The sequence below is a fragment of the Elephas maximus genome, chromosome 25 (assembly GCF_024166365.1).
Source record: "Elephas maximus indicus isolate mEleMax1 chromosome 25, mEleMax1 primary haplotype, whole genome shotgun sequence".
Taxonomy (NCBI): Eukaryota; Metazoa; Chordata; class Mammalia; order Proboscidea; family Elephantidae; genus Elephas; species Elephas maximus.
In genome coordinates this window covers 4,002,150-4,245,942 of record NC_064843.1, presented here as the reverse complement: position 1 = coordinate 4,245,942, position 243,793 = coordinate 4,002,150, and the positions used below count along the sequence as shown (strand labels likewise).

General features: G+C 54.5%; 15 protein-coding genes across 41 annotated transcripts; 8 read left to right on the top strand and 7 right to left on the bottom strand.

The window, feature by feature from the left end:
• The first annotated feature begins 2,982 nt into the window (after window positions 1-2,982).
• Window positions 2,983-4,395, top strand: ABHD16B (abhydrolase domain containing 16B). Its single transcript, XM_049869220.1, has one exon. It carries the CDS (start codon window positions 2,983-2,985, stop codon window positions 4,393-4,395), a length of 1,413 nt encoding a protein of 470 aa, XP_049725177.1.
• A 2,172-nt stretch (window positions 4,396-6,567) lies between these two features.
• Window positions 6,568-22,335, top strand: TPD52L2 (TPD52 like 2). 4 transcript variants are annotated; one of them, XM_049869432.1, is made up of 9 exons: window positions 6,568-6,712; window positions 10,460-10,605; window positions 12,304-12,452; window positions 13,074-13,133; window positions 16,758-16,859; window positions 19,700-19,726; window positions 20,498-20,539; window positions 21,534-21,582; window positions 22,150-22,335. In XM_049869432.1, exons 1-9 carry the CDS (start codon window positions 6,694-6,696, stop codon window positions 22,243-22,245), a joined length of 690 nt encoding a protein of 229 aa, XP_049725389.1. In that variant the 5' UTR covers window positions 6,568-6,693; the 3' UTR covers window positions 22,246-22,335. The 4 variants fall into 4 exon arrangements, with proteins under 4 accessions (XP_049725389.1, XP_049725391.1, XP_049725392.1 ...); XM_049869434.1 differs by lacking the exon at window positions 19,700-19,726; XM_049869435.1 differs by lacking the exons at window positions 19,700-19,726; window positions 20,498-20,539.
• Window positions 22,336-27,763: 5,428 nt separating this feature from the next.
• DNAJC5 (DnaJ heat shock protein family (Hsp40) member C5) lies at window positions 27,764-62,449 on the top strand. Of its 3 annotated transcripts, XR_007515383.1 has the most exons (6): window positions 27,764-28,007; window positions 57,497-57,614; window positions 58,674-58,887; window positions 59,980-60,151; window positions 60,232-60,294; window positions 60,536-60,625. XR_007515383.1 is itself a non-coding variant. In XM_049869013.1 (5 exons), exons 2-5 carry the CDS (start codon window positions 57,508-57,510, stop codon window positions 60,637-60,639), a joined length of 597 nt encoding a protein of 198 aa, XP_049724970.1. In that variant the 5' UTR covers window positions 27,764-28,007; window positions 57,497-57,507; the 3' UTR covers window positions 60,640-62,449. The 3 variants fall into 3 exon arrangements, 2 of the variants coding, with proteins under 2 accessions (XP_049724970.1, XP_049724971.1); XM_049869013.1 differs by lacking the exon at window positions 60,232-60,294 and having other exon boundaries at window positions 60,536-62,449; XM_049869014.1 differs by lacking the exons at window positions 27,764-28,007; window positions 60,232-60,294 and adding an exon at window positions 28,139-30,972 and having other exon boundaries at window positions 60,536-62,449.
• An 8,333-nt stretch (window positions 62,450-70,782) lies between these two features.
• On the bottom strand, window positions 70,783-85,068 carry UCKL1 (uridine-cytidine kinase 1 like 1). Of its 8 annotated transcripts, none has more exons than XM_049869006.1 (16): window positions 84,841-85,068; window positions 76,812-76,999; window positions 76,630-76,736; window positions 76,333-76,503; window positions 76,154-76,225; window positions 75,300-75,489; window positions 75,026-75,087; window positions 73,508-73,527; window positions 72,825-72,956; window positions 72,639-72,737; window positions 72,476-72,569; window positions 72,336-72,398; window positions 71,558-71,680; window positions 71,339-71,446; window positions 71,121-71,277; window positions 70,783-70,982 (listed from the first exon to the last, which is right to left on the bottom strand). In XM_049869006.1, the coding sequence occupies exons 1-16, from the start codon at window positions 84,951-84,953 to the stop codon at window positions 70,903-70,905; spliced, it is 1,779 nt and encodes a 592-aa protein (XP_049724963.1). In that variant the 5' UTR covers window positions 84,954-85,068; the 3' UTR covers window positions 70,783-70,902. The 8 variants fall into 8 exon arrangements, with proteins under 8 accessions (XP_049724963.1, XP_049724962.1, XP_049724966.1 ...); XM_049869005.1 differs by having other exon boundaries at window positions 76,812-77,002; window positions 84,841-85,067; XM_049869009.1 differs by lacking the exon at window positions 72,825-72,956 and having other exon boundaries at window positions 84,841-85,066.
• Window positions 85,069-85,271: 203 nt separating this feature from the next.
• On the bottom strand, window positions 85,272-96,612 carry ZNF512B (zinc finger protein 512B). The gene is made up of 17 exons (XM_049869742.1): window positions 96,535-96,612; window positions 94,634-94,759; window positions 94,351-94,493; window positions 93,898-94,026; window positions 92,939-93,762; window positions 92,620-92,846; window positions 92,452-92,523; window positions 91,997-92,143; window positions 91,717-91,841; window positions 91,552-91,644; window positions 91,161-91,256; window positions 90,898-91,068; window positions 90,577-90,771; window positions 90,297-90,398; window positions 89,931-89,993; window positions 89,324-89,422; window positions 85,272-88,915 (listed from the first exon to the last, which is right to left on the bottom strand). Exons 2-17 carry the CDS (start codon window positions 94,755-94,757, stop codon window positions 88,664-88,666), a joined length of 2,862 nt encoding a protein of 953 aa, XP_049725699.1. The 5' UTR covers window positions 94,758-94,759; window positions 96,535-96,612; the 3' UTR covers window positions 85,272-88,663.
• Window positions 96,613-100,042: 3,430 nt separating this feature from the next.
• Window positions 100,043-103,780, bottom strand: SAMD10 (sterile alpha motif domain containing 10). Of its 2 annotated transcripts, XM_049869166.1 has the most exons (5): window positions 103,585-103,780; window positions 101,678-101,859; window positions 101,431-101,602; window positions 100,658-100,798; window positions 100,487-100,563 (listed from the first exon to the last, which is right to left on the bottom strand). In XM_049869166.1, the coding sequence occupies exons 1-5, from the start codon at window positions 103,673-103,675 to the stop codon at window positions 100,541-100,543; spliced, it is 609 nt and encodes a 202-aa protein (XP_049725123.1). In that variant the 5' UTR covers window positions 103,676-103,780; the 3' UTR covers window positions 100,487-100,540. The 2 variants fall into 2 exon arrangements, with proteins under 2 accessions (XP_049725122.1, XP_049725123.1); XM_049869165.1 differs by having other exon boundaries at window positions 100,043-100,798.
• Window positions 103,781-105,256: 1,476 nt separating this feature from the next.
• Window positions 105,257-143,767, top strand: PRPF6 (pre-mRNA processing factor 6). 2 transcript variants are annotated; one of them, XM_049869173.1, is made up of 21 exons: window positions 105,258-105,419; window positions 107,190-107,358; window positions 112,497-112,615; window positions 113,141-113,219; window positions 113,685-113,861; window positions 114,059-114,214; window positions 119,642-119,736; window positions 120,144-120,300; window positions 121,199-121,361; window positions 124,800-124,918; window positions 125,837-126,055; window positions 131,068-131,190; window positions 134,147-134,268; window positions 136,321-136,459; window positions 137,500-137,619; window positions 137,817-137,993; window positions 139,026-139,159; window positions 139,621-139,712; window positions 140,410-140,524; window positions 142,652-142,778; window positions 143,486-143,767. In XM_049869173.1, the coding sequence occupies exons 1-21, from the start codon at window positions 105,349-105,351 to the stop codon at window positions 143,636-143,638; spliced, it is 2,826 nt and encodes a 941-aa protein (XP_049725130.1). In that variant the 5' UTR covers window positions 105,258-105,348; the 3' UTR covers window positions 143,639-143,767. The 2 variants fall into 2 exon arrangements, with proteins under 2 accessions (XP_049725131.1, XP_049725130.1); XM_049869174.1 differs by lacking the exon at window positions 131,068-131,190 and having other exon boundaries at window positions 105,257-105,419.
• Window positions 143,768-145,810: 2,043 nt separating this feature from the next.
• C25H20orf204 (chromosome 25 C20orf204 homolog) lies at window positions 145,811-148,036 on the top strand. Its single transcript, XM_049869598.1, has 4 exons — window positions 145,811-145,961; window positions 147,245-147,499; window positions 147,583-147,735; window positions 147,896-148,036. The coding sequence occupies exons 1-4, from the start codon at window positions 145,959-145,961 to the stop codon at window positions 148,034-148,036; spliced, it is 552 nt and encodes a 183-aa protein (XP_049725555.1). The 5' UTR covers window positions 145,811-145,958.
• A 3,232-nt stretch (window positions 148,037-151,268) lies between these two features.
• TCEA2 (transcription elongation factor A2) lies at window positions 151,269-173,260 on the top strand. Of its 10 annotated transcripts, none has more exons than XM_049869416.1 (10): window positions 165,913-166,163; window positions 168,783-168,845; window positions 168,979-169,084; window positions 169,937-170,024; window positions 170,883-171,028; window positions 171,263-171,319; window positions 171,719-171,873; window positions 171,939-172,085; window positions 172,665-172,736; window positions 172,880-173,232. In XM_049869416.1, the coding sequence occupies exons 1-10, from the start codon at window positions 166,095-166,097 to the stop codon at window positions 172,886-172,888; spliced, it is 912 nt and encodes a 303-aa protein (XP_049725373.1). In that variant the 5' UTR covers window positions 165,913-166,094; the 3' UTR covers window positions 172,889-173,232. The 10 variants fall into 10 exon arrangements, 9 of the variants coding, with proteins under 9 accessions (XP_049725369.1, XP_049725372.1, XP_049725368.1 ...); XM_049869417.1 differs by having other exon boundaries at window positions 165,919-166,163; window positions 170,898-171,028; window positions 172,880-173,216; XM_049869412.1 differs by lacking the exon at window positions 165,913-166,163 and adding an exon at window positions 151,269-151,432 and having other exon boundaries at window positions 170,883-171,319; window positions 172,880-173,242.
• SOX18 (SRY-box transcription factor 18) lies at window positions 155,644-157,901 on the bottom strand. Its single transcript, XM_049869419.1, has 2 exons — window positions 157,505-157,901; window positions 155,644-157,287 (listed from the first exon to the last, which is right to left on the bottom strand). Exons 1-2 carry the CDS (start codon window positions 157,842-157,844, stop codon window positions 156,506-156,508), a joined length of 1,122 nt encoding a protein of 373 aa, XP_049725376.1. The 5' UTR covers window positions 157,845-157,901; the 3' UTR covers window positions 155,644-156,505.
• A 726-nt stretch (window positions 173,261-173,986) lies between the features above and the next one.
• RGS19 (regulator of G protein signaling 19) lies at window positions 173,987-180,037 on the bottom strand. Of its 4 annotated transcripts, none has more exons than XM_049869421.1 (6): window positions 179,476-180,037; window positions 177,049-177,144; window positions 176,731-176,864; window positions 175,176-175,250; window positions 174,789-175,023; window positions 173,987-174,700 (listed from the first exon to the last, which is right to left on the bottom strand). In XM_049869421.1, the coding sequence occupies exons 2-6, from the start codon at window positions 177,076-177,078 to the stop codon at window positions 174,509-174,511; spliced, it is 666 nt and encodes a 221-aa protein (XP_049725378.1). In that variant the 5' UTR covers window positions 177,079-177,144; window positions 179,476-180,037; the 3' UTR covers window positions 173,987-174,508. The 4 variants fall into 4 exon arrangements, with proteins under 4 accessions (XP_049725378.1, XP_049725379.1, XP_049725377.1 ...); XM_049869422.1 differs by having other exon boundaries at window positions 179,787-180,037; XM_049869420.1 differs by lacking the exon at window positions 179,476-180,037 and adding an exon at window positions 177,304-177,749.
• A 67-nt stretch (window positions 180,038-180,104) lies between these two features.
• On the top strand, window positions 180,105-182,148 carry LOC126067809 (translation initiation factor IF-2-like). Its single transcript, XM_049870057.1, has 2 exons — window positions 180,105-180,433; window positions 181,697-182,148. Exons 1-2 carry the CDS (start codon window positions 180,105-180,107, stop codon window positions 181,851-181,853), a joined length of 486 nt encoding a protein of 161 aa, XP_049726014.1. The 3' UTR covers window positions 181,854-182,148.
• Window positions 182,149-183,585: 1,437 nt separating this feature from the next.
• On the bottom strand, window positions 183,586-184,460 carry LKAAEAR1 (LKAAEAR motif containing 1). The gene is made up of 3 exons (XM_049870056.1): window positions 184,056-184,460; window positions 183,722-183,844; window positions 183,586-183,645 (listed from the first exon to the last, which is right to left on the bottom strand). Exons 1-3 carry the CDS (start codon window positions 184,458-184,460, stop codon window positions 183,586-183,588), a joined length of 588 nt encoding a protein of 195 aa, XP_049726013.1.
• Window positions 184,461-197,363: 12,903 nt separating this feature from the next.
• Window positions 197,364-203,894, top strand: OPRL1 (opioid related nociceptin receptor 1). Its single transcript, XM_049869183.1, has 4 exons — window positions 197,364-197,447; window positions 198,146-198,400; window positions 202,447-202,802; window positions 203,081-203,894. The coding sequence occupies exons 2-4, from the start codon at window positions 198,168-198,170 to the stop codon at window positions 203,602-203,604; spliced, it is 1,113 nt and encodes a 370-aa protein (XP_049725140.1). The 5' UTR covers window positions 197,364-197,447; window positions 198,146-198,167; the 3' UTR covers window positions 203,605-203,894.
• A 4,333-nt stretch (window positions 203,895-208,227) lies between these two features.
• NPBWR2 (neuropeptides B and W receptor 2) lies at window positions 208,228-209,140 on the bottom strand. The gene is given in 2 exon segments (XM_049870054.1): window positions 208,228-209,052; window positions 209,054-209,140. Coding segments are annotated over 2 exon segments (912 nt in total).
• Window positions 209,141-243,793: the final 34,653 nt, after the last annotated feature.

Here is a 243,793-nt window from a genome sequence, read left to right as displayed (position 1 = left end):
GGCTAGTGTAATTGATCCTGATTACCAAGAGGAAATCGGATTGATATTACATAATGGAGGTAAGGTCTGGAATTCAGGGGATCCCTTAGGGTGTTTCTTAGTACTACCATGCCCTGTGATTAAAGCCAATGGAAAACTACAGCAACCCAATTCCGACATGACAACTAATTGTCCAGACCCCTCAGGCCCACCAGGCAAGTGACCAGCTTGTTGAGGGTAAAGGGAATGTGAAATGGGTGGTGGAAGAAGGTAGCTCTAAATACCAGTTATAACCACGTGAGCAGCTGCAGAAATGAGAACTGTAATTATTGAGTATTTCTTCCTTGTATGTGTGCATCAGATTTTTTTTTTTTTTTTTTACTTAAAGCATAATAAAAATTAAAAAAAAAAAAATGGAAAGGGAAGCAAGCGGGGCGGGTGGGGGGAACCTCATACCACCAAGAAAGCAGTGTGGGGAACAGAGCGCGTCCTTTGGTCCCGGGGTCCCTGCAAGGAGAAGTTCCTAGTCCAGGGGAAAATTGATGAGAAGCCCGACAGAGAGAGAAAGTCTTCCCCTGGAGATGACACCCTGAATTTGGACTTTTAGCCTACTTTACTGTGAAGAAATAAACTTCTGTTTGTTGAAAAATATATATATTCTTGTTTTATTTATTTATAAAATATAAAAACAGGGTAGTGTGTTTTCGGTTGTACTTGTGTTAGTTGTATCATGTTGGGTGCCAAGTATGACTTTATAATTGTCTTTATTTAGAAGTTATGTACAGCTTAAGGAGATGTGTACAGGTGCCAAGTTGACAAGGTTATGGCTGTGTGTCAGCTTGGCTGGGCCATGGTTCTCAGTGGTTTGGCAGTTATGATGCAGTTTGGCAGTTATGTAATGATGTAATCATCTCCATGATGAGATCTGATATAATGTATTCACCTCCAAGATGAGCTCTGCTATGAGCAGCTGTCTTGGATTGAATTGTATCCCCCAAATATATGTGTCAACTTGGTGAGGCCATGATTCCCAGTATTGTGTGGTTGTCCTCCATTTGCGATTGTAATTTTACGTTAAAGAGAATTAGGGTGGGATTGTAACACCTTTAGCCAGGTCACATCCCCCATCCAATGTAAAGGGAGTTTCCCTGGGGTGTGGTCTGCACCACCTATTCTCTCTCAAGTGATAAAAAGGAAAAGGAAATGAGCAGAGAGGCGGGACCTCATACCACCAAAAGCAGTGCCAGGAGCAAAGTGCGTCCTTTGTACCCAGGGTTCCTGCACAGAGAAGCTCCTAGTCCAGGGGAAGACTGATGACAAGGACCTTCCTCAAGAGCCAACAGAGAGAGATAGCCTTCCCTTGGAGCTGATGCCCGAATTTGGACTTCTAGTTTACTAGGCTGTACGAAAATAATGGAGTTGACACCCTGAATTTGGACTTCTAGCTTACTAGAAGAGAAAATAAATTTTTCTCTGTTAAAGCCATCCACTTGTGGAACTTCTGTTACAGCAGCACTAGGTGACTAAGACGGCAGGCGGTTAGCTTCCTTGGGGGTGCGGCCCACATCCAACATATATGAAATTTCTGGCAAAGCTTGCTAGCTTTTGCTCTGCTCTGGATCCTGTATCTGGCTTGTCATCATTTCATCTCTGGTTCTTGGGACTTGAGCCAACAGCCTGCTGTCTTACCTGTTGATGTTGGGATCATCAGCTTCTGCAACCACATGAAGATGCCTCCAACCTGACACCTGACCCACGGACTTGGGACTTTCCACCCTCTACAATCGTATAGACATTTCCTTGACATAAATCTCGGTATAAATCTGTCTATATATATATGTGCTTCCCTGGTTTTGCTTCTCTAGGGAACTCAGCCTAAGACACGTGGTATTAACATTTACAAGTTTCAGGTCTGGGGCAGCTATTGAGGGAGCCCTCTAAGTCCGGCCTCCCCTGGTGCTCTCCCTTCAGGACTGTGGCGGTGTCCCCTTCACCTTCACTGGGTTTGAGCTTTGCTGTGCAGAAGAAATGGGAGAACCAGCCATGGCCCTCCAGAAAAGAGGAAGGTGTAGCTTGCAGGGTGGTTTAGGTGGGAGGGGGCTTTGGACCAGGGTCTGAAAAAGAGGAACCCTGACCAGGCAGGACCCACCTGGAGAAGGTCATTGCCGCTACTGGCGCAGAGAAAAGCGGATCCAGGAAAGACGGGGGTTTCCATCTTGTGCTCACCCCCTTTCTTGGGAAGGAAAGTGTAGAAGGTGAGGGCAGCAGACCTGAGTTCAGCTTGGGGACCCTGGCCAGGCCAAGACCCTGGCGCCCCCCCCCTCCCCGGGATGATGCCACAGGGTCTGAGTCCCTGGTGCTGCTCCCCAGCATAGGGGTGGGGTGGAGGTCAGAGGGGCACAGCCACCTATGTGCAGGGAAGCTGGTGCCCCAGCCCACTTGGGGTGTCCAGGGTATTCTTTGTAAACTCTCAACAACCTGAACCCCAAAGCAGCTTTTTCCTGCTTCAGGCTCCCCTTCTTACCCAGTGGAAGGGTAAGCCCTCCACCCAGGCGGAGGTCCCAGCTGTCCGTTTCTGACCTGCCTACTGATCTGCCTCCCACTTAAGGAGGAAGGAGGTGGGTGCTGCTCAAGGCAGGGGCGTAGGGCTGGAGGTTGATGGGAGGCGGATCAGGTAGAGCCCAGGGAGGGTGTGGCCGCCGCAGGGTCTTGGGGGAGGGGCAGAACTTGGGGTCCAGCAGGCCTCTTCCCCCAGCAACAGTGACTCACAAAGCTGGCCTGCTCGCCTGGATCCCGCCACCCCACCCTACCCCGTCGCCCATGGAAGGCACAGGTCACAAAGGCCACGAGGGCCGAGCCTTGAGGAGGCGTGCCCTACGCCAGCCCTGAGCGGTGTTTGCCCCTGCAGCCGCTCTCTGGGCCGGGCCTGGGCCTCCCGCGGAGACCCAGGCCTGGCAACTGGGTGTGGGGGCTTGTGTGCAGCGCCCCGTAGCCTCGGGGCCCATGTGTGTCATCTGCTTCGTGAAGGCGTTGGTGCACGTGTTCAAGATCTACCTGACCTCCAACTACACCTACAATTTCCGCGGCTGGCCGGTGGACTTCCGCTGGGATGAAGAGTGCGCCACTGGCGGGGGCGGCAGCGGGCACCGAGCATTGACGTGCGCCGCAGCTGCGGCGGGCGTATGGCTGCTGCAGGGCGCGGCGTTGGGCGAGGACACGCCAGGGCGGCCGCTGCGCGCTGCGCGCAGCCAGGCACAGTGCCTCCTGCAGCAGATCCGCGAGCTGCCCAGCCAGCTCGCCAGTTACGCGCTGGCCCACTCGCTGGGCCGCTGGCTGGTGTACCCCGGCTCCATGTCCCTGATGACCCGCGCGCTGCTGCCGCTGCTGCAGCAGGGCCAGGCGCGCCTAGTGGAGCGCTACCAAGGCCGACGCGCCAAGCTCGTCGCCTGTGATGGTAACGAGATCGACACCATGTTCATGGACCGCCGCCAGAACCCGGGCAGCCACGGCCGCGGCCTGCGCCTCGTTATTTGCTGCGAAGGCAACGCTGGCTTCTACGAGATGGGCTGTCTGTCGGCGCCGCTCGAGGCTGGCTACTCGGTGCTAGGCTGGAACCACCCAGGCTTCGGGGGCAGCACGGGAGCGCCGTTTCCACAGCACGACGCCAACGCCATGGACGTAGTGGTCAAGTACGCGCTGCATCGCCTGCACTTCACGCCTGCGCATGTGGTGGTCTACGGCTGGTCCATAGGCGGCTTCACGGCCACCTGGGCCACCATGACGTACCCAGAGCTGGGCGCGCTGGTGCTCGACGCCACCTTTGACGACCTGGTGCCGTTGGCGCTGAAGGTCATGCCCCACAGCTGGAAGGGGCTGGTGGTGCGTACCGTGCGCGAGCACTTCAACCTCAACGTGGCCGAGCAGCTGTGCCGCTACCCGGGGCCAGTGCTGCTCCTCCGGCGCACGCAGGACGACGTAGTCAGCACCTCGGGCTCCCTGCGCCCCCTGCCGCCCGGCGACGTGGAGGGCAACCGCGGCAACGAGCTGCTGCTGCGTCTGTTGCAGCACCGCTACCCGGCTGTGATGGCGCGCGAGGGCCGCGCGGTCGTAGTACGCTGGCTGCGCGCCAGCAGCCTGGCGCAGGAGGCCGCCTTCTATGCACGGTACCGCGTGGATGATCAGTGGTGCCTGGAGTTGCTGCGCTCCTACCGCGCGCGCTGCGAGGAAGAGCTGGAGAACGAGGAGACCTGGGGGCCGCACGGGCTCGCCTTTCCCTGGCTAGTGGGCCAGGGCCTTAGCACGCGGCGACGCCGGCAGCTCGCGCTGTTTCTGGCTCGCAGGCACCTCAAGAACGTGGAGGCCACTCACTGCAGCCCGTTGGAGCCGCAAGACTTCGAGCTGCCCTGGGCGCTGTAGCCGACTTTCTCTGTGACTCCCATGTTCGCGCACCCACTCTCCTTCCCACACCTCAGCCCGTAAAGCTGGCCCTGTCTGCGGATGCTGGCAGGGATTTCTCTCAGGGAGGTGGTGTCTGGGGAGAGGGGAGGGCAGTACACAGATTCCTGTGGGCCTCTCTTTTGGGAGGGCCTTCTGCCCTTCTTCCTTCTGTTCTTCCCTGCTCGCCCTTTCCTTCTTCCTACCTCTTCCTCCCACACTTTTGGACGTCCCAGTTTGTGCCCAGCACCTAAAGGGAATGCAAAAATTAACCTGACCCAGTTTGACAATGCTGTTTGATGGGTGCTTTGATAACCACAAAAGGACAGTGGGAACTGGAGCTGTGGGGAGGAGCCCTGAACCTGGCCTGGTCACAGGGACACTTCTGGAAACGCACCAGCTTTGTGTTTAAGAGTGCATGCAAGTTACCCCAGCTGTGCAAGGAATGCATTTTGTAGGTTTTTGCAGCCAGTTTGATATTGCTGAGTGTTAGGACCCTCTCCCCACCTCCACACTCCTGGCATCTATGGGATGGGGTTCACGGCTGTACCACAGACTTGGAGTAACAGGTATACACAGTGGCCTGTCCATACAGGGCTGCAGATGCCCCTGCACTGACCACTTGTTCCTGGCATTCCTGGCACAGGGACCCAACACAGATGAGACAATGCCTCTGCTCGACACCATCTGTGATTTATTCACTTCTTTGTTGTCTACCCTTAACTGCATGGAGCAGGCACTATCAGCTGTCCCTGTCGTCCCCCGCCCCGGGACAGGGCCTGGCCAGGACAGGTTGAGCAAACATTTTTGAAATCAGTGAATCTAAAAAGGCCAGTGGAGTAGGCATAGTATTGGCAGCACTACAGCATGGGGAAGCACCTGGGCCTGTGAGAGCAGAAGAGGCACCTACAGGGCCTGGGATACCAGGAAGACACCTGCCCCGAGGAGCTAGCCAGGTGAACGGAGGGGCGGGCTTTGATGCAGAGTGGCCAGGCTGTAGTCTGAAGGGGAGGGTACAATCCTTAGGGTCCAGATCTTAAAGGGTCTGAATACCATTTAAGGACATTCTTCAGGGACAGGTAGGAACCAAGGAAGGGAAATCAGAAGACTTGTTCTAGCAGAGCCACGTTTTGGTTATGTGCCTCTCATCTGGAGTCACTTTGTGTTGGAAACTGACTCAACTCCCTTCAACCAGCTGTGTAAAATGGGCACAGTGCCAGGCCTGGCTCACAGGACTGCTGTGAATAGGGTCAGCCAACACTGGGGTGACCTAGCGCAGGGCTGGGCATCATGGGAGAAGGCTTCCCTGCAGGGTGTCTGTGCCCATGGAACTTGGCGCCCACAAGGCCAGTGCCAGAGTGTGGACCTGGCAGAGGAGCACCAGACCAAAGGAAGTCAGATGACTTCCAGCAACCAGGTGTGGGCAGCCTGGCGGTTCAGTTCTTTTCCTGGGCAACCTCCATACAATAATACAAGAACAGACAAAAAGAGAGGTGGGAAAAAAAAAAAAAAAAGACTAGGGGGCGAGACGCTGATCCTAAAAGTGAGGAGGTCGAGTCTCGGAGAGGATCTCACAGAGTCTGAGTTGTCCTGACCATGGAGGCGCGTGAGCCTAGACGCCCGTGTTGTCAGTTGCTGCCGAGCGGATTCCGACTCACAGCAAACCCCAAGGATGCACAGTAGAATTGCTCCAGAGGGTATTCAAGGCTGTGACCTTTCGGAAGCAGATCGCCAGGCCTGCCTCCCGAGGCGCCTCTGGTTGGGTTCCAACCACCAACCTTTCGGTTAATAGTGAGCACTTAACTGTTTGCACCACAGGCAGTGGCAACCCGCCTTAGGGACCTTTGGGACCCAGCCCTGGATTTCCGTAGCACCATCTTGGCCGGTCGCCCCTCCTCCCACCTTCCATGCTCCTGCTCGTCCGGACCGTTCTACCTGCGCGTCTCGCCGATGAGTTGACCTAGGTGCGAGCCCCTCACAACCCGACCTCGCTTTCCTGCTACCGCCGCAGCCTCAGCCTATCAGGTTGGAGCGGTGAGCAGAAACCGGACCGAAGAACGCCCTCATTGGACACAACCCATCGGGGGTGGGACAAGGGCGGGCACGTGACAGAGCGGAAGTGGGCCGTCGCGTCTCTGATTACGTAATGCCTCGGCGGCCTAGGCAGTTCCGCTGGTTCCTGTGTCCTCGGCGCGCGACTCCCCGGCGCGGCCCGCCCGGCTCCTCGCGCGCCCGCAACCCCGGCTCCGACGCCTGCTGCGGCCCGGCAGCCACCTAAACATGGACTCCGCCGGCCAAGGTACCCACCGGGCCCGGCCCCTCCGCCGCAGATGGGCCTGGCCACCTGGTGTTCCACCCCTCCCAGAGTCGCGTCTGGGATTTCCTGTCCCTTCAGCCCATGTCCATCCGCTCGACAGTGGCTCCTCTTTAGCTCTCGGGCCCTTGTCCTCAGAGATCTCGGTGGTCGGACCGCTTCCCAGGCCCCTGCCCGCGGCCCTCCTGACCTCCCTTGGGACCGCTCGGAGGACCGCGTCCCGGCGCCCTTCCCTCGTTCCCAGAGGTTTTGGTTTCCTCATTCCAGGCGGCTCTCAGCCCGCTCACCCCCAGCCCGTGCCTTGCTTGCTCCGCCGTTCACTGTCCCAGCCCAGGGCCCTCTGGGACACTCCACCTGGCCCTGGATCCGGGCCAATTGTTGTGGCCGCTACGGGGGATGGAAGGTGAAACCATATTCGCGTTCAGCGAAGCGCCCCTTGGGTGGCAACGGTGCTGGGGCCCAGTCTGCTTGGGGATTGCCACATGAGGAGAAGGGCGGAGTGAGTCAGGGGCACACCCAGCACACTAGGCCTGTTTCCAGAACAGGCACCCAGACCAGTTTCAGATGGCCTGTGGGTGTAGAGTGGACCCAAACCCCAAAACAGAACCTGTTGCCGTCAAGTCATTCATACTCATAGGGACCGTATAGAACAGAATAGAACTGCCCTGTAGGGTTTCCAAGGAGCGGCTGGTGGATTTGAACTGCTGGGCTTGTGGTCAGCAGCCTAGCTCTTAAGCACTGTGTCAGCAGGGCTCTGGAGTGGGCCCAGGGGAATAAAATCTTGAGAAGATGTCAAGAGTCTGTCCTCTGTTCTGAGGCTCTAGAGGAGATGCTGAACTCCTAGTGTGAGGCAACTACAGTCAGGTCAGGATGCTCTTCTGTTTGACCGGCCTCAGCATGTTAATCAATCCTTAGGATCCCTGGGTTTGAATCCATTGTGCAGGTTTTTTTATTTTTGACATCTACTTACAAAGTAAGGGAGCATCAAAAATCCTGAGTTCTGATATTTTTTTACAAAGAGACAAATTCACAAGATGACTTGCGTCTATAATTTAGCTAAGCATCAAAATCACTGGGTTCTGACCTTGAGACATAGAAAACCTTTACTGAGCACTTATTATATGCCAGGTCTCCGCGCTTAGCTACTAGCATAAACATTGGTGGTTCAAATCCACCCAGCAGTACCACAGAAGAAAGGCCTGGCCATCTGCTTCCATTAAGATTACAGCTAAGAAAACCATATTATCCTGTAACTCATGGGTCGCCATGAGTTGGAATCGACATGACGTCAATGAGTTTGTGGTTTTTTTTGTTTTTTTACATGCTAGACACCACTCTAAGCCTATTTCTCAAATAACCTTTTTCCATTTGCAGGACACCCTTTGAGATTTGTACTTTACAGATGAGTGTACAGGCTAGAGAGCGGAAACTAACCCAGCACGAAGGCCTCTAGCCCTTTAGTTTTGCCTAGGGCGCTGGTCTCACCTTTACTGTCTGTGGGACCTGTGGTAGGACACTCTTCTGGCCTCACACTTATTCTCTGTGCAAGGACAGTCTTCTGGCCTCAGTCTCCTCCTCTGTAAATGAAGATGTGAGTAGCAGCTACCTGTGGGGTGTGGTGAGGTTGACATTCACACAGTGTGATTTTCCCGTGCCTGGTACATGTTTTCCAAGTGCCCAGTTTCTATCTGGGGATGATTTCTGTGGGGTCTAATTTTAGCTTTGTAGGTAGAAACTGCTCAAGGGCCTTTATTTACTTTTTAAAAATACAGGATAAAAATTGTAGCAATTTCAAGGGATTTCCTAAACCTTGAATAGGTTCAACATAGTGGATGGACATAGACTGATCTCATTTGGAAATCATATCAGTTAATAAAAAAAGGTAGGCATTCTTCATTTAGTAAGCATACATTGAGCGCCAAGGAAGGGCACAGCTCCACCTCCGTGCTGAGGAGATAACACACTCTTAAGTTGGATAGCTTTGGTTTTAGGTGAAATTCATTTTCCACAGACTCTAGGATTTCTACAGAAGATACACATATCTGCAATTAAAGGCATTTTTGCTTTTTGTTTTAATTTATTAAGTCAGTAGCAGGGATGTGCTGGTCAAGAGGGAAATTGTTTCAGTGTTGGCTGTATGAGAAGTGATGAACAGTATGGTATCCACGGGGGATATGTTCCAAGACCCCCACCCCGTGGATGCTGAAACCACGTATGGTACCGAACTCTACAACTGATGTGTCTTCTCCTGTATGTACAGACCTACAATAAAGTTAAATTTATAAATTAGGCACGTTAAGATGCTAACAACAACGACTAGTAGTAATGTGTAACAATTATAATGATATATTGTAGAAATTATAATATCTGTGTGGTCCTCAGGTGGGACTGAGCAAGATGGTGCAAGATTTAATATTAACAAGATGGCACTACTCATTTAACATTTTCGGAGCAAGGTTGACTGGGTAACTGAAATCACGGGTAAGGGAGAATGCTGCTGTACTCATGTGTTTGAAGTTAGAAAGGACTGAAGTAGGCTGTCTTCCCCTGGGTGGTGTCTTGAAGATGAGTGTGCAGACAGGTAGATATGTTTAATGTGAAGGAAAAAGAGGGAGTGCCAGATGAACACCCAACCTGGGATATCACAGGTGTGTATGGAGGCAGTGTGCCTCTGCTGTGCCGAGAGGGTGCTGACTGGCCTCCTGATGAGTGCTGCAGACTTGACTAAGGGAATTTTGTTTTGCTGACTCCCTGTGGGGGCTGGGACGCAGGCACAGGCTTCCGTGTGTAATCTTCACGGGGGGCCCTGACAGACAAGCTGGATGGAAAGTGAGGCTTCTTGTGTTTACAGCCATATTAAGTTCCTTCACTCTGAAAAGTGGAAGATCTGTTAGTTCAGGCTACTTGTTTGTAGTGAGGGTTTCCTGAATCAGCAGGTCGTGTCCCTACCAGGGAAACCAGAGTTACAGTGGCTGCCTACACCAGCATCCTCAGTGCCCAGAAGCAGTGCGTCTCGTGTTGGGTTTGCTTTGTGGATGGGCTGCCCTCCATCTGCTGTCCCATCCCATCTGTCTTAGTTATCTAGTGCTGCTATAACAGAGATACCACAAGTGGATGGCTTTAACAAAAAGAAGTTTAGTTTCTCAAAGTAAGGTAGGTTATAAGTCCATATTCAGGGCATCAGCTCTAGGAGAAGGCTTTCTCTCTCTGTCGGCCTTCTCATCGGTGTTCCCCTGGACTAGGAGCTTCTTTGCACAGGGACCCTGGGTCCAAAGGATGCACTCTGCTCCCGGCACTGCTTCTTGGTGGTTTGAGGTCCCCCTGGCTCTCTACTCACTATCTCTTTTATATCTCAAAAGAGATTGCCTGAAGACACAGTCCAGTCTTGTACATTGAGTCCTGACTCACTAACACAACTGCTGCCCATCCTCCCTCATTAACATCATAGAGGCAGGATTTACAACATGTAGGAAAATCACACAATACTGGGAATCATGGTCCAGCCAAATTGATACACACATTTTTTAGGGGACATAATCCAATCCTTGGCACTGTCTTCCAGAACCTTCCAGAAAAGAGGTTTTGTTAGTCTCAAGGGTCTCTCCCAGCCACCCTCTTGCTCAACCTCCTGCTCTTTTGCCTTTGCTTTCTCCCTTTGTGGAGACTCCTACCCTGTTTACTTCTTGACAGCTTCCAACTGGACACTCTGTAACCTCACTTTGTCTCTGGTAGATATCAGCCTGAACTCTCCTCACAAAGGTCTGCTGTCCGACTCCGTGATGGACGTCCCTGTTGATGCAGGCGTGGCTGCCCGGACCCCTGCTGCCGAGGGCCTGACGGAGGCTGAGGAAGAGGAGCTGAGGGCTGAGCTCACCAAGGTGACCGTGTGGCAAGGCCCCCTGGAGTTAAGGAGGGGCCAGGGTGCTGGCCCCGCTCCAGAGGAATTGCCCTGGGGTCAGCCACTGTGCTCTGTGCTCTCACAGAAACCACTCTCTGCAGCCTTTGTGAATGTGGTCACCTCCATGGCCCATGCTGAAAGCCACCTGTCCTCCCACCACTGTGCTTGGTGGGGAGGGCACCGTGCAAGAGGCTGCTGTGCATGCCATCTGCTGGGAGCTGCTCTGTGAATGCCATTCGTCTTCAGGACCCCATGGAGGGCTGGGTGCTATCCACCCCAGACCTTAATCTTTCTTTTAAAGATACTTTTTTGTAAAATACGTATTTTAAAAACATTTTCCGTTGATCTCTAAGCAAGAGCCCTTTAAGGGGAAAATTGGAATTGAGAGCAAGAGTTTCTGGGCATAGTTTTACTTCCAACCAGGAGGAGGACCGCCTCACGTTCCTTTTCACCCCATGACACAGCGTTAAATAGTGGCTCACTTTAGTTTCCAGAATCTGGTGGGCAGGAGCCCTGGGTGTCACAGGCTTGGCTCTGTCTTCACGACGTTCTTGATACATTCTGGATCCAGTCCTGGATCTGGACAGAGTGGGTCTTACAGACGAGCCTCAGCCCAGGACTGGCTGTCAGATCGTTGGGGGAAATTACACAGCTGTTTCTGTATCAAAAGAAGGTTAAAGAAGAAGTGGCGAGAAGTCTAAGACGACAAAGGCTGTGTATTTGATTTCAGAATATGTTGGTTTAGAAACAAAAACCACAAGGTCTTCTTTAGGGTGGAATTGCCAGGGAGGATGGTCTTGTGTCACAGATTCCAACTGTGTGCTGTCTAAGACAGGCAGCCTCCATAAAGCCTGTCTGCCATCAGGCCGTAGTGGAATGATGTTCTGGTCACCGGCTGGAACTGCAGGGGTGGTAGTTGCGCCTTAGGTGTTTTTTCTAATGATTTCTTGTCTGAACTGTTTTCTAAAGCAAGACCTAGTGACGTGTGGGGCTCTGAGCTGGTGTTTAATGCCTCACTCTAGTCACTGTTCCAAGAAGGGGAACTCTTTAAAGACAGGTGTTCCGATAGGAGCTGGGGACGTCGAGGGTTCTTTCTGCAGCGGGAAAGCTGTTAACGATGCGCCTTTCAAAAGTCATGATGTTTGAAGACCTGAGAAAGCTCAAGTCTTCCTCCTTGGAGTTGTTTTGTTATCCAACCGAAAGCCTTTCAAGCACAAAAGAGAGTTTACTTTCTGGCCTGTGTAACTGGCTTTTTACTGAAGGCTAGAGCTGACCTAGGTGCACGATACATAGAGCTGCGTCTCTGTCACCAGGTCTCCGTCTCTCCTGGCTGCCGGCACTTTCAGTCTTTTCTTGTCCAGGCCCAGAGGGCAGAGGGGCTTCCCTCTCAGTGCTTGTGTCTGGACCTGGGAAGGAGCTCCATTGAGCCCATTTTGCACATCCTCGTCCAGGGCAGCCCTGTGGTTGGACACTGATGTGCCGTCACCGAGGCCCCCTGGTTTGGGGGTGGGGCCGTGCTCCAGAAGAAGTGGAGATACTTGTACCAGGTAAAGACAGACCAGGTGTCTGCTGTAGGGCCTGTTCCTAGGACCAGTAATGTCTCTGTGAGCAGAGAGTGTTTAGTGTGTTCCTTCCTGCAGCAGTGGTGGCTGGTCATGTCAGCTTGTGCCTTTTGCAGGTGGAAGAGGAAATCGTCACTCTGCGTCAGGTCCTGGCCGCCAAGGAGAGGCACTGTGGGGAGCTGAAGAGGAAGCTGGGCCTCTCCGCCCTGGACGGGCTGCGGCAGAACCTGTCCAAGAGCTGGCACGACATGCAGGGCTCCAGCGCGTAGGTACCCAGCCCACAGGTGGACCAGACAAAGCCTGGGGACCAGGGACCGGTGACTGGGGTCCTGAGGGAACAGAGGGACCAGTGTGCCAGGACCAGCCCTGTGGCTTGGGGCCTGCGTGTGTTTATGCAGAGAGCGCAGAGCCCACCCACAGGTGTCCTGCTGGTCAACCAGGTGGAAATTGACCGGTGCATGCGTGCCGTGACCCCAGGTAATGTCCCTGTGTCCTGTGACTCATGGCCTGCTGGTGCGCCTACAGAACCCTTCACCAGCGCTGAGTCGCGCAACCTGAGCCTTTACCCATATGCCTTGGTTTTTCTGAATTTGGGGCACACCACCCCTGACTTGGCCTCAGGTCTGTGGCTTCACTGAACGCGCCCAGCAGGTGGCTGCGGGGGAGGCTCCTGGATGCCTCACCTGGGCTCACCTGGCACTCTAGCCGCTTGTGCCTAGCAGGGGTCGGGGCGTGGTCCAGGCAGCAGGCCGTCCTCAGGCCAGCCCATGGTTTGCCTGTTCTGCTGATGGGTCCTTTTCTGTCTTCCTCCGAATTCCACAGACAGCTTGAGGCCTGAGTTGGAGCAGTTTTTCTAAATCATTCACCATAGACTTTTTGTTTTTAGCTATATGAAAACTTCTGAGAAACTTGGAGAGTGGAATGAAAAAGTGACCCAGTCTGACCTGTGAGTACCTGTGGCCTGCCAGCACCGTCCCTACTGTCCCTCCTTCAGTGCCTACGCCTCTTCCTGCTTCTCCCCCGTTCTGCCCCTCCTCTTACTCTTCTACCTCCTGACGCACCTGCCCAGGTGGCAAGAAGGGTGGTGTGTGCTTGGCGGGGACAGAGTTCTGGTGTTTGCTGGCTTTTTCTTAATCTACTTTTTCTTCCCAAATACAAGTGAACGAGACCATGCTATGCTTTATACTATTGCCAGACAGGGTGCAGCAGGATAGACCAGGGCAGTGGGGCACAGACATGGTACAGTGGGGCAGACGGGGTATAGACAGGGCACAGTGGAGTGGAAGAGGTGCAGTAGGACGGACAGGGTGCAGATGGCGCAGTGGGATGGATTGGGCCCATATGGCGCAGTGAGATGGACGGGGTACAGGCAGGGTGCAGTGAGACGGATGGGGCACAGCCAGTGTACAGTGGGCGAGTGGGGTGCAGATAGGGAGCAGTGGGATGGATGGAGCGCAGACAGGGCGCAGCAGGTTGGTGAGTAGCCCTGGAAGGAAGTGCTGCTGAGTCACCAGGCCTCACATGATGTCACTGAGCTGACGTGTGCTCTTGTCAGCAGGCTCTGAGGGGCCCGGGGAGCATCTGTGGCTTGAAGTTCTTGGGCTTTTAACTGGGCGAAGTGGCTCGGTGCCAGCTGGCCTAATCCTATTGGTGGCAACATGTTTGTCTGACTGGGTTTTGTCCCCCGTCGGGTCCTCAGAGCATCACTTGCATTTCTGGTTCCAGGTGAGGGAGGTGTGGCGTGGGGCCGACCAGCAGGGTCTGGAAAAGCTCCTTGTTCTAGCAGGTGCTGCATGTCAGTCACATGGAGTGTCAGCCACTGTGAGTCACGGTGCATAGCTTTAACTGTGGTTCTGCTCTGGGAGGAGGAGTCTGCCAAAGCTGCTAGCTCACAGTGACTCCAGGTGTCTTACTGAAGACCCCGAGACTAGGTTGTGACACCTCCAAGAATCTGCTGCAGTCTGATTACACACCTTGTGAACTGGGCGTAGTATTTAAAGACTGTCTCTGCAAGTCTGTCCATTTCTGTCTGGAAGGAAGTGCTGTCGCTGTTGCCAGAGAACACGGCCAGACAGTCCTTCCCTGTCTGGGAGGAGAGGACACGGTCGTGGACAAACGAGAGGAGGCCCGCTTGCATCTCATTGGACCACTCTGGCTGGGGTTTGGTGGCATCAGGGCAGCAGGCCAGGTCACGCTTCCACCTGGAGGGGAGGCAGCTCTAGGTGCAGGGGAGGCTGAGGCATCAGGTGCAGCACACTGATGGCCCAGCACAGATTCTGTGGAGATTTGTTTTTAAATTTTCTGCTTGAGACTGTTTTCCTTCAACAAACTATAGAACATTAGTATGTTTTCATGTGTCTGTTACTGCTAAAGAGGCAGTCCTGAAGGTGTTCTGAGTTACATTTTTGAAGTTAAAAATTGCAGGTCATTTGTTATCTTCTATCCAGAGTTTTGTAAAAAATAACGACAATCCAGGTGTACCAAAACCTCAGTCTCTTGCAGATAACCTTACTTAGTCTGTTTTGAAGTATTAGTATGAAATGGAGTGAGGTCTTGGGTGGCTCTGGAAGGTGGGGGTGCAAGGAAGGCTCTGCGGCACTTGCACTGAGCTGCCATGAGCTGTGTGCTGTCACCCACCCAGGCCCCCTTCACCTTTACTGCCCTGTCTTTCCAGAGTCCCGAGCAGATGGTGGCGGCACAGGGTGAAGTCATTGACAGGTCGATGGTGAATGACAGGCCCATCTGGCCTGGAGGGCCGCACAGACAGCAGAGTAGAGGCCACACAGAACCCTCCGGAACAGTGTGTGGACTGTGATGATCTGTGAGCATTGCCGTGGCCTGGTTTTGATCCTGGCCTCAGCTTTGGTGACCCTGTTGGCTCCCTGGTCCTCAGGGTTGGTGGGTCTGGTCTGCGGCTCTGCACGACATTGCGCTGCCGACTCATCCAGCATGAGAGGGACTGCTGGTAGTCAGGTTACCCTATAGCTTGGTCAGGATTTGGAATCTCATTGGGTATTGACTTCGGGAAATTCAGAAGTGATTTCTTCTGTGTTTTAGAGTTTGTTTTCCCCCCCTTTGCTAGACACTTCCAGGTTTGAAGATTGGGTTAGCAGTGATATGTAACCGACTTACTGACCTTCCTGGAAATTAAGATAAACATATCATTCTGGAAATTTAGGAAGTTTCCAAACTGCCTCACCGTCAAATATAATACGTATTTTAGACCTCGGCCTCCTGGGAGCCAAGGAAGCATAGGAGACCCCTCTGTGTAGTGAGCAAAGTTCTGTCACTAAGTGGGGACACCCCTCCAGAAATGGGCCAGAAGATTCTCATGCTCAGAGCTGGGCAGGGAGACTCCTCTGGGTTGGTGAGGCCACAGGACCAGTTGAGGATTGGGGTCTGGAGGGCAGGCACAGCAGAAATGGAACCCAGTGTTGACTGGCTGGAGCCTTAGGAAGCAGGTCCAAGGGGAGGAAGGGCTGAGGCTAGGTGAGTAGGGCTTGCTTGGAGCAGCAGTTGGGAGGAGGAGGAGGTGGCTGTGGACCAGCAGGAGCCCAGGCAGGAGCCAGCTCTCAAGGAGAATAGGGGAAGTCTGGGGAAGGGGCAGAGCTTGGCCCATAGGGCACCACTGTCGGCTCCTCGTGCCACTTCGACCTTCAGGGTGTTATGGTGACAGGAGGAGGCTGGTGCATTTCAGGTTAGCCAGGTCAGTCTGAAAGAAGCCTTTTAGGTGGTGACTGGTGGTGCTCAGGCAGTCTTAAAGGTCTCGATACTGGCCTGAGGTCTCCTGTGTTGGCTGAGTGGACCGCTGTGGCCAGGGGCTTTGAGTTCAGGATTTGGTGATGGGTTTTGTCATGTTAGAGGCTGCCACACGTCCTGCTTTTTGTTTCTGGAGGCAGCTGGACAGGGCAGGCAGTGCTGGGTGTCCTCTCAGGGTGGTCGATGCCCCAATCTTGGGGAGAGCTCACCCCACAGATCGGCATGTTTGCCCTTGTGAGCACTCCATCTACACTGGCCCCAGTGTGGACATGGCTGGGCTCAGAATTGTCCCTTAGGGGCCCCGCTTGTGTAAGAGGAAAAGGTGGGAGTGCCCAGTGTGCATCAGTTGGGTTCCCTTCGGTGTGGTGAGGGGCCGGTGAGAGGACCGTCCTACCCCTGTCCCTGCCTTGTGGGCCACCAAGGAGAAGAGCAGCGTGGAGGGCTGGGGGCTGCTGAAAGGACCATCCTACCCCTGTCCCGGCCTTGTGGGCCTTCAAGGAGAAGAGCCGCACGGAGGGCTGGGGCAGACGTGCTCTATGTGGGTGTGGGTGCAGAAGGGTGGAGCAATACAAGGAGAAAAGCAGGGTGCTGTCACACGCTTGGGGAGACATTGCTTAGCAAAGCTAAGAGCTCAGTGCGAGGGCTGTGGGGACAGGCTGTGTCCCCTCTGTGACAACCAGGCGAGTGCTTACACCTCTGACTCCTTCTCTGTCCCTGCGGGGCCTCTGAGTGCTGGGCTGTGTGTGCTCCGGGGCTACGGGTGGACTTTCTCTCCCGTCTGGTTGATTGGACTTGCATTGCTTCCTCCCAGCTACAAGAAGACTCAAGAAACACTCTCCCAGGCAGGACAGAAGACTTCGGCTGCCCTGTCCACTGTCGGCTCCGCAATCAGCAGAAAGCTTGGCGACATGAGGTGAGATGCCTGCTGCTCTGCTCTGCCTTGCAACCTGGCTTCTGCACCCCACAGGCTTCTAGGGGTGCCTGCCTGAGGTGGCCCTGGCGCCTCGGCTGCAGCCACATCAGCCCTGGTCTTAACCCTGTGTGTCCGCCTCCACTTTATTCTCAGGGGGGAAGGTGGTTGCTGAAGCCACTGGTGACCTCTCCTGTTGGTGACAGCTTGGGCTTGGTGGAGGCAGCACTCTGTTTGGATGGTCCACTGGGTGACAGGCATGCCAGAGGAGGGGTCTGTCTCAGGCGGGTCACGGCTGTCCCCGGGAAAAGCCCCCACATGGATTCCTTGGCGTTCGCCTGGCCAGAGTCTCAGAGAGATGCTTGCTGGATGCCAACATGAGGCCAGGCGCCCAGGGCTCAGCATGCACACACTCTCCCAGGGGCGCATGGCCTCGCAGGCATCAACTGGGGCCAGGGCATGGACTAGACAGCTCAGGCGTGCAGCGGCCCCACACCTGCTAACCTAGGCCGTCTAACATCTGGCCGCAGAGAGCGGACACCTTGTCCGTGTCTCCTGCCCTGCCCGTGGCCGTGCTGCCAGCCCTCCTCTGACTGCAGTGGTGAGGAAGGTGGGCCTGGAGCCCACTGCATCTTGTCCCTGTGTACAGGTGGGGTGGGGACGGGCTCCCTGAGGGCATTGTGTGGAGGAGCACCAGACGGGTACATCATCCCCTTGGGCTAACTCCTGCCTTCTTTGTCCCCAGCTGCCTGGGTCTAAGCACCTCCATCCCCCTAGGGCTGGTAGGTGTCCTGTGGAACCCCAGGTGGGGGCTGTGCCATCACGTGCACCAGGGTCCGCCCAGCTGCGTGGGCTGTTTTGGAAACCTTTAGGCCTGTGGAGGAGCTAAACAATTTGCATACCTGTGATTGCCTCTGCCCGAGGGGTGCCCCATGGGTCCCGAGCGGCTGGGTGGGGCTCTGCTTATTGCCCATAGGTGCAGCCCCCACCACCCACGGCACTCACCCCAGAGAGACCAGACAGGTCGGCACTCAGTCTGCCTGCAGTTGTGTCCTGACGAGCAGGCACTAGTCCGTGAGGACGCTGTGCCCTGGGGCTGCCCTAAGCTTGGCTGCAGGGGTGGCGTGCAAGATCTCCTGGCCATTCGATGTGATTCCTACAGACATGCCGTGCTTGCCTTGATGGGTGCAACTCGTTTGAAGTCAGGCAGCCAGGCAGGATGCTGGTGGCCTGCTGCTGTACTCTCTGGACGCCTGCTCTGGCCTCTGAGCCTCACAGGGTAAGCTGGTGAGAGCCAGCCCTCCAGGCGGTCGGTGTCCTCTTTCCCCTGGCCACTGGACAGGAGGTGGAGCATTTCAGCACCTCTGAGAGCTCCGTGAAGGCACATGTTTGCCCTGCCCACCTTGGAAGGCAGCTCCTAAGTGGCCTCCTGAGGGAGCTGTGGGTGCTAGGAATGCCCGAGCTGCGTTCTCCACGAGGAGCCTTCTTGATCACTTTGGCGTGATTCAGTTCATTGGAGTTTCTCTCGCTACTGAGTTTGTTAGAGTGTTAGTGGTCTCAGGCACAGAGGACGGGGCCTTCAGTGCATCTCGAGCAGTGGGGAGCCAGCTGTTCTGACCCGCCAGATGCAAGTAGTTGGTTATGTAGTGGGTTTCTGGAAGAACCACGCATGGTCTCACTTGTCTGTCCTCCGTGCCCTCTGGCGAAGGAGGACTAGGACAGGTGGCTGCCGTGCACGATGTCTTGTGTTTCGGCATGGGCGGCCTGCCATGAGCAGATCTGCTGCTGCTGCAGTGGTACAGGGTGGCATGTCACTTGCGGGTAGCCTCAGGGTGCTGTGGGGGCATTTGTGCGTGCGTAAGGCATGTTTGGGCCACCAGGGGGAGCCAGTGTCAGCCCGTGGCCCCTCCGTCCTGTGTTCAGTGGTGTGACCACTGGCCTCGTTCCTGTGTATGCTCAGGGCTCATTGTAGTTCCCAGCGTCTCATGAGGTGGGCACAGTGCTCCCTGGGGTCAGGGTCCACTAACTCGCCCTGATTCAGAGCCCCCTGTCCCTAGCTTCCTGAGAATGAAGCACAGGTTCAGGGAGGCCCACGTGACTTCAGGGCTGGATGAGCCTTAGTGGTCACTGGATTGTGTTTTCTGGGGTCCTCACACTTCCATTCTCAGGGCCCTACGGGCTGCAGGCGGAGAGGGAGCCGGGCCAGGTCAGAGATGGTTTGACCTGCACTGGCCACCATCCAGCGAGGGCCTTGGGCAGTTGCACACCCTCAGGGTCCTGCTTCCACCCAGGAGCAGTGCAGTATGTTGTTTGGCACTTGGTGCACAAATTCTTAAAGGCCAGGTCCCTGAGTATCTTCCGTGTCAGGAACGGCGACCAGGATCCAGAGGTGGGAGGGCTGCACTGGGCCCCATTCTGGCTGGTTGCAGAGGATGTGGCTGGCAGCTGGCCCCTAGGATGTCCCCAGCAGTGACCAAGCCTGGGGGTCCCCAGGGGCTCCTGGACCTGTTAGGTGCTTGTGCTCTCAGGCAGCAGACCTGTGGCTGTGCCAGCTGAGCTGGGGGTGGGGGCTTTCTCGAGTGGCAGCCTAGCCAGATCTTCAGTGTGGCCGTGAGGCTGGGCCCCGGTGGCCTGCACACGTGCGGGCAGAGCTGTGCTGAGGCACAGCCACCCTGCAGAATTTAAGTGGCAGAGCGGTTTCTTGGGTCTGCACGCAGGGGGCTAGAGATAGGCATGCGTCCTGCTCTCCAGGGGAAGCTGTCACTCTTGACAGAGGTCAGGGTGTTTGCCTGGGGTCCCTTTCTAATGTGTGTTTCTCCTTTCCTTTTGCTGCCCCGGCTCAGGGCTCATCCATTCTCACACTCCTTTAGGTAAGACTGGTGTAGCCTGTGAATGGGGCCAGGCATACAGGTGGGGGTGGACGTGGCAATGAGACCCCTTGGCCCCGCCTTCTCCCCCAGCCTGGCATCTTTGTGCCAACGGCCATTACCTGTGCAGAAACCCTGGCCCATCAGGGATCACCTTGGGGCACTCAGCCAGCCGTGGTGGCTGCGTTTGTCCTGTGTCACTGCACGTGGAAGTGCCTCATGCTGCATGCAGTGTCCGTACCTGTCTGTCCCTGAGAGCCCCTCCCACACCAGCAGATGGGCCTGCTGCTTGGTTAGCTTTCCCAGCTCGTAGTCAGGGCCTGGGATCCAAATCGAGAGCATTCCATCTGTGATAAGAAAAATTTCACTTGTTTGATCTGGTTGCTTCTCTTTTGCCAAAGGTCATTTAAGTTGTTATAAAATCAAGTAGGGCCATCTGAGAGCTGTTTGTATCCAAAACCAAACCAAACGCGACTCAGCATCGCAGCACCAGGCCTTGATCTGACACAGCTGTCTTGTTTAACATCCCCCTTTTGATGCCCCACTTCTGGGCGAAGCCCCGCTTCTGGACTGACCGCTGCTGTCTGCAGAGTCGGGGAGGAGAGAGCCTTGGCCTGGCGGTGCATTGCCCCGGCACGGACCCCTCAGAGGCTTCTCTGGTGGGAAGCAGGGAGTGGGAGTCCTGCCGTCGCCCCCATTCTGCAAAGGGGCTCAGCGCCCGCGAATGGTATTAACTTTCACTTCCTCCTCTGCTTTCACCATGCTTCCGAGCAGCAACTACTCCATCCGCCACTCCATCAGTATGCCGGCCATGAGGTAATGTGTGTGTATTCTGCCCACCAGTCAGGCCAGTCTCCAGGGCACCCGCCTCAGGTGGGCGGGTGGGCGGGCCCGCTCTCACACCTCCGCACTTGCTGCGCCCTTGAATCAGGACCATGGTCCCCTGCAGCCTCCTGTTGACCAGGGGCTTGGGAAGCCCTCTTCTAGGCTGAGAGGAAGACCCAGCACTGAGGTCCCCAGAGAAGACCCTTCTGCCGTTCGGCCAGTACAAGCACAGAGCCCTGGCACCTGTGTATGCAACGGGCTCAGCTTAGGAGTCAGATGGACCAGGTGTCCAGAGGGCCTTCACCTGGGGGGGGACATCCAGAGCCACAGTTCCTGCCTCCTCCTCTGTCCAAACAGAATCCTCAGAGCCACAGTTCCCTGCCTCCTCCTCTGTCCAAACAGAATCCTGTCCTTGCTGCCGTTTCTCAGGGGAATCTGGTTCGACTGTCCCTTAAGCAGGCCTGGGGTCTGACACACCTGCCTCTTGGGGACGAGGGCCCAGTTCATAGGGGTGGGTGAACGCCTCAGCTGGCCTGCTTTCTCCACTGTCCCAGAATTGTCCTTGGTTTCCTTTTGCTCTGAGAGAAGTGCATGAAGAACACATGGGACTTCTATAACCCAAATACAGAAAGCCGAGGGTGTGCCTTCCAGGAACAGGAGCAGTGTGCCCAGCATCCTGCCCCTCTTGTTGGGATGTGTCTCACCAGTGGGCGGCAGGCACGTGTCTGTCCCAGGAGAGCCACACACATGTGGTTGGCAGGCGTGGCTGGCCTCAGTCCTGATGCAGAGAATCCTCCGGAGTGACCTTGGCAGGCTCTCTGCAGGGGTGCCAGGGTCCCAAGTTTGGTGTGCTGCGTTCCAGCAGTGAGGTCTCAGGATGCCGTGGGGGTCCTTCTGGAGGACAAACCCGACTCTGAGGGCTCAGACTTAGAGGGCAGCACAGCCGTTCCTCTGGGCGCTGACATCTCCGCCCTGTTTCTCACAGGAGCTCTGCAACCTTCAAGTCGTTTGAAGATCACGTTGGGACCATAAAGGTAAGCATACCGTCTCTGTTGTCTGAGTCTCTTGAAGGAGTGCAAGCTCTCAGTTACATAAACTTTTTAAAAGTTTTTTTATTGTTTTGTGATGATTGTAGAGAGCCCAAGTATCCTTTAACCAGTTCTCCGGAGTAGTAAGATCTTGAAAAACTGTAGGACACTGTCACACCAGTACATCCACATGGACACAGTCAAGGCACTCCATCCCACAAGGAGTCCTCTGTCGCCTTTTATAGCGCCTTTCTCCCCATTCCCACCCCTCTCAGCCCCCAGCAACCACTGACCTGGCCTCCAACCCTATAACTGTGTCATTTGGAGAATGCTGTATGATGGAACTGTGCTGTGTGTAACCTTCTGGGGTGGCTTCTTTCCCATGGCGTAACTCCTAGAGATCCGTCCAGGTTGTTGCCTGTATCTGCGGTTTCTTTTTTTTTTTTCTCTCTTGCTGAACAGTGTCGGCGACATAGGCTCTTTGTAGAGTTGAGCACCATGAATCCCCTGGCATGAGCTTAGTTTGTAGCTCACAATGTGTGCTGTGTCTCAGGTGTGTTCTTCCCTTTGTAGTCTAAAGTTGTCGGCGGCAGAGAGAACGGCAGAGACAACCTTCCTTCTCCGACAGGATGCGGCGACAAGCCCCTGCCCGACCACACCCCTTTCTAAGCCCCAGCAGCTTTGCCCAGCCATGGAACGTGTGCAAGCACCCCTGAACCCATCACAATTGCAACTCTGTGCAACAGGAACACCCACCAGCCCCCGGTGGGAAAGGATCGGGCCTGTGTGAGGACACGCTGCCAGGCCGCATGGGTCAGCGCGCAGCCTGGGATGCAGGCATTTTACACTAAGGTTTGCAGATGGGGCAGATAACTGTGCCATCCTTCCTGGGGGTGCAGGAAGTGGACAGGCGGTGAATCCTCAGGGGTCTTGAGCCAGCACCCACACTCCCTTTTGGAATCTCATGAGCACATCAGGATGGTAGAGGAATGGGAAGAGCTGTGAGTGTAGATAGTGCCCTTTCCTGACTTCTCCTCCTCCTCCGCCTCCCAAGCCCAGGAGTGCAGTCACCCAGAGAGCTCTGCTTGAGCTGTAGTTTTTATTTCAAAATGTGGAACAAGAAAACTGTCCATTTTCTCTGAGATCCCCAGGAAGGAAACTAGTATTAGCAGCCTAATTGTTACACTAATGATCTAGCTTTAACAAAAGTAAATTCTTTATTTTTTAAACACAGTGGACTTTTCAAAAATTAAAACGAAGCAAAGCAGCTTTAACCTCACAGAGAACATTATTTCTTTGGACTCAGCTGAAATACATGCCTTACTTTGTCTTTTGCTTTATTGTTTATAACTGTTTTATATGTGAAAATGAGGGCTCCTATTTCTGGTGGCGTGAACACCAGGTAGGGTTGGGTCCAGCCAAGGAACCCACCCGTTGATGTGCTCATTTCACTCATCCTGCCAAACTTGCTTCTATCTCTTCCCATGAGGGTGGCAGCTCGCACGCCTGGGAGGGGATGCAAGAACCAGAAGCCTCTGCCTTCAGCACCTCCACAGTGCTGCCATGCTGCCTTGGAGTGGCGTGCCCCGTGAGGGTACTCACTGGCTGGTGATGTCTGCCTCTGTTTACTTCAGGCACAGGGTGGGTGAGAAGCAGAACTGACCCTCCTGGGACAGGTCGGGGAGGGGCTGTGGGGACCAGCTGGAACCTCTGCTCTCACCTTCTCTCAGGAGCTGTGCTCTGCCAGGGGCCCTGCTGTTGTGCCAGTGCTGTGGTCCAGAGGGGCAGCTGTGTGCCTTACTGGCTCTGGGCAGAGGATGTGGCATTGAGCCTACTCAGGGCTTGGTGTGTTTCCTGCTCCAGGGAAGCAGAAGCAGGTCTGGCACCATGGGTCTCTCCCGCCACCCTCCAGGAAGCACACCCAGGTGCAGTGTGGGGCAGGCATGTGGGAAGGATGCCATTGGGTCCTCTTCCGGGTCATAGCTATGGCCTAGAATCAGACCAGTGTGGGGAAAAGGCAGGCTGCAGAGCAGTCACTGGCAGACCTTTTGAAATTTAAAGTCCATAATGGGTAATCTGTCAATAAAGCATTCCTTCGGGGAAAACCCTCTTCAGCTTGTGTGGTGTGTTTCACCTCATCAGGAGGTGAGTAGAAAGTGGTAGAGGGGCCAGGATGGCTCCCTGTGGCAGGAAGCCACCCTCTAGGGAGAGTGGACAGAATGCAGATCACCAGTGCAGGTGACAGACCCAAGTGTGGCAATGATAACGGTAGAGCGCTGTGAGAATATGACTGAGGCTGTAGTCAGAGCGGGCCTTGGGGGGGAGAAGCTAGCCAGGTAGGGTGGGCAGAGTCCCGGGAGTGGAGTGAGCAAGGGTCTGCAGTGACCAGAGGCCTAGTAGTGGGTTTTGTACCACTGGAGGGAGTAGGCCTAGGTAAGAGTTTCTTTAAGTGGTACAGGCATCTAGCTACGCTTAAAGCTGTTGAGGTGAAGCGTGGGCCTTGGGAGGCCACGCCTGGTCTCTGTTGCCTAGAGAGGCCCCGAGTGAAGAACCTGTTGACCCCTGACCGGTGGGGGGTCTGCAAGAAGAGGATCGGTCCTCATGGGGTGGCCTCACAGCAGCCCTTTGGGGAATGGTCCCCAGATGAGGGTCCACCTGGAAGTGAAGGTGATGGTGAAGGCCTGAGGTCCCTGAAGGCCCAAAAGACCAAGAAAATGGCTACAGAGGAGCTGTTGGGCTCAAAAGAAGATGATGAGCCGAGATGGCACAAACGAGAAAGGGCCGTCACACAGGAGGCCCAGGGGTGGGAGTGGGTCTCCAGACGGCAGTGCCAGCAGACCACCTGTGAAAGGACTTGGAGTTCAGTTGGGGTGTGCCCATTGCACTGATGAGGAATCCCCAAAGTGATGAGAGAGCACCTTCTCTTAGTGCTTAGGGTTTTTAAGGTAATCTCAGAAATAGGCTCTTTCCCCGACTTTTGTTCCCTGCCCACCCTGTATGTTGGCCCTGTCATGACTTACTTGCTTATCCTCCTAGTGTTTCTTCATGAATATGTACTTGTCTTCCCCGCTCTTCACAACTCATCTGGAGTTCCCACCACACGACTCTTTGCGGAGAGTCTCCCTCTGCCCTGCCTATGCTGCTTTGCTTGTTTCCATTCCTGCTGCCTTGTGCTCCCTAGCAAAACAGCCTGATACAACAGTTAGCTGGTACAGCAATGAGCCAGCATAACGGTGAGCCGATAAAGCAGTGAGCTGGTACAACAGTGAGCTGGCGCAAAGGGTAAAAAGCACTATAGCTGTCTGGAGAGTCAACATTTATCCTAATTATTTTTGGAAATATGTTCCATGCCAAAAAAAAAAAAAAAAAAGCCCAAACCTGTTGTGGTCGATTCGATTCCAACTCATAGTGACCCTATGAGACAGAGTAGAATTGCCCCATAGGGTTTCCAAGGAGTGCCTGGTGGATTTAAACTGCCGACCTTTTGGTTAACAGCTGTAGCTCTTAACCACTACACCACCAGGGTTTCTGTGTTCCATGCAGTCTTAATTTATTAAGTATTTAAAGTATCCTGTGGATAAGAGACTGCTAGGTTTTGTGGGGTACTCGGTGAATCTGACGTGGACCCAGCCCTCAAAGAGTTTGCAGTTCCATTTGTTGGGGATGATAAGGTATCTATGTAAGTAACTGTGGTAACATGTAAGAAGAGGTGTGGTGCAATCTTCGGGAGTTTCAGGGATTGGAGCAGATGGAGGGTAGAATCAAGGGCATGATTGGAGGGGTTAGCGTTGGAGAGGAAGAACAATTCTTTTTTCTCTGGAGCTCTGTCTTCTCAAGAATGAGGATAATGACACCTGCCTCATCAGATTAAAGGGTATGAAGCGTACAAAGCACTTAGCACAGCGCCTGGTGCATCGGAAGTAAATAATATGAAACTCTCCAAAAGTGCTAGTCATTTCCAACATTTGACAGGTATCCTTCCATTCTTTCTTTCTCTGAACAAGTTGGCTTGTTTGCTTTTAAACATATTTGTAATAATGCACTCTATATATGATGCCTCTTGCTCATTTTACTTTGGGAGCATCATGGCATTGTCTAGACTATTATCTAGTCTTTGTATACATTTTTAATGGCTGCATAGTATTTAATTGGGCTTGTAGAATTGGGTTGTTTTCCATTTTCACTATTATAAACAACACTATCATGAACATCCTAGTGCATACCCCTTTTTCTGTATTCTCTAAAGTGGAATTTTTGGGTCAGAGTAGGACTTCTTGCAGCACCTAGCACAGCTTCAGTCTCAAATTGGTACCAGGCCCGTTTTGTTCTTTCATTCTTCCACTGATTCTGGCCTGAATATTTTCATCCACTTGAATCAGTGGACATAAATATTAACCTGGCTTTCTGTTTCTTGGGCTTCATGGGCAGTCTGATGGTTAAGGTTGTGTGTCAATTTGGCTGGGCCATGATTCTCAGTGGTTTGGTGGTTATGTAATGATGTAGTTTGGCAGTAATGTAATGATGTGATTTGGCAGTTGTGTAATAATGTAATTATCTTCCATTTTGTGATAAAACGTAATCACCTCCATGATGTGGTCTGATGTGATTAGCCAGTCAGTTGCAAGCAGAATTTCCTCCGGGGTGTGGCCTACATTCAGTATACACAGAAGTTCTGGCAAAGCTTGCTGGCTTTGCTCTGGATCCTGCATTCATCTTGTCATCATCTGACTGCCTGTTCTTGAGACTTGAGCGGCCTGCCATATTGCCAGCCAATCTTGGATTCATCAGCCTCTGCAGCCCATAAGTCAGGAACCTGCTGTCTGACCTGCCGATCTTGAGTTCATCAGCCCCTGCAGCCACGTGGGTCAGGAGAAGCCTCCAGCCTGATGCCCGACCCACAGACCTGGGACTTGCCAGCCTCTACAACAGCATAAGCCATTTGAGAGAAATCTCTCTGTATATACACATATGTATACTCTACATATATATACATCAAAAAAACAAACCCATTGCTGTTGAGTCGATTGCAACTCATAGTGACCTTATAGGACAGAGTAGAATTGCCCCCATAGGGTTTCTAAGAAGTGGCTGGTGGGTTCGAACTGATGACTTTTTGTTTAGCAGCAGAGCTCTTAACCACTGTGCCACCAGGGTTCCATATATAGATACAGCTATATCTACATACTCTTAGCTGGTTTTGCTTCTCTACAGAACCCAGCCTAGGACAGGCAGCAAGGCTTTTTCTTGCTGTCTGCTTGCTGTCTTGAGCTGTCCACCACTTAAAACCCTGAGCCTGGAACAAGCTTGGCAATTTCAGGAACCAAAAATGCAGCAAATGATGGCAGTGTGGCAAACAAGGTCAGGCACACGGGGCAGAGCCTGTTGAGCCCACGAGCAGTTGGCATAGTTTGGATTGTTGTACTCAGCGTGTTATGAAAGGCCTTGGCTGTTATCTGGTCTGTCTTAAAAAGATGACCGCTGAATGGAAAGTGGTGAACAGGGGCACTAGTGGGGTGAGGAGGCCCGCAAAACTGCATGCAGAGGTCTGTCTGGCAGTTCCAGGGTTAATCTGAAGCAGCACAGAGCGAGCACCCCACAGCGTGCTGGAGACTGTGGTGGGCAGGTCACTCCCTCAGGGGTCAAAGAGCCTTGCAAAAGCAGGGACTGGGAAGGAAGGGTAGGGCGCAGGCGATCCTGGGTGGAGGCTGGGCTGTGACGGTGCATTACAGTGATTGGACATGAAGAATGACAGTGTGGGGGGTGCCGGCTTCTGTCGCCTGCCTCTACTTCCATCTCCCGTTGTTGGAAAGGACACTGACGTTTTCTCAATCTTAGGTAAAGCGCTGGGCAAACTGAGGTGCCATATGACGCCTTCCCCCTTTCCCCCAGCATGTCTTTCTCGGTGCGCTCGCCAAGGCAGCTGCCTGCACTGGGGCACCTGAGGCCCCGCCTCGCGCCCCGCCCCGCCCTCCCAGCACGGTGTGCACTTCCGCCTCCGCAGCTGCTCGCTCCGCCCACCGGGCCATTACCAGTGCTCTGACCCCCACCTGGGCGTGGCCTCGGCCCCGTGCTTGGGCGCACGCGCCGGCCCGCCTGCTGCCCCGGCCGCAGGGGCCCACGTCCTTCCGGGGGCGCGCGCGCCGGTGCGGGTGCGTGCGTGAGCGTGCGTGAGCGTGCGTGAGCGTGCGTGAGCGTGCGTGAGCGTGCGTGAGCGTGCGTGAGCGTGCGTGAGCGTGCGTGAGCGTGCGCGTCCACACCGCGCCTGCCGGTGCTGCTTCCGCGCCCTGTGCCGCTGCCGCCGCCGCCAGCGCCGCCGTCACCGGAGTCTTGGAGGCGCAACCCCGCGAGGAGCGTGTCGGCCGGCCGCCAGCAGCCGCGGACAGGCGGACAGCGGAGCGGAGCCGGCGGGCGGGCGGGCGGCGCGCGGACAGGTGAGTTTATTGCGTGCGTGCGGGCGGGCCGGGCCTCACGTCAGGCCGGGGCGGGGGTGGCGGGCAGGGCGGCAGGGGCTGGAAATGGCGGTGACCCTCGCCCGGGCCGGGCCTCGGTCCTGCCGCGGCTGCTCCTCGGCGGCCGGGGCGGGGGCCGGGTCGCGCGCGGCAGCTGCTCCTCGGCGGCTGGTGCTGGCGAGGGGCGGGGGCAGCGACCTGGCTTGTCTGCGAACTGCTCTGGGGACGAGAAGTCCCGGCGTTGTCTCGGTGGGCCGCGGTGGGTCAGAATCCTGTCTAGGTAGGCGGCCAGGTCCTGAACGGGCAGGTATCGGAAGAGGTGGGGGCGACTCCCCAGGACACGTTTGCTGCAGCGGTAGATGGACAGTGATGCGGCCTCGAAAAGCGGAACCTCGGAGGACCGGGCAGGCCCAGAGCCCGGCTCCGCATGTTGCCCTTCCCGGACAGGCAGGGTGGACCGGGTGTACGGTTGCTGTGAACGCAGGGCCAGAAAAGTAGGTACCACACTCTTTCAGAAATGTGTATGAATACCTGCCGTGTGTCAGGCCCTGTCAAAGTAAACGTAGGATGTTCCGACTCTTTATGAAATACAGACATCTTACCTTCATTAGCACTGTGTTGATGAACGATCGGTTCTACATTAAACACCTTACTGCATCTTATGAGGTAGACTGCATTTAAGTCAGCGATTCTTCAAATGGGTGAGTGGGGGTCTTACCAGACTCATGTGGGAGGCTTTGTCAACTTATTATGCCGTTGTGCTGGATCCCAAAAGCACATATTCTTTCCCTCCACCCCTCACTGCCTTGTGGGAGAGGGTCTGCTTCCTCATATGGGAAGGAACCGAAAGGGTTGAGAGCCACTGATTTAAGGGAGCCACATACTTCAGTGTCCAAGTCACTCTGTTTATAGTTTGAAGAACTGAAAATTGTCCCTTGAGGTGGCGTAAATTAACCTTTTAGATCTTGTAAACTCAAAATCATTTTATTTGTACAGAACTATTGTTTATCCATCCCGTAAAGGTTTTGTTTTAAGCAGTACTTTGAACTATATTCGTAAGGACAGAGTATTAGTTATTTGTCCATTCAGGTTCTAACTTGTTTGTGTTAAGTGGGTGGATACAGAATGTCTTTTTCATGTACCTAAGAGATGACTTCTCAAAGTTCATTCAGTTCTGCCATACAAAAAAATATATATATAAAGTTTCATTTTATTTTTGTTTTCAGGTTTAGGCTTGGTATGGGGATTTGGGTTGTCGTCTGTCAGACATTTAATAGATGCTGTGTTGAATTCCTAGACACCGTAAGTCTATATACGGTTGTCTGTTTTAAAAAAATCCATTTTAATGACTAAAACATTTATGTTGCCCCATGTATTATCATGGTTGTTTCTAGGCAAAACTCTAGATAAGGGTCCTAATATTTTATGTTCATGTATTTGCTTCTCTCTTTTAGAAATGTTGTGTTGAGTTTCAGGAATGATTAATTTGTCAGCCAGGAGATGAAATTAGAAACCATAACCTAAAAACTTTGTGGAAGTTTATAATTGAGTGCATGTGAGCCCAGCCTATGGGCAGTTCTTGCAACTGTGTTAGTATCCTAGGATCCAGAGTAGCTCCAGGGTGGCATTGAGCTAGCAGAGGATTGTCCAGAGTCAGGTATGGCTCATTTGCTGTGTGCTGTGTCTGCTTCAGGATCCTCGGGGCCTGGCCGCTTGGCCCTGATGTCAGGGGCTTGGGTGGGGAGCAGACACTCAAATCGGTGTGTGCCCTCCGTGGTGGTGCAGTCGTGACCTCTGGATGGAGACCCTTGGGGGACTGTCAGTCCCTGTTACCAGTCTCCTACCTTTACCTTCCTCCTGATTTACTCTGACCCACCATCCTGGCCTCCTTGCTGATTCCTGAACCACTCAGTGTGCTCTGTCCTCAGGTCTGCCGGGAACACTGCCTCCTTACCCTAACAGCTATGTGAGGCCTCCCTGACTACTCTACTTAAAATTTCAGCTCTGCCTCTTATTTCCTATTTTCCTTCCCTGCTCTAATTTTTCCTGTAGGGTTTGATCCTCCTAGTAGCCCGCTTAACATATGTATTTATGTAATATTTTATGGTAAGTAAGGCCTATGGGGAGACTTTTCAGCAAAGAACAGTTCCTGGCATGTAATAGGTGTCCGATAAACATTTGTTGAATGAATGAAAATGAAGATTTAGTAAAAGCTATGAAAACAGTTGACTGCTCTGTCACCTTTAGTCATCATGGATGAGTACTGAGCATTTAGGGGTACTCAGTTCTGGGTGAGGTATGTGCTGTGAGCCTCATATGCCGCCAGGCAGAGCCACTAACTCCTGCTACATCGGACTGCCCATTATGGAAAGGACAGCTGGTTAAAAGGTGGGCTGGAAGGGTGCAGGAGACTTCCTAGCACATCTTTTGCAACTTTGAATCTATAAGTTATTTCAAAAATAGAAAGATTTTAAAAAGTCAGATCTGCCACTGATAAGAATGCTTTTAGAAGTTTTGTCTTTGGTTCCAAGAAAACCCAGTAAAGAACCACATGTACTAAAGTCTTTACGCTCTCTTGTGGCATTTTGGTTATTAAGTGAAATGAGGTGGTGATCTGCCTGCTCTTAATCAGAAAAACTACATGATAACGGACTGTTTCTAATACTCTTCAGCCTGAGGCTCATTAACTGTAGCTGCTATGGCAAAACCAAACTGATAACCTGATTTGTGACCCAAAGACTCTAGAGTATGTTCCAGAGTGATCCGCTTTATGCTGCATTAATTCAATGAGTGGGTTTTCTTGCCTTCTCAAGGGTGATTCTGCGAATGTGGCTCCATGATTGAACAAGGTGCTGCCCATCCTAAGCTCTCTGTGTTCTGAGTCCCCTGCCCTGGCCATCCACCTGCAATGGTGCAAGCTGCCCTGGAGAAGAGGACTTTGCTCAAGGTCTCACTGTTAATAATTGTCAAACCTAGAACTTGAACTTAAGTCTCTGACTCCAAGTCCACTGTACTCCCAGTGTCCCCTGATTCCTTCTGATTATCCATTAGTGCCTTCCTTGCAGTTGACTCTCTACGTGACACTATGCTAATGGTGTACCTGGAGCCGTGGTGCTCCCATCAGTACCAGGGATCGTAGGTGCTCCATAGGTGTGTGTTGGGTGAAAGACTAAAATGCAGTTAGGCTCAAGGTTGATGGTAAAGTGGATCTTTTAAAAGGTGAGAGAGATGAACCTGATGTACAGACAGAATTTACCCTTGAAAATTCCCTTAACTTTTCCCCGAAAGTGCCCCGTGTGGGGCTATACTTCTAAAATGAGATTTATCATACTCTCATTGGATGATGGGGGTGTTCTCATGCTGCAGCACTCTCCTCCTGGAGATTGAGTTCAGAGAGCCTGGGCTCCCAACAGACAGCAGTCCTGCTGTCATATTTCTTCCTTCCTTCCTTCCTTCGCATGTCAGCAGAGCAGGTCCTAGACTTTCCTTTCTGGAAGAGAACGAGCCAAGGACTGACATGGCCACGAGCCTCGGCATGCTTCCGGAGAAATGAGGGTGACAGTATTGCCCTATGGTACCTACCAATGGGAGGCAAAAAAGAGATGATAGAGGGAAGGGGACCTGTTACGGGTTGAATTGCATCCCCCCAAAATGTGTGTCAACTTAGCTATGCTGTGGTTCCCAGTATTGTGTGATTGTCCACCAGTTTGTCAGCTGATATGATTTTCCTATGTGTTGTAAATCCTGCCTCTATGCAGGATTAAAGGCAGGACTCAATCTACAAGATTAGGTTGTGTCTTAAACCAATCTCTTTTGAGATATAAAAGAGAGACGTGAGCAGAGAGACATGGGGACCTCATACCACCAAGAAAGTCGTGCCAGGAGCAGAGCATGTCCTATGGGCTCAGGGTCCCTGTGCTGAGAAACTCCTAGTCCAGGGCAAGATTGATGGCAAGGACCTTCCTCCAGAGCTGACATAGAAAGTCTTCCCCTGGAGCTGACGCCTTGTATTTGGACTTTAAGTCTACTTGACTGTGAGAGAATAAACTTCTGTTTGTTGAAGCCATCCACTTGTGGCATTTCTGTTATAGCAGCACTAGGTAACTAAGACAGAGCCTCAGCAATTGCTATCTAAAAAAAAGATGCTGATAAACAATAATAGTGATACTTTATGAAAATACTGCCTCTAATCTGAGCAAGGGGACTGCTATGCCTTTGCTTTCGTGGCGCCAGGGCCCTCTCAGATAATGACACTGCCTGAAGAGGATTAGTAGCTGGTTCATTATCGGTCACTCGAAGTTCAACCTGGAAGATTTGAGGATTAGGTTCCTGAACAACCTTTAGTTCATGAACTTGACTTTGTCTCTTGCCACCATTTGCATTAACTTTGTTTGAGCACATTGTGTGTCAGTGAAAAAGTGTGTTTTTCTAAGTGTGTTCTGCCTTGGTTCTTTGGTATATGGCAGACATTTGATACATACAAGTCTTTGGGTATAAAAATTGTTTTAAATTTTAAGGGCTTTGCAGATATATTGATATTTAACATTTAAATTGCAGAAATGAATTGCAGCATCTTGTTCTCAAAAGAAAGAAGTATTTAGTGAGACCAGGTTTGGGGGAAAAGTCTATCTTGACAGGTCTCCTTTTCAGTACTGTGTATATAATAAAGTTCCCTTCATTCCAAAAGTATTTCCACATTTTATGTGTCTCAATGATTTTCTAAACTTTGTTTTATGGGAGAGAGCTTTGCTGTTTTTTTTTTTTTTTTTTTTTTCTGACATGTTAAACTAGACTAATATTTTTAAAATACAAAATCCTATGGGGCAGTTCTTCTCTGTCCTTTGGGGTCTCTATGAGTTGGAAGGAACTCGAGGGCAAGGAGTTTGGTTTTGTTTTTTTGGTGACACATTGTAAGTGCTCAGTGACTATTCCTTGAATATCTGAATATGCATGAACTTTGTTCAGCTTCATAGTTAATGTAATTTTATTGTCCTTTTAACTTTTCAGCGTTAAACATGCATGTTTACAAAATGAAATGTATGGAGTCATTTGGTGTCCTCATTGTTCTGTTCTGGGCAATTCTGTGCTGTTTGGTTATAAAATTGCCGTCCTGGCAAGTCAGAAGATTGGAATGTGGACTTGCCACCCCCAATCAACTGTGTCCCCACCCTTGGGAGCTCTTTCTGGGCTACAAAGACGAGTGTGACCAACTTTTGTCTCAGAGAGATCCTCCCTACCCTGTGCCTCTGCTTTGCACTGGCAGGAGTGGAAATGTCTTTGTATGAAACCACCAGGACCAAAATCTGCCATCTCCTTCTAACCCTGAAATGTTTCAGGACTTGGGGGTTGAAGTCAGAGCAGCTCCCTGTCAGACAATCATGGCTCAAACAGAGGTAAACGGGGTCCAAGGTGCCACAGCCACCAACTCCAGGGGGCTGGGCTAGGAGAATGAGGGGGAGGGCACTGGGGGGTGACATTGCCTTTTTTTTCCCCCATGATTAAGAAGGGATTAATCCCATAGCAAATGGTTAATTTTTGGGTAAGCAATCTCATCTCATTGTTCTTAATTAAATAGCAGTGCCTCTTTATCAAGAGAGATAAATAGTGAAAAGTAAGAATTCTGGGTCATAGAAGACAAACTAATTTTTGCCATGTATTATCAAATTTACATTCCCTCTGACATGGTGTTGAGATGTCTTCTTCCCTTCCCCCTCACAATAGGATTTAAGCTAGTTTGCTCGTGAGTATTCTCTTTCTATATATATTTTTCTTTTTTTCTTGATGACAAAACTTTTTTATTGTGTTAAAATATATATGACAAAACATTTTCCGTTTCAACATATGTTGTGTGTCCAATTCAGTGACATTATTTACGTTCATCATGTTGCGCAACCGTCACCACTACCCATTTCCAAAGTTTTTCATCACTTTTAACAGAAGCTCAGTGTCCCTTAAGCAATAACTCCCCCTTTCTCCCTCCCTCCTGCCTCTGTTAACCACTAATAAATTTTGGTATCTATATATTTGCTTATTCTAAATCTTTTCTATAAGTGGGATCATATATTTATCCTTTTGTGTCTGACTTATTTCATTCAGTACAATGTTTCCAGGGCTCATCCATGTTGTAGAATGTGAGCTTGATTTCCCTTTATGGCTAAGTAATAGTCCATCGTATGGATATACTACATTTTTTTAATGCATCTGTTGATGGGCATTTGGGTTGTTTCCACCTTTTGGCTGTTGTGCATAGTGCTGCAGTGAACACTGGTATACAGGTTTCTGTGTCCCCGCTTTCAGATCTTTTGGGTACATACCTAGAAGTGGAATTGCTGGGTTATATGGTAATTCTATGTTTAACTTTTTGAGGAACCACCAAACTTTTCCACAGTGGCTGTACCATTTTACATTCCTGCCAGCAAAGGATGAGGGTTCCAGTGTCTCCACGTCCTCACCAACACTTGTCATTTAGCACTTTATATTGTGATGTTCATTTAGCGTTTTATAGGGCTTGACATTAAAATCTGAGTTTTTTCTTTTCCCAATTGCAATAACATTTTGCTGAATTTCTCTTGATGTCTCCTTTAAAATAAGAAATTTTCGGTTGTAAATGGTCTTTCAAAAATGCATGAAACCAGTCAACATCTATTTTTTAAATTAACTGAAAAAGAAGTTGTGTTCCAGATCAAGGACTTTGCTTGCTGAGCTGTGTTCATCTTCTGCTTTGAACCATGAGACTCATCACATGTCAATTTTTTTTTAAAAAAAGCTTTTTTAAAAAATATAACCTAATCCAGTTTAATTTTGAGATGAAACTAAAAACTCTGTACTGTTTAAGGATGACTGTTATCTCCGAAGTATTTCTTAATGCATCTAAGCAAAGCCACCCTCTCTTTGCAGTGTGGTTTTCTCATGAAATTTCCTTGGAGGATTTCTTCCCCCCAGAAACAGCAGACACTCTGAAAACGATACCGTCTTCCTCCGGGTCAGGTGCTGTCAGGGTTCCTTCATGTGCATTATCTGCAGTCCCCAGGCAGCCTTGCGAGGTAGCTCTTACCCCATTTTATAGGTAAGGAAATGGAGAGTTTTGTATTTTCTCCAGTGTGAAGCTGTAGTACTGAAGAATAAACACACATAAACCTTATTATTAAAAGAATAATGCACTGAATGTATCCGTCTTAAAGTGCAGATTCTGTTGCTTTCCTTTTCTCTCGCAGCATCCAGCCAGTGGGGCAGTCCTGACTGGTGTGTTCGCAGCAGGGGTCTCCCTGTGTATGGTGTGGATGTGCACCTGCACGTTTCACTTGCCCTTACCTTTTTCTTTATAAGCTGTCTATGAAAATACTTTCAGATAAAGATAATTATAACGCACACATAACCTGAGGTGGCCTGGCCTGGAGGCCGCAGACCGTGTCCCATCCATCTGGCTCCTAACACTGTCTCCTCTCCTTCAGGCAAGTGGAGCGAGCTGCTGATAGGTGGTGGCGTAATCTGGAGCCTGCTGTAGTTTGTTGGAATATGCAGATATTCACAAGCTTTCCTGCTTTATAACTTTTACTGGTGGCCTCAGATGCTCACGGTGTAGAAGTGTGTGTGATGCTGCCAAACCGTGGACAGACAGGGTGTGCTGAGTGCTTCTTGGGCTGCTGCCCACTGGAGCCGGGCGGAGGGTCTTGGTCCTGTCCCGACCCCAGAATGACCACCGTGGACTGACATCTCTTCATCTGTGGTAGCCACGCGGTCCACATCTCAGTGAACAAGAGTTGAGTGAAGTCTTAACTAGCTAGATCCCAAACCTTCTCAAGCCTTAAGCAGCTGGTCTTCCTCTGTATCTTTTTAAAGGCAAATACCACAAGGCAAAAATGAATAAAGCATGGGTTTTTATGAAGGTAAGGAATACACCTTTTACACCTAAAGTGCTCTGCAATAAGTAATATTAAAACCCAGTGCTGTCGAGTGGATAATATTAGACAGTTTTAAAGGTGAGAGTTCACTGAGATATAACCGTGTGTGTGTCTTAATGAGCTGCCCTTCTGGAATCGGCCTTACTGCAGTCCAGTCTGCGCTGATAGGGGAGGTCATCTGAGCGACCAAGGTCATGGGCAAGTGAGGTAAAACAGCATCTGAGCTGCGCTGAGCTGCATGCTGCACTGCACCCAGAATATTCTGGTAAACAGCCCCAGTGACTTGTTCCTAACCCCGTGAAGACGCGATTGCCAGTGTTATTGCAGTTTAAGTCGTTTTATGAATTTATGTGTTGTTTGGAGTTGAGGGTTTGAATGTTGTGATTACCTCCTGATAGGCATCCATGAGTCCACTTCTTGTCCATGAGGCTACACAGCCCATGTTTTCCTCCTTGGTTGCTGGTTGTGTGGTGCCATTTCTGCCATAACGCAGGTTCTCATTTTGCCCCCATTCTCAGACAGGAAAGAGCTGGAGGGGCTGAGCATACAGGAGAGCCAGGGGAGGGGGTAGCTTGCAGGTAGCAGTTGGCATTATAACCAGAGTTACCTGTGACTTTGATATATCCTAAGACCTTAGGCATTGTGAGATTACAACAGCCAACCCCCTGTCTTTATTAATTCCATGGAAATCACTTTGCCCGAATTGTCTAGTTTCATGTGTAGATTGGGGGTGTGCGCAGGCATCCTGAAACATTCTGTTTTGGTGATGGCTCTACCTTAGAATCACTCTCTTTGGAAGTGTGTGTGCACCAGGGTCTGTAACTCCAGTGTTGTAAGGATGCCACCGCCACTCACATCTGTCAGCCATGCTCTGTTCTCAGGGCTTCCAGCCTGTTCTAGACTCCCTTTATATGGGAGACTTCAAAACCTTGTTCCACCTGGAACCCTTTCCCTCCTGTCCCACCAGGTAGGGCTGGGAGGACCTTTCAGGGGCGGGGCTGGGGGGCCAGAGCAGGGAGTGGTGGGTGCCAACTGGCCGTGAGTGGCACGTGTTGGGTGTTTGTTAGAGGACAGAAAGGCTGGGGTGGCCTCTCTACAAATTGGTCCAAGGGCACCTCTTTCTGAGTATTACATTTTTCTAAACGTACAATTCTTTTGGATTCTCCTTGTATTTAAACACATATCTGAGGTAATTTTTTTCAACTCTGATCTCCTTTTCCCTTTGAATTCTTATATTCTGTCAATTTACTGAAGAAAATTCATCTTATTTAATTTCTGGGCATGAGTCACTACTGGTGAATTAATTTTGCAGACACTTACTGGTGCACCGCCAGGCCCCAGGACAGTAGCTCAGTGCACAAGGTTAGAAAGGCTCCTGTCGTACAGTTTGGAAAACCCTGGGTCACTGGCAAGGCTGTGACCTGGGCTGAGGTGATTACATCTCAGGTGTCGTCTGTGAGCGTCTGTATAGGAATGCGTGGGTGCTTTCCCTGGGCCATGCCTAGTGCTGGGGGCTGTGGGGAGTGCTGGTCACTGTGTTGCTGTGTCTGCCCACAGCCCTTCCATTATCTGTCACGCTCCTTCCTGTGCGCTCACTTTTGATGTTTGGTAGCCTTGCGGGGTGGAGGGAGGCAAGGGGGTGCTGACCAACACCGGCAGTTCCTCCTTTATCTTTTCAGGTCTCAGCGTTGCTTTGAACGAAAGCAGGGAGGTAAGGCCTTTTTAGGGTTCTTATACATCCAGTGACTTTAGGAATTCTTTATGTCTTGAAGTTCAGCCTAGACTGAGGTAAAGGGCATGGAGCATCTTCTTTCCTCTCTTACGCCCTTCTGTGCTCGTTGACTCTTGTTGCCAATTCTTCAGTTCCATCCATGGAGTGTACTGGTTGGCCAGCCCCTCCTGTTCTACAGCCTGGTAGCTCCTTTATTTTGAAATAGGCTCAGAACAATGCACCCCAGCCTGTGTCTCAGCCTTCACTGTGTTCTTCAGCCCTCCCTCCCCCACCCCCAGTGTGCTCTAGATGCCAGAGGCAGCTGTTCCACCCTTACCTATTTGAGTATCCTTTGGAGTCTATTTTTACATGGTTCATCACTGATTTTAAATTAAGATTTCTTAAAAGAGTAGAAATGAGTTGTATTTAGAACTCCAGTTGTATTTCATTTTCAGTGTTTTTATTTTTATCAGTTTTCTTTTGTAGGGAGAAGGCTTATGAGGAAACGCGGTAGTGACTGTCCCACTCACCCCTGTCTCCCTATCTCCCGGGGTCTTGCTGGGGGTCAACACCATGTCGCAAGGTGTGTGGCTGTGCCTGTTCCCTGATTTGTCACCTAGCATTGTACCTGTGCCTGTCCCCACCTCCTGATGTTACTGTCACTTGCTCCTGGCCAGGTGTCACCTGTGTCCACCTGTGTGTCTTTACACAGCTGTGTCTCGTCCCATTGCTCCTCCTCCTCCGACTGTTCTTCTTTTACTTTTGCATTGTCAATGCTGAAAGCATTCATGTTTCGTTTTGCAACCATGAAGTCACTTGTCTGTAAGTTTATTGCTGAAGATCAATAAAAGGTTTGTGTGTGACTGTCGGCCTTCTGTGGGCTCTGGTTCCACAGCTTGTGCAGTGCTCCCAGATCTGCTGTGTGTGCCATCCTGTGGCCAGTCTGGGGCCTGGGTGGTGGTCTCTCCCATAGCACAGTTCTCAAAGCCCTTGCTGTGCAGTGTGGGGTCTAATTCACATGTGCACAGCTTGGAGGTGACTCTAGAACTTCATACTCAACCAGTGGAATTGCTCTTCTGAGCACCCTCCTCTCCCTGACCCCACCCACACCTTTGGGCTCCCTGGGGCCCCTGTCCTGTACCTTGGCCAGAAGCTGGGCTTTCCTCCCCTGTGTCCAGGGTCTGTGTCTGTATCCAGGACTGACCTGTGGGCAGAGGCAGAGAAGACAGAGTGGGGACTTACCCATTTTCTGGGACCAGAGCTCCTCTGTTCTGAGAGAATTCCCTCCTCAGTCCTAGGTATCTGCCTTCCTGTTGCCACCACAGTGGGTCACCTCGGGGCTGGGGTGGGAGATCATGGGAAGGAAGAAAACCCCAGGATGTGCCCCATCTCCCTGGCCCTTCAATATCCCTTCCCACGCCTGAAAGAGAGGCTATCGTAGCTCCATCCACACACAGTGTTCACCGAAGTTTTGCCCCTCTTGAGTCCAGGCTGGGCAGTACTGGAAGCAAGAACAAAAGCTGGGGACTCGCCGCTGGCTTGGGCCCTTCATGCCCGGGCTCCTGTTTGCCTGTACTGTTCCTTCCAGAGCCTTGGTTCTGTCTGGTCCTGCCTCTTTATTTTGTATTTGAGGGGTTAATTTTGAGAACAAAAAGTGTTACAGTAATAGCCTGCACCCATGCAGCAGTATGTCAGAGACAATCGTGGCCCTGCAGAGGCCTCACTTCCCTCAAAAGTTTCACAAGGGACCTTCATTTGTCCCTAGAGCAGGGTCACACACTGCTGCCTGCTAAACCGACCCACAGCCCGTTTCTATCAATCAAGCTGTGTGAAGCACAGCCACGCACCCTCCTGCTACAGCCACTCTGCTGGGTGGCTGGGCGTGGCCCTTTACGGAAAGTTTGCCAACCCTGGCCCAGAGTAAACAGTCCTTTGGAGAATAGCACCCAGATGTACTCAAGTGTAAAGCTTGGTGCTGACTTTGACCATGCCCAAACCTGCTGCTGTCCTGGTGCTGGACTGCTCTGCTTGATAGAATTGAACTGGCATGAACTGGCTGATTTACCACTCACTTGTCAGTCATTTTATTAAAATGGAAGTGCGGTAAGTCTCTCACATTCTCACATTTTCTTCTGACTTCATAAAAATTCCAAATGGCTTGAAGTTGGGTTGGTGGGAAGCCCTTGCTAAAGTGTTTTCTGGTTTTTAGGAAAAAGTGGGGTTGACTAGACCCTGCATCTAGGTTCCCACAGCCGAGACAGACAGACAGACCCTGTCCCAGGTGAACAGCTTCTTCTCCCACGGTGGTGAAAGGGCACTGCAAGTAGCCGTTTATTGGGGTTGGGGAGTGGCTGGTGTGCAGATTGGGTTTGCCATCATTTCCCTGTGTCCTCACAGTCCAATGGTGAAGGCGCATGACAGGCGCCTAATAAAGGTATCCAGGTTGTGCTAATCCCCACAGCTGAGTCCTTTTAAAAATAGTTGAGCACCTTTATAAATGTGCACTTGGAGTGACTCATTGAAAGTAGCCTTCTATTCCTCAAAAGAGTTAAACATAGAATCACCATATGACCCATCAGTTCCACTTCTGGGTATATACTCAAAAGAATTGAAATCAGGAACTCAGACAGAAACTTGGACACCAGTGTTCATTGCAGCACTAGTCACAAGAGACAAAAGGTGGAAGCAACCTAAATGTCCATCAACAGAGGAATGGATAAAGAAAATGTTGTGTATACACACAATGGAGTGTTTTTCAGCCATAAAGAGAAATGAAGTTCTGATACGTGTGTCTTGGAAACATCGTGCTGAGTGAAAGAAGCCAGACACAAAAGGACAAATATTTAATGATCCCACTCATATGAAACATCTAGAATAGACAAACGCATAGAGACAATAAACTAACGGTCACCGGGGGCTAGTGGGGAGTCACTGCCGGAGGGACACTGAGTTTCTGTTAAGATGAAAATACCTGGAAACAGGTAGTGGTGATGTTTGCACAGCTGGAGGTACTTAATGTCACTGAGTTGGACACATGAAATGTTTGAAACGGCAGATGTTCTGTTATACATATTTTACCACAAATTACAAATTTTTAAGCTGAAAAAAGAAATTAGTAAACTAAAAAAAAAAAATGTAGCCTCCTAAGAAGGGCAGAAGTACAGGTTGAAGCACTGCCCAGAGCAGCTGGGGTTTTTCTGTGACTGATCGTTTTGTCAGAATGACAGTGCTGTCATTTTTACAAAAATAATACATATTTATGAAAAGTTCAAACAATGCCGGAAAGTATAGAGAAGAACATAACACATCACCAAGAAATGGTGCACAGCAAGGAGCAAGTTCCAGGAACAACCAGGTTACCAGGGACTTAGCTCCCAAAGGTTCGTCGTCTCTTAAGTATTGGTTTCATTTTCCCTGGAACTTAGCAAGCAGGAAAATCAAGGTGGACTAAAGAAATTGCTGAGCTTGAGGTACCTTTTCCTCATCACAGGCCCCAGGTTTGGTGTTTTAGGCGGTGCTGACTCTGCCCCTGCTGGGAGGATGAACTTCACACAACCTTCTTTCCTGCTGTGCCTTCCTCGGGCTTGTGTTAGTTAGGGTTTGTAATGTCTGTGTTCTGTTGTATGCATGGTCCCCACCATCCCTTCTCTAGATTTGTGAGTTTTGGTGGGTGCGATGCTGCCTCATGCTTGTGTTCACTCTGTCTACTCCCTTTTGATCCATGTCTTAGCTGATCCAAGTAGTTTTTTCTAAAAGTCTTTGTTCCCTAAATTCTCGTACCACGTGAACATCTGTCTATTCCTTTACCTGTAAAGGAGAACTTAGCTTATTATTATTATTATTTGTTGTTGTTAGCTGACATCGAGTCAGCTCCCATACGTGGTGACCCCATGAACAATAAAATGAAATGCCGCCTGGTCCTGTGCCACCCCCACAATGGACTGCAGATCAGACCGTTGTGATCCATAGGATTTTTATTGGCTAATTTTTGATTTTCAGAAGTAGACCGCCAAGCCTTTCTTCCTTGTCCATCTTAGTCTGGAAGCTCCGCTGAAACCTGTTCAGCGTCACAGCAACATGCAGGCCTCTACTGGATGAGTGGTGGCTGTGCGTGAGGTGCATTGGCTGGGAATCGAACCTAGGTCTCCCCATGGAAGGTGAGAATTCTACCACTGAACCACCAGTGGCTCCCCTGATTATCGTGGTACGGGATGGAAGCGTTTAGACACTGCCTCACTGTCTCCTGGCACTGCATGGAAGGTGGTCAGGCTCGAGAAACAGAAGGCAAGTGTAGGAGGCTCAGAACACAGAACCAAATAAGTATTGGCTTTTGAAGTTTGGATATAATTACTAACATTTCAGTGAAACTAATTAGTTTAGTGTGGAAAGCTAGGGTGTGGAAAGTCTATAATCTGAACCTGTTAAGAAACATGTGATGAACTAAAGTGACCAGCTTCCCTAGTAATTAAACCGGGTATATGTTCATTTTTTACAATGGCTCTAAAGCTGGAGTTTTGGATATTCAGTGAGATCTGTGATATCTGGCATACTGACAGACGTTAAGTGGTACTGCTGAATTCGTAATTTAAAATGAGAAAGTTCCACAGGGGATTCTCTTTACTTAAATTAAGTAGCTAACTGCCTCTAGATATCTTCGATGTAGTTAGTTACTTTCATAGGACAGACATAAAAGTATTAACTATTGATATTTTTCTGTGGATGAACTCTAGAAACGAACTACCTACTTAGTAGGCATGGAGTAACTGAGAGAAGTCCCTGGGTGATGCAGATGGTTAATCTGTTCGGCTGCTAACTGAAAGCTGGAGGTTTGAGTCCACCCAGGGATGCCTTGGAAGAAAGACCTGGCAATGTACTTCGAACACATCAGCCATTAAAAACCCTATGGATTTAAGAACTATCTCTATGGGATCAAATTGATAACAGCAACTTGAAAGGATAGATAGGAACCTTAGAGGCCAGTCAGTTTATTATGTTAACGAGGGAGGAACAACTCAGACAAGGAGGGTGAGAATGGTCGCACGACTTGAATGTAATCAGTGTTGCTAAGTTGTACACGTAGGAACTTGATTTGGTGGGTGTTTTGCTGTGTATATTCTCAACAACAGCACCAAAAAAATAAATAAAATTTAGAAAAAAAAAAAAAAACCCTATGGGGCACAGTACTACTCGTGGGATCCCACGAGATGGCATTGAGTTGGACTTAGCAACCCTATAGTTACTCACAGTTGTTTTAAATCTGGTCTCTGCTGCCGGTACCAACGTGTACTTTGCTGACTGAGACTTATTTTAAATCGGGGAACTGGCTAAGCAACCTTGAATTGGTTCAGCGATTACCTGTCATTAATTGAAATTTAATTGAAATGTTTATTTTGGTGATAGTAGGTTTACATGCAGTTGTAAGAAATAATAGACATTTCGTCCAGTTTTCCCCAGTGGTAACATTCTGCAAAATTATAGTTTAATATCACAACCAGGATATTGACATTGATAAAATCCACCAATCTCGTTCAGATTTCTCCAGTTTTACCTTTGTGTGTGTACGCCTGTGTGTTAACTTTTGTACAGTTTTATCAGTTGTGTAGGTTCGTGTATTTACCACCAGAATCAAGCTACTGAGTAGTTTCAACCCTCATGTTGCCCTTTTATAATCACACCCATCTCCTTCCCAGCCCCCTGGCATCCACCAGTCTGTCTTCCATTTCTAAAATCTTGTCATTTCAAAATGTTACATAAATGGAATAATATAGTTATGTAATATTCTGGGATTGGCCTTTCACTCAGCATAATACTTTGGAGATTTATCCAGGTTGTTGCCTTTTTATTGCCGAGCTGTATTGTGTGGTAGGTATATAAGTACCAGTTTGTTTATTCCACTTTGGGGCTGTTACAGTTAAAGCTGCTATGAATATGAACATTTGTGTACAGGTTTTTGTGTGAACATGTATTTTCTTTTCTCTCAGGTAAATACCTAGGAGTGGAAGGACTGGATCTTACAGAATATGCATGCCAAACAATGTCCCAAAGTTTCCTGATTAAAGAACATTCTTTTCCCATGGAATGGTCTTGGTACCCTTGTCAAAAATCAGTTGACCACAGATGTATGGGTTAATTTCTGGACTTTCAGTTCTTGTCCGTTGTCTGTTTTTATGCCAACACCACAATGTGCTGGTTGCTGTAACTTTGTAGTAAGTTTTGAAACTTAGAAGTGTGAGTCTTCCAGCTTTGTTCTTCTTTTTTAAGATTGTTCTGGCTATTTGGGGTCCATGTTAATTTTAGGATCCACTTATCCATTTCTGCAAAAAAGGCCCTTGGAATTCTGATAGGAATTGCATTGAATCTGTAGATCAGTTTGGCGGTATTGCTGTCTTAAAAATGTTGTCTTCCAATCCGTGAACACAGGATGTCTTTCTATTCATTTAAAAACCAAAACCCATTGCCATCAAGTCAATTCCAACTCATAAGAACTGTATAGGGCAGAGTGGAACTGCTCCATAGAGTGTTCTTTAATTTCTTTCAACAGTATTTTAAAGCTTTTGGTATATAAATATCTCACATTATTTATTCACCTCCTTAAATTCGTTCCTAGTGTTGCATTCTTTTGGGTGCAATTTAAATGGAATTATTTTCTTCATTTTGTTCTCAGATTCTTCATTGTTAGTGTATAGAAATGCAATGGGTTTTTGTATGTGTATCTTGTATCCTGTGACTTTAATTTGTTTTTTAGCTTTAATAGCTTTTAGGTGGATTCTTTAGAATTTTCTATATCTAAGATATGTCATCTGCAAAGAGAGATAGTTTTACTTTTCCTCTTTGATTCGATTGATATCTTTTATCTCCTTTCCTTGCCTCATTGCCCTGACTTGAACTTTCAGTGCAACATTGGATGGAAGTGGCAAGAACAGACATCCTAGTCTTGTTCCTGATTTTAAGGGGAAAACATTTAGTCTTTTGCCATTAAGTATCACTTAGCTGTGGGTTTTCCATAAGTGCTCTTTATTAGATTGAGGGATTTCCCTTCTATTTCTAGTTTGTTGAGTGTGTATTATGAAAAGTGCTGGATTTTGTCAGGGGCTTTTTCTGCATCAATTGACATCATCATGTGAGTGATTTCCTTTATTGTATTAATATTATATCTTACGCTGATTGATTTTCGTATGTTGAACCACCTTTGCATTCCTGGAATAAATCCCCCTTGGTCAGCGGTGTATACTTTAGTTGTCTTTTCTTGCCATGTCCTTCTGGCTTTGATAGCAGGGTAATACTGGCCTCATAAAATGACTTAGGAAGTGTTCCCTCCTCTTCTGTTTTTTGGAAGGATTGGTGTTAATTCTTTAAATATTTGCTAGAATTCACCAGTGAATCCATCTAGTCTGGGATTTTCTTTGTTGGAAGTTTTTTGATTATTGACTCAACTTCTTATTATAGGTCTATTCAGATTTTCTATTTCTTCTTGAGTTAGTTTTGGAAATTTGTATGTTTGTAAAATTTGTATGTTTATTTTACTAGGGTCTAGTTCTGTTTCTTCTAGGTTATCTAATTTGTTGGCATATAATTGTTTGTCGTGTTCTCTTATAACCCTTTTTATTTCTGTAAGGCCAGTAGTAATGTTCCTACTTTCAGTCCTGATTTTAGTAATTTGAGCCTTCTCTCTTTTTATCTTGGTTAGTCTAGCTGAAAGTTTGCCAATCTTGTTGATCTTAAAAAAAAAATTCACTTTTGATTTTGTTGTTTTTATAGTCTCTGTTTCATTTATTTTCACCCTAATCTTTATTATTTCCTTCCATCTTTTTGCTTAGGATCTATTTGGCTCTTCTTTATCTAGTTCCTTAAGGTAGAAAGTTAGCTTATTGATTTGGGACCTTTCTTATTATTTAATGTGTAGGTATTTACAGGTATAAATTTCCATCTGAACGGTGCTTTTGCCGACCTCTTAAGTTTTGGTATGTTGCCCTTTCATTTTCATTTATCTCAAAATACTTTCTCATTTTCCTTGTGATTTCTTCTTTGCCCATTGGTTGTTTAAGAGTGTGTTGTTTAATTTCCACATAATTGTGAGTTGTGTTTACTTTCTGTTTTTGATTTCTAATTTCATTCCATTGTGGTCAGAAGAGATGCTTTGTATGATTTCAGTCTTTTAAAGTTTATTGAAACTTGTTTTATGACCTAATATAATTGTTGTCTCTTCTTGATGAACTGACTTTTTTATCATTATGTAATGTATTTCTTGATCTCATAACAATTTTTTTTTTTACAGTCTATTTTGCCTGACATCGCTATAGCCTCTCTACTCTTCTTGTGACTATTTGCATGGAATATCTTTTTCCACCCTTTCACTTTGAACCTATTTCTGTCTTTGCATCTAAAGTGAGTCTCTTGTAAGCAGCATATTATTGGATCCTGTTTTTTTGTTTTGTTTTTAGTCATTCTGTCAATCTCTTCCTTTTAACTGTAGAGTTTAATCCATTTACATTTAATGTAGGTACTGATAAGGGAGGACTTCTGCCATTTTGCTGTTTGTCTTAAATCTTTTTTGTTCCTCAAGTCCTCCATTACTGCCTTTTGTGTTAGGTAGATATTTTTCTAAGGTATCATTTTGAGTTCCTTCTCATTTCTTTTACTACATGCTTTTTTAAAGTTATTTTCTTAGTTATTGCCCTGGAGGTTTAACATCTTAATTTATACCAACTTAGTTTCAAGTTGGTATTAATGGTATATAAAATTTACTCTCATATAATTATTGTTTTATGCAGTTTGTTTCTTAGGTAGGAAAAAAGGAGTGATACCAAAAAGTACCTGTAGTTTCCTATACAGGTGATTTTCTATTTCTTCATGTGGAGTTCTGTTACTATCTGATATCCTCTTGTTACAGCCTGAAGGACCCTCTACCATTTCTGATGGAGCAGGTCTACTAATGATGGACTCTCAGTTTTTGTTTATTTGGGAATATTTTAATACCTCCTTCATTTTTTTTTTTGCTTTTTTTATTGTACAGTAGATGAAGGTTTACAGAACAAACTAGTTTCTCATTAAACAGAATACATATTGTTCTATGACATTGGTTTAACAACCCCCTGACATGTCAGCACTCTCCCTTCTCAACTTAGGTTCCCTATTACCAGCTTTCTTGTCTCCTCCTGCCTTCTAGTCCTTGCCCCTGGGCTAGTGTGCCCCTTTAGTCTCGTTTTGTTTTATGGGAGTGTCCAGTCTTTGGCTGAAGGGTGAACCTCAGGAGTGACCTGATTACTGAGCTGAAAGGGTGTCCAGGGGCCAGACTATCAGGGTTTCTCCACGCTCTGTCAGGCCAGCAAGTCTGGTTTTTCTTTTTGAGTTGGAATTTCGTTCTACATTTTTTTCCAGCTCTGTCCGGGACCCTCTATTGTGATCCCTGTCAGAGCAGTCAGTGGTGGTAGCCAGGCACCATCTAGTTGAACTGGACTCAGTCTGGTGGAGGCCGTGGTAGATATGGTCCATTAGTCCTTTGGACTAATCTTTCCCTTGTATCTTTAGTTTTCTTCATTCTTCCTTGCTCTTGCTGGGGTGAGACCAGTGAAGTATCTTAGATGGCTGCTCACAGGCTTTTCCACTATGCAGCAAAGTAGAATGTAGAACATTTTCTTTATAAACTATGCTATACCAATTGAGCTAGGTGTTCCCCGAGACCATGGTCCCCACAGCCATCAGCCCAGCAATTTGGTCCCTCAGGGAGTTTGGATGTGTCTGTGGAGCTTCCATGACCTTGCCTTGTACAAGTTGTGCTGGCTTCCCCAGTATCGTGTACTGTCTTACCCTTCACCAAAGTTACTACTTATCTATTGTCTGTTTAGTGTTTTTCCACCCCTGCCTCTCCCTTTCCTCATAACCTTGTAACCATCAAAGATTGCTTCTTTTCGTGTGTTTTTACAGTGGTGGTCTCAAACAATAATTGACCTTTTGTGATTGACTTACTTCACTCAGCATAATGCCCTCTGGATTCATCCATGTTATGAGATGCTTCACAGATTCATCATTGTTCTTTATCGTTATGTAATACTCCATTGTGTGTATGCACTACGGTTTGTTTACCCATTCATCTTTTGATGGGCATCTAGTTTGTTTCCGTCGTTTTGCTATTGTGAACAGTGCCGCAGTGAACATGGGTGTGCATATGTCTATTCATGTGACGAGTCTTATTTCTCTAGGATGTATATCCCTAGGAGTGGGATTGCTGGATCATATGGTATTTCTATTTCTAGCTTTCTAAGGAAGCGCCATATTGTTTTCCAAAATGGTTGTATCATTTTGCATTCCCACCAGCAGGACATAAGAGTTCCCATCTCCCAGCAGCCTCTCCAACATTTGTTATTTCCTGTTTTTTTTTATTTGTGCCAGTAATGCCTGGGTGAGATGGTATCTCATTGTGGTTATTGATTTGCATTTCTGTAATGGCTAGTGATTGCGAGCATTTCCTCATGTGTCTGTTGGCTGCCGGAATGTCTTCATTGGTGAAGTGGTCTGTTTATTTCCTTTGCCCATTTTTTAATTGGATTATTTGTCTTTTTGTTGTAGAGGTGTTGGATTTTCTTGTAGATTTTAGATATTAGACCTTTGTCTGATTTGCAATAGCCAATTTTTTCTTCCCAGTCTGTAGGTTCTCTTTTTACTCTTTTGGTGAAGTCTTTTGATGAGCATAAGTGTTTGATTTTTAGAAGATCCCAGTTATCTAGCTTATCTTCTGGAGTTTGTGTGTTCTTGGTTGTGGTTTGTATCCTGTTAATGTTGTATATTAGGGCCTCTAGCATTGATCCCATTTTTTTTCTATGAACTTCATAGTTTTTGGGTTTATATTTATGTCTTTGATCCATCTGGAATTAGTTTTTGTATATGGTGTGAGGTATGGGTACTGTTTCATTTTTTTTTGCAGGTGGACATTCAGTTTTGCCAGCACCATTTGTTAAAAAGACTGTCTTATCACCATTCTATGGACTTTGTGCCCTTGTCGAAGATCAGGTGACCACAGGTAGATGGATTTACATTTGGGTTCTCAACTCCGTTCCATTGGCCAATGTATCTGTTGTTGTACCACTGCCAGGCTGTTTTGACTATTGTTGCTATATAGTAGGTTCTGAGGTCAGGTAGTGCAAGTCCTCCTATTTTATTTTTCTTCTTCAATAGTCCTTTACTTATCCAGGGCTTCTTCCCTTCCCATATAAAGTTAATGATAAGTTTTCCATCTCTTTAAAGAATGTTTTTGGTATTTGGATCAGGATTGCATTGTATTCGTAAATCACTTTGGGTAGAATTGTCGTTTTCACGATGTTGGGTCTACCTATCCATGAGGATGGTATGTTTTTCCATTTATGTAGATCTCTTTTGGTTTCTTGCAATAGTGTTTTCTAGTTTTCTTTTTTATAGGTCCTTTACATTCCTGGTTTTTTTTTTTTTTTTTTATTCCTAAGTATTTTATTCTTTTAGGGGCTATGATATGTGGTATTGTTTTTGTGATTTCCTTTTCATCGTTCCCTTTATTGGTGTATAGTAATCCAACTGATTTTTGTATGTTTATCTTGTATCATGCTACTTTGCTGAATCTATTAGTTCCAGTAGTTTTCTCATGGAATCTTTCGGGTTTTCTATGTATAGTATCATACCATCTGCAAATGGGGACAGTTTAACTTCTTCATTCCCAATTTCGATGCCCTTTATTTCTTTTTCTTGCCTTATTGCTCTAGCTAGGACTTCCAGCACAATGTTAAATAGGAGTGGTGATAAAGGGCATCCTTGTCTTGTTCCTGTTCTCAAGGGGAATGTTTTCAGCTTCTCTCCATTAAGAATGATGTTGGCTGTTGGTTTTGCGTGGATCCCCTTTATTATGTCGAGAAATTTCCCTTCTATGCCTTTTTTTTTTTTTTTTAGAGTTTTTATCAGGAATGGGTGTTGGATTTTGTCGAATGCTTTTTCTGCGTTAATTGAGATGATCATGTGATTCTCTTCTTTCCTTTTATTTATGTGGTGGATTATGTTGATTGATTTTCTAATGTTCAACCATCCTTGTATACTTGGTATGAATCCTGCCTGGTCATGGTGTATGATTTTTTTGATATGATGCTGAATTCTATTGGCTAGGATTTTGTTGAGAATTTTTGCGTCTATATTTGTGAGAGATATTGGTCTGTAATTTTTTTGTGTGTGTGGTATCTTTGCCTGGTTTTGGTATCAGGGTTATCCTGGCTTCATAGAATGAATTCAGAACTATCACTTCCTTTTCTGTGTTCTGAAATAGTTTGAGTACTACTGGAGTAAGCTCTTTGAATGTTTGGTAGAATTCTCCAGTGAAGCCATCTGGGCCAGAGTTTTTGTTGTTGTTGTTGTTGGGACTTTTTTTCATTACCTTTTCAATCTCTTGTCATGGGTCTGTTCAGATTTGCAATATCGTTTTGTGTTACTTTGGGTACGTAGTGTGTTTCTAGAAATTTGTCCATTTCCTCTAGGATTTGAAATTTGTTGGAGTGTAGTTTTTCATAATACTCTGTTGTGATCCTTTTTATTTCAGTTGAGTCTGTTGTATGTCCCCCATTTTGTTTCTTATTTGGGTTATTTGCGCCCTCTCGTTTTTGGTTTTGTCAGTTTGGCCAGTGGTTTGATCCTTTCAAAGAACCAACATTTGGTTTTGTTGGTTCTTTCTCTTTTTCTATTCTCTATTTCATTTATTTCTGCTCTGATCTTTATTATTTCCTTTCTTCTGGTGGCTGTGGGCTTCTTTTCCTGTTTTGTTTCTATTTGTTCAAGTTGTGTAGCTAATGTTTTAATTTTGTCCCTTTCTTTTTTGATGTGTGCATCTATTGCTATAAATTGACCTCTGAGGACTGACTTTGCTGTGTGCCAAAGGTTTTGGTATGATGTGTTTTCATTCTCATTTGATTCTAGGAGTTTTTTAATTCCATCTCTGATTTCTTCTATTACCCAGTGGTTTTTAAGCAGGGTGTTATTCAGTTTCCATGTAATTGATTTTTTTTTTTTTTTTTTACTTGCTCTTCCTGTTGTTAATTTCTGCCTTGATGGCATTGTGGTCAGAGAAAATACTTTGTATTATTTCAGTGTTTTGGATTTTGTTGAGCGTTGCTCTGTGGCCTAAGATGTGGTCTGTTCTAGGAAACGTTCTATGTGCGTTAGAAAAGAATGTGTACTTTGCAGCTGTTGGGTGGAGTGTTCTATATGTGGATATACAATTCTTTTTTTTTTTTTTTAATTGTGCTTTTAAGGGAAAGTCTACAATTCAAGTCAGTTTCTCACACAAAAACTTGTACACACGTTGTTACATGACCCTAGTTGCTCTCCCTACAATGTGACAGCACACTCCTTCTTTCCACCCTGTGTTTTCTGTGTCCATTCAACCAGCTCCTGTCCCTCTCTGACTTCCCATCTCACCTCCAGACAGGAGCTGCCTACATAGTCTCATGTGTCTACTTGAGCTAAGAATTACACTTCTCACCAGTATCATTTTATGTCTTATAGTCCAGTCTAATCTTTGTCTGAAGAGTTGGCTTTGGGCTAATAGAGAGTCCGGGGGCCATGACCTCTGGGGTTCCTCCAGTCTCAGTCAGACTATTAAGTCTGGTATTTTTACTAGAATTTGAGGTCTGCATTCTACTTTTCTCCTGCTTCTTCAGGGATTCTCTGTTGTGTTCCCTGTCAGGGCAGTCATTGACAATAGCCGGCTACCATCTAGTTCTTCCAGTCTCAGACTGGTTTATGTGGCCCTGTCTTTCTCTTGGGCTTATATTTTCCTTGTGTCTTTGGTGTTCTTCATTTTCCTTTGCTCCAGGTGGGTTGAGACCAATTGATGCATCTTAGATGGCCGCTTGCTAGCATTTAAGACCCCAGACGCCACTCACCAAAGTGGGATATGGATCATTTTCTTAATATACTTTGTTATGCCAATTGACCTAGATGTCCCCTGAAACCATGGTCCCCAGACCCTGCCCCTGCTACTGTGTCCTTCAAAGTGTTTGGTTGTATTCAGGAAACTTCTTAGCTTTTGGCTGACTTCCCTTGTATTGTGTGTTGTCCTTCCTTTCGCCTAAAATAATTCTTGTCTACTCTCTGATTAGTAAATACCCCATCCCTCCCTCCCTACCCTCATAACCATCAAGTAATGTTTTCTTCGGTGTTTAAACCTTTTCTTGAGTTCTTATAATAGTGGTCTCATACAATATTTGTCTTTTTGTGACTAATTTCACTCAGCATAATGCCTTCCAGATTCCTCCATGTTATGAAATGTTTCACAGATATATCATTGTTCTTTATCATTCCATTGTGTGAATATACCATAATTTGTTTATCCATTCATCCATTGATGGGCACCTTGTTTTTTTCCATCTTTTTGCTGTTGTAAACAGTGCTGCTGCAATGAACATGGGTATGCATGTATCTATTCGTGTGAAAGCTCTTATTTCTCTAGGGTATATTCCAAGGAGTGGGATTGCTGGGTTGTATGGTAGTTCTATTTCTAGCTTTTTAAGGAAGCATCAAATCAATTTCCAAAGGGGTTGTACCATTTTACATTCCCACCAGCAGTGTATAAGTGTTCCAGTCTTTCCACAACCTCTCCAGCATTTATTATTTTGCGTTTTTTGGATTAGTCCCAGCCTTATTGGGATGAGATGGTAATCTCATTGTACTTTTGATTTGCATTTCTCTAATGGCTAATGGTCATGAGCATTTCTTCATGTATCTGTTAGCCGCCTGAGTGTCTTCTTTGGTGAAGTGCCTGTTTATATCCTTTGGCCATTTTTTAATTAGGTTATTTGTCTTTTTGTTGTTGAAGTTTTGCGGTATGTTGTAGATTTTAGAGATTAGATGCTGATCAGATTTGTTGTAGCCAGAAATTTTCCCCAGTCTGTAGGTTGTCTTTTTACCCTTTTGATGAAATCTTTGGATGAGCATAACTGTTTGATTTTTAGGAGCTCCCAGTTATCTAGTTTCTCTTCTGGTGTTTGTGCATTGCTAGTAATGTTTTGTATACTGTTTATGCCATGTATAAGGGCTCCTAGCATTGTCCCTATTTTTTCTTCTATGATCCTTATCATTTTAGATTTTATATTTAGGCCTTTGATCCATTTTGAGTTAGTTTTTGTGTATGGTGTGAGGTATCGATTTTGTTTCATTTTTTTGCAGATGGATATTCAGTTATGCTAGCACTGTTTGTTAGAGACTGTCTTTTCCCCATTTAATGGACTTTGAGCATTTGTCAAATATCATCTGCTCATAGGTGGATGAATTTATATCTGGATTCTCAGTTCTGTTCCATTGGTCTATGTATCTGTTATACCAGTACCAGGCTGTGTTGACTACTGTGGCAGTATAATAGGTTCTAAAATCAGGCAGTGTGAGGCCTCCTGCTTTGTTGTTCTTTTTCACTAATGCTTTACTTATCTGGGGCCTCTTCCCTTTCCATATGAAGTTGGTAGTTTTTTTCTCCATTTCATTAAAAAACGCCATTGGAATTTGGATCCAGATTGCATTGTATCTATAGATTGCTTTGGGTAGAATGGACATTTTCACAATGTTGAGTCTTCCTATCCATGAGCAAGGTATGTTTTTCTACTTTGGACGTACAATTCTTGATTGACATTATTTTTTACTTTTAGCACATTTCATAGGTACCCCATATCAGAATGAGCAAGTTCCCTTCTATTCCTAATTTGCTGAGTTTTTGTTTTTGTTATCATGCATTAATGCTGAATTTTATCAAATGTATCTGTTGAGATGATCATTTGGTTTATCTTTATTCTGTTAATGTAGTGAATTATATTGATTTATTTTGAAATGTTAAATCAACCTGGCATTCCTGGAATAATTTCTATTTGATCGTGATGTATATAACTTTTTGTATACTCTTAGATTTGATTTGCTAGTAATTTGTTGTGAATATTTTGTATCTATGATCATGAGGATTTTTTTTTTTTGGTCATGTCTGTCATGTTTTGGTGTCAGCATTATGCTGGCCTCAAAAAAATGAGTTGATAAGAGTTCTCTCCTGTTTCTGAAGGCATTTGTTTAAGATTAATGTCATTTTTCCTTGAATGTTTGGTAGAAAAGCCATCTCACCCGGGAATTTTCTTTGTCGGACCGTTTTTTGTTCATGTTTAATACACATTCAATTTCCTTAACAGATATAGGCCTGTTTAGATTTTCTGTTTCATCTTGCATCAATTTGGGTAAGTTTTATTTTTCAAAGCGTTTGTCCAAGTCATCTGACTTCTCCTATTTCTTGACATAAAGCTGTTCATAACATTATTATCTTTTTATCTATTTCATGCCTGTAGGAGATGAACCTCTGTCTTGTTGCTGATTAGGGTGATTTGAGCTGTCTTTATTTCTTGGTCAGTCTGGTTATTGTTTATCAATTTTGTTGTTCTCAAAAATCAACTTTTGGCTTTGTTAAAATTATTGTTTTCTAGTTCACTGATTTCTGCTCTTTATTAGTCCTTCCATGTATATTGGGCTACTCTTTTAGCTTCATAAGGTAGAACCTTAGGTCTTAATTTTATACCTCTCTTCTTTTCTGATGGAGCCCTGGTGGTGCAGTGGTTAAGAGCTATGGCTGCTAACTAAATGGTTGGCAGTTCAAATCCACCTGCCGCTCCTTGGAAACCCTATGGGGCAGTTTTACTCTGTCTCATAGGGTCACTATGAGTCAGAATCGACTCAGCAGCAATGGGTTTTTTTTTTTTTTTTTCTTTTAGTCTTTTCTGATATAAGTATTTTTAAACCAATACATGCTTTAGCCACATTCCACAAATTTAAATATGTTGTATTTTCATTATTGTTTTTGTGTGCTGTCAAGTCGATTCTGACTTATAGCAGACCTATTGGACAGAGTAGAGCTGCCCAGTAGTGTTTCCAAGGAGCTGCTGGTGGATTCGAACTGCCGACCTTTTGGTTGGCAGCCAAGCTCTTAACCACTGCACCACCAGGGCTCCATTTTCATTATTATTCAATTTAAAATACTTTCAAATTTTCCTTGTAATTTCTTCTTTGATCTTCATTTTATATAGAAGTGTGTTGTTTATTATTAAACAGTTGAGGCTTTCCTCCATAACTGTTGGATTTCTAATTTAATTCTATTAAGGTTAGAGAACATATTGTGTATGATTTCAACCCATTTAAGTTTATGGAAACTTGTTTTAAGACCCAACATGTGGCACGTCTTGGTGAAAGTACCATATACACTTGAAAAGAATACACATTCTACATTGTTAGGTATTCTGTCAGTATCAGTTAGGTCATGGTGGTTGGTAGTGTTGCTTAAATCGTAAATACTTGGATGCATTTTTTAAAACTATTCTGTCAATTTCTGGGATTTGTTGTTTTTAGGTGCCATCAAGTCAGTTCCAACTCATGGCAACACTGTGTACAACAGAGCAAAACACTGCCCAGTCCTGTGCCATCATCACAATCATTGTTATGTTTAAGCCCATTGTTGCATCCACTGTGTCAATCCATCTCACTGAGGGTCTTCCTCTTTTTCACTGACCCTCTACTTTACCAAGCATGGGTCTTTCTCCAGGGACTGATTCCTCCTGACAACATGTCCCAAGTGTGTGAGACGTAGTCTCGCCATCCTTGCTTCTAGGAAGCATTCTGGTTGTACTACTTCTAAGACAGATTTGTTCGTTCTTTTGGCAGTCCATGGTATATTCAATTTTCTTCTCCAGCACCACAATTCAAAGGTGTCAGGTCTTCTTCGGTCTTCTTTATTCACTGTCCAGCTTTCACATGAATAGGAGGTGACTGAAAACACCATGGCTTGGGTCAGGTGCACCTTAGTCTTCAAAGTGAAATCTTTGCTCTTCAACACTTTGAAGAGGTCCTTTGCAGCACTTTGCCTAATGCAGTGCACCTTCTCATTTCCTGACTGCTGCTCCCATGGGTGCTGATTGTGACTCTGAGTAGAATGAAATCCTTGACAACTTCAGTCTTTTCCCTGTTTATCATGATGTTGCTCATTGGTCCAGTTGTGAGGATTTTTGTTTTCTTTATGTTGAGGTGTCATCCATACTGAAGGCTGTGGTCTTTGATCTTCATCAGTAAGTGCTTCAAGTCCTCTTCACTTTCAGCAAGCGAGGTTGTGTCATCTGCGTAACGCAGGTTGTTAATGAGTCTTCCTCCAATCCTGATGCCCCGGTCTTCTTCACATAGTCCAGTTTCTTGGATTATTTGCTCTGCATAGAGATCAAATAAGTATGGTGAAGGGATACAACCCTGATGCCCACCTTTCCTGACTTGAAACCAGGCAGTATCCCCTTTTTCTGTTTGAAAGACTGCTTCTTGATCTATGTACAGGTTCCTCATGAGCACAATTAAGTGTTCTGGGATTCCCATTCTTTGAAATGTTATCCATAATTTGTTATGATCCACAGAGTCGAATGCCTTTGTGCGGTCAATAAAACACAGGTAAACATCTTTCTGGTATTCTTTGCGTTCAGCCAGGATCCATCTGACATCAGCAGTGATATCCCTGGTTCCACATTCTCTTCTGAATCCAGCTTGATTTTCTGGCAGTTCCCTGTCGATACACTGCTGCAGCCACTTTTGAATGATCTTCAGCAGAATTTTACTTGCATGTGATATTAATGATACTGTTCGATAATTCCCACATTTGGTGTGATCACCTTTCTTGGGAATAGGCATAAATACAGATCTCTTCCAGTCTGTGGGCCAGGTAGCTGTCTTCCAAGTTTCTTGGCAAAGACAAGTGAGCGCTTCCAGTGCTGCATCTGTTTGTCGAAACATGTCAACTGGTATTCCATCAATTCCTGGAGCCTTGTTTTTCACCAATGCCTTCAGTGCAGCTTGGACTTCTTCCTTCAGTACCATTGGTTCCTGCTCATATGGTGCCTCTTAAAACGGTTGAACGTCGACCAGTTCTTTTTGGTACAGTGACTGTGTATTCTTTTCATCTTCTTTTGAAAGATTAATATCTTCCCTGTAGAATCCTTCAATATTGCAACTCGAGGTTTGAATTTTTTCTTCAGTTCTTTCAGCTTGAGAAATACAGAGTGTGTTCTTTCCTTTTGGTTTTCCATCTCTAGGTCTTTGCATATGTCATTATAATACTTCATCTTTCTTCTTGAGCTGTCCTTTGAAATCTTCTGTTCAACTCTTTTACTTCATCGTTTCTTCCTTTCACTTTAGCTACTCAACATCCAAAAGCAAGTTTCAGAGTCTCTTCTGACATCCATTTTGGTCTTTTATTTATTTATTTATGAGATAGGGGTGTTAAAATTTTCTCTGCTTGTGGAGTTGCCTCTTTCTCCTTTGATCTCTTTTTGCCTCATGTGTTTGGAAGCTCTGTCTTTAAAGTGTCTCTCGTAGACAGCAGTTTTACCCATTCCGATTATCTCTGCCTTGTAATTGGAGCCTTTAGTCCGCTGACATTGAATTATTGCTATGATTAGGTTTAGGTCTTGTAATTTATCACTTCCTTTCTGCTTGTTCCCTCAGGGTTTCTTCTCCTTTTCCCTTTCCTCCCTTTGCATCATTGAATATTTTTAAGAGTTTCATTTTAATTTTTCTCTTAGCTTTTTAGCTATACCTCTTTGCATTTTTTTATGTAATGGTTACTCTAGGGATTACAACATACATCTCTAAGTTTTCACAGACTACTTGGGGTAGCAATATTGTAGCACTTCAGGAGAATGCAGAGACTTTGCCCCAGACAGACCCTTTGTGCTGTAGTGCCAGGTATACCATGTCTAGTACCTTATAAACCCCACAAGACAGCACCTGAAAATCCGTCAGCTTCACATGCAGAATTCTGGTCTACTCTTGTTGATGCCTCCCTTTTTGTCTTATAGATTAGCTTAATATGGCCGACCAGAGGCAGCGCTCTCTCTCCACCTCTGGGGAGTCGCTGTACCATGTGCTGGGGCTAGACAAGAACGCGACCTCGGATGACATTAAGAAGTCCTATCGGTAAGGTGACAAGCATAGCCCCACCTCCCAGGAGACCACACCTGCCCCTGGTGTGGTTTGGTCTGTTTTACCAGGAAACATTGTGCTCATATTTGTCCTGACCAACTCATAGTTAAATGGTAACAGTTCTGTTGAGTGTTTGTACTTGTAGTATGCTTCTTATAGCATAAAATTGTTACAGTCTTAGTTTTTTTCTCTGCAACAATAAAAAAAATAACTTTGTTGTTATTGTTAGGTGCTGTGGAGTTGGTCCCACTCATAGCAACCCTGTAGGACAGAGTAGAACTGCCCCAGAGTGTTTCCAAGGAGCAGCTGGTGGATTTGGACGGCTGACCTTTTGGTTAGCAGCCAGGCTCTTAACCACTCTGCTGCCGGGGCTCCAGCACTCTGTAGATGTTACAAACTGTCTTAACTAGAACAACCACTTCTGCAGGGAAGTTAGGGTCTGAACTTGTGTGGAGACCCCATGGCTTCAGACAAAGCTCTGGGAAGATTCGAATGATTTTCTTGTTTTAGCACAATGATAACAGATCATATTCACTCTGCTGTAGCCTCAACTGAACTTGAAGCAACTTAACTCTTAGGTTCTCTTCACTTAGTCCTGAGAGACGTTCACCATCATTTAACCCAGACATTTCAAATAGTCCTCCTGGTGCGTCCTCAGAGTCGTACTAAACAAACATTAGTGTCATCCTCGCACCTCCATTGAGGGAGTCAGACAGGCATAGAGGTCGCAGCAGGGTGGGCCTTCACCCATTGAAAGTTCATGAACGTGGTCCTTGCCGGCTGTACCTGGTCAGCTGCTCATGTAGCCAGTCCGTCCTCACCCTAGGGCTGCCCAGGGCCTGTGACCGCACAGGCTTCCACTCTGCCTCTGTTGAGCAGTAAGGTTGTGTGATTTCTTCTGATTCCGACATTCTGAAGTTCTGTGCAAAGTTGGGAAGCAGTTGGGGAGAGCGAGCTGGTAACGGGTAAGCATTCCTTCCGTTGGACCCTGACCAGTGGTGGGCGTGAAACTCGAGACCAAGTTTAAAACCAGGAGATGGTTTTGTTTTGCAGGAAACTTGCCTTGAAGTATCACCCTGACAAGAACCCTGATAACCCAGAGGCTGCGGACAAATTCAAGGAGATCAACAATGCCCATGCGATCCTCACAGATGCCACAAAAAGGAACATCTATGACAAGTATGGCTCCCTGGGCCTCTATGTAGCTGAGCAGTTTGGCGAGGAGAACGTGAACACCTACTTCGTGCTCTCCAGTTGGTGGGCCAAGGTGAGGGGAGGGCATGTGTGAAGGGCCTGGTCAGCCACGGTGCGCACGTGGGCCTGGTTTCTGCGCAGGGACTGCAGCCAGCGCCAGCCCAGCACTCAGGATGGCCTAGCGGGACTTTGCAGACCAGGGGGGATGCCATGTCTTCATGTGGAGGGCTAAGGTCCCTAGAAGTGCAGAGATAGGAAGATAACCTGTCATGCAGTGTCAGATTTTTGTTTTTAGGGAAGATTTATTTGAAATCTGACTTCAGAAACATTTGACTTCCATTCTTTTTTTTTTTTTTTTTAATCAACATTTCTTCATTTACTGTCTTTAATTTATCCCACACGTCTGTTACATATAAGGCTTGAATGATCTGTGGCCTTTTAGCTATAGGGAAGCCCGTTTTTGGCAAGTTTGCCTGTCAGTCCTCATCCCCGCCTTTATAGAAATTCGTTTCTTTAAACAACCCATCTCTTTCTGCCTGTCCTGCCTTCCCTCTCCTTTCTCTGTACTTGGTCTCAAAAGGCGGACTCGGCCTGTGTAGCACGCCCACCCCGCTCTTCCTCGGGGAGCTTCAGGGCCTAGACGGGGTGGGCGTAGGAGGCGTCCCTGCCGTGCGGCGCCCACCCGGGCCCAGCCGACCCTCTCCGCCCCTCCCTCGGGCCCAGCCGACCCTCTCCGCCCCTCCCTCGGGCCCAGCCGACCCTCTCCGCCCCTCCCTCGGGCCCAGCCGACCCTCTCCGCCCCCCCCCCCCCGGGCCGCAGCCGACCCTCTCCGCCCCTCCCTCGGGCCCAGCCGACCCTCTCCGCCCCCCCCCCCCGGGCCGCAGCCGACCCTCTCCGCCCCTCCCTCGGGCCCAGCCGACCCTCTCCGCCCCTCCCTCGGGCCCAGCCGACCCTCTCCGCCCCCCCCCCCCGGGCCGCAGCCGACCCTCTCCGCCCCTCCCTCGGGCCCAGCCGACCCTCTCCGCCCCCCCCCCGGGCCGCAGCCGACCCTCTCCGCCCCTCCCTCGGGCCCAGCCGACCCTCTCCGCCCCTCCCTCGGGCCCAGCCGACCCTCTCCCGCCCCCCCCCCCCGGGCCGCAGCCGACCCTCTCCCCCCTCCCGCAGGCCCTCTTCGTCTTCTGCGGGCTGCTCACCTGCTGCTACTGCTGCTGCTGCCTGTGCTGCTGCTTCAACTGCTGTTGTGGCAAGTGCAAGCCGCGGCCGCCCGAGGGCGAGGAGGCCGAGGTCTACGTGTCGCCCGAGGACCTGGAGGCGCAGCTGCGGTCGGACGAGCGGGGTGAGTGCGCCGCCCGCGCGGGGTGAGTGCGCGGGGCCCCTGGAGGAGCCCTGAGCGCATCGCCCTGTCTCGTCAAACAGGAGGGCACTGAGCCTGTGCCGGCGTGTTTGTGGTGGCGGCTGGCGAGTGCGCGGACGCCGGAGGTAAACGGGACTCGCCGAGCGGTCCCCGCCTAGACTGCGCGGAGCCTTGCGACGGCCTGGCCGGCGGGGCAGCGGGCGGGCGGGGAGGGAGGCTGCTGGGCAGGCGCGCCGGGCGGAGGCGAGCCGAGAGCCCCACGTCGGACGCCGTCCCGCAGCCGCCCTGGCTGCAGAGCCGCGAGGGGCCAGTGCCGGTGCTCACAGCGGCACCTCGTGCGCTGAGCGTGCGGTGCTTGCTTTTCAGAGGCCACAGACACGCCCGTCGTGATCCAGCCCGCGTCCGCCACGGAGACCACCCAGCTCACGGCCGACTCCCACCCCAGCTACCATACTGACGGGTTTAACTAAGTCTGCGACTGCTGCGAGTAGACGGAGCAGCGCACACGGCCGCCCCCACCTAGACCACAGACTGTAGGGCAGAGCGGGCGCACCCTGGTGGGGGAGGGCAGTGCCCCCCCGGGTGCCTGGCACCTCCCGCCCACCCGCCCGGCGCCCCACCCACCGTACCCTGACTCGTGACGTGCGTAGCATGCAGTATTTAAAGCAGTTTCGCTACGGTCTTCCTCTTCCTCTCTCTTTCCTCTTCAATAGCATGTATGGGGTGATGTTCGTATCTGTCCGTGTCGTGGGGGGTCCCGTGTCAGCCCCGCAGTGGTACCTCCTGTGTTCTGAGCACTGGAACCAGCCCGGCGGCTCGGCCTGGCTCCGGGGAGACCCCCTCCTCCCTGGGGCCACGCGCCCTCGCCCGGCTCCACCCTAGCCCCTGAGCACTGGACAGTGAGGCCCCCATGCCCCGTGTCTGTGTCGGGCAGTTTGCACAGGACCTGCTCACCTTTGTTTACTGCACCTGTGGTCAGGCTCCCGTGGGTGAAGTTGTGTGGAAAGCCTAGGAGAGTCCCTCTTGATGTTGAAACCCAATTCTTCGCCCTGTGTTTGTGGCTGTAGCTTCTGTGTCTCAGCGACTCTGAGGTTCCTGTCCCTCTGGATGTCCCCTCGCCTGTGCTGTGTTTTCCACCCCTCCTCCCCACCCCCAGCGGGGCAGGTGGGTGCCCATCAGGTGGGGTGGCGGCCACATTCCACAATCCTCCCTGCACAGTCCACTCCACATTCCTTCAAGCCCCTGTACTTTTGTAATTTTCTGGACCTTCAAGAACCACAGTGGTAGCACCAGCCCCAGCTCACCAGGATTGGGTGGGCTGAGCTTTCAGGGTTTCGGGTTTCATAGGCCTTGGGAATGAAGGCAGGGTGCCCCAGGCCTGCCCACCCACCCCGCTTCGCCACCGCACCCATCTCCAGCAGGAGCCCTCCCCTCCTCCGTGTGTCCCCAGTGTGGCCAGTGACCCTGACCACCAGGCACTGAGGGAACACGGGTTGTGGGTTCTGAGATGTGCTTGTGGCACCCTCAGAGGACGCCTTCTTGCACTCCGGCTCGCATGTGCTGGAGTACCTGCCCCTGAAGCCCGCTGCCTGCCCGCCCCCCTCCACCTTCACCTGCCCGCCCAGGGCCTGGAGAGGGTTAGCTTGACCCAACCAGGAAATGGCCAAAAAGACAGTGATGTGAAGACAGCCAGGGTCTTGGCACAGAGGCACCCGGGGGTGTCTGGCAGAGCTGCCTCGGCGGTGGTGACACTGCAGATGGCACAGGGCTGTGCATACTGGGCCTGGGTGCACTTGTCTGTCCCACTGTGCTTTAGTTTTTGCTCATTAAAATGATCATGAAGACATTCAGCGAGAAGGAAGATACACACTACAATATTAAATTGGGACAGTTTTGTCAAATTCAGACCTCCCGAGGAGGAAAAGTCCATCCTGATGGCAGCATGCTTGGCCCACCTGGAGACAGGAAAGAAGGGAGACGGTAGAGTGACCCTGTGTGCCAATTCCAAACACAACCACCACAAAGAATTTGGCTTGAGATGTGTGCTGTGATAAGCCCATGTAACATCTCTGGAAATAACTTAGTTGAGTGAGTTTCTTTTCCCCAGAATGGCCAGGAACCAAGTTCAGACTTAGACTTGAGTTCCCTGTGAGGTAGAAAGCCACACTGCAGCAAAGACGGTAGGACTGCTGCCCGGGGGTCTGTGCCCAGGGGGTCCTGGCCCTGTGGGGTCTGGATCTCCACGTCCCCCCACCCCCTGCCCCCACCCTCCGCCACATCTGCTCCGCCCAGTCCTATCCACTGGCAGCTCTGGTGGGAACTTAGCCCTTTTCTCGTGTGTCAAAGTGAGTCCCAGTCAGAGTTCCATCCACGCTCCTTAGCATCCCTGCCTTTTATGGGAGCAGGCGTGGAGTGTGTCGGTCCAGGTCCTTCTCTGTAGAATTTGTAAAAACTAAATAAATGATGATGACGACTACGACCACTTGCTCTTGTTGCCCAAGGCCGCCGGCATCCGGGACCCCCTGGGAAGCGAGGGGCTGCGGGGGGCGAGGCCGCCGGCATCCGGGACCCCCTGGGAAGCGAGGGGCTGTGGGGGGCGAGGCCGCTGGCAGCCGGGACCCCCTGGGAAGCGAGGGCCTGCGGGGGGCGAGGGCTTCGTGGTGGAGGTCAGCCTGGAGTGCCGTCAGCTGCTGCTGAGGAGTTCCCTTGGAAGTGCCGCTCTGCTGATTCCGGGACAGCCCTCTCTAGGCAGTGCTCTGTGTTAGCTTTTGATGCTCAGCCTGGGTCAAGGAGGACATGTACCCAGCCTGCTTCTCTCCTCTTCTCACGGACAGCAGCTGTGCTCCCTTCGTCTCAGCTGAAAACGAGCAGCAGCAGAGCTGGGGGCCAAGGGCAGACGGAGCCCCACCTGCAGGTGTGCTAACATGGGAACAACCGCTACAGCTGTCCCAATGACCCCTGCCTGCTGGCACAGTGTCAATAGCCCCTCAACCCACGGCCTGCCACCTGTGGCCATTCCTAGTGCTGGATCCACAGCTCAAGAGTGTGGCCATCGTCAGAGATGGTTCTGTCAATGGAGCTTCGGGCTGTCACCAAGGAGATGCCGGGTCAGCCCCAGTGGGCACCCGGAGCATGTGTGTCCCTGGGGCAGGTCTGCTCTCGGGAGCTACTGCTGTGCAGTCCATTTGCAGTCCTCAGGGTCTGCTTGTCCAGATTTTATTTTAAAACTGGTTTAGACATCACTGCCCCGTGTGCGAGCGAGCCTCCCTGGGCTCTGGGATTGGGTCCATGTAGCCAGCAGCCAGCCAGGGCCTGTTAGTGAAGGAAGCACTGAACCCGGGCCTGGCAGGAGTCCAGAGGCCTGTCAACACCCAACAGTCAAATACTGATCCCAAGTGTCACACAGCATGCCCAGGGCTCCTGTGCCCCATCAGCTGGCGCAGGGCAGCCTGGGAGGCATCCTCCATCCGAAAGGAGGCTTGAGGCCATTGACACTGCCCACCAGGGCTGCATGGTGTAGCCGCTTTCACCAGAAACGGGTGCTGAGGGGTGGGTAGGGAAGGCAGAGGGCACTCAGAACTGTGAGCCTGCAGACGTGTCCCGGGCAGTTTTGTCTGTCATCTCCTGCGGGCTCTGCTATCCATGAGCAGTGTGGGCACCCCCATCTGTACACACATGCACATGTTTGTGTGCAGTAGGTCCTTTTACTGCTGTCTTTTTGGTGACCAATATGCCCCATAAAGCTGGCCCTGGACTGCTCTTCTAGTTTCCTCCTGGCCGTCCGGAGAGGCACAGCCTCTAGTTGGCCAGGGAGGGCGGCCAGGATGCTTGGGGGCAGCCCCAGCTGCCCTGCTTCTCCCCATGGTGGCGGCAACGGGCTGTGCACATACCCCAAGGCTGTGGTGCTCAGAGGGTTGCCATGCCCACCCCTAGGGGCTCTGCCATGCTCCCCTGACCATTGTGTGGCTCCCTGTGGAGATGAGGACACAGCTGCAAAACTGTCCCTTCCTTTAAGCCTTAAATCCAACTTTTCAAGGTCAGATGCAGTCAGTGACTGGATTTGCTATTCTAGAACTCAGGGAGGGATTGAGGGACTGCGCCAGTCCAGGGAGGGTCTCTGGGATGGGACCAGGGGTCGAGCTGGCCAGGGAGGGGACCAGGAGCCAGGCCACCCTGGGAAGGGGACCAGGTGCTGCATACCCTTCACCAGGAAAGCAGTGAACTGGGGTCCTATAGCAGCACCTCTTGGTAGATTTTGCAATCTTAGACAATGGGGTGCTGTTCCAACCCAGATGAGGGAAGGACATTTACACTGAAATAAACATATCGTTTTTAAAATTTAAACTGTCCCTGGGGCAGCTGTCTGCACAGACCTGACACCTGTCTCTGAGTCCCCGAGGTGGCCATGGTGGGGCTTGTGGGGCACCTGTGCCATGTGGAAGGGCCCAGCAGGGGGACACACGGGGATCCCATGGGCCTGGTCTGCGTGTCTGAAAGTCCGCCTGAAATAAAAGCAGCATCTTCGCTGCAGACAGACCTCTGCGTGGGTGGTACAACCAGGAAGGCCCAGCTCCGGGATCTGGGGCCTCGCTTCCAGCCACCTGGCCCAAGTGAGGATAGGCGCCCCCTGCCGGCAGGAGCATAGGGAGTTGGTTGTCTGTGAGATCCTGTGCGTTCCCACCTCGGATTTCGGGTTGTGAGCGCTCTTGGGACAGGCCTTGCCCCTGGTGCTGGGCCCTGGCGCTCTTGGCCTGAAGTCCTTCCCTCCCTATGCCATCTTCCCTGGCCACATGGAAGTCCCATGGCCTGGATGGCCCAAGCCAAGCCAGTGGCCGCCACCCTTGGTGCCACTGTCCCCACCCGGCTGGCCACTGCCAACTCCTCCTGGCGCCCCCCGCCACCCTCTCTGTCCTGCCCAGCTGTGACCATCCCTGCTGGGCTCTGTGTTGGCAAGGCAGGGCTGTGCTGTCCGGGACCCCCGTATCCCTGCTGCCCATCCACTTCATGAGCCTTGGGCACGTGGGCCTAGCCGGGGGCTGGTGGCAGGTGGTGATGCGGGCAGGGCCAGCCTGCCCTGTACCAACACAACCTCGACGGCACCACAGGCGCTGTCCTCCGGAGTCACAGCCCCTTCACAGCGGGGGATGGGGGGGTGCGGGCAGGGGTGCCTGGGCCGGCCAGAGCCCCACCTCTGACCCGGCGTGGGCCTCTCTTTTCCCAGCTCTGGGTCAAGCGCCGGGTTTTGGTCTGGATCCTGAGGAGGCACCATGGGGGGAGAGGGGGTTGTCCCGGAGGGTGGACCTGCCAGAGCAGCCGGTTTAGGCAGGAGGGAACCCCAGACTGCCCGGCCTGGAATGGAGGTGTCACTCTTATATCCTCGTGAGGAAATGTCCCTCAGCAAAGCGCCAGCCAGCCTCCTACAGAAGTGTCAGCAGCCACCGGACAGGAGGGTCGTGCCTTCTGGCTCCTGCACCCTTGGTCGCGCAGAAAGGTTGGGAGCTGAAAAGCAATTAAATTGAACGTAATTTAAAAATCGATTTTGAAAAAATTAGAACAGCATGAAAACACTAAGGACCCCGCCCCTGCCACATACACACACTCAAGAACTAAGAACTTTACATACAAGAAAGAAAAAGTGCCTGACGGCGCTGAGGGCCCGTTTGTCCCCCTCCTAGTCACTTCTGTCCCAAACGTCATAGAGCAGCCCCGGCTCTAACTCGGCCCAGTGTCTGCGTAACCGCAGCGCCGGTGCTTCCACTTCGTCACGACGCGCGTGGGCGCATCCGCGTCTCACGCAGTTGGTTCAGTTGCTGCCTGAGCTCGTGCGGGAACGCCAGCGAGGCAGAGGCTTTCAGTGTCACGGTGAGCAGGGGCCCGCCGACCCCGGCCCTGCTCCCCCGCCCTCCCGGCCCCCTGCTCTGCCCGTGGCCCCCCCCCCCCAAGGGCCCACAGCCTCAAGCCCTCCGCCCCTGTCGCCCCCCGCAGCCCCGCCCCACCTGCGGCCCCGCTTCCTGGGCCTCCTGTGCCTGCCCGCCGCCCCGCCCCGCCCCCCGACTTGCCCAGAGCGCACACTCAGGAGTGGGATCCCGGCTTAGGGGTTCTGGACAGCTTTTCGCTCCCACCTGTCCCCAAGCTGCTCCGTGGCTCCCGGTTTCCCGCCTGTGCACAGCGAACCCCCTCCCCACTCCCTCTAGCGCAGACGATTTTCCTTATTGTTTTTCTGAATTTTCATGATGGGATTCATTATTTTCAATATTTCATAATATGGGGTTCTTGTTTTTTTTTGTAGACATAGGGAATAACAGGAAGCCTTAATGAAGCCCGGGGCGGTGCAGAGGGACGCCCGCACATCTGGGGGCACCCCCTTCCCGGTCCGGGAGCCTTTGCGGTCACGACCTCACACACCACCCCTTGTCTGTAGACCGTGGGACTGGGGACAGGAAGCTGAATGGAACTTTGGGAAGATTCCGACAGCCCGCCCGGCGTCCCTCGCGCTCTGTGCCCAGTCCCGGGCGTCCCTGGCCCCTGGTCCTGCTACCGCTCCGCTGGCCCTGCGGGAGGAGGCAGTCGTCGCCAGGCGAGCTGGGGTACGCGGTGCACCGCCCGCCCGGCACCGCCCTCCGAGAGTCTCCCCCCGCCGCGATGGGCTCCAGAAGCCCGTCTGCGCGTGGAAGACCCCCCGCTTCCCCGAGACCTTCCACAGCCCCCTGCGAGGAGCGGGAGGAGAAATTCGCTTCACCCGCTGTGCGAGGGGCCCCGGGCCTGGCCGCGGGCGGCACAGGGGCGGGGCCATGGGAGAGGACTACGGGAACGGGCCGACGGGGCCGGGACTTACGGGGAGGGGCTCCGGGGAGGGGCACGCTCCGCGTGAAGGGCTGGGGCCCTCCAGGCCTCCGCTCCGGGGCCCGAGACCCGCTCGCTCGCCTGCGGGCACAGCTGGCCGTGGGGACCCGTGCCCCAGCGGCGACAACGAGCGGACGCGCGGAGCTAGCACGGGGCGCCTCCGCGGGGGCCCGTAGCCGCAGGTCTCCCTTCAGCGGGCGTGCGCAGTGACCCCGGGACACGGAGCGCTGCGCCACGGACCTGACACCGAGGAGCGCGCTCAACTAAGGGCTTCGTGCTGGGAGAGCCGGGGCTCCGCGGGTGGCCGGAACCCTGACATTTGTCCCCGCAGCGCGGGAGGAGGACGAGGCAGCGGAGGCAGACCTGAGCAGGGAGCCCGGCCCGGAGTCCCCAGCAGGGCCCGGACTCCCGCGGGGCGCTAGGCGGCGCTGGAGCCCAAGACGCCCTGGGCGGGGACTCCGGGGAGATCCGCCGAGAGCCTTCTCCGCCCAGGGTCCCGCGGCAGTTGCCCCCGCCCTGTGGACCCCGCGGACTACGCCAGCAGCTTCACCATTTGAAGCGTTTCGTTCCAGAAGCTGGAGAGGAGGGTGGGGCGGTCGCCGATGTGGGTCTCCACGGCTGAGGCAGGGACAAACGGCCGTGGGGCGGGGCAGTCGGGGAACCCGGCATGGGGGCCGCGAGGGGACTTCCTGTTGCTCAATAAACCAGGGCGGGACTTCACGGTGCACCCTGAGGGCGATGGAGGACGCCGGGCTCCGGGAGGAGCCCGGGCAGGACCTGGGAGCCACCGGCGTGGGAGAGCCACCAGGCCTGGAGGGGTTCGCGCACCGGCCCCTGTGACCTGCCCTCGCGGGGAGCAGCGTCTCGGGGGCAGGTGCAGCCTGGGTGGCGCCTGTGTCCTGCCCACCCCAGGTCCCGAGCACCAAGCCTCCTCCCAGCTTATAGAGGGGCCCTTCCCTGCTCAACACCTTCAGTTCCGCCACGTACCCCAAGACCCCCAGGATTCCGATCTCTTAGCGCAACCCTTCCCAACAGCCTTCACGCCCCTATTCCTGAGGGTCGGGTCCCAGGCCACCACAATCGGCTCCGTGGCACCGAACTCGGGGCGCAGCTCTGTGGGATGGGAGAGGGTCACTTTACACCTTGTTCCCCAGCTGGGAGCTGCTGGGGACCAGGGGCAGGGATCTTGCCCCAGCTGACCCCGACCTCCCCATGCAATGTCCCTGCTGAGGTGGCTATTGCTCCCAGCCCTGAGACCTTCCTGAGCCATCTTGGATCAACACAAGCACACTAGAAGCCCACCCGCTCTCCTCCAGCCTGCCATGCCTCCCCATCCTTGGACCCTGGCACCACCCCTCGCTTTCCCCCTCCACCCACAATGCATCTGCTTGGAACCTTTCAGGGCTCCTCAGCTTGACCTTCCACAACCTGCAAATCACCCCCACCCCCAACACCCAGGGTTGTCTCTCTGGCCCTCCAGCCTTGCTTTGCTCCTGCAGGTTTCTTTCTAGAAGGTTCTTTCCCCAAGATTCCTTCTGGAAGACTTGAGGTGCTAGCTGGAGCCACTGGGCCAGGTGTGGGGGGGGGGTGCTTCCTGGGCTGGGTGGCTCCCCTCTTACCAGCCCTTCCTGTCCCAGCTGCCTGGGGCAGGTGCAGTGGGCACATGTGACTGCCGCCCCCCCCTCCACTTCAGTGTGACAACCATGTGTGCCTTGGCGATCTGGCGTCCAGGCCTCCAGCCGGCCCAAGCCGGGGCATCTAGCCCGCTTCTGGGCAGCCCAGCCATGGTGCGGTCACTGTCGGGGTAGGGCAGCCCAGCCGTGGTGCGGTCGCTGTCGGGGTAGGGCAGCACCTCTCGGGCTGACGGACCTGAGATTGAGCCTGGAGCCTGGCATTCTCAGGTCGGACAGTCCTGGAGGCACTGCCCAAGGTCTGGCCGGAGCCCACAGCAGGCAGCCTCTCCTGAAGACCCTCACCCCGAGTGTGCGTCAGCAGCTCTCTGGACCTGCGTGGGCATTCAGGGCTGCATCCCATCCCCCTCCTTTCCCAGACCATGCTCCTTTGTAAACACCCCCAGCCCCAGTGAGCCCCAAGGAGCCCCTGTTCCAGCCGCCAGTGTGCCTTGCACAGTATCCTGGGGTCTCTGCCAATGCCCTGCAAAGAGTGCCTCTCCCCCTTCCCAGGGTGCCCAGCAGCTATGTAGAGACTTGATATCAGGAAGGTCTTGGACCTTGGATCCTGGCCCTGTTTCCTCAAATGGGAAGGTGGTGCCCATCCCTCCGTTGGGCATCTCCCGAAAGGCTGAAAGCCCCTCCCCCAGGGCTGTTTGGAAGGTGGTCCATTTCCTCTAGCCCACAGGGCGCTGGCAGAAAATGGTCCCAAGAACCCGCAGTGCCAGTAACCTGTGGCCGAGAATTACCAGGCCCTGAGCTTCCCTCTGCCTAGGGGACCTCAGCCTGGATGGGAAACAGGCAGGCCCTCTGGTCCAGGCCTCCTGCCTCCAGACCTGCCAGGCTCTCCACTGGCCCTCCTTAAGGGAGAGGAGACTGCCCCCTCAGAGGCTGGTGGCTTGGTGGGGTGGAGCAATGGACCCTCTTCTCAAGCTCATGTTACTATGGGGTCGTGTGCACGTGTGCATGTCTTTGAGGATGTTGCAGGTGGTGGTGTTGGACACACGTTTATGTGCATACACGAGTTTCATTTTTTCTCCTCAGGAACCAGCAGGACTGGACCCTCATTTCTCATCTGGGAAGACGGGGCTGCCCCAGAGCCTGTGTTCCCAAGCCAAGAAGGGCCTGCTGCGGGCCTCGCAGGCCCCTCAAACCAACCCAGGAGTTCATGCGGCAGGAGCCATGCCTGCTTCAGAACATGGCACCCCAGAAGGAAAGGAGGGGGGAAGAAGAGGGCCTGGGACACAGGAGAGGGTCCACTCACCTGCACAGGAGGAGATGTCTCTTCTGCTCACTTCTGGGCCCCATGGTAGCCATCTCTGTCCTGGGTGCCTACCCTCCCCTAGGACAAGCCTCCGGCCTTTATCTGCCCCACTTGACCTGGCCCCCGCCCATTGACTTCCTGTCCCCGCCCTATGACAGACAGGCTTTTCCATGACATGGCCTTTGTGGGGGGGTGGGGGCAGGAAAGGTTTGAGGCTAGGCCTAAAGAGATGGACGAAGAGGGGACTGTCTTAGGGTCCCAGGTCCACCCTCGGCTTCACAGAGGTCACAGCCCCACATATGCTCAGAAGTACACGGGCACACATGTGCAGGTCTGCATCTGTCCCCACTGCAGCCAGACAGACCAGCCCCGACACGATACGCCTAGGAGGCCAAAGAAGAGTTTGCCCTCACCTTGGAGTACATGAGGGCTGAGGCCCTGGTCATCTCCCATCTGGGGCTCCTGCCACTGTGGCCCAGGCAGCAAGTCACTGCCACCAGCAGCTGCCCACGTGGCCCCTGGTTCACCCGAGGGTGCAAACAGGTGCAGGGTTCTGGCCCTGCCTCTCAAAGGCCCTGGAGCCATCCCCTTACCTACATCCAAGCCCCCTCCCCCTCCCCATGTCCAGGTCTGGTGGCCATCAAGCAAGAGCTTCCAGGACATCAGGTGCCAAGCCCTGGACCACAGGGAAGCCCAGTCAAGGACCAGGGGTGCATCCCTCCGTCCCCCCAACCCAGAGTCCCTACAGCCTGGACACTACTCTTGCTCCAGGTTCATCAGCCGCAGCTCCACTTGCCTACAATTTTATTCACTTTGTATGACAAGGAAAATAGGTTATACCCCAGATGACTTTTATTACTAAAATAAGTTAACATCTGTGCATCTTGCAAGCATAGACCAAAGGGCAAGATGAGGACAGGGTGGGGACGGGCGTGGGGAGGGTGCAGCCTGGGCCACTAGCTCGTGGAGGCCACTTCCTCCTCATCGCTGCCGTCAGGGACCGTGTCTGTCCCAAAGTAACGGTCACCAAAGTTCCCTGGAGAAAGAAGCAGGCTATGGGCAGATTCTCCCAGCCCCATACTCCTCCTCCTCCCCCTGGACCTCCCATGGACGCTCCCACCCACGGGTGCTCCTCCTACTCTTGGGCTCCCCCCACAGCTGTGGGTGGCCTCACCTATGCCGGGAATGATGCGGAAAAGGTCGTTGACACGCTTGTCCACAGCCGTAGTGATGATCTTCACGCGAGGGAACGCATAAGCCACCGAGTGCACGCCCATCTCAGCCATGAGCAAAGAGAGCAGGAAGATCTTGTCCTCGGGCACCTCGTGGTCCTGGGGGACAGGGCAGGTGAGCCCTGCCCCGGACTGCCAGGCCACCCCCAGGCCCACTCACCAGGAGCACACGCACTGCCATCATGGCTGCAGCGCCTGTGGACACGGTACAGTCCATCAGGATCACATGGTCATCGCTGATGTCCTTGGGCAGCCGCAGGTAGTGGAGCTGGGGGCGAGGGGGTGACCACGGGGTCAGTGCCCTGTTCTCCTTGCCCCCCAGTCCCTCCTCCCATCTCAAGCTCCCATGACACTGCCCTTTCCCCCTTGTCCCCCCCACCTCGGGCTCCCCAGTGAGCTGGTTGGTCTGGATAAGGATTGTGCCGATGCGCACGTCTTTGCACACGGCCCGCAGTGCTGGCTCCATGGTCTCCCCCGCACGCAGAATAGACACACCAGTGATCTGGTGGGGGAAGCGGTGATGGGGGATGTCAGCGATCTGGGGGGCTGGTGACGGGGGGAGGTCAGCAGTCAGGGGTGGTGGTGATGGGGGAGAGGTCAGCGATCTTGGGGGGCTGGTGGTGGGGGAAGAGGCCAGAGATCTGGAGGGGCTGGTGGTATGGGGACTGGTGATGTGAAGGCTGGTGATAGGGAAGGCCAGCGATCTTGGGGAGCTAGTGAAGGGTGAAACCAGCGATCTGGGGTCTGGTGGTGAGGGGAGGTCAGCGGCCTGGGGGGGCTGTGATGGGGGAGGCTGGTGATGAGGTAGAGGCTGGAGATGGGGAGGGTGGTGATAGGGGAGGTCAGCGATCATGGGGGAGAACCAGTGATGAGGAAGAGGTCAGCGATCTGGGGTGGGCTGGTGATGGGGGAAAGTCAGCAATCTGGGGGAAGACCAGTGATGGGGAGGCCAGCGATCTGGGGAGAACCCATGTTGGGGGGCACTGGTGATGGGGGAGGCTGGTGATGAGGTAGAGGCTGGCGATCTGGGGGGGGCGATGATGGAGGGCCAGTGATGAGGGGAGGCTGGTGATCTGGGGGTAACTGGTAATGGGGGGCCAGTGATCTGGGGGTGGGGAAGCTGAGCCAGCGATTATCCCCCACTGCCCAGTTTGTACCTGCTTCCCTGCGTAGCACTTGCCCGAGTAGTCCTGGCCCTGTGGGGTCTGCACCACACACTCCTGCATGCAGAGCAAAGGAGGTGGGCATGTGTGAGCCATGGGAGCCCCCCTTCACAGAAAGCCCACCCCACACACACCTGGAAGGGCAGGAAGGAAAGGGCATGCTCGATGAGAAGCCGCATCAGCCGCTTGGAGTAGAAGATGAACTCATCACGGCTGGTCTCCTTGTCCCTGTGGGTGGGTGGTCTCAGTAGGGCTCCTGGCCAGGACCCGCCTACCTGCCCCCCAGTGGGCCCTCACCTGATGATGGTGTGCATGCCCCGCACCTGCGGTGTGCTCTTGAGAACGCTCAGCGTCTGCGGCAGGGGGTGGCACTGGTGCGCAGAGGCCAGCGCAGCCCTGGGGACACAAATGACCACTTGTGGACACTCCGAGGCATCTCCTCCCAGAGCCCTCAAGAGTCACAACCCTTCCCTCCTCCCTCACGGCATGTGCTTGTGTCCAACGTGGGGCTTGTGGGCCACAGGCCTGGTCAGAGGTGGGTGTGCAAGGTGGGGCCGGTGCCCCCTGTGGCTGATCTGGGGGATCCCTGCCCCCATGTGTCCCCTGGACCACACCCTGAGAACAAGGATCAAAGCACACTTAGCCCAGAGCAGAGCTGCTGACCATCAGGTAGGAAGCAGAGGGGCTGGGGTGCGTGCAGGCCCCGCCCAGCACAAGCCATCCCTTGGTTCAGAGAAAGCAGCGGGGTGAGGCAGCAAAGGACAGGGACTCAGGTGCAGAGGACAGGCTCACAGGCCCCGAGAATGGGCAGACCCCCCCAACCCCAGATGATCAGGGCTGTGCCCACAGACACCTCTGGCCCCCCTCCTGGAGCTTCCTGGGGCCCAGCCCGGGGCCTGGAGGGGGAGGTCTACTGACCAGGGCAGTTGGCCTCCCCCAAGGTGGTGTGCCCCCCCCCCCCCAGGTCCCATGGGGGCAAAGCTGGCACCAGGGCTGCCTGCAGGACCCATGAGGCCAGGTGGTGGCTGCTGGGAGGCACTGGCCAGGATGGGAGGATCAGAGCGGGTGCAGGGCAGGCAGGCAGCGGGTATGTGGGATGCGGGATGCGGGGCTGCCACACTCGCCACAGGCAGGTAGCACTGCAGGCCAGACCACACTGTCCTCACATATCCCAGCGCAGCTTCCTCTGCTTCCCACGAGGTGAGGTGACAGTCGGGGAAGGAGCAGGCAGGAGGCACAGGGTGTAGAGAAAGGAAGAGAACAGAGAAGATGGCCTCTTAGTGGTGGGCCTGCAGGCTGTGCAGTGGGAGACCCTCAGAGCCTCTGCTTTCTGTGGGCAGAGGTGGCGTGGCCAGCCTGGGCGGGAGCTGGGACTGTGGCCCCTGCCCTCCCTGACCCACTTCCTGGGTCTGACCAGAGGACGGAAAATGTAGGTGGCTGCCCTCAAGCGTTTTATCAAGTTCGAAACCCTGGAAACTTTTTCCTCTGAACAAAGAACAAAGGCTTCGATGGAGCTGAGATGACAGTCTGTGGTGACCTGGTCAAGGTGGAAGCCACGCAGAAGCACATGCGATGACAGGAAGCAGGAGGGGGGCAATGCAGGTATCACAGAGTGCAGCAGGCGCCGGGTGAGGTGGACTGGGGCCTTGCCAGGACAAGTATCCGGCTCCATGGAGAGCCGCGCAGGGGCCTGGCCGCCCCAGCTGACCACAGTTTGGGCTTGAGAGCTTGTGGGGCAGGGCCAGGACATGGGGACGCCCCCCCTTCCTGCCCACAGCTGCCACTGCTCCTGGCTCCCCCCTTGCTGCTCTCCTGTCCTGCAGGGGGGTCCACAGGGCCTCCCAGGGGGTCCAGCTCAGCCCCAGGACTAGACCTGGTGCTTGCCTCTCTGTGCCCACTTCCTGGCTGCCGCCTGCCCTGGCGGGACAGCCTTCGCCCCAGCTCCACCTGGCTGTTGAAAGGACTTCCCTCTGCGGGACAGGTGTGGGGAAGGGCTTACCTGACACTGAGTTCACGCTGTGGCAGCAACATGGGAGACACAAGGGAACGGGGCGGCGCATCAGCAACAGCAGCATCAGCTCAGCTCACGGTCAACAGCCGCACAGCCCCCACCCACCACCCCACCCTTCCAGCCAGGCCCCACCCCGGGGAACAGACACCCACAGCCTGGGAGATGGCCCAGACCTGGGACCCTGGGCTGAGCAGAAGGGCTGGGGCTGGAGACCCGCGATTCTGGGTAGGGGGCTGGAAGCAAGGAGTGAGGGGCCACTGGGGAGCAGTCAGAGCCAGGGCAGCACACCATGTGAAGTGTGCCCAGAGCCGAAAGTGGGGCGATAACCCTGGCTAGGCCCAGGTTCCGAGGCTCCACCACAGAACAGTCTGGAAGAGTGGGCGACCCCATCCACCCCAACGGGTTGGGAGGGGTTGGGTGTGTACCCCATACGGGGCCGAACCGAGAAGAGTGGATGCTAGTTGCCCACACCAGCACTGGCCAGGCCCCCACGTTCTCAGAGGGCCAGTGCCCCTTGACCCAGCACGGAAGATGACAGGCCACTGGGATGCTCCAAGGCTCAGGTCATTCCCCAGGGCTGTGAAGGCCACATGGGGGCTCGGGCCGAGGGCTGAGGGCAGTGCCAGCCAAGTAGCTGTGCAGAGAAGCAGGGCGGAGGACAGGCGGCACTCACCTCCTCCAGCTGGCTGTGTACATGCTGCACAATCAGGTCGATGGCCACCGTGTTTCCGCTTCCTGGGGGGGACGGGGCAGGCGTTGGGGGACGGGGTGGGTGGTGGTGGAGGATGAGGTGGGTGTTGGGAGGATGGGATGAGTGTTGGAGGGAGTGGACAAGTGGTGGTGGATGGGGTGGGTGGGGGGTGGGGAATTGTGTGGGTGACGGGGGGATGGGATGGCGGGGGAGGCTGCACGGGCCTGCTGTCCCCATGGCAGGTGGCCTGGCTCACCCCTTGGCACCACGATGTCAGCCAGGCGCATGGTGGGCTGGATGTACTGGTCAAAGGCGGGCTTCACAAACTTGTTGTACTGCTTGATAACGCCCTCGATGTCCCGGCCTCGCTCACTGATGTCACGGCGTAGACGCCGCACCAGACGGATGTCAGAGTCAGTGTCTACAAAGATTTTCATGTCCAGGAGCTGCAGAGGGGTGGGCGGGTATCAAGAAGATCGTGAGAATGCTGCTGAGGGCACCCAAGGTCTGGAGACCCCCCCGCCCGAGTGCTCATGCAAGAAGGGGGCAAGGAACACTGTGATGAGGTGTGCGGAGGTGGGGCCGCGGCTCTCCGGGTTCCAACACGCTGCTTCCCACTTTAGAGCCTGACCTGACCCACCCTGCCCTAAGCCACAGCTATCCACACTCAGCCACAGCAGGCCTTCCCGAAGGGAGCCGGAGGGGAACACCTGGAACCTCTCCCTCCAGGCCTGCCCACTTCTCATGGGGGAGAGCCGCCTGCAGAGCATGTCTGGCACCCACCCATGTCCTCAAACTGTGTGTTCTTCTTTGCCCAACGTGTGGTGACTGTGCTTACAGGGAACAAGTGGGGGCAGCTGGGCCTCCTGGAGTGCACAGACAGGGTTGAGCAGGGTCAGCCCAGTGTGCACAGAAGGACAGGAAGGCAAGAGGAGGGGTGTCAAGAAGGAGAAGCCCAGGGTGGTGGGCACAGCCTGAGGCACCCACCAGCCATGGGTGTGGGGGGGCAGGAGGCCTGGAGGAGCAGCTCAAGCAGGTAGGGCAGTGAGCACCTCCAACCAAGGATCCCATCCCTTATCCCCCAGTGCCCCCCATGTCCCTGGGCCTCACCTCCAGCAGCGTCTTGTCTGCAAAGGCCATGATGCCCTCGAAGATGATGACGTTGGCGCCATAGAGCATTTTCTGAAAGGGAGCCCATGCAGTTGCCCCTCTGCCTGCCCATGGCACAGGAGTATGGGTCTGCAGCTCCCTCACCCGCCTGGCCCTGGCTGCCCCAGCTGCTAACCCACCCAGTCCTTCTTGCGGCTGTGGGTGGTGAAGTCGTAGATGGGCACTTTGACACTCTTGCCCTGCTTCAGCTTTTTCAGGGTAGAGATGATGAGGTCGAAGTCAAAAGCATCAGGATGGTCAAAGTTGAAGTTGTTGTGGGCGGCCTGCTCCTGCTGCTGCCTGGTCAGCACCTGCAGGGAATGGATACTGGCGTGCTGGCGTGGTGGGCAGGCAGCCCTGGCCTCCCAGGGTGACTGTGTGGAGCTGGCAGGGTTCTGTCTGCAGGGATGTGTGGGGGCGTGGGGCCAAGACCTCACCTTGTAGAAGGAGTCCATGGACAGCAGGACCACCCATGGGACGTCCAGGGCCTCAATGATCATCCTGGCCACTGTGGTCTTTCCAGAGGCACTGCCACCGCCCAGGCCTGCAGAAGGTGTGGAGGCAGAGTTGGTCTGGGCCACACCAACACTGCTCCTACCAGCATCTGAGCACAGCTCACCTATGACAAAGGCCTCCTTGGACTGTGTGCCGTGCTCGTTGTACCAGGGTGGCCGTCCAGCCGTGTAGATGGTCCGCTTGCTGGTTCGCAGCAGGGGCGGCTCTGACTTGCACTGGCTCGTCGTGCGCTTCCGCGGCGAGTGACCTGTGCCCACAGGTGGGAGGAGCCGGTCCAGGGACTCAGCATTGCTGCTGCGGGGAGAACACAGGGCTCAGAGGCAGGTGCCCAGCCACCTAGGACTCTCCATCCACAAGAAAGCACAGAGGACAGCCCACAAGGACTAGGGGCTATGGGCTGTGCCGGTGGATGCCTGAAGGGCCAAAGAGATACCAAGGACCAGAGCCACCCCCGGAACACTCGATTTTGTCAAACCACCCCCACGCTGCAGAGCCGACATGGAGAGGACAGGAGGCCCCATGGGGCGAGGCACCGTAAGGGACACAGGGTGCCTGAGCCGCCATGCAAAGATGTTGCTAGGTGAGTGAGGAGGGGCCGCGGGAGGAAGGCAGCGAGAGCTTTGACAGCGGGAGCTGCTGAATGACGGGGCACCCCAGGGCCTTCGTGCCCTCACACCAGCACTGTCGAGCACATCACACGTTGCAGGAAGGTCTGAGGCCCATATGCGTGGCCAAGGTAGGGCCACGCTGCAGAAGCACTGCGTGAAGATGCGAGGACGAGTGCCCAGTGTGGTCTGCCCTCCCTGCTCAAACTGTCGGACTGGGAACCAGCTGTGGACATATCACCCCAGAGGCGAACAGGAGGACCTACAAACCCATACGGAAAGCTGTCCTTGAGACACAGGTGACGTTATTGGTTGAACTGCATCCCCCCAAAAGATGTTCAAGTCCTAGCTCCTACACCTGTGAACGTGAGCTTGATTGGAAATAGAATTTTTTTTTTTTTTTGTAATCAGTTAAATTAGCCGTGTCGTACCAAAGTAAAGTGGATTCTAACCCTTCCAAGTAGTGTTTTATACAAGGGGAAAGACGACACAGAGAGAGACACACGGGAAAGACTCCAGCTGAAGGGTATCTACAGGCAGCAAAGGATCGCCAGCAGACGCCAGAAGCTGGGAGGGAGGTGTGGGACAGGTCCTCTTAGAGCCTCAGAAGGGACTGACACCACTGGTGTGCCCTGGATTCGGACTGCCAGTCTCCAGAACTGTGAGAAAAAAAATTGTGCTCTTTAAAACCACCCATTTGGTGGTATTTTGTTATGGCAGCCCCTGGAAATAAGATAGGCGAGAATAGCTAACTGCATTACGATGTGTCCTGTTCCTGTAAAAACCAGCAAGTGGACAGCAATGGGCCGTATGCATCGATGTGTAGCGTACAGAAGAACATGCACGTGTGACAGAACAGTGTGCATGTTGAGAGAACACAGAACACGGGAACGTGTGCATGTGCGCGAGAACACGTCTATGTGTGAATGGGTGTAAGAACACACACATGCGTGAAACTGCATGTGACAGAACGTGTGTATGAGGAGCCTGTGTGCACACACAGGACACACGTGTATACATGCACATTTGTGACAAAACACGTGAGAACGTATGAAAGCATATACATACGTGCCTGCATGTGCATGAGAACGTGACAGAAAACACGTGCATGACAGAATGCATGCATGCGTACGTGACCACGAGAACGTGCCTGAGAATACACGTGTGTGTACGTAGGTGGAAAGCGTACATGACTGCGTGTGCGTGCAAATGTGCATGGTGAGAATGTGTGTGAGCGTGAGTGCAAATACGTAAGAGAACGTGTGCGCGTGTGAGACAGGACATGCGTGTGCACATGTGTATACAGAAAAATGGAAAAGGCAGACAGACGGACCAGGCAGTAACCAGGGCCTCCCTGGGTGCCGGCACTCAGAATGGGGGCTCTGCCCTGCCTGGGCTTTTGGTATCAAAGCTGAGTCCACCATGGCTTTGGGAGCTCTCCACCCCACTGTTGCTGCTTGGAGTCGGTCGCGATCCACTGGGATCATGGTGCCTGCACACGTGTGTTACGGTAGGAAACAGGGAGTCTGCCAAAGCGTGAGCATAGGCAGCAAGCAGACCACCACCTCTGCTGGCAAGGAAACGCCTGCTGTCCTCGGGGATGAGGGTGGACAGGCTGCCTGTCTCTCCTCCTTGGGGGTGTGGGTGGTGAGCCAGTTGGCTGTGCTCAGCATCACTGGAGAGGCCCTGGGACACCAATTAGCCAGTGTGTTCCACCTGGAGCCGGGAGCTGGCATCAGCTGTGGGCACAGAGCTGACCAGACAACAGGGCAGGGCCCAGGGATGGCCAGAGAGGGGCGTGTCCCCCATGCGCTGAGAAGGGGCAGGAGCTGCCTTTGCACGAGTGCAGGGAGAGGATGCAGGGGCACAGGGGGACACAGAGGGGTTGCGAGCTGGTATAGACTAGCTGCTGCTCTCTACTCAGGCCCCCTCCCCATCCTGCCTGAAAGGATCCCCAGAAGGGATCCCCAGGCTGGCTGCTCATGGCCCCATGAAGCAGGTGGGTCGCCACTGTTCTGGGAGACAACTGACTGACCCACAGCTGCTGGGACCCTCTTTGGTCAGATCTTGGAATCGCCCGGTTGCAGCAGCCGAGACAAGTCTGGGCAGTCTCCCTCCCACTCTGTACCCAACCTCACGGTCCACAGGGGAACTGCCCTTTGCACTCAACCCAATAGTCTTCAATTCAGGAAGGAAAGTGGGTTCCCCAGGCCGCAGATCCCCCGAGGCCTGTGCTGCAGAGAGCCCCCCACAAGAAAGCAGTACAGGCAGTTGAGACTGTCACAAGCAGGCCAAAGATGCCTTTGCCAAAACCCGCCCATCTGCACTTGCGCCCAGGAGCAGTGAGCAGCGTCAGCAGCGCCTGAGGCCAAGCCCGCACTCCCCTCCCGCTCGGGGCTCAGTCTGTGCAGAGCCGGCAGGGCTTCGTCTCACAGGGGTCCTCTTAGGACAGAATGGCTTCATGAAGACCCACTACCCCTCCTCAGATGAACAAGGATGCTTCTGGTTACAAAAAACTGATTTCAGTCCAAAGACCGTGACCAACCCCGAGCAGGACCGTGCAGGCGGCGCTCCCAAGGGGCCGTGCCTGTTTGTTTCCTGATATCCACGGATACTAACAAGGCTGGCCAGGACTGCTGCCGGCACAGCAGCAGGGGTCACAGGGCCAAGACTCACCTGCCCTCCGCGCCGAGGGCCCAGCAACCTGAGATCCTGATGCCGGGGTAAGCTGGGGGGCTGCTCATGGACGAGGAACGTGAGGGTGCTGAGCAGGCAGGGGCTTCGGGTCCAAGGGCTCCTGAGGGGGGTATGCTTGAGGCACAGGTGCTAGCAGGTGTGTGCTGGGCACCACAGCACTGTCTGTACCCTGGCGGCCCCCAGAGCACTCGGGAGCTCTGGCCACCTGGACTGCCTTCCATGAGGGACACTGCTCTGGGGCCCAGGGTGCAGTGGGCGGGGGGCTCCGTTCGAGGGGCCGTGGGCACAGGCCTAAGAGGATCACTGGGGAGGGCCCAGTATTAACAGCACGGCTCTCCTACAGACGACAGCCACCTGGCCCGGCCCAGGGCTCACTGAGGACCACCGTGCCCTCTCAATTCCAGACCCCGGCCCGCCTGCAGTTGCAGAACCTGAGTATCCGCCCTTGAGGCCCCAAGGCCCCAGCACCCCTGCCTTCAAGGTGCCTCCTCCAGCACAAACAAATCTGAAACTCGACACGAGGCGGCATCTAAGAATAACTACCCTGCCCTGCCCCCAGGAGGGCCCCAGCGGGCCACCCCTCAGCCACCCAGTGCTCCACTTTCAGCCACTCCCCTCCCTGAAGCCACCTCCCAACCTAAGCCGGTCAGGAGAGGGGCACAGGCCCTTGGGATAGCAGGGCCTCTCGGCAAAGACAGGTCAGCTGAGACTTCTGTCCATGAGAGACTTTAAAAGGATTTGCACGGAGAAACCATTGAGCCCACTCCCCCAGCCAGGCCCCTCATCTGCACCAGCTTCCTATGGCCTCTCCTCAGCCTCCTACCGGGTGTCTGAAGAGCCGTCAGGGACTCAGGGAGAAGAGAAAACTGTGTGGGGCTCACATACCTGAAGGGAGTTCACACACCTGATCGGGGTTTATACACCTGAGGGTAGTTTTTTACACACCCACGGGGGAGGGGGGATTCACACACCTGAGGAGAGTTCACACACCTGATAGGAGTTTACATACCTGACGGGGGTTCATACACCTGAGGGAGTACACACCTGAGGGTGCTTCACATACAGGTGGGTTTCCACACACCTGAGGCAGGTTCACAAATTCAATGGGGTGTTCACACACCTGAGGGGAACTAACATACACCCAAAGGGGGTTCATACACACCTGATGAGAGATTTATACACCTGAAGTGGAGCTTACACACCTGGAGAGTTCACGCGCCCAGGAGGTCTAAACAACTGAGGGGGGTCCCCCCTAGGAGCAGTAGCAGCCTTTCCTGGCCACCCAATTAACTGATGGTGTGTCTGCGTGCCCTATAGGGGCACCTGGCGACAGGATCAGCCCACCTGTGCCACAGTAGCATCTCCCTCCTGGTACCGATCCAAGGCGGCCAAGTCATCTGCCCCCCTTGCCTGGGCAGAGGAGCAGAGCACCCCACTCACAGAGGCAGAAGTGGATCCAGCAGAGGCGCAGAGCAGAGTTCCTAGCAACTGGCTTACTGGCCAGGACTGTGTAAGGAGCAGAGAGTATCCGGCCAGTGAGACCAGTGAGACCAGTGGGTACTGGGGGCCTAGGTAACCAGGGCTGGGGCTGGGGCTGGGGGAGAGGCAGCAACACGGCCTGCCTGAGAGAGAGACAGGCACTAGGCATGCAGCTGCTAATGCAGCCCTGCCCACGGTCCCTGCAGGGTGGCTTAACACCTCCCCGCAGACACCCCTGTCACTTGCCTCTTGCTCTGACCGACAGTGCTGGGACGGGCAGCTGTTTGGACAATCCCGCAGTCACCTGCCCGCCTGGTCACGTGAAAGCCTCCTATCTCAGGTGTGAAGGGCCATCAAGGCAGGTGTAGCTTGCATGTGCCCGGGCACTTTCTCCACATGCCTGACTCAGCCTCCCTCCACCTCCACGCCGCTTTACACCTGCCTTGGTTTCCCCACCAGTACGCTAGGATGTGAGGTCCAGATGTACACTGCACTAACATGCCCCGTGTGCAGTGAGGCCTCCATTAGTGATGGACTTAAAGAAATGGCGTGGTCATGCGTGGAGATCCAGGCCCAGCAGCTCATCACTGCACTGTCTGCGGCACCCAAAACTAGAGAGAATCACCTAATACTAGAAGCAGGGACTGCCTGAGTATTTTATGGCGCATACAAAACCACAGTCATACGTACAGCTAATTATCCAAAACAACGTTCACAACACGTGACGAAAGGCTTCAAGTCCTGTGTGTCTGGTGACTCGCTCCGCATGCTGTACCAGGCCTCTGCTCATGCTGGCACCCCACTATTTGCTGAATGAGTGAGTACAATGAGAACAAGGAGGGGGAAGCTGCCCCCACAGGGTCTGACACTGGCTCAGGGGCCAAGTGCAGAGTATCAGGGCAGCTGCTCCCAGGGAGAACAGGGGCCCTCAAGGTGCTAAAGGGCGCAGATAGTGCAGGGACTTGGGGGTCCCCAGCAGTGCCCCAGTAAGCACCCTCCACTGTGCCCTGGGGTGGGCTCCACATCTGCCACCTGGCCCCACCCACTCAAAAGACACATGAGTTGTCCCTTCTGCTCAGGTCTACAGAGTGCCAGCAAGCTCAGCAGCCCAGAGGCCCTGGCAAGACCGTGGGCAGGGTGGCTAGGTCCCGTCCTCACAATGATGCACTGAGGGGGCAGGCCCACAACAAGCAATGGGCAAGGTGAACAGACTGCACCAATGCCAGCAGCCAGGAGGACTCAAGAGAAAAGACTGGAGTGGGTGCAGTGTGCAGTGACCAGGGAGGCTGCTCTGTGACACTGGTGGTGCTCTGGGCAGAAGCCAGCAGTGCAGGGACTGGATCTAGTGAACAGAGAAAGCCTCAAGGGTGAGAAGAGCAGGAAAGAAGTGCAAGAAACTCCTCTCAGAAACCCTGAGAGGCACTAGGCAGGTCGCACGGAACTTTGGAGAATGAGAGAGTTGTGGTCTAAATTTACATTTAAAACTGGCTTGCTTCCAGGTCCTTCTCTGAAGAAGAGTGAAAACAGTGTCTGCCTCCACAGGTTGCAGGGCCCAAGGGCACCTTGTGTGAGGCCCTTCTGAGCAGGGCAGGTCCCAATGGGGCTGCAGACACCTGTGTTGTCAGGGGGTGCTCTTCTCCAGAGCCTTCAGAGTTCACCTGGTCTCCCCCTTCCTGATCTTGGGTTAAATAAAGAACTTTGGAACTAGTGGGGTCACAGGCTCTGTTCCTGTCAGAACTAAGCCACGCTCCACTGCCAAAGGGGAGAAGAGGCAGCTCTGTCCAGCACCAGGCTCCGGGCCCCCGCCCTGGGGGTGTGCACCTAGTGGGAGATGCATTCCTTTGGGGCCAAGAAAAGGCTCCCAACAAGCAGTGGTTACTGAGAACTGTCCCCGTGGGCACCTCACCCAAGTGCTCTGCCCCAGTCAGTGTCCAGCTTCTGTGGCAGCAACCCCCACCCCGGGCCCCATAGGGGCCAGGTGCATGGTGTTGAAGCCTCAGGCAGAGGTACTTGAGCAAGGCCGGTTTTCCTTCCTGCAACCCGCCAGGGGACAGTTTACAGATCTGGAAGCAAGTACACTGGCCCAGGTACCTCCACCAGCCCCAGTATAGCCAGCCTATGCCCCCTGGTGGCCAAGGTCCAAAGGCTCCAGACCGAGGCTGCTTCCTCTTGGCCAGTTTCTAGTCCCACAGACAGCACTGCTTACTACTGGGGTGACTACCGGGGCGACGACTACCACAGTGACGACTACTGGGGTGTCTACTAGGTCAAATGAGCGCCTCCCTCATCACACCCCTCTTCACATTCTCAGGAGGCCCTACAGAGCCTTGAGGGTTCCCCACACCAGGTGGGGCAGTTAGGCAATGGGAAGAAACATGGGGCAGGCCTGACCCGTGGATTCACACTCTGCCAGGTACCCCATTCCACGCAGGACATAACCAAAGGTCAATGGGGGGTGGCAGACTGGGCCTCTGTAGACACTTGAGGGCCTGGGCAAGGCCCATCCCCTCTGCCCCCAACACAGGCCCCAGCCACAGCCCCCTTTCTGCTCTTCATCTGGGTGACCAATGCTGGTCTCACCCACACACTCAGTCTCTCCCTCCGGTTGGGCCCCTGGGAGCACTGTGGAGGGGCTGGGGAGGCACACTTCCAGTTAACCAAGAAAAACAACGAAACCCGTTGCTGTCCCGTCAATTCTGACTCATAGACTTACTATAGAACTGAGAACTGTCCCCTAGGGTTTCCAAGGAGCACCTGGTGGATTCAGACTGCCGATCTTCTGGTTAGCAGCCATAACACTTAACCACTACGCCTCTAAGGTTTCCCCACTTCCAGTTAGGAGAAACCAAGTCCAACACAGCTTTGTCTTGCTTGTTTTTGTTTCCACTACCTAACACGAACGCGCGCGCGCGTGCGTACGTGGGTGCGTGTGTCTGTGTGTAACATCACCGTGTGAACACGAAGGAAGAAGGCTTTCTTCACTTTTCCTGACCCAGGAGGATGCAGTGCCAGAGCCCCCCAGAAAGGGAAGCTGGGGGAAGAAGGTGGGGGCTGGGCCAGGGTGGGGGGCCCGGTCAAGGCTGGGTGGGGGGCTGGGCCAGGGTGGGGGCCTGGGCCAGGGTGGGGGGCCTGGGTCAAGGCTGGGTGGGGGGCTCGGCGAGGGTGGGGGGCCTGGGTCAAGGATGGGTGGGGGGCTGGGCCAGGGACGGGCCACAAGCGGGGGGACCTACATCACGCGAGGCGGGGGCTCCAGCTGACGTGGGTCTCCCCCGCCCCTTCTGCCCGCTCCCTCTGTGGGACGGGAGGGGGAGTGCGCGGCCCCCAGCCTCCCTGGGGCGCGCCCTCGCCTACCGGTCCTCGCATGCAGGGTCGCTCTTCTCCCCTGGCCGGTCGGGCGGGTCTCGGTCCGCAGTGGGCGGCGGTGGCAAGGGGGTGGCGGAAACGGAGGACGCGGGTGCAGCCATGAAGCTGGGGGTGTCGCGGCGACCGCAGGCCGGACCGGCTCGTGGGCCTCTAGCACAGGCCGCCGGGAGCTGTAGTTCCAGGCCCCGCGCCGCACGCCAGGCAGCGCCTCCGGCAGCCTAGGAGTCCCACAAGGCCGCGCGGCGGGGCATGCCGGGACTGGTAGTTCGGCGTCCGCCACGTGCAGGGGCTGGGCCTGCGCCCTGCCCCCCCCACCTCGTCGTGGGGAAGGGACTTGCCCCCACCCCCCGCGTGTTACCACAAACTCAGCCGCACAGGAGGCCTGGAAAAAAATCAATAAACATTTATTCGATACAGTCATTTTTAATACATACAGTCGATGGCCCGCCCCCACGCCGCTGGGGGGTGGGGAGGGCGGGGACGAAGACCAGAGACAGATGGTCACAAGGCGGGCAGCGCCCGAGCTCACCGTCAAAACATCTTGCAGATAAACACTTTGTTGATAGAATATATACGTATATATAAGGTTACAAGTGATGGCGGGAACCTCTTTTTCGAAATGCACTTATGTACTGAAAACTGGCGCCAAAAAACCCAAACCAAGAAACCCAAAGTATAGACGGCGTGGCCGCCAGGCTGGAGAGGTGACTGGCTGGCCATCTGGACCCCAGGCCTCCGGTGCGAGGCGTCAGGGGCCCACCAAGTGGGCGCACACTGGGACAGCCCTCCCCTCTGTGGGATCAGGGGACACCTGCTCGTTTCCACCAGGACTACCAATAGCTCTCCAGGTACAGAGGGCAGGTACAGAGACAGGGAAAGCTATGGCAGGAGGGGCCAAAGGTCACGCCAGGAGGCACCCTCATCTGCCTTTGGAGGAGCAAATAAAGTGCATCCTATCTGTGTGTGAAATGTCAGCCCCCCAAGCCAGCCCTTCCTGTTCTCAGGGCACAGGGGGTGGGGCTGGGCCTGAGGTAGATCTGCAGGAAGGGACCCAAATGTAGCATCAGGCCCAAGGCTTGAGCCCTGGGCAAGGTCCACACTCACCACACCTTGGGGTGGGGGCAGGGGAGTCTAGCCACACAGGTCCCTTCCACTGGGGGTGTCTGTCACCTGGCTGCAGCCACCAGTACAGATGCTGCCAGGGTGGGAAGTGGGCAGATGCAGCTGAGCGCTGCCCAGAGCTGCCCCCTCCCCCAGGAGAGGTTTGCAGACCAACTCACCTTGTCCCCTCACCAGCCTGAGGTCCAGGCTAGGCCATGGCAGGGAGAGAGAGAGGAAGGGGTCCGACCCAATAGCCACATTTGGCAGCAGCCCCCACCCCCAGTTTAAAGACAAAGAAGAGGGTTAAAGTGCTAAACATCAAGTTACCCAGGACCCTCCCCTCTTCCCAGCATGTCCAGAGAGAGTTCTCACCCAAGGACTATCTGTGGACTTCAGGAGTGCCCTAGAAACTCACCCCCAGCCAAAACCAGGGCCCTCTCTCCCCTCCCCAAGGGCCAAGTACCTGAGAGGCGGGGGCAGTCTGTCTGCCCTCAGCAGCGGTGTTAAGGTCACACCCTCCTCCTGCCACAGGTAACAAGGGCAGAGCACAGTGCACATGGAAGCTCCTGCCCAGAGCCTGCATCTGCCATGCCTGACCCGGGCTCCCTCCCTCACAGCGGCTGCCTGACCCTCACCTTCCACCCCACTGCGCACTATAACTGATGCCAGGAGCACGGGAAAGAAAGCCCTCCGGCCCCCGGTGGCCCTGCTCATGCTGCCTGCCCCACCCTGGACACCCTTCATACTAGCTCACACCCATCTCCATTCCTTGATGAGATCAAGGTGTATGTGAGGAGAAGGGATCAGTCTCTACACCCCCACTAAACATCTCAGGCCAGGGCTACAAGGGCTAGTGCCTTTAGGCGAAAGGAAGGCGCTAGAGTCAGGAAACACGTGGGTGGCCCCATCCCCAACAGCTTCCCTGGAACCTGTTTCCCCACTGCCCCAGCTTTCAGCCCATTCTCCCCGGGGCGGGGGGGGGGGCAGGCATACCTATGAGGACAGGAGCTGGGGGCCAGCAGAGGTCCATAGAACAGAGGGAACCCAGCCCCAGAGGGCCATGCCCTGGCCCAGCCTGGCCCCCAGGCTCACTGTCGGCACCAGGAAACCCTTAGCACCAAAATGTCGGATTGTTGTGAGTTTTCATATAAAAAACAGAATTAAAAAATGGTTGTTACTTGTCACAGCAACAAGACTGGCATCCACTACACCCAGAAAACACACGCACGGGCAACTATCAAAATTCACATCGTCCAGGATCGGCGAGGGCAAGCCCTCAGCTCATCCCCATCCCCCAGTGGAAAATGGCATCCATCCAAATGCACACTCTGACGGCCTACCTCCCTTCAATGGCCTTGGGGGAATGGGGCCAGGAAGGAGAGACAAGAGGCTGCATGCCACGTCCTCTGGGTGCCCTAGCCTCCCTACCGGACCTGCCAAACCTGCAGACCACCCCATGGTCGGAGCCTAAAAGGGGGCAAAGACGAAGTCCTGCCTTGGCCACCAGCCTGCCGTGACCTTGGCAAAGCCCCCTGCCCTTGCTGACCTTCAGTCCTGTATCAAGTGGCCATAGAACCAGAAGCAAAGAGGCAGGTGTAAAACGGAGGAGATAGTGCCCCCCAAGACTTGGTCATGGGCCAGACCAGCCACCAGGAAAGCCACCTTCCCTCAAGGGCTGGGACCACTCTGCTCAGCTCCCAGCCCCACGCCCCTGTGGGCTGCTCACCCCTGTGGATCCCTCCTATTCCCAGCCTCAGGGAGACCCCAGAACCCAGACTAGGCTATCTGCCCATCAGGCCTGTCCTGCCCCTGCCTGGGGTGTCAGCAAGGCTGAAGGTTAGGGCAGAACCTGCTCCACAGGGTGGCTCACCCCAACCCTGGGGGCCCTAGGCCATGGATCCCTGCTCCTGCCGCCTGGAGAGTGGGATAGGCAGAACTCTTCTCCCCTTGCCCCAAGCAGGGAGCACCTTGGGGTTGGCTGGGAGAGCCTCTACTGGAGAGGCCACCTCTCCACCACCAAGGACCCGGGCCAGGCCAGTGGAGTGAAGTAGAGCAGGGGTGGTAGGGCAGGGAGAGCAGGAGGTGGGCTGGGGAGGTAGAGAGAGCAGAGGCGGAGGGGCCAGAGGTGCAGAACGGAGGCAGCCTGGGGGGATGGGTGGGCGAGTGGGGCGCAGTGGTCAGAGCTGGGTCTGTCCTGGGAGGTAGCTGGGGTGCTGGGGTTCCAGTGTTGGATGGAGGCAAGGCTGGGATGGCAATGACCAGGGCTGCACAGATGCCCTCACCAGCCCAGAACCAGGGGGCACCAGGGACCCGAGCCTTAGTGGAGGAGCCCCTGGGTCACAAAGGGAGCTGGGGGGGCTAGCAGGGGCCACAAAATCAGACTGCTGCCACCTGCCTGTTCCATGTCCCCACTCACGGCGCTGAGACCCCAGACCCTGCCAGGCAGGGGAGCATTCTTAGGAGGGCTGTCCCTCCAGACTATTGCACTTCTGCAGCCATCTCTGCCCCTGCCACTCGCTTGCTGGGCTGGAGCAGGGGAGGGGCCGCATCAGGGAGAGGAGAGCAGCTGGCCGCCCCCTACCCATTGGAGAGAGAGAAGGGATGGAGAACTGGGGGCAGGAGGAGGCTGGAGCTAGCTACCCTCCCTGGATGGAGGGAGACCTGGCAGCCAGCATGAGGGCTAAACTCCACCCTCCTGCCAGTACTGAGCTCATTTCTCAGGTGCCTTGCCAGCCCCCACCTTCCGGCCCGTGGAGCCCCGGCCCCCCTTGTCTCTGCCCCCTGAGGGCCAGTCTTCACGCCCTGGGGGCAGCTTGGGCGTGGGCTCCTCCGGGGGCCGTTCCCTGGGCTTGCGGCCCCGCTTCTTCCCACCCCCTGCACTTTTCTTCTTCTCCTTCTGAGGCGCCAGCGAGTCCCGGCTCCTGTGCTTGAGTGGGGGGTCCGCCGAGGTACGGAACCAGTTCTGGGAGAAAAAAGCAGCCAGTGGAGACCCCAGTGTGGAGGCACTGAGCCGCTGGGCCGGGCCTGAGGCCTGACCCGAGCCCAAAGCTGCAAACCTGGCAGCATGCCCTATGGGGTGGCTGAGGGGATGAGGCGTGCCCCTGAAGGGGCTAGGTATGCCCCCTATAAGGGATGGCTGCCACTGAGGGGGCTGAGGGCACCTGCGCCTCTCAGCTCTTCGAGAGGTGTGCGACAGCCACTTCAGGGTAAAAACTCCAGATTTCTTCTAAATGTCTAAATGTTGACCATTTGTTCCAGATTGTTGCAAAACACCTCGCAGGCCACTGTGCCCCCACTCCTGGCCCTGGCCCTGGCCCTGGCCCTGGCCCTGGCCCTGGCCCGTCCCCCGGCCTCCTTGACTGCCCCTCACCTCCGCATGGGTCTTGAGAATGTGGTACTTGACGCCACTTTCGGAGCTGAACTCCTTCGGACACAGCAGGCAGCGGTACTTCCCCACCAGGTGGTCCCCCTACAAGGCAGGGCAACCCAGCACCTACAGGTCAGCACCAGCCCCCCATCCTGGAGGACCTGTAGCACCCAGATCAGAGCTGGGGTGCAGATGCCCAGGCCCTCACCCTGTGACTAAAGGGGGCAAAACTGGGCCAGCAGGTGGGCTACGGGGACCCTTGAGTCACCCTGTGCCAGGACCACCGAGGGGCCCCTGCTGTAGAGGTTAGCAGAGAAAAGTGGGTGGAAGCAGGTACCCCGGGGAGGCCCCTCTGCCTGCTGGGCTTTTCCTGCACCTGTGTGCTCCCTGCCACAGACAGCAGCTCTGAGGGCTGGCAAACCAGGCCAGGGCGGCTCCAGAGAAAGGGCTAGTGGGGAACGGATGGGTGGGACATCTTGGGGACTGACAGGCTCAGGACCTCTGGGCTTGTGGAGGGGTGGCCCCTGAAGACAATGGTAGGGGGTTGTGTTCTGGGCCTGGTACACACATTCAGAGGCCTGCACACAGCCAGCCAGGGTGCAGTACAAACCTTGCTGCAGCTGGCGAGATGGGCCTTGAGGCCGGACACGCTGGAGTAGATGGCCTCGCAACACTGGGGGATGAAAGGCATAGTGGGTGGGGGTCCCCAATGGCCTGCTCCATCTGGGAAATAGGGCCTCCGCGAGGTAAGTGGAGGGGTTTGGGCCCAGGAGTCCCAGGGTTGTGGGCAGATCCCCCGAGGGGTCCTGTTTAAGGGGGGCCCAGGGGTCGCAGGTGGGCTCGTCACATTGAGGGTGGCACCCTCCTGACAGTCTCAGGCTCCGTTCCATCTGTTCTCATTGCCCAGGGCACCTGGGCACTCTGTCCCTGAGGCCAGCCTCCTGCCCCCAACCCCCAGCCCCCCGCCCAGGCTCACATCGTTGGGGCAGTTAACATGGCCTTTCTCTTTGACCTCGTTCTTCCACACCTCCAGCAACTGGGGGTCAAGCGTGGGGAGGCCTGGCCTCGTGTAGTTGAGCTGTGAAGACAAGCACCGAGTGAGCGAGAGTGCCCTGAGCCCATGGCCATCAGGTGGCCTGGGGGTGGGACATCAGGGGACCCTGGCCTAGGACACACCCCACCCAAAGACCAAGAGGCTGGGAGCTAAGGGAGGCAACCAGAAGTGCCTGGGGGGGTGGGGGCCGGGGGACAGTCACCCGCGCAGTCTCGGGCACAAGGTCATCCTTCATGCGCCGCTTGGTCCAGTCTCGGGCCAGCTCGTCCTCTGCAATCTCCTGCAGGTGGAACACAGCAACCTGGGCCGATGTCCGGCGGATGCGACCACTTGGGGTCCGCTCCACACCAAGCAGATCGTCGGCCTCGGAGGGCTTGTCTGTAGGCTCCTCAGGGAGCTGGGGGGACAGGACATGTGGAGACGAGAGAGACACTGTGACATGGGTCACCAGCTGTGTGCCCCTGAGGGAGGGACGTGAGTGCTCGGGCACTTGCGGGAGGGGGAGACTTGTGAGGCCGCTCACCGGGGCTGCATGCTCTGAGCGCACGTGGTAATCGTGGCCGGCCTTAGAGCGGTAAGTCTTGCCGCAGTGTGCGCAGGGAAAGGAGGGACTGTCCAGCTCACAGGGTGGCTTCCCACAGCGCCGCTGGTGGTACTGGTAGCCCATGAGGCTGGAGAAGGCGGCCCCGCAGCCCTAGGGTTCAGGGGCCAGGGGTTAGGGGCTGCGTTGGTGGCCAGAGAGACCCTGTGCCCTGGTCCCCAACCCCGTGTGCCCGGCTCACTGACCTCCTGGGGGCAGCGCAACTTCCCCATCTGCTTCAGCACCTTGCGCAGTCGCTCCCGTTCCTCCTGCTCGCCTCCCTCTGAGGACCCATCAGAGGGCTGGGGGGGACAGGGCAGCATCAGTGCCCCCTGACACAGGCCCCCCGCCCCAGCCCAGGGGTTGAGGGCCATGGATGTCCAAGGTCAGGCGTGGGGGCGTGGCACAGTGCTCCACCAAAGTGTTGCAAGAAAAGATCCATAGTCAGGGATGGGGGGACGGGCTGGAGCAGAGGCTTAGCTGGAGGAAGGGGAATGAAGCAGGGACTGAGCTTGGGAAGTAGGGCAGCTGGACTAGGGGCTGAGCTGGTGGGAGGGAAGCTGGAGAGGGCTGGGCCCTGAACAGCAAGAGGCACACCTTGGCACTGTGCTCGGCCATGGTGTGATAGTTGAGGCCCGCCTTGGACTTGAACTGCTTCCGGCAGTGCTGGCACTTGAGCGCATCCTGCAGCTATAGACACGGCCACCCGTCATGGCTGGACCCTGGGCCCCCCTCCTGGTGCCCTGGGGGATCCAGCCTCACCTTCTGGCATACTTCCATGTGCTTCTTAAGCCCCACAAGGGTCTTGCGAGTGACCACGCTGCAGGTGGGGCAGACAGCCTCGCCCCGCTCATGGATGGCCCGCTGCCACTGCTCCTCGGGTCCACCTGTGGGGCGAGGCCAGGGCCTCAGGGCCTCGCTGGGCTCCTGGATCCCCTGGATGCCAAGCGCAGAACCCAGGGTCCACACTCAGCCCTGACCCTGAGCCCCAGCCCCCCGCCCTTGCAATAGAGACCTGCTCCTGCCACTCAGGGGCACCCACCTGGGGCAGGGTGGGTCACGGGGGCTGGCACTTCCTTGCTGGCAGTGCTGACAGTGGCCGGCACTTTCTTCCACACGTCCTCAGGGCCTGTCACCTCCTGTTTCTTGGCACGGTGGATGCGTGCTTTGTCCTCTGCCTTGGCCAGGCCTGTGTGCACACGAGAGCAGAGTAGGGTAGGTTGTGGACAGAAAGCCCTGGCATACACGTGCACATGCAGGCAGAGTAGGGGTGGGCAGAAGATTCCAGCACGTGCATGCACACACAGGCAGCGCAGGGTAGGTGCAGGCGGAGACCTCTGGCATACGCGTGTACGTATGAGCAAGGCAGGTGTGGGCAAACGGCACCAGCACATGCATGCACACACAGAAAGGGTAAGGTACATGTGGGTACAGGCTCCCAGCACTTGTCCACACATGTACCCAGCCACAGAAGTACCCGCCCATTCAGGATCTCACCTTTGAGTCCGAAAGTCCCAGAGATGGATGGCTGTTCCCCTGTGAACTTCTTGGGAGTTTTCTGTTTCCTTCCTGACTCGGGGAGAGAAGACAGGCGAGATTCTGGTCAAAGGACCACCTGGCAGCCTCAACCCACCCCAACCACTCTCTCCCTGGCTCTCATCTTACTGTGCTTCATCCGCTCCGGGTCCTCCTCTGGCAGGGATGCGGGGCCCGTGGCCCGAGGTGCCTCTTTGGCTCCAGAGGCCCTGCTGCCTGGTGAAAGGGGGCCACTGGGGGGGTCTGTGCCCAGCTGGAAGCCCGAACTCTGGCCCATTGTGGATGGGCCACACTCCCCATTCTCTGGCCTCACCTGCTTGGGTGGCACGGGGCAGGAGTCCAGGCCATCTGCAGCCCTGGCAAGAACAAGCAGGTGAGGGGCAGGCAGCCAATTTCTGGGTACTAAGCTATAGCCCAGGAGCCCCCCAGCCTGGAACAGGCCCCATACCTTTTCTTACCACTGTTCCTCCCCACAGCACGAGTAGTTTTGTTCTCAGACTTGGTCAGCAGTACCATTTTGCAGGGTGGTGTGGGTCTGCTGATAGCAACAGGCCTGCTAACTGGCACCGGCTTGCTGACTGGCATGGGCTTCGTAACTGTCACAAGTTTCGTGATTGGCACTGGTTTGGTGACCGGCATGGGTTTGGTCACTGGCATCGGCTTGTTGATTGTCACTGGCTTGGTGACCGGCACTGGCTTGGTGATAGGAATAGACTTGGTAATTGGTATAGGCTTGGTGACTGGTGTGGGCTTGGTGACCGGCACAGGCCTGCTGACTGACATGGGCCTGCTGAGCGTGACAGGTTTGGTGACCGGTATGGACTTGGTGACCGGTATGGTCTTAGTAATGATGGATGTGGGCTTGGTGACTGGTATGGACTTGGTGACCGGCACGGGCCTGCTGGCCGTGACAGGCTTGGTGACCGGCACGGGCCTGCTGACGGTGACAGGCTTCGTGACCGGCACGGGCCTGCTGACGGTGACAGGCTTGGTGACTGGCACGGGCCTGCTGACTGGCACTGGCTTGCTGATGCCAATGGGCTTGCTGACCCCCACAGGCCGGCCGATGGTGACAGGCTTGCTCACTCCTATAGGCTTGCTGACCCCAACAGGCCGGCTGATGGTGACCGGCCGGCTGACTGGCCCAGGCTTGGGAGCAGGCAGGGGTCGGTCCATGTGGTTCCAAATCCGGTGCTTCTCCAGCTGGGTCTTGGAGGTGAATGCAGCCTCGCAGAAGGGGCAGGGGAAAGTCAGCCTTTCTGAGATGGCACCCTGAGTGGGAAGGGCAGATATGAGCAGGGTCTGCCTAGAAGGGCCGCCCAGACACCACCCAGTATGCAGGAGACAATGCTGACAGCGCAGGCAGGTAGGCCCAGGCCTCCTTGTCCCCAACCAGACGTCCCTTACCCCTTGGCACCGCTGGTAATGGTACTTGAGGCCATAGATGCTGGGGAACTCCAGCCAGCACCCCGAGTTTGGACACTTCACCCTCGAGTGGGCCTTGAATTCATCCTTCCACTGGTTCATCAGGGAGAGCTGGGGGGTAGGCAAGGCCAGGCTGCTGACCCCCTCAGTGGCAACTTCCACCCAACCCAAGCCCCAAACACCATGCCCTCGACCTTGGGATGATGGCAAGAAGTAGCCACCCCCCCGAGCAGCAGCCCTGTGCTGGACCTGTCCTAGGTGCCCACACCTGGTCCAATGTGTCCTCCCGGCAGCCACATCAAAGGCAGGGGCTTGAGACCACATAGTGAAGGCCTGTCTGGCCAGCACTGGGCCGCCAACTAATGCGGCCGAGAGGCAGGCAGCAGCCTGGACGGCAGACCCTTGTGAGCCCCACCCCGGCCCTGAGGAGCTCACGGGAATGTCTCTGAGAGCCTGGTTCTCGGCTTTCGGCCGCCCCTTCTTTTTCCCTTCTGTTCTGTCGCTGGCTGGACTTCCTGGGTCGAAGCACAGTGGGGCCTGGCTGGGCACAGTCTGCCCACTTCGGACCACTGGCATTCCTGTGGCACACAACACACCAGGCTCAGGGGCTGCAGGGGCTGGGCAGGCCCATAGGTGTCCATCCACACCCAGGCCCCTCCCTCTCTAAGACATACCCCCACGCCAGGAAGGCCCCTGCCTTGCTCATGGTGCCTCTTACCGAGCTTGGGTGGGTCATGCAGCACTGGAGGCAGAACCTCAGTTCGGCCTGGATCCTTCCCAGATCCACTCTTGCTGGACCCTGGGAGCCGGCGGCCTCCACCCACACAGAAGGGGTCGGTCATAGCTGCAGAGCAAGGGTTCAGACCAGTGAGGCCCAGGGACCCAAGACCCACCACATCCTGCAGGCTCTCCTGGACCATTTAGCACTGTCCTGACTCAGGACACAGGAGGGGCCGCAGCCTGCCCTCTGTCCTTGCCCTCAGACAGGGCTGATCTCTGGGAGCAGTGGGGAGGGGGGTTGACAGGGGCTTCCAACTCTGGGGAAGGGCTGCCCCGCTAAGGTCTCTGGACAATCCTGGAGAAACGATAAGCCTGAAAGGCCTAGTCTGCTGCCCCCTAGCCCCGTGCTGGCCGCGGGCTCCCTCTGTTCCCAGATGTATGCTGGGAAGCATGCAGCCCACACCCAGGACCAAGGAGTCAGACGACACTCCTCCCGGGGGCCATATAAGACACCAGTGGCGGGCTGCTGGCTCACCTGGGGGCACCACCTTGCAGCCCACGGCCAAACCCTGCCCCACCCGGACCCAGATAGTCCCAACCTACCCAGTGGGCACCTCGAATCCATCTGCCCAGGACACAGTTGGAAGACTGCCAAGCTGGGCGCTGAGGGCCCCCAATCCCTCCCGGAAGGCAGACCAAGGATCCACAGGCCCCTCGCTCACATTCCAGTAGGTCCCGCCAACCAGGCAGAGGCCGGTGCTGGCACCTCGCCCCCTTCACCTCCACCTGAGGAATCCCTGGTCCCCTGCCTTGGGTCCACCAGCACAGCTTCAGCTCCACCAGCCAGTGAGCACAGGCAGCTAAGCCCAGCATCTGGAGCCCACCGGTTTTGTGCCAGAGGGGGCCCCTGCTGCCCGTGGCCGGGCCTCCCTGGGCCTATTCCAACCAGGTTGGGGGACCCCACGCCTCAAGAAATGAGGGTGGACATGGGACTCTGAGCCCAGCCCTGTCGAGTCCTCCAACAGGAAGACCCAAAGCGACAGAAGGGGGTGATTCGGGCAGGCTGAGGCCAGAGGACCAGCCTGGGCAGCCCCGGTCCATTCTAAGGGGGACACCCATATCCTGGGCCTGGATGGAGGAAGAGGTCGAGGACACCCAAACAAACTTCTCTGGGAGTTCTCATGCTTCAACTTCCTACAGTCACCCAGGCAGCGATGACCCGATGGCCATGGTGTGCGTGCAGACCAGGCCCCTGCTTTTCAATCTTTCCCTAGCCTGACCAGGCCTGGAGTCCAGGGGGCTGGGGCCAGGATTGGCCTGGGAGGCCGACACCCCTCCTTCCGCCCCGGCTTATGACTCCCGCACCAGGACGAGTAGGCGTTTCCACCCTCCCACCACGCCTAGTAGGGTCAGGGCTGCGGGACCCACCGGGGGGAGCCCTGTTGGCACGGGCCACAGCAAGCCGGCAGCAGAACATCGGCGCGAGGCAGACCCCAGCCCAGGCGCGCGGATAAGGCCTGCCAGAGACGCGCACCTGGCAGCTAGGCCTCGCCACCCACCCACCTGTCACCTGCAGCCCTGGGCGGCCGCGGGGCGCGGGGCGAGGGGCGCGGGCCCTGGCCTGGCCCCGGAAGGGACAATCGCGGGTAGCTGGGGCGGGGGAAGGGGGGCCCGAAGGCAGTGAACCAAAATGGCGACTTTTTCTGGAGAAGGAGGAGCAGGAGCGCGGCGCACGGCGCGGTGCGCGGGGCGCGGGGCCGGCGCGGGGTCCGGGCAGCAACGGGGGCCGGCGGCTGGGGCTTGGGTCGGCCCCGCCTGGGCCGCGCGAGGTCGGGGTCGGGGCGCAGCCGGCTGGGGCTGCTGCCGGAGCAGGGTGGGGAAACAGGCCAGGACGGTTACCTGCGGCGGCCCGGCAGGGCGCGGGCCGGGGCCGGGGCGCGGAGAGCAGGCGCGGGACCGTGGCTCGGGCGGCGCAGGCTGCGCGCCGCGCTGCGCACATGCGCGCTCCCGCCCCTCCCACCTTTGACAGTTTTACTGTTGGGGGGGGAAGGGGGCGAACTCTCGCGGTATTCCTGCAGTCGCTCCGCGACGGGGAGGGGGCGAGCCGGGCCCGGGGGTTGCGGGGGGCGGGGAGCTCCCGCGCGCCGGCTGGCTCTGCCTTGCTCGGGGACTGTCGCGGATCCTCAAGCCCCGCCTTGGGTGCAAAGTGGTCAGCTAGTCATGCTACCTATAGGGCGGGAGGCGTTTTGGGGGCAGTGGGGTAAACTGAGGTACGACAGGGGCGCTGGGTACTGCCCCAACCCCAGTGCCTACGGATTGAGGTGAGCAGCCTCTCGCCTCCTGGGCTCGGAGAGGGTGGGGCAGTGGCGGTCACAGTGCACAGGACCCTGACCTGACCCTCAGGGGCCTTGGCAGAAGGGCCAGCAGGACAGAATCAGGCCTGTGTTCTGCCACTTCCATGACTCTGGCCACCATCAAAGGTGGCCTGGCAGTGTCCCTGCCTGCTTAAGGCCATGGGGCTTTACTGGGCATCATTACCTTTGGACCAGCGTCTTGCCTACCTTGGGGATGGTCCCAGGCAAGCGGTCAGTCCCTTGCTCAACTGTTCCCCAGACCAGAGACCTCTGCAGGGAATGCTGGTGTGGGGTCTGGGGATGAACCTCAGGGCCCCATCGGAGCTGGCTGGGGAGGAGGAGGGCCACCCTGGGGGCTCCACAGGAAGTGGGGAGGGATAAGGTGCACCTTCCCCTGGAGCACTATCCTTACCTGCTCACAGAGCCCACCTGGAGGTAGGGTACCTGTGGCCGAGAGGGAAGACAGTGAGACTTTGGGTTTTCATTTTGTGCCCCTTAATACTGTTCGAGCCTTTTTTTTTTTTTCTTTTAAATCTCTGGGCATCTATTACTTTTACAATTAAAACTGAGTTTAATTTTTTTTTAATGTCCCTTTTTACATTCTGCAAGTATTTTGGACCCCTCAAGTTGTTGCGAGCTGGTAGTCGCTGGTTGGGAAACAGAAGACGAGGTGCACCTCCTTCTCTGCAGCCCTGCCCCCCTCCCCACCCACCTGGAGCAGGTGCTGACTTGTGGGGGCAGGCAGAGAAGCCCTGGCAAAAGTGGGGCCAGCCTCTTCTCAAACGGGCCCTTCAGACACACTTCTCTCAGGCCACACAGCCCTCAAGCCTGAGCAGGCTGGAGGAAAGCAGAGCTGGAGGTGGGGGGGGGGTGGGGGGCAGGGTCAGCTCTTCCTGCCTTCCCTTGGAAATCTGGGGCCGGGGGAGAGACCAGTGTTTGTGATTGGAAATATAGGGCCAGGAGGAGAAGCCAGTGTACATGACCTGTGCAGACCTCAGGGACAGTCCTATGTTCGAAAGTTGGGTCACTGTGTGGCTCCTGAGGAGCGTGCAGGTTGTCAGCTTTCATTGTGTGTCCCTGTAGGTGACATGTGTTGGCATCTGTGTCTGTAGTGGGTGTGTGTCCACCACCTGTCACTGTGTATCAGTGTCATGGTCTGTATCCAGCAGTATCCATATTGGGGTGTCTGTGTGTCCTGTACTAGAGGAGAACAATGTCTGTTAGTATCCAGCTGTCTGGAGGCCAAAGTGTGTGTGTGTGTGTCTGTGTATGCAATAGGTTGGATTCCCAGCACATCTGTGTCCAGGCTGTGGTGTTTGTGTCTGGATGTCAGGGGATATGTGTGTGACCATATGTGCATGTGTAACTATGTGTGTCCAGGCTGTGGTGTGTTGGATGTCAAGGGCTAGTTTCTGTCTGTGTGTTAATACTGTGCCTGGGCACTGTGTGTAGGGGGACGGACTGTTTATCTGTGTGTGTCTAGATGTCAGGGTTGTGGAATTTGTGTTTGTATCCCGAGTGTGCTGCACTCTGTGTTTCTGAATGTCATTGTGTGTCTGTGTGTTAATAGTTGCGTGTTTGGGTGGCTATGTCTGTGTTTGTGGGGTACGGTTACATTCCCGTGTATGTCAGTGCATTGTGTGCCTGTGTGTTGGGTGTGCCGTGTGGGCCTGGCTCCTTGTGCCATGGTGTCTCTGTGTCAGTATCTGTGTGCCCAGACTGAGATGTGCGGGCCTACACCTCAGTGTTGCTGTTTGTGAGATGTCTGGCTGCTGTGTTGGGGGATGTTGTATGACCCATGTGCTTCTTCTGTCAGGGTGTTGCCCTGTGTAGAAGGGTGGAAAACGCCCCCCAAAAGATACCTACATCAAACCCCTGGGACCTGTGAAGGCGACCTTATTTGGAAAAAGGGTCTTTTTGCAGCTATGATTAAGTGATGGCTCTTGAGGAAATCATCCTGGATTATCCGGGTGGGCCCTAAATACAGCACTAAGTGTCCCTATAAGACAGAGGGGACACAAAGGAGAAGGCCACCTGAGGCAGAGAGGGGTGACGTGTCTACCAGGACTGCCAGAGCCGTGGCGAGCCTGGAAAGGCCAGGAGGCTTCTCCCTCAGATTCTGCCTTCAGAGCTGTGAGAGAAATAAACTGCTGTTATTTCAGGTGCCAGCGCGTGGTTATTTGCATGGTAACCCAGGGAGCCTATGCCCCCATCTGGGCCACCGCATCCTCAGAACCCTGCCACTTCGCGGTGTTCCACGTTGGGGTGCAGGCCGGCCTGGAGCTGTCTTTCAGCCTCCGTGGATGCCGCCCCGTTGACCGATGTGGTACCGCTGCCCCCTGGTGGCCGCGGCTGGAGGTGGCCGGGCAGGTCCCTTCCCAGATGGTAGACTCATGGCCACTTGAGACTCAGGTTTATTTCTGATTTTTTGTCAGGATATAAAAAAAAAGTGAGCACAGAACAAGGGAGATGAGACAGGAGCACATGGGGGGCATGACAGAGGAGGGAGAAGGGGATGGAGACACGAGGGCCCTGGGGACAGGAAAAACGGCTCCCCATGGCAGAGACACGGCAGGATGGAGGCCCTCTGGGCCTGGATGACCAGCCTCTGATCCCAAGGCCAGCTCAGGGCACACGGGAGGGGGCTTAGGGACTCAGCCTCATCATCCCTGAGATTTTCAGAGTCCCCGAGGGGCATGGGAGAGGGCAGGGGAGTAGGTGGTGGGGCTGCCAAAGCCCCCTGCCCCTGGCTGTCCCTCTGCCAGGCAGCACCAGCCCCAAACCACCAGGCCCAGGCCAGGTCCTGGGGCAGCGGATGACTTCTGTGGGAATCCAGGTTTCCCTGGGAAGGGCTGGGGAATGCCTACCCTGATGGTGCCCAAAGAAGCCTCTATGAATATAGGGAGTGGGGGCATTTGGCCTTGGCCCCTAGTAGCTGGGTGTGGCGTCATGGCAACCTGGGTCTCTGTTTGCCACTTTCCAGTGGTCTGGAGCACTCCCTGGACCTGTGGCCTTGGTTTCTGCATGTGCTGGGGCGGGTTGGGGGGGGCGGCGAGGGGCTTCTTAGGGGGTATGTGAGAGTGACTGACACAGTGCCAACCCATCTAGGTGTGGATGGGGCTGGCCGGGACCTGGGTGTGGGGGTCCACAGAGGCGGCAGCCACAGTCTATCCATCTTGGGTAAGGGCCCAGGACTGTGGGGGGCGGAGAGACAGACCTCACCTTGGGAGAGGGTGGGGACACCCCAGGATGGGGCTCAGCAGGAAGGGGGATGGTCATCATTGGGTGAGGGGAATATAAATAGCCTCCTTGGGGGCCCCTGTGGCTCCCAGTGCTGTCTGCACACTGCCAGCAGCACCAGGGCCTGGTCTCTTGACCCAGGTCCCTGCAGGAGGCCCCCACAGTTCTGAGTGCCCAGCCAAGGCAGGTGGGGTAGTGCTCCTGGCTCAGCCTGTCCCCTGAGGCATCCCCAGAGTCCAGAGAGGCCATGTGGCTGGCTCTGCCTTGTCCTGGTCACAGTGCTGGGGTCTGGAGTCCAGCCTCGGCAGCAGCTAGGACACATTTCTGAAGGAGGCTGTGGGGTGGGCAGGGATGAGGGAGAAGTGGGAGTACCAAGGGGGCAGCCCTGGCATTATCTGCTGTGTCCCTCAGCCTCGGCCCCCACTGACCTTGGCTGAGCAGCTGCAGGCTCCGCCCCTCCTCTTGCACCTGCAGACGCAGCACCTGCTGCAGCACCTCCTGCCGCTGTGCCTCCTGCACCAGCCCCATCCTCTGTAGCTTCTCTGCGTTCAGCCGCAGCAGCGCCCGGCCTAGGGGTGGGAGAGGGAGCAGGAGCCAAGGTCAGCACGGGCCACTGAGAACTGGGGAGAGACAGACAGACAGACAAAGACATAGGAGGAGAGAGACCTATATAGAAGGAAAGAGATAAAGCAGAGACATAGGCAGAGAAAGGAAGAGACAAAGACAGAAAAGCAAAAACTCAGAGATAAGGAAAGAGCAAGAGAGCAAGAGGGAGGGACCAGGATGGAGGGCAAAAGATGGGAACAGAACAAAGAATGGCCAGAGGGACAGAAACAGGGACTGAGGAAGCCAACGAAGGAGATTGTGCAGAAAGACACAAAGACCCAGGAGAGGCCGACTCAGAAAGAGAAGAGAGATGGAGCCAGGACAGGTTGCATGTGGCGGGAGGAGGCTGACTTGGGGACCCCCCCACAGTCCTCCACTGACCCTCTCCCATTGACCCTTCCATGAATTTACCATTCCCCACTGCCTCCCCTCTGAGCCTCCCCTTCCCCCCCCACTGACCCTTGTCACTGCTGACCCCCCCACTGATCCGGTTTGTGGTGGGTGTCCCCCTGGATAAATTCCCTCTGCTTACCCTTCCCCCCCCGACCCCCGGCTGAGCCCCCCCTTCCATGGCTACCCCTTCCCCACCTCGTACCAGTGATGGCATGCTGGGAGAAGGCCTCGACGTAGATGAGGTAGTGGTGGGGACAGTGCTTCTTGAGCCACTTGCACACATCCTGCTGACTCCACAGGACCACAGGCCGAGTCAGGCCACCCAGCGAGTGGCTCATGTGGTACAGGCCACAATGATCAGAGTACAGCCGGCCCTGTGGTGGGGGGCAGGTAACATTGAGGGGGTGGGACAGGGAGGGTGGGGCTGAGGGAGGGGTGGGCAGGCATACCTGGGGGGGCTCGGAGCCCGGCTGCTGCAGGAGCTTGACTGGCCTGCCGCTGGCTGCCCTCTGGCTTTGGGCATCATGCCATGTGAGGCTGGTGCCTGGTGTCCGGGGCAGGTGGCAGGGGATGCTCTCAGCAGATACCGTGTGCTCCAGGAGGGTCCGGCAGAAGCTGAAGTGGGCAGTGGCTGGGGTGCACGGGTGTGGTCAGCAAACGGTGAGGGAGAAGCCCGGAGGCCCCTTCGCCATGAGCCAGTTCCCTGCCCAGCCCTACCTCCACTCCTTCATCAATGGGTTCCCAAGACCCCAAAGGCAGGAGGAAGGGTACTGGAGCTGTCCGGGGAACCGAGCAGGTCAAAGACGAGGAACTAGAGACACAGTCCCCTTCCAATCCCATGGCCCACACAGGGGGAGCAGGACAGACTAGAGCACAAGTGTGCTCCCTGAAGCTCAAGGCTTCCTGCTAGGGGAGGGTCCATCCTGGGCTGGCACACCTGCCTCCCACCTTGGGCTGGCACACCTGCCACACACAGGCCCCACAATGCTGGTGTACACGCAGGCTAGCCTTTGAGGAGAGGCTGGCCCCAGGCATCCAGGAGCCTCCCCCAGGCAATGCCCCTGCTTTGGTTGGCCAACTGTGACTCACTAACAAGGAGCCTGAACCTGGGCAGGCCCCAAACACATTCTGGGCTTTCTTGCTGGGCCATCTTTGCATGGGCTGTTCCCCACTTCCCATGGACCCCTAGGACCGCACAGCACCGGTTTGTGGTGGGTGCCAGGGGCATGTGCTGCTTGGCACAGGTGTGTAGGATGCATATCAGCCCTCTTTCCACACCAACTGGATTACACTCACCAGGTTTTAGTTCCCCAATAATTTCTGGAATCATTGCCAAGAGGAGAGCTCAGGGAAGTCAGACACCTGGATGGTACCCCTCCCACTCAGGGGGATCTCTGTTCCCAGCAGGCGGCCTGGCCCACAGGGGGTGAGTGAATAAGTGAATGAATGGATGGAGGCTTTGTGTGGGGTCTGGGAGAGATGTGGAGGGTGGGGTACAGACTTGCCCCACTTTTACAGCGCTGGTCCTGACCCAGCAGAGCAAGGTAGATTCTGCGGAGAAGCCCCCCAGCAGTAGAATGTGAGACCCTCGCTCCCACAGCCTCCGCCCCCCAGGTCTTAACCAGGAGGTCTCAGGAATACGGGAAACTCACATCCTATCCTTGGCTCCCCCTTCCCCACACAGGGGGCTTCCTGCAACTTTCAGGGATCAGATGGGCCCAGGTGACTAAAGTTGAGGTCTAGGAGTGGACACAGAGTGTGGCTAGTGTAACCATAGCCCCAGAGTGGCTTCTAGTAACGTGGGAAGGACGTGTTCTGCGCCCGGCCCCTCCAGGAGAGGCACTGGGGTCTGGCTCTTGCTGGGCGGCACGCTGGGGCGCTCCCTAGGATCTAGTACGACCGTCGGCCGCCTCCGCCCGCGCGCACCTGCCCCGGCCCGCCGGCCCCGCCCATTTCCTGCTCGCGTCCTGGAGGGGGCTCCCGTCAGTCAATCCGTCTGCCGGTCCGTTGGTCTGTCCCTCCTAGCCCAATGTCAGAATTCCCGCAGGAAATGGGGCGGGGAGGGGGCGAGGGAGGGGACCGAGCCAGGCCATGGCCTCATCCTGCTCTCGGCCCGGCTGCCTGGGCTCGGGAGAGTTTTCTGTGAGCGAAGAAAAAGGTGACCCCAGTGCGGTGCCAGTCCGAGGACAGGAGCGCCGGCTGGACCACCACCAAGCCAAAGGCGCGCTGACCCCCAAGGCCTGAGGCCGGCCGTTCCCTTCCCCTCCCGCGCAGGACAAAGGCCACAGGGACTCCGTTCGGCCAGAACCGCCTTCCCCCCTTTGGTCCCCGCCTGGCCCGCAGCGGCCCTGCTCACCGTCCACATCCCGGCGCTCCCCGAAGCCGGCGCGCACGGCCCCGGCGCGGCCTCGCGGGGGGCTCAGCTTGGACCTCAGCTCGGTGAACATGGGTCCCCGCGGTCCCGGGCCGTATTCACACGCCCCTCGCCGAGCGCAGGGGGGCCGTGTGGCACGGGGGATCGCGCGCCACCGCCCCGCCCCGCCCCGCGCCGGTCCCCGCTGCCCAGCCGGTCCCCGCGTCCGGCGAGTCTGCGCGGCGAGGCACCTGCCCGCCAAGCCCTCTCCGCCGGGCGCGCTCCAGGAGCTCCGAGGTGTGGCGGCGCGCGCGCCGGTCTACATGTGCAGAGGTGGTCAGCCGGGGCCAGGGGCAACCGTGCGCACCTGGGCACGGCTCCGGGGACGCGTGTCCCTGTGCACCTGCTGGGGGCGGGCGTCTGCAGGGGCCTCTGGGTGGGGTACGTGAAGACATGTCGGTCCCCCTGTGTGTGTGGGGGGGGCCTTGTACATCCCTCTGGGGGCTTCTCCCCACGGAGCCCTCCCAGCCACGCCTCCCCTCCTCCCTCACAGGCTTACTCGCTTAGCCCTTCAGCACAGTTCTACGGACCTCTCCCCGGGCCTCGCTTCAATATGCACCTGCTTCCTCAGAGATGCCAACTTGGCCTGCGCTTCCCTAACCACAAGGCGCTCTGAGGACCCAGCGTCTTTCGAGGACCCAGCGTCTTTCCCCTTCCCTCAGTAGCCCCAGAATCTGGCTCAGGCTTGGACGTTATATGAGACGCAGTAACTGAGGGGGGAATGGGTCTGGTGTGGGGAGGGACGCCAAGGAAGGCTGTAGCAGGTGGGAGGGACCCCCAGTGAGAAGTGATGGGCAGGCTGGGAGCAGGGAAAGGCTGGTGCGGTCCACCAGAAGCCTGGTCTCGCATGTTCGTGTAAATACGTGCATGCACACGAAGTCTGACCTGGACAAAGGCCCCACAACACACATGAACAAATGCTCTCATAGAATTCACTCGCGTGCCTGGAGCCCGCACACGTATGCTCATGCGACCATCCACGGTATGTATCTGTTCTTGTGAATTAGACTGCATTCAGGGGTCTCTTGTGCCAGGAGCTGCCGCGCCCTCGCTAGAGTATCCAGGGCCTGGGGGGTGTGGGGAGGGGTGTGGGGCGCTTTGCTGACCACCAGGGACTGGTCAAACTGGGGCCGAGGAATCTGGCGCCAAGGTGCAGGGGCGAGAGTGTGCACACAGGGTGTCCCCATCACAACACAACCCTGCGCAGCTGCGCACGCCCCGCTCAGGTGGTCAGCCCTGCCAGGGCCACTCGGAAGGGCTGCTGGGTCGGGTCAGAGGGAGGAGACCACACGGTCCGGGCCCTCGGGCAGGTCTCCTCGGGCACCGCACAGAGCAAACACTCGGGAAGCGTAAAGGCCATAGGCTCAGTTTTGGGGTTCCGCGGGTTTACACAGGCTGGTGTTGCCCTTTGACACCTCGGGCCGGCCGGGCACCTCCCACCTCGCCACAAGCTGGCGCTCCCGCACAAGCGCCTGCCGGCCCCCCAGTGCTACAGCCGCGGCCGGAAGTCGTCGAAGCAGCGTTTCCGGAACTTCCGGCCGGGGAGCCTGAGGGGCGGGGCTTCGCTTGGATGGCGCACTCTGCTTCCGGGGCGCGAGTGACGTGGGGCCGCGTCCTCTTCCTGCGCCCAGGCAGTTGGGTCTCTGCTTTTTCGCTGCGGTTGCGGCCTCACTTCTTCTCTTCCCGGTCTTTGGCGTTACCGCGGCCATGAACAAGAAGAAGAAGCCGTTCCTGGGCATGCCCGCGCCGCTCGGCTATGTGCCGGGGCTGGGCCGCGGGTGAGGCCTGGGTCGCGGGGCCAGCAGAGGCCGGGCGGGCGGGGCGGGACGCGCGCTCCGGGAGGGGATTCCGGGCCGGGGTCGGGCGTAGGGGCTGCTCCCTCTGGCCCGGCCCGGTTCCGTCCGCGGCTCTGCTTGCCTGGTCGACGCTGGAGGCCCGCCCTGACTCTGCCCGCACTTCTACCTGGAGGCAGCAGGACCTAGGGCATCCCGTGGATCGCGACGGGGAAGACAGACAATAGTAAATGAGGCTCTGAGAGATACTAGGTGGTTTGGCCTAAGCCCTGTGGGAGGCAAGGGGCTTTGGAGTCAGGACAGACCTGTCTGTCAACCTGCCTACTACTTAGTAGAGTGTTTCTGGGTTTAGGTACATATCTGAGCCCTTTTTTGCGTCTCTCCAGTGGGCGATAGATAATGCCCGCTTGAGATCCGCTGTGATAGATGAATCCCTGACATGTAGTGGGAATTCCAGGACCGGCTTCCCCAGACGGGGCAGGCCCACTCCTCCAGCTTGTCTTGCCTTTCCTCAGCGCCCGGGCTGGTTAGGTCCCTCTGTTGTGGCCACTCCTAGTGTTCCATTCTTTCTCTTTAGTATCTGCCATCATAAGCTGCTTGTTCAGAATGTCAGCTCCACAGGGGCTGGAATGGCATCTATGAACTTTGTGATTGGTCTCCCACACCTGCAACACAGATGGCCACCCTAGGTTGTTGAATAACTGAGCAGTCATTATCCTATTTGTTTGGATATTCATTTGGTTTGGAAAACTACTGCGTTTCTCTCTTGTGAGTACTAAGAATCTGTGGGGTACACGCAAGACTCAGATGTTGACCCCCTGTACAGAGGAGCTGCCTTCACTAGGGAAGGTGAGGTATTTGCATAAATAACCACATAAAGAGGAACAGGTTGAGAAGCCTTTGATCCAGATTTAGGAGGAGGGTCAGGTTTAGAGATGCAGAAACATGGCAGGGGTAGAGGAGACTGACATTCTGTATGTGGTTAGTGAAAAACAGGAGTGGCTTGGAGGGAGACGGAACAGCATGGAGTCCCATATGAGTGGAATGTGCAGTGAGTAGAAGGCAGCTGGAGGGGCCAGTGGAGCATTGCACATTAGGTTAGAGCTTGTGTCAGCATTGGAAAGACAGTGACATGTCATCTTGTGTTGAAGCCTGGATGAATCGGGTAGAGCAAGGGAAGGCTACAGGCAGGGGTGGCTAACTTGGCATCCAGCTATATTGGGGGCCATACAATCTGAGGAGGAGAGATTTCAGATGTAGAATCAAAAGAACTTGGAGCAGATTGGATGGGGCTGGGGAAGGAGGGAGGGAGGGAGGCAGAGTTGATGCCATGTGCTGCCTTCAGCTGAACTAGGGTACCTGGAGCAGGAGAGGAGTGCAGTCTTGGCCAAGTAGGGTTTGAGAGACTGATTGGAGTGGAGGTGGAGATGATCAGCGGGGTGTTGGAAACATGAGGCTAGAATTTGGGAGGTGGGAGGCCATGATGTCCTGTGCAGGGAAGGCTTGGGTGAGAAGAGGTCTCCTTGGTGGCGCCCAGGGTAGGTTAGAGGGGTCATTGCCTAGAGGAATGAGCACACCAGTGTGTTTGCAAGTGGCCATGCTTAGCTTACCACCCCAGGGTCTTTCAGAGGTTTCTGAGGTGTTAGAGGGGTGTTATTAAGCGATGGTCGAGGTTGGAGAGGAAAACACAGGAACAGGGTCACCCAGATGTGGCAGGGGGTGGAATCCATATGGATGTCCTGGGGTCTCCTGCAGTGCCACTGGTTTTACCACCCGGTCGGACATTGGCCCTGCCCGGGATGCGAATGACCCTGTGGATGACCGCCATGCTCCACCAGGCAAGAGGACCGTTGGGGACCAGATGAAGAAAAACCAGGCTGCAGATGACGATGACGAGGACCTGAATGACACCAACTATGATGAGGTAATGTGTGGTGTCTTCTGTGGCTCCCTGGCCAGTCCCTGAAGGGAAGGGCTGGACAGCTTCTGTTTTTTTGGCTTTAACAAACAGGAACTTCTTTCACAGTTCAGGAGACTAGATTTCTGAATTTAGGGCTCCAGTTCTAGAGGAAGGCTTTTTCCCTCTGTCAGCTCTGGGGCGAGGTCCTCGTTTCAACATTTGTGGACCTTGTGTTCCTTGGGAATCTACATGTGTCTTGGCATCAGTCTTACCATGGGTCTGGGAGGATCTCCGTGCAGGGACCGCAGGTCCAAAGGACATACTCTGCTCCTGGTTCTTCTTTCTTGGTGGTAATCGAGTCCCCTTTCTCTGCTCGCTTCTCTCTCCTTTCATCTCTTGTAAGATAGAAGGCGATGTAAGCCACACACCAGGAAAGCTCGCCTTACATAGGATCACGGCTATGACCTGAGTAAGGGTGTTGCATCCCACGCTTATTCTCTTTAACATAACCTAGTCTTGCCTTGTTAACCACAAGCAGAGATTAGGATTTACAATACACAGGATAGTTACACAAAATGGAGGACAACCATGGCCTAGCCAAGTTGACACACATGTTTGAGGGACAGATGAGGGTCAATCCATGACAATGACCCAGGACTTTTCTGCATCCCAAACACTCGCATGTTGTTGTTGTTAGGTGCTGTTGAGTCAGTTCCCACCATAGTGACTCTACAACAGAACAACACTGTGCCACTGCTGCAGCCACCATGTCAGTCCATCTCCTTGAGGGTCTTCTTTTTTGCTGACCCTCTACTTTGCCAAGCATGATATCCTTCTCCAGGAACTGATCCCTTCTGATAACATGTCCAAAATATGTGACAAAGTCTTGCCATCCTTGCTTCTGAGGAGCATCCTGGCTGTGCTGCTTCCAAGACAGATTTGTTTGCTCTTTTGGCAGTCCGAGGTATATTCAGTATTCTTCACCAGCACCGTAATTCAAAGACATCAATTCTTCGGTCTTCCTTATTCATTGTTCAGCTTTTGCATGCGTGTGAGGCAATTGAAAACATCATGGCTTGGGTCAAGTGCGCCTTAGTCCTCAAAGTGACATCTTTGCTTTTGAACACTTCAAAGAGGTCTTTTGCAGCAGATTTGCCCAGTGCAGTGCATCCTTTGATTTCTTGACTGTGGCTTCCAAGGGTGTTGATTGTGGATCCAAGTAAAAGGAAATCCTTGACAACTTCAGCCTTTTTTCCATTTATCATGATGTTGCTTATCGGTCCATTTGTGAGGGCTTTTGTTTTCTTTTTTTTTTGTTTCTAGGGTCGCTATGGGTCGGAATCGACTCGATGGCAGTGGTTTGGAGTGGATTGTTTTCTTTATGTTGAGGTGTAATCTGTACTGAAGGGTATAGGCTTTGATTTTCATCAGTAAGTGCTTCAAGTCCTCTTCATCTTCAGGGAGCAAGGTTGGGTCATCTGCATATGGCAGGTTGTTAATGAGGCTTCCTCCAATCCTGATGCGCCATTCTTCTTTATATAGTCCAGCTTCTCGGATTATTTGCTTAGCATACACATCAGGTAAGTATGGTGAGCGGATACAACCCTGATGCACACCTTTCCTGACTTTAAACAACGCAGTATCCCCTTGTTCTGTTCGAACTACCGCCTCTTGATTTATGTACAGGTTTCTCATGAGCAAAATTAAGTGTTCTGAAATTCCCATTCGTTACATCCATAATTTGTTAAGATCCACACAGTTGAATGCCTTTGCATAGTCAATAAAACACAGGTAAACACCTTTCTGGTATTCTCTGCTTTCAGCCAAGATCCACCTGACATCAGCAATGATATCCCTGGTTCCGCATCCTCTTCTGAATCTGGCTTGAATTTCTGGCAGTTCCCTGTCAGTGTACTTCTGCAACCGCTTTTGAATGATCTTCAGCAAAATTTTACTTGTGTGTGATATTAATGATGTTCGATAATTTCTGCATTCTTTTGGATCACCTTTCTTTGGAATAGGCATAAATATGGATCTCTTCCAGTCAGTTAGCCAGGTAGCTCTCTTCCAAATTTCTTGGCATGAACGAGTGAGCACTTCCAACATTGCATCCATTTGTTGAAACATCTGGATTGTTATTCTGTCAATTCCTGAAGGCTTGTTTTTCACCAGTGCTGTTTCAGTGATAAAATAGCATCCATATGCCTAAAGGACAACCAGGTAATACAACTATTATTCAAATTTGCGCAGCGACCATTAAGGCCAAAGATGAAGAAATTGAAGATTTTTACCAACTTCTGTGGTCTGAAATTGATCAAACATCTAATCAAGATGCATTGAGAATTACTGTGATTGGAACGTGGAAGTTGGAAACAAGGGGAGTGATCAGTAGTTGGGAAGTACGACCTTGGTGATAGAAACGTTGCCAGAGATTGAATGATAGAATTTTGCAAGACAAATGATGGCTTCACTGCAAATACCTTTTTCAACAACGTGAATGGCGACTATACACGTGGACGTTGCTGGATGAAGCACACAGGAATCAAATCAGCTACATCTGTGGAAAGAGACAGATGGAAAAGCTCAGTGTCTTCAGTCAGAAAAAAACCAGGGGCTGACTTCAGAACAGACTATCAGTTGCTCGTATGTAAGTTCAAGTTGAAGCAGATGAAAATTAGAACAAGTCCATGAGAGCCAAAGTATGATCTTGAGTATATCCAACCTGAGTTTAGAGACCATCTCAAGAATAGATTTGGCGCATTGAACACTAATGACCAAAGACCAGACGAGTTGTGGAAAGACGCCAAGGACGTCATATATGAAGAGAGCAAAAAAGGTCATTAAAAAGACAGGAAAGAGAGAAAAGTCTAAGTAAAATAGCTGGACAGAAAATTTCAGAGGGCAGCTCAAGAAGACAAAGTGTTGTAATGAAATGTGCAAAGACCTGGAGTTAGAAAACCAAAAGGGAAGAACATGCCTGGCATTTCTCAAGCTGAAAGAACTGAAGAAAAAATTCAAACCCCTAGTAATATTGGGTAAAATATTCAGTGATGCAGGAAGCATCAAAAGAAGATGGAAGGAATACACAGAGTCACTGTACCAAAAAGAATTGGTCGATGTTCAGCCATTTCAGGAGGTAGCATATGATCAGGAAAACACTTACCTAGCTTCTGAAAAATCCAGATTCCACTAGAATGTAAGCTCCAGGAGGGCAAGGGACTCTTTGTTCATTACCGCACCCTCAGCCCCAGGAACAAAGCTTGTTAGAAATTTGCTGAATGAATGAATGAATTCTTGGAAACTACCCTTAAAGAAACCCAAAACCAAACCAATTGCTGTCAGTTGATTCCAACTCAGAGCGACCCTATCGGACGGAGTAGTACTGCCCCATAGGGGTTCCAAGGAGCAGCTGTTAGATTTGAAATGCCATCCATTTGGTTAGCAGCCAGGCTCTTAACCACTGTGCCACTAGGACCCCTGGAAACCACCGTGGTTCTACTGAATTAGCATCCCTCGGTGGGCCTTGTAATCTGCATTTTTAATGAGTACTCCAGGGGATTCTTAGGTGCATTGGCCTTTGAGAACCACTGAATTAGGTATTATTCTATCATTTTTTTCTAGAAGTTCCTCAGTGGTACTAATGGTTATTGTTGTCACCTGCTAACCGAAAGGTTGGAGGTTGGAGTTCATCCAGAGGTCCCTCAGAAGAAAGGCCTGGTGACCTACATCTGAAAAATGAGCCGTTGAAAACCCCGTGGAGCGCAGTCCTCCTCCGAGACACAGACGGTCCCCAGGCCACCTGCTGGCACCTGGTTTTTATGGTGTTACTTTGGACACTACCTGGGCTTGTTCCCGTGTCACATCTATGGTTGGATCATCTGGTGATTTTCCTTTAAAAAGGGGAAAAGAAGAGAACTACTTAAAGCTCCTGTTTTTATCTGAAGTTGCTGGGAGGGTCTTGCACCGTCCTGTTGCTCTGCATCCTGTGAAGGCCCTGGGGAGGTGATAGGCCTTGAGGCATGTGGTGACATAACAGAGGGAATCCTTCAGGGAAAGCTGCTTACAGAGGTGTGGCTGGACCCACAGCCTCACAGGTGGCCAGTCGCCCTCCAGGTAGCACCGTGCTGTCTGGCTTGGGTGCAGGCCTCACTACAGCATTGCTCTGTGGCCCATCCTAGTTTAGAAGGTTACCCTGATAACTGACGTCGAGATCTGAATCCTGTGAGCTGCTTACCTAGGAAGCCAATCCATGATCAGAAACCGCTTTATTGGCTTACCACAAGGGCTCAGGGAGTAGGGAGTGATTTAAACCTGCATGCCCAGCCTTGCTTTCCTAGGGGTGGCCAGTTTCTTGACTGTGTGCTGTGGTGTCTGTGATGTGGGGTTCAGAGTGACTCATACATTGATATTTCAGCTCCTCACAGGCATCTTTGGCAGTGTGTGAGGGGGCAGCAGAGCTATGCCTAAAAGCACACTCCGATCTCTTCAGAAGAGACTTTTTCATGGGTAGTCACTGGCACCTTGGCTGCACGTTAGTGATTGGATCTAGAGAAGTGGAGTGGGGGTGACGTGCTTCTTTTGCTTTCATGCTCACCTCTGAGCCGATTGGGCACCAGCCTTTGATGAGGTTTTGTTTAGGTGTGTTCCAACAGGTGGCACCTTTCCTCAGTGAGAAGAAAGTATATTAGTTTTTTAAGCCTTTTATTTTAAAATAATTTTAGACTTGCAGGAAACTTTACAAAGAAATAGTGCAGAGAGTTTCTGTATACCCTTCTCTGAGCTTTACCTGATGTTGACATCTTATGTTGCCTTGCTGCAGTTACTGAAACCAGGAAGTTAACATCCACACAGTACTGAGCTGTAAACCAATGTTAGTTGAATTTTATGGTTTTCAAGAATGTCCCTTTTCCTGGTCCAGGACCTGCCCAGATTTCATGCTGGATTTAGGCCACATGTCTCCTTGGTCTCCACCTGGGGCGGGGCCTCAGTCTTGTGATCCTGACTGGCTGAGTACTGATTATTTTATAGACTTTCCCTCATTTTGGATTTGTCTGGTGAAAGATTATTTAGCAAGTGTTTTACAACTAGAGCCTCACTGTTTCTGCTGGTGGGTTTGTGTTGGGGGAAAAGCTGACCCCAGGAATGCATTTTTTGGATTTCAGTTTAATGGCTATGCTGGGAGCCTCTTCTCAAGTGGACCCTATGAAAAAGATGATGAGGAAGCAGATGCTATTTATGCAGCTCTGGATAAGAGGATGGATGAAAGAAGAAAAGAAAGAAGGTAAAATAAATCACTGCCCTTCACTTTTGTGTCTATTCCACTTTTTCCAAGCACTTTATTTGGACTTAACTTCAGACTTAGAGAAAAGTTGCAAGAATGGTATGTGTGTGTGCTCAGCTGTGAGCTCACCTGGGGCTTAGTGTGTAGCTGCCTGTGTGGATAAATGCCAGGCTGTGGCAGAGCAGCTGCAGGGCCCAGGGACTGGAGGAGAGGCCTTCAGAATTCTGAGCCTGGCTTTCCAGAAGTAGGCAGAATTTTGGGTAGGTTACTTTGACTATATGTCACCATCTTTGAAATGGACATAATGACGTTGAGTAATCTGTGGTAAGTAATCTGGCAGTTAACTGAAGATGGCAAGTGAACACTTAAGTCCTCAGGGCAGGTGGTTGTGTTTTTCGAGAAAGCACATCCCACACCTCAGTGCTGCAGCACGTCTGTGCAAGTGGGGTTTGGCTGGAGATAGGACTACTCCCAGCAGGAGCTATGCATCCTCTCCCTAACGCACACATGTGCTGTACTTCCCAGGGAGCAAAGGGAAAAGGAGGAAATTGAGAAATACCGTATGGAACGTCCCAAAATCCAGCAGCAGTTCTCAGATCTGAAGGTGAGCAGGTGGAAGACCGTTTCTGTGGAGATAACTCAACCAGCAGAGAACTGGACTCTTCTGGCCTAGACATGAGCAAACTTTATTAACTCTGCTGTTTATTTAATTCATAGAGTAACAGGTGGAAGAAAGGCTCTGCTTCAGTATACTCAATTATATACATATATATAGCTTTCCTGTCCCAGCAGAAAAGTGGGACAAGTGAAACTGTTTTCTCAGTCGCTTTATCTCTGTCCGTATTTATGTTCTCCCAAACGGTATCCTCTTGGCTTTGACAGATTAATTTACAATTCAGTGAAGTAGAGCCGACCCAGGAAATTGTTTCTTCTAAGTAGAAAATCACTTCTGTGACAAAATCCTTTTTTAAAGCATGATGATTTGGGGGCTGGTGGGGGGAGAGTCTAGTCCTACCTGCACTCGTGACATTCGGCCAGAGAGGTAATGTTCTTGGGGCAATGTCTTCAGCGGAAACTGGCAGAGGTCACGGAAGAAGAGTGGCTGAGCATCCCTGAGGTGGGAGATGCCCGGAACAAGCGCCAGCGGAACCCGCGCTATGAGAAGCTGACCCCTGTTCCCGATAGCTTCTTCGCCAAGCATTTGCAGACTGGAGAGAACCACACTTCAGTGGATCCCCGACAAACTGTGAGCCTCCGAAAGGAGGGAAGTGGGCTTCTCTCTTCTGGTGGCTGAGGATGCTGGGCGTGGTGGGGTTGGATCTGTGCATCTCAGATCAGTGGCCTTGCTGTGGCAAGTCTGCATGACAGGCTTACATTGTGGCCTCAGAGAGGGTGGGCTTGTCCTCAGGGAGTATGCTTAGCATTGTACTCTTGTCTGCCCAGCAATTTGGAGGTCTTAACACACCCTACCCTGGTGGATTGAACACCCCATACCCAGGTGGAATGACGCCAGGATTGATGACTCCTGGCACAGGTGAGCTGGATATGAGGAAGATCGGCCAAGCTAGGAACACGCTTATGGACATGAGGCTGAGCCAGGTGAGTCCCGTGGCATGTGCCCTTTTTCTGGAAGTGGTAGTAGCGTTTTTTATTACAAAGCTAGTATATGCACTTTTCGTTTAAAAAAAAAAAACAAAACAAACTCAAAGCAGAAACGGGAAGAGTAGAAAGTGAAAATCCTCCATAACCCCATTACCTAGGGAGAACCGTTATTGAAAACTAAACAGCTTTTCTCGTTTTTTTCCTTCAGAGTAAGATTCTGCGTGTAATTCTTTGATACAGGTTGCAGTTTGCTGTTTGAGGTAATAGTTTATTGTGAATTGTGAGAGAGGAAACAGCCTACCATTTTTGTTTACTAGGAAACCCCAAGAGAATCAGATAAATAAAAGTTGGAATAAGATAACTTAGTGATGTGGTAGGTTACAAAGTTAATAACTGTATAAATCAGTGTTTTTCCCATATACAAACAATAACGAGAGAGAATATGACGTAAAAGACAAGACCTTGAGCGTAAAGTAGCAAAACATCAAAGTACCTAGTATGTATATGAAGAAAATTTTATAACTCTAAGGGCACGTGTCTGTCAGTTCATCGTACTGTGGGGGCTTGCCTGTTGCTGTGATGCTGGAAGCTATGGCACCGGTATTCAAACACCAGCAGGGTCACCCATGGAGGACAGGTTTCAGCTGAGCTTCCAGACTAAGATAGACTAGGAAGAAGGACCTGGCAATCTACTTCTGAAAAGAATTTAGACAGTGAAAACCTTATGAATAGCAGCAGAACATTTTCTGATATAGTGCCAGAAGATGAGCCTCCCAGGTTGGAAGGCACTCAAAAGACGACTGAGGAAGAGCTGCCTCCTTAAAGTAGAGTCGACCTTAATGACGTGGATGGAGTCAAGATTTCAGAACCTTGATTTGCTGATGTGGCACGACTCAAAATGAGAAGAAACAGCTGCGAACATCCATTAATAATCAGAACCTGGAATGTACGAAGTATGAATCTAGGAAAATTGGAAATTGTCAAAAAAGAAATGGAACGCATAAACATCAATATTCTAGGCATTAGTGAGCTGAAATGGACTGGTATTGGCCATTTTGAATAGGACAATCGTATAGTCTACTATGCTGGGAATGACAGCTTGAAGAGGAACGGTGTTGCATTCATCATCAGAAATAACATTTCAAGTTAGTTGTTACTGTTGTCGTTATTATTATTGTTATCATTGTATAATATAGATCAATTAGAATCTCATGGTTAATTGTTTCAGTTGTGCCACCTTGGATAAATTACTTAGTCTCTCATCACTTTCCTCTCTTCAATCTAGAAACAGAAATGTTTTCCTCAAAGTTTGGGTTAACACAACGATTGTCACGTGGTATATGTCTCGTTATGCATTGACGACACTATTCAAAGATGGATTTCAGGTAGCCGACATGACTAAACTATAAGATAAAGTGGAAAAAAAAAATTTCAAGATCTATCCTGAAACACAATAATATCCCTATTCCTACAAGGAAGACCAGTTAATATGCCTATTATTCAAATTTACCCGCCAACCAGTAAGGCCAAAGATGAAGAAATTGAAGATTTTTGTCAGCTTCTTCAGTCTGAAATTGATCAGACATGCAATCAGGATGCGTTGGTAATTACTGGTGATTGAAATGCAAAAGTTGAAAACGAAGAAGGATCGGTAGTTGGAAAATATGGCCTTGGTGATAGAAGCAATGCCGGAGATTGAATGATAGAATTTTGCAAGACCAACAACTTCTTCACTGCAAATACCTTTTTTCACCAACATAAATGGTGACTATACACATGGACCTCACCAGATGGAACATGCAGGAATCAAATTGACTACATCTGTGGAAAGAGATGATAGAAAAGCTCAGTATCATCAGTCAGAACAAGGCCAGGGGCCGACTGTGGAACAGACCATCAATTGCTCACATGCAAGCTCAAGCTGAAACTGAAGAAAATCGGAGCAAGTCCATGAGAGCCAAAATACGACCTTTAGTATATTCCACCTGAATTTAGAGACCATCTCAAGAATAGATTTGATGCATTAAACACTAATGACCGAAGACTAGATGAGCTGTGGAAGGACATCATACTTGAAGAAAGCAAGAGATTATTGAAAAGACAGGAAGTAAAGAAAAGACCAAGATGGATGTCACAGGACTCTCAAACGTGCTCTCAGATGCCAAGCAGCTAAAGAAAAAGGAACAAATGATGAAGTAAAAGAACTGAAGAGAAGATTTCAAAGGGCAGCTCAAGAAGACAAAGTAAAGTATTATAGTGACACATGCAAAGAGCTGGAGATAGAAAACCAAAAGGGAAGAATACGCTCGGCTTTTCTCAAGCTGAAAGAACTGAAGGAAAAATTTAAGTCTCGAGTTGTAATAGTGAAGGATTCTATGGGGAAAACATTGAATGATGCAAGAGGCATCAAAACAAGATGGAAGGAATACACAGAGTCGTCATACCAAGAATTAGTAGATGTTCAACCATTTCAAGAGGTAACACATGATCAGGAATGGATGGTACTGAAGGGAGAAATTCAGTCTCCACTGAGGGCATTGGCGAAAAACAAGGCGCCAGGAATTGATGGAATACCAGTTGAGATGTTTTCAACAAACGGATGCAGCATTGTAAGTGCTCGCTCATCTATGCCAAGAAATACGGAAGACAGCTTCCTGGCCAACTGGCTGGAAAAGATCCATATTTATGCCTATTCTCAAGAAAGGTGATCCAAACAAATGCGGAAATTATCGAACACTGTGTTTTAATTTCACACGCAAGCAAAATTTTGCCGAAGATCATTCAAAAGTGGCTGCAGCAGTATATCGACAGGGAACTGCCAGAAATTCAGACCAGATTCAGAAGAGGATGTGGAACGAGGGATATCATTGCTGATGTCAGATAGATCCTGGCTGGAAGCAGATAATACCAGAAGGATGTTTACCTGTGTTTCATTGACTACGCAAACGCATTTGACTGTGTGGGTCATGATGAATTAGGGATACTATTGCAAAGAATGGAAATTCTAGAACACTTGATTGTGCTCATGAGGAATGTGTACATAGATCAAGAGGCAGTTGTTTGGACAGAACAAGGGAATACTGTGTGGTTTAAAGTCAGGAAAGGTGTTTCAGGGTTGTATCCTTTCATCATACCTATTCAGTCTGTATGCTGAGCAAATAATCTGAGAAGCTGGACCATATGAAGAAGAACGGGGCATCAGGATTGGAGGAAGACTCATTAACAACCTGCATTATGCAGATGACACAGTATTGCTTGCTGAAAGTGAAGAGGATTTGAAGCACTCACTAATGAAGATCAAAGACCACAGCCTTCAGTGTGGATTACACCTCAACATAAAGAAAACAAAAATCCTCACAACTGGGTCAGTAAGCCACATCATGATAATCACGGAGGAAAGGTTGAAGTTGTCAAGGATTTCATTTTACTTGGATCCACGTGAAGGCAGCAGTCAAGAAATCAAAAGACGCATCGCATTGGGTAAATCTGCCGCGAAGGACCTCTTTAAAGTGTTAAAAAGCAAAGATGTCACCTTGAAGACTAAGGTGCGCCTGACCCGAGCCATGGTATTTTCAGTCACATCATACGCGTGTGAAAGCTGAACAATGAATAAAGAAGACCAAAGAAGAATTGATGTGTTTGAATTGTGGTGTTGGTGAAGAATATTGAATATACCATGGACTGCCAGAAGAACGATCAAATCTGTCTTGGAAGAAGTGCAGCCAGAATGCTCCTTAGAGGCAAGGATGGCGAGACCGCGCCTTACATACTTTGGACATCTTGTCAGGAGGGATCAGTTCCTGGAGAAGGACATCATGCTTGGCAAAGTACAGGTCAGCAGAAAAGAGGAAGACCCTCAACGAGGTGGGTTGACACAGTGGCTGCAACAATGGACGTAAGCGTAACAATGATTGTAGGGTTGGCACAGGACTGGGCAGCGTTTCGTTCTGTTGTGCATAGGGCTGCTGTGAGTCGGAACTGACTCCATGGCACCTAACAACAAGAACAGCAACAACAACAAGGGCATAAAAAATTTTGAATAAATGGAAAGATAAAACATTTTTACTTAAAAGGAGACGATATTGTAAAGTTATGATTATTTCTTCCTAGATAAATCCATACATTCAGTGTGAACTCGATAAAAATACCAGCAGAGAATTTTCTTCTAAATTGGGTTCTGTAGTTTATCTGGAAAACTCACTATGCAGGATTGGCCTGGAAGAAATTTTTGAAGAGTCAGCAGGGGCACATTAACGATATTAGAATGTAAAACATTTTAAATAGCTAATAATTAAATTATGAAGTTCTTTGAAAGGGACATAGAGAAAGATAGGTAGAAAGAACAGAGAGGATCCAGAAGTAGGGCTATATGCAGGGTCTAGGGCATGGTGAAGGGGTGTTTACAATTACTACGGAAGAAGTGGATTATTCATTAAAGTTAAGACCGTTGGGTAGCCTTTGGAGAGATTTCAAATTGGGTTTCTGACTTGTGCTTCACCCCAGTATTTTCACCTGTGGACCAGGCCTGTTAGAAATGCATGTTCTCAGGCCCACCCCAACCTGAGCAGCAGCATGACTGTTGAGCTGGGGGCTCTGTGCTGGGCCTAGTGAGGTGTCAGAACCCCATAGGGGACTCTAAACAAAGAAGCCCATTACCGTCAAGTTGATTCTGACTCAGCGACCCTATGGTATAGAATAGAACTGCCCCATTGGGTTTCCGAGGAGCAGCTGGTCGATTTGAACTGCTGACCTTTTGGTTAGTAGCTGAGCTCTTAACCACTGTGCTACCAGGGCTCCCAGGGGACTCTTAATACGCACTAAAATTTGAGATCCACTAACGTGAGTTCCAGGCGGAATAAAGATTAAAAGCACTAGACCTTGGAATCAGTTATCGTAATTATATGCCCAAGCAGTAAAAAAAATTGTGGGCATATTGTTGTGAATTATATACTTAACGCTATAATGCAGGCACATGTATTAACACTTTGTAAAACAAACTCAAGGTAGAAATGACGAGATGAAATAAGTTTTTTCTTGTGTTTGTGTTTTTTTAAAAATACACTTTATTTTTTAAAGCAGTTTTAGCTTTACCAAAAAATTGAGCAGACAGTACAGCAAGTTCCGGTGGGCCCCCTTGCCCCCTACACACAATTTTTCCTATTAGTGACATCTCGCATTTGTGTGGTACGTTATGTTTGACGGACCTAGGTTTTTCTTTCAGACTTCTACGGTTTTGTTCCTTAGTGTAGGTCTTTGCTCACTGTCCTCACATGCTGTTCTCAGAGTTATGCTGTCTTCCTCCTTCCAAAGTTTCTGTCCCCACCGGGGGTCAGGGCTGTGGAGTGTCTCCTGGGCGCCACCGTGCACTTTCTTCTGGGCATTCCTGGTGGCGTCCAGCTGATTCAGCGTGACCTGTCCCACCAGGTATCTGACTCGGTGAGTGGGCAGACCGTGGTCGACCCCAAAGGCTACCTGACGGACTTGAATTCTATGATCCCCACACATGGCGGGGACATCAAGTGAGTGCTTGGGGGGCTCGGGGTGCCCAGAATGCTTTGAGTCTTTTGAAAAATACACAGCCAGAATATTCTGTGTATGTTGTAAGAAAACGTGTAGTGGAATATTTAGGTTTTTAATATAAGAGATCTCTGCCCATTTGCCATGACATGAATTGTTTCACACACGACATTCCGAATCTGTGCTGTGCTGTGCTGGGGGCAGCTGGCTGGTGGTGCCACACGCCCTCTTATGCAGTTGCATGCCTAGGAGGTGTCTGCTTGGCCACTAAGCAGCTGGGAACGCAGCTGACTCGGATATAGGCTAGTTTCTGTCACTTGGGGCTGTATTTGCACAGTGGGTGCTTCTCTCTGGGTCATGGACACTGCCTCCCTTGCGGGGACTTGAGCTGTGTGCCCCTTGATGTCAGTGATATCAAGAAGGCACGACTGCTGCTCAAGTCTGTGCGGGAGACCAACCCCCATCACCCGCCGGCCTGGATTGCTTCAGCCCGCCTGGAGGAAGTCACCGGGAAGCTGCAGGTGGCACGGAACCTCATCATGAAGGGGACAGAGATGTGCCCCAAGGTAAGGACACGGGCGGCTGCTGGCCTGGAGGAGACGTGGCCTTGGGGGCATAGGGAAAGAGCACCACAGAGAGACCCTTACCAGGATCCTGTGTGCCTTCAGGGGCTGGAGTTCGAAGACAGTTGGAAAGGCAGGGAGGATGTGAGAATGTTGGGAGAGCAGGTCCTGCTTATCTTTTTTTTTTTTAATAATTTTTATTGTGCTTTAAGTGAAAGTTTACAAATCAAGTCAGTCTCTCAAAAACTTATATACAGCTTACTACATACTCCCATTTCCTCTCCCCCTAATGAGTCAGCCTGCTCCCTTCTTCCACTGCTTATCTTTTACTAACCACTTAGGAAATAATCGAATGCTATTTTTGTCTAGGAAGAATGAAATTAGTCAGCTCTGCCACCTTACCTAACATAGCAAAGCTCAAGGCTAATGATGCTATTAGCAGAATATTGCCAAATACTGTAAAACCCTGAAAGTATGCTTTATGTGCTATATAGTATGGATACTGACATAATGTAAGCATATACTATATGTATGCCCAGTTGTTCAGATCAGGATATTCCTGATAGTAAAAAGGGCCCGGGACAGTAGGAATTAAGCTTTTTTCCCAGGCAGACACAGGCGGGGTTGCCCTGCCTAAGCCCCCGTCTGTCTGTGGAGTGACGTGTGCTGCAGGGCAGTCTGTGTTCTTCTTCCCACTTGGATGTGGAAACCCTGTGGCACCATCCCTGCGTTGGCATTTTAGGGAGAGTCTCTGGTGCAGGCACGTCTGAGGCCAGGATAACTGACGTTCGTCTGAATGTGAAACCCCAGATCCTGCCTTCCGGGGTTTGGGTGCACTTGTGGGGTGCTGACAGCTCCACCATGAGCCTGGAGCCCTGACTGCTCACTTCCTGTGCCCCAGAGTGAAGATGTCTGGCTAGAAGCAGCCAGGTTGCAGCCTGGAGACACGGCCAAGGCTGTGGTGGCCCAGGCAGTCCGTCACCTCCCACAGTCTGTTCGGATTTATATCAGAGCAGCAGAGCTGGAAACAGATATTCGTGCGAAGAAGCGGGTTCTTCGGAAAGGTGAGCCCCCAGGTGGCGCCTTAGTTTGCAGGCACACCTGGGGCCTTTGTCCCCACACAGGAGGTGCTGCTGCTTCCATTCCTGGCACCCTTGCTCTTGGAAAGCAGCTTTTCTGCTTTTAGGTTTACCAAAAAATTGAGCAGAGAGTACACAATTTCTGCTATTAGTGACATCTTGCATTTGTGTGGTGTCCTGCTGAGATAGTCTAGATTGTGGGATGTGGCTCAACCCTTCTGCCAGTCCAGCTCCTTCTGCCTGTGTATACTTCTTGGAGGGAGCAACACTTGGTGGTGGGATTCCTACTCCAAGTCAGATGCTCAGGCTAAGGGGTCATCCTGCCTATCCGTAGCATGTCACCTTGAATGAACCCTGCGGCTACTCTGTGGTCCACATTTTCTTTACCTGCAAGACAAGGACAGAGCCTGCTCCTCAGGCTGTGAGGCCGAGTAGTGAAGGTTGGAGCTATGCCAGTGCCTGGCACACAGCCATCCATCTGACGTGAGGGTGAGCCACCATGTGGCTCTTGTGCCCTGGTTTTCAGTCTCCACCAGTCGTGGGGCCACTCCAGAGCAGTGTGTGAGCTAAACGTCTTCATACAGGTTGACGAGGCTAACCTGACAAACGCCCGCGAGGCGACCTGTTCGGGGGTGCCCTCCCTTCTTGTTTGGCACTCTGAGCATGCTAGTGTTCACTTCTGGCCTGCAATTGCTGAGCATGTGGACGGTGGTTTATGTGCCAGGAAAGCTGATTCCACCCAGGAGTCGTCCAGGGTAGAACTTTTGTGGATGGTTGATGATTTTGTTCATTACTATGGAATTAATAAAAGAAGCAGTGTTTCTCTCTTCTCAGAGCCATAGGATGGGTGCTACTTCTCCCTTCTCAGAGCCGTAGGGTGGGTGCTACTTCTCCCTTCTCAGAGCCGTAGGGTGGGTGCTGCTTCTCCCTTCTCAGAGCCGTAGGGTGGGTGCTGCTTTTGAACTTCAGTCCAGAGCAGATGCTGGCAGAGGCCTGTGCAGACTACTTACTCTGCCTGAACTTGCAGCCCGTGAAAAATATGGTGTAGTTTGTGGGCTTAAGGGCCATTTTCCGCAAGAGGTTTCCATCTCTTGTGTTTTAAGATGTGTGTTTTAGTGAGACGCTAGACAGAGGTTTGTAACGGTAGGAGCAGGTATGGGAGGAGCTATTCGGTAGAAGACTTCTTAGTGAGTATAGTTTCTGATGGTTACTATCTGCCTTCAGTAGAGGACAGATGAAATCTCATCTGTGATCTGTGCTTGCCGGCTCTCCCTGGGCTTGTATGGGCACGTGCACATTTGTGTGTGTGTACGTTTGTATCTGCCTGTGTGGTGTGTCTATTTGCTTTTATCAGATCTGATTTCCTGGTTGTAGCCTGGCTGCCCGTGTCTGGTGAGGTCACGAGCAGAAAGTCTGCACCATGTTGGTTTGTAGACCTTCAGTTCTTTGCCAGGAAGCTTGTTCTCTGATGAAAAACACATTGACTCTGAGTTATTAGCGTTGTTTATTTGGAAAGGCTCTGCCGAGCTCCCCCTGCCACAGTGAAGGATGGTGATGGATGTCTTTGTGACCACTCCCCTGCTCACCACAGACCATGTGGGTGCATGTCCAGCTGGCATCAGCTTTGCGGAGGGGCGTGTGTGCGTGGCGCTGCAGACCCACGGGTGGTACCAAGGCCACTGGAGGTGGGCTGTGGGCGTGGTGTCTTGGATGCCTGGAGTGAGGGCTTCCAGACTCTCTCCCATCAAGCAGGGCACTGAGCTCAGGTGGAGAGGACCTGGAGGGGCCAGAGGGGTGGTCAGAGGAGCTCTGCCGCTGCTCCTGGTCTTGGCCTGGGCTGCCCCTGATCGCAGAGTGTTTTCAGAAGCAGCATTTTCCCCCGTGCTTTAGGCAGAGCCAGATGTAGCTGCATTTGGCTACTGGTGAATTCATGAAGGATCTGATGTTTGAAAATTAAAGCAGTAGCCACCTCCAACAGGGGCCCTGGTGGCCCAGTGGTTAAAGTGCTCAGCTGTGAACTGAAGAGCCGGTGGTTCAAAACGACCGGTGGCTCTGTGGGAGAAAGATGTGGCAGCCTGCTTCCGTAAAGATTCACAGCCTTGGAAACCCTGTGGGGTTGCTGTGCGTTGGAATCAACAGCAATGGGGTTGGCCATCTCCATCAGTGATTTGTGCTGCCGTGCCAGCTCTGGTGCACCTGGCAGGTAGGCAGAGCTGTCCCTACCACTGCTGCTGCCACCGTCCTGTGTTGGGAGATGGGCGATGCCTGTTGGTAGTGTGGGCTTGAGGGCAGGTTTGAGCCTGAGAATGGCCAGGTCCTTGGGCACCATGGGTGCTTGGCCGTCCCCAGCTCAACCATGGGGAGGGGCCTTCCAGGGACGTGGGGTGGCATTCTTGGCTCACATATGGCCTGGTGAGTGCCCCGTGAACTGAGCTGTCAGGTCGGGGCATCCCAGTCATTTAGCGTGGCCCCGGGGTGCTGGCCTTTGGCTCTTTCCGCTCAACACTGCTAGGATGGTGCTTGCTCACTGTGATCAGCGTGAGGCTTGGTGGTAACTCTAGTTCAGGTCAAGGTGCTTCTACACAGGGACCATGTGCTCTGGTCCCGATGTGTGGTCGTCTCGGCTGTCACGGGTGTGTCCCCACCTGCAAGGGCAGGAGCAGGACGACCCCGCGTGTGCAGAGTGGTGTTCCCACCAGGATGCTGGGGCCACGGGGGCAGCTGACCTCGGGCGTGGCCACATTTCTGCTTCATAGAATGCTCTTTTCCAGGGTTGGAGGGCATCCTCAGGGCTCCTTCCTGTCTTCAGACACGTGGACTGATCACACTGTGTCCTCTGCTGCTCTAAAGCTCCTAGACCTTGTGGGCAGCAGACAAAGCAGCCCTACTCTGTGGTCGTTCCAGCACATTGCAATCCCTGACCTCCCTAGGGTATAGTTTATACAGCTCCTGAGTGTGCAGTTGGATGTTTTGACAAACGTAACCACACCTCTATGGAGGCAGAAAACATGTCCCTCCCCCAGAAAGGTGCCTATGATCTCCGTGGCCAGCCCTGCTCCCGCCCCCACCTCCAGAAGTGCTTCTTTTGGCTCTTTCACTGAGATGTTTTCACCTGTTCTGGGTGGAGCCCTATTATGACTGGCTCCTGGCACTTGGCACCATGTTTCTGAGGCTCACCTTTGCTTCCACACGCACCTTGCACCCTTTGGACGTATTCCCACATCCCCTACCTTTGATTGTCTCCTTGCTTCAGGCACCACAGATGTCCTGTGTTCATCATTTGTTCCTGTCCAAGTGTAGGTCCCTGTTTCTCTTCCCAGGGGCATGTCCCCTTCACCCCGTGCAGTAGCTTCTCAACGGGCAGGCATGCTTTCCTCCGCTTCCGGTTTCCCCTCACTTGGTTTCTCATTTGATCTTTCCCAGCCCTGGAGCATGTTCCAAACTCAGTCCGTTTGTGGAAGGCTGCCGTGGAGCTGGAGGAGCCGGAAGATGCCAGGATCATGCTTAGCCGTGCCGTGGAGTGCTGTCCTACCAGTGTAGAGGTGAGTTGGGGCACCGCCAGGTATGATGACCTCGTGGGGGCAGGCCATAATGCGAAGGGGGCTATGACTCGTGGGGGCTGTGCCTCAGCACGAAATGGTAGGGGCGGTGACATGTGGGTCTGTGACCTTCAGGGGCATGATGCTGTCAAGTCACGGGCATAGATAGTGATCACCTGGCATAGGCCTGGCTTCCGTGAAAGTGCGGGACAAAGTCTCCCTTGGCCCCTGCACCGCGGGATCCTGTGCTGGGCTGCCTTCTACAGGGCCGCCCCTCCTAGCTCAGTCCCAGGTTTGTGGTAGTGAGCTCTGGTGTGTCTTCCTCCCAGCCCAGCATGAGGTCAGCTCTCTGCCTCTAAGCTGCTAGGATTTCTTTAACTGTAAGCCTTTCAGCTTTCAGTGTTCTGTGCCGTGATCTTTAGTTTTGCTTTTGTGACACCCAGTATGTCTTTAATTATCCAAAGGGGCATTGTGAAATTCTCTAAACAAAACTAATCTTAATTTATTTACATAAACATGAAGAGTCCATACACATGTTTTGGTGATGGAATGTTACAGAATCAACAGTTCTGGGGTGTCAGGTCTCTGTCCTTTTTGAGGGAGGACAGCAACTATGTCCTATTCATCTCACATCCCAATACCCGCTATGGGCCTGGCGCTTACACCTGGTCTGGGGCTGCACTCTACCTTTACCCAGTGTTTGGAACATTTGGCTGACAGTCCATCAGCTTTTTCCGTGTTTACCCAGTCAGCAGAAGGGTGAGTAGGTAGTCACAGTCAAAGGCTCAGTTCATGCCTGTGCAGCTTCCTGAGGGCCACACAGGTATGTGGCCCGTTGGTGGCCCACCCTCTGCCCAGCAGGCTGCTGTAAGCACTGGTCTGACCACATTGTTACGTCACTTTCTGATGTCTTCTCTGTAGCTCTGGCTTGCTCTGGCGAGGCTCGAGACCTATGAAAATGCCCGCAAGGTCCTAAATAAAGCCCGGGAGAACATCCCTACAGACCGGCACATCTGGATCACAGCTGCCAAGCTAGAGGAGGCCAACGGGAACACACAGATGGTGGAGAAGATCATTGACCGTGCTATCACCTCTCTGCGGGCCAATGGCGTGGAGATCAACCGTGAGCAGTGGATCCAGGTAAGGTCACATGCCAGGCCGGACTCAGTCCCCTGCATGCGGCAGACGTGTGTGGGAAGGGGCACCACAGGTGCTTCTCCTGTGACATTGGGTCCGCTCCCCTGCCAGCCCTTATGGGTCAGGACCCCGAACATGTGGTGGCTGGACGTCCTTTTCCCCAGATATGTGGCTGGTGGCCCTGCACCAGCAGAGATGACATACCTGAAATGTCTTATGACTTCTTCCATCTTCCTGTTTTTTAACTTTTTCTGTAGGCCTGTACCCCTCGTGGTGCAGTGGTTAAGTGATATAACTATTAACCAAAAGGTTGGCAAATCCACGAGCAGCTTCTTGGAAACCCTATGGGGCAGTTCTACTCTGTCTTATAGGGTTGCTATGGGTTGGAATCGAGTCAATGGCAACAGGTTTGGGTTTTTTTTTGATACGGCTAGTAAAGGCTTTGGAGACCATGTAGCCTAATGGGAGGGCTCTGGTCCCCTCTCCTGCCCTCCTCCACAGGATCATTCACTCAGCAGGTGTCTCTGGGCAGGCTCCCCATCTCCTGGGAGCTCGGCCCAGGCGGCTCTGCCTTGGGGAAGTGCTGCTTTACACTGATCTGTGGGGACGCCCAAGGCTGCTTCTGTTAGGAAGGGTCCTGCAGAGCAGGCCCTTTTGCTTTACCCTGTGCCTCTGTGGTTGGAATTCAGTCCCACACTCCTGTGCCTCCTCCTCCCTCCTCCTGCCGCAGTCCGACTGCTGTTTTCCCAGCAGCCCCAGCTGTGTCCTGAGCCACACGTGGGGTCCCAGGTGGCCTCAGCACGGACGGAGTACCGTTACCTCCCCTGTGACTCTTCTTCCTGCAGCCTGAGCTGTGTGCTGGCTGTGAAGCCGCTTCATCTTGCCCGGTTGTCTGAACCTCCCCTTGCCCAGCACCTCCGCGTTTCCTCCCGTGGGGCGTTGCTGGGTCCTGTGTGGCTCCTTTCTGAGCATGAGCAGTTGTGGGTTTTTAATCTTAGGTGCAGGGCCTCACGTTACTTGTCCCTCTGCACTTTAACATCTGAATTCACCCTTTTGTTTGCCCACCCTTTCACCTGTATCCTTACCGTGCTAATGTTCTTCATCCCTTGGCATAGGGCCAGGGTTCTCTTCTGGTGTCACTTTCCTTCTGCCTGAAGGACTTTCTTAACCATTTTCTGTGGAGCAGGTCTTTGTGTTTGAAAGGCATTTTCACGGTACGGACTTGTAGGCTGACGGTTTTTTCTTCCGTTACTGTAACGATACTGCTCTACTGTCCTCTCGGCGTGTTTTTCCAACGAGAAACGTGCTGTTGTCCTCTTCTTGGTTCCTCTGACATGATGTATCTTTTTTGTTTGTATTCCTGGCTGCTTTGAAGATTTTCCCTGGTTCTGAGCAGTTTAAGGAGGACTGCCTCAGTGTGGTTTTCATGTTTCTCGTGCTTTGGGTTTGATGAGCTTCTAAGTTTCATCAAATTGGAAAAATTTGGACCATTGTTTCTTCAAATATTTTTCTTGCCCTCCCTGCCCCTTCCGGTACAATTACACATTCATTAGGCCACTTGAAATGGTCTCACAACTTACCAATGCTCTGTTCATTTTTAAAATTATTCTCTTTCTGTTTAATTTTTTAAGTTCTTTTAAGATAAAATTCGCGTTCGTACAATTCCCCCACATCAAGGAGACAGCCCTGTGGCTTTTAGTGTGTTCACAGAGTTCTGTAATCGTCACCACAGTCTGATTTTAGAACGTTTCCTCACCCTAAAAAGGTACCTCACACCCATTAATCTCTACTCCCCGCCCCCCGGTCCTAGACAGCCGCTGTTCTATTTCTCTATAGGTTGCCTTTTCTGCAGATTCTGTGTAAATGGATCATGTAATCTGTGGTCTTCTGTGACAGCCTTATTTCACCCAGCATAATGTATTCAACCTTTAGCTATGTTGTAGCATGAATGTATTAAGATCCTTTGGCCATTTTTAAATTGAGTTACTTGTCTTTTTATTATTTTGTCTATTTATTGTTTTATTATTGAGTTGTGTTGAGTTTTAAAAGTTCTTTATGTATATTCTGGATACAAGCCCTTTATAAAATATATGCTTTGCAAATATTTTCTCCCATTCTGTGGGTTTGCTTTTCATTTTCTTGATTGTATTGTTCTTAACACTGTTGTTTTTAATTTTGATATACTCCAGTTTTTTATTGTTGCTTGTGCTTTTTTGGTGTCATATCTAAGAAACCTTTTCTAACCTAAGGTCACAAAGCTTTTCTTCTACTTCCTAAGAATTTACAGTTTTAGTACTTTGATTTAGGTCTTTGACCCATTTTGCGTTAATTATATGCAGCTGGTACGAGGTAGGGGCTTCACTTCCTTCTTTGCATGCGGATATCCAGTTGTCCTAGCCTCATGTGTTGAAGAGAACATTCTTTCCTCACTGAATGGTCTTGGCATCTTTGTAGAGAATCAGTTGACCATAATGTAAGGGTTTATTTCTATACTTTCTTTTCCGTTGGTCTGTCTGTCCTTAAGCCAGAACCGTACGTAGTCTTCTGGTTACTGGAGCTCTGCAGTGAGCTTTGAAACGTGTGAGTCTTCCAGTTTTGTTCTTTCAAGAGTGTTTTGATTATGCTTGATTCTTGCATTTCCATGTGAGCCTCAGATTCAGCCTGTCAGTCTCTAAAAAAGCCAGCTAGGATTCTGATAGAGATGGCACTGAATCTGGGGGTCAGCTTGGTGAGTATGGCCATCTCAGCAGTACTGTTTCTGATCCGTGGACATGGGACGTCTTTCCATTTATTGAGATCTTTTAAAATTTCTTTTAGCGATGTGTTATGGTTTTCAGTGTACAAGCCTTGCACTTCTTTTGTTAAATTTATTTCTAAGTCTTTTATTGTTGGTGTTCTTGTAAATAGAATTATTTTTCTTAATTTCATTTTCAGATTTTTCATTGCTAGCGGATAGAAATAGAATTGATTTTTGTATGTTGTTTTGTTGGTTTGTATTCTACAATAGTTTTGCTTCTTCCTTTCCAGCAGGGATACCTTTTATTTCTTGCCTAATTGCCCTGGCTGGAACCTCCAGTGCAATACCCCAGCCTGGCCCCTGATCTTGGCAGGAAGCACCCAGCCCCTTACCATTGAATGTGATGTTTGCTCATACAGCTCAGAAATGCTCTGTCCATGTTTTTTCTCTCTGTTTCATTTTGCATCGTTTCCATTGGTATCTTCATCTGCGGTGTCTACTTTGTCGTTAATCTCACTCAGGGCGTTTCTCAGTTTTGGTCTCTTTTCTGTCTTCCATGTCTTCCCTTAACATTTTGAACACATGGAGTACTGCTGTGACAACTGTTTCCATGTCGCCGGTGTCTGTCTCTGCCACCCAGCATAGGGGTCTGGCATCAGAGTGCTTGACAAACACAGAAGGAGCCGGTGAAGCTGCATGCATCCAGCCAGCCACGTCAAGTAGGCGCCCACTGTGTACAAAGTGCTGTTAGACCGCTCAGTGGGGGAACTGCTGCAGTCTTCAAGGTGACTGTGGAGAGAGGCCGCCACAGGGTGAACACAGGCAAAAGAGAGCTGAGCACTGACCGTCACCATGTATAGACTGACCGCCACCACGTATGGAGCAGGAGACGTGAAGGGAAGTCAGAAGGAAAGAGAGAGAAAGGAAGATAGAACACGTGCTGTAGCTGGAAAAGGGGAAGTGGTTCAAATGGGAGAGGTGGCATGTGGTGATGAGCAGAACAGACCCAGGTCCCATGAGATGGAGGCTGTAGGGATGCTCCCAAGTGTTTTCACACACAGACTCACGTGACACATGCACTCACACACACAGACACAGACCGGCATGTACACAGACTCACGTGACACATGCACTCACACACACAGACACATGCGCACACACACACAGACCTACACGTACACACACAGACCTACACGTACACGCACAGACCTACACGTACACACCAACTCGTACACATGCACACAGCCTCTCACACGTGAGTGCATGCACACACAAACACACAGACGTACACACACAGACCAGCACGTACACACAGATTTGCATGAGACGTGCACTGACACACTTGCACACGCAGGTGCACACAGACCTGTACACATGCACATAGACATGCACACTTAAGTACAGACTGACACTTAGATGCACATACAGATGTACACGTACAGACACAGATGCGTGTACACACAGGCTGTCACGCACACATACCAGCTGTCACAGTCACGTACACATGGTCACTTTCACACACATACACACACACAGACTCTCACAGAATGCTGTTTGGTCTGTCTGTAGCGATGTTTCCATCCTGTCGAGAAGAGTAGCCGCCAGGTTATGATCACCATTTGTTCAGCACCTACTGTGTACTGGGCCATTGCTAAGTGCTTCTTGGATCCTACGTTGTGTAGTCCTTGCCTGCTTACTCTGCAGCTGCTGTCTTCTGGAACACACTTAGTGTGTTTTGAGCCTAATGCTCTACCAAAAACGCTTGGAAGCGTCCCTCACAGCCTCAGGCTCACAGTTTGCTCTGTTCATCCACACCAGTGTTCACACTTGAATCACTTCCTCCCTCCTTCCAGCCATGGCGCATATTCTGTCCTCCTTTGGTCTCTTTCTTCGGATGTGCTTCGTGCCTCCTGTGTGTTCTGTGTGGGGTGGCCTCTCTCGACTGTCACCTTGAAGATGGCCTGTATGCAGAAGTCCCCACTGAACTGTCTGACACAGCACTTTGTACACAGTGGGCACTTACTTGATGTGGCTGAATGGATAAATGCAGTGTCATTCGCTCATTCTGTGTTTATCAAGCACTTTGATGCCAGGCCTGTGCTGGGTGACAGGGACAGACAGACATCAGTTAACAGATAGACGGACACAGACGAGCCTGACAGGCCATCACGCACATGCAGTTAAAGGCCGTGGTGCGTTGAACCCCTGGCGACAGGTGGACATCTTCGGCAGGGAGTGGCAGGTGCTTTCAGGCTCCTAGGTTGTTGTGTTCCCCCAGGACGCCGAGGAGTGTGACAAGGCTGGCAGTGTGGCCACCTGCCAGGCGGTCATGCGTGCTGTGATCGGCATTGGGATCGAGGAGGAGGACCGGAAGCACACCTGGATGGAGGATGCAGACAGTGTGAGTGTCCGATGCAGTTTGTGGGACAGGCGGCTCCACCTCAGGCTGCATTTCAGTTCTTCTGCTGCACACATTTTATACGTGGTTCAGCATAAGGAACGCATAGCTTTCGTTAACTTGGTTTATATGGTAAGCAGTGGTGTGCACAGTGAGGGCCTGGCCCTGAGCCACACGCCCTGGCTCTCACCTCTGCTGCCCTTGGGCCTCAGCAGCACTCTTCCTTGTGTGATGGTTGAAGAGCCACGGCACAGAGTCACCCAGCAGGTGACCAAGGCCACCCGGGAGGGACCAGGTACCAGGTGTCTCGCTGTCTGTGCTTGGACACCCAGGTGGCCCACCACCCCTTGTCTCTGTTACAGGTGACACTTCAGAAGACAATCTGTGTCCAAACTTCTGCCTTATTTGAGATTACGTCCTTAGAATGGGATTCCAGAGGTGGAATTATTAGGTTCACATCGAAGAACATGTCTGAGATGTTTAACACAGACATGGCCCTCTCTTTTTTCAGCCTCGAATCTGGAAATAACTTCAGACTTAATAGAAAAATTACAGAATGGTACCAAGAAGCCTCGTATGCCCTTCACCCAGTTTCCTCAAGTTTACCCCTTTATCACATTTGCATTATTGTTCTCTACACAAGCACAACATGCAGGTGTAAACACCCACACCCAGTACAGTCACATGCACACGCACACCTGCACACATGCGTTTACACACTGATACACACATGCGCACACCACACACTCAGCACACGTGCACACACCACGCTTACCACATTCACATGTGCACACACACATGCACACATATACCATGCAGCACTCAAGAGCGCAGACATGCACACTCACCACACAGCACTCAACACGTGTGCATGCACACGCACATACCATGCAGCATTCACACGTGTGCACACAGACACAGATGTCAAGAGTAGGTTGCTGTGTGCTGCTCCTTTGAGTCTGAGTATGTCCTTGTATGTTTCCTGGACCAGGGAGGGCTGTTCTCACACACGGCTGCAACACAGGTACCAAAGTCAGGAGATGGCATTGATGCAGCGTGATCATGTATCGCACAGACTTTATGCAAGGTTCTCGGGTGTCTCACTGAATGTCTACCAAAACAAAAACCTATGTGGTGTAGGAGCTTCCAGGGTCACGCACAGCCAGCTGTTTTTGGTCCCCTTTGATCCCTGTGACTTGGACATGTTTGAGGAGTGCAGACCAGCTGTTTTGTAGTGTTCCTCAATTGGGATTTGTGTGGCATCTTCTCTTAGCCAGCAAACCTGGCAGTGGTACCATGACCCCCTCCTGGTCCCAGCAGGAGGCTTACGGGGTCTTTGTGCTGATTGACCACCAGACTTCCCGCTGTTTTCCCTTCGTAACGAGTAAAGCTCCTGTGGGGAGATAGTGTGAGACCCCATGTAGATCCTGTTTCTCTCGGGCGACTCTTGCGTTAGGACCGTGTGATGACGGCAACCTCACTGAGTTGGTGGGTGCTGTGAGCTCTTTTGCATCACGCCTCCCGTGTTAGTGGTTTAATTCTCCAGTGGCAGCCATTCCTCTCACGTGTGTGACACACGTGCTCTCTGCCCACATCGGGTCGACTCAGGACCTTGGTCTGAGCAGTGGGATTGTAGCCGCTATTTCTGGTGACGCTCACACGGTGTCGTTTTCTGTTGCACACGCATCGCGGTGTGACCAGAGCAGAGGCACTGTTATTTATCATGTGACGTTCAAAACACTGAAGAGTGAAGAATAGCTAAGCAAATGTTCTCGGGGTCATCGTGTTGGAAGAGAGTCCCAGCACCTGGCTGTCAGGTGCATTTATTTCTGGACAGAGTGTCACACTCTCGCCTCTTACTGCCTTTGACAACCCATTGTCTCTCTCGCACCTTCTGGCATCAGCATGGCTGGCTCTCAAGCCCTCTGTCACGCTGCGGTGGATGTGGTGTCTCTTGTGCTCGGGCTTGCAGCGTGTTCTGAGTGCTCCATGGATATTGGGGTCTGCCCTGTGCCGGCAGCCCTGGACGGCTCCTGTATCTCGGCCTCTGCTTGAGTAGAGTGTGCTGTCCCAGAATGGGGCCAGGAGGCTTTGCGCCCGACCTCCAGGCCTTGCCCTCCATGGGCCGGAGCCTGGAAGATGCAGGGAAAGTGCTTCTTGGCTGGGGGTGCATATCTCTGTTCTCGCTTAACCTGCTCCTGCAGGTGCTCCTGGCCAGGGCACTGCACCTCATGATGGGGCCTCTGGTTCTGGGGTGGCCAAGAGTCAGAGTGAGGCTGCTGACAGAGGAGGACAAGGGTTGGAGGCCTTGGTCACACCCCTACAGCACCTATTTCTGTGGTCAGGTGGCCCTCGGGCACAGAGGGTGACAGCGTCCCTGCTGGGGAGGCATGGATGCTCCTGGGTGCGCACGTTTGGCAGCTTGGGCACAGAGGGTGATAGTGTCCCTCCTGGAAAGGCACGGGTGCTCCCAGGTGTGCAAGACGGGTGACTCACAGTCTTCAGTCCCACCTTAGCCCCCGTCCCTGGATGTCATGGCCACAGCATGTCTTCCCACACCCTGACCTGAGGCGCACATCTTGGTGCAGGGGTCTTGGTGACTGTGAACGCAGAGGGCAGGGGCTTCTGTCAGGTAGTCAGAGTAGACCCACGTACCACCAAGCGTCCTGTGTGTGGAGCTGAGAGGCCTGCATCTGAGCATATTCGTATGAGCCCTTGATGGCGGCGGTGAGACCTGTGCATAAAGCCTCTTCACAGTGAGCAGGGCCCAGTTTTTCTGCTCCATGCTCGCCAGGGAGCAAAGCTGCTCACTCGTGTGTGGAAGACAGGACCAGAAGAGGATAGGTCTGTGTTTTCCCAGCTCTGCTGAGGAACAGCAGCGCTGTCACTTAGCGGTTGCCAGAGGGTGTGGGGTGCCTGGCCACACTGGGCTGCTGCTTCATTTCTCTTCCCCCCCTAGTGCGTGGCCCACAGTGCCCTGGAGTGTGCTCGTGCTATCTATGCCTACGCCCTGCATGTCTTCCCGAGCAAGAAGAGTGTGTGGCTGCGAGCAGCTTACTTTGAGAAGAACCACGGCACCAGGTAGGCAGGGCCCCCAGCTGCTCCTGACTCCACTCGGGATCAGGCTTCTTCGAGGCTACGAGGGTGAGGGGCAGAGCTGGGAGAGCAGAAGATTTTATGGCGCTGGGCTAGTACGCACAGCTCCTTCTGAGGTGGGTTGCCCCTGCTCTGCAGCTGAGAAAACGGAGGCCCAGGGAACCCTCCCTGCTGCTGGTCACTGGCCTGGGGCTGAGACTTGGCCTCCTGTACTGCTGAGGCTCCTGCTGGCTCAAGGGGTGGGTGGGGCTAGGGTTGGGGAGGCATGTTTTTCATTTTAGCTGTGCTGGCTTTGGTTTTTGGCTAGTTTTTGTGCTCCGAGGAGGTCTATGACAATTTTCTTTAATTGTGTTCTTTAATTGGAAAAATCTTTTGGGTCTGTATTATGAGCTACAAATGCTGATTAGATTAGGTGTTGCAATTTTGTTCTGAAGGCCTAACTCCCCAGGGCCTCCCTCCCCCGCTGCACACTTGCCCACCCACCCACACCCCTGTGCATATTCACACACTCGCCCCCATGCACATTTGCCCTGCTCACCTCCTGTGCACACTCACCCGCCTGCGCGCTCCCTGTGGCTGTCTCTGAAACATTGAGCCCTTGGCTCTTTTCTGTAATGAGGTTGTTCAGTCCTAATCTTTTGAGGGGATCTTTCCACAGGTCCCTGAAGTGCCTTTCTCCCCCACCGCCAGGTGGTTTGGTGTTTGTTTTAGCATGAACTCCTTGGAGGGTTCTGAGGTGGCAGCTGCTTCCTAGTGTGAGTGCTCACACTAAGGATTCCCAAGGGCAGCCCCGAGAACAGCAAGGGGCAGCCCACTTGTTCGGGCTGTGGTTGTGTGCCTGCCACCCCCGTGACCCACTCTCACAACATGGCTGTGTGTGTTCCCCAATACCCGCCCTCTCGCCGTAGGCGTGTGCCTCTCTGATCCACCGTCATGGCATGTGTGTGCACCCCCTCAACCTGCACTTATGGCGTGGTTGTGCGCCCCCCTGACTTGCTCTTATAGCATGGGTGTGCACCCCCACCAACCCGCCATCACGGCATGGGTGTGTACGCCCCCCATGACTTGCCCCCGGGGCGTGGGTATACACCCCCCGACCTGCCCTCATGGTGTAGGTGTGAGCCCCCCTGACCCACCCTTACAGTGTGGGTGTGTGCCCCCCCAACCCACCATCACAGTGTGTGTGTGTCCGTCCTGTGACTCACCCCTCGGGGCATGGATGTGCCCCCACCGTGACCTGCCCTCAGGACATGAGTATATCCTCCCCCATGAACCACCCTTATGGCTGGCTGTTAACCCCCCATGTGACCTCCTCTGAAGCATGGCTGTCATTTCCCTCCCACCATGTGACCCTCGAGGTGTGGGTGTCATCCTTACGGACGTGGGCTCTCACTGGTGACCTTGACCCCTGGGTGCTGTGTGCAGCGTTTCCACCTCCATTTCTGGGGACCATAGTGGTCCTGCTCCCTCCGGCCTTTTAGCCTCACTGGATGGCAGGCAGAGCTTTGTGCTGGGTTATCTCAGGGGATGGCATTGCTATCTCAGATATACTTTCTCCAGAAGAGACTGAATGTAACCTGTGCAGACACAGAGCCCAGGGGGCCCAGTGATGGATTGGCATTGGGGCCCCATGGTCCAGGTGGCCCTCTGTGGGGCCTGATATTCTTGCTCAGTGACCTGAAATGACATCTCCTCACGAGACAGTTCCCCTCCAAAACCAGAAGAGTAGGCTTGGACCATGACCTCCACCAGCAGCAGGCACATCCTGTGGCCCACCCCAGACTCAGGCTGTGAGGTCCCTTGTGGCGCTCTGCCGTCAGTCTGCAGTATGTGAACAATAGGCTGCTTTGTAGAACCCGCCCAGAAGTTGATTTCAGGGCTTTTATGGAGAGAGGAGATTTCCCCACACTCTCCCCATCATAAAACCGATAAATCATTTATGGTGCCGGACTTTGGAGCAGTAACTGTCTTTACAGCCCTGTGCTGCTGTGAGTGCCGGCGCTTTATGGCCCCGCTAACGGCACCCTCTGCTTGCAGGGAGTCCCTGGAGGCGCTCCTGCAGAGGGCCGTGGCCCACTGCCCCAAGGCCGAGGTGCTGTGGCTCATGGGCGCCAAGTCCAAGTGGCTGGCGGGAGATGTGCCTGCCGCAAGAAGCATCCTGGCTCTGGCCTTCCAGGTGGGTGAGTGGAGGCAGGCCACGAGGGGGTGTGTGCCTGCTGACCCTGGGCACTCCCACTGCTTGTCCCTACGTGAGGAGTAAGGTGGTCCTGGGCCTAGCTGGAACACAGGTCGACGCCATGCATTGTAAAACAGTCCCTCGAGGCCTTTCCCTCAGTCCTGAGCCCAGAATGCGCTTCAGGGTCCTGTGCGGGCTGCCTGGTGAGGGCCAGCCCCAGGTATGCCATAGCGGTCCCAGCCTGGCTGTGTGACGCCCGGGGCCATGAGGCACGCAGCTCTTACCTTACTGTTTTGTTCATACCCTGGTATTTCATGACCACACAGATGTTATAAACTGTAGAGTGTTGTGTGAATGGCATCATGTTGTTATGACCCAGGCTAGTAAAATAAAGTCCAGCCTTCTTGCCTGAGCACTAAGGGTGGGGGCAAGCCTGGGTCTGACCGTGTGCACCTGGTTGTGAGAGCTTGAGCTGGCCCGCCGTCACCTCTGAGCACTCCTAGCACCACTCCCTGGTGTCTGGCAGCCCAGCCCTGGTCCATGGTACATCAAGCCTAGGGCTGTCACTCTGGGCGGCCCTGTGGGGCTGTGAGGTTGCTGACCACACATGGGTGGCTGGTGAGTGGCCAGTGGCTGCTGCTCCTGCCTGTAGGCTGTCATTGGGCTTCCATCCTGGGGCTGCTACTCAGAGGACTGTGGGTGGGCAGTGTCCCTGGGCCCTGCACCCTCTATGGCTCTGTGCAGCCTTGGCACCCCGCACACTGCTGTGATACCCAGGTCACCGGCTGGGGGGTGGGTCTGCACGTCTGGGGTGGAGCAGCTCCTGCTGAGGCCTCACTTGCAGTGGCACGAACATGGAGTGTCTTCCAGGTGAGTCTGGGTTCCTAGCTGGAGTCTGTTCCTTGGCCTATGACCTAGAAGTGCTTGGGGCCGGACCCATCTGCCAGGACGAGGCAGGCTCGGCCTGGTACCGCTCTTGGGTTAGTTGATCTGGTCAGTTCCTTCCAGTCCCAAGCCTTCTACCACTGTGTTCCTTGCAGGCCAACCCCAACAGTGAGGAGATCTGGCTGGCAGCCGTGAAGCTGGAGTCGGAGAACAACGAGTATGAGCGGGCCCGGAGGCTACTGGCCAAGGCGCGGAGCAGTGCGCCCACAGCCCGAGTGAGCTGGGACCCAGGGGCTGTGTGTGTGTGTTTGTGGGGGAAGGGCAGAGCTGCTGGGTCCCAGGACCAGATCCTGGGGGGCTGCATGACCATGGGGGCAGAGCTTATGTGTCCAACAAGGACAGGAGAGCTGGTGGTGGGTGCCATAACTCTGGGCAGGTGCAAGCGGCCGTGATGTTGTATTTGCCTCAACAGGTGTTCATGAAGTCTGTGAAGCTGGAGTGGGTGCTGGGGAACATTGCTGCTGCCCAGGAGCTGTGCGAGGAGGCCCTGAGGCACTACGAGGACTTTGCCAAGCTGTGGATGATGAAGGGACAAATTGAGGAGCAGCAGGAGCTGACGGACAAGGCCCGGGGGGCCTACAGCCAGGGGGTGAGCCCGGGGGAGCCTACAGCCAGGGGATGAGCCCGGGGGGCCTACAGCCAGGGGGTGAGCCTGGGGGACAGGGGCCTACAGCCAGGGGGTGAGCCTGGGGGACAGGGGCCTACAGCCAGGGGGTGAGCCTGGGGGGGGGACAGGGGCCTACAGCCAGGGGGTGAGCCTGGGGGGGGGACAGGGGCCTACAGCCAGGGGGTGAGCCTGGGGGGGGGGACAGGGGCCTACAGCCAGGGGGTGAGCCTGGAGGGGGGACAGGGGCCTACAGCCAGGGGGTGAGCCTGGGGGACAGGGGCCTACAGCCAGGGGGTGAGCCTGGTGGGGGGACAGGGGCCTACAGCCAGGGGGTGAGCCTGGGGGGGGACAGGGGCCTACAGCCAGGGGGTGAGCCTGGGGGGGGGACAGGGGCCTACAGCCAGGGGGTGAGCCTGGGGGGGGACAGGGGCCTACAGCCAGGGGATGAGCCCGGGGGGCCTACAGCCAGGGGGTGAGCCCGGGGGACAGGGGCCTACAGCCAGGGGGTGAGCCTGGGGGACAGGGGCCTACAGCCAGGGGGTGAGCCTGGGGGGGGACAGGGGCCTACAGCCAGGGGGTGAGCCTGGGGGGGGGACAGGGGCCTACAGCCAGGGGGTGAGCCTAGGGGGGGGACAGGGGCCTACAGCCAGGGGATGAGCCCGGGGGGCCTACAGCCAGGGGGTGAGCCCGGGGGACAGGGGCCTACAGCCAGGGGGTGAGCCTGGGGGGGCCTACAGCTAGTGCCCCTGGCGTGGGTGCGAACCGGAGGGCTGTGGTCAGTGCCTCGGGCCCTGGCTCTTACTCAGTGCACGCTGCACACACGGTGTTCAGGGCAAGTGCAGCGTGAGATTCAGGGTGATTTGCGCGCACGTTACGTGCACACGCACGCATTGTCATGTACGTGACCGTCACGTGGCCCAGCGAACATGGCGACTTGAGAAGCATGTCATGGCTCTGTCACGTCCTGTGCAAGACCCTCGAGAGCCATCGTTCACATTTGTTTTTTGGCCACAGTTAAAGAAATGTCCCCACTCCACACCCCTGTGGCTTTTGCTTTCCCGGCTGGAGGAGAAGGTTGGGCAGCTGACCAGAGCAAGAGCTATCCTGGAGAAGTCTCGTCTAAAGAACCCAAAGAACCCTGGCCTGTGGTGAGTCCTGGGCCAACGCCTTAGCTCTCAGTCCCTGTCCTTCTGGCTGGCACTTGGAGGGCCCGCTGACGGTTTGTTGTCTTTGATCTGTGTTCCCATGAGGATGCACAGAGCACAGGGGTGGGCACACAGGGAATGGGCAAAGCACGAGTGCAGGCATCTCAGGGCGTCTTGTCTGTAGACCCTGTGAGTACTTGTGGTTGGGCTGGAGTGAGGCAGACGCTGCAGAGGTGGGAGGACGGTGGTTTCTGGGCGCTGCACTCAGGAACTCACTTGATTGGGGCGTGGCTGTGTTGTGACTGCAGCACTGGGCTGGTACTCTGGTGGGCGGGCTTTGCAGGCTGGAACTCCAGCTATTGTCGCCCACCGAGGCTGAAGCCCTCGCAGATAGAGCTTTCCAGAAGTTGCCAGAACACTCACCAGGCACATGGGGGACCTTGCGATCTGGCCTTTCTCCTCAGGTTGGAATCCGTGCGGCTGGAGTACCGGGCGGGGCTGAAGAACATTGCCAACACGCTCATGGCGAAGGCACTGCAGGAGTGCCCCCACTCAGGTGAGCTCAAACAGACTTTATGCCAAGCAACGTTTTCTTTGTGTGAATTGCTTCAGCCGGAAGGCTCATCTCTGCTTGGTCTAGATTCTGAGTTTCAAGGTGGAGGAGATCGATTTCAAATTCTGAAATGCTGCAGTTTCTTTTCTTTTACAGTTTGTTTTCCTTTTCACCCCAGGTCTGTAAGTAATGCAAGCATAGCGTAGACAGGTTGGGGGAAGTTAAAAGAAGGAAATAAAAACCACCAATGACCCCACTACTCAGAACTCACTATCTGCAGCCTGCATTACAGGAAAAAATTAAAGTCATATTGTGAGTTTTAAACTGAAACCGTTGTAAAAATGTATCATTAAATTTCCAAAATGTAAATTTTAATGGCTTCACAAAATTATCTTCTGTGGATTTGCCAAAAATGTACCACCCATCTCTTGGTTGGTGTTGGATCTCTGGGTTGTCTTCCAGCTTTTAGATCTGCTGTTCCTTCAAAATCACTATCTTTACGTGGAAATGCTTAGTATCATTTCTGGTGATTTGTTAGGCTAAACCTAAGGCATGAAGCGATTGCATAGCGGGGGGGCAGGGCCCTGGGCTGGCTCTGTGAGCAAAAGTGGGCCTTTAGGTGAGGTCTGCACACACCCTCCTGGGCACCTGGTCTTGCCAACAGGAATTTTCTCAAGTTCAGCCTTTGTCTGACCCTCAGGCATCCTCTGGTCAGAAGCAGTTTTCCTCGAGGCCCGACCCCAGAGGAAGACCAAGAGTGTGGATGCTCTGAAGAAGTGTGAGCATGACCCACACGTGCTCCTGGCCGTGGCCAAGTGAGTACAGGTAGAAACGGGGTCTCCAGGGCTTGGAACAACATCCTCCTGCTTGGATGGGCTGGAGGCAGGCGCGTATTGAGTGGTGCCACCTTGTCTCTGGGGTGGGGCTGGCCACTTCAGGCCATGGGGAGCATCCGCTTCCTTGGGGCTTGTCCGACTGACTGCTGCTGTCCAGGCGAGGCTGCCACGTGACCTGTGGGCATGTGCCGCCCCAACCCGCCCCACCAGGGCTTCTTGGGATGGGCCAGCTCACTCTGCCCTGCTGCTTCTTAGGTTGTACCTAGCATGGCCTAGGTGGCTGGCTTTGGTCCCGACAGAACTTAGGAGTGGCGGGGGCTGTGGCTTTCCTTGTGCTGGGGCAGGAGGCCTGATTGCATCCACATTTCTGTTCCCTCGGAACATCCAGGACCTTGAGTGCTCCCCCCTCATGTCTGGGTGCTGAGACACGTGTAGCCGGGCCCTGGGCCAGTGCTGACACACGAGGTGCTATTGGGGCCACAGAGCCTGTGTCGACCAAGGGTCGGGGTCAGGAGGGCTCCCTTAGGGACAACTCAAGCGGGACTTTGGAGGGCCAACAGTGCTTATACATGCACTGGCACTGGAATGCACAGCCTGGGCAGGAGTGCCGTTCTTGGCAGGGAGCCAGGGGAGGGTGAGCTGAGACTGGCCAGGGTGTGGGCCTTGAGGGCCTATCTGAACTACTGGAAAAAGGACAGCCTGGGAAAACCAGGCCTCGGTGAAGGGCCAGAGCAGGGTGACCACAAGGTGGGCAGGAGAGAGTGTGAAGGACCATCAATGAGAACGCTTCAGGCCTCTCCCCGGGGCTCCAGAGCTTCTGCGCAGGACTGAGACCTGGCCAGGGCATGTCTGCTGCCCAGGACTGAGGCCGGGACACACTAGATCAGTGGTGCCTTTGGCCCCAGGTGCCAGGCTGGAGGCCCCTCCCCTCCTGTGTTCTGCCTGACCAGGGGTCTGGTCTCCACCTGCCTTTGCCCAAGTGGCCAAGTGAAGAGGTAGCCGGTTTTCCACCCCTTCGTCTTTTTTCCACAGAGCTCTCCCGTTGACCATGGTCTCCAGGTGGTCTGGTGAGGCTGCCCTGGCCCACTCCAGCTGTAGGGGTGGAGGGCAGACATGGGAGGGCAGGGAGGCTCCCTGTGGGCCTGGCTCATCCTGCCCTTTTGCTTCCATCTCCCAGAGAGATGTTTATGTCTGAGGCTCTGATAGGGCAGCCATAAAGTCTCGTAAAAGGCTTTGCTAAAGCAAACACCCCTTCTGGCCGCTCCCAGGCCCACGTTCTGAGTTTGCTATCAGGGTTGTGCCCTTCAAATCACAGTTTATCTAATGCTGATCAATTAAGACTGCCACAGGCTTAAAAAGCAATCAGGCTATCAGTGCAAACTCTGGGGCCTCAGGGCGAAGCGGGCACAGCTGGGCGTGTGCAGGCAGCCCAGACAGATCCACAGGCCTGTGGGAACCGCCCACTGTACTGTCCTGCCATCCTATGGGGAGGACTCTTATGGGGGCCCTGAGTTGGAGCCTACCGGGCCCAGCCAGACTTGTGTCTAGGGTGAGTGTTCTCCCAGGCTGGCCTCCAGCTCCTGGGATCTGGCTGGCCTGGCCCCTCTGCCCTGGGCCAGTTGCAGTGGAGGCCCTGGCCCACCCCTGGTGCCAAGTCACAGTGCTGATGGGAGGCTGGACCCACTCAGGCAGCACTCCTAAAGCTGGCCAGCAGGATGAAACTTCTTGTCAGGTTTAGCTCTGTATCTTTATATATGACCCAGGGGAATATAATACCTTAAAGGAGTTTGGAAATCTCGTTTTGTGGGTTTCTGTTTTAAGATGCAGTTGGAGTGCCCCCAACGTTAGTCATCTGGCGGTGTTGGTAGTACAGGCCCCATGCCTGGTGGTGAAGGCTGTACCCTCATGTGGGAGCCTAGGGAGTCTGGTGGACAGAGCTCACGACGTGGAGTCACTCCGACTCGCTGTTCGAGCCACAAACATGCCCTGTGGCTGGAGCAGCAGGGAGCCGTGACCCCGGCGGCTGCACCTCATCTGCATTTGTGCCCCCTTGGGTCAGCAGCCGTGGTGACCAGGCTCACTGTGGCCTACCTTCTCCTGGAACAGGCTGTTCTGGAGCGAACGGAAGATCACCAAGGCCAGGGAGTGGTTCCACCGCACCGTGAAGATCGACTCGGACCTAGGGGATGCCTGGGCATTCTTCTACAAGTTTGAGCTGCAGCACGGCACAGAGGTGAGATGCTCCACCAAGCACAGCAGCTGTTCCTCTGCTTTCGGGCCCTTTGTAGGGGTGGGGTGGGGTGGTTATAGGAGACATTCTGGACGTGCAGGTTAGTCTGGGGGTATCATCCCATAGGTGACAGTCTGGGGTGTGGACCCCTAGGACCAGCTCATCAGTTCATGTCAGATCACGTCAGCCCTTGGTTCCTTACCCCTCAAGTTGCCTGTGTCACCAACAGCTTCTGGACGCTTCTATCCTATCTGGGTGTCAGCTCACGGAAGGTGGACTCAGGCCCTTCTGAGTGAGATGCAGACTTGGGACCTGTGTGTTGAGGCCTGGAGACTGGCAGTCCAGTGTGGGGGGTGCTGCACCCCCTGGGATGGAGGGGCTCTGTGCTCCACTGGAAGGGGGTCTATGCTCCCCAGAATGGGGGAGTTCCATGCTCTGCTGAAACGGGTCCACACTCCCCAGAACGGGGTTCTATGCTCCACTGGAATGGGGTTCATGGTTCCCAGAATGGGAGGGCTCTGTTCTGCTAGAAGGGGGTCCACGCGCCCCAGAATGGGTGTGGAGGCTCTGTGCTCTGCTGGAAGAGGCTGTCTTGAGCAGCATGCCTAAAAGACAGCTTTGCTTGGAGGTTCCAGGTGCTTCCGGGACTTGCTCCCCTCCATCAGCGGGGGTGGGGGGGGCGCCCTGCTAAAGCAGCTGTGTGTCCCCAGGAGCAGCAGGAGGAGGTGAGGAAGCGCTGCGAGAACGCGGAGCCGCGGCATGGGGAGCTCTGGTGCGCCGTGTCCAAGGACATCGCCAACTGGCAGAAGAAGATTGGGGAGGTGCTCGTGCTGGTGGCCGCCCGCATCAGGAACACCTTCTAGAGGCCAGACTGCCCCACGGGGACAGCCGCTGCAGGGCTGCAGGCCGCACTAGGGGCTTGTGTGGCTCCGCAGGCAGCACCTGGGATGGGGGGCTCTGTTCTGCTTGCCCATTAAATATTTTTAATTTCATGACCGACGCGTCTTTCCTGGACCTCTTTGGCGTGAGCGTCACCACCTCACTCAGCCGCGCCGTTGTTTTGCTGCACCTCTGCAGGTGGGACAAGGAGGACACACAAAGGGTCCAAGAGCTTCACCGCTGGCTGTGCCGGGCAGGGCCGCTAGTAGTTCTTGGCTTCAAAAAACCTTTTGCAGAGAAAACGGCATGGCGGCTCCGCAGTGCCCAAGGCTCATGGAGAAGGTCTCCATCACCTGAGGCTGGTGACGGCTGCTTGGGGGCACAGCCGGTGTGTGGCTTCTCAGTGAACGTTCCCTGTGTCCCACTTGGAGGGCTTGCTAGTTCCTCCTGCATCAAGGGGTGTGAGGGGAGGCACCCAGCATCCAGGAGTGTTTGCAGCTGCACAGGGTTGTGCTGTGAGAAGACTGAAGCAGGAGCTCCCTGGGGTAGGGGGGTGGTGCCCCCCACTGCAGCACAGCCCAGGACAGTGGGGCTCCTGGGAGTCTGCAGCCAGCAGCAGAGCCTGCCTCTGCCAGGGAGTCCGAGGCACATCTCCAATGAATATGTAACCAAGAACAGACTTTCCCGCCTTTGCAGGTAAATTTTATTCTTCCTAGTTTATAATCAGCAATTTCATTTTGAGGACATTTTAACTGTCCTCTTCTGTAGATTGGAAAATGTGCTACCTGGGAGACTTCTCCATTTTTCACTTGCTAGGATGGATGTGTGACAGCGTGACAGCCATAGACCCGGCCCCGCCCCCACCACCCCTAGGGCCTCCGCAGCCTGAGAAGAGCAAGTAGGACCCTGCAGTGCCTCAGGGGGCCTAGCCCAGGGCGCAGGCTTCAGACCAAGGGCATGGGTAGCCCAAGGCTAGTGCTGGTGGTCGTCAGTCTGCACTGAGCCCCTGTGTGCAGGGCCTGAGCTGGCCATCCCTAGAGGAGCCCTCCCCTCGTGCTATCCATGAGGTCCAGATCTCTGTTCTCACCTGGCGCCGCCAGGGGCCTGCTGGGTGTGTGGATGCATGGGAATTGCAGGAGACATTGGCCTGTGTGAGGTCTGGACTGCTGGTGGTCCGGAGCCATTGGGGCCCTTTGCATTTTCCTTGAAGAGTGGTCCTGCAGCTTCTAAAACTTGAAAGCCATTGCTGTGGTCTTTACAAATGTAGAAACAGGCCCAGACTGTGCCAAGACTAAGGCCCTGTGCGTGTCAGGGATAAGGGCTTCAGCAGGGCCTGGGGGAATCTCGGAGCTGTTGAATGTCCTTCCTGGGTCTTCTGATCTGTGAGAGAATTATTGTTTCCCATCGCTTTGAGATAGACTGAACCCCCAATGTTTCTTCCTTTCTTAAACTGCGAGTTTTGTACCCCAGGGTAAAGGCAAGTGTGCTCCAGAGGCCTGATCTGAGGCATCCTTCTCTGTCGCCCAACTCCTGCCCCCTGCACCGTTTCAAGGCTGCGACCCTGCACCTTAGACCCTGGGCACTTGAGGCCAGCTCCCTGGGACTGTCTGGTCTGTGGGACGCACTATACTGGGGTAGGCCCCATTTGTCCAAGGGCACAGCCCTCCCCGGCACAGGAGGCCCCGCAGGGTCTTTTCATGCTGGAGCTGTCCTTGAAGGGCAGAGGGGCTCCAGACGCCTGGGAGCCCAGGAGTGGGGAATGCACTCGGGAAGTCCCGCCTCAGGGGAGCTGCTGGGGCAGGACCCACGCCAATGGGGCAGGGGTGGAGTCAGGTCCTGTTCACCTGGTTTTGATGTCCCACCTCGGAGGCTAGGGGCCCCCACATTCTGTGCCTGTGAGCAGCCCGTGGTGGGAGGGGGCACAGACAGGCCTCCTGGGGCCGCCCCCACCCCTGCCAGAGCAGGCCGCCCTGAGGCCAAGATCCACAGGGACTGACTGGGAGAGAACCCCAGGCAGCTGCCACCCTCCAGAGTCAGGTTAATTGAAGATGCGATTGGATAGGAGGGAGGGGGCGGGCGGGCTGGGAGTCGTCGCCTCCTCCCCTCCTTCTCTGTCCTCCTTCCCTCTTCTTCCCTCCTCCCCACTTCTGTTCGGAAGAGCCAACTTCAAAAGCCTCGGTCGCCCGCCGACCAGGGAAGCCATTGGCCAGCCCCAAGGCCCTTTGGAGTGGCAGGCAGGCCCTAGCTCCCAGTCTAGGATCCAGGTCATGTGTGTGGCCAGAGGACCCTGCCCCTGACGGGCCCATGGTGAGCAGGTCTGGGGAGGGGGCTCAAGGGGCACGGGTGGCTGGGAGCGAGAAGGCCCACAGATGCCTGCTGCCCCCTCTGCCCCGGTGGGAAATTCCCAGTTGGTTCCCAGCACCGAGGAGCCCGGGCAGGGTCCGCTCGCCCTGGCCTTCCTGGAAGTGTGAGGGGGAGGGAGGGAGGGCCTTCTGATTCCTGGTGCAGCGGGCTGCCCTTGTCCTGGGTGCCTTCCTGGGACCCCTTGTCAGCCCGGCCCCCTGCCCAGCAGCAGGTTCTCAGCTCATTGTGACCTCTGACCTGTGGCAGGCAGTGGCATTTCTGTGTCCCCTCTCCTGGGGACAGCAGGCTCATTGCCGCTACAGGGTGAGAAGCTGGAATGGAGTCCTTCCTGTCTCGATTCACAAGATTGATTTCCAGACTCAGCTGGGGCCTGCAGGGTGGGTGGTATGGGGGGGGTCAAGGGTAGGTTTGGGGGCTGGGGCACACAGTTCTCTGAATTGTGAGCTTTGGGGGGCTTCCCAAGAGTGTTGTCTCCCCTGTTCCTGGGGTTGGGGGCTGTGGAAAGATTTGTCTGGTGGGGCTGTCGCTCCCTTGTCACCCTGGGGGTTCCCCAAGCCTTCCCCTTCCCATGGGGTGTGGCCTGGGGCCTTGAGTCCTCTCCTCTGTCCTTCTTGGGTTGGGGGTGGGTGGGAGGTGGGTTATAGCAGAGCCAGGGGCAGGACTGCCAGGCCACTGTGGGGAGTGGGTTCCTAGGGGATCAGCTGAGCGACCCAGAGGAGAGCCCTTCACAGCCCCTCTGTTCCCCGTGCCCCTTGTGTTGGGGGTGGGCTGAGTTCAGTGAGAGGAGAGCTCAGTCCTGTGGGGGTGGTGCCCAGAACAGCAAGGACCGCTAATTGGACCCTTAGATATGGTCAGGGACTCAAGCTGAGGCTTCCTGAAAGCTGGCCCTGCTTGGCCCGGCAGTCCTGGGTGGGCACTTCCTGCCCTCCACCCTGGCCTCCCACCACCCCACCCTGCAATTCTGCACCCTGTGGTCCAGATTTTGTCTTGTCTGTGGGCCACCGTCCTTCCCTGAAATAGGCCAGTGGTTTTCCTCACCTAGGACTTTGTGGAGTGGAGGTTGTTCTCTACGCAGGATGGAGACATTGGTAGTAAGGTTGGAACAAGGCAGGCCTCCTACCTGTGGCTGAGCAGAGTGCCTGCGGGCACATGGAGGGCAGCCCTGGCCGCACCTCCATCCCCACCCGGCAGACCTAGTGCCTGCCCTGACCCAGTGTCCCCTCCAGGTGTCCCTCTCGCCCGCGCTCTGCGCCCTCCTGCTGGCACTGCTGGGGGTCACGCCGGGCCGGGCAGGGCTCCGCGCTTGTAGCGTCCCCGACGTTCTCCGGCACTACCGCGCAGTCATCTTTGAGGACCTACAGGCTGCGGTGAGGCGTATTGGGCCCAGGCCCGAGGGGACGGCGACGGGCGCCAGACACCTGCATTTCACTCACAACAACCTATGGCGGGAACGGGCGGGGGCCTCCTGTGGAGCCCAGAAGGTACAAGAGGGCCCGCCCGCCGCCTCGCTTGGGCCCTCACGGTAGCGTCCCTGCCCACCCGCTGTCCTCGCTTCTCTCCCCAGGAGCACAGTATCCTCTTGTCCATCACTTCCCTTGGTCGGACCTTGCGCGGGGCGGTGTCCGGGCGCCGCCGCGGGGCCCTGGAGAAAGCAGCGTGGACGGTGGCCGTGCGCACCGAGGCGGTGATGCGGCGCCACTGCTGGACGCCGCGCCAGGTGCGTGTTGCTGTGGGTGTGCCTGCTGGCCGGCCCCATTCGCCTGTCCAATGTCTCCCCATCGTTCGGGCGCGACTCCCTTCCCCGGGGGCTGAACGCGAGCAGCGGGCGGGCAGGCGGGGACCGACCGTGCGCTGGCTGACCGCTCCGCCCCTGACAGCGGAGCCCGCGGCGTCCGGAGACACCGCCTGCCCAGCGCCGCGGCGGCCGGAGGCGGCTCCTGCTGCGCGCCCTGGACGCAGTCGCCACCTGCTGGGAGAAGCTGTTCGCGCTGCGCGCGGCGGCAGCTGGCGGCTCCTAGCGCACCACGCCCCGGCCCGGCCCCGTGGCACAGGTCCCGCCCCATAGACCCGACCCCGCCCCGCGGTACTGCTGCGCCCCGGCACGCCCCTTAGGCCCGGTCCTGCCCCTACCACCACTGGGGTGTGGGCGGCGGGGGACGAGCTAGTGGGGCCCGCGGAGGTCGGGCCTCGTGCGCTGAAGACGGCGGCTCAGGTTTTTCCTTGTCGCGGCCTGGCTCTCCGGGGACGCGGGGCTGGAGGGCGCCGAGACCTCAATAAACGGAGCTGGTGCTGCTGGCCTGCTGCTTTCCTTTGCCTGCTCTGGGTGGGGGGAGGGGGTCGCCTGGGGTCTGCGCCCTCGTGGGGAAGGGGAAAGACAGGCCGGAGTAGGGGATGAGGCAGCAGGGGGCAGACGCGGGACGCTGGACGCGGGCTCACGGGGAGGGGACTCCTGCGGCTCCACTGGGGGCCCTAAAGAGCCGCGTGCCCCTCCCACTCCCGTCCGGGCAAGGGAGGGGGTGTGATGGAGGAGGGGAAGACTGAGCTGGGGGAATTCGGAGCAAAACAACCGGATAAAGGAAACCGGCAGGAGGGAAGCACGAGCCGCTGGACCTTGCTGCGAGTGCGGCTAGGTCATTTCCTACGGCCAAGGCCCCAGAGACATCCAGCCCCCTCCGTGCTCAAGTTCCCCCCCACCCCGGGACTCGTTGTCTCCTGCCCCAGGACCATGCAGCTGCTTGGCGGGATGGGGTGATGGCACTGGCGCCCCTGATCCCGCCACCCATAGCCTATATCGGCCCCGGAGTCTGTGGCCCTACAGGGAAGGCTAAGGGGGGCAAATGAAGCACCCGCTGAGGGCGACGTCGTCCTGCCCCCTCCATGACATCACCCCTCCATGACGCCCACACCATGTGGAAGAACCCCGCAGCCCCAAATCAGGCCTTGCCTCTCTCATATCTGGCAGATCAGGGACCAGCTAGAGAGTGGAAAGGGCTTCCTCACCATCCCTCAGCAAGAGGGAGAAATAACCACAGAAGGCTGACCTGGCTGAGCTCCACGCCTAGACGCATTGACGTGTTAACGCACGGAGCCTGCATACTGGGAAGCGTTGAAGCACAGGGAGGTTACTACACTTGTCCCAAATCACACAGCTAGGAAGTGTGAGGTGAGACCCAGCCTAGAACACAGTGTACCTGTGTGTGCCCCACAGAGGGCTGGTGGCCAAGCCACAGGCTGCTCTGCTAGTGTCTGGTGGCACACGTATGGTCCTTGGATCCCTCGTGTGTGGCATGTGCTCCAGCAATGCTTCCCAGGACTCTTGATAAGGCACAGTCTGGTGGGGGGGACCTGGGAGGTTTCCCCAGAGGCTCTGTCAAGCCCCAGGCCAGTGGCTGGGTGGATGCTGGGGGTGGGGGCCTGTCATGGTTGAGATGGTGTCCAGATGGTGCTGAGAGGTGGTGGTGTGGACCCCAGAATAAAAGGCTGAGGTGGGGGAGGGGTTCAGTTGACTTTGGAGTTTCTGGCCTGAGTACCTGGGTGGGCTAGCAGAATGGGCAGGAAGAGGAAGGGTCAGGTGTTCTCAGGGGCAGCCAACTTCTTGCACTTGGACCCAACCCAGCCCCAGGGCCTGTGGGGAAAGCAGACCCCTCCTGGTGGTGCCTGGGCTGTTCAGAACCGTCAGAGGCTGAGCTAGGAGTGGGGGTGACAGGGGTGGCCACCCCTGGGATGCATGGAAGATTCCCATCTAAACCACTGCCTCCTGGTGGGAGTGGAGGAGAAGCAGAGACTACAGAGTGTTGGGGATACATCACCCTGAGTCCTGGACCATAAGGCTCATGGTGGCCCCTCCTCTACTTGAAGGGTGGGTGCCCCTACATCCTGGCCTCACTGTTCCTCCCCCAACAGTCTCCTGCCAGAATCCACCTGGAAGTGTGTGTGTGTGCACAGGGGTGCAAGTGTGTGTGGGTGAGTTGTCTGTGATGTTCTCTTGTACACATGGCTGAGTGTGCCCATCTGTGTGTGCATACGGGTATGTGTTCAGACAGCAATGTTTTCCCTTAGTGTGTGTGCAGTGGTCTGTGTGCATGCATGGAGGGGTCTGTGTGCACACGCAGGCTCCTGTGTGCACTCAGCACCGCGTAGGTGCCAACCTGGCCCAGCCTTCCCCCACCTTGCCCTCCTATGCCTGTGCCCTGGTCCTTCTGTGGCCCCTCCGAGACTCCTGACAACTCCTCCCAGCCTTACTTTGTCTCAGACAGTGCATCTGCTTCTTGTGTGTTCCTCTCTCCCCCCCCCCCAAGAGCTCCACAAGGACAGGGACAAAAGTTTGAGGCTCAAACTAGCTAGAGCTGACCCAGACACGGAAAGAGATGCACAGCCATAGGCGCAGGCAAGCAGTGTGACCCTGTGGACGGCCCCATGACCCTGTCCTGCCCTTTGGTTCTTCCTCTGTGATACCTTGTCTCTCTGGGGGAGGGATGGGCACACAGAGGGGGGTCCCACACACAGGAAGTAGGGGCTATGGTACAGAGGGCCGGGGTTGTGCTCCGGTGGCAGAGGGAGCAGCCCCCCCAACCCCACAAGCCAAGGGAGGAGCGGCTGGCAGGCTTTGAAGGGCAATCAGGGCTCCCGGCCTCCCCAGACGGGGAGCCTTTGAAGGAACATCTGGAACTGGGGTGCCTGGCAAGCTGTTCACTGGATGCTCAAAACCAAACCAAAAAGTTAATCCCGATTTGCTGCTTGTGTGTTCCCCACCCTGCCTCCCAGCTCGGCTGGTTCCCAGCCATCCAGGGCACTGCCCCCCACCAGGCTGCAGCCTCTGCTCTGCCTCACCCTGGGGCCCCCTCTGGGCTCCAGGAGCCCCTCAGCCCCCGTCTTTGCTGAGCTGGTCAGAGCTGGGCCTAGGGAGAGATGGTGGTGTGAGGACATCACAGACATGGGACATGGACAGAGGCCGGATGATGAGAAGGAGGCAGGAGTAAGGTGCAGGAAACACCTGGTCCAAGTCCTGGAGGCTGCTTCAGCCTGCAGCACACAGCCCCGGAGTGTGTGTGTGTGTGTGTGTGTGTGTGGTGTGTGGTGTGTGGTGTGTGGTGTGTGTGTGCAGGCGCCTGAGCCTGCAGGTGGGCAGCGCTACCTACTGCAGCTGTGGCTGATAGGGAAACAAACAAGCCCCCCCCCCCCAGCCCAGGAAGCAAATATTCACTGGGGGGAAGGGCAGGGTGTGCCAGGTGCTGGGTTCCATTGTCCCTACAGTGGCCTTCGGGACCTTGGGAGGAGGTCCAGGGACAGCCCCATCCTGCCCACTCCCCAGGAAAAGACCAAGCTTTGTAAATACAGAAACAAACAGCCACCAGCCCCCTCCCCACTGAAACCCGGAAGAACCACTAAGCAGAGCCACTTGCACCTGCCGGGAAGTGAGTCCTTGTTTGGGGGGAAATGGGGAAGTCAGGACTTTGGTGGGGCAGAGGGGGCTCTGTGTGTGTGTGTGTGTGTGTTGGGTCGGGCGGCCTATCACAACCCCTCAGCTGGTCTGGAGGGGGCCTCTGCTCACGTCTGCGGGGCGGGGGGGCCTCTAGACGCTCAGCTTGGTGAAGGTCTGTTCTAGCCCCACCCCATGGTCCAGTTGTGACATTTGTGGCCTGGGGGTGTCGGCCAGGGTGAACCTCGGGCCTCAGCCAGGTCAGGGCTCCCGGCCAGGTGAGTAGGTACCCGGGAGTCCTCGGCGCCCCCCTGCCCGCCGGCGGCACAGGGCGTCGGGCCAGGGCTTGGGGCTGCGCGCCGAGATAAGCGCCGAGCCCGTCGGTCGCTTCCTGCCCCGCCGCCGCCGCCGTGCGCCCCTTCCTGTTTTCTCGCGCCAGGCGGGAGGGGCGTGGGTGACGCGGGCGGGGCAGAAGGGACAGGACTGGACGCGGCGGGGGGAGAGGAGGGGGGCGGGGTGGGGCGAGGGGCTAGCGGGGACTGGATGGGACCCGGCCGGGAAAAGGGGCGGGGCCGGATGGTGAGGCTAGTGGGGACCTGGCGGAGGGGGACGCGGGGCGGTGGGGTGCTCTCTTTGCTCCGCCCATGCCCTCTCCCACTCCTCCACCCGGGGTCGGACTTCCGTGGGTCCGAGGGTTTGAGCTGAGGTCCCCGGGCTGAGAAGAAGCTGGAGCGGGGCTGAAGCACAATAAGGAGGAAACGTGCGGCTCCCACTCCTAGTCTCCCCGCTACACGCACAGCCCAGAACTCCTCGCCCCTCCCCTCACTTGGCCGAGACCTTCCTGGGCTAAGGGCCAGAGAACGGGGTGGCCTGGACTGAGTCAGTCCCTACAGATTCCTGGTCTTGGGCGCCTGTTTGCAGTTGGATGTAGGCTGCTCTGAACCTCCCTTTTGGCGGAGTGGTCTGCCACATGGGTTCAAGGTACCAAGCCACCTGTTCAGACTTCCTCATCAGAGCGGCAACATTATGCAGATTTGAATGAAAACACATCCACAGAGAACCCTGTCACGACGTTCACAGCAGCACTCTGCACAGGAGTCAAAAAGTGGGTACAACCCAGGTGTCCATCAACTGATGAGCTCAACGTGGTCCACCCATACGGTCTACTGTTACCCCAGAACCAAAGCCATCCGGTGGATTCCAACTCATAGCCACGCTCTAGGACAGAGTAGGGTTTCCAAGGCTGTGAATCTTCACAGAAGCAGACTGCCACATCTCTCTCCAGTGGAGGGTCTGGTGGGTTCTAACCACCGACCTTTTGGTTAGCAGCCAAGTGCTTTAGCCACTGCACCACCTGGGCTCCTTAAAGGAGTATTACCTGGCCATGAAAAGCAATGAAGCTCTGATCTATGCTACAACATGAAACTAGAACATATTAAAAAAAAAATACGTGGAGTGAAAGAAGGCATTCACAAAAGGCCACATATTATATGATTCTGTTCATATGACATGTTCAGAGGAGGCAAATCCATAAAGACAGGAAACGGGGGCTGGTGAGAGAGTAGGGGAATGGGGCTGACAGCTAATGGTCAAATGACAGAGTTTTGGCGATGGTTGTTACACAGCTGTGAACACACTAAAAACCACTGAATTATACACTTAAAATGGTAGGCAGATTTTGTGACACGTAAAGCTCTGGTTGGATTTTCTAGAGTTTTTGTCCAGTTGAGGTGGAGAGAACTGAAGGGAAAGGGCGGCTCTTCCTTCCATGTGGTGACTCAGGCCCCCACACCCTCCCCCTCAGGGCCCCCCCAGCATGGCTTTGTTGGGGTCAGGTGGGTGAAGAGAGCCTTGGTCCTCATGTATCTCTTTGTCTGTGAGTCATTGGCATCCCCAAAGGTGGCCTGGGGGGGACAGTGTTGGGAGGTTCAGTGTCTACTGCCAACCCCCAATTCCCTGACACCTCCGCTGGATGGGACTGGCAGGGCTCAGTGCCTGGGAGAGGGGAGGTGTGCAGGTCCCTCCAGGGGCCTGGGGTCAGCAGGAGGACCAAGGCCAGTGCTGGGCAGGGCTGCCAGAGCTTCCTGCCAGGATCAAGGCCGCCTGGGTTTGTTCCTGACCTGACTCAGCAGGAGCTGGGGGAGGGGACTTCCCTTCTCAGACCCTCAGGGAGGTGGGTGGGGGTGGGGGGAGCTGGAGCAGTAATCCTGCCTGGGGGGGCTGCTCCGTCCAGCTGGGGCAGAGATAGGGGTGTCCCCATGGGGTGCTCTCCAGGAAGACACTGGGCAGGGGGTCCTATAAGGCCCCCCACTAACAGGACTGCTATTGGAAAGAGCTGCCCTCAGTGGAAGCCGTGCTGAGCCTGCCAGACCTTTCACATCCCCCTTCTGATCCTACTCCTGGCCTTCCAGCCTGCAGTCTTGGCACCGGCCTTGCTCTAAATTGGGGCCCTGCTGGTCTCCCACTCTGGTACCTGGGGGAGGGACTTGGGGGGCAGTCTGATCTGCCCCTCCTCAAGAGGGTGATGGGCTGCACTGACATGCCAGCCACAGCCCACTGATCTGGAGGGCTTGGAAGGGGACCCTGAGCCATGTGGCCTGGGCAGTAGGGATGCTGCTCCAGCCCTGCTAGGAGACATGTGGAGGCAGCTGGCTGAGTGTGTCTATTTGCCCAGCACTTTCTCTGTGTGTGGATCTGTGGGCATCAAGGGGGGCTGGAGCAGACGCTGGTGGGCACCGAGAGCAGGGTGCTTTGCACCAGGGCCTCCCTGCCACGTGCCACATGTAGCAGTCTCACCGTTGTTTCCAAGGTATGATGGTGTCCTCACCGCTGCCTTGTGTGGTCTCTGTTTACTTCCATCTGTCCCCCTCTGTCCCTCCATCCACCTGGGGTGTCTCTCTCTGTCTCTGAATCCATCTCCTGCCCACCTCCCTGTCTGTTCCTGTCCCTTTCTGTGTCTCTCTCTGTCCCTTTGAGTTTCTTGAGCTCACCTGCCAATGGCCCAGGTGCCAGCTGGTTCCTCAGCATATGGCTCTGCTCCCCCTGCTCTGCCACCAATGCATGGGGGCTCGTGTGGTTAATGGGGTGACATTACCGAGCCTCAGGGAGGAGAGCCCTGGCACCCCCGCACACCCATATTCAGGCTGCAGATCCCATTTGCAGATATGCGCACACACACAAACCCTGGGCATCTGACACAACTACACAGGCTCACACATGCAGTAACCACATGGACAGTGTCAGAGTCACATGCTCACACGGTCACAGCCCCACAGCCACACTTGGAACTTCACACACACCTCATACACACTTATGCACACTCACACTTACACATACAAAACGTACACATACACGCACACACATGCACACTCCCATGAGTGCACACACGCACTACACATGCACACATTCACCTGTGTGAACACCTGCTCACACACACATGTGCATGCAGGCAGAGTCACACACACAGAATCATGGAGGACCTCACACAGTTGCACACAGAATCCCCCCCCACCCAGTTATACACACAGCCTCAAAGATACCCACCCTCATGGATCAGCTCTCAAAGGCATTTGCTCAAATACTCTCACATGATAGACTGAACTGAGTGTTTCCTGGCACCAGGATTGTCAAGGACCAGATGTACACCTGGGTAGGGTGAGGAAGCTGGGACAGGGTAGACCGGGAGGACACTCCTCTTTGCCTAGAAGACCTGCCAGGGCCTGCAGAGTGTGTGAACGTGCAAGGGATTCACTTCTGGGGGTGCTCCAGGCCCTGTCCCCAGCATATGGCCTCTATTGAGGGTCAGCAGGAAAGGAGCTGTGGGCTGAGTTAATATGCGAGGTGACCAAGGAGGTAGGCTGGAAGAGGGTGTCCAGTTCTGCAGACCCGTTGGGGAGGGGACATGGGGTTGGTGTGATGGGGCTGTAGAGCTGAGGGGGGGGCTTAGATGTGAGGCCTGAACCCTGGTGCTGGTCGTGGGGTGTAGCCAGAGACCGACAGGGCACCCCAGGAGCAAGGACATGGCACGGTGCAGCCCCCAGGACACTTGTTCATCAAGGGAAATGAAGGAATGAAGGTGAGCAGGAAGTCCCTGGATGCTGTGTCTGATATATGTGTAAACCCGCCAGTCCCTCAATGAGGGGTGCTGTTCTGGGCAGTCCCTGGGCTTAGAAAGGTTTTTAAGGAGGAGGTACGGTGATAGCTGTGGGGGGCCTGACCACCATTAGGCTCAAGTTATGTTGGGGGTGGGTCAGGAGAGGAACAGAGCACTGGGAGAGTGGGGTGTGCCCCACCCCGGGCCCCATCTACTTTGTGTGTGGGGCATGCCCCGCAGGGATAGGATGGAGAAAGGGTGATGAGGGAACCCAAGCTGGAGTATCAGGCTTCGTGGGGAAGGTCTGAAGGGAAGGGCATGTCCAGGGTCCCTTGGGTACTGCTCCCATCCTTCTCAACAACCACCAGACACCAGTGCAGAGGGAAGGCGGAGGCACTTTATTGTGGCCTCGCCTGGCCAAGGGAACCTCAAGGGAGGGAGCCATCAGGGGATCCCAGCTCCAGGTTACTCCTTACAGAACAGACGTTGTTAATCCTCACGTTAAAAACCCTTTGCTACATTGATGCTTCTGGTCACCGTAAACCCCTTGGGGGAAAATGGTTAAAAGTTTAACTAAAAATTAAATATATTGTATTATGCATATTAAAAAAAAGTAAAAAACAGTCTGGTTCTAGAAAACGCACGGCAGAAAAAGGATTATGCACTTGAAAAACGTAACCCTGGCAGATGGACCAACATGTCCCAGGCCTGGGCTTCCTGGAAAAACCCGGGAGGAGTCCCACACACCCTTGCTGATGCCCTGCGGGCGGTGGCCGAGTAGCACAGAAAAGGGATTAAGGGAGGCAGAATGGGCGCAAGGCCGCCAGCGGGTTCTGGCGACTTGTGCGTTGCCGCGGGTTTGGCACGTGGAGCCGCGATGTACACCCGCGATAGAAAAATAGCAGGGATACACGGCGACGCAGTGGCGGAGGCGGCGGCGGGCGAAGCGCAGTGCAGACAAGGCCGGGTGGCGGCCTATCCGGAGATGCAGGCGCTGTAGTACACCGCGCTGCTGGCGTCGGACAGCGCAGATATCAGGCTGCTTTCCTCGGGGCAGGACATGGCTCGCGGGCCCAGCTTGGCCAGCGCCACGTGATACGGAAGCGCAGTGGCATCGGGCCGAGTCCGGTTGCAGTTGAGGTACTGGTCGAACTCGGTGAGGTCCACGTCGGCCCACAGCTCGGCGGCCGGCCCTAGCGGCTCGGCGGCGCCCTCCAGCGGCGGGGGCTCTGGCGGCGGCGACAACGGCCCGGGGTATGGCGCCGGGCCGGGCGCGCCCAGGGCGCTGTAGTAGAGGCCGGCTGCGGACGGAGCGGTCCGCAACGCCTCAGCCAGGGGCGCCGCGTAGCAGCCGCCTAGGTCCCGGGACAACTCGGCGGAAGCGTAGGGCGCGTGGAAGGGCCGCAGCGCGCAGTCCTCGGGGGGCGGCGGGAAGAAGGCATCCTCTCCCGTCTCCAGGCCGTCCAGTGGCGAGCGCTCAGGCGTGGGCAGCCCCAGGCCGTCCAGCTCGGCGCCCAGCGGTGGTAGCTCACGGAAGGCGCGGGCCGGGCCGGGCGCCGTGGGGAAGGGCTCGGGAGGCTGGGCTAGGCCCGGGAGCAGGAGGCCGGGCTCCAGCCGCCGGGCCTTGCGGGCCTGCTTCTTGCGGCGCGGACGGTACTTGTAGTTGGGGTGGTCGCGCAGGTGCTGCACGCGCAGCCGCTCGGCCTCCTCCACGAAGGGCCGCTTCGCCGCGGCGCTCAGCTCCTTCCACGCCTTGCCTGCGGGCCAGGCGAAGGTCAGTGGGCTGCGGATGGGGGGTGACTGGGGCCTGCGTGCGCCCAGGGCTAGCGGCAGCCCAGGCCCAGCGGGCGGGAGGGGCCCAGCGGGCGGGAGGGGCCCAGCGGGCGGGAGGGTCCCCACCCGAGGCCACCAGCACCCCCCTCCCGAGGCCCCCAGCTCCTCCCCCCCGCCCCGTGTCCCGTCCCCACCGCTCACCCAGCATCTTGCTCAGAACCGCGTTGTGCAGGTCCGGGTTTTGCTGCGCCAGCCTCTTGCGCTCGTCCTTTGCCCACACCATGAAGGCGTTCATGGGCCGTCGGATGCGTGACTCGTCAGCCGCCTGGCGCTCCCCGCGGCCGGCCGGGCTGGGGCCATAGCGCCCCGTCTCGGGACTGCGCGGCGGGCTGGACGGCGCGGCAGGCGCAGCGGGGGCAGCGGCGGCGGGGGCGGGGAGGCCGCGCGGCTCAGCGACCGCCCCAGGGCCCGGGGCCCATGCACAGTCGCGGCGGGCGGGCGGTTCGTCCTGTGCGCCGTAGCCGGGCGGCGATCTCTGCATTCCAGCTGGGCGCAGCCTGGGCGGGACGAGCGCGGAGCGCGGCGGACGGGCGGCGGCCGTGGGACTGGTGGTGGCCTCGCGCCGGGCTGGCGCCCAGATATAGCGGCGCGGGGCCAATGGGCGGCGGGCGGGCGGGGCGCGGGCCGGGCCGCCCCCTCCCCGGGGGCTCCTTTCTTCTTAGCCGGATTCCGTGCGGCCTCCCTCCCGCGGCGCCCCCTCCCCCGCGCTCTCGGAGCGGGAGACCCTCGAATGGGAAAGAGCTGCAGAAGCTGCTGGGGCTCAGAGGGGGGTTCCTCTTGGGGGGCTGTAGGGCCTTCAAGCTGAGCTGTAACCGCCCCACCCACAGAGTCGCCCCGGGTGGTAGTTGGGGGAGGATGGCCATGGCTGGCTCGCTCCCGCGACCCCCTCCCCCAGGTAACTCCAGGAGGAGGGGACGTCTTATTTCAACACCAAGTTCTCCAGGACATCCTGCCACCCGCCCGTAAGTCCTCCCTAGAGTCTAACTTCAAACGTAAGAAGCACCGTCGGAAAGGCTCCAGGCTCTAGGACGGGCGCCCTCTGGGCCACCTGGGACGTTGGTTCAGGTTCTCAACCCTCCACGCACAGGTGGAACTTTAACCACTGGACTTTAGACCCCTCCTCCCCCCTAAGTCCATCGTGGGGCTAAAGGAGCAGGCAGTCCTCTGCTCCCTCCCCACGCCAGCTGATGCTGGTCTGGATGCCGGGACAGGGGAGGGAGACGGCAGATGCCCTGGACGGGGACCTGGGAGGGCATCTAGAGCCTGGGCCTCACCCTTCCCCCAGGGCCTGTTCAGAAAGGGGGAGAGGGGGGCAAGCAATGGCTGCAGCCAGAGAGAACAAGGCTTTATGGGAGTGGGGGACACCTGGCTGCCCCGTAGGTGCTGGTGAACTAAATGGTTTCCAGAGGAATATCCTGCCTCCCTGCTCCTCACTGTCCTGGTCCCACCCCATGGGGGGATTCTGGCCTCAGAGGCCAGGGGTCTCCCTGCACCCCCCAACAGTCCATCAGGTTTTGTCGGGTGAGTGGCCTTGTGGCTCTGGCCTCTCTGCCCTCCTTAACACCCTCTCGTTGCAGAGTGGGTTTTGTCAGCGCTGGCAAACAGGGGTCTTGTGCAGGTGCTGTAGCAATGGCCACTGTCCCTTGGTGGCCTTCAGGGTCCCCAACCTGAGGGCTGTGACATATCCAGCCTGTTCCTAGGTCATGTTTCACCACACTTGGTCTCAGTAACAGCCACCCATCAGCCTGAGGAGTAAAGGATGGGATTTCCAAAAGTGGTTTACAGATTTCCCCAGTTGTTCAGATTTGGCTCCTAGGCTCTAGTGCCGGGGCGGGGGGGGGGGGGGGGGGGCAGGGCACGGGTGCACAGAGGCTTAGGGTGAAGAATGGCATTTTCTGGGAGGTGCAGGGCCTGCAGGTGAGGTGGGGGACCAGGGGGCTCACTGGTCTGGTCTGGCTCTGGGTCAGGGGTGGGGGGAGGTATGTGAGGAAGACTCCAGTTGGGGGATGAGTCCCAAGGGCGAGCTGCCATGGTCTTCCCAGCACCTGTGGCTACCTCTACCTGTCGCCTTGTGTGTACCCTCTGGGTCTCCACGGTCTGGCTTAGCCTAGGGTGATGATCACTAGGCCTGGAAAGGAGCCTCCAGGGTCCCCTTTGCAGCCCTCTCCCACGTTGGGACAGATTTGCAGTTCCCTTGAGTGCTCTGCCTGGCCACCCTGCAGCCCTGAGAGCCCAGAGTTGTCAAAGCTGCTCCAGAGGCAGTGTCTGGCATTACCTCACCACAACCCCCCCCCCCCGGCCCCCAGGCTGCTTGTCTGGCGCCAGACAGTGACCCTCCCCTGGGCCAGGCTGTAGACTCAGGTGTCCGGCTGTCATGTCCTGTGAGCTGGCTGGGGTGGGGGGCCGGGCATGGCCACTGGAGAGCCCTCCCATGATGCTGCTCCGTGGGGATTGCGGGGTGGGGGAGCCCTGGCCACTGACTAGATGGGAGTGCCGCAGGGTAGGGGCTACTGCAAGGTCAACTCTGACCCTGATCCTGCAAGAGGGCCATTCACATGGGGCTGGAGGCTCTTCAGAGCTGCACAAGGCAGGTGTGGGTGTGGCCCAGCTCTGGGCTGGCTGTGCTGGGGAGGATCTGCTCTGTGTGTGTGTGTGTGTGTGTGTGTGTGTGGTGTGTGTGTGTGTGTGTCTGTTGAAGTGAACCCAGGTGCTGAGGCTGCTCCAGGCCTTAGGGGCCAGGCAGAAGCTGAACTCTGTCTCGAGGAGACCAGGGCCTGGCCTGTGGATCCTGCTTAGTGAGACCCCAGCCTCACTGCCTACCAAGGGAGGGGTCCCTGAGGCTTCTCTGACCAGGAGTGGTGGCTCCAGCTCATCCAAAGGGGGGTGATTCATGAGTTTAGGGTCATTCCTATGACCCTCAGGCTGGTCTGGCCCTGGTAGGCTGCCACTTATCTTTGTGAAAGAGCCAGTCTACAGCCCCCAGCCCCCACAGAGAAAGGTGGAGTGCGTGCGTGGGGTGTTCAGTGGATACCATCCTCTGGCCTCTGCCCACTCTCCTCCCTCAGCTTGAACCGGACTTCCAGTCTCTGGGGGAGGCTCACAGATGATGCTTGGCTGTCCCCTCTTGGTGGCTCTGGGTAGGGGCTTGGCTCTGTTCCGGGCTGGGGGTGGCGGGACCTCCCAGGCGCTGCCAGGGGCGCAGACCTCACAGGCTTGCACCATCCAGCCCCTGGCAACTGCAGAAGAAGCAAGGCTGGGACCAATTACTGAGTCCTGGGGGCCCAGAACCTCTGCTCCCAAAGTGGGGGGTCCTCTGTTGGCCAAGGCTTCAGGTGACAGGGCCCTTCTGGTCTTCTGAGACCCTGGCTTTGGAGCCACCCTGCCTCTGAGTGGTGTTGTGTCCTTGGGGTTGGCGATGGGAGGGCAGCCTCTGTCACCTAGGATACTCAGAGAGTGAAAGCCATGTGGTCCAGGCAGGATGGGGTCGTCGGGGAGGCCGCCCTGTGCCTCAGAGCCAGTTGGGCACTTGCCTGTGGCCAATGACTAGGTCAGTCACTGACCTAGTGGGTTCACCCGCCCCTGCTCTCCTGTCTCAGTCCCAGGGTGCTGGGCCTGGCCTTCCAGGAATGCCAGCCCCACTTCTGAGAAGGGGCTGGGGGCACTCCGTGCTTTCCCGAGTGGGCATGAGTGTGCAGGAGGGCGAGGGCTGTAGTGAGTGGGTGTGAGCGTGAGAGGTCACGGGTGTGAACAGGTGTGACCAGGCGTGAGTGGGCATGGGCATGGATGGGTGTGAGTGTGTGCAGGGTGGGCGTGTGTGGGCGTGAGCAAGTGTGTGTGGATCTGGATGTGTGTGTGTGAGTGGCCGCGTGTGAGCAGGTGTGAGCGTGTGGACAGTTGTGGGCATGAGCGTGTGTAAGCAGATGAGTGTGCCTGCGTGAACGCATGCATGAGCAGGCATGGGGATGAGTGCGTGTGAGTGCTCACGCTCCCCCAGCTGGAGCTCTCTAGCGTGGGGTCGGGGTCCGTGTTCCTGTGCGTGATTTGCCACAGTTAGGCGTTGGTGTGGGATTGGGTGTCGGGGTTGGTGCAAGAGGTGGCTGCTTGGCTGGTGTCTTGGGGTGTAAGTGGGGGGCCGTTGCAAGTCTAAAGAGGCCTCAGGCTGGATATATGCGGTGGCCAGGACCCTGTCTCCCCTGGGCGCTGTGGAGAGGTAGGCTGAGCAGGTGTGGGGTGGTGGGGACAGAAGGCTTGCCCACTCTGTGCTGCTGGGTCAGGTCACACGCAGTGGAGGGGCTGCTCTGTCTTTGTGGGTGCTGCAGATGCCCACAGGACTGGGGCATTGCTTAGGGACTGTTAGGCAGACTGTGTTGCACTGTGGGGTATGGGCTGTAGGATGAAGTTGGGGTGCCTCAGGGGTTCTTGCATATCTGCAGGGTGCTGAGGTGCCTGTGAGCTTGGGGGCTATTGTGCAACCCTTAGGGGTGTGTTGTGTGGCTGCGGTGTGTCCTCAGGGTGTCCGCATGCTGTGTGGGCCTCCTGGCTGCTCAGTGGGGGCTCCATGGGAACCAGGCAAGGGGACTGCCCCTCTTGGTTCCCATGGCAATGGCAGGGCGGGGCCAGGAAACACCAGCTCAGGAAGGAAGGCCGGCTGAGGGAGCCTGGGCTGAGCAGGCGCCAGACTCTGTCCGGTGGCCTGGCCAGTCCCCTCCTGTCCAGCCCGCTCCTGTCCAGTGTATCTCTGGCCATACCGCTACCCCCTCCGAGCCACACCACTTGGTGCCCCAGCCTATGGCCGAGTGCCCTGGGTCCTGCAGTGCATGTCCAGCCCCTATTTGGCTCTGTGTGCCCCTGCTGGACTGGCCTTTCCCTCCCCACCTGAACTCTCCGTGACACTTGCTGTCCAGGGGCCCTGAATCATCCCTGGGGTGGCTGCCAGCTCCTCTGGGAATCAGGGAGAGAGGGAGCCAGGGTGGGAGTGGGAGTAGAGCACCCCCAGCACCCCGTTCCACCTCCCCCCAGCCCTGCAGGGTGGGAGGCCTGAAGCCATGTGTTTCTTAGCTGCTTGTCCTGGTTTGGCAACCAAGCTGTCTCGGAGGGGCAGGACTCTGTTCTCAGGGATCATCCAACCTGGGTAACCCCACCCCTCTTGCTCATGGGCAGGGTTGGCTCATTCGTTCATTCATTCATTCACTCCTCCCTCAGCCCCCAATCTGTAGCAGGCGGTCCTGGGGGCTGAGGATTTGGCAGTGAACAGACCCTGACCATGGGCAGAGACAATCAGCAAATCCACAAGACAGAAAGAGTATGGGGTGCCAGGTGGAGACATGTTATGGAGAACAGTGATGCTGGTGAAGGGAACGGGGTGTCCTGGTGTTCACTGCCTGCCCTTCGATGAGCTGACGCCTGAAGGAAGCACGTGGAGGAGGGAGACCTACAGATTCGTGGGGAGGCATGTTTTAGGCTGAGGGGGCCAGTGTGCGGGGACCAGGGAGGTCTTTCTTTTCCCCCAAAGGAGATGTGGGGCCTTGGGAGGGTTTGAGCAGAGAAGGGGTATCATTTCACTCAGTTTTCCAAGGCCTCTCACACTGAGGCTGGAGCCCAGTGTGCCCAGTGAGCCTGGGCCTGCTGCCCGCCTGTGGGTCGAACCCACATACTTCTCCCACAGCCTGAGCCTCCCCACCCCCGCTGCTGCCCAGGGCCTCTGGGGAGGGTGGAGTGGCCGCCAGGCTGGCGGGCTGGCAGGCTGGAGGGCGGTGTTTCTGGGAATTGTGTGGGGGGAAGCGCATTGTTAAAGCAGTGCCTGAAGCAGGCAGCCGTGCTGGCCTCTGGGGGATGCCCTGCACCCCCACCCCACGCTGCCTCTTGGGGAGGGAGCGGGGCCTGGGCCAAGGCTGTGGGCTGGGACTTTCCGAGAGACACTACCTTGGGTGGGCAGCCCTTCCCATTCCACCGACTGGAAGACTGAGGCCCACAGAGCAGGCTGTCAGTGATGGACACAGCCAGGAGCACCTGGGCAGGGGGACCGAAGGGAGGCCTAGGTGGGATTGGCTGGTATCATGGCCCCTCAGAAACCCCACAGTAGGGAAGGTCTGGTGGATTGGGGTGCTCAGGAGGGGGTGGCAAGGGGTGGGTGTGGGCTCCGGGCTGTGAGGCTGTGACTAGCCTAGGGCAGTGCCCCCCATGGCCATGGGAAGTGGGGGGTCCGTGTGAGCTCAGCGGCCCCAGCCTTCCCACCACCGCCCCGCCCAGCCAGAAGGGAAGCTCAATGCCTGTCTGCTGGGGTCATGGCCGGCCTGGGCGGCCTGGGCGGGAGGGGGTGGGGGACACAAATAGAAAAATAATGGCCTGGGCTTCCGATGTCTCACGTGGCTGAGATGGGAGGGGCTGCAGGACTGGTGGGAAGGAGCAGTTCTTTGGGCCAAAGTGCAGCTGTCTGCAGCCTCGACCCCCACTCAGGTGTGTCTGCCTCCTGGGCTCCCCTGACAGTGCCGTAGTCCCCAGACGAGGTTTCCTGAGAGCTGTTCTTTGAGTCTCCGTGAACCTCACTGGAGCTGCCTGTGGGAGATAAAGCAGGAGGGCTCCCTGGAGGAGGGAGCTCTGAGGCTGGGAGAGGCAGAGGCTGATGCTCATGCACAGATGGACGCATAGCAGTCCCCCGCCTGGCACCCTTTTCCTTTGGCCGCACCTCTCTGCCCATTTATGCCTCAGCCCCTGCCTTCTCCTCCCACCCACACCCAGCCCTGCATGGGCCAACGCTGTGGCCTAGCCTCCACCCCCTCCCTGCCAGCCCTGCAGGGGCTTCATTACATCAGCAGGGGGAAACCTGGAGAGGGGCCAACCCAGAAGGTGGTGAAGCTGGTGAAGCTGGGCTGTTGCTGCCTCACCCTCCAGAAAGTCTGTCCCCATTGGTCAGAGTGGCCGGCCCTGCTTTGTTTGTTTAAGGGTGACTAACTGTCTGAACTAAAGCTCCAAAAGGCTTGGCTCCCTGGATCTCCCCAGACTCTGGGGGGCAACACATGTCAGAGATGTGGAACATGTTAACTGGGTTTTGAAGATTGAGCAGGAGTTTGCCTGGGAGGTCTGGAGGTGAAGGGTACGAGCAGAGACCAGAGGTGTGGACACACCAGGAGTGGAGGGCTGGGGTCAGAAGGGCCAGTACTGTGAGTAGTCTGGGGAGCTCCAGTGAGGAGGGGCCTGGGGCAGGATGTGCTCTGGGAGGGACGGGAGACTGGGCTCTGTTGCCCCTCCTGCTGGAGCCTACCACAGCCCCTTAGAGGCCCCACCGTGTGTGGACTGGCATGGTTGGCTCACCACTGCCATCTAGAGGCTGCTGCTCCACATTCCCCCCATACCGTCTCCGCAGTCCCTCCTGCAGGGGCTGGGGAGTCTCAGGACCTCCAGCTGGGACACCAGCTCCATCCATGACCTCGAGTCAGCTCGGCCCCACCTGTGTCCCCTGTGTCCCCAAGGCTACAGGAGCGCCCTCGTGGTTCCTGCACGAGGGCAGCCCGGGAGCTGGTCTGAGGTCCTCTGGCCAGCTCTCTGGTCTGGCCAGTCACAGGCCATTGAGAAGGTTGTTGAAGGATGTGGCTCCAGCCTCCCCCGGTGCCTCTGAGGTCGCACACATGCTCAGACCATGGCATTCAGGCCACATTGGGCCACAAGGACCTACTGGGCTGGGCTGGGCTTAGAGCTATGGTCTGTTTTCCTTTTCGCTTTGGCTGCTGTGAAGCTTATTCATATCTCGTTAATGTCAGCCAAGGCTGTTTGGGCCTCACACCTCCACGTGGCCTCAGGGTCCAGTGCCCTTGGCCTGAACCCTCCCTCTGAACCACACCCCCTCCAACAAACCACCCAGCATGGGCATCGCTCAGGAGGTGGAATGGGTGGGGCGCTGTCCTTCCCCGGCCTAGCCAGTCCCTCCTGTGAGTGCAGGCTGGTCCTTCAGGGGATCTGCCCTCCAGCAGCAACTTAACAATGACTGGGATTGCTTGTGCCGCATTCAGGCCCGGTTCTCAGTGGTGACGTGAATCAACTCGCATCCACCTGACAGCAGCCCTGTGAGGTGATGCGGTCACCCCATTTACAGACGGGGAGACTGAGGCACAGAGCACCCACTGCCTTGCTTGGGGCGTCTCGAGGGGCAGCGCTGGGGTTGCCAGCCCCAGCGGTGCCCCCGCCTCCGGCGCCTTCCCACCCCAGCCCAGGCCCCTTCCAGACCCCATATTGCTACTGCTGCTCACGCCCCTCCGGCGCCGACGCGAGGCCTCGTGGCGAGCGCGGAGAAGTTGGGGATACTTCGAGCAGAGACCCTGCTGCAGCCCGACCCAGGCGAGAGGGGCCTGACGCTCTGCGGCGCCCCCTGCCGGCGGTCCCTACCCGCGGCCCTCATCGCGGGGGCTGTTGGACTGCGAGTTGCCTGGCCTCACAGGTTCCTGGCGGCGGCCGGCATTGGGACTACATTTCCCAGCAGGCCGCGCGCACGCGCAGGGCCAGCTGGGAGTTGTGGTCCAGGAGGGGCGCTCACGCGCGGGACGAGCGCGCGCAGAGACTACGCAACCCAGGGTGCAACGCGGGGGCCGCGGGAGTCGGGGTTTGAGCCGAGGGTCTCGGCAGCGGTGGCTGCGGCGGACTGCGGCGGACTGCGGCGGGTTGCCGGGGCGGCGGGGGTTGTCTCCGAAGCCGGCGGCGGGCTGGCGCGGCGGGCGCTGGGGCGCGCCCCGGGGCGGTGATGGGCAAAGAGGAGGAGATTGCGCGGATCGCCCGGAGGCTGGACAAGATGGTGACCAAGAAGAGCGTGGTGAGGGTCGCGGGCCGCCAGGGCCCCGGGACCCCCGTCCCGCCGAACCCCGGCCAAGCCCCGGTCCCGGGCCGGGAGACCCTTGGAGGGCAGGCAGGACGAGCCCCCGCCCCGGCACAGACTCCTGGGACACGGGAAGACCCTCGCCCAGGGCCGAGACCCCTGCCCGGGCCGGCCGTTTACTCGTCCCCGCGCCCCGGCAGAGGCCGCTGTCCGGGCGGACCCGGCCTCAGAACCACCGCCCTGGACTGAGACCCTCCGCGGGGCTGAGCCCCTCCCTCCCCGCCCCCCGCAGACCGGGTTCCGCCCGCGGCTTCAGACCCGGGGCCCGGCTGCAGGAGACCTTCCTCGGCTGCCCTCGCCCGGGCCTCTCGAAGAACACCCCCCGCCCCCCTTGTTAGCCGACCGCCGCGCCCCCCGCCTTCCTCCTTTCCAGCCACCTTTCCGGAGCGCCAGCCCCCGGCCCTGTGCCCTCTGCCTACCCCAGCCCTCCCCCCACCTTTCTCAGGACGCAGAATTTGGCATCTCCACCCCCTCCCCGCCCCTTCCCCCAGTGCAGCCCCGTGCCCCAGTGCTGCCCCTCCGTCCTCTTCACAAACAACAGAAGCGTTTCCGGCTGCCCTTTTTGTCCCCACTGCCCCACTCCACAAAGTCCAGTTACTCCAGTAAATTCTCCCGTCCTTAGCCAGGACTCAGCCCGCAGCGACTGGGGTGGATGGATGTATAGAGCCCCTTAGGAAACCCCATAGGATTCTGTAAGAGCTGGGAGGTGGAAACTTGCTGGCCGAGCCCCAGATGCCGAGTGGCTTGGCCCTCTGTCTTCCTGTCCAGCAGCCACTGTGTGCCCTGGGAGGCTGTGTGCCGTGGTCTCTAGGAGAGGCCAGCCCCCCCCCCCAGCTTTGTGACCTTGGCAACCTTCAAAGAGTCCTTGGTGGAGATCTGCCCTGTCAGGAGGCTGTGCGGGGCCTGCCAGCTGGGGGCAGCAGGCAACCGGCCAGTGGATTCCAGCTCAGCGACCCTGTAGGACAGAGTAGAACTGCCCCATAGGATTTCTAAGGTTGTAAATCGTTATGGAAGTAGACTGCCACATTTTTCTCCCACAAAGCAGCTGGTGGGTTTGAACTGCGGGCTTTTCAGTTAGCAACTGAGCACTTAACCACTGTACCACCAGGGCTGCTAGTAGGCAGCCAGGGCTCAATAAACCTTCAAGAGACCTGCTCTCTCCCCTCTAGAGTGGATGCCCTGTGGGGCAAGACCACTGGCTGGGAGTCGGCTCAGGGGCTGGGTGGCCATCCCAAGCCTCACAATGGCCATGGGGTTTGGGGTGGTTTTTTGGGTCTCTGGTGACTGTGACTCTGGACTGGGGTCTGTGGCCCCCCATTTAGGAAGAGGCTGCTTCTCATTCATTCATTCATTCAGCAAGCATTCAGGCTCTATGGTGTTCACACCCCAGGAAGCTGTGGGCAGGCATAGTAAGGGTATGGGCCAGTCTCCTAGGCCTTTGCAGAGATGACCAAAGGTGGAATAAAGGCGCTCACTTGGGGGTGGGGGTGTTGTGGTGGGAGGGCAGGCTGGGGCCTGGCAGAGCTGGGGAGGCTGTGTGTCCAGGTGGAGGCACAATAGAAACCCTGGGGTGGGGATGAAAAGAAAGAGGGAGATTGTGCCCAAGGCAGCAGGCAGAGCCATCTGTCCCTTCTGAGAGGTCCCAGTGTACAGACCAAGGGGTGAGGCCTGCCTGATGGGATGAGGAGGGGGCTGCAGCCTAAGCAGAGACACCACCTTCTTTGGGGGGGGGTGTGCCAGGCCTGGCCCTGTGCAGGGCACCTGGGCTGCAGGATGTTGTTAGCTCTCACACCTTGGGTGATGGGTCATTCATCCCTTATCTTGCAGGGAGACACACGTGGAGATTCACTGGTGCAGTAGAGCTCTGTCTGTAGAGGAGGGTGGGGGTCACATGGATGTGGGTGCAGTTTTCAGTAGGAAAGGCCTCACTGAGGAGGTGCTGTGTGAGTGGACCTTTGGAGGGAAAGGCGGCAGAGGGCTGGCAGTGGAGCAGCTGTGCAAGGGCCCTGAGGCTGCCTGGGGCACTTGGGGGACAGTGGGGGGCGCTGTGCCCAGGGTTTGGTCAGGGATAAGGTCAAGGGGGAGACCACTGGGGGCAGTTGTGTGGTCTAGGCATGAGGGAGGGGCAGGGTCTGATCCTGGGGTGACATGAGGAGGTGAGGACCGCTGGTGATGAGAAGGCGGGCCTGGGACTGGCTGATGTCGCCGTGGAGAGGGGCTGGGTGCCACTGAGTGTGGCCATGGTGCTGTTTGAGTAGGGGGTGCACCTGCTTTCCGTACACTTTGGGTGAGGCTGCCTGTTTCCAGGGAATGGGGACAGGTGGTAGGCAAAGATCTGGGACCTGCACAGGGTTTGGGGCTGGCCCACTGGCTGCAGCTCTGGGTGATGTGGTCTTGGGGAGGTTGGGAAGTCACAGGACCCGGGCTACAGTGCTGCAGCCCCAGGTGGAGGCCTGGTAGCACCTCCAGATTGTCAGTCTCTGGCATGCAGGAGGAGGGGTGAGGTCCCACAGACCTTACACCGAGGTTGTTGAGCTGAGGTCCCTCTTACCCCAGGAAGGAGCGATGGACCTGCTTCGGGAGCTGAAGGCCATGCCGGTCACACTGCACCTGCTGCAGGTCAGTCACTAGGTCCAGGACGGGGGTGGGGGGCGGTGTGTGTACATGGTGGGCGGGGGGGGCACTGAGAACAGAGGGGGTGTCCACTCCCGTGGGGGTTCCCATGCTGACACCTCTGCCCCACCTCCCCCAGTCCACCCGCATCGGGATGTCGGTCAATGCGCTTCGGAAGCAGAGCTCGGATGAAGAGGTCATCGCACTGGCCAAGTCGCTCATTAAGTCCTGGAAGAAGCTCCTGGGTGCGGTCAGGCCCTGGGGGGCTTGGGCAGGTGGGGGGGGGCAGGAAGATGAGCACTTGAGGGACTGGCCAAGTCAGGAGGCCACTCAGAGGAGGATGAAGGAGGTGGCTGGCTGGAGTGTGGACACCACCTTGCAGGGAGGGGATGGAGGGAGGGCAGCCTGGGCAGGGATCACTAGGCTGGCCAGACACCACTTCCTGGGAACAGTGGGATGACTGGGGGTTGCAGAGATGCCCCCCACCCAGGACAGGGAGTCCCCCTCTGGACCTGAGAGGCCCCTCTGGGCCTGTGTGTGTGGCCGTTGGGTTTTCTGTGGGGCAAGCGTGTATTCTGCTGGTGTGGGGGGAAAGGGGTCCCAGCCCTGGCACAGGCCCAGGGCCACGGCTGTGGGTTCAAGAGGGGCCTTGGTTAGGAGTTGCTCACACACGTCTTCCTGGTCCAGCTCAGGCACACTGGTCATACTGAGGGCTGGCCTCCTTGGACCCACTGCTGCTGCAACTGCTGGATCCCCACACCTTGGGATCACTCTGGGCAGTGGGCTGGCCCCAGGAGGCAGCATGGGGGGCATCTGCAGAAGGGGCATTGCAGGGGTGGTATGGAATACAGAGGTGGGGGAGGCGGGGGAGAGGGCGTTTTAGCAGGAAGGCCAGCAGCCCCAAAGCCCCTTGCAGTCCCCATAGCTCCTCAGTAGCCCCTGGCAGCTCCCCAGCTGTGGGTGTGACCTTCTGGGGACAAGGGTGCTGTATGGCTGGGCCCACCCTGTGGCGGCCATCTGTATGCCTCCCTCGGCCGGGCCCAGCCCTCCTGGGCTGCCTTGCCAAGCCCCTTCCCACTGTTATCTGGCAACTGCAGATGCTTCAGACGCCAAAGCTGGGGAGCGGAGGAGCACGTCCCTGGCCTCACTGCCATCGAAGGACACCTCCGAGGGAAAGGCCCACAGGTGCGCTTGAGGGGCAGGTACAGGTGTGTGCTATCCCAGCTTAGCCCCCCAGAGAAGCGGTGCTCACACTCCTACCCTGAGGGTGCTGCTCTGTGAGGGGGTGGCTTTGCACCCCTTCCAATGCTCCTTGGGCTGGCATCGCTGGGTTGAGTCCTGCCCATGACTCTGGACTTGGTGTGTCTACTTTGGCGTCGGCGAGCTGCTCCCTGCCCAGTGTGGGGCAGCTCAAGAGTCTGGAGCCAGCAGCAAGGCACGGGGTGGGTGGTGTGGAGAGGCAAGACAGGAGCAGGCAGAGCGGGTGTGTGTGCTGAGTGGTGAGGGGCCAGGTGGAGAAGCCAGACAGAGGCTGTGTAGGGAATTGGGTCGGGGGGGGTCTGTGGAGGGGGCCGGGCAGGTGCCAGAAGAGGGGTGGGGAGAGGCCTGGACCTAGCTGCTGCTGAGCATCGCACCCTTCTGAACACCTATGTGTATTGTTTTTCCTTGCGAAGTCCTCCTGCTCCCATTGGCATCCCATGGGGCCTCTGGGTCGTGGGACACTGGGTTGTGGGGGGAGGGCTGGGTGGCTGTAGCCTGGCTGTTGGGCTGCCACGTGGGGGCCTAGCCCTGTGAGGAGGTATCCTTACTGGTTTTATACCTGGCAGGGGTGACCCAAGAACTGGCCTTGGGTGAGCCGAGCCTGTCTCCACCAAGGCGGATGGGCATCTTGCCGTGGTGGTGGCTGCTGTCAGGGTACCCAGGGGTGGCTGTGTCCAGGGTCTCCCTGACAGTGGGTGGAGCTGTGGATGGCTTCTGGCACCCTGGCCTCTGGTCCTGTCTGCACTGTTATGGTGCACTTGGGCCCGTGTCTGAGCCCCATAGGCCGTCCCTCTCCAGCCGCAAGAGGCCGGAGCTGCCCAGGACACCATCGACCCCTCGGATGACCACATTTCCCCCAGTACCCATCACCTGTGATGCTGTGCGCAACAAGTGCCGAGAGATGTTGGCTGCTGCCCTGCAGACAGACCGTGAGTTCCCACCAGCCACACCCAGGTCCGCCCAGTCCCTGATCCTTGCTCTGGCTCTGGACACAAGCTCCAAAGGGTCCGTGAAGGACAGCCCTGCCCCTTCCCCAGCCCAGTGCTGCCCACTTGGGGCAGGTGGGGTCTTTGGGACACAGTGGTGTGTCCCTTCCTGCTGCCCCGGGGTGTTGGGTGGGTGGAGGGCCAGTGGGCGTGGTTGGTCAGGGCTGCCTCTTGCAGATGACCACGTGGCCATCGGCGCAGACTGTGAGCATTTGTCGGCCCAAATAGAGGAATATATCCTTCCTGCAGGCATGCCGCCTGGCACCTGTGAGGACTGGGGCCTGCTGGGGCTGGCTCCCCCTGGTGGCCGCTGGTAGGCACCGCCGGCCGCCCTGTGCCCTAGGCAGGGCGGCCACCTCCTTCCTGGGCGCGTCAGGGTCTCAGTGCGGAATGGTCCAGTGGAGTCCCCTGCCTGCTGCCAGGCCAGGGTGGGTGACTCTGCTCCAAAGGGCTTGTCCTAACTGCCAGGTAGAGCACGGTGGCTCCTCATCCTAGCCCAGCCCCTTATGGGGAAGGGGTGTCCATGGAGGACCCCAACCCAGTTGGAGTTCCCTGTGGGGAGGGGATGCCCATGGAGAACCCCAGCCCAGTGCAGCCCCTCTTGGGAGGCCCACGGGTCCTTAGCAGCTGCACGCATCTTCCGGGACGTGGGGAGCACAGACGTCAAGTACAAGAACCGCGTTCGGAGCCGCATCTCCAACCTGAAGGATGCCAAGAACCCGGGGCTACGACGGAGCGTGCTGTGTGGCACCATTGCGCCCCAGCGCATTGCCGAGATGACCTCGGAGGTGAGCTACTGGGCCTGGGGCAGGGGGCTGCTTTGAGGGCCTGTCCCTGACTGGCGTCCCTCCAGGAGATGGCCAGCGATGAGCTGAAGGAGATCCGTAAGGCCATGACCAGAGAGGCCATCCGTGAGCACCAGATGGCCCGAGCAAGTGGCACCCACACTGACCTCTTCACCTGTGGCAGGTGCAAGAGGAAGAGCTGCACCTACACCCAGGTGGGCCTCCTCCCATATACTAGTCTCTTCACCTGAGGCAGGTGTAGAAAAGAGCTTCACTGACACCGGGTGTGTCCCCTGCCTGCAAGCCAGCTTCTCCTGAGGCCTGGCCCCAGTCAGCAGCATTCTTGGTGGTGGGGTCCACTACCTGGCACTCAGGTTGGGGACCCTGTCCAGCCCAACAGGGGTGCCCTGAAGAGTGGGGTGTGGTGAGTGGATGCCAAGGTGCTCTGAGGGGGCGGTATGGATGTCAGGAGGTGTAGGGACTCCAGAAGGTGTCCAGGTGAGGGGATGGGGGTTGGCAGATGGAGTTTTTGGGAGGCCATGGGAACCAAGCCACCCCATTCCCCTGTGGCACCTGGGCCCACCCGCCCTGCTGGTCCCATTGGTCTGTAAGCCATGCAAGCTTCCAGATGACACAGGACAAGAGCCAGGCACAGCCCCCTCAATCCTGGGGTGCCCGCCTCAGCGGTTGGTGTTTCCTACCCCACGAGATGGTCTTCCTGCGGCCCTGGCCGGTCGGGTCTCCCTGAGAAACAGCCCCACGGCCTGGGCCCTTCTCACCACAGTCCCACACAGGTGCAAACCCGAAGCTCTGATGAGCCCATGACCACCTTCGTTGTCTGCAACGAGTGTGGAAACCGCTGGAAGGTAGGTTGAGCTCTGGCTTTGGGTGGGCAGGTCCTGGGGAGTCTGAGCTGGGTGACTGTGCCTCTCACCCCAGCATCAGGTATGGGCAAGAGCATGGGCTGGGCCGAGACCTCAGCCATGGCCTCATGCCCGACTCCTCACAGTTCTGCTGAAGCTATGCATGAGCCTGCAGCCTCTGCTGCCCTCCCCACCTGTCGACTCGGCTTCCCTGGAGACCCAGTGCTGCCCCCGCCATCCCCAAACAACCTACCCTCGCCCTATCCTGCCTGGCGTGCACTTCTCCCCTTTGTCCCAAATTATTAAACGTTTCTTTTTGCCATCCTGATGTCCTTGGCCCTCAGTTTGGGTGGGCTGCCCCCATTCTCCATGTCTAGTCTGTCTCTGCTGCTGTGGACAGCCCTCCCAGTCTGGGGCCAGCTGACATGGGGCCCTATGGGCAGTGGGTATCACGGAAGGTCAGCTGGCCCCAGAAGGATTGAGGGCCTGGGCGTAGAGGTGGGTGTGGCATCCCATGAGCCTGTGTGTATGTGTGCACATGTCTTCAGGTGAAGTGAAGGAACGGGAGATGGGTGTACTCAGGGATGTGCGTGTGTGTATATGATGGGCCTGCCGAGCTGGGTGTGTGGGCTGGCGGAGCAGGGGACTTGTCCACTTAGATGACTGAGGTGAGGCCTAGGTTAGCTGCCCTCAGCATCCTCCCAACCCACCCCATGCTGCCAGCAGCTCTAGCCTTGAGTTTTGGAAGCTTTGACCTGGGTCCCTCTGCTATGCCCTCCTGTGGGGCCTTTCGGCAGCTTGTTCTGTCTCCCACCCACATCTCTTCTTGAAGTGGCAGAGTGGACATGCTAGGGTGGGGGAATGTGGGGGTCTCGGCCTGGGCTAGTTCCAGCTTTGACTCACTTAGCCTCTTAGAGGCTTGGCTAGGCAGGAGTGATGAGGACATTCCTGGGGCCCGTGAGAGGATGGAGGTGACTCTGTACTTGGCACTGAGTCACCACTGCCGAACTCCCCGCCAGGGTGTCCATGGGGCCATTCAGAGATATGCCACGGTCGCTGAACTCAGGTGTGTGGGAGGCTGAGCAGCCGCCCTGCTTGGTGGAGGGTCAGGGCCTGGAGACTCAGGGTCTGGGCCAGGCAGCTGGGTGGGTGGCGCTTGTGCCTGGAGCCCCGTGGACACCCTGGTGAGGAGATCACTGCCCCACCTGGGGGCAATACATGGAAGTAGGCAGAAGAGAAACTTTGCTTTAAAAATATCTTTAGTATAAGACATCCTTATCTTGGGCATGGAGATAAATATAAAACCTTTTTTTTTTTTTTGGTAGAACACAGTAAGGACGCTTCCAGCTTTAAAGTCTTGAACAAAATGGAAACGAGGCTCCTGTCTGTGGAGCCCAGTTCTGGGGTCAGGGTCTGATCCCAGCATGCAGGCAGCTCTAGTCTGGGGCTCCACGAATTATAAAAACAGGCAGTGTAGAGGTTCTGGTTTCCACCAAAGGCAATTCTCTGGGCCAGAGGCGCCGCCTGGGAAGGACCCTCATGGTGCAGGAGCCCCTGGGGGATGGCGATGGAAGAGCTGCTGGCCAACCAGGAGTAGACGCCCCCCACACTTGCCTCAGCTGGACCTGGAGCACCTGGAGCCTCTGCCTGGCCTCGTGGGGCGGAGCCTGGAGTCAGCGGCCAGCCGGGACTTCCTGGGGTCCCGGACCCCAATTCGACTTGCCTTGCAGTGGAAGCCCACATGGGGCCCTAGGGTCCTGGTGCCTGAGGCGGGCTCAGGCCTCCGACGAGGACGGGGTGGGCCCGTGGAGCAGCAGGGCGCGGTAGACTGGGGAGCTGAGAAAGCGAGGGTAGGAGTCCCGGTGCATGAGCGTGTAGATCTGCAGCTGTGCATCATCGAACGTGTGCGCAGATGGCTCCTGCATCCTCTTGTTGATTCCCTCCCGCACGCGCGAGTCCAGGCTCACCTGCGGGCGGGGCGGGGAGGGGTCAGGGGCCGGTGGGCGGCATTCCCACTCGCCCTGCCCTGCCCGCCCGGCGCTGCCCCACGCGCACCTCCTTGGGGGATAGGATGGACACGTAGTCCTCGTAGATGAGCCGCGCTTTCTCGTCCACCACGTGCTGGTTGGCCTCGGCCTTGAGCTCCTCGCAGGCCAGCCAGAAGAGCATGTTCTCCTCGCTGTACTCCGTGCGCAGGAACTCGCGGAACACGTTGCGCCCAGCGGGGCTGCGCATCAGCTTGTCGAAGGACTGAGCCCAGCTGCGCACCTCTTCAGGGCTTGGCGCGGCGCTGCCAGCAAGTGCCTCGGTCAGGGTCAGACAAGCCACCTGGCCCAACCCTGCCTGCGCCTGATGCGCAGACTCATGCACGCACACGTGCCCACGCCCACCCCACACACGCGCGCCCACCTCATGCGTGCACACAGGCTGGCTGAGACTCACCATGCTTCGCAGCTGGGGAGGGGCTGCAGCTTGGTCTCCCGAGAAGCCTGCCAGGCTCGCCGCCGCTCTTCATTCCTAACATTAGAGAATGGCAGCAACTTGCCTGGGTTCACAGGGACATCACATAAGTGCACACATGGGCCTCAGCACATGGATACTGGCTTGTGGACACATCACAGAGCTATGCATACGGGTAGACACAGGCAGGTGAGCAGACACAGGGCTCAGTGCACAGGAGATGCAGGCGTGTGAGCAGGCACAGGGCTCGGTGCACAGCAGACGCAGGCGTGTGAGCAGGCACAGGGCTTGGTGCACGGGAGACGCAGGCGTGTGAACAGGCACAGAGCTTGGTGCACAGGTAACTGGCGCACGGAAGGGCAACCCCTGGAGTCTTTGCTCCCTTCACACCCTTCCTGGGAAGGGGGTCCACTCTCCTGCCCACTGCTCCTTTCCCCCTCCCTCCACTGAATCTGCTTGTCCAGTTGCTGACCCTGCCAAGGCCACGGCCTCTGTCTCCTTCGGCGATGTTTGGCTGGTGACCCCCACTATCTTCCTGCTGGGACCCTGCATGATCTGTCTGGAGCTCCTCCTACCTCCCTGGCCAAGCCCCCGACCCTACCCGCTTTCCAGCCTTTCATCCCAGGGGCCCCTGGCAGGTCCACCCTGCAGGCCCAACCGGCCCTGCTGAAAGCCTGCCCTGTGCCCACCTATCAGGCCTCACTATCTGACCCTGACCCCCAGGTATGGCTTCTCTCTCCCAGTCTTCTCCCCACTTGATGGTGCCAGACCAAGCTCAGTGCCCCGGCCCCACACCTCTTCCTCCTCAGCAGTGGCATCACTGCCTCCAGAGATACTGGCCTCCAACCTGGCCCACAACCCGAGTCCTCTCCATCCCTCCCATACCCCGCCCCAGCCAGAGACACCACCAAGTCCTAATTACCTCGGCTCCCAATGCTACCCTCATGGTCTCTTTCCTGGGCTCTGCCCCTGGTTTCTCACTGGTCGCCTGATTTCACTTTGGGTCCCTACGGCCCACCCTCCACTCCACAGCCAAACCTGAAGCCTGAATAGGGTCAGGGTACGAGGGGTGGCGGCCTCCAGCTCTGCAAAACCCCATGCCCTCCTGTCCCAGCACCTGTGCCCCCCCTCTGGGTGCTCTTCCCCATCTTCCAGGCTTGGCTCATCTGTTCCTTCCTCAGAGCCCCCCAGCGTCCCCTCCGCAGCCCTTGGTACAACCTGCAGAGTCTGTTTTCTGTTTCTGCTCTTCTAGGTCCCTAGGCCAGAGCAGCGTTGATAAACATGTATCAAGCACGTGGACAAGCAGGTGCACAGGTGCACACAGGTGTGGGCCTGGTACCTGCCCACGGGTACACCCTTGGCTCACTGGAGTCTCCTGGAGGGGCCTGGGCAGGGCAGGGCTGGCAAGGTGGCAGGGCTGTCCTGCCTGCAGCCTGTACCTCAGGAGCCTCTGGCCCCCAACACACCCCCCAGCCCCCTTCGCACCCCCAGGCTCCCATGCTCCCCCAGGTCCCCCCTGCACCCCAGGCCCACCTACCAGGAGCAGCTGCAGCAGCAGCACCAGCACAAGCAGCAGGGATTGCGGCTGGGGGCAGCCGGGACGGCCGCAGGAGGGGCCGCGTCATGCCTGGACATGGAGGGCGGCTGGTCCGCCTCCTCTGGCCCTGTGTGCTGTAGAGACAGAGGCTCAGCCCAGAACACACCAGCCCGGCTCCTCCCCCACTGCCTGCCCGAGGGGCTACACCTCCTGGGACATGACCCTTCCTGCCTCCCAGGTGTTCAGGGGTCTCCCAAACTCCCTGTTGCCCCCACCCTATCTTGCCCCCCCATCTTCCCCAGGGGAGCAGGGGCGCACCTGTTTCTCAGCCTCATGCGGGGTGGGCATGGGTGGGCCAAGAAGGTCCCCAGGCTCTGTGGTGCCTGCTCCGGAACCCTCACCACGGCCGGGGGTCTGGGGAGAGAGGCCGAGGCTCTGAGAACCTGAGACCCCAGTCCCTGCCAGCCCCTGGGGGTCCTGAGAGGGTCTCCCTCTTTCCTCCCCAAGCCCTCTGCCCCCAACCTTCATCCCTGGCTCCCATCTGGGCTCTCCTCCCCCCACCCCCAAGCCTACACCAGGACTGCAGGCCCAGGTCAGTTGGGGAGGGGGCTGTAGCAGCTTCTGGCCCCTCAATCCTAGTCTGGGCCCCAGAAGAGGCCCCCACGGAAGGTTCCGGGACACCCCCATCAGCTCGGTCCCTGGGAAGCCGGAAGCCTGGGTTCCTCTTTCTTGGTTTCCAGCTCTCTGCCCCTCCCCAAGGGGGCTGGGGGCCCCTTAGAGTCATGGGGGTGGCAGTCAGACATTCAGAGCCCCCCTACCCCCTGCCAGCTCCCTTCATTCTGGGTTTTCTGTCCAGACTGTGGGCGCTGGGTACGGTTGCTCACAACCAAGAGCCTTGAATCTGCCTGTCAGTCTCAGGATTCTGACAATTCACCAGGACTCAACAGAGTAGCAGGCTGGGCCTGCAGCATGGAGAATTTGAGTGGGACTTGGGGAAGGACTTTCTGAGGGTGTGGGGAGTGGGGCGGGGGGGGTGTCTCAGAGAAACTTGCCCTGGCCCAGTGCCCCACTTCCCACTTCAGTCTTTGGTGCCGTCCCTGCCTGCAGGCACCCACCTTCTCCCAGAAACCCATGCCTTGACAGTGCTGCCTTCTTAGCCTGCACCCAGTGTCTCCGTGGCACCCCCGCCCGACCGCTGCCTCTAGGCAGCGGAAACCACTGCAGCCAAGCGCCCCACTGCAGGGCGTGCCATGCTGGGGGTGCCAGGCTGGGGGAGGGGGCACCTGTTCCTGGGCTGGGGCCTGGAGTCCCTGTGCTGGCCATCCTGCCTCTGTTTGCACTGCACCTTGGGCAGGGGTGCCAACGCAGATGGTTTCGCCAAGCCTGGGGGTGGAGGCAGGGGTGGGGGCACCAGAGACCCATTGGACTTACTCAGTGCAGCCTGGCCAATCTGAACCCTGCAGGTGATTTTGAATGCCCCTTGCCCACACACACTGCACCTGCCACTTGACCCTGTTCCACTCTCTTTTCTCATTCAGTATACCCCCACCCTACCCCTGCTCATGGTGTTTTAATCCCAGTTTCAGTCTGTCCGGGTTGGCTCTCAGGGCTCCAGGGAAGGAGTGAAGGTGAACGCTCTAGGCAGGCCTACTCCTGGGGCCCCTGGCTGGTTATGGGGGCCTCGTGTGGCAGCTCTCAGGGGCCACGACGATACTGCTCCCTGGCCTGGGCATGTGGAGGCCTGGCTCTGACAGGCTTTGAGGGAGAGGGTGGGCACAGGGTTCTCTGGAGCCTAGGCCCTTACGATCTGCCTGGCTTCACAGACCCTGTGGGGGGCCCTCAAACTGAGGCCCACAGGCCCCACAGATGGGGAAACAATGCACTTTCCCTGGGGTCAGGTTTCTAGGGAGAGGAAGGGCTGTGGCTCCTCCTGAGATCCGGGAGCTGTACCCCCAGACAGGGTGATGACTTCCTCTTCCACACCACCCCTACTGTGAGTGGAGCTGGCCCTGCCCCTCCCCACTCCCTTAGCTCCAACCTGCTCTGAATTGGAGGAAGGGGACCTGTTTAGGGTGCAGAGCCCCATGGTGGGGGCCAAGTCCCTTCTTCCCCAGGCCCTTGGCATGGTCCCTACACTTGGCTCCCCGTGCCCTCCCTAGGCCGCTGAGGCCATGCCATACCCTGGGGCACCCATGGGTGCCCTGGGCTGCCTCCTGGGAGGGTAGGGAGTCTGAACTAGGGTCCTCCTGCCTCTCATGCTGATGTTCTGGGGGCGCCTCCCTTTCCCTAGCCCCCAGACTTTGGCCCCCCGAGTCTGGGATGGAGAAGCTGGATAGGAGGCCAGTCCAGCCTCTGGGGACAGAGTTTCCCCTGGGAGTGGCTGCTGCTCCGCACCACAGAAGGAAAAGGAACGTCCAGAGCCGCCCATTCCAAAAAAAGAATAAGAAAATGTGACAATCCCAGAAAGAAATGCCATAACCTTTGGGGGGGGGGGCGACAGAGGGGCCCACTGTCTCTGATCCTACCCAGTACCCTCTCCTACCTGCCTCTTCCGCTAGCCTGGTGGGGGGAGCCCCTGGCCTGGCCCCCTCCAAGGAAGGCCGGGCCACCCCAGCCTTGGTGATCCCGGCCCCGAGACCGACCTGCAATGGCGGGGGCAACCCCCTCCCTCAAAGTCTGGGACCCTGTCTTCTGACGCCTCCACCCCACCTTAAGGAACTCTCCCTGGCCCAGCACCCCACTCACCAGAGACCCAAAGATGGGGTGGGGGCGGGAGGGGCCAGGTTCGTTCTGGCCCCACCCTGGTCTCCGAAGGGGCGTGCACTGCAGCGGGGACTTGAGTCAGACGGCAGGAGGTACTCCTGGGGCGTCTGGAGGGGCCAGCAAAGGAGCCCTGATCGGCTGGGCCGGGGGCGCAGCGCCTCCCCGCCGGCTTGCAGGGCCGAGCAGCTGCCAAATCTAACTGGGGCGGGGGCGGAGGGCGTCCCGCCCCGGCCCCTCCCCACCAGGACGAAGCGGGCGGGAGACGCGGAAACCTGGGTCCTTCCGGCCCCCACCTTTGAGCAATCGCTCCCCCGGGCTTAGAGCTGCAGAAAAAGGGGAAACTGTGCAGCACCCCTCCCCCGCACGGGGGGGTGGTCCGGTCCTGCAGCGGCCCAGGGTCCACGTGGGCCTGGGGCTGAAAGTCTGAGTGCGGCCCGGGGCGCCGGCTCCCAGGCTCCCTCCCAACAGCCCCAGGCCGGGAGGGGAGCCGCGTCCCGGGGCCGCGCGGGCGCGTGCACTCACCGGCCGCGCTCCCGAGCCGCCGCGCCGCCGCCGCCCGACCCCGCGCGCCGCGAGGTCCGGCAGGAGCTCGGGGAGGGGGCGCGAGGCGCATGCGCAGGCCCTCGGCCGCACTTCCCCAAAGCGCGGGGCCTGGACTTCCTCGCGCTGGAGGCGCCCGCCCTGCCCCGCCCGCCCGCCAGCCCGCCCGCCGGGGCGCTCGGCCGGCTCCCCCGCAGGCCTCTTCGCGCCCACATGCCCGGCATTGCGCGGAAAGTGGGGTGCTGGCTTTGTGGCGGCCTGGGGTGCGCGGCGACCTCTCCCCCTACTCTTCACAGCTGGGCCGTTCTTGCAGGGAGTCCACGAGGCTCCTGGCCAGTGCGGGGGCGCCAGCGAGAGCACCCCAGGCCCCGGGGTCCCGTGTGCCGCTTGCCCCGCTTGGGTAAGGAAGAAGTCCCTGGAAAGGGCTGACCCGTGGTCACGCCAGGCCCGCCCGCCCTCTCCAATCTGATGCCTCATCTGTAGAGTGGGGTTAAGTGAGACGTGCTGTCACCATGCTGGGGGTGGGGGTGGGGGTTCCGTGCTGCGGGGCTGGCGGCGCTGGTGGGTGTGGGCTCTTGCGTGGAGTCCACCAAAGGGCTCGTTTCCAGGGCGTGACCAACTCCCTTCTGAGCCCTCCTAAAGTCCAGAGCCCTCTGGGTCCCCTTTGCCACAGATGCCCTTTCCTTTCAGTGGCTGGCTTTCTTGGCCCTTTTTGACACAGCACAGCTGTGGGTGAAGTTCCTTATCACAGAATGTTCTGGGCCAGTGTCAGGGTGGCCCAGACCACTCTGCAGACATCTTGTGTCTGTGGCCCCCCAAGCCTGCTGTTCCCCCAGTGCCTGTAAGGCCTAGCCTGGCTGGAGGCAGGGCTCCCCACACAAATGCCCACCCACTGCACAGCCCATGTGCACAGTGGGGCAGGGCTCTTCCAAGCACCAGAGAAGTGGGGATAGTTCACTTGGCAGGTGTTGGGTGTCTGCTGTGGGCCCTGAGTGAGGCCAACCTGTAAGGGGTTGGGTGGAGGGTGCGCTAAGGAGAGAAACAGGTAGAGGAGGGAGGGCAGGGTGGTACCCAATTGGTGTCAGGAATCTTTGGTGAGCAAGGGTAGTGCGAAGGTTGAGGGTGGGGGGGTTGCACTGTGGTTCTGTTGGAAAAGCAGTGAGGCCAGGGGCCAGGGCAGGCCCAGGTCAGAGTGGGAGCTGGGCCCACAGGACAGTCCTCGCTCTCCAGCTTGGCCGATTACTTGTTGGAGGCAGCATGATGAGCAGGGCCAGAGGCCGAACACCTGTCCAGGGATGGCTGCCTCTTACTGAGCCCAGGCATTAGTCCTGAGAAGTATGTGCTATTACCGCATCTTTACAGATGAGGACCAGGCACCTGGTCAAAGCCAGACAACCTGGCTGCGATGGCCAAAGTGCCGCCCATCTCAAGAGAAGTGCAGGGGGCAGCTGGCAGGAGTGGGGTCAGCACGTCCCCTGACTTCCAGCCACTGCCACTGTTCTCCTCTGGCCCCTGGGGCCTGTCGGCCTTTTCCCTCGACTCTCCCCTCCCTCTGCTTCCCCGCTCTGTTGAGTACTCCAGAGGCAGACGGATGCTCACATGGATGCTCACAGGCCCTGCTGTATGTACCCTGACAGCTCTCCTCATTTGGTCTCCTTTACAGAAGACCACTTGTGAGGAAGACCCTTCCCATGTACCACAGGAGAAACCGAGGCAGTGACCTGTTCAAAGCCACGCAGCTGGTGATGGTGGAGATGAGGTTTGGACAGGGACCCCAGCCCCCCGGTGCTCACCTGACCCCTCAGTCCCTGACACACTGACCTGGCCCTCTCTTAGCGCCTTCCGTGGACAGAAGCCTCCTCCAGGCCCCACAGGAATGTCTTTGCCCCCTTCCCATAGCCCCCTACCCAGACCTGGAGCCCCTCCCTGACAGGGAGACAAAGGGGCACCTCAAGTGCTGGAACAACGCTGGTCTGAGAGGTCTTGGTGAGCGCTTGTGACTTGCTGCTTATCTGGGGCCTGTGTCTGCCTTTGTTACTTGGCCACCCGGCAGGGACCTGACCCACTAGAGCAGCCTGATGCAGCGTGGCCCTCCCCTTATAGAGCACTCACTGGGTGGGTGGGGGGGCACATCACCAAGTGAGATGCCATCGAAGCAACCCTATGACTCCATGTTAGAGATGAAGAAATGAGGCTCAGAGAAGTGATGAAGTGAATGTTTTACTGAACAGATGAGTCCTCCTAGGTAGAGTCCCAGGTCCAGGCTGCAGGGAGCTGGGCTAGGGCAGCCAGGGTGGCTGTCCCCACACAGGGTGAGAGTGCCACCACTCCTGGACGAAGACTGCCCCCTTCCCCAGCCTACTTGCCCCTGCCCCCCTCCCAGACCTCCCCCTTCCCCTGTTTCCCCAGAAGAGCACAGCTTCCTCCCACTTCACTTCCTGCTGGGGAAGCCCCTTCCTCCCAGGAATCCACACAGTTCTGGGCTTGGACCAAGGCCAAGAGCAGCAGCAGCCCCAGAAAGTGTGAAGGGTCAGAAGGCAAGCTTTAAGGAAGAGGCTGGGTTGAGGGGATGGAGGACCCAGTCCCACATGGGCTCAATCCCCATGGCTGAGCTGAGCACTCCTTGCTGGACCCTCTCTGACCTCTGGTGGGGGAAAGATGAGTCCTTTCCAGCTCCTGCTGACTCTGCCTCCTCAGGAGCCCCCACAAAGGGAGGGCTTGTCTGTCCCAGAGCCCCCACCTCTTCGGAACCTCTGAGTGGTGGCTGGGAAGGAGGAAAGGGAAAGTCCCAGGCTCCCCAGGAGAAGGTGCAGAAAAGCAGGCTCCGAAGGGAAACCCAGCTTTCTGTGGGTTGGGAGTGTCTGCCAGAGACTCAGAGGCTCCTCAGCATCCAGGGGTCCTGCAGGGGCTGGTGTTTGTCAGAGTAGATAGGCTGGCTTCCTTCTTGTTCCAAGTGTGTGTGTGTATGGGGAGTACCGGAAAAATTCAGGGTGGGAAGGCGGACCTCCCCAAGGGGCCTCCCCCTCAGTCTCCAGGGTCCCCCTGTCCAGGGCAACTCTCTGACCCCCCAAGCTGTGGTGTCTGCAGTCATTCCCCCTGCCCAGAATGCCACGGCCCCTCTGACCCCTGAAGCAATGACCTGCAATTTGGGTCTCACTTGAGCCCCAGTTTTGCCCTGAAGCTACCTTCAGTTCTGGGGCAGAAGTCTGTCACTGAGCCAGGCTATTCCTCCTCCCCCTCCTCTAGCCTGGGGGCCCCCATGGAATTCAGGGAGCTGAGGTGCCTGATGGAGGGCAGTGGGGAACTGGGGGTAGGGGTGTCCCTGTCCCTCTTACCTTGGTACCCATTCACTTGCACCTCCCTACTTTGTTGGGGAGCACTACTCTGTGCACCCAGTGTCTGTGGCAGTGGGTCTGGGACAGGCAGCATCCATCCTCTCTCCTTGCCTGCGGGGATCCAGTGGGGAGGGGGGTGGACAGCAGAAAGACCGGGGCGACTAGACAAACAGAACTTTATATGGGGGGTGGGCGGTCCCGTGGCTCCGCGGCGCGGTCAGCGCGGGAAGATGCTCCCATCCACCTTCTCCTCCAGGATAGTCTCCACTCGCCTCCGCTGCGGGGAGACGCGCTGGGGCCTTGTGTGCGCGGGGCGGCGGGGGCCCCCTCCCCCTCCACAGGCCTACGGGTACCTCTTGCCGGTCCAGGGGATCCGGGATCTTCTTGGGCTTCAGCTGAGGCGGCAGGAACATCTCCAGCCGGATGGCAGCGGGCGCGGACTTCTGCTGCTGAATGAGGAACGAGATCTCCTCGGCCTGCGGGTCGGGGGTGGGGGGGTCGTGAGCGGGCCCTGCACTTGTCCCAGCTGTCTCTTCCTCAGGACACCCCTGCCTCCCTGGTCCATTCCCACGCCATCCCCTCCCGCATGGCGCCCCATCGGTGCCCCACCTGGTACTTCCCGGTATCCTCTTGGCCCCACCTGGTGTCCTGCCAGCCCCCCGCAGGTCCCGCCGGCCTCTCCCTCACCCTCATGCGGATATAGCGCAGACGCAGGGCGCGGATCCGCCCGCGGGCTTCTGCAGCCTTGAGAACGCCCAGGAGCCGATTCTGCCGCTGCGCTGGCAGATCGAGCGGCTGCGTCCACGCGCACGGGTCGGGCATGCGGTCCACCAGCTCCAGCGACTCGCGCGGGAAGATGGAGGCGGACGCGCCCACGTCCTCGAGCAGGTCGCCGAAGAGCAGGTGGCGGTGGCGCTGCGCGGGGCGCATGGCTGCCAGCCCCTCCAGCGTCAGCGCCCAGCCGGGCTTCGGTGGTTCCGCCGGAGGCAACCTCTTCGCGCGCCACTCGCGGGGCCCGGCGGCCGGCGCGCTCTTACTGGCCGGCTCCCGCGATCCCCTGCTCCCGGCCTCCTTTGCCCGCGAAGGCTGCATCCTAGGGCCCTGCCGGGGGAACGGGCGTCCCTGTCGAGGCCGAGTGGCGACCCTTTTCCTCACTCCCCCTTCAGCCAACCCCACGTGCAAGCCAAACTCGGGTCTGAAATCTGGCACCTTCGGCCTCTGCGACTTTGCCCAAGCAGTTCCCTCTGCCCAGTGTCCCCTTTCCCCATCTTGGTCTTCCAGCAGTCAGAATTTTCTGATGGAGTCGAGTTTTAGGAAATACCCTTCCAGCTGGAGGTATGCATGCGACCCTGAGTTGATCTCGGGCCCTACCTAGGGGTGAGGACTAGTGAGTGGACCCCTATCAGGAAGGGGACCCTCCTCTGAGTCTGCTGTCCCCAGACAGCCTCGCTGCCCGCCCCCCCCCCCCCCCCCCGCCACGGTAGTAGGAGCTCCAGGATCTGGACTGGCCTCTTTCACCCCACAGCAGCACCAGGACTCTCAGCCTCAGTGATGGGGACGCAGTCGGTGGGCCTCCATTATATCCTGGGCAGAGAACCCCGGCCCTTACAGATGGAGCCTTGGCGGGGGGGAGGTACTGGTGTGTGTGTGTGTATGTGTGTGTCTTTGTGGGTCTGTGTGTCTGGGTGTGCTTGTGTCCGGATCAGTCTGTGTGTGCACACGTGTGTGCCCCAGGAGGCTCAGAGCCCAGCGGACGGCTGGCTCTAGGCAGGAGAGACCTCTTCCTGGCCTGTTCCCTTGCTGGGCCTGGATGGGGGTAGAGGAGCAGAGTCCAAGGAGAAGGGAGAAGGGGTTCTCTCACAGTCCCCTGCCCCATCCTACACCCAGCCCTCTCCTTCCTGCCCAGACCCAGCCCACAGCGCCTCATACATGACTCTGGGCCTGGTGCCAATCCCCTTACTACCACCCCAGCTCTGGCGATCGCTCCTCCCCTCCAAGACTCATCCCTTCGCTCCAAACCTCTGCCTTCTCGGGAGCTTTCATTGCAACCTCTGACTCTTAGGCTTGTTGATGCAGTTGCCTGGCAACGGAGTCCTGCCCCTCCCCCAATCCAGCAAGGGTGGGAGCCCCTACCAAGGTGCATGGTCCCAGCTCAATGGGTGTGCACAGAGGGTGCCCCACCCAGGCTAAATGCCCCACAGCCACCAGAATGCTCTGAGAGGTGATTACAGTGACCCTCTGACAGTTCCTCACTCTTCAGCCCCTCTCCTGCCTCGAAGAAGCCTTGGGGCCCTGGTTTTGGGGGTCTGAGGGCTCAGCTGTGAGGAGACCCAGTCCCCTCAGGGTCCCCTCTTCACTAGCCCAGGAGACCCACGCTGGCTGGGGAGCACTTGTGGTCACAGAAGAGGAAACTGAGGCAGAACTATAGATCACTCACCTCTTCCAGGACAAATTTGGGATCCACAGGTCCGCAGACATCCCCCCAGACTAGACCTGGGTTGTTCTGAACCCTTAGTCTCTGGATCCTGAGCTCTGTTTTTCTATAATCACATCTATTCTTGCATTCATTAATTTCATAATGCATTCACTTATTTTATAATTTATCAATCTATTGATCAATTCTGTAATGTATTTAGCATTCCCTGGTTTCTCCTGTAATGATTAACTCTAATGTTCCTTTTGTGACTTGAACAATGCTGGCATGAGTATATTGGCAAGTGCACAGCTTATTTGTAAATTCGTCCGCCCCACAGGGCAGATATAGCCCCTGATTCATTCATGCCTAGGCCACTGGTGGTGCCATTCTGGGTGTTGGTCTGAGCCCCTGGGGGGATGTCCTGAATTAAGAGATGTGGTCTCTGCCAAGGTTAGGCCTTTCTGCAGGAGGCCATTAACTATTCCTCTAGTTTTTGGAAACTCTGGCCCTTGGCCTGCTCCCTGCGCCCAGCTAGGCCTCCTTTCCTGCCGGACCCTAGGCCCCAGCTGTGTGGAACTCTTTCAGCTGCCCCCGCACCTGCACTACTGACCTGTGATGACCCAGCCCCTGGACCCCTGGAGCCACACGGGGCAGGCCGCCTCCTCCAGGCTGCCTCATGGACACTTCCCAGCATGGGCGCAGGGGCTCGGGGGAGTGGGGCACTGGCCTGTTTATTGGAATGAGGTTTCCCTGACTGGATGACCCTTCGGATTCCCTGGTCTAGCCCAGAGGGACATACGGGGGGCTTGCTGGGCCTTGGCTGGGGTCTCAAGAAGTGAGGCATGTTCTTTTGCTCTGCAAGAAGGGACTTGTAGCTTTCCCTCTTTTTTTTTTTTTAAATAGACTTTTTTTTTAGAGCAATTTTAGGTTTACAGAAAAACTGCAGAAAGTACAGAGTTCCACTATATCCTCCCTCTCCCCCTCCACCCCACTGTGGAAGAAAGGCCTGGAGAACAGCCAAAAAGAACCCTATAGAGCAGTTCTACTACACATGGGGTCACCATGAGTCAGGGCGGACTGGATCTAGATGGCAGCTAATCACAACAGCAATTTCTCCTGTCCTTAACACTTTGCATTCCTGTGGTCATTTGTTACAATTGATGAACTGATTGTTGTTGTTGTTAGGTGCCATTGAGTGGGTTCCGACTCATAGTGACCCTGTGCACAACAGAACGAACACTGCCTGGTCCTGTGCCATCCTTACAATCGTTGTTATGCTTGAGCTCATTGTTGCAGCCACTGTGTCAATCCACCTCATTGAGGGTCTTCCTCTTTTCTGCTGACCCTGTACTTTACCAAGCATAATGTCCTTCTCCAGGAACCGATCCCTCCTGACAACATGTCCATCCTTGCTTCTAAGGAGCATTCTGGTTATACTTCTTCCAAGACAAATTTGTTCGTTCTTTTGGCAGTTCATGGTATATTCAATATTCTTCGCCAACACTGCAATTCAAAGGCATCAACTCTTCTTCAGTCTTCCTTATTCGTTATCCAGCTTTCACATGCATATGATGCAATCGAAAATACCATGGCTTGGGTCAGGTGCACCTTAGTCTTCAAGGTGACGCCTTTGCTTTTCAACACTTTAAAGAGGTCCTTTGCAGCAGATTTGCCCAATGCAATGTGTCTCTGGATTTTTTGACTACTGCTTCCAAAGGATGTTGATTGTGGATCCAAGTAAAATGAAATCCTTGACAACTTCAATCATTTCTCCATTCATCATGATGTTGTTTATTGATCCAGTTGTGAGGATTTTTGTTTTCTTTATGTTGAGGTGCAATCCATACTGAAGGCTGTGGTCTTTGATCTTAACCAGCAAGTGCTTCAAGTCCTCTTCACTTTCAGCAAGCAAGGTCGTGTCATCTGCATAACACAGGTTGTTAATGAGTCTTCCTCCAATCCTGATGCCCTGTTCTTCTTCATATAATCCAGCTTCTCAGATTATTTTGGCTCAGCATACAGATTGAATAGATATGGTGAAAGGATACAACCCTGATGCACAACTTTCCTGACTTTAAACCATTCAGTATCCCCTTGTTCTGTCCGAACAACTGCGTCTTGATCTATGTACAGGTACCTCATGAGCACAATTAAGTGTTCTGGAATTCCCATCCTGTGCAATGCTATCCATAATTTGTTACGATCCACACAGTCGGATGACTTTGCATAGTCAATAAAACACAGGTAAACATCTTTCTGGTATTCTGTCCTTTCAACCAGGATCCATCTGACATCAGCAATGATATCCTGGTTCTACGTCCTCTTCTGAATCCGGCCTGAATTTCTGGCAGTTTCCTGTTGATATACTGCTGCAGCTGCAAAATTTTGCTTGCGTGTGATATTAATGATACTGTTCGATAATTTCCGCATTCGGATCACCTTTCTTGGGGACAGGTATAGGTATGGATCTCTTCCAGTCGGTTGATCAGGTATCTGTCTTCCAAATTTCTTAGCATACGAGAGAGCACTTCAAGTGCTGCATCTGTTTGCTGAAACATCTCAATTGATATTCTGTCAACTGATGAACCAATAACGGTATGTTATTAAAGAACTTAAAGTTCACAGTTTACCTTAGGCTCTTCTTGGTGTTATACAGTCCTATGTGTCCCCCATTACAGTATCCTACAGAAGAGTTTCATGGCCCTATCCCTCTGTTTTTGTAAAATTGAAGAACTTTGCCTTCCCTCCCCCGCATACATGGTGTGGCTTACCAGACTCCCTGACCACAGCAGATGCCCTGCCTGCTTACCCAGGAAGCTGTCCCCCGTGTCTGCACTACTGACCTGTGGTGACCCAGCCCTTGGGCTCTGGGCTCTGTGGGGCTGGGCCGGAGACTGGGCTGGATCAGGAGGGGTGCTGTCATGACCTGGGGCCAGAGCTGCAAGTGAGCCTGCAGGAGGATCTCTCTCATTCTCTATTCTTGTGCCCAGGATGCTCAGAGTTTTCAAGGGCCCATGAAAAGACCATGATCTAAAAGCATGTTTATTGGTGCCAAAGTGTGAAAATTAAGTGAGTAAATATTATTAAATGACTATCTTAGACTGGGTTCTCTGGAGAAGCAAAACCAGTAAAGCATGTAAATATATATAGAGAGAAATTTGTATCAAGGGAACAGCTCACACAATTGTAGAGATGGGAACATCCCAAGTCCGTGGATCAGGATAGAGGCCTTTCCCAATTCATGGAGCCACAGAAGCTGGTGAACCCAAGATTGGCAGGTCAGAGGTCAGGGATCCCGCTAACAGGTTGTGAAGGTCAAGGAATCCTAAGGTCGATAGGCAAGACTGCAAGGTTTCTCTTGATTCACATAGCTCCAGGGGCTGGCGAGCCCAAGATTGGCAGGTCAGGGAGTAGGACTCTTGCTCGCAGGCTGTGAAGATCAATGAGTCCCAAGACGAACAGGTAAGCTTCTAGCTCAAGCCCCAAGCCCCAAGAACTGGAGGTCAGACAAGAGGAAGCTGCTGGATCCAGAACAAGCCAAAAACCTTGGCAAGGTGAGCAGGAAGAAGTAGGTGGTGGAAGGTGGAGAGATGAAGGCTGAGGGGGCAGTGAGCCACCACAGGCCCTGCCCGCACCAGTACCACTCAGAAGATTCCGTCATGGTGATCACATATCAAATTTCATCAGGGAAGAGATCACATTATACAACTGCCAAAACACTGAGAATCATGACCCAGCCAAGTTGACACGCAATCTTAACCATCACAATGAGCATAAAATTCAACATCATATCGGAAAGCTGAAATTCAATTATTTTGTCATTGTCTAAGGAGCCCTGGTGGAGCAGCGATTAAGCTTTGGACTGCTAACTGAAAGGTTAGAACCCCCCCAACCCCTCCGAGGGAGAAAGACATGGCAGTCTGCTTCTGTAAGGATTACAGCCTTGGAAACTCGATGGGGCAGGTCTACTCTGTCATATAGGGTCCCTATGAGTTGGAATCAATGCAATGGTGTCTCAGTTATCTAGTGCTGCTATAACAGAAATCATACAAGTGGATGGCTCTAACAGAGAAATTTACTTTTTCTCTCTGTCGGCTCTGGAGGAAGATCTTTCTTATCAATCTTCCCCTGGCCTAGAAGCTTCTCAGCACAGGAACCCAGGTCCAAAGGATGTGCTCCACTCCTGGTGCTTCGTTCTTGGTGATATGAGATCCCTGTATTCTCTACTTGCTTCTCTCTTTTACATTTCAAAAGAGATTGACTCAAGATACAACTTAATCCTGTAGATTGAACTCTGCCTCATTAACATAACTGCCTCATTAACATCATAGAGGTTAGGATTTCCAACACAGAGGATAATCACATCAGATTACAAAATGGTGGACAATCACACAATAGTGGGAATCATGGCCAACCAACTTGATACACATTTTTGGGGGACATAATTCAATCACTAACATTCCACCCTTTGGCCCCCAAATTTCATGTCCTTGCCACATGTAAAATACAATCCCCATCATATCATCTCAAAAGTAATAAATCAACTCCAAGTCCAGATTCCACCCTCGGGCAAAATTCCTCTTTATCTGTGAAATCTAGAATACAAGTTATCTGCTTCCAAAGTACAATGATGGAACAGGCACAAGGTAGATATTTCCATTACAAATGGGAGAAATTGGAGGGAAAAAAGGGATAACAGGCACCAAAGCGAGTCAGTAGAACACATTACATTCGCTTTCAAAGCTTGAAAATAATCCTCTTTCTCTGAGACCATTTAGGCAATGACCCTGCCTTCCTGACTCTGGGTATTGGTCATAATCTCAGGATTCTAGGTGGATGCCCCTTGGCCCTGGGCTTCAGTTCCACCTTCCAAGCCCACTGAAAAGGCTACTCTGCTCCCTCAGCTTTGGGTGGCCACATTCTCCTAGTCCATCTGTGTGGTGACCCTACCCCCTTGGCCTCAGCAGGCCCATTCTGCCCTTTGGCATGACAACCCCACCCCCTCATCTCTGGGCAGTGGATTTGGCCCCATTCTGCCGGCACTTGTGAAAGACAGCCCCACACTCCAGAGCTGAGTTGGTGAAGATCTGACTCTTTGAAACCTAAGAGGCTGTGGCCTCACCCTTTGAAACTCTGGAAGCCTTGGCTCTACCTTTGAGACTGACGCAGCTCTGCTTCCTGTATTCCTTGCCTCTTCAGCTTCTGCTTCTTGATTCCTTGGCCTCTCGAGCCCACGTGCCTCTTGGGTAGGCCCAGTGTCTGTCCTGCTCTGGCAAGTGTTCCAAAGCTCTTTAGCTCTACCAATAAGTGCCTGGAGACACCCTACTCCACCAGGAAACCTCTGCTGGAAGGCACTCAGCTCTCTTGCTCTGTGGGTCAGCTCATGCACTGTTTCAAACTGGTCTCTGGGTTCTGCTGCCACTGTTTCTTTGCTGCTGCTTCTTGCCATCTTCACCATCTCTGGCGTTATGACTCTCCTCACTTCCTTCCGAGTCCTCACCAGAATTGTCTTTGATGTCTGTTATTCCACCGTCTCTTCAAGGAAATCTAGGCTTTTACTTTTTTTTTTTTTACTATTAGGCATTTTAAAACTCTTCCAGCCTCTACCCATTACTCAATTCCAAAACCACTTCCACATTGTAGGTGTCTGTTAGAGCAGCACCCCACTCCTGGCACCAAGTTCTGTCTTAGTTATCTAGTGCTGCTATAACAAGTGGATAGCTTTAACAAAGGGAAATGTATTCTCTCACAGTTCAGGAGGCCAGGAGTCCAAAATTCAGGGTGCCGGCTTCAGGAGAAGGCTTCCCCTCTGTGTCAGCTCTGGAGGAAGGTTGTTATCATCAATCTTCCCCTTGTCTAGGAGCTTCTCGGCACAGGGACCCCAGATCCAAAAGACAGACTATGCTCCTAACACTTCTTTCTTGTGGTATGAGATCCCTCTCCTCTCTGCTTGCTTCTCTCTTTTATATCTCAAAAGATATTAACTCAAGATACAACCTAATCCTGTAGATTGAGTCCTGCCTCATTAACTTAACTGCCTCTAATCCTGCATCATTAATATCATAGAGGTTAGGATTTTCAACACACGGGATAATCACATCAGATCACAAAATGGTGGACAATCACACAATACTGGTAATCATGGCCTAGCCAAGTTGACACATATTTTTGGGGGACACAATTCAATCCATAACAGATGGTAATGGGTTTTTTTTGGGGGGGGAGTTTTATAAATATTATAAGGCTTAAATGACAAGGACAAAGTAATTTATGTATGATGAAACTCAAAATTGCTAAAATTCTCTAACTTTAAAAAAATTTATTTACAGCGTTTAAGTGAAAGTTTACAAATCAAGTCAGTCTCTATCTACTACTCTATCTACTGCTGTATACTCCTAGCTGTTCTCTTCTTAATGAGACAGCATATTCCTCCTCTCCACCCTGTATTCCCTGTGTCCATTCAACCAGCTCCTGTCCCCCTCTTCCTTCTCATCTCACCTCCAGACAGGAGTTGCTCACATAGTCTCATGTGTCTACTTGAGCCAAGAAGCTCACTCATCACCAGTATCATTATCTATCTTTTAGTCCAATCCCTGTCTGAAGATTTGGCTTTGGGAATGGTTCCAATCTTGGGCTTACAAAGGGTCCAAGGACCAAGATCTCCAGGGTCCCTCCAGTCTCAATCAGACCATTAAGCCTGGACTTTTTATGAGAATTTGAGATTTGCATCCCACTGTTCTCCTGCTCCATTAGGGATTCTCTGTTTTGTTCTCTGTTAGGGCAGTGATCGGTGGTAGCCAGGCACCATCTAGTTCTTCTGGTCTCAGGCTGATGGTAACTCTGGTTTATGTGGCCCTTTCTGTTTCTTGGGCTCATCTTTACCATATGTCTTTGGTGTTCTTCATTCTCCTTTGCTCCAGGTAGGTTGAGACCAATTGATGCATCTTACATGGCCACTTGCTAGCATTTAAGACCCCAGATGTCTCCTACCAAAGTGGGATGCAGAACGTTGTCTTAATACATTTTGTTATGCCAATTGACCTAGATGTTCCCTGAAACCATGGTCCCCAGACCCCCGTCCCTGCTACTCTGGCCTTCGAAGTGTTTGATTATATTCAGGAAACTTCTTTGCTTTTGGTTTAGTCCAGTTGTGCTGACTTTCCATGTATTGCGTGTTGTCCTTCCCTTCACCTAAAATAATTCTTGTCTACTTTTGGGTTATCTAGTTAGTGAATACCCCTCTCCCTCCCTCCCCATGCTTGTAACCCCACGCTTGTAACCTTGTAATGATCTCATGCAATATTTGTCCTTTTGCAACTGACTAATTTCACTCAGCATAATGCCTTCCAGATTCTTCCATGTTATGAGATGTTTCACGGATTCATCATTGTTCTTAATCGATGCATAGTATTCCATTATGTGAATATACCATAATTTATTTATCCATTCATCTGTTAATGGACACCTTGGCTGCTTCTATCTTTTTGCTATTGTTAACAGTGCAGCAATGAACATGGGTGTGCATATAACTGTTCATGTGAAGGCTCTTATTTCTCTAGGATATACTGCAAGTAGTGGAATTGCTGGATCGTATGGTAGTTCTATTTCTAGCTTTTTAAGGAAGCACCAAATCGATTTCCAAAGTGGTTGTACCGCACAAATGGCTATGTGGGCCTTGGGAGCTACCATGGGTCACCTGTGAGGTTTTCTGTGGGTTACCCATTTTTGGTGCCAGGGTGGTGCTTGGGGACACCTCAGGAGGGCAGGAGAGAATGAGTGGCTTGCAGTCCTGTCCTGGGATGTGGATGGCCTCAGGTCCTGTGTGGGAGAAGTGAGGTGTATGCCCCCGGGTGTGGGTGTGAATCTCACTCAAGGATCCAGGCTCTTCTGAAATGGATATGACCTCTGAGCAGAGCGTGTCCTTTGGACCTGGGGTCCCTGCACTGAGGCGCTCCTAGACCAGGGAAGATTGATGACAAGAACCTTCCCCCAGACTTGGACACAGAGGGAAAGTCTTCCCCTGTAGATGGTACCCTGAATTCTGGACTTCTAGCCTCCTAAACTGTGAGAGAATAAATTTCTCTTTGTTAAAGTAACTAAGACAGAATTTGGTACCAGGAGTAGGATGCTGCTCTGATACTTACAGTGTGGAAGCAGTTTTGGAATTGAGTGACCTCTGAGAGTGGCCTGGGGACCCAGATGGCTTGTGCTGGGCTTTCACTGTAATTTGCAAACCCAGTTTGTAATTTGTAAACATGTGTGTCCTATGCTTTGTGTTCTAGGCTGTCCCTGGTGTGGTTGCATACAATGTGTGTGTTTGAGGTTGTCCTATGTTGTCCTGCTCTGACACATGAACTCTCGTATAACATGTGTCCACTGCTAGCTCTTGTGTAACATGTAGTGTTTTGGGTTTAGTTGCATCTCCAAACAGATATGTCAAATCCTAACACTTGTATCGGTGAATGTGACCTTGTTTGGAAAGGGGGTCTTTGCAATGTTATCAGTCAGGTTAACATGAAGTCACAGTGGAGCAGGGTAGGTCCTAATCCCATCTGAGTGATGTCTTTATAAAAGAGGACAGACATGGAGACCCGATGACAGACATGGAGACTCACACAGAGAGAAGACACCATGTGCAGGTGCATCTACAAGCCAAGGGGTACCTGGGGCCACCTGAAGCTGGGAGAGACAAGAAAGGAGTTTCCTAAAGACTTCAGAGAGAGCATGGCCCTGCCAACATCCTGAATTCAGACTTCCAGCTTCCAGAACTGTGAGAGAATGAAGTTCTGCTCTTAGAAAACACCCTGGTACTTCTTTACGACAGCTGTGGGAAACACAGTTCTGTGTCTCGCCCGGCCTCCCAGGGGTCATTCCCTCTGCCCCCAGGTGCCCTTTGTGGAGCCCTTCAAAGTCTGGCCTGGGCTCTGCTACCCCAGGGGCCCTGGTTTGACCCCTTCCCAGCCCCAGGGTATCCCTTGTCCTGGCCGGGCCACCCAAAAGCCAGGGGACTGGGCATGTCCTCCTGCTGAAACTGGCCACCTCCCACTGTCCTCTGTGCTGGGCTCCACAGCTGAGCCATCATAGCTCTGCTGAGCCTGGAGTGCATGCTGGCCCTGCAGGGACAGGTGCAAAAGTGGAAGGAGCAAGCTCAGGCACATGAGAGGTGTGTGGGTGAGGATGTGTGGCAGAGCAGGGCAGTCAGGATCAGTGGTGTCACTAGGGTATCACCCAGTGCAGTAACTCATAGTGTCACCCCCCCGTCCCCTGGGCCTGGGGTGGGCTGGGCCAGCTGGTTAACCACCTTCCCCCAGCAGCGCTGGGCTATCCACTGCAGGCTGTCGCTGTTGCTTCTGCAGCCTAGAGTCATTTTGGTGTCACTGCTCTGACAGTGTCGGGGGTGCAGTCCTCACCCTTCCTCCCCAACCCCCTAGTGACGCCACTGGCCGGGATGCATGTCAGAGGCTGAATGTTGCAGGTGGGGCTTGTGTCCACAGGATGGCCTGGGACACATGTGCTCTGGGGCAGAGCACTTGTGCAGAGCAAGATGACACAGACACAGGATCTGCAGGGCAGTGGGGCACACGCGTGAACACGTTTGGGGTCAGGGGCCCTCTCCGGCAGAGGAAAGGGCGCAGAGTGTGGGACTGGGACCAGGGTCTAAGGAGGTGGGGGAGGGGCCTGGGTTTGAGTGGAGGCTCTGATTCTGTCCTGTCTTCCATTCCCTCCAGCCTTCCCCTCTCCCCTCCCCCTACTTTTCATCCTAACTCCCCCTTCCTCCTCTGGACTTCAGAAGTGGCATCACCCAGGGGCACATATGCAGATGGTGAGGGGGTGGGGTAGCCCACCCCTGCTCCAGCTCCTGAGCTGAGGGTATTAGGTCAGGTTCCTAGGTATCCCCTTCCCTAGGTCCCACAGGCCTGTGGCATCCCCTTCCCCTGCCGAGGTCTTGGGCTGGGCATTGGGGCTGGAGGTGGCAGAGGATCATAGGCAGGTGGGTACCTGCCACGGGGCTGCGGGGCCTAGGCTATGGCTGTTCGTACCTTTAGGGTTCAGCTGTGGGGGCTGTGGAAGCCTGAGCCCACTGGACTTCAGGGTTAGGAGGTCATGCTTCAAGCTTCTTCTGGAGGAGCTCTGTGTCCCAAGGTGTCCACACACTGCCTTGTGGATACCAGGTGCCTTTGATGTGTGTCACATGTGTGCTGGCATTCCCTAGTGTGCATTGTGGACTTGTGTGGGAGTGTCTGTGTGTCCCCACCAGTGTGTGATTTTGACATGTCTCCGAGTGACCCACAAGTGTCTCCACATGTGTCCTAAGCCTTGGCCACAGCAAAGATGCAGACATGAGATCCTGGGGGACAGCGTGGGACACCGTGTCCTGGGTGTCTGCATGCCACATCCGGGTATCCTAGCGACTGCTGCTGCCTGTCTCCTAGCAACCAGGTCCCCATCCTTAAGGAGGGAGGATACTCTGTGCGGGGGGCTGAGTACCTTCGAAGCCTGCCCACGGGAGCAGCCCTGTGACTGGGAGGGTGCTGGTAACTCAGGTCAGGGGTCACCACATGGCCTTGGCCTGTGGCTGCCATCCCAGTCAGCTTCACACATGCTGTTGTGCTAATTGGGAGCTCTGCTGGCCACAGATCAGCTGGTCTTGGTGCATCTCAAGTAACAGGCTGACTGGTCAAACCCTGCCTCTGCCTGCCACAGGTGCCTGAACTCTCAGCTGGCCATGTCCTGGGGCCAGACAACCATGGTTTAAGGTGCTCTTTGCAGAGAGCTGGCTGAGCAGGGGCACGGCGCTAGGGCACCTGGCTGAGGGGTGAGGGGAGCCCCGTCAGGGCAAGTGTCTGCACTCTGGAATTCTGAGTCGGCCTCTGCATGGGCAGGGCAGGACCTGGTAAGAATAAGTGTGGGTGACCCGTGAGCCAACCTCCCGTTCCCCATGCAGGCTGACTGTCCAGTGTCCATGTGTGTGAGATGATATACATTTGCCTGTCCCAGGTCTGTGGGTCCGAGCTTGTACATGCGTCTGTCCTGTGTACATGTGCCTCTGCCCTGACTTTGTGCATCTGAGCCTGTGTTTGCACCACGTACGTGTCTGTCCACATATCTGCGTGTCTGAACTTGTACGTGCTCTGTCCCCGTATCGGTGTGTCCAAGCCTCTATGTGTGTCTCTGCCTTCTGTGTGACCCAGCCTGTACGTGTGTCTGTATGGGTCTGTGGGTGGTGTCCTTTGTCTGTCCATCTCTATGTGTGTGCTCTGGTCCTTCATCTGTTTGCTGTGTGGCTGAGCCTTTGCTGCCTGCTCCCCCTCCAGCCCACATGGCCCCTCCCCGCCCAAGCTGCAGCTTCCTCCCCTCCCCCAGCTCCTGGCTAGGCAGCTCTCAGCTCACCACAGCAGCGTCTGGCATCTACTGAGAAGGAGCAGCTGCCGCAGCAGCCGGCACTGCAGCCCATCCAGCCCAGCTCTGAGTGAGAAAGCGGCCTCCCTCCAGCCCCTTGGCCCCTCCAGCCCCTTGGCCCCTCCAGCCCCTTGGCCCCTCCAGCCCCTTGGCCCCTCCAGCCCCTTGGCCCCTCCAGCCCCTTGGCCCCTCCAGCCCCTTGGCCCCTGTTCCACCTGCCTGCTGAGACCTGGGCCCCACTGCCCCCAGTGTTGGTTCCCAAGGTGAGTTCCTGAGAATGGGGGTAGGGGAGGGTGCTGATGGGCTGGCAGCTTCTGGTGGGTCAGAACAGGGGTGGCAGGAGGAGGCTGGGCATTCGGCCACCTGTGTCCTGAGTCACAGGCATTTCAGGGCGTGTTTTGCCTGTATGGGGACAGACACACACACAGGTTCCTTATGAGCCTGCGTGTACATGAGGGCTCATTTGAGCATCTCCATGTGTGCACTTGTGTGTTGCTGCATCTTTGAGCCAGTGCACATGCAGGTGGCTGTGTGTGTGTCCCTGGCGTGGACATGTGTCTTGGTGTGTAACCACATCCATGTATCCCATGTGTGGGTCTATAAACCAAATGGGACCATGTCCCTGTGTGAGCTCGGGTGTGCCTATGCATGTCACCTGCCTGTGAGTCCCACTGTGTCCCTGTGCGACACGTGTCTTTATGTCCTGTGTGTCTGTGTCCCTGCATGTGTGTCACGTGTCTGTGTGTCCGTTCATGTGTGTCACGTGTCTCTGTATTCCCCTGTGTCCTGTCTGTGTGTCATGTGTCTCTGTGTCCCCCCATGCCCCTGTCTGTGTGTCACATGTTCGAATGTCCTCCCGGCCCCTGTGTGTGCCTCAGGGTCTGTGGCTGCCTGTGGGGGGTGCCTGTCCCCCCAATCCATGCAAGTTGGGTGTGCAGTCAGGTGCCTCTGTGCTCCCCAGGTGCTTGTGGCCGAGAGGCATCATGGAGTCCCTCTTTCCCGCCCCATTCTGGGATGTCTTCTACAGCAGCCACCTGCAGGGCAACTTCTCCCTCCTGAGCCCCAACCACAGCCTGCTGCCCCCCCACCTGCTGCTCAACACCAGCCACGGCTCCTTCCTGCCCCTTGGGCTCAAGGTCTCCATTGTGGGGCTCTACCTGGCTGTGTGTGTGGGGGGGCTGCTGGGGAACTGCCTCGTCATGTACGTCATCCTCAGGTAGGCTGGCCCTGCCCCCACCAGAAGCTCCCATGGCCTGAGTGGTCAAAGGGCCACCGAGGGGAAAACTGAGGCAGGGCTGTTCAGGATGGACCTGGGGCAGGTGGGGGATTTCCTGCTTCCCTCCCACATCTAATTCCTGGTTGTCCTGTCCGGTGGGGTGGTCAGTCCTGAGGCCCTGGACACTCAGCTCCTGGAGATGGAGGTGAAGGAGGAGGGGATCCAGGCCCTGCCCCTGCCTGTGTATGGGGGAGGAGGGGACCCAGGCCCTCCCTCTACCTGTCTCGGGAGGTAGGAGGGATACCCATGCCCCATCCCTTCCCATTTGGGGGAGTAGGGGGGACCTAGGCCCACCCCCTCCCTGTTGGGGTAGTGGGGAGGAGACCCAGGCACTGTCCCTGCCTGTTGTGGGGGGAGGGTGCAGCTGCACTCCAGTCACTACAGTGACCCCTACCCTGCATAATCTCATTTGTCTGAGGTGTCTGAGCTGGGGCCAGGCTTCATGCCAAACTGTCTGCCTGGATTATCTCATTGGAGCCCAGCAGCACCCCGTGACACTGCTCTTTCGTTAGCCCACTCTGTAGATGGGCAAACAGAGGCACACAGAGTGTGTGGTGGTGGGCAGCTCTCGGAGCCTGTTCTCCTGGCTCCAGGCCTTGGGGCTCAGTGCTGATATCTGTGGTGTTCCAGATCTGCTGATGCTCAGAGGTGGGAAAGCTCAGGGGGCCCAAGACAGGTAGCGAGGCTGTGGGGTGGCTGGTGAGCTGGGTAGTTGAAGCAAGTGGACAGCGTGTGGGTGGATGAGTGAAGAACGGAGATGGCCCAGCACAAGGGGTGGGATCCTGACCACGAGACCATGCAAATGGAGTTCCAGGGGCTTGGGCAGATGTGGGATCTTGAGTGCCAGGTGGGGATGTTGTTCTTCAGGCAGTAGGGAGCCATGGAAGGTCCCTGAGCAGGAAAGTGGCCCAACCAGATTGTCCTTGGCCCAGAAAGACGTGATTCTAAAGGAAGTGCTCAGAGCCCGAAAGCAAATGGCCTCTCCATATAATCTGGAAGGCCCCAAGCAGAGGTACCAACGGGAGGCACAGTAGTGGTGGAGGCAGGACGGGGCAGTGGGGAGTGCCCAGGCCCTGCTTCTTTCTGCCCTACCCTTTGAGTGACTCTGAGCAAGTCCTGTTCCCCTCTGGGCCTCATTTTCCCCATTGGAAAGTGAGCAAGGTGAACCAGATAGCCCCCTGCGTGCATGTGTTTGCATATGCATGTATGTGTGCATGCATGCATGGGTGTGTGTACAAAGGACAAATGCAGACACACATGCCCAGATAAATGATACACATGTGCACACATACACATGCTCATATATGTACACATGTGGACATGCATGTTCACAGAGCACGTGTGCATGTACAGTGCATGTGTGTGCACTGTATAGGTGCATGCATGTGTTTGTATGTCTATGTATGTCTATGTGTGCACAGATATCTGTATGTGTGTGCATGTTGTGTGCATGTGTGTGTGATGCATAGCTAGACAAGGAGGTAGGAGGAGTAACTGCCCCCTGCCCAGTGCTGACCTACAGAGAAGGGTCCTGGGAAGGCTGTTCCTGACCCACATGCCCTGTGTGGCTGGAAGGCGTGTCATGGGTGAGGGGTCAGCAACCTGGGGCAGTCCACATACCTTGTCCACACTTCCTGTCTTCAGTGCTGCTCTTTTGTGTCTCTCCTCTGCATGGGAGCATAGAAACTCTCAGACCAATGTCCTGGGTTAGAATAGGCGGGAAGGGCATTGCACATTAGCAGTCCCCAGAGAGCGGTGCTCAGGAAGCACTGTGACCACATGGGCCCAAGAGCAACACACGGTGTGCTCTGAGTCAGTGGGGTGGGGCCAGCTGCCTCCGGACTCAGAAACATCTGTGCCAACCTTGCTCCAAAAGCTCTGAGTCTGTTTCATCCTCTATAGTGTGGGGGCAGTAATACCTACCCACAGTGTTTTCTTGAGTCTTAAATGAGATAAAATCCAAGTGAAGAAATTGGCACAGGTATCTGCCATTGTTATTGTTGTCATTATTAGTATTTGAGCATAGCTGAGGCCTCTTTGTGCTTATTTTTAATCCCTCTCTCAGAGACAGAACTGAACTCAGATTCCCTCATGGCAGCTAAATTGACATGGAAAATTGTCATTACTGGGGCTGCCACCCTTCCCACTATCATCACCACTAACAGTGTCATTGCCATCACAGCCACCGCCACCAGCACCACAATTATTACCATCATCACCTCCACCATCACAACCACCATCATCACCACCACCATCCCCAGCATCCCCACCGTCACCACCACCACCACCGTCACCACCACAACCACCATCCCCACCGTCACCACCACCACCATCCCCACCGTCACCACCACCACCATCCCCACCGTCACCACCACCACCATCCCCACCGTCACCACCGTCACCACCACCACCACCATCCCCACCGTCACCACCACCACCACCATCCCCACCGTCACCACCACCACCATCCCCACCGTCACCACCACCACCACCACCATCCCCACCGTCACCACCACCACCATCCCCACCGTCACCACCACCACCATCCCCACCGTCACCACCACCACCATCCCCACCGTCACCACCACCACCACCATCCCCACCGTCACCACCACCACCATCCCCACCGTCACCACCACCACCACCACCATCCCCACCGTCACCACCACCACCATCCCCACCGTCACCACCACCACCACCATCCCCACCGTCACCACCACCACCATCCCCACCGTCACCACCACCACCACCACCATCCCCACCGTCACCACCACCACCATCCCCACCGTCACCACCACCACCACCATCCCCACCATTCCCACCACCACCATCACCATCTCTACCATCACCACCACCACCATCCCCACCGTCACCACCACCACCACCATCCCCACTGTCACCACCATCCCCACTGTCACCACCACCACCACCATCCCCACCGTCACCACCACCACCATCCCCACCGTCACCACCACCACCATCCCCACCGTCACCACCACCACCACCACCATCCCCACCGTCACCACCACCACCATCCCCACCGTCACCACCACCACCACCACCATCCCCACCGTCACCACCACCACCATCCCCACCGTCACCACCACCACCACCATCCCCACCATTCCCACCACCACCATCACCATCTCTACCATCACCATCGCCATCACAACCACCACCACAACTACCACCATCATCACCTCCACCATCACAACCATCATCATCACCACTGCCCTCACCATCACTGCCATCACCATCATTACCACCATCACCGTCACCATCACCATCCTCATCACCACCTTCACCCCATCTGCACCCCCACCATCACTGTCATCACTACCACTGTCACCACCATCCCCACTGTCACCACCACCACCATCATCACCGCTATTACCACTGACTCATTCAACAAATATTTATTAAGCACCTACAACTTTCAAGCAGTGTTCCAGGTGTTTTGTTCCAGCCAACACCATCAGCACTCCTGTCTCTGTCACCACTTCCTGTCTCCATCTTGGTGTGTTCTGGGTGGCTTTGATGGCTCAGATAGCCTCTGGAGCCCTTGGAAACCTCTGCCAGCTGCAGGGCCAAAATTTTAGTCAATGAGGAGTCTTGTGGGGAAACCCCACAGGGAGAGGACAGGTTTTTTCTCTCCTGAGTCCTGCCCTTTCGCCCCTGGACAGAGTCCAGTGTGCTCTGATGCCCCCATATGCCTCAATGTCTCTAAAGTAGACCAGTCTTCAAGGTCCTGCATGCTTTGTGTGGGTCAGAATCACCGAGGGCTTGTTAGGATTTTTGCCTCAGGCTCTGTCTCCTGAGACTGACTCTGACTCTGTGGACCTCAGTTGGGTTCAGAGCCTACATTTTAACAAGCTCCTGTCCGGACTCTGGCCTTGAGGGCTTCAGAGCTGGAAGCACCCCTCACCCTTTGCTGCCAGGTCCAGTCAGGATGCTGAGTGAAGCCTCCCCCTCCCTTCTGTGTGCAGACACACCAAGATGAAGACAGCTACCAACATCTACATCTTTAACTTGGCACTGGCGGACACCCTGGTCTTGCTGACGCTGCCTTTCCAGGGCACGGACATCCTCTTAGGCTTCTGGCCATTTGGGAATGCCTTGTGCAAGGCAGTCATTGCGATCGACTACTACAACATGTTCACCAGCACCTTCACGCTCACTGCCATGAGCGTGGACCGCTACGTAGCCATCTGCCACCCCATACGTGCTCTTGACGTCCGCACGTCCAGCAAAGCCCAGGCTGTCAATGTGGCCATCTGGGCATTGGCCTCCATCATCGGCGTCCCTGTTGGCGTCATGGGCTCAGCGCAGGTTGAGGATGAAGGTCAGTGTGGGATCCTGCTCCCTGTGGCTCCCCTGGGTCCTTCCCTGCCCTTCAGCCACGGGTCTCCCAGCCTCACTGATTTCTGTCTCCTCCTCCACAGCACCTTACTCCCTTTACCTTCCATGGACCCCTCCCTGCCTGCTGCCCACTGGCCGCAGGTCCCCAAGTGTTCTGACTGCTGCTGTCCTCCCCAGCGCCCTGCTTTCTGTGGCTCCTGGGGGCCCTTCCTGGCCTGTTAGCTGCATGCCCCAGGTGCGCTGACTGCTGTCTCCCTGCAGAGATCGAGTGTCTGGTAGAGATCCCCGCCCCGCAGGACTACTGGGGACCAGTGTTCGCCATCTGCGTCTTCCTCTTCTCCTTCGTCATCCCGGTGCTCATCATCTCCGTCTGCTACAGCCTCATGATCCGGCGGCTGCGCGGCGTCCGCCTGCTCTCGGGGTCCCGAGAGAAGGACCGGAACCTGCGGCGCATCACACGGTTGGTGCTGGTGGTGGTGGCTGTGTTTGTTGGCTGTTGGACGCCAGTCCAGGTCTTTGTGCTGGTTCAGGGGCTGGGTGTGCAGCCGGGCAGTGAGGCTGCTGTGGCCCTGCTGTGCTTCTGCACGGCCCTTGGCTACATCAACAGCTGCCTTAACCCCATCCTCTATGCCTTTCTTGACGAGAACTTCAAGGCCTGCTTCCGCAAGTTTTGCTGCTCGTCCACCCTGCGCCGGGAGACCCAGGTGTCTGACCGTGTGCGCAGCATCGCCAAGGATGTGGGCCTGGCCTGCAAGACCTCAGAGACAGTGCCGCGGCCTGCATGACTAGGCGTGGACCTGCCCCTGGTGCCTGTCAGCCCGCAGAGCCTGTCCACGCCCAACACGGAGCTCACGCAGGTCACCGCTCTCTAGCTGGTGGCCAAGCCTAAGCACCACAGCCTCCACAGGCTTTGCCTTTGGCCTGGACACTTGGCCCAGAAGAGGCTGTTGGAAAGCTGGGACTTGGGACATCATGGGACAGGGCGAGGCATGAGGGCAGCCACTGAGGTCCTCCTGCTGCTGCTGGATGGACCCTGCGCGACTCTTTCTTGGACCCTTCCCTGCTGAGTCCAGGGCACACTGGAGGTGTGCCTCCAGCTTATATAGCTCCACTCCCCCACATGCTGTGCATGTTTGCAGGGCCAGGGCTCCCAGCTGTCTCTGCCCTGTGATTCCCTGCCCCAAGAGCCTGGGACAGAAGCTGTGGACTTCAGGACTTCTGGGCCTCAGCATGGCCTTGGGAGGGTGGCAGGCCCCTACTGGCCTGTGGTTGTTCTAGAAGAGGCTGACTGGCCTCCAGGCCGTCTCTGGGCCAAGGCCCCAAGCTCCTACTGCCCAAACAGTGTTAACAGGGCCAAGCTGGAGGAGCTGGCCCTGGGGGGTGGGGAGGGGAAGGAAGAGGTTGGCCGGCCTGCTTGAGCCAAGTTACAAGGATCACCCAACTGTGGGACCTCAGAAACACCTGGCTGTGGTCATCCAGAGTATCCCCTCTCTGATCTGCAAACAGGCTACAAGTGGGTGACTTTCTTCAGATGAACTGTTGAGACAGCTGCAATGCTGAAAAGACTCCTGTGCCCCACCTTCACCTGGGGCTGAGATGCAAACTTCAGCCAGGTGGCTTTGGCACCTGCAAAGGACAGGAAGCTCTCACTGTGCCCCCACCACCGAGCTTGACATGGTCATCCTGGCGGGGGGAGGGGGCAGGAGAGTTGTGAATTTCTGCTAAGTAACAGTGTACCTTATGTATTTATGCATGCGATAACATCACCTTCTGTTTATGTGGCCAGCGCCGAATCTGTCTCCAGGGGTAGTGAGGGAGGGTCTTAATAAACAACTGCTTATGACTGCCATGTTTGCCCCAGGTGTTCCTGGCGTCTGCTGGGGCAAGGGGGTGATGTCCTGGGGTCACCTCATGGGTGGGAGGCAACTGCAGGCCCAGGCAGCTTTGTTCCCCCTCCTGCTCTGTTCCTCCTTCCAGGCTCTGCCCACGGCTGGAGGGTCCCCAGGTAGGAGTGTCATGAGTTGGTGGTGGTGTGGTAGCTGCTATTTCCTTTGTTTCAGCACGAAGGGCTTCACCCTGAACAGCTGACTCCTACACTGCTTACCTCTGGGCCCTTGGGTGGAGGTTCCCCCATGTGGGCCAGGGCTTCTCTTCACACTACTCATCTCGGCAGGTCCCCTTTACTCCGTCCTTAAGCTGATCAGAGGAGGGGTTTGGTGGAATGCCGAGCTGGTGTCCTGGCTACCGTGTGAACCCATGGGCCAGAGAGAGACTTTGTGGGGCCATCAGGGGGTGTGCTGGGTGGGTCCAAGGCTGCTGGATGATGGCCAACGTGAGGATGAAGAAGCTACTGTTAAAACAACAACTTAGCATCGAGGGAGGGTGTGGGAGGGATTGCCACAGGGCAGCAGGGAGGGTACCTGAGCGAGCCCAGTGGAGGGGCTGGAGTGTGGCCTCCTTGGAGCTGCTAACCAGCCCTCAGCCCCCACAGTGGTCATCTGAGTGTCCCGGTCAGGCTTCCAAGTGGCCAGATCATGAGTGGCCAGGGAGGGAGGAGGGTCCAGTGGAGCACCCTGGGGTCTCAGGCTGGTGCTGTGAGGAGAATCCTGAAGGAGCCCCAGCCTCTGGCCCCGACTGCCTCTCCTCCCTCCCACCTTCCAGGCACCTGCTCTGTGCCCTTAGTGCCAGTCAGGCACCGTCAGGGGCATGTCTCAGGTGGGACCAAGTCTCCCTACACAGGCATGGCAGTACCTGCCTCTCCCCAACCTGTGCCCACCTGTTCCTCTCCCCTGCTGCCCTATTTCCACTTCTGCCCACTTCTTACCCCCATCCCCACCTCTGCCCAATTCTCCATCCCTCTGTCCCCACCTGTGCCCCACCTCTGCTTCCCTCTGTCCCCACCTTTGCCCACCTCTCCCCCCACCCCACCTCTGCCCACTTCTCCCTCCCTCTGCCCCCACCTTTGCCCCCATCCCCCTCCCCAAGTTGGCTCACCTCTACCCCCTCCCCCCCGGCTTTCACCTGTGCCCACTTTTGCCTTGACCAAGGCTTCTCTGAGCCTCGGTATCCTCATCAGCCAAAGGGAACATCAGAACCTTCCTAGTGGAGTCGTAGGGGAAGGCCCAGGCCGTGAGAAAGTTCAGGGTGTTGGCAGGTGGGTCCAGGGGCATTGGGAGTGATCAGGGGTCTGGGGGCTCTGGGCTCACCTGTGGCTTTGGACTATGGCCACCAGGGGGTGCTGTGGCCCCACAGAAACCCCTGCTGAGCTTGTCTGAGGGGCTGTGGTGGCCCTGCTGGGTGTGGGCTGGGGAGAGGAGGAGAGTCTGGGGGCCTAGAAGAGGGGGTCTGACTTTCCCCTAGTCCAGGAACCCAAGGCACGAAGCCACAGTGGAATCGGTGGCGGCTCGGCGTTACACCCTCCCCCATGTCCCCCCCCCAGAAAGTTCACGGTGGGGGCTGGGGGACAACTAGTGTCCCCAGGTGGGCATTGCTCTGGTGGCCCGGTGAAAACCTAAGTGGGATCCTGTGAAAGCTCACCTCTGCTCTCCTCTTGGCTGGCCCACGGCCCCCAGTCCCCGGTAGCTTGCTAGGACCTGAGTGCCCCTCCCCTCGGATGCAGGGGTAGTCTCTGGGTGTTAGAATGGTGCCTGGACTGCCTTGGCCCCACCACAGCATGCCTGGTAAAACAACATAAAGGTGAAAGGAAGATCTCATGGCCCTCATGCTGAGATATGGGTCGGGGTGGGAGCCAAGTGGAGAGTCTGGGGTCTTCAGAGGAAACACAGTCATTCGCTAGCCAAACACTGATTGACTAGCCATGGTCAGCAACTTCTCTGATGGAGCTGGAGGGCAAACTGGGGTGGCTGGGAGATCCTAGCCTCCAGGGAGGGAGTCCCTAGACCCATTGCTACTGAGCGGTCTTCTTGGCTGCAGGTGTTTCCCCACTCCGCTTCTCACAGCCCACCCTGTGCCTCCCTGCTTCTCTGTTCATTCACACTTCCCACCCATGCCGGCATCTCTGAGAAGTGCAGATGGAGCCTCTTTCTCCCTCAAGCAGCTCTGGGGCACAGGGACTAGTGTCCCAAAGCAGTGAGTGCGGAGGCTGTGCTGCTCTGGGAGGTGTGACTTCAGGCTGTGAGGAAGCAGACCTAGGAACAACTAGTTCTACCCAGGGGGAGGTAGGGTGTGTGGGGCGGTTTAAAAAATGTCTACAGCTGTCCCTGAATTGTTCACATAGAAATTATTGAAATGGCACATATCTTGTTATATATATTTCATCACAATAATAATAATAATAATAAAAAGGTCTGCAGCCGTCGGATGTGTGCTTACTTACTGCCTCACTTTAATGAATGGAATGTGGCAGAAGGGACAGTGACTTCAGAAGCTGGGTGATAGAAGGCCTTGCAGCTTCCTCCTGACTCTGGGGAGTTGGCCACCATGTCGGAAGGACACTCCAGCATCCCGTGGAGAGACCATGTGCCAGCCCTGAGGCCTCCAGCCGACAACCTCCACGTGAGTGAGCATCTTAGGCTCCTCTAGTCCCATTCCAGCCTTCAGGTAAGCACAGCCTCTGTCAACATCCTGAACGAAACCTCATGGGAGACCCTGAGCCAGAACCACCCAGCTGAGCCGCTCTTGAATTCCTGACCCTCAGAAGCTGTGAGATAAGGACTGTTTGTGGCTTTAAGCTGCTCCATGCTTTGTTACACAGCAGTGGGTGGCTGACACAGTGTTGCCAGGGAAGATGGCAGAATGAGGTGACATTTAGGGTGCTTGAGCTGGACTAGAGGAGATGGGGGGAGAGTGGCACGTGAAGGGGCACGAGGTGGTATTGGCCATGCTGGCGGGGTGAGGGGGCATGAGGAGCTAGCAGGAGGCATGAAGGGATATGGCCTATGGTAGGGTGTGAGGGGGCGGGGGGGGTGGCACAAGCCTCCTGAGAGAACATCACCTGAGTTTCTGCCTAGAGAATACCTTCCTTGGCCTTTGCAGCCACATCTGGCCTTGTGCCCTGAAGTGTCCACCCCGTTGTTACCTCCCAATGCTGTCTTGGGAGGATCAGGGGTCCTTCGTGGAGCAGGTGTGCCCCAGACAAGGTCACAGCTCAGGTCCTTTCCTCTCTCCCACCTTGCCAGGACTCCTGTGTCCCCAGTGAAGGTGTCACCTGCATAGTCGGTGTGTTTGGGTGTCTGTGCAGGGGCTTCTGTCTGTGGCTATGCAGGCTCAGGACCTTCTGCTGGGGTCAGACAGACGGGCAGGTGAGGCTGAGCGTTTCCATGGGCTTCATCTGTCCTTGTGGAGGAAACGGGGAGGGGAGCGTGGGGCACCTGACAGGCAGATGCCCCCAGCAGACAGCCTCTCCTGGGCTGAGGGGGAGGGAGGGAGGACGCGGGAGGCAGAGTGGGTCAGGCCCGGGGGTCCTGGCACAGGGTGTGGAAGTTCTTGTGGAAGTGGCTGTCCGGGAAGGCATAGAGGAAGGGGTTGAGGCATGAGCTGACGTAGCTGAGGCTGGTGATAACATAGGAGGCAGTGATGACCAGCGGCTTCGGTGGTAGGTCCATGGCCAGGGCCACGACAGAGGCCAGGTGGAAGGGCGTCCAGCAAAACAGGCATGTCGCCAGTACGGCCAGGATCAGCCCAGTTGCCTTACTCCTGGCCTGGCCCAGTGCCTAGGTGGTGGGGCAAAGCCGTGTGGTCAGCAGCCTGAGCAGTAGCCCTGTGTAGAGCGCGCAGGTGGTGCCCAGCACCTGGGTGTAGACTCTGCTCGTCTGCAGCCAGGCCTGCTCAGGCCTTGGGAAGCTTAGCCCACAGTTGTGGACCTGCAGCTCATTGTTGTAGACACCTGCAAAGGCGAGAAAGGTCAGCACCATGGGGGAGACCACCAGCCAGACACCCAGACTGGCAAGCTGTGCCGGGTGGAGGGAGAGCCAGGGTGCATGGGGTGGGGGTGCAGATGCCTGAAAAGTCAGGTAGCTGTCCAGGGTCCCAGCGGCCAGGAAGTAGACTCTGCAGAAGATGTTGTAGTGGTTGGCGACCAGCAGTACTTTTCAGAGCAGGTCCCCAAAGGGCCAGTGCTGAATCAGGTGCTCAGCCACACTGACTGGCAGCACCAGCGCAAAGAGGTCGGCAACTGCCAGGTGCAGCAGGAACAGGTTAGTCATCATCTTTCTGGGTGCCCTCAGGATCACCCAGACAACAGCCATGTTGCCAGCCAGCCCCATGACACAAGTGACCTAGTATAACCCCCGGCAGGACAACGTGCAAGGAGGGCAGTGGCTCGGGGGCAGTATTGTTGTCTGACGAGAGATCTGCGCCCATGGCCCTTTTGGAGGGAAGGAAGGATGAGCCTCTGTGGTCTTGGGGGCCCAGTCCTCGGCTGCTGGAGTCTGGGTGTCCGGTGTCCTGCATGATGAGGTGGAAGTGTTCATGATCCCTACCCTGGGCAGCAGAAGGTACCTCTGAGTCGGGGGGCCTGGATGGGGGCCTCCTTGGGCTGCATTCTGAGGAAGAAAGAGCCAGAAATGCTGGGGCGTGGGTGTCAGCCTAGAGCAGCAGCCAGCTTTCAATTCTCTGGCTGAGGACACATTGGGTCTCTCTGCCCACTCCTGTGCTGCAGCCCTAGGGGGTGCATGGGGCCCCTCAGCCTCCACTGGGCAGTGCTCATGGCTTGTCAGTCCCCTTCCCCACGCCCCCCCGGGATGACAGGCAGCAGCTGACCGCCCACTTGGGTGGGACTTGGATCTGCCTCCAGCTCCCCAGCTCCCCGTACACAATCTAAGTCAAGGAGGCCCCTTCGAAAAGACTCCTCAGGCGGGTCCCCAGTCCCCTCAAATCTAGAGTTTCTTCCTCCAGAGGCCAGGGCCCATGCCCACACCAGCCACCTTGAAGTCCCTGCTCGCTCTGCTGGCTCTCCTCCCCACTGACCTGTCTAGTGCCGTGGAGACAGAAAGTTGATGGCCTCAGTGGGTGCAGCCTACCCTACCTGCTAGGATCTGCTCAGCACTCCTTGGCTGCCTCAGCCTAAGCTCTCGCCCAGCACTGATGCTCTGCAAGGGAGGGAGGGCCAGAGAGAGAGAGGAAAGCTATCTGCTTGGTTGACACTGCTTGGGAGGTAGGCGGGCCTCACAGGTCCCTAGGTGGCTGCACTGGGTGCAGGTGCCCCCCAGAACTCCCCAGCTTGTGGTGTTGGTACGTGTTGCGCAGTCACGGGCAACAGTGGGGGTGTATCAGTGGGTCACTGTGTTGGTTGTCTCTGGAGGCACCCTTATCTATATCTTGGAAGGTCTTGTGCCTGCTCCTGTGTATGCGTGTGCATGTCCGTTTGCATGTGTGTGCATGGATATGTGCAGTGCATGTTCGTGTGTACACGTGTGCCTGTTGGTGTGTGCGAGCATGTACGTGTGCGTACCCACATGTCCAGATGAGCCTCCTCTCCCACTCCCCCCAAATGGGCCCCCTTTCCCTGTTCCCCCCATAACCCCACTCTCTGTGGCCCTGTCCCCCTCTTCTGGCACATACAGCATCTGTGCTGGGGGGCAGCAGCTGGAATCTGCCTTAGGACAGCTGCTCTGCAAGGCAGGTGGGCTCACTGCCCAGCCAAGGTCCATTTAACCCACTGTGGGGGTGTGCACACAGCCTGGCTGCTCTCGTTCCCCTCTGAGGACCTTATTCGGGTCCCTCAGGAGCAAACCCCAGTCAGAGTCCCAGCCAGCAATTTATTTGGGGGATCTTAGGAGGGACTATGGGCAGTGGCAGTGAGGGGGGCCTGATGTTGATCAGGTCACTCTGCACAATGGGGGCTGGGGTATTTGCACATTGCCCTTCAGGTCGGGAAGGGTGGGCCCGAGGTCATGGGGGGCTGTGAGGCATGCTGGGGGGAAATGCTCTGAAAGTGAGACCCCATGAGTTTGTGGGGGTGGATGACACTGAGGGAGCTCAGCTTGTGTTGGTGACCTTTCCACTGCATCTGGGTCTGAATTTTGTGATGGGGTGTTTGTGGTACATGGGAAGGGTTGGGTGGCCCCCAGCCCATGGAGGCAGAGACATGCAGGAGGAGCAGCCGGGCAGATGTGGGCAGATTTGGGCTAGGAGTGAGTGAATGGGGAGGGCCATGCCTCCTCACCCTGGTGGGGTGGGGCTCAATGCCTGCCCGATTCTGGCTTCCCTAGGGGTGGGATGGGTGGGCTCCTGGTCCTGAGCTGTGCTGGTGCCCCGTCTGCCCTGGGGCCAGTATAGGGCATTCCCCTGAGACCTGTGGGTGTAGGAGCCTTTCGCAGCATGATTCCTGGGTCTGAACCCCAGGAGGGGAGCAGCCTGGATCAAAGGCACCAGGACCTCCTCAGAACAAAGACATCCACCTTCTCCACTGTTCCCCAGGCTTCCTCGAGGCAGACTCTGAGCTGGGTTCCCCTTCACCCTTGCCAGTGCCTGGCCCCACCTAGGCCTGTCCTGCGTCCCCTCCTTCCACCCCAGGGGGGATGGGAGGGGTGGTGCTGGGGGGCTGCAGTTGGGGACCCGGAGCCCCATCCTGTCTCTTGGCAGCATGTCTGTCCTGGGAGCACGAGGCAGGCTGGGGGGGTTGTGGCCTCTGCTCCCCCGCCCCTCAGGAAGGCAGCTTTGCTCTCGAGGTTGGCATTGTTTCCATGTGGACATGATCTCTGTTTGCAGAAGGTGGCCTTGCTGTGTGGATGCGGCTGTGTGTGTGGGTGGGAGCTGTGACACTGAAGGTGGGGCTGGAGAGGGGAGGCCTCTGACTGGGGGGTCTCCAGGATGTGGGGGGGGGCAGAGAGCAGCAGTGAAGCTGCGTGGCAGTGAGCGTGCATTTGTGCATGTGCGTGGGGTCTTGCAGGTTGCAGGGACCTGGAAGAGAAGCCAGAGACCCTGTCGCCTGAGGCAGCGAGGGAGCCCCATCCAGCAGACACTGCCCAGGAGCCTGAGACTTGTGAGCAGCCCCACTGGTAGGCTCTAGTAGGATAGCTATTCCATCTGGGAGTGGCATCCACCTTCCTGCTGTCCCTGAGTGTGCAGTGTCTCAGGTCTTCACACAGATACACACACATACATGCACACACACACACACACATTCACACATATAGAACACAAACATGTACACATGTGCACACACACAGACACACACCTATATGCATGCACACACAGACACAAACACATGTGCACACACAGATGCATGCATAGATACACATGCAGACACATGGGGTTAGCTGGGTTTCTGGTGTTTGGGAGTTGTCATAGCAACCACATCGCTGCTGAGGTTGGATGGCCATGCAGATATGGTCATGATGTCACCACTCAAGCGACTTTGAGTCGATGCACGGGTGTGGCGTGTCCAGGTGCGTTGTGGCACAGGTGTGTCACGGTGCAAGTATGACAGACAGTGAGTTTCTTAACCTCTTAGAGCCTCCGTTTCCTCATTTGTAAAATCATAATAACTTTCCTGCCTCAGAGGTAGGAAGATTAGGTTGAGGCACTGCAAACAAGGAGGGGCTTGGTGTGTGGTGCCAGAAGAAGCCTGTCTGCAGCACCCCCCGCCCCCTGGCCCACAATCCCTCTGCACCTGGGTTGGGCAGTTCAGATGGACGCCTGTGGCTGGAGCTGTGACGGGACAGGAGGATGTGAGAGATGGTGAGCAGCTCAACTGTGACCCCCAGTGGCCAGTCCTAATCACTGCCAAAGGCGGCAGGACCATTTGCATTACCTGTAATGGGCGAGGGCCTGCAGCTGGGGCCCCCTGCAGCCTCAGCCTAGGCCCTTTCTGTTCCTGCCTGTTTATTACATAAAGAACAGCCTGGAGGCATCAAAGGGTGCAGTGACTCAGGTCTTCACACAGACACACACACATACATGCATACACACACACGCACACACACACATACATTCATACACATAGAACACAAATGTGTACACATGTCACACACATGCAGACTCACCTACATGCATGCACAGATACATGTGCACACACAGATACATGCATAGATACACATACACACACACAGAGTTAGCTGGGTTTCTGGTGTTTTGGGGTTGTCATAGCAACCACATCCCTGCTGAGGTTGTATGGCCATGCAGATGTGGGCTGGATGTTGCCACTCAAGTGACTTCAGGTTTGGGCTGCAGATAGCTTGTCTGTCACACATTGGTGAGCTTGGGGGGGGGACAAGTCAGCCCCTGCCATCAGGAGCTCCATCTGGTCTTGGGAGTCCCAGACACACATAAGGAGAGCTTCTGCAGAAGGCCACATCTGTTAGCTGGGGAAGAAGAGGAGGGACGACAAGAGGAATCATGCTGGACAGCCTGTCTGCTGAGAGGCATTGTGAGTGGCTCAGTGTCTTAGTTATCTGTTGTTGTTTTTTAGGTGCCATTGAGTTGGTTCCAACTCATAGTGACCCTATGTAAGACAGGAGGAAACACTGCCCAGCCCTGCACCATCCTCACAGTCGTTGTTGTGCTTGAGCCCATTGTTACAGCCACTGTGTCAGTCCTTTTCCTTGAGGGCCTTCCTCTTTTTCACTGACCCTCTACCAAGCATGCTGTCCTTCTCCAGGCACTGATCCTGCCTGATAACATGTCCAAAGTGTGTGAGACTAGTCTCGCTATCCTTGCTTCTAAGGAGCATTCTGGCTGTATTTCCTCCAAGACAGATTTGTTCATTCTTTTGGCAGTCCATGGTATATTCAATATTCTTTGCCAACACCATAATTAAAAGATGTCGATTCTTCTTCAGTCTTCCTTATTCATTGTCCAGCTTTTGGGCATGCATATGAGGTGATTGAAAACGCTGTGGCTTGGGTCAGGTGCATCTTAGTCTTCATGGTGACATCTTTGCTTTTTAACACTTTAAAGAAGTCTTTTGCAGCAGGTTTGCCCAGTTCAATGCATCCTTTGGTTTCTTGGCTGGTGCTTCCATGGGTGTTGATTGTGGATTCAAGTAAAATGAAATCCTGGAAAACTTTAATCTTTTCTCTGTTTATCATGATGTTGCTTATTGGTCCAGTTGTGAGGATTTTTGTTTTCTTTACGTTGATGTGTAATCCATACTGAAGGCTGTATTATAGCCTTTGATATTCATAAGTGCTCCAAGTCCTCTTCACTTTCAGCAAGCAAGGTTGTGTCATCTGCATAAAGCAGGTTGTTAATGAGCCTTCCTCCAGTCTTGATGCCCTATTCTTCTTCATACAGTATAACTTCTCAGATTATTTGCTCAGCATACAGATTGAATAAGTATGGTGAAAAGATACAACCCTGACACACACCTTTCCTGTTCTGTTTGAATGACTCCCTCTAGATCTACGTACAGGTTCCTCATGAGCACAGTTAAGTGTTCTGGAATTCCTATTCTTCACAATGGTATCCATAATTGGTTATGATCCACACAGTCAAATGCCTTTGCATAGTCAATAAAACACAGGTAAAAATCCTTCTGGTATTCTCTGCTTTCAACCAGGATCCATCTGACATCAGCAATGATATCCCTGGTTCCATGTCCTCTTCTAAATCTGGCTTGAATTTCTGGCAATTCCTTGTTGATGTACTGCTGTGGCCTCTTTTGAATGATCTTTAGCAAAATTTTGCTTGCGTGTGATATTAATGATATTGTTTGCTGATTTCCACATTTGGTTGGATCACTTTATCTGGAATAGGCATAGATATGGATCTCTTCCAGTTCATTGGCCAGGTAGCTGTCTTCCAAATTTCTTGGCATAGATGAGTGAGCACTTCCGGCGCTGCATCTGTTGGTTGAAACATCTCAGTTGGTATTCCATCAACTCCTGGAGCCTTGTTTTTTGTTCAGAGCAGCTTGGACCTCTTCCTTCAGGACCATCGGTCCCTAATCATATGCCACCTCCTGAAATGGTTGAATGCTGACCAAGTCTTTTTGGTATAAAAAAAATAGTAACTGTGTATTCCTTCCATCTTCTTTTGATGCGTCCTGTGTCATTTAATATAGAATCCTTCAATATTGCTCCTCGAGGCTAAAATTTTTTCTTCAGTTCTTTCAGCTCGAGAATCACCGGGCGTGTTCTTCCCTTTCGGTCTGCTAACTCCAGCGTTTTGGACGTGGCATTGTGATGCTTCACTTTGTCTTCCTGAGCTGCCTCTGAAACCTTCTGTTCGGCTCTTTTACTTCATTATTTCTTCCTTTTGCTTTAGCTAGTTGACGTTCAAGTGCATTTCAGAGTCTCTTTTGACATCTGTTTTGGCCTTTTCTTTCTTTCCTGTCTTTTTAATGACCCATCGCTTTCTTCATGTATGATGTCCTTGCACAACTTGTCTGATCTTGGGTCATTAGTGTTCAACACGTCAAATCTATTCTTTAGATGGTCTCTAAATTCAGGTAGGGTGTACTCAAGGTCGTATTTTGGCTCTTGTGGACTTGTTCTAATTTTCTTCAGCTTCAACTTGAACTTGCATATGAGCAATTGATGGCCTGTTTTGCAGTTGGCCCCTGGCCTTGTTCTGACTGATGATACTGAGCTTTCCCATCATCTCTTTCTACAGATGTTTTCGATTTGATTCCTGTGTATTCCATCTAGCAAGTTCCACGTGTATAGTTGCCGTTTATGTTGTTGAAAAAAGGTACTTGCAATGAAGGAGTCTTTGGTCTTGCAAAATTCTATCATGTGATCTCTGGCATGGTTTCTATCACTAAGGCCATATTTTTCAACTATGGATCCCTCTTCTTTATTTCCAGCTTTCGCATTAAAATCACCAGTAATTATCAACGCATCCTGATTGTATGTTCAATCAATTTCAGACTGCAGAAGTTGGTAAAAATCTCCAATTTCTTCATCTTTGGTCTTAGTGGTTGGTGTGTAAATTTGAATAACAGTCGTATTAACTAGTCTTCCATGTAGACGTAGGGATATTATCCTGTCACTGACTACATTATATTTCAGGATAGATCTTGAAAAGTTCTTTTTGATGATGAATGCAATGCCAGTCCTTTAGTTATCTAGTTCTGCTGTAACAGAAATACCACAAATAGATGGCTTTAATAAACAAATTTATTCTCTCACAGTTTAGGAGGCTAGAAGTCCGAATTCAGGTCCCAGCTCTAGGGAAAGTCTTTCTCTGTTGGCTCTAGGGGAAGGTCCTTGTCATTAATCTTCCCCTGGTCTGGGAGCTTGTCAATGCGGGGACCCTGGGTCCAAAGGATACGCTGTGTTCCTGGCACTTCTTTCTTAGTTCTGTGAGGTACCCCACCTCTCTGCTTGCTTCTCTCTTTTATATTTCAAAAGAGATTGACTCAAGATACTACCTAAACCTTCAGATTGTGTCCTGCCTCATTAACATAACTGCCTTTATTCCTGCCTCATTAACTTGATAGAGGTTAGGATTTACAATGCATAGGATAGTCACATCAGGTCACAAAATGGGCAACCACACAATACTGGGAATCATGGCCTAGCCAAGTTGACACATACTTTTGAGGGACATGATTCATTTCATGACACTCAGCGTGGCTGAAATTAGGGAGGGAGGGAAAACTTGAGGTCAGGGAAACCATGAAGTGAGGCAAACCATGATGGGCATACTGGACTTTATCCTATGGGCAGTTGTTGCCACAGAGGACTCTAGACAGTGAAGTGACATTGCCACGTTTGCACTTTGAAACAATCGTTCTGGCTGCTGGATGGAAGTTGGTTGGGGAAATAGAAGATGAGACAGGTAGACCATCTATACATCTGTCTATACACCCACCCTTCCACCCACACATGCTTCCATCTATCTTCCCATTCATCTATCTTCTCATCCATCCATCCACTCAGTCACACTCCATCCATTTATTTAGCGTATTTATTGAGTGCCCGTGTGCATTGGGCCCTGTGCTGGGCACCAGGAAGTGTCACTGGTGAACAGAACAGATGGTCCCTCGTGGAGCACACAGTCTCTACAAGGATGGAGGGCATGGTGGGGTGTAGAGCCATCTTTGGTGACCACTCACAGTGATGCGTGGTGTTTTGGGGCTTCATCTAACCTGGCCATAAGAGAGGGGTTTGGTAGGCAGGGCTTGGTGACCAAATGAACATGGAGGAGCGTGATTTGGAGGGGGATTATGGATGCTAGCATCCTGGGGGACAGAGAGATGGTGGGGTCTGATGTTGGGATACCTGAGATGGAGTCTCAGGTCTGACAATTGCCAGCTGTGTGACCTCGAACAAATCACTTCATTACTTTAAGCCTCAATTTTGTGATGTACAATGGGGAAAACAAGACCTGCTGTTGTGAGGATAAAGTGACACAATGGTGTGTCGCCACGCCCTAGACGCTGGGAAGTGCTATTCATTCATCCTTCCATCCATCTATCCTTCCACCCACCCATCCATCCATCCATCCATCCATCCATCCATCCATCCATCCATCCATCCATCCATCCATCCATCCATCCATCCATCCATCCATCCATTCACCTTGCACTCACTCATTCACCCACCCATCCATCTATACATCTGCCTATACACCCACCCTTCCACCCACACATGCTTCCATCTATCTTCCCATTCATCTATCTTCTCATTCATCCATCCACCCGGTCACACTTGCACCCATTTATTTAGCATATTTATTGAGTTCCCATGCACACTGGGCTCTGTGCTGGGCACTGGGAGGTGTCAGTGGTGAACAGAACAGATGGTCCTTTGTGGAGCACACAGCCTCTACAGGATGGAGGGCATGATGGGGTGTGGAGCCACCCTTGATGACCACTCACAGTGATGTGTGGTGTTTTGGGGCTTCATCTTTGCATGGAGCTGTGGCTCCCCCATTGGGGTTGTGAAAATTTGTTGTCCCATGAGTTCAGGACACCTCTGTAGAGTCCCCCGTTTGCTGACAGCTGGTCATTTTAGGACATCCTTCCCCAATAATCCTTCCCTGCAAAACCAGACAACTGAGGCTGTCACAGGTGAGATGTAGGTTTTGCCTCTAGAAAGCCCGTGGTGGCTGGAAGTCTTAGGAAGAGTAGTTTGCCTTTGGCATGAGGAAAGTGTGCAGCTCTGGAAAATGTGGGTGTGGAATCTCCCTTCATCCACTCCTTGAGGAGGAGGAGGCCTGTGCCACTGCAGCCTGGGCCTGGGCTTCTCCTAAGGCTCTTGTGAGGTCTTGATGAATATAAGTTACTCCCAAGGGCTTGTTTCCTTTCAGCCTCTTAAAGGTTCCTGGAGTCTTTGAGGAGCCACAACTGCCAGGGAAGTGTCAGGGAGGAGAGGCCCTGGAGAGAGGCAGGCTGTGGGACAGCAACGAGTCTGGGCTTTTCCTTGAGGAGTGGGGAGGCTGGGCTGAGGCTGCCACTTGCGGGTGGGTGGGGGCTCAAGGGATAGGGCCTTGAGGAGCTGACACTTCCGTGCCTCCCCATGAAGAGGTCATCTCTGCTGTGGGCCATGAGTTCTGAGAGAGCACATGTGTGGAGGGGCCTTGTGTAGTATGCACACAGAATGCATGGGTACACACGTGCATCTGTGTGCACACATGTGGTGTATCCATGGGTGTATGTGTGCACATGCACCCACAGGTGTGTGATGCCTGTGTAGATACACTCATGTATATCTGCACATGCATGGTGTGTCCACATGTCATGGATTGAATTTTGTCCCCCCAAAAATGTGTGTATCATTTTGGCTGGGTCAAGATTCCCAGTATTCTGTGATTGTCCACCATTTTGTCATCTGATGTGATTTTCCTATGTGTTGTAAATCCTGCCTCTATGATGTTAATGAGGGTGGATGGGTGCCAGTTGTGTTGATGAGGCAGCACTCAATGTACAGGATTGGACTGTGTTTTGAGCTGGCTTCTTTTGGGATAAAAAAAGACAGGAGCGAGCAGAAAGATGGGGGACCTCATACCACCAAGAAAGCAGTGTCTGGAGCAGAGTGTGTCCTTTGGACCCAGGGTTCCTGGGTGGAGAATCTCCTAGTCCAGGGGAAGATTGATGGCAAAGATCTCCCTCAAGAACCAACAGAGAGAGAAAGCCTTCCCATGGAGCTGACACCCTGAATATGGACTTATAGTCTACTGTGAGGAAATAAACTTCTCTTTGCTAAAGCAACCACTTGTGGTATTTCAGCAGCACTAGATAACCAAGACACCACATTTGCGCACGGATGGCGTGCATGTGTGTGCAGTACACATGCAGGTGTATATGTGTGGCGTGCATGTGGTGTGTGCATGTGTGTGCACACGGGTGAGGTGTGTCCGGGTGTGCGTGTGGGACAGGTGGAGCTCTGGGCCTTCCCATGGAGGTCAGCCCAGGGGCTTGGCTGTGAAGGGTGACCACATGTCTTTCGGATGATTCTGCAGGATATCCTAGGCAGAGACTGAGCAACTTTGTCCCATGGATGCTTTGTCATCATCCACAAATCGCCATGGAAGGGTCACCGGTGGTGCTAGGCTCCAGATGTGTGCATGTGTGCTGGTACACATGTGTGTAGATGCGCTGCTGTGCAGACACACCTCAGTATAGACGTCCTGGAGGGGGGGTATGTTGCAGTGTAGATGCACCGCAGTGTAGACACACTGCAGGGTGGACACACCGCAAGGTGGACTTGTTGCAGTGTGGATGCCCTGGAGGGTGGACATGCCCCAGGGTGGATGCACCATGGTCTAGAGCATGTTCAGTTGACCCCCACCCACAACAGCACAGTGGGCTGGAGGCACCAGCACAGGGTGTACTTCTCTTGTCTGAGTACAGTGAGCACAGATGTATAGGTCACTGCATAGCTTGGCAACTTTCGCAGTAAGTCTTAGATCACACAGCGTGGCCCCAGTGGCTCTCAGGAGGGGTGAGAGGCTTTTCAGGGTCCTGGGGGGGGGGGATTCGGTGCCCTCTGAAGTTTCCAGAACTGCCAAATGGGTCCCCTCACCAACGAGAGGGTGGCAGCATCTCCTCAGGCTCACCCTCCTGGACCCCCTTCCCAGGAGTCTTAAGGGGACCCACTTGTGAGGTGTTGCTACCTTCTGGGGAGTTGGTAGAATGCTCCAGCAGGTTCTCAGAGGGGCTGAGATCTGGATGAGGTTTCAGCCTTGGCCCCAGTTCCAGTGCCTTAAGGTGTGACCCTGCCCCTAATGCATCAGTCACTGGGGTCCCACCTCCAGACCGCCAGTCCCCGGGGTCAGAATCTCTGGGCTGAGCTGCAGGAATGGGAGTTTAGACATGCTTTTAAGTATTTAAAAATATTTTATTTTCCCTTTTTTGGGAGAAGAGGTCACTCATGGTGATGGTTCAAAAAGAAGAAGGGACAAAAAGGGTACAGTGAAGAGAAAGGCTCTCTCTGTCTCTAACTCTCTGTGCCTTTTGCTCTCTCTGTCTCTGTCTCTTTGTCTCTCTCTGTTTCTGTCTGTCTCTCTGTGCCTCTTTATCTCTTTCTGTCTCTCTCTTTGTCTCTGTCTCTCTGTGCCTCTTTCTCTGTCTCTCTCTCTCTATCAGTCTCTGTGTGTCTCTGCCTCTCTCTCTTCCATTTCACAGCCACCCAGATCTCCCCTGAGAACTCTTGGTCCTGCTCCAGCCTCTCATGGGTCCTTCCAGAAGGTTCTGAGCATCACAGACACACATTCTCACACACACAGGGGTAGCTGAGACGCTTGTCCACATGGCTGGGACATGGCCCCACGTTGGCTCTTGTAGGCCCCTGTCTTCCATGGGATGGCTGCCCCACAACCAATTTAGCCCCTATTGGTGGACATTTGGAAACCTGGTGGTGCAGTGATTAAGTGCTACGGCTGCTAACCAAAAGGTCTGCAGTTCAAATCCACCAGGCGCTCCTTGGAAACTATATGGGGCATTTTCTACTCTGTCCTTATAGGGCTGCTGTGAGTCTGAATCGACTCAATGGCAACGGGTTTGGTTTGGTTTGGTTTTTGGTGGACATTTGGGTTGTTTTCAACTTTTTTTAATGGACAGAGGTGCCACAGATGCCCTGAACATGTGACATTTCCTAGCTGGTATGTCTTAGGATAAATTCCTGGAGGTAGATGTGTTGGGTCCAAGTGTCCTTAAGTTTTAACTCTGAAAGGCTCACTGTCGGCCTGTCTTCAGGGGGCTGTCTGAGACCCATGCACAGCAGTGGGCTGAGGTGCCTCACCCCCCAAATCCTTCTAGCATATCTGTATTGTGGAAACTTTGGGCTCGTGCAATCTAAATTTGCATTTCTCTTACCACGTGTCTTAGTCACCTGCTGCTGCCACAAGTGAGTGGCTCTGAAGAACAGAAATTTATTTTCTCACCGTTCAGGAAGCTGGAGTCTGACTTTAGGGGTGGTTCTAGTGGGAGATCCTTCTTTGTCTGTTTTAGCTTCTGTTAGCCACTTTCAATCCATTTATTTAGTATTTATTTATTAGTTTCTGGGTTCGTAGATAAGCAGCTCTGGTGGCACAACGGTTAAGTGCTCAGCTGCTAGCCAAAGGTTGGCAATTTGAACCCACCAGCTGGCCCACAAGAGAAAGATGTGGCGGTCTGCTTCCTTAAGGATTACAGCCTCGGAAGCCCCACGGGGAAGTCCTGTTCTCTCCTCTAGGTTGCTGCGAGTTGGAATCGACTGGATGGGAATGGGTTTGGTTTTGCTTTTTTTTGGCTTTTAGATGCATCTGCTCTGTGTGTCTGTCTTCATACGGCATGTTTCCCCTGTGCATATCTGTCTCTTCTGCTCTTGTTATAACTCAGAAGTGATTAGGTTTAGGACCCACCCCAGTCTGGTATGAACTCATTAGCATAACAAAAGAAAACTCCTATTTCCAATCAGGGTCACATCCACTAGTACAGGGACCAGGACTTTGATACACATTTTTGGAGGTTACAACTCAATCCATAACACCACGAGGCGGGTTCAACAACTTATTTGTTTAGAAGTCAGTTGTATTTCCTTTTTTATAAACTGTTTACATCCCTGGCCCATTTTTAAAATTGGGCTGTTGAGTTTTGTCTTACTGATTTGTACAGGCTCTTTACATATTAAGGACTTAATTCCTAAGTCTGTGATATGAGTTGCAACTATTTTTCCTGGTTTGTTATTTGACTTTCAGCTTAAAATAATTTTGCTATGTAGAATTTTTTAAAACTATGATAGGTAATTAATCTTTTCTTTTATGATTTGGGGTTTGTGAGCTTGTAAGATCCCCCTTCCATGTTTTATTCTAGTACTTTTGTAGTTACTTTTTGAGCTTTTAAATCTTTGACCCATCCGGGATGTGTTTTGGTATGAGATCTGAGTTAGGGATCTGTGTCAGAGTCCAGGTGGAAGACAGATGGCCCCTCAAATTGGGAAATTTGAGAAGAGTTGAATGAAGGGATGAAAGTATGGGCAGTGTGTCCATACTTCTGTGGCCTGAGCAAGGACCTGGCTGAGGTTGGTGGAGATGGAAAGGAGCTCACTGGGACAGGAAGAAGGGGAACAGCGCCCAGACCAGGGAGCGTACTTGCCAAGGCCCGTAGCTGTGGTAAGCCAGCAGGGCAGGCTGATGTGGGGAGGTGGCACCCCCACGATCGTGGCCCTTTCTGCTGGCTCCTCCTCCTCTCTCCGATGCATTTAATCCCCCTCAGCCAGATCCTGACCTTTGGATTTCAAACACACCCAAGAGTCTGTTATTAAAACAAAACCAAAGGCCTTTCAATGGAACCATTCCCCACTCCCATCTCCCCACTTTTGTCCTCCTGGTCACTGTGAGTCTCTGGAGGTTTTTCGTCCCTCACCTCCTCCTAACTCTCCACCCCCCATGTCTCCCAAGGGACAGAGGCGAGGGCCCTTGCCTGGTGGGGAGGGCAGATACAAGTGTCAGGAGCTGAAGGCCTGGCCTTCAGAGCAGCTCAGGAGAACGAGTACGACCAGGAAAGCCTGGGACCCAGGAGGTGACATCTTCCCCTGTCCAAGTTGGCAACACAGCTCTCCTCCTGTGAGGACAAAAATTTCCCAAACACTGAAAACGTTTATAAAGTTTGAGAAGCATAATTCTCCAAGGCTGCTGCTACTGGGAGTGGGCCCTGGTTCTGCCTGGCTCCGAGGGGGAGGTGGCAGTGGGGGTGCCCAGGAGGGCAGTCAGGCAGGCAGGGGGCCCATGAACAAGGCAGGGCATGGCCAGTGGCTCCGTGAGCTCCAGGTTACATGTGAAGGATCATAGGTGCAGGAAAGGTGCCGCCACATGGAGAACACGTGACCACAGAGGGCCAGTCTTCAAATAGCTAAGAAGAGAAAGGAGTGGGCACCAGGTGGTGGAGAATGAGCTTTCCAGAGGAGAGACGTGGCTTGGGTTCCTCCCCTAGAGGCTTTGGCCTTCCCAGGTGAGTGTTTGAGAACCAGGAGACCCTGGTGTCTGTGACCTCACCCTGAGTGGGGCTGTGGTGGTCATGGCATTCCTGAGTATAAGGGCCTCCTGGCCTCCTTGTTTGGCAGGCCCTGGTCTGGAGAATGCTCCAAGCCCGAGTTTCCCACGAAGCAGTGCAGAGAGAAGTGGCTCTTGTCCACCGCAGCCACCCCTTCCTGCCGGGCTTGTGTGTGGAACCTCCCGTCTACCTGTGCTGGGGAGATGAGGCCCTCTCTGTGGGCCAAGATCATATGAAAAGACACCCCCCTCTGGCCATCTGGAGCACAAAGTGCTGGAAAAAGGAAGACTCAGGTATGCCTCATGTGGTGTGAGTGCGGTGAGGGTTGGTGATGTGTGAACCCCACTGAAGTTCAGGTCCTGTCAGGAGAAGGGGCGGGGCGCTGCAGACTTTCCTGTGATGACACACAGGTGGGCCCAAGTGCTTCTCAGCAGGAAGACAGTGTTTGTCTTATCGTTCTACTAAGATTATCTGGGGGTGAAATGAACAAACCAGATCAACCTGGACAAACCTCAAAACTATGTTTCGTGAAAGAGCATGTTGCAAAGGGGTTTACTCTGCATGATCACACTGATATAAACTGAAAATATTACCTCTTGTTCTTGGCTGTGTCCATCAGTGGTAAAGCTGCCAACACAGGTAGTCCGTGCGCAGGACCCATACACACCTAAGTCCAGTGATGCTGCTGGGAGCAGGTGCTTCGTGCTTATCACTGTGTGTTTGAGAATGTTCACAATTAAAAATTAAACACAAAAAGACTAAAGGGTGGGATGAGAAGACAGCCCTGATGAAGGAAGTTACCCCAACGTCAGGGAGAGAGTGAGTAGACAGTGGTGGGCTGGCAGGAGCAGGGACAGAGTCCAGCGTCAAGGTTCCAGCCGGGTCCAGAAGGCCGGGGGCCTGGGCAGTAGTGGGGGGAGTAGGTTTCACATCCTTGGTGGCAGTGATGGTGACAGTGATGATGATGATGGTGGTGCTGGTGGCTATTGCAGTGGTGGAAGATGAGGCTGGCACTCAGAGTTTCTGGCCCCAGTGTGAGGCTGATGTGGAGTTGGCCTTGGCAAACAAGGAGGATGTTTGGAGAGCCTGGAGCGCTGGTGGGGGGACTCATCTGGGTCACATGGGGTGGAGGGCAAGCATCTTGGGAGTAGAGGCTGCATGCCAGTCCCGCCCACCCCCTCCCCTCCGGCCCAGGCCTTCCAGACAGGCACTGGTTCTGGACAGAGCTGGGTGTGGGTTGCTGAAGATCTCAGTGGACAGGGAGCCCCTCGAAGCTAAGAGCCACCTAATATACGTCATGGAGAAGGCGCCACAGAAGTCAGCAGGCTGCAGGCGGGCTCAACTGTGGGAGTATCTCCCGGGGCTCAACAAGTCTATCATAGACCCAGTTCAACTTTGATTTGCGGCACAGCTGCTAATTGCACTATAAACATTTTTCATCAAGCAATTGCTGTTTACTCATTTGCCAATCAACTCATTATCCAGCTACCTCGCTCAGTGCTCCCTAACCCACTTCCCAAAGTCCTGCTGCCTCTGGAACGACTCTCCCCTGCAGCCATCCTCCAGGGCTCACCCACTGCCGCAGCCCCCCTGCCCCCTGGGGACCAGCCCCATGCCCAGCCCTACCTACTCACCCAGCAGAGGACCAGCCCAAGCCCTGCTCTCCCTGCCGCACGGGCAGCCTGGTGACCCAGAATCCTGGCCTTGGAGCTCTCGATGCCCGGGACCTCTTCTGACTGCTGTCACTTCTGGCTCCTGAACCTCACCAGCCTTCTCGTGGCCACCTCTCTCCTTCCCAGCCTTTGCCTTGGCCCTCCTCCTCCCACCCTCTCCTTAATGACCAGGAACTGCATAGAGCTGGTCTGTGTCCCTGGGATTCAGTTCCTCTCTCAGCCAGTGTGTCCCTGATGCTCAGCCTTGCCCTCTGTTTCTTGGTGCTGGTGCAGCCTCACCTCCCAGGAGCCTCTCAGCTCTCATTACCTCGTGAGGTGTTCCATTAGGTCTTGCTTACATTGCTCATACCTCTGCCCGTTCATTCATCCAAACAACAACCTTGACCTCCTCCCTGTTTGGGCACCGTGTAACTTCTTCTTCCGAGGCCAGTGCACTGAGGAGCTGACCGGCTCCTCTTCCCCGCCCCCCCCAACAGCTCTGCTATCTCCCCTCTTCAACGCCTTTGTCGAGCCTGAGCTGTAGGTCCTCTGGGTGGAACAAACATCCTGCCCAGCACATAGTTTCTGTGACACTTGCCCCTCTCCATGAGACAACAGGTCTCCAGGTGGGGTAGGGGGGCAAGGAGAGTCTTAGGACCCATATTTGGCCCTCAGTGACACCCTATTTTGGAGCACTGGCATGTGTGTGTGTATGTGAGTGTGTATATGTATGCATGTGTATGTATATGTTTCTGTGAGTATATATGTGTGCATATGAATGGTGAGTATATTATGCATGTGTGAGAGTGGCACATATATGTATCTATATGCATATACACATGTGGACATGTGCTCATGCATGTATACAGATGCTCATGTGCCTATGTGAGTGGTATGTATATGTATATGCGTCTGCATATGTTTATGTGTGTATGTATATACATGTATGTACATAGAGCATATGTGTATGTGGGGGAGTGGTGTATATATACATGTGCAAGACACACAAGTGTGTTCATGTGTGTATATGCTCATGTGTACATGGACACGCATGCATGTGTTCACGTGAATATGTGTATGTGTGAAAGTGGGGAGTGTAATATGTGTATGTATTATGTATGCATGTTTAGTTTATGTGTGCATGAGTACATGTGTGCATGCATGTGTGAATATGTGTGCACTTACGTGTGAGTGGTGAGTGTGTGTATGTGCACAGGAGGTTTGCACAGAGGTCTGTGAGGCTCTATCAGCTCTGGGGGGGGGAGGAGGCACTCTCAGAGCCTGGTAGCAGGGCTGAGGTCCCTGACCCCCCTCTGCACAAGCAGGTCTGGTGGTGTTCAGGGATTTCCTCCCCTTGCCCCCTGGTCTAGTGAGGCCAGAAGGCAATGCTGGTCGCAGACCTGAACAGCTGGCTTGGGGAGATGCTGGGCTGCAGCTGGTCCCAGATGCGTGTGTGTGTGTGCATGTATGTGTGGCAGTGAGGGTCCATTGGGGGCACTGAAGGTGCAGGCAAAGCAGGCACCAGGACGAATCTGAGTCCAGACATGTCTCTGTTGCCTGGGTCGGCCTAGACTTCCCACATGGAGAGGGTGGGAAAGAGGAGCCCTTGGGGGCACTTCTCTGTTCACATCACCTCTCTCTTAGGTCCCTGAGAGTCCAGGCCTTGGTTTCTGATCTTTCTGACAGTGACTGAGTAACCCTCTGGATAGTTGGTACTGGGGTTACCCCATACCCGCCCCCCCCGCCGCCCAATACAGGGAAGGTTGGCTGAGCACTTCCTGTGTGCAGAGGCTCAGTGTTGGGAATCCAGGAGTTGCCACCTTGGGAAGCCGAGCTTGGGAGGAGGGCATATTTGCTCACAGGAGGAAAGAAAAAGAGACAATTCCCAAACCACCAGCCCCTTTAGTTTTGAGGCCAAGCATTGTTGGAGCCTCTCTGATGGATTGGGAGTGTCCTGACTGAAGCTGGCTGGTAAGAAAGGACGCCAAGGCCCCCTTTGATCTTTTCATTTACTCCAAGGAAAAGGGAAAGGCCAGGGTTCGACACAGAGCCTGGGGCCTTGTGGAAGTGGGAAGACTAAGTTTTGGCACAGTGAAGGGTTAATTCTGGACTCCCAAAGCCCAGCCCTTTGGATGTGTTCCATGCTAAAGCCAAGCAAAGAGTCATCACACCTGAGGCCCTACAGCAGCCCCCACGATTGGGACAGCAAAGGTACCAGCAAGGAACGAGCACGTCAACTGGACTGTACAGAACCCACAGCCGACAGCGACACCTTGTGGCCGTGACTGAAACAGCACTGCCCGTAGAATGGTGGAGCTTTTGGGTCCCCCACCTGGGTTTGGGAGCAGGATTGGACCTTATCTGGACCGACAAAGTCCAGTGTTTTGGGGCACTTGAGTCTGCACTTTGGGGGATGGGCCTTAAGAAGGAAATCATAGACTTTGCACCAATAGTGTGCAATATTGCACCTGAATGGGGGAAATAGAACCCCATGAAAATGTTTGCATCTAGAGCTGGTGAACAACAGTCATAACCCCTCCCCCAATGTTTCTTGGCCCCTCCTCCTCCAGAAGTGTCGGGGTAGGCCTGGCTAAGGCCTGCTTTGAGGGTCCCTTGGCTGGTGGGGGAGCAGACCTGTCATAAGTATAGAGATGTGGTGGGAACACAAAGGGCACTGGGCACCCTGGGGACTCAGCACACCGAGTTGGCAGGGTGTGGTCCCATGTGGTGGGCATGCCTCTGTGTGTCAGCGATTGGGGGCCCTGTTTTGCCCTCACACCGGTCCCTGCCTTGTGTACCATCCTGGTGTGCAGAAACTCTATGGATTTGAGCCGACCCCTCTCACCATGTCCACCAGTCTCAAACCCAAATCTCGCAGGGGGCTCCAGCTGGTCCCAGGCCCTGAACAGAGTAGCGGCCTGTGCTTGCGCTCAGTTGGGGGATGGGCTCTGACTTCCTGGGAAGTTCCCCCATCCCTGCAAAGACTCTGTTTTCAATCAGTTCAATTAGCACAACTTCAGAGCAATTAGGGGGAGTTAGTGCAATGCCCCTCCACCCCAGCTGGCAGCTGCTTCCAGGGAGCATTCAGGCTTCACCGTCCTACCTCCACCCACACTGTTCTTTCTCCCCAAGAACCTTCACATGACCTGGGGCAATGCTGGCCCTGCACCCTAACATGCCCCCTCCCTGGAGTCTCCAGGACCCCCCGGCCCCTGTGAGGGCCCAGGCCCCAAATACGTACTGCCTCTGCTGCTGGTCTGCCTGAACCCCCCTCCTTAGTCCTATGCCCCAGCTCCTGGGTCAGGAACCTTGCTGGGCCCCCTGCCTGGGTGGGAGGGGCCGCCTCTCTGTGCTTGAGACCCTCTGCCTGGCCTGGGCCCCTCTGGTGGGAGGGGGAGATCTCTGGCGCGCGTGTGGACGGGGACCAGGGCAGGTGCAGGGTGGCTGGCTTCTCAGACAGAGCCCTTTGTGCAGGGCTGCCTGGCCCCTACCTCTTCCGCCCTGCCCCTCCCGACTCCCCCAGACTCTCAAAGAAGGTCTGTTCTCTGAGCCTCTGCAGAGCCCCTCAGCCCAGCCTCCCTCAGATGTCTGCTCGGGGGTTGTTGGTCCTCTCCAATGTCCTTCCTTCCTTCGACACACTACCCATCTGTCCAGCACTTTCTCTGGGTGGGCCCCACACCAGGCCTCCTTGGGCACATGGTGACTCAATGACTTGTGCAATCCCAACTGTGACCAGGGCTGCCAGACGGAGGAAGGCAGGGCTGAGGGAGCTTCCTAGAAAGTGGCTGAGTGGGCAGGGTTGGCTGGTCAGACAGGTGCAAGGGGGTTGCTGCTGGGACTGTTCACATATCCAGGGGTTCCCTGTCTGAGGTGGTGCCCTGTGGACAGAGCCAACACGGTGGAGGGACGTGCTCTGTGGGCTTAGCCACTGCTGGAGGAGGCAACCCCTTTGATCAAAGGGAACCAGCCCTACCCCCGCTTGTTACACGGACCCCTATGCCACCTGCACACCATGGATTCCTCACTGGGACAGTGCCCTGAGGAGGGGACGCCCGGTTCTTGAAGCCCAGTATGATCCTTGAGAAGCAGTGGGGCGGCTGGGTGGTGATCTCACAGCACCATCTTCCCACAGCAGTGTGCAGCACCCACCTCCACCTCTCCCTGCAATTGGAAGGACGTTGTCTCAGATCGAGGGCAACTCCTCACACCGGAGACGTTCAGCTTCACACAAAACTCCTGTGCTGGTCCCTGGGGTGGTGGGTGTGGGTCAGCACATGCACAGATGCGCACACAGATATGCACACACAGGTGTGTGCACAGATGTATACACAGACACATGCACACAGACATGCACGCATAGACATGTGCACACAGACATGCACACACAGACATGTACACACAGATGTGTACACAGATGTGTACACAGATGTGTGCACACAGAATGCACACACAGACACATGCGCACAGACATGCACACAGATGCACACACGGGCATTTACACACAAACTTGTACACAGACATGTGCACACACAGACGTGCACACAGGCACATACACACACCGAAGCACACATAGGCATTCACACACAGACCCATGCACAGACATGCACACACAGATATGTGCACAGACATGCAGGCACAGAGACATGCACAGAGACATGTGCACACAGATGTGCACACAGGCACGTGCACACAGACTCACACACAGACATGCACACGCATCTGTGTGCATGCACATGTGCACACAGACAAGCACATAGACATGTGCAAGCACACATGTATATGGTGTATGCACACACACAGCCTCTCTGTGCAGCTCTGATCCTGCACCTACCTCGGGTTGGGGCTGTTTGGTGGCCGTGCTGTCATCTCTCCTTGTCTGGGGTGGACTCTGTCTTCGAGGCAGAACTCAGGTTGAGCCCACCCTCCTCTTTCTGTCTTATGACCTCTGGACCTTGTGTCTCTTGTCTGTGGTTGGCTTCAGTGTTCTGCTCACAGGTTCAGTGAGGCTCAATGTGTCAGTAGAGGTACCACCCTGTCAGGAAGATGGGGGCTGGTGCTTCCCTTGCTGATGGCCATGTGGTATTGTCCTTACACGAGCTCGTGTCAGCCTCACAATGACCCAATGCCAACCCTATGCTGACCTTACATGGTCCCCATGCCAACCCCATGCTGACCCCACATGGACCCTATGCCCATCCCACATAGACTCCACACAGACCTCATGCCAACTCCATGCTGACATCACATGAACCCCAGGCCAACTCCATGCTGACCCCACACAGACCCCCCCGTGGACTTCACATGGACCCCATGCAGATCCCATGCCACCTTCTTGCTGACCCTTCACGGATCCCATGCTGACCCACACAGACCCCATGTGGACCCCTTAACTCAGTGGAGCTGGGGCGTGGTGCCCAGTCTCATCTTGCTCACTGAGGATGCTGTGGGTCTGTGGGTTGTCCCACCCCTCCTCCATTCGAGGTCCTGGCTCCACCCTGGCCCACGAGGGTCCAATGTGGCTGTGTCTGGATGTGAAGCTGCCTGCGTGGGCAGGCCTGCAGAATGTACCCAACCCGCAGGCTCTCTTGCTCTGCATGTCCTGCTTATTTGCTGGTATGAGGCAGAGCCGGGCCACAGGGTCCTCAGGCTGAGGGGGCTTGAGACCCCTCTTCCTGGATTCTACTATTTATTTCTCCCAGCTCCAACTCCCACCTGGGCTTCCTCGATCTTGCCGCCTGCCACCTCTCCCTCCTGTGCTGCCATGGGATTTGCATACAGGTGCTGCTGGTGGGTGCAGCTGATGTGGGGGACACGGCCCGGAGCACAGGTGGCTGGACAATGCACTCTGAGCTAGGCTTTGCCTCCCTGCTGCCTCCTTGGGGCTCCTGGGCAGTGGGTGGGGGTCAGCTCAGTTGTCTGTCAGGGGGGCCAGGGGGTACCAGAGTCATGGGGTGCCAGGGTAGTGGGATAATGGGGCTATGGGGTGCTGAGATTCTGGATACTAGGGCCATGGGGTGCCAGGGCCATGGGGTGCTGGGATTCTGTGGTGCCAGAGCCACGGGGTGCTATGGCTCTGGGGCACTGGGGCTTTGGAGTGCTGCATGCTCAGCTGTGTGGGAGGAGGTCAGACCCCACATGTGCAGAAGGTAGATGGGTGGGGTGCACCCAGTGGGTTTCTGCATGTCGGGGTGGGGGTCCCACCAGGTGCAGGGGGACCTCTTGGTCCAGGCTGCATGTTCACAAAGGCACCCGATGAAGACTTTGGGGATCCTTCCTAACGAGGCTGTGCACAGCCTGTAAGTCCTGGGATCACGATGTCCATGGTGCCTCCTCCAGTGTGTTCCTAGTGAACCATGCAGTTGTAAGAAGGGATGGATTTTAAGATGCTGCTCTCTAGCACCCCCAGTTTTTGGGGTGCACTTTCGCAGATGGGAGCACTGTGGAATTGAGTTTTGCTCTCCGACGTCCTCAGGTCCTAGTGTTACGAACTTGCTGGATGCTGGGAAAGGTTCTGGACACCCAGCACCACCCTTCTGGACAGCTCTGGGCTTGGAATGTGCTTCCCCACCCCCTGACTTGCCTGGATGTATTCAGGGCTATGGTGTGTGTGGTCGGGGGCCAGAGGGCTGGGACACTCAGGGCTCTGGGCTCTGGGGAGTGATGCACGGTTAACCTGCTTCCCTCATCCACTCCCAGAGGTGGATTGCCCCCCCCGCCACAGCTTTTGATGCCCTCCTCTCATACTGATTCTGGGTGGAGCCATGCCATCTTGTTGGCTAGAGCAGTGCTTGTGCCCAAGGCTGCTGTGTGAGGCTCAGGGGAGTTGCTGGGGGATGACAGCCTCATGGAGCAGAGGTTAGCAGTTCCAGCTGAGGACCAGACCCACCAACTCCTGATGACTCAGCCATATTTGTGACACCAGCAGAAGAAAGGCAGAGCTGAGTCCAGCTTGAACTGCCAACCCACAGAGTTGTGAGCAAATAGCGTGGTGGTGGTGGTAAGTCACCACCACTAGTTTTTTTTTTTAACTTTTATTAAGCTTCAAGTGAATGTTTACAAATCCAATCAGTCTGTCACATTTAAGTTTACATACATCTCACTCCCTACTCCCACTTGCTCTCCCCTTCTTGAGTCAGCCCTTTCAGTCTCTCCTTTCATGACAATTTTGCCGGCTTCTCTCTCTTTCTATCCTCCCATCCCCCTTCCAGACAAGAGTTGCCAACACAATCTCAAGTGTCCACCTGATATAATTAGCTCACTCTTCATCAGCGTCTCTCTCCCACCCACTGACCAGTCCCTTTCATGTCTGATGAGTTGTCTTCGGGGATGGTTCCTGTCCTGTGCCAACAGAAGGTCTGGGGACCATGGCCACCAGGATTCCTCTAGTCTCAGTCAGACCATTAAGTTTGGTCTTTTTATGAGAATTTGGGGTCTGTATCCCACTGATCTCCTGCTCCCTCAGGGGTCCTCTGCTGTGCTCCCTGTCAGGGCAGTCATCGATTGTGGCCGGGCACCAACTAGTTCTTCTGGTCTCAGGATGATGTAGGTCTCTGGTTCATGTGGCCCCTTCTGTCTCTTGGGCTCTTAGCTGTCGTGTGGCCTTGGTGTTCTTCATCTTCCTTTGCTCCAGGTGGGTTGAGACCAATTGATGCATCTTAGATGGCCGCTTGTTAGCATTTAAGACCCCAGATGCCACATTTCGCAGTGGGATGCAGAATGTTTTCATAATAGAATTATTTTGCCAATTGACTTAGAAGTCCCCTCAAACCATGTTCCCCAGACCCCCACCCCTGCTCCACTGACCTTTGAAGCATTCATTTTATCCCGGAAACTTCTTTGCTTTTGGTGCAGTCCAACTGAGCTGACCTTTCATGTATTGAGTGTTGTCTTTCCCTTCACCTAAAGCAGTTCTTATCTACTGATTAATCAATAAAAAACCCTCTCCCACCCTCCCTCCCCCCCTCGTAACCACAAAAGTGTGTGTTCTTCTCAGGTTTACTATTACTCAAGATCTTATAGTAGTGGTCTTATACAATATTTGTCCTTTTGCCTCTGACTAATTTCACTCAGCATAATACCTTCCAGGTTCCTCCATGTTATGAAATGTTTCACAGATTCGTCACTGTTCTTTATGGATGCGTAGTATTCCATTGTGTGAATATACCACAATTTATTTACCCATTCATCCGTTGATGGACACCTTGGTTGTTTCCAACTTTTTGCTATTGTAAACAGAGCTGCAATAAACATGGGTGTGCATATATCTGTTTGTATGAAGGCTCTTGTATCTCTAGGGTATATTCCCAGGAGTGGGATTTCTGGGTTGTATGGTAGTTCTATTTCTAACTGTTTAAGATAACGCCAGATAGATTTCCAAAGTGGTTGTACCATTTTACCTTCCCACCAGCAGTGTATAAGAGTTCCAATCTCTCCGCAGCCTCTCCAACATTTATTATTTTGTGTTTTTTGGATTAATGCCAGCCTTGCTGGTGTGAGATGGAATCTCATCGTAGTTTTAATTTGCATTTCTCTAATGGCTAATGATCGTGAGCATTTTCTCATGTATCTCTTGGCTGCCTGAATATCTTCTTTAGTGAAATGTGTGTTCATATCCTTTGCCCACTTCTTGATCGGGTTGTTTGTCTTTTGTGGTTGAGTTTTGACAGAATCATGCAGATTTTAGAGATCAGGCGCTGGTCGAAGATGTCATAGCTGAAAATTCTTTCCCAATCTGTAGGTGGTCTTTTTACTCTTTTGGTGAAGTCTTCAGATGAGCATAGGTGTTTGATTTTTAGGAGCTCCCAGTTATCGGGTTTCTCTTCATCATTTTTGGTAATGTTTTGTATTCTGTTTATGCCTTGTATTAGGGCTGCTAGGGTTGTCCCAATTTTTTCTTCCATGATCTTTATCGTTTTAGTCTTTATGTTTAGGTCTTTGATCCACTTGGAGTTAGTTTTTGTGCATGGTGTAAGGTATGGGTCCTGTTTCATTTTTTTGCAAATGAATATCCAGTTATGCCAGCACCATTTGTTAAAAAGGCTTTCTTTTCCCCAATTAATTGACACTGGTCCTTTGTCAAATATCAGCTGCTCATAGGTGGATGGATCTATGTCTCGGTTCTCAATTCTGTTCCATTGGTCTATGTGCCTGTTGTTGTACCAGTACCAGGCTGTTTTGACTACTGTGGCTGTATAATAGGTTCTGAAATCAGGTAAAGTGAGACCTCCCACTTTCTTCTTCTTTTTCAGTAGTGCTTTGCTTATCCGGGGCTTCTTTCCCTTCCATATGAAATTGGTGATTTGTTTCTCTATCCCCTTAAAATATGACATTGGAATTTGGATCGGAAGTGCGTTAAATGTATAGATGGCTTTTGGTAGAATAGACATTTTTACTATGTTAAGTCTTCCTATCCATGAGCAAGGTATGTTTTTCCACTTAAGTATGTCCTTTTGAATTTCTTGTAGTAGAGCTTTGTAGTTTTCTTTGTATAGGTCTTTTACATCCTTGGTAAGATTTATTCCTAAGTATCTTATCTTCTTGGGGGCTACTGTGAATGGTATTGATTTGGTTATTTCCTCTTCGATGTTCTTTTTGTTGATGTAGAGGAATCCAAGTGATTTTTGTATGTTTATTTTATAACCTGAGACTCTGCCAAACTCTTCTATTAGTTTCAGTAGTTTTCTGGAGGATTCTTTAGGGTTTTCTGTGTATATAATCATGTCATCTGCAAATAGTGATAACTTTACTTCTTCCTTGTCAGTCCGGATACCTTTTATTTCTTTATCTAGCCTAATTGCCCTGGCTAGGACTTCCAGCACGATGTTGAATAAGAGCGGTGATAAAGGGCATCCTTGTCTGGTTCCCGTTCTCAAGGGAAATGCTTTCAGGTTCTCTCCATTTAGAGTGATATTGGCTGTTGGCTTTGCATAGATGCCCTTTATTATGTTGAGGAATTTTCCTTCAATTCCTATTTTGGTAAGAGTTTTTATCATAAATGGGTGTTGGACTTTGTCAAATGCCTTTTCTGCATCAATTGATAAGATCATGTGGTTTTTGTCTTTTGTTTTATTTATGTGGTGGATTACATTAATGGTTTTTCTGATATTAAACCAGCCTTGCATACCTGGTATAAATCCCACTTGATCATGGTGAATTTTTTTTTGATGTGTTGTTGGATTCTATTGGCTAGAATTTTGTTGAGGATTTTTGCATCTATGTTCATGAGGGATATAGGTCTATAATTTTCTTTTTTTTGTAATGTCTTTACCTGGTTTTGGTGGCTTCATAGAATGAGTTGGGTAGTATTCCGTCATTTTCTATGCTTTGGAATACCTTCAGAAGTAGTGGTGTTAACTCTTCTCTGAAAGTTTGGTAGAACTCTGCAGTGAAGCCGTCCGGGCCAGGGCTTTTTTTTTGTTGGGAGTTTTTTGATTACCGTTTCAATCTCTTTTTTTGTTATGGGTCTATTTAGTTGTTCTACTTCTGAATGTGTTAGTTTAGGTAGGTAGTGTTTTTCCAGGAATTCATCCATTTCTTCTAGGTTTTCAAATTTGTTAGAGTACAATTTTTCATAATAATCTGAAATGATTCTTTTAATTTCATTTGGTTCTGTTGTGATGTGGTCCTTCTCGTTTCTTATTCGGGTTATTTGTTTCCTTTCCTGTATTTCTTTAGTCAGTCTAGCCAATGGTTTATCAATTTTGTTAATTTTTTCAAAGAACCAGCTTTTGGCTTTGTTAATTCTTTGAATTGTTTTTCTGTTCTCTAATTCATTTAGTTCAGCTCTAATTTTTATTATTTGTTTTCTTCTGGTGACTGATGGATTCTTTTGTTGCTCACTTTCTATTTGTTCAAGTTGTAGGGACAGTTCTCTGCTTTTGGCTCTTTCTTCTTTTTGTATGTGTGCATTTATCGATATAAATTGGCCTCTGAGCACTACTTTTGATGTGTCCCAGAGGTTTTGATAGGAAGTATTTTCATTCTCGTTGCATTCTATGAATTTCCTTATTCCCTCCTTGATGTCTTCTATAACCCAGTCTTTTTTCAGGATGGTATTGTTCATTTTCCAAGTATTTGATTTCTTTTCCCTAGTTTTTCTGTTATTGATCTCTAGGTTTATTGCCTTGTGGTCTGAGAAGATGCTTTGTAATATTTCGATGTTTTGGACTCTGCAAAGGTTTGTTTTATGACCTAATATGCGGTCTATTCTAGAGAATGTTCCATGTGCACTAGAAAAAAAAGTATATTTTGCAGCAGTTGGGTGGAGAGTTCTGTATAAGTCAATGAGGTCAAGTTGGTTGATTGTTGTAATTAGATCTTCCGTGTCTCTATTGAGCTTCTTATTGGATGTCCTGTCCTTCTCCGAAAGTGGTGTGTTAAAGTCTCCTACTATAATTGTGGAGGTATCTATCTCACTTTTCAATTCTGTTAAAATTTGATTTATGTACCTTGCAGCCCTGTCATTGGGTGCATAAATATTTAATATGGTTATGTCTTCCTGATCAATTGTCCCTTTTATCATTATATAGTGTCCTTCTTTATCCTTTGTGGTGGATTTAAGTCTAAAGTCTATTTTGTCAGAAATTAATATTGCTACTCCTCTTCTTTTTTGCTTATTGTTTGCTTGATATATTTTTTTCCATCCTTTGAGTTTTAGTTTGTGTCTCTAAGTCTAAGGTGTGTCTCTTGTAGGCAGCATATAGACGGATCGTGTTTCTTTATCCAGTCTGTGACTCTCTGTCTCTTTATTGGTGCATTTAGTCCATTTACATTCAGTGTAATTATAGATAAATAAGTTTTTAGTGCTGTCATTTTGATGCCTTTTTATGTGTGTTGTTGACAATTTCATTTTTCCACATACTTTTTTGTGCTGAGGCGTTTTTCTTAGTAAATTGTGAGATCCTCATTTTCATAGTGTTTGACTTTATGTTTGTTGAGTCGTTACGTTTTTCTTGGCTTTTATCTTGAGTTATAGAGTTGTTATACTTTTTGTGGTTACCTTATTATTTACCCCTATTTTTCTAAGTAAAAACCTAACTTGTATTGTTCTATATCGCCTTGTATCACTCTCCATATGGCAGTTCTATGCCTCCTGTATTTAGTCCCTCTTTTTGATTATTTTGATTTTTTACCTATTGACTTCCATGATTCCCTGTTATGTGTATTTTTTTTTAATTAATCTTAATTTGTTTGTTTTTGTGATTTCCCTATTTGAGTTGATATCAGGACGTTCTGTTTTGTGACCTTGCGTTGTGCTGATATCTGATATTATTGGTTCTCTGACCAAACAATATCCTTTAGTATTTCTTGTAGCTTTGGTTTGGTTTTTGCAAATTCTCTAAACTTGTGTTTATCTGTAAATATCTTAATTTCGTCTTCATATTTCAGAGAGAGTTTTGCTGGATATATGATCCTTGGCTGGCAGTTTTTCTCCTTCAGTGTTCTGTATATGTTGTCCCATTCCCTTCTTGCCTGCATGATTTCTGCTGAGTAGTCTGAACTTATTCTTATTGATTCTCCCTAGAAGGAAACCTTTCTTTTCTCCCTGGCTGCTTTTAAAAGTTTCTGTTTGTCTTTGGTTTTGGCGAGTTTGATGATAATATGTCTTGGTGTTTTTCTTTTTGGATCAATCTTAAATGGGGTTCAATGAGCATCTTGGATAGATATCCTTTCGTCTTTCATGATGTCAGGGAAGTTTTGTGTCAGGAGTTCTTCAACTATTTTCTCTGTGTTTTCTGTCCCCCCTCCCTGTTCTGGGACTCCAATCACTCGCAAGTTATCCTTCTTGATAGAGTCCTACATGATTCTTAGGGTTTCTTCATTTTTTTAAATTCTTTTATCTGATTTTTTTTCAGCTATGTTGGAGTTGATTCCCTGGTCCTCCAGATGTCCCAGTCTGCATTCTAATTGCTCAAGTCTGCTCCTCTGACTTCCTATTGCATTGTCTAATTCTGTAATTTTATTGTTAATCTTTTGGATTTCTACATGCTGTCTCTCTATGGATTCTTGCAATTTATTAATTTTTCCACTATGTTCTTGAATAATCTTTTTGAGTTCTTCAACAGTTTTATCAGTCTGTTCCTTGGCTTTTTCTGCAGTTTGCCTTATTTCGTTTGTGATGTCTTGAAGCATTCTGTAAATTAGTTTTTTATATTCTGTATCTGATAATTCCAGGATTGTATCTTCATTTGGGAAAGATTTTGATTCTTTTGTTTGGGGGGTTGGAGAAGCTGTCATGGTCTGCTTCTTTAAGTGGTTTGATATGGATTGTTGTCTCCGAGCCATCACTGGGAAACTAGTTTTTCCAGAAAATCCGCTGCGTCCAGTCCAAATCCCGGCGGGATGGTTCCCTGGCTGGGACGCTGCTCTCCCCGTTCCAAGACCAGTCACTGCCTCCCGGGGACTTCTTCTACCGGCTGCGTCCCACGCCGCCCGCGGAACCGGCTGGTCCCCCTCCCGGGGTTAGTTCAGGTGGGTGGAGCAGCTCTCTGTGCTTGTGCCGTACCTGACTGGTACCCTGGCTCCAGGCTCTGAAAACAATCACTGCTTCCCCGTATTAGTTCGTTCTCCGTCTCTAAATCTGTGTTTGTTGTTCAGCGTTCGTAGATTGTTATGTATGTGATCGATTCACTTGTTTTTCCGTGTCTTTGTTGTAAGAGGGATCCGAGGTAGCGTCTGCCTAGTCCGCCATCTTGACTCCTTCCACCCCACCACTAGTTTTGAGTGTTTTCCTATGGATCAATAGATAACTGACATACTTTCCATTTACCCATCAATTCAGATTCAGGTTGCTCAGGCCTGCCTACTTGGAGTGAGTGTTGACATCCCAGGCTCCAGTGGGGTCATGGCTGCCCCATTGGAAGATGTGAATATGTGTATAGAGCTCTGAGCTTATGGTGGTAATGGGCAGTGTTCCTCCATCCACCAATCTACTTGTCCCAACCATCTGTCAGTCCTGACATCTAACCATCTGTCCATCCATCCATTAGTCCATCAATGTTTAACCATCCTTCTGTCCACCTATCCTTCTTTCATCTATCCAATCATCTATCTCTCCACCCATCCATTTATCTACATTTTCATTCATCCATTAACCCACCCACTCACTGTTTCATCCATCCACTCATCCATCCATTCACCCATGTTTCCATCCATTAATCTACTCACCATTCCACCCATCTGTCCATTCATCCATCCCTCCATCCGCCTACTTATCCATCCACCTACCCACCCACTTTTTCATCCACCCAGCCACCCTTCCTTTCATCCATTCACTCACCCACTTTTCCACCCATCCACCCATCCATCCACGCATCCAGACTCAGGGAGGCTCGAGGCTGGCAGGGCTGGGCATAGAAAGTTCAGGGCTGTTGGGATCATTTCAGCCTCATCCAGCAGGCACAGGACTCTGGTATGTGTGTGTGTGTGTATGGTGGGGTTGGGAACGCTGCACAGGGCTCTGAGATTTGGAGGATTTCAACCTGCAAAGGCTGGAATATCTGGAGCTTGGGGATTGGGGTCCAGAGCAAGGTGTGGCCTTGGGAACCTGGGTAGAGCTGCCAGGTGGTGTTTGGCTCAGGCCCACTGGCCAGTTGGGCAGTCCCAGGCTGACCAGGCCTGTGGCCCTAGAGGTTGTCCTGTGAGCATGTCCTTTGGGCACTGCCCAGGCCCCCTCAGCTACCTCCATCCCCTTCCCCTGCTGTACACCCCGCCTTTGCTCATGTTCTCATTTGATGCCTCCTGTTCACTCCAGGGCCAGGACTAGGGTGAAATGGGTGAGGCTGTGCATGCCTTCCTGGTCCTGGCTCTGCCCCCTTTAAAGTCGAGCTTGGAACCCCCTTACCCAGAGTCTTGCTCCACCTGCCCCGAGGGCACTGTGTAGTGTAGAAAGACCTAGGTCCCAGCTTTGAAGCCAGACTTCCTGAGGACCCAACCTAGTTCTGCCCCTGGCAGCTGGGGACCCTCGACCCTCTGAGCCATGTCTGCAGATTGGAAACATCCCTATGACCTCACAGTGTCGCCGAGGGAACTCACAGGACACAGGGCAAGGTGCCTGGCCCTGAGGGGCCCTCTCCTATTTGGGGGCAGGACCACTGGGGTCTGGATGCCCAGATGGAGGATAGGGGTCTGGATTCAGCTTCCCTCAGAGCCTTGCCTGTGCTGACTACGGGGGCCTCCAGCCCCTCTCCCAGGGCACTGGGAGTTAGTCTGGGGGCTTGCCAGGGGTGTCACTCACCCAGGAAGCTGTTCCTGTCATTCTGAGAGCAGTGCTGGGTTCTGTGGCTGCACCCTCTACCCCAGGGTTAGCATGTCTGTCTCAAGATGGAGTTTTGGGAGAGGCATTTGTTCTGATGTGGCCAGGGGAAGGAAGTGTTCCCAGACCTCCACGGAGCTCCATTCTTGTGGCTGTGGAGACTGGGCCATCCTGTGAGCCTGGGCCATCCTGTGGAGACCGGGCCATCCTGGTGAGGGGAGTTTGCCTACTGAGGGCTCTGTGGAGGGACCCAGGTGCCCCTCCCCCTGGGCCTGCCTTGACCTATGATGAGCCTACTCGTCAGCCAGCCTGCCATGGCAACCACCTGCCAACCCTCAGCTTATCTCCAAGGCCATCTGTTCCAGAGCACAATTCCAAAGCTGTTTAAACAGGCTTGGAGCAGGGGGGCGCAAGTCCTCTGTCCTCGTACACACGTGTGCTCATGCTGATGCACACACACAAGTGAGAGAACTCTGCAGAGTGGAGGGAATGAGAAGGCAAATCGGGATTGCTCCCCACACTGGCCACTCCTTGCTGTTGTCCCGTGCCAGTGCCCCAGACCATGGCGATTGGGCAGTCTGTCTCCTCTCTCATTCCTTTGCTCTCCTGTTCATGTGTCCACCTGAACCCCAGACTTTGGCACTTCTCTGTTCCCCACTTTTCACCCTCTCCTGCCTCTTTCTGGGCCACCTCCTCTGTAATCCCCATCCACCCCGCCTTTATGCTCTTCGTCCCTCTCCCCTTCCTCCTCTCTTGATTTAGGTGTCCTTCGCTCTCCTTCCTCTGGCCTCTCTGTCCCGGCAGGGCCAGGTCCTCAGGGGAGTTCTGGCCTGTCCTCCCCGCCTGGGCCTTCTAGAATTGTCAGGCCGGGCTGGGCCCTCACTCTCTCTTCTGACCACAACGGCCAGGTTAGCTTCAGGACTCTCGAACATTGCACTCAGCTTGCTGGGCCTCCAACAGCCAGGGCAGGTATCCCACCACTCAGTCTCTGAGCCCCTCCTTCTGTCCCCAGTCCCACCAGCCTTCAGCGTATACTGAACACGCCTCTTGGTCCTGCTGTGTCCTGGGCAGACACCCTCTCCAGGTCAGACCTCCCATCAGGAGCTTACGTCCACCGGGAGACTGTGGGCAGTTGTGTGTGAGGTTTGTTATCCTGTCCTTGGCCACAGGGAACCTTCTCACCCCACCCTGCCCTGTCTTGCAGGTTGCTCTGAGCTCTGCCATGCCCTGATGCCTTATGGAACAGCCTCCGGTTTTCCCTTAGGTCTGATCTCAGTTGCTTGTGCTGCAGCAGGCATGCATACCACCTGTGCTGTGTCTGTGACTGTCCTGGTTGGCAATGGAGCTGCCCTCTGTTCTCTTGGTGGCCACTACTTGGGGCAGGGGCTGTTTCTGGATCTACTATGAACTGACCACAGACCCCGGCATCCTTGGGCTCAGCCCCCCACTCAGAGGCCTAAGGACCCAGTCACTCCAGGGTCAGTCTGGCTCAGAGTCTAGGTGGGCCCAGGGACAGATTATCCAATAAACAAGGTAAGCACAGGCTTACTTGTGCTTACTTACTAATCTGTAGTGTACAATTTCGCATGGGTTTCACCATCTTTTCCACTGTGTTTCCAAAAAAAATTCACTGTGTTTACCTTGCTTATTGGATAACCCAGCGCTGGATGGGCCACAGGTGGCACGTCCCAAGATGTTGTCCCTGTCAACGATGGGAAACAGCTTGGCCTGTGCATGACTCAAGCCATCAGTTCCGGAGCCCTCTCCCTGCTTAAGAAGGGGGGCCGGAGGCCAGGGTGCCCATCTCTGCCACAGCCCGTGTTGAGGACCCTCTGCAGATCTCCTTGGGGCCCCATATACTGGGTGGAGGGGAGCTGAGGGGGCCCAGAGGCCCTTGGCTGGTGCATGTGAGAGGCGCCACTGGAAAATTTCCTGTGCAAACTGCCGGTGGGTCCAACCTGTATGTCCACCGCCTGTGGGATGCTGGGGGCCTGGGGTGCCCCCAGAAACCTTTGGAGAAGTGGCCTATCACTGTCTCTCCCAATTCTAACCATGTGTGGGGCTTTCTCAGGTGAAAAATCACAACATATTTGTTCTATTAAAAGCCGCACTGGCTTTCCTGGTGCCCCGTGTCATTTTAAATAATCAGTCTTAGTTAACTCCACCTGAGGAGCACCCTCCCCCCAGGTCAAGGAGCCCCATGGAGAGGAGTGGAAACTACCAACTGCAGCACCTGGCTTCTGATGCCAGTAGGGTCCATTAGGTGTCCAGGGGAACTGGGGTTTCAAAGCCATCACTGGATGCCCACTCCTCATGGTAGCCCCATGAGGGAGGCACCCTCATTGTCCTCAGTTTACAGATGAGGGTATGAGGAGCAAGAGGTGGGGCCCCCTGGCCAGATGCCAATGCATCACCACTGATGAGAGAGAAGGTGCAACAGAGAGGGAGAGATGCACAGAGAGAGAGGGAGAGACAGAGAGATGAAAGAGAGAGAGGAAGAGAGGGACAGAAAGAGACAGAGAGAGGAAGAGAGACAGAGAGATACAGAGAGAGAGAGGAGAGATGCAGAGAGAGAGGAGAGACAGCGAGAGGTAGAAGGAGAGACAGAGGAATAGAGAGAGAGGGAGAGAGGCAGAGAGACACAGAGAGACAGCAAAAAGGAGAGAGAGGGAGAGAGAGAGAGAGGAAGACAGAGAGAGGAAGAGATACAGAGATGCAGAGAGAGAAAGACAGAGACAGAGAGAAGCAGAGAGAGAGAGAAAGACAGACAGAGGGAGAGAGGGATACAGAGAGAGAGAAAGAGGGAAGAAAGGGAGACAGAGACAGAGAAAGAGAGATAGAGGGAAAGAGAGATAGAGAGACAGACACAGAAAAATGCAGGGAGAGACAGGGAGATGCAGGGAGAGACACTGAGAAAGAAAGAGAAAGAGAGAGAGACACACACAGAAGGAGACAGCCACAGAGAGATAGAGAGAGACAGAGAGGCCCTGGCCCCCCTTAGCACACTCTCCCCAGACCCCTCAGGACATGGCATTGAACTTTCCTCACCTGGGGTCACACGGCCTCTCCCTGTTCCCACATCCAAACCATTGGTCACTGTTACAGTGCCCCCAGAAGATATGTCGAAGAGCTAACCCTGTATTTAGGAACGCAACCTTGTTTGGAAACAGGGTCTTTGTAGATGTTATCAGTTAGCATGTGGTCACACTCATAAAAGAGGAGAATAGACATAGACAACAGGTGAGAAGTCCATGTGACCACAGAGACAGAGGTTGGAGTGATGCGGCCACAAGCCAAGGATGCCTGGAGCCCCCAAGAAGCTGGGAGAGGTGAGACAGTTTCCATCCCTGGAGCCTCGGGAGGAAGCCTGGCTCTGCTGACACCTTGATTTTGGACTTCTGGCCCCATCTGAGGTTTAAAGCCCCCAGCGTGTGGGACTTTGTTACAGGGGCCCCAGGACACTGGACAGAGTTTCAGGCATCTGAGCAGGCCTCTCCTCCTCGACAGTCCATTTCCTGTCTGGCTTGAGGTCATGTGACCTTGTGTCCTCCTCAGCCTCCTCAGGGCCCCCACCCCCCTTCCCCTGCTCTACAGTTCTAGCCTCGTGATGTCATTGAGTGTCTTCATTGACTGTCCTCACACTGCTCTGCTCATGCCTGCTTCATGTGGGGTGGGGTCTGAGGGACAGGGATGGGCAGTCCTTTTTTTCCACCCCTGCCACTTGGGGGCTTCAGGAAGCTTTAGGG

Coding starts and splice junctions, on each gene's coding strand:
- SAMD10 (XM_049869165.1), bottom strand. CDS start 103,675: ATGTTCACCGAGCTGAGGTCCAAGCTGAGCCCCCCGCGAGGCCGCGCC. Junction 101,603..101,677: donor CGGGCTCCGAGCCCCCCCAG/GTATGCCTGCCC, acceptor CCCCCACCACAG/GGCCGGCTGTACTCTGATCA. Junction 100,799..101,430: donor CTCCCAGCATGCCATCACTG/GTACGAGGTGGG, acceptor TCCCACCCCTAG/GCCGGGCGCTGCTGCGGCTG.
- OPRL1 (XM_049869183.1), top strand. CDS start 198,168: ATGGAGTCCCTCTTTCCCGCCCCATTCTGGGATGTCTTCTACAGCAGC. Junction 198,401..202,446: donor GTCATGTACGTCATCCTCAG/GTAGGCTGGCCC, acceptor TTCTGTGTGCAG/ACACACCAAGATGAAGACAG. Junction 202,803..203,080: donor AGCGCAGGTTGAGGATGAAG/GTCAGTGTGGGA, acceptor GTCTCCCTGCAG/AGATCGAGTGTCTGGTAGAG.
- TCEA2 (XM_049869409.1), top strand. CDS start 166,095: ATGGGCAAAGAGGAGGAGATTGCGCGGATCGCCCGGAGGCTGGACAAG. Junction 168,846..168,978: donor TCACACTGCACCTGCTGCAG/GTCAGTCACTAG, acceptor CACCTCCCCCAG/TCCACCCGCATCGGGATGTC. Junction 171,320..171,718: donor GTCGGCCCAAATAGAGGAAT/ATATCCTTCCTG, acceptor TAGCAGCTGCAC/GCATCTTCCGGGACGTGGGG.
- DNAJC5 (XM_049869013.1), top strand. CDS start 57,508: ATGGCCGACCAGAGGCAGCGCTCTCTCTCCACCTCTGGGGAGTCGCTG. Junction 58,888..59,979: donor TCTCCAGTTGGTGGGCCAAG/GTGAGGGGAGGG, acceptor CCCCTCCCGCAG/GCCCTCTTCGTCTTCTGCGG. Junction 60,152..60,535: donor GCTGCGGTCGGACGAGCGGG/GTGAGTGCGCCG, acceptor CTTGCTTTTCAG/AGGCCACAGACACGCCCGTC.
- C25H20orf204 (XM_049869598.1), top strand. Junction 147,500..147,582: donor CCTCCTGTGGAGCCCAGAAG/GTACAAGAGGGC, acceptor TTCTCTCCCCAG/GAGCACAGTATCCTCTTGTC. Junction 147,736..147,895: donor ACTGCTGGACGCCGCGCCAG/GTGCGTGTTGCT, acceptor CGCCCCTGACAG/CGGAGCCCGCGGCGTCCGGA.
- ZNF512B (XM_049869742.1), bottom strand. CDS start 94,757: ATGACCGACCCCTTCTGTGTGGGTGGAGGCCGCCGGCTCCCAGGGTCC. Junction 90,399..90,576: donor TTGTGCCCGAGACTGCGCGG/GTGACTGTCCCC, acceptor TTGTCTTCACAG/CTCAACTACACGAGGCCAGG. Junction 89,423..89,930: donor ATCTCGCCAGCTGCAGCAAG/GTTTGTACTGCA, acceptor CCTGCCTTGTAG/GGGGACCACCTGGTGGGGAA.
- UCKL1 (XM_049869005.1), bottom strand. CDS start 84,953: ATGGCTGCACCCGCGTCCTCCGTTTCCGCCACCCCCTTGCCACCGCCG. Junction 76,226..76,332: donor ACAGCCGCAAGAAGGACTGG/GTGGGTTAGCAG, acceptor GCTCCCTTTCAG/AAAATGCTCTATGGCGCCAA. Junction 70,983..71,120: donor CCGCATCATTCCCGGCATAG/GTGAGGCCACCC, acceptor TTCTTTCTCCAG/GGAACTTTGGTGACCGTTAC.
- PRPF6 (XM_049869173.1), top strand. CDS start 105,349: ATGAACAAGAAGAAGAAGCCGTTCCTGGGCATGCCCGCGCCGCTCGGC. Junction 131,191..134,146: donor GGATGGAGGATGCAGACAGT/GTGAGTGTCCGA, acceptor TTCCCCCCCTAG/TGCGTGGCCCACAGTGCCCT. Junction 139,160..139,620: donor CCAAAGAACCCTGGCCTGTG/GTGAGTCCTGGG, acceptor CTTTCTCCTCAG/GTTGGAATCCGTGCGGCTGG.
- ABHD16B (XM_049869220.1), top strand. CDS start 2,983: ATGTGTGTCATCTGCTTCGTGAAGGCGTTGGTGCACGTGTTCAAGATC.
- SOX18 (XM_049869419.1), bottom strand. CDS start 157,844: ATGCAGAGATCGCCGCCCGGCTACGGCGCACAGGACGAACCGCCCGCC. Junction 157,288..157,504: donor GGTTCTGAGCAAGATGCTGG/GTGAGCGGTGGG, acceptor CCTGGCCCGCAG/GCAAGGCGTGGAAGGAGCTG.
- RGS19 (XM_049869420.1), bottom strand. CDS start 177,417: ATGGGGGTGTCCCGGAACCTTCCGTGGGGGCCTCTTCTGGGGCCCAGA. Junction 175,024..175,175: donor CTCCCCAGCTGCGAAGCATG/GTGAGTCTCAGC, acceptor ACTTGCTGGCAG/CGCCGCGCCAAGCCCTGAAG. Junction 174,701..174,788: donor CCATCCTATCCCCCAAGGAG/GTGCGCGTGGGG, acceptor CCCCGCCCGCAG/GTGAGCCTGGACTCGCGCGT.
- TPD52L2 (XM_049869432.1), top strand. Junction 13,134..16,757: donor AAAGTGACCCAGTCTGACCT/GTGAGTACCTGT, acceptor GCTTCCTCCCAG/CTACAAGAAGACTCAAGAAA. Junction 20,540..21,533: donor ATCAGTATGCCGGCCATGAG/GTAATGTGTGTG, acceptor TGTTTCTCACAG/GAGCTCTGCAACCTTCAAGT.
- LOC126067809 (XM_049870057.1), top strand. CDS start 180,105: ATGCGCAGGCCCTCGGCCGCACTTCCCCAAAGCGCGGGGCCTGGACTT. Junction 180,434..181,696: donor GTGCCGCTTGCCCCGCTTGG/GTAAGGAAGAAG, acceptor TCTCCTTTACAG/AAGACCACTTGTGAGGAAGA.
- LKAAEAR1 (XM_049870056.1), bottom strand. CDS start 184,460: ATGCAGCCTTCGCGGGCAAAGGAGGCCGGGAGCAGGGGATCGCGGGAG. Junction 183,845..184,055: donor TGCGCTATATCCGCATGAGG/GTGAGGGAGAGG, acceptor CCCGACCCGCAG/GCCGAGGAGATCTCGTTCCT. Junction 183,646..183,721: donor ATCCCCTGGACCGGCAAGAG/GTACCCGTAGGC, acceptor GTCTCCCCGCAG/CGGAGGCGAGTGGAGACTAT.